Source organism: Rattus norvegicus, chromosome 13 (assembly GCF_036323735.1).
Source record: "Rattus norvegicus strain BN/NHsdMcwi chromosome 13, GRCr8, whole genome shotgun sequence".
Lineage (NCBI taxonomy): Eukaryota > Metazoa > Chordata > Mammalia > Rodentia > Muridae > Rattus > Rattus norvegicus.
The window spans coordinates 85,447,059-85,735,416 of NC_086031.1; the positions used below are offsets into that span (position 1 = coordinate 85,447,059).

General features: G+C 43.6%; 7 protein-coding genes, 1 long non-coding RNA gene, 2 other non-coding genes and 1 pseudogene across 22 annotated transcripts in view; 5 read left to right on the forward strand and 6 right to left on the reverse strand.

Annotated features, from left to right (window-relative positions):
* Positions 1-13,253: 13,253 nt before the first annotated feature.
* On the reverse strand, positions 13,254-192,901 carry Atf6 (activating transcription factor 6). 4 transcript variants are annotated; one of them, XM_063272367.1, is made up of 17 exons: positions 192,791-192,900; positions 191,888-192,112; positions 179,443-179,519; positions 177,989-178,076; positions 175,022-175,122; positions 170,119-170,245; positions 169,123-169,326; positions 160,938-161,158; positions 146,207-146,392; positions 143,491-143,582; positions 125,823-125,954; positions 120,368-120,481; positions 119,704-119,803; positions 114,628-114,695; positions 113,417-113,531; positions 67,408-67,492; positions 13,254-18,648 (listed from the first exon to the last, which is right to left on the reverse strand). In XM_063272367.1, exons 2-17 carry the CDS (start codon positions 191,937-191,939, stop codon positions 18,440-18,442), a joined length of 1,971 nt encoding a protein of 656 aa, XP_063128437.1. In that variant the 5' UTR covers positions 191,940-192,112; positions 192,791-192,900; the 3' UTR covers positions 13,254-18,439. The 4 variants fall into 4 exon arrangements, with proteins under 4 accessions (XP_063128437.1, XP_063128438.1, XP_008767960.1 ...); XM_063272368.1 differs by having other exon boundaries at positions 113,417-113,528; positions 191,888-192,901; XM_008769738.4 differs by lacking the exon at positions 192,791-192,900 and having other exon boundaries at positions 191,900-192,127.
* LOC120096368 (U6 spliceosomal RNA) lies at positions 158,904-159,008 on the reverse strand. Its single transcript, XR_005492802.1, has one exon. It is a non-coding gene; the product is annotated as a U6 spliceosomal RNA (small nuclear RNA).
* On the forward strand, positions 168,476-168,776 carry LOC100911728 (40S ribosomal protein S27-like). Its single transcript, XM_003751271.6, has one exon. The coding sequence runs from the start codon at positions 168,481-168,483 to the stop codon at positions 168,718-168,720; it is 240 nt and encodes a 79-aa protein (XP_003751319.1). The 5' UTR covers positions 168,476-168,480; the 3' UTR covers positions 168,721-168,776.
* Positions 192,902-202,782: 9,881 nt separating the features above from the next.
* LOC100362384 (ferritin light chain 1-like) lies at positions 202,783-203,907 on the forward strand. Its single transcript, XM_039091410.2, has one exon. It carries the CDS (start codon positions 203,166-203,168, stop codon positions 203,718-203,720), a length of 555 nt encoding a protein of 184 aa, XP_038947338.1. The 5' UTR covers positions 202,783-203,165; the 3' UTR covers positions 203,721-203,907.
* On the forward strand, positions 205,362-207,524 carry Dnmt3b-ps2 (DNA methyltransferase 3B, pseudogene 2; annotated as a pseudogene).
* On the reverse strand, positions 207,856-219,373 carry Dusp12 (dual specificity phosphatase 12). 2 transcript variants are annotated; one of them, NM_022248.2, is made up of 6 exons: positions 216,591-216,949; positions 214,227-214,340; positions 213,761-213,879; positions 213,325-213,421; positions 212,872-213,058; positions 207,856-208,260 (listed from the first exon to the last, which is right to left on the reverse strand). In NM_022248.2, the coding sequence occupies exons 1-6, from the start codon at positions 216,929-216,931 to the stop codon at positions 208,099-208,101; spliced, it is 1,020 nt and encodes a 339-aa protein (NP_071584.1). In that variant the 5' UTR covers positions 216,932-216,949; the 3' UTR covers positions 207,856-208,098. The 2 variants fall into 2 exon arrangements, with proteins under 2 accessions (NP_071584.1, XP_038946987.1); XM_039091059.2 differs by lacking the exon at positions 212,872-213,058 and having other exon boundaries at positions 208,182-208,260; positions 216,591-219,373.
* A 2,451-nt stretch (positions 219,374-221,824) lies between these two features.
* On the forward strand, positions 221,825-225,533 carry LOC120096314 (uncharacterized). Its single transcript, XR_005492632.2, has 2 exons — positions 221,825-222,755; positions 225,202-225,533. It is a non-coding gene; the product is annotated as an uncharacterized LOC120096314 (long non-coding RNA).
* An 8,811-nt stretch (positions 225,534-234,344) lies between these two features.
* On the reverse strand, positions 234,345-242,822 carry Fcrlb (Fc receptor-like B). Of its 4 annotated transcripts, XM_017598891.3 has the most exons (7): positions 241,557-242,822; positions 240,890-240,949; positions 240,601-240,621; positions 240,002-240,256; positions 236,915-237,181; positions 236,125-236,403; positions 234,345-235,972 (listed from the first exon to the last, which is right to left on the reverse strand). In XM_017598891.3, exons 2-7 carry the CDS (start codon positions 240,918-240,920, stop codon positions 235,545-235,547), a joined length of 1,281 nt encoding a protein of 426 aa, XP_017454380.1. In that variant the 5' UTR covers positions 240,921-240,949; positions 241,557-242,822; the 3' UTR covers positions 234,345-235,544. The 4 variants fall into 4 exon arrangements, with proteins under 4 accessions (XP_017454380.1, XP_038946903.1, XP_008767969.1 ...); NM_001191931.1 differs by lacking the exon at positions 241,557-242,822 and having other exon boundaries at positions 235,414-235,972; positions 240,890-240,920; XM_039090975.2 differs by lacking the exon at positions 241,557-242,822 and having other exon boundaries at positions 240,002-240,621; positions 240,890-241,527.
* A 3,296-nt stretch (positions 242,823-246,118) lies between these two features.
* On the reverse strand, positions 246,119-255,817 carry Fcrla (Fc receptor-like A). 2 transcript variants are annotated; one of them, NM_001100682.1, is made up of 6 exons: positions 255,662-255,768; positions 251,028-251,201; positions 250,302-250,568; positions 249,520-249,804; positions 246,737-246,969; positions 246,119-246,258 (listed from the first exon to the last, which is right to left on the reverse strand). In NM_001100682.1, exons 1-6 carry the CDS (start codon positions 255,738-255,740, stop codon positions 246,253-246,255), a joined length of 1,044 nt encoding a protein of 347 aa, NP_001094152.1. In that variant the 5' UTR covers positions 255,741-255,768; the 3' UTR covers positions 246,119-246,252. The 2 variants fall into 2 exon arrangements, with proteins under 2 accessions (NP_001094152.1, XP_038946723.1); XM_039090795.2 differs by lacking the exon at positions 246,119-246,258 and having other exon boundaries at positions 246,568-246,969; positions 255,662-255,817.
* A 5,465-nt stretch (positions 255,818-261,282) lies between these two features.
* On the forward strand, positions 261,283-261,446 carry LOC120096461 (U1 spliceosomal RNA). Its single transcript, XR_005492865.1, has one exon. It is a non-coding gene; the product is annotated as a U1 spliceosomal RNA (small nuclear RNA).
* A 17,392-nt stretch (positions 261,447-278,838) lies between these two features.
* The window catches only part of Fcgr2b (Fc gamma receptor 2B), a 14,621-nt gene continuing 5,101 nt past the window's right edge, over positions 278,839-288,358 (reverse strand). The window contains exons 2-8 of one of the 5 annotated variants that reach the window (XM_017598710.3): positions 288,111-288,131; positions 286,463-286,717; positions 284,888-285,142; positions 284,151-284,273; positions 281,414-281,554; positions 279,475-279,512; positions 278,860-279,378 (exon numbers count right to left, since the gene is read on the reverse strand). In XM_017598710.3, the coding sequence (XP_017454199.1) occupies positions 279,292-279,378; positions 279,475-279,512; positions 281,414-281,554; positions 284,151-284,273; positions 284,888-285,142; positions 286,463-286,717; positions 288,111-288,131 (920 nt within the window). In that variant the 3' untranslated portion in view covers positions 278,860-279,291. Of the gene's footprint in view, positions 279,379-279,474; positions 279,513-281,413; positions 281,555-284,150; positions 284,274-284,887; positions 285,143-286,462; positions 286,721-288,110; positions 288,132-288,358 lie in introns of all 5 variants that reach the window. The other 4 variants (XM_006250233.3, NM_175756.3, XM_006250235.3 and 1 more) reach the window with 4 other exon arrangements.

Genomic DNA, 288,358 nt, shown 5'->3' on the forward strand with positions numbered 1-288,358 from the left:
GGCCCTAAACAACAAGAACATGGGTTAAGTATCCCCAGATGTGTGTTTAAAACCATCCTCCCACAGCCTTGCATGAAGAGGAGGCATACCCTACCCAGAGAGACAGCAGGACCCAGCAGAGATGTTTCCAAAGGAATCCTTCAAACGTTCTCTTGAAAAGTCCCCCCAGCTCTGAATACTTTTACAGTCTTCGCATCAGTATTGAGTTTAAAAGTTTCCAAACCCCTCCCTGCTGAGTTGTGGCTGTGGATCTGCTCAAGTTTGGAGATCCGTCCTCTGGAGTGTGAGATGAGCTTGGCTGAGACCCCTACCTTCACATCCTAGGATAGTTCCCTAGTTCCCTGCAGACAAGACACTTTCCCTGGCCCTGTGTCCTGTTTTCCTTGACACTTGGGCTGCCTGCAAGGTCTTATCCAAGTGATATGATGCCCTTAGTTAGGGTTTCTACTGCTGCAATGAAATCCCATGACCAAGAAGCAAGTTGGGGAGGAAAGGGTTTATTCAGCTTACACTTCCACATTGCTGTTCATCACCAAAGGAAGTCAGGACTGGAACTCACGCAGGGCAGGATCCCGGAGGCAGGAGCTGATGCTGAGGCCATGGAGGGGTGCTGCTTACTGGCTTGCTTCCCACGGCTCATTCAGCCCACTTTCATTTAGAACCCAGGACCACCAGCCCAGGGTGGGAACCACCTGCAGTGGGCTGGACCCTTCTCCATTAATAATTAATTAAGAAAGTGCCTTATCACCAGATCTTATGGAGGCATTTTCTCCATTGTGATTCCTTCCTTTCAGATAGATATATCTGGTTGTGTGTCAAATTGACCATAAGCCTAGCCACCATACCCATTCCCCCTGGACACAGTAAAGGTAGCCCTAAATATGAGCTCAGCGATGACTGTGCTTGCATTCAGTCATGTTTGTGAACAGGTGGTCTCTGCAGGGACAAATCTCTCCCCCGAGCCTGAGAAGAGGCTCGTTCTTTCATCTGGGACTCCTCTCACCACTGTGTCTAACCTCTAATGCCTGTACATTAGGGATTCGTTCCATGAATGAGGAGTTGACTTGACCACACAAACAAGGGACTTCACAAAGTGCACCCTGACCAAAGTCACCCAGTTTCCTGCAGCATTAAGTGTTCTCTAGTCCTGTTCTCCTCACGGCCTTCCTGCCCATGGGCCTGTCATAAAGGTTCCACAGACCACACATGTGGTCATGAGACTTAGGGAAATTGAGGCTCAAGGAGGGCAGACTCTCGACACGCTGAGAGAAGGCTCCCAGATGACCTATAGCATTCATCCCACGTTGCCGAGGCCTGGGTGAGGATAACCAGCTGCCTCTTCTGGAAATCCTGGGAAATGGCACTATAATACACTTAGTTCGACTAGTGAAATAACGTGCAGGAAATGGGGTCATTTGGGGTTTTCACTGAGCACAGGAAAGCAGGATTAGTCAATAATATTTTCTGAAGCTTCTGCCTTGGTTACTTGAAGATGAACTTAGTTCTCTTGACCACAGACTTCTCTTTGGCTTCCCATGAGCAACCCAACACCCTAATCCTCTTCCCCGCAGGCTTCATTAGCTGCTCCCCAACTCTCATGAAGTCACAAACGGGCATGAGTGAAAGGTCTGGGATTGTGACTTTCTAAGACACCAACACAGGATGAATTATTTGCTTTCCGAGGGCATCCTCACATTCTACACAGAGTTTTATTAGCCTCATAGCTTTTAGAAGCCCTTGGTTGTAAGCCACAAAAATAGTTTTGTGCTATCTTAAGCCAAAAGGAATTTATTGGAAAGACGCTGAGCAGTTCACGGTCTCCCAGGCAAATGTGGAAAGTCAGACCCTGGGAAGGACAGGGCAGGCCAGCTCTGGACAGCTTAACTCTGTGACTTGTCCCCTGAACGTGGTACTTTCCCAGGAGCCTCCAATTTAGACACCTATAGCTCCCATGTCTCTAAAGATTCGGATTTCCCTGAGAGTGTCTGACTCTGAGTTTGGTGTCAGCCCTACCTCATACCCAGGGTGGGTTTTGACCGACAGCCCACCTTCATCATACCAAGTTAGGAAGGGGTGGTTCCTTTAAGAAGAGCTGCAGAGCAGAAAAACAAACAAACAAAATGAAGCAAAACCAGATGTCCACTATAAACATACTCTATGGCAACCTTCATTAATACATTCAAAATCGGCCTCAGTTTTCCAAAGTTCATTTCATACAAAGTTCTCTTTTTATATGAGCCGGAAAGCTTAAGGCTCATCGGAAATGTGTGGGATTTTTATGGTGTCCACATTGGCCTTGCCTCTCTACCAGGTCTAGTTTATGTTTCCAGTGTTTCCTTTTCTTTCTTGTTAGTCATACTGGAGTGTGCATGCGTACATGCGTGCGTGCGTGCGTGCGTGCGTGTGCATTTTTTTGGAGTAAGTCAAAGTGCAAGTGAGCAAATTATCTATGACTCTTGCGGAATGTGTGATGCTGTAGGATGAACTTCCCTATATACCAAGGGCTGGAAGTCTGTCAGAAGTCCAATGGTTATGAAGATGTCATGGCCCAGAGTCCCTGGGGTGCTCCATTTTTAGTGCTTTCCCAGAGTCACTAGATGTAAACAAATTATATCAAACTTTTGCTGCATAGTACTCCTACGTTTGGGGACCACAGGCCAGGGCAACAAGAGAGTGAGCGGTAAAGAGCACTGAACAAAGGCTAGTTGGCAGAGACAATCCGGGGCAGGGCCCCAGTCTGGGTTACTTTCCAAGTGACCTCAGCTGAGCTCTCTTTCTGGAGGAGATGGCCTGGCCTAGAAGCACCAAGGAAAATCTGGCAGTGCCTGGGAGAGCTAAAACACAGCCAACTGCCCCAAGAGCCAAGAATGGGCCAGAGAACTCTAGTGAACTTCCCAGAGCCCCATAGCAACCAGCTCTTGACTGGAGAAGCAAGGCTGAGGTTGAGAAAGATGCGAGGTTTGCCTGCTGCTCTAAAGGAACCCCAGCTCCACCCTCCAACCTCTGATAAGCTGGCATTTCGCCTGCGAGCCTACAGCTGGGAGAGACCTGGGAGTGGTATGCTCCCCACACTGGTGCTGGTTGCAGAGGTCAGCCCCCCGACCCACTCTGCCTGACTCCAACAGACGGCAGCAGCCAGGATACAACAGGCAACCCACCAGTTTCCAGGGAGGAGTGGCTGTGCTCTTAGTTACCCGGGCAGGAGATTCGAGATCTGAGTTGACCTTCTGCACCCTGTAGGGTCCCTCAGAGGCTCCCCTTTCACTTCTCTCTGCTCACTCCTCTTGCATGAGGTCCCACGTGGCTGAACAAGGAAACTTTTCCAGCTCTCTAAGCTTGAGTGTCCACAATTTTGCCCCTGTTTCTAACTCAAACTACATGATTGGCCAAATGCCTCTCTCTGTTCATGTTGAGCACATGGACTGACCATGTCCAACCTTCTTCTCATTAGCCATGGCTAGGAGAAAGCCTTTGTGTATTCCTCTAGGATCATAGAGGGGCTCATTAAATATTAATTCTATCGAGGCGTCAGCACTGGCCTTTTCCTTTAGTTGAACGGTCACTGAAAGAACCCTCAAAGCTTTCTTGGCTCCAGATGAGAAGGGATTCCTTGCCCCAGGGCCATAGACTCACTATTCTGAGAAAAAGAGGTGTGTGTGTTTGGACCATTGGTAAAAAGCAATTATATTAGTCAGGGTCCCCTAGAGGAACATAACTTACAGAATTGGGATTTACTAGAATAGCTTACAGGCCATAGTCCAGCTAGTCCAGCATGGCTGTTTACCAACAGAAGGTTCAGTCTATGAGGCTGGGCTGTCTCCAATGGTCTTCCGTACACACCGGAATCCTGAAGAACAGGCTCCAATGCCAGTGAAGGAATGGAGTCTTGTCGTTGAGAATGAGATAACTCATGTTATCGGCAAGAGAGAGACAACGTCCTTCCGTGCCCTTTATATAGGCCACCAGCAGAAGGTGCGGCCCAGATTAAAGATGGATCTTCTCTCATCAAAAGACCTGGATTAAAGATGTATCTTGCCACCTCAAAGATCTATTTTAGAAGTGAGTCTTTCCTCTTCAAATGACTTAATTAATTTTTATTTTTTAAAAATCCCTTACAGGCGTGCCCAGTCATGTGGGTTTTAGCTAATTTCAGATGTAGTCAAATAGACAACCAAGAACAGCCATCAGGTCAGTGCTCTGAGCCTTTCAGAGAACTCACGGGGTTTTTTTGCCAGCTGACTCCTGTGTACTTCCTCCTTGGGCTCTTCAAACACAACTCTTGCTAAGTGCAAGGAGCCACCTAAACCCTTCATGATTGCTCCAGGGCAGTTTTAGTGCTGAGGTCACACTGTCGGTGTAAGACTTTATCTATTAGCCAGTTTGACTCTTCTCTGAGCACAACAGACCTTTGGCCATGAGGTCACCCTGGCCCCTGTGGGAGCTTGTTGGCCTTTGCTCAACTGTCCTTCCCAGTCAACATGGGCTGAATTCTCCCCTTTCCACAAGGCCTCATTCAAACCTCCCTCCCACAAGACCTTCCTCCTCCCCTGTGGCCCACAAACCTGTTCACCTGTGTCTTAGCAAATGCCCTCTCAGGCCATGTCAAGGCCTCTCACTCCTGCATGCTTCCCTTCTTGGCTTGGCTGTCTCTGGAGAACATTTCTTGTCCCTGTCAGAACTCAACAAGCACAGTTTTGGACCAATGTTCTGGCTCTGGTTCTGCTCACATGATAGGACCTTTACATTGTAAAAAAATATAATTATTCATTTATCTGTGGACACATGTGCTATAGTACACAGACATGGAGTTCAGAGGACAACTTTGTGGGAGGAGAGAACGACCATAAGGATCCCAGGGACTGATTTCAGATTTTCAGGTTGGTGGCCACACCATTTGAGTCATCTCACCCTCTCAATAGCCCGTGATACCCACCAGGCTCCAATGGCCTCTGGGTTACTCTGCCCTTCTATCCCTTCTCACTGGCAGAGGAATTCCTATTTGCCTCCATAGGCCCATGCTGATTCCTTCGCCTCACAATGGCCACTTCTGTAATGGAGAGGCCGTTTTCTTCCATGATGCACTTGCAGAACAGAAAGGGCCTTCACAGGGACGCCCTCTTTGGTCACAGCATTCCTGCAGGACAAACCATCCTGCTCTCTGTGGCTCTGCGGGAGACAAGCTCTTGACTCCAAGGGGCCAGGGCCTTTATTTCTCCCCTGTCTCTTAAAATCTCAGAGCAAGTGACTGCTTATGGCCCCGAGGCCTTGCTGCCTTTTGAACCCGGGGAAGTCAGTCTACCTTTTGTTTCTCTGGGACACCCAGGCCAGAGGCCATGATAAATTGGAGGCTGTACAGAAAGTTGAGTTGGGAGCTCTGCCAGGAACTGAACCTCTCTCCCACAGGAAACTGCTGACTAGAAATACCGGGGCCACCAAGGCAGCTCCTGACTTCAAGGCTCAAAGAGTTATAGTATGAATCCCCAGAGCATTCAAACATAGGTCACAGGTCAGGCCAAAGGGAGGGTGCGGCCTGAGCGAAAATGTTGAAGGTCTACCATGCCCAAGAGGAGTGGTCCTGGCTAGTAGATACTGCCAGTATCTCGACACATTTGATGATGGGCTTCTCACAAGGCCATGTGTTTCCCTGAGCATCTCTCCTGAACCCCCCGAGAACAACTTCAAATGGTAGGGAGCAGAATGGGATGGGGCATGTGTGTGTCATACGCCAGCATCTTCCCAGAGAGTTTCACTAGGGAAGCTGGGACCTCCCTATCTGCGCCAAGGCCTCTTCCATGTGACGCGGTTGGCGTTTCCATTCTGTAGGGGCTTGTCACAGTAGGTGGGTTACAAGGTCATCATCCCACTGCGAGGAGTCTCTTGATGTTACACATGGTCACTATAAATGTTTCCTCCAAGAGTTTAAGAGCTTGTGTCCTTTTCCTTGGTTTTGTTTTTAAGGGTTTTTTGTTTTTGTTTTCTTTCTTTTTTCTCTGACTCAGTATCTGGATGGTTCTCCCAAAGGCACTAGGGTGTGATCTAAGAATGAGACCGGTGCCAGGTTTGGGGTTGAGCTGCTTTCCTGCACCCCCATAAACAAACCTGGGAGCTGAGACTGAAGCTGGCCTGTCTGCCCCTTGGGCACTGTTCCGAGGCTACTCTTGAAGCATGGGCCCTCTCTCCCCAGGAGATTTCCAAGAGGGAGGATTTGGCCTCCCACCTCCAGGCATGGAGTCCTCTCTCAGGGATATGAGGAGGAGGGAAGGGACTGAAGGCACTGTGGGAATCTTACTTCTTTCCCTGGAGCACCTATGTGACCAGAAGCCAAGCCTCTTCCGAGGAAACCCTCCAACTGCAGGAGCCTAAGGCTGGGATGGATTGGTCACTGCCCATGCTTGAATTCTTCCATCTTCTCAGGAGTGGATCCCTTTCTTTCTCCGTCTTTGTGTTGCTTCAGGCTTCTTCTGGGTTAGCCACTATCCTTCCCACCAATTCCTCACACCAACCCAAGTCTTCTCTCTTCCCCTTTGTGTTTATCATTTCTAGTCAGCTCCTCTAAGGTCAGAGGCCTGAGAGCCAAATCTTACCTTCCTTCTCTCTCTCTCTCTCTCTCTCTCTCTCTCTCTCTCTCTCTCTCTCTCTCTCTCTCTCAGGCCTCCCTGCTCCCCCCTCTTTTCTTCTTCTCCCAGTCCTGTTTCCTCTCCTTCCAAGAACATGCCATTTCCCAGAAAGTTCCACTTGCAGTCATGGTTATTTTCATGTGTTTCCCGTTCTAACATCGCAGAGGAATGTCTGACGTCATCTCCACAAGAGAATCCAATAGCCACCCGCCCCAGTTACTCTCTCCTTTCCTTTCTTTGCTAGATGTTTGCTCAGTCTTGACTCTTGAGTATTTAAACTCACCTTTCTCTGTGTGTTGCTGGAACCCTGCTCAACCCTGATTGTCTTGAATTGTGTTGCTTCATAAACATCAGATGTAAGTCTCAAAAGACCTAACTCACTGGTCCTGAATTTGTCTACACATTAGAGTCATCTTAGGAAATGTAACACTCCTGTGTTCAGATCACACACTACGGCAATTAAGTCAGAATGTCTACAGGTGGGAACCAGCCACCAGTAAGTTTTAAAGACTCCCAACAATTCCAATAGATCTCAAAGATTGAGAGCTACAATGAAGAGAGTTGTGCTGAAGGGAATGAGAACCCGCAGTCCACAGGGCCTGGGGAACTGAGGACAGAGAGGAAGGTCCAAAATCCCTTCCAGGCACACCTGAGCTCTCCTGGCCTGACTCTTAGGGAGGGCTGATCACCAGCCCAGGAGACTTCCTGCTTCGTCAGAGGGTGCGATTTCAAACTGGACATCACAGAAGCCCAATGTCTAGGTCAGGAGAGCAAGTAGTCACTGTGTCTCCTTCCTGGCTTCAGACCCCAAGCCCTGGATGCTTGCACACTTTGCTGAGCATGTGTGTCTTTTAAAGACCTAGTCCTGACTCCTGTCTCTTTGGCTGGGGATGCAACCACCTACCTGGGACAGCAGGAAGCCATGTGATCCAACCAAGGATGGGAGACTGTGAATGCTAACCCATGTGGACTTTCAACATGGCAGTCGCAAAAAAAAAAAAAAAAAAAAAAAAAAAAAAAAAAAAAGGAAGCTGCAGAAGATTTACCTGTGGCAGAGTCTCAATGTCTGTAGCTCCAACTGCTTGGGCAGACATCTTCATACAGGGCTGTCACACACCTGTGTGGATTCTTCTATACCTATTTAAACAGATTACCAGCCCTAGCAAGCCTCAGGGTCTGTCTTAGTTACTTTTCTATTGCTTTGATAAGAATACTATGACAAAGACAAAAGCAGTGTTTAATTTGGGGCTTACAGTTTCAGAGGGTTAGAATCCATGGCCATCATGGAGGGGAGCACGACAGCAGGCAGGCAGGCAGGCAGGCAGGCAGGCAGGCAGGCAGGCAGGCATGGTGCTAGAGCATTAGCTGAGAGACCACATCTTGAGACACAACCACGAGGCAGAGAGAAATAACTGGGAATAGCATTGGCTTTTAAAACTTCAAAACCCACCCCCACTGACACACTTCCTCCACCAAGGCCACACCTCCTAATCCTTCCCAAACAGTTCCACCAAAAGGAACTAAGTATTCAAATATATGAGCCTATGGAAACCAATCTCATTCAAACTACCACAGGGGTCTAACTCATTAGTTTTGGCTTGGGAGTCATGGAAGTTGCCTTTCTAGCAAGTTCGTAGGGGCTGCAGCAATCTAGGGGCTATAGTTGGAGACCTAACTTGCCAGACGAAAGGCAGAGGGAAAAGGCAATAAGAAGAATTGAGAGGAGGAGGGGAAGCTAGGCCCAGGAATCTGCCCACTTGTTGAGGGAAGGCTGGGCTCTTTCTCTGGCCCTCATATATCAGTGAGTAGAGAGTGAGGGTGGGTCATGAGTTCTGCACTGTGAGTGCTCTGTGACTGTTAGCATGTGGGGACATGCCAACACATGTGCTGAATGCCAGTTTATTGCCTGTTCTTCTGGAAAGACAATCTATGCCTCTGGCTTCGTAAAGACTCAACAAAGCAACTCAAAATACTTTCTCGTTTAACATGCCCCAACCCTATGTCCAGAGCACATTGCCCATAGCATTTCTGGGCCTAACACAGTGGTTGAGCCCCTGAGGGGGTTCTTGCCTGTCTGAACATCACTGTCTCGCAGGAATGGCAAGTAGTTAACAAACATCTGCTTCTTAGAGATGGTAAGAAGGGGAAAAAAAATATCCAATTTCTGTGAGTTTAAGCCTCTTTCTAGGTGGCTCCTGTCCTGCTCTCCTGAACAGATTACAACTCCCAGGGAGAGGAATTAGCCTGCCTGTTGCAATGTGTCTCTAGAGGTACTCACCAGGAGGGTCATCCACAGAGCCCTTTACAACAAAGGCCTCAACGTTACAGCCTTCTTCCTGCCCAGGCTGTTTAAATTAAGACGAATTTCCAGTTCCTCCCAGCTGGTGGTTTGATGGAAAGGATCTGGCTGGTTGTATGAGGGCTGCTGGGTTTTGTCTTCTAAGAGACTACCAGACTCAAAGAGGGCAATGTGCTGGTCTGATGTGAAAAATGTTGCTTAGCAGTGGGGAATTCCAGCAATTCGAAACCAGCGGCAATGTGGTAGACATACCATTTATATCCTGGGACCAGTAGTCAAACGAGGGGTGAACGCTGTAGCTATGGTAAGACCCTGGCCAGTGAGCCTTCCACCCCACCTCTCTCCTGGGATCAACTTGTGTCTTAACTTTATTCTTTTAGACTGACCAGCAACCTCTAGAGGACAGAGGGTGGACCACATGGAACCAGGAGCAGGCTCTGTTCAAGCATCGCCAAGAGAAAAAGTATTGTCCAGTCTCTGTGCAGTTTCCCACGACCTACCACGAGATGCTTGGGCCTGGTGCATCACTTAGACTGTGGTTAGGAGTTCACATTCCTGGGCCAGTTCCTCTAGCCCACTGTCTATGAGGGAGCAGCCCAGAAATCCCAGTGGTACTCAGACAATGGCGATGACCCCAGAGACTTGAGAACTCAGGCGGGACTCCTAGGAAATGAAAGTCCGAGAATATTCCCAAGACTCTGAGTTCTTCCTGGGTACCTGATTCACTATTGAAAAAATTATGAGCTATGCTTGTAAACAACTGGAGATGGCACTTTTTTAAGATTAGTCTCAAAAGATTCTCCATTTAAAGGCACATAGACTTCAGGAAGTCTTGCAAAGCGGTTCATGTCATAAAAATGATAGTTTATTGTAAGATACATCCTTCACTGCTGAACCAATGTATCAGTAATCTTTTACCATCTCATAGTCCAACGCTCTCACTAGGAGTTTATTCTGTGAGGAAAATTCTTGAGGCGGGTGGTGGGGCGGGGTGGAGTGGGGGGACTGTGTTGAAGCACATACTGAAGAGCGGGCAGTGGATGCATCCTGGGAACAGGGTTGCATGTTACGTCCCACTGTGGAACTCAGACCACAAAGGCTGTCGTCCAGTACAACAGCTGTTCTCCATGCAGCCAGCACCAAGGGGCTTCTGAGGGAGGGAGTGACTCATGACAGCCTCTTCAGCACTTGCCTTTTGGTGAAGTTCCCCTTTTCTGAACACCCTGGCCGCACATGTTGTGTGGTTTGGTTTCTTTCTGCTTTGTCACCTGTCATCATCCTTTATGGATGGCCTCAAAGGGCGAAGGCCAACAGAAAAAGAAGGCTGTGGCTTCCCAATCATCAGACTTAATCTCAACTGCAGGCTTCACCATGTACTAGTCATGAGACACTGGGTAAACCAATCCCTTCTGTTTCTTCATCCGTGATGTATGTGGATAATAATATCTATGGTTAGGCTGATATCTTTTAAAAAAGCTTTTTAGTATATATGTTTTGCCTGTGTGTGTGTGTGTGTGTGTGTGTGTGTGTGTGTGTGTGTGTGTCTCAGATCCCCTGGTACTGGAATTAGAGACAGTTGTGACTCTCCATGTGGATGCTGGGAATAGAACCCTATCTTCTGGAAGAAGAGGAAGCATTCTTAACTGCTAAGCCCTCTCCACCCTTTCTACGAAGCTTGAGTGATTTATGCTTATAAAGCCTTAGAGCAATGTCTGTCAGACAGTTACACCTTCAATCAGCACCAGCTATCACCATCATCTGAACTAAGGAAGGATTCTCTCCCAGAGATTGTATAGATCATATCACATGAGTGTGACGCACAGAAATTTGCTGTAGATTTCCTGGGATCTGAATCAGCAGTTGGAGAAATTGCCGGATTGTGCCAGCAGAGGCTTCTACTTAAGACATCATGTATTACACAACCAAGCGTCATTTGTGGTTGCCCTTTGGGATTAAAAAAACTGGCTTGACCTACATCTACATAGAGCAGGAGGTCCCACGGGTCAGTCCTATATGAATTTGATAGTGGGAGTGGGTTGAGTGGAGGGAATTGTTTTCCTGTTCCTACCGACTCTTCACCACATGGCTTTGTCTTGCTGAACTGTTGCCATGCTTTGTTAGTTGTGCCACACTGAAGCCATCCTCACTCTCTCCTTCCCCAGAACAACAGTGGTAGAACACTGCATACCTGCTTTGATGGAAGGGTTTGGCAAAGGAAGAGGAGCAGTTTTCATCATCACAGCTTATCAAAGTCCCATGACTTTTCTGTCACTAGCGCTCCTCCCTGTGAGCCTCCTTTCTGGAGGACCCAACTTTAGCAATGTTGCCTGGTCTTGATCTTTTCTTTTCTCTTTGTTGAACTTCCCCACAGAAGGGATCTGAGATGTCATTCTGGGTGAGGTGTACCTTCCTAAAGTCTATTAAAGTATATTCTGAAATGGATGCTATTTTGCCTTTGCTATATATAGTTTGAATCTTGAATGTCCTTCAAGGGCCATGTGTTGAAAGTATAGTTACCAGCCTGTGGTGCACCTGGGAGTTGACAGAATCGTTAGGAAGTGTTGTGGTAAATGTTAAAAAAAGGTCTGAACCTTTTAAACCCACTCTAGTGCTGGCCGCATGGCACTGCAGGGTACTTTTATCTTAGCAGCTCCACTCTGCCCCCAAGTACTCTCTGAGAACCTTTTATCCCACGCTAGCACTGGCACCCGGACCCGTAGGGGCACATGACACTGTGGGGTATCTTGTACCCTTTCTAGTGTCTTCACCTGTGAGGCCACATGGCACTTAGTTCCCTTTTGGCCTGGTCTAGTGCCACCAGCACCCATGGGCCACATAGCACTGTGGGGTATCCTTATCTCAGTGGCTCCATGATGGCCCCCAAGATACTCTCTAACCCGGGCAGTCTGCAAGTCATTCCAGAGTGGCACCTTGCCTTGCTGCTTTCACTCACAGTTCTCTTGAGGGGTTACCAAGCCAGGCTCACACATTCCAATTCTGTGGAAGGCTTGATGTATCCCACCACCATACCTTCTCTTGAACTCAAGTCGCCACATGAAAGGACACACCACACAATAACCTCTGATCCAATTGATAAGATATAATTTGCCCATCTGGACAGCACAAAATCCTGTACACACCTATCCCTTAAAAATATTCATAAGAACCTGTACAGAGAAGAATCTTAACACCTGCTGCCATGTTTTCCCAGCTCCTTCTCCTCTAAAACTTTGTTCCCACCCATCCTTCCTTCTCGTCCAATGACAGGCCTCACTCTATCCTGTACCTGCCTTCCTGCATGAAGACGTCATCTTCAAGGAAGTGGACCTTAGTGGGAGGAAGTTAGGACCTTGAGGAGGATGTTGCATCCCAGTCCCTTGAGGCTCAGTTCTTCATGGTTTCCTGGCTGCCATGAGATAAGCAGCTTCTTCCACATGGGCTTCTACCACAGACCCAACAGCCAAAGGGCCAAGTATGGCCTGAATCATGAGACAGAAATACATCTTCCCTGTTGACTTACCTCAGGCATTTTCTCACAGAAACATGGCTTTGACTAATCTAGCCATTCAGAGAATCCTGATGCTATCCTAATTGTATCTATTTGCATATCCAGCTCCAGATTGTCTTTACAAGTGTTCTTTCTGGGCAAGAACCAATGCCTCCTCTAAGCCTCAGAAGGTGAGAGAACGTAGTAGTTTAATATCTGCATTGGAGCTAACTGGCCTAGGTGCGAACACTGGCTCCACTGCCTCCTAATATGTAACTCTCCTAGGAACCATGCTGGAGGACCTAAACGAGATAATGAAGTTGCCGTGGTCTGAGGCCCTGTCCACGCCTGCGTCACACTGCTGCAGTGATGTGGAAGCGTTGCCACCCCAGGCTGGGAAAGACTGGATCTGTAATTGAGTAACCCAGTTTCTTGATGATGCAGAAGGTTAAAGTGTGGGTTTTAGATGATTCTATTCCTCGGTGTGACTGTAGTTCAGATGTGGACTATACAGGTACAGTCACAGGTACAGGCCCAGGAAGTACAGGTGATAATACAGGTGAACTACAGTCTGGGAATCCTGGGGAATATGCCACACTTCCTGCTTCATTTAACTATAGCCACCAGCTTGACCAAGGACAAAAAGCACACCAGTTCAGTATTTGTTGACCTTTGTGGACACCATAAAGGACATTTTCACTTGGTCCATCCCAGAGGACAGAGAAACAAGTTGAGTGTTTCATCTAAACACCCACAAGCCACAGGCCCTCTTTAGACTTCTGGCCCGTTTTCATTACTAACCACTCACCATTGAAGATTCATTGGTTTTGTCTTTGTACAGACAGACAACAAAGTTTTAAAACTCTTTATTTGGGTTTCAGAGGAAGAACAGGTATTGCATTATAAAGACTTGTTTGAAATAGTCTGTCGCCATCATTTATTGTAAACAGACATGATTATTCAGGGAGAGAACAATACATTTTTTTCTGCATTTCTTCCACACGGTAAGACAGGGTCCCACATAGCCCAGGTTGACCCTGAACTCCTGATCTTCCCACCTCCACCTCCCAAATGGTAGGATTCTAAACACACTCCACCATCCTGGTTTATGTGGTGACGGAAGCCATGGCTTCAGGCATTCTAAGCAAGCATTCATCCATCTGAGCTGCATACCCAGTCTATCTCCCACCCACTCTTAGAAGAGCATGAATTTATGCCCATTTAAGACACTGGCTTCGCTGAACCTCATTACCATGATGAGGAAAAAAAAACCTAGAATCTCAAAGACTAGCAGTGCTTTGTAGCTGTCATCATCTCCTGGCCACGGCCCAGGAAGTAAGCATGATAATGAACTAGGGTAGTTCAACTGACATACTCGTGCTGTGCATTCAATCTGCTGAGTCAGTCTGGGATTAGCATCCTGGGGAATATGACACACTTCCTGGTTCATTTAACTATAGCCACCAGCTTGACCAAGGACAAAAAACACACCAGTTCGGTATTTGTTGACCTTCACAGATGACCTATTGACTCTTTAGTTCTTGAACCCAATATAATTGTCTTTTCATGCACTAAATCTGTAATGCTTAGAGCTAGCCAAACAAAGGGTTGTTGGCCATGCCATGACTCAGTAGGTTTCCTAATCACACGGTTTTTTTATTTTTTCATAGATTCTATGAGTACCTGACAGGTATTAGAATTGCTGAAAGTTCTAGTAATATCCAAAATAAACTATGTTTTAAGCTTAGTTATTAAAAATATAAGCTAATAGAATACTAATAGAGTTTGCTTAGGCAGGAGAAAACTGTATTTTCTCTATGTGCATAGTTCCTTTTGGACTCTGGGAATATCTTCCTAGGCAGTCCAGTAGTTACTTAAAAGTCACCCACAATTCCTGTAGTGGGGACTGGGGAGGAAATGTCTCCTTCCAAGTGCTATCAGGGTGGGAATGACAATGCCTTCAATCCATTATCTTCCTTCTAGGCCTTACTTTTCTTCTTCTGGTTAAAAATATGACTGGTATTCATATTAGCATAAAAAATCATTACTTAAGTAAATTTCAATGGCCTACAACTGAGGCGAGAACAGGTGGTAAGGAACATGGGTTTGTACGTGGCAATAAGCTACCCTCCAGGCTGGGACTATGTGGAGAGCTTGGGAGGTTGATTCTTATGATGGAGCTACAGGTCTCACTCGGAAGTTGGGGTCTATGTACCATGAGGTCAGTGCCCCCCGGCTGAGGCGGGAAGAGGGCTATGGGGTGGGGGGAGGTGCGGTGAGGGGGGCACTTCCATGAGTTCAGAACGGGGAGTCACTGGATAGGATGCTGGCTGTGTAGGTTAAGGAAGTGCAAGAGCTGCTTCTAATGCGCTATTAAAGCAGAAGCTCCACTGGACGATTTTGATGTGGGAGGAAGTCAAACATGCTTCCTAGTTTTGTTACTGTGGCACATTTCTGTCATGTTTCATACTAGAGCAGCAAGACTGAAACACAGCCTTACAGCTGTGGAACTGTGGGAGTTTTCCTGGGTCGAACGTTCTAGTCACTGCAGCCATGCCTGACAGTATCCGGCAGCTGTTACTAATGGGAATGCTCACCCGCCCAGGATTGAGCATCACCCAACAAGACTGAACCACAGCATATGAGGGAAAGATCAGTTCCCTCTGTTTTTAAGTGACAGTTATTGGAAAAATTCAGGAATGAGTCAATAATATAACTTTCAAGTACCTCCTTGTCTGCTTCGTTATCAATATTTTTTATTATTACTGTTTACATGTGTCTGTGTTAGTGAATGCCATGTGTGTGCAGATGCCCAGGGAGGCCAGAAGAGGGCACTGCATCTCCTGGAACTGGAGTGTGAGCTGCGCTAAGGTGGGAATGGAACTTGGGTCCTATGGAAATGCAGCAAGCACTCTCAATGGCCAAGCCATGTCACCAGCCCAGGGTCTACTTCTTTCTAACAAGAAAAGCAGAAGGGGGCCAGCTTTGCACTGCTGACATTTATCTCTCAAGCATCCTTTCACATCACCTCCTAACCTGGAAGCGGATTTACACTATGTTCTAAGGAGGCTGTTTTATGAGCTGACTGCAGAGAGAAGCCGTTCTGACTCAGTAGTTACTTCTGCTGAATTTTAGCAGGTTTTTTTTTTTTTTTTTTCCCGGAGCTGGGGACCGAACCGAGGGCCTTGTGCCTGCTAGGCAAGCGCTCTACCACTGAGCTAAATCCCCAACCCCTCCCGCTGAATTTTAAAGCAGGGCACTCGCAAACACATGAAAGACCAAGCCACCAGTCTCTATCAACACTCCCAACATTACAGAACCATCAGCCCAGGGCACAAAACCATCTAATAACAGGGAGAGTGACTTCTGAGAATTTATCTAATCAAAAAATCAGATTTATTTGTTTTTATTTTTATGTGTACTAGTGTTTTACCTGGACACATATATATGCACTCCATTTGTGCCTGTGCCTACAGAGGCCTGGAGAAGGCATAGGGTCCTACAGACCCTGGGAATTGGAGTTACAGATGGTTGTGAGCTGGGAACTGAACCTGGGAATTCTGGACGAGCAGTAAGTGTTGTTAACCACTAAAGCATTGCTATAGCTCAAATTTATTTAATTTTTTCATAATCTTGAAAAAAAACCACATTTTAATAAATTAAAAAATATGTATATATATTTTATACACACATAGCGTCTACATTTCCAGGCTATAAACCCCAAAAAGCAATCCCACCAAAATAAAAAAATGAGACCTGAATGGCTGCTTAATTTGCTCCCAGAGCAGTGGCATTTCCTTCCTGATGGGCCTGCGGCAGCACACAAACATTAAGCTAAAACCCACTATGCCCAGGGATTAGAGCTTTCTCAGCAATTTAAACAGCAGGGTCCTCTTGGTATCTGACAATTGCTTTCCCCTCATTTCCTAAGCTCTACCCTGAGGAGGGCCCCATTCCTCATCACCGAAGATGGACTTAGGAGTGGTAGTGAGGGAACCGGACGGACCAGTGAAGGCAGGGAAGAGGAGGAAGGAAGCTTTGAATAGTCCTTCCCACAGCTCCTTGGCTCCCTGACCTGTGCTGTGACCACCTTAACTTCTGTCTGCTCTTTGGCTGTGTCCTCCAGCCATCCCCGCCACTGTTACCTGTAGGAGAGGCATCAGCCTTAGCAACTGTGACACTGTTGAGGCCTTTGGTCTGAGGCGTTGGTGAACCTGAGGGGCTGCAGACACTGTGGCTCTCAGCAGATGAGTGTCAGGAATGAGCACACGGCCTCTGCCTACAGCCACAGGGCAGCCCACCGCTCCCACAAGTGGCTACTCCTAAAGACTTTCCATGCATTTGCTAACTTCTCCATGGCACCCAGTAGAGGACTGGTCCCCAGGGCAAACAGGTATAGTCTGAAAATCACTAGAAAGCCAACCAGGATGGACTGTGTGTGGCACTGAATTCAGCAAGAATGGCCCTTCCCCGGAAGTGTCTAACTAGCTTAGAAGGCAGCAGTAATGTCCAGGGAACGGCTGTTGGTCCAACAGTGCCAGGCATAACGAATGGGGCCACAGTCAGGAGGTGACCTGACTGTGTGCGACCCCCGAGGGCTGCCCTTCTTTTCCCTTGTAGGGAGAAGAGGACTTAGCCGCCATTGTGTGCACTGGAATGGAATCATCTGACAATGGCAGCCAGCTGGGAAGAGTTGTCAAAACCTAAAATCATATGAAGGGAGGCAGCTCACGGGGAAGGACATGAGTCCTGCATCCATCCCTGTGGATTTGTAATGTACAATGGACAGTGCTTGCTATGGTGAAGGAAACAGGGAAAATACGATAAAATAGATGTGAACATAACTTTTGCTTTTTGTATTTATTTATTTGTTTGTTTGTTTTGAGGTGGGTTCTCTAGACACCGTTAGCTGTCCTGTCCTGGAATTTGATATGTAGACCAGGCTGATATTAAACAGTCTGCCTTCCCTTTCAAATGGAGCTAGGATTAAAGGCATGTTCACAGTCATAGCTTTTTAAAAATATTCCACTAAGCAACAACAAAGAGAGCTTAGTTCCTTATCATCTTCTCTCTGGAGAAACTGAGACTTTCACCACACTGGGCTGCAGCCTCTCTGGGAAGCCATGCTTGTTCTGTGTACTGTCTGTCTTTAAGGGAAACTGAGTCTTGCTTAAATCTAGTCACCTTGAGTTCCTTGGCTGAGCCTGGTTTCACAGGACTGTGTCCTGGGCTGAGGATTCCCAATGAGAGGAAAGCATTTGCCCTGAGGCCTTTAAAGATCTTTGCTGATTGGCAGACTTCCAAGAGTGAAAGGTGGCTGTGGCTCTGAACTCCACTGAGGCCATACGTATGGTTAAACACATATGTAAACGGAGTCCCCTCCTCTTACATTCCACAACTGGCCTTCCCTTCCCTGGTCTCCAGTGTGCGGCTCATTCTGGGACCCCACAACAGTTGTTTGTCCAGGGCTGAACCACAAATCACAAGTAAAAATAAACTCTACCAACTGGAGATAATCCCTTTACCCAAACTCCGAACTGTTTTGACTCTTTGTGGGATGTTTTTGGCTGCTCGGTTTTTTGAAATGTGTTTTCTCAAGTATAATAATCAGAATGGATTTGAATCAAAGGAGAGAGAAAGCCAACTGGTGGTAACCACATGAGCATGTGTTCTAAGCTTTAAATAAAAACTCTTGACTGTGCCAGGAAGTGCAGTGGACAGAAGAGGAAGTGGGTCTGACCTGAAGGAAGGTGACTGAGAACAAAACACACGACGGGAGAAGTTCTGAAGATGACCCACAGAACCAACACCAGGAGACACTGCCCACAGGGATGCACGGCCATCAGAGAACTGTGCTCCAGCAGCTGCACGCTGTGGGAAGACGGTGAAAAGCAGAACGGCCTCTTGTTTTCTCTCTCTTTCCCTGGAGTTGCAGTACAAGGTGGTTCTCCGCTTGCCGAGAGGCAGAGAGCAGCGTCCTCTTCAGCTCTTCAGCTTGGCGAGGCCCACTCTCTGCTTCCCAGTGCAGCTCAGGCACTACTGTACCGACTCAGGGAGGGTGCTGACCACATGGGTCGTCTCTGTGGCTGTGGGAGGGGAACCGAAGAAGGTGCTGGTTTGGTTTCTCTGATGATCTCGGAGATACGGGGGAACCGAGGAGCTTTTGATGTGGAGGATCCTGGTGTCCATGACCTGACAGTCAATCTGCATCATTACTTCATAATCCTGCCCATTGATCACGTTATCTGCAGAGGAGTAGACACAGGCGTCAAGAGAGCATTCCGGGTGGAAGCTATCAATACACTTCCACGGCTACACAGGAGCCTTATCAGTCTCTACCCCTGTGTGCCAACATGTCCTGTGCTTTCCTCAGTTTAATTCCCCAAAGGTCTTCATTGGTTCAGTTAGGGCTGTACCCTTCCCTCCACCTGTGGAGACTGATACACAAGACAACGGGAGAGCAGGGAGAAACCCCATTGTCCCAACATTGGATTCCACTGAAATTGCCCGCACTTTTGTACATTAGCTGCCTCATCTGAGGATGCTGGACTTCACAGATTTCCTCTATGACTCAGTCTCAAACCCGATCATTTCTTTCTTACTCTTACTTCCCTCCTCCTCTCTTTCCCATCCCCCCTCATTTCACTACTTATATACTCGCACCCTCAGGTTCCCCAACAGGTACCCTAGTACTATTGTCACCCAATCTTCTGGGGCACAAGGGACATATACAGTGAACACGTCCAGCATCCAAGAATGCTGGGATGTCTTCTGAACACCAAAATGTGGGCAGGAGGTGACTTAAAGCTTAAGGGCAGAGAAGGAAATGAACATTAAATCATCGAGCCATTTCAAGTCCCAGAGAGCTATGACCAGAGAACCTTTCAACGACATATCATGGTTAAACTAAGTAAGATGCTATCTTGGGCTTTTTCTGTTGCTGGGATGAAAGACCCTGACAAAGGAAACCGAGGAAAGGATGAGCTTATTTTGGCCTCTCCATCATGGAGAGGAAGTCAAGATGGCAGAAGCTTGAAGCAGCTGCTCGCCTCACATCCACTGACAGGAACCGGATGGAGGTGGATGCATGCTGCCGCCCAGCCCCTGCTCTCCATACCCATGGCTGAGGAGTCAGCCAAGAATAACTCCCTCCCCCAGTGTGCCATCCTGCCTCTAGTAAAGCAATCAAGAAACCCCCCCCCCACGCTTGCCCGAAGGCTTATCTCCCAGGTTATTCTAGATCCTGTCCGGTTATCAATTAGCACTAACTGTTCCAAATGTCAAAAGTGTAAAGCTAAGAAACAATATTAGAAAATGTTGATGCATGTACAATGGCGACATTTGGAATAACATTAGATTTGTTAGCAAACTTAGAAGCCAAGAAAGCACAGAATGGTATACTTCAAGCCCTAACCATAGCTAACTGCCAAGCAAAATTACTGTGCCCAGTAAGTTATCTCTTGACATTTCAAGATAAGCACACACTAGAGTAATTCATGATAAAGAAGCTGGCACTGCGGAAATCACACAAACACTATTCACAGTGGAAGGAGAAGGACAGGTTTAGCCATGGACCAAAGGGGAGCTGAGAAGCCATCCATTATGCATCACAGGAAGCTAGTAAACCCCTGATACTAACGGGAGGGAAAAGTAACTACCAACAATTCTAAAGGCCAGACCAACTGCTAAAGCCACCATTGGAAATAGCCAGCCTCTCTCAATTATAAGCTTAAAAGCAACTGACCACTGGCTGACTAGATTAAAAAACAAACTTATTTATTTCCTGTCTCCAAGAAATAGCTTACTGGCAAAGTTATTCATAAACTAAAGAGTCAAAGGTAGAAGCAACCTTCTCAGCAAACAGCAACAGGCTGGCAGGGCTCCAAACAAAACCTACTCAGAAGAATAAGCCCAGGACGCAGGACAGAGGGGACACACTGGCGATCAGACATCAGAACAAAGATGATTTCATTTCAGGGATGCAAGGCCGGTTCAGCATACACAGATTAGTAAGTGTAACACTGCACGTAAGTAGACTTAAAGAGAGAAACAAATAATCACCGCCATACACACTGAAGAGGCATCTGGCAAAGTTCTATATGTCTTCAAGGTAGCTTAAAGGAACCAGGAGCAGACCAAATATATAAAGGCAACATACAGCAAACCTATAGCCAACATAAACATTAGGGAGCATTTCCTAAAATCTCGAAGGACATTCAAAAGAATCCTCAAAGTCAGCTAGAGCAAGAAGAGAAGAAATAAAAGGGATATAAAGAGCAAAGTATGAAGTCAACTGACCCTATTTTCAGGTAACACCATTCTATACATAAAAGAACCCAAGGTTTCACTTCTTAAGGTACCCCGAAGCCTGGAAACACTCCTGAATCTGTATTTTCAGCAAAGTGGCAGAACACAAAACCATTATGTTAAAAAAATCAGTAGTTTTCCTACATACCAACAATTAATTTGCCAAGAAAGAAATTAGAATCAATTATTCCATTCAAAACCAGCCTCGGTAACAAGACAATCTCTAAGATTATGTCTAACCAAGGAGGTAAAAGAATTCTACAGTGAAAATTTCAAGACACCAAAGAAAGAAACTAAAGATGTTAGACAACAGAAAGGCTCCATGTTCACAGATGAACAGAACATTATGGAAACGGCCCAATCACCAAATGTGGGCTACAGATTCACTATGATTCCAAAATCTAAATAGCATTTTTTTACAGGACTAGAAAAAATAACCTAAAATTCATAGGAAAACCACAAAAGAGCCTGACTAGTTAAAACACTCCTAAGCAGGAAGAACAATGTCAGGTATCACAGTATCTGACTTCATATTATGCCACAGAGCCACAGTGGCCACAGCATGTCCTGGGACAGAAACAGACACACAGACCAATGGGGCAAATAAAGGACCCAGAAAGCAGCCCACGGAGCTTGGGACACCATTTTTGGCAAGAGTATTAAAAAATATACATTGGAAACAAGATACTCTTCGAAACCCGTTTTCTGCATGCAGAAGGATAAAATTTGATCCCTATCTCTTACATTAAACAGCAAATAATAACAACAAATCAGTTTAAAATATATCAAAGACCTTAATATAAAATATGACAAGCCAGGTGTGGTGGCACATGCCTTTGGTCCCAGCACTTGGGATGCAAGGTAGGAGTTCAAGGTCAGCCTGGTCTATAAAGTGAGTTGCAGGATAGTTAGGGTTGTCACACAGAGAAACCCTGTCTCAAAAAACAAAACCAACAAACGAGAAGCTGAACCTGCTAGAGGAAAACCACTTCGGGACACGGACGCAGTACGAGCTTCCTGAAAGTGGTCCATCGGGAGTTGACAAATGGCACTATGCCTCCAAAGGGTTCTGAGTCCCACACAGAGGCGCTCGCTGTTGAATTGCTCAGTCACTAACATGGCGACCATCGGATAAATCACAGTGATGTACACAATGGAAGTTTACTTAGCCACGAAGGAAAGTGAGATCAGGGCATTTTCAGGAAAACGGATGCAATTACAAATTGTTATGTGAGTTAAAGTAACCCACACTCAGAAAGACAAGTGCTGCATGCTTTCTTTCATATATATAAGATTTTAATTATATGTGGGGTGTGTGTGTGTGTGTGTGTGTGTGTGTGTGTGTGTGTGTGTGTGTCTACATGTCATGAAACTAGAAGAGCCATGAAAGTAGAAAAGGGTCTTAAGAAGAGAGGGAAAGAGTAACAAAATACCTATGACTTGAGAGTTGTGGGGCGAGAAAAGGAAGAAGAGGAAGAGGAAGAGGAAGAGGAAGAGGAAGAGGAAGAGGAAGAGGACCGGTAGCAGGGACAGGAGATGTGAGGTAAGGGAACAGGAATGACAGAAACAAAGAATGTATAAAACTCTATAAAAAACCCAATACTGCATACACTTTCTGTAAAATACTGAAAGTGCCAGTTATGGTTTTTAAATAACAGCTGGATTCCTTTCAAAGCTAGCGCCACATCGGATCGTGTGCAGACACCGTGTCCTGTATACTTTTCACACAGTGAATTGCATTTTTAAAGCAACTGGATCAGAGGGTTTAGAGCAGTACAGAGGAGAGAAGAGCACAGGGAAGAATGTTTAACCCTTATTTTGCCTTTCAATGACAGAAGGAACCGTGAAAGGGACCATCTAAGGGAATGGTCAGGAGGGTTAGCCCTCTTCACCTGTGTCATCTAAAAATGTATTTATGTATTTAATATGGATGGGTGTTTTATCTGCATGTACATCGACATGCCAGAAGAGAGAGAGAGAGCATCAGGTCCCACAGTTACAGACAATGTGAGCTACCAATGTGGCTGCTAGGAATTAAACTCAGGACCTCTGAAAGAGCAGCCAGTGCCAGTGCTCTAACCACGGAGCCATTCTGCCAGCCCCGACAGTGAAGTTCCTAATTCCATTAGATTCTCCGAACTGTGAATTTAACAGTGAAGAAGGAAGAAACCACAGCATCCGATACTTATGCACTTCCTTAGGGATCGCTAGATCACTACTACAGCAGGGCAATATACATCTCCTGTGCCTGTCCCATGTCAACGAGACAAGGGAGATCTATGTGCTTCGTTCTTACAGATAGCGGTATCTGCTGGAAGGAGCACAGGCTCCTGCTAAGTGTATGCCCAGGGTAACTGCCATGGACTTAGATATCTGCATCACTTTAATGATGTGTGTCTGAGAACACATGGCATGACACACGCGTTTACACAGGTGTGCAGCAGGTGCCCAAAGAGGACTGGATTCCCTGCAGACTGTGAGCCACCTGACGCGGGTGCTGGAAACCAAACTCCAGTCCTCTGGAAGGGCAGCAAGTGCTCTCCGCCATCGAGTCATCGCTGCAGCCTCCATTATCCTGAATCTAAGACACCGGATACACAGCTACTCTCTCCACGCTTCTAAGAGGATGGGAGACTTTTATTTTAGGACAGAGCCAAATTACTCCCTTATTTGTAATGTGGGTGGTCATTTTCCAACTTGTAGTAAATGAAATGATGAGAGAATTATAAACAGATAATGTTTCTCAAGCCCAGCTGAATAATCACGGCACTACCCCAGAAGCTCAGGGAACTTGGAAGACTGCAGTCGACGTGGCATCTGCTTGTGCATTTTCATCCATGAATCTGGAGCTGTGTCTCGGGGAGAGCCTAGTTTCATCCTGCCTTTCTGTTTATTAAGGTCATGCCGGGCCAAACAGCAATTTTTACATTTGAATACTTTTCAGTGACAAAAAGCTCAGATTAAAAGTAATTTTTCCTGTCCTATTACCCTGTCTTTGAACTTCTTTTACACTATACAAGTCAAGCACTTGGGAAGAAAACCCGAAGTTTGACATTTGATCTTCAGAGTCCACTGATTTGTGTGGGGAAAGTGAGCCACAGAGCTTGTCACAGAAGGTGGGAGAGCTGGAGACATCTAGTCTGGATGTCTGCAAAGGGGGATAATACACATGCTTCTATATGTTCACTGAAACCACACAAAAAGGTTTGTTATATGTTTTGGAAAACAAAGCCTATCAGATTCTTAATGGGGTAGAAAAAGAAAACATGAGAAAAATCTAATGACCTGCTAATTTTGCAGTGTATGGTACATTTCTTCTATTTTACGTCCAAGAAAAAATATCCCTGGTTTGACCTCAGTCATCTGTCCCAGGGCGTCAAACATTTCCACTGATGATTAAGGTTCCCTTTCACTCCTGTATGTGTCTTTGATTACAAATGAAGTTAGTCTTCTTTGCAGTCGCAGCAGAGAGGAAGCACAGCTGGCCGCTGCTGTGCTCTAACCCCGTCTTTAAGGCCATTGCTATAGCAGCTTAACATCACCTTTCCAAGACACGCCTCCACGCAACGGCTTTCAAGTGATTTATCTTTATACAAGTCCATTTGACTGTCTAGAAGTTAGCCAGTGTTTCTCACTGAACTATTTTCCAGAAAGTACAAGATGGAAGACATTCTGCTAATGTATTTGGAATCATTTCATTTAGAACATGTGACCACGTTCAGATTTCAAGGCACCACACCAGTCATTTCCTTTTGGAACCACAGTCCCTGTGTGCATCCTCCTGTGTATGAGTGCACACACACGCATGCGCTGCAGCACAGAAGACCAAATAATGGAAAACACATGTCAGAGACCTGAAATATATATTACTAAATATTTTGGGGGGTTAACTCAGAATCCAGATGACAGTTTAAGAACAGGACTGGGCTCTCTAATATAGTTTAAGCCACCTGTAGAAGACATTAGGTCTGCATACCTGCTGCAGTTTAAATTGATAACTAGAGTTCCTGGACGCCTTAAATATCAAGGAGAGATGAAAAGCTTAGAAATACAAGCTTAGATGCTTTGAAGGAAAACTAAAGCAGCAAATTGGACTCCAAAGCTAGCAGCTCCTAGTTAGGCCTGAAATGGTATTGTTATGTGAAGCGCAACCAGGAGGCTCGGGATGGCTCTGGCCTAGGTGACTTTACAATATATTCTGTCCATTACTCCCTTCTGGTGGTGACAAGTACTAGGTAGGCCATGGTAATTGGGAGCAATGCTAGAAGGCCATATCAGATCTAGATAGTAAGTGAAGGCAGTAGAATTGAAGAAGCCCTTTTCCAAGACAATCTGCATACATTTTTTAGTATTCATACTTAATGGCAATTAAGAGTCATAATTGGGCTGGAGAGATGGCTTAGTGGTTAAGAGCGCTGACTGCTCTTCCAGAGGTCCCGAGTTCAAATCCCAGCAACCACATGGTGGCTCTGATGCCCTCTTCTGGTGTGTCTGAAGACAGCTACAGTGAGTGTACTTACATATAATAAATTAATTAATTAAAAAAGAGTCATAATGTTGCCAACATCTCTAAAGATTAGAGACTATAACATTGGTCTGTTCTAGAAGATCTTAGAAAGGATTCTTTGCAGGTTTCATATTACCCAATTGGATATTACCTCAACCAGTCATTACTGAAGTCTGAATTGCTACAACTAAAGAGGACAGATTAAGAAACAGGCTCTTGGTAACGCCTTGGAAAGTAAGGTGTCACTCTGCAGCCCAGACTAGCCTTGAACTCAAGGCATTGCTCCTGCTTTACCTTTCCAGTGCTGAGCTTACAGGTGTGAGTCACCATGGAGGCTTCAGGGTAACTTCATCTGCTTAAGTCTCAACAGCACTGGATCGTAGGCATCTGTTTACAGTGGGCATCCAGGACAGCGGAGCTTTAGCACTTTCTGCCATGATGGCAGATGAGGCTTCTGCTACTCCTTTAAGAGCTTGAGCTCTGTTACCAGGTGAGCACCTCTGGGAAGGACAGACCTTCAACTGATGCCAACAATTTGCCCCTCAGTGAGACTCCAACAATCAAAGCAGGCCCTGGGGGAGGCTCTGGAGACTGGGGCTGATTTAAACTGGCGTGAGAGAGAACAGGGTTAGGACATGAGCAGCTGAGACACAGCACACGCTTTAAAGACGAGGTTAATGCGAAGGGCTCTGCTAAGAGAAAGTCATGGGTTTCCTGATGACAGGGAGCATGGTAAACCTTAGGTTAAGGAATTCAGAATCAACTTACATAAAAATACCTAAAAGCTTTTCCCCACTCCAAATTTATATTTAATTTAAAAAGAAAAAATAAATGAACTAAAGAAAAGAAAGAGAAAGGAAGGGAGGGAGGGAGGAAGGGAGGGAAGGAGAGAGAGAGAGAGAGAGAGAACGAACAAACCACGGTTATCTGGGAAAACAGGACAGACAAAAAGCATCACACTAACGTGAAGGTTCTGGGTTTATGCTTCTACCAACAGATATGTGGAAATGCAACGTTTTGAAAAATATCCATCCTGTGTGCTGGGCCTTTTGAAACATAGAGAATGAGACGGCCACTGATCCAAGTCTGGAAAATGCACAAACTGGGTATTTTATGTTTAAAATCCATCAGGCAAATCAAAAGGGAAAGAGATGAAAGGCAGCAGGCGGAGTGCTGGAATGTGTTCTGAACGCTCGGAAGGAAGGGACCGGGAAGCCAGGAAAGGTGTCTGAACACTGTGGGTGGAAAAATTCCAGGCAATGTGGAATTCTGAACAGCTTGTAAACACACAGTAACTGAATTAGGCACAGTATGCCAAGGGGCTAGTGGATGCTAGATGACTAACACAAAAACCAGAGCCCTGGCTGTAAATAGAACGAAATATCCAAAAATTTACATAAAGTTTAATTTTGAAAAGTGACAAGGCTTACCTAGTACTTGGTTAGGAAGTGTAGATAAGGAAGAGTTTTAAAGGACTTAGGTGTTTGTGGTTTGTGTGTATGTGAGTGTTGACCTGTATGTCCGCACTATGTGTTGCAGTGCCCACTGACTGCAGCAAACATAGGAACTTCAACATACTACCCATTGCTAGTGTTCTCACTTCTCCCTCCGTAGGGGAATCCCTTCTCTGTCATTTTGACCCACTTGGATTCTCTATCTGGTCCAACTCTAATAATCCTGTACGGCCTACTTTGAGTACCAGCTTCCATGAGAACTCCAATGCTGACATTTGCCCTTATTTGCAATGTGTAATGACCCATATTATTAAACCATGTTAAGGTCATCACAGGAAAAAAAAAAAAGATTAGGTTAAGAACTAGCCGAAGAGGGATTGGGGATTTAGCTCGGTGGTAGAGTGCTTGCCTAGCAAGCACAAGGCCCTGGGTTCGATCTCCAGCTCCGGGAAAAAAAAAATAACTGAAGAAAACTGGGAGTGGAGTAAAATTAAAGGGGATATGGGGCTCTTTCTCTTTCAGTTCCAGGTGCTTCGGGAGCCAAGGGTTACCATGCAGACATAGCCAAGTCCAAGAACCACACCACACACAACCAGTCCTGCAAATGGCACAGAAATGGCATCAAGAAACAAAGATATGGTCACAAAGATACGAATCTCTTAAGGGGGCTGACCCCAAGTTTCTGAGGAACCTGCGCTTTCCCAAGAAGCACAACAAGAAAGGCCTGAAGAAGATGCAGGCCAACACTGCAAAGGCAGTGAGTGCACGCGCAGATGCCATCAAGGCCCTTGTGAAGCTTCAGGCCGTCAAGCCCAAGATGTCAAAGGGCCCCAGCCGCAAACTCACTCACCCCAAGCTTGGGAAGCCAATTCAAAGCTACATGGCCAAGGGTCGTAGGCTCTGCCAACCAAAGCCCAAGGTTCAAACCAAGGCAGAGGCCAAAGCTCCATCAAAGGCCCAGGCTGCAGCTCGAGCTCAGGCTCCCAAAGGTGCCCAGGCTCCTGTGAAGGCCCCATAGAAAAGGCTCCTGCCAGTGTGAAGACAGATGGACGGCTGTGACACACCCACCTACACAGTATTCCCAGATGACCAGTGTCCTATGCTGTTTTTACAAATAAACTTGAGACAAGAAAAAGTGGGTGTGGATATAGGGAGGGGGACTGGAGGCTCCCCACTGGCTGGCAGGAATACTGATTGAGCAGCTGTCACTGCAGACGGCCACACAGCCAGTACTTCCAACATGGAGTATCTGGAGATGTAAGGATACATACGGGACAAAGAGTTCCCAGCAACTGTCACAGATGCTCTTTGCCAAAAGAAACTTGAAAGTTTCTCTGATGGGAAGATTTTATAATTGAGGATGTTCAAAGGCAGAGAAAAAATTGGGGGTGGGAGGATATCACACATTCAATTTTAACAAAACTAAAATTTGTTAAATAGTATAGATTTTATGACCACTAGACAACAGGGATTTTGGATAGGAAAGGGTTTTGTCCTGTTTGATTAGAAATAATATCACAAAACATGTATAAAACATAAAACAGTGACTGTATAAGATCCACTGGACTTCATAGGACATCTTTAGTGGTCATGATATATTACTAGGCACAGGCAAAACAAACAAACACCCTGTTATTACTACATTAGTCTAAGCCCCATTATTATATTTTAATATATAGCATTTTCATATGTGCTTAATATACATTACATTTCTAAGAACATAGTTGTTGACAATCTATTTAATAAATATTTCTATATGTAAACAATGATGACCTAATTGTTTGTTCTTAGAACAAACTCTTAAACAAGATATATTATGATTAGTTGTTGTTTACATTTCTGAGACAATAACAACTAAAACACAGACACCAAGTGCATCACCCCTTAGTTAAAAAAGGCAAAGTAGATCTTAGGCAGTGCAGCCACAGAAGCCATTTTTAGAACTATTCTATCAGGTTAGGCCAGGCTAGGAATATTTTTCCTTAAAATTAGAAAAGTCAAGAATTGCTTATCATCTAAAAGAATCAAATCACTTTCAATATCAGAATCACTCACCATCAGAGGATATCCTGGGTAAACGGTAGGGACCCAGAACCAAGAGAGGACAGTTCCAAAACACCACCTCCAAGAGCCCACGACACTCCTGTCAGGTGGTTCTTCTAATCACACCCTGCCCTGCACTCTTGAGGAATACTACATGAATTTAACTGCTATTTTTTTAAACTGGAGTCTAATGGGTGAATAATGTGCCAATTCCTTTTCTTTTCATGTATTAACAGATACTAAAACTAATAATGTTCAGAAGACCTTCACTGTAAAACCCAGACCCTCTGTGATCATGATGATGGGGTAGAAGAGTAAAACTAGGGCCCGCCCCTTCCTTCCTTCCTTCCTTCCTATCTATCTATCTATCTATCTATCTATCTATCTATCTAATCTATCTATCTATCATCCATGTGACAAGCTGTTACTATGTAACCCTGGCTGGCCTGGAAATCACTATGCAGATGAAGCTAACCTTGAAATCATAGAGCTCTGCCTGCCTTGGTCTCCTGGGTGCTGTCATAAACGGCAGACCCCACAATGCCCAGCCTCGTTTACTTGCATTAATAAAAGAAATCAATGAATGGGAATTTTATATTCTTTCCAGAATGTTGAAATGACCTGTACAATATTTCTGCCCACTATGTTGGGCAGGCATGACCTCTACAAGATCACTAATAAAGAATTCCAGAGCACAGTAAAGTCTTAAAAAATAATACGGCCTAGTTCTTCTCAGCTTATCAAACATCTTGGCTTTTTTTATAATTCATAAAATAGAATGGCAACATGTTTGGGCTCCTTTTCTCCTTGGCTTCCTGAGGATCTGCTACTATCAGGAAATGACAGAAAATATCTGTACTAGAGAGTTCATGACCAACCACCTCAGAGGGAGGCAACCATCAATGATGGGACCCTTCCCTTTGGGAAGGCAGCAGTACTCAGGTCAGAAATTCAGGAAAAACTTGCCAAAAGTTGAAACCACACCCGATACCGCCTTTATATTTGGATCCAGAATCCATTTCAGTAGTGACAAGACAACTAGTGTTGGTGTAATGTACAGAGAAAAATGAACCCAAGTATAGACCTTCACGACACAGCCTGTATGAGAAGAGCATGAAGAACATGGTGAGAGGAACTCGGAGAACAGAAAGGTGAGAAAGTCAGGGAGATGTCTCCAAGACTGTCCTGGCAAAATGTTATGTGGAGATTGAGTAACAGCTGAGGTAAAGATCACACAGTGATTTGATCAGCCATGAAGGTTCAAAATTCTGAGAGGACTAAGAAACTATAATATATATATCTTACATAATGATTCAGAAAAACTCAAAAATAGAAACACCCATGAACAGGTTAAAATGAGATATTACAAATTTAGATAACCTCATTAATTTTGTTACAAACAGAAATATACAGGAAGCAGTTTATAAAACAGCAAATACTACTGTTCTTCATGCTTTTCTTTTATTTCTAAGAAAAATGGTGTGTCGTTCCCTCCCATGGCTGGCTAGGTATACAGCCTCTCGGAGCACATGGACAGATCTGGAGGATGGCATCTGGCAAACTCCTGAGGTTTCTCAGAAATATGGTGGGCTTAACTACAAAGACAGTAGTTAAGGAGGAGTCAGACTAAGTCAGCTTCCTGAGGACAGGCATTTTTGTCCCTGCTGAATCCTTACTATACAGAAACAATACATTATTGGACATAAACACTTATTGGAATACATAAATGTGTGGAAATAACCCCAAAGGAAGCCAGCATAAAGAGAGTGTAAGCTCTAAGTTGAAATGAGTACTTCGAGAACTGTGCTAAGCATAAATGAAAGAAGCCACCTCAAGTATATATCTTAGAGATTCAGTTTTGTACATGTGCATATTATGTTTGGATATGTGTGTGAGCACATGTCTGTGCTCATACATATGAAGATCAGGGACAAACTCAGGTCTTGTTTCTCAGGAACCATCTCCCTTTACTTTTGAAACAGGATCTTTCACTGGCCTGGAGCTTCCCAAGCAAGATGGCTAGCTGTCCAGTGAGCCTCAGGGGTCCTGCCTGTATGCACCTAACCAGATAACATGCACGCCCCATCATGCTCAGCTTTTTTAATACATCTGAAGATGCACGCATTTTTCATGTTGAATGGCAAGCATTGAACTGAGTGAGTGATTTCCCAACCCCAGTTTTTAACTGGACAATCCCTTCCTCTTTGGAGCAAAAGCACAGTTAAGAACAGGGTAGAGGCTGGTTCACAAGTCAGCGTCCGTAACATTATTTGCTATTCTGAATCTTTTATTCCACTGGCATGTCAGAAATCTCCAATCTGAATTAAATTTGAGCATGCTTTAAAAATCCAGACCATGAATGCCCACATGTATTTAATTCCCTCGGTTCCTTACAACTGACGGACAACTTTATGTAAGCCAAACCAAGCACATGGGTCTCCAGAAAATGTCTGTGTTTCTATGTCCCCTACTGTTCTGCAACATACAACCCTTCGTGCAGGCAAGTCTTATTAACAAGTGGCAAGGCAAGCTGGATATGTGTGTTGTAATTCTAGAACCTCAGAGGCTGAGACAGAAGAGTCAAGGTTTCCAGGACAACCTGGACTAAATACCAAGTCCCTCTCTTTAAAAACAAACAAAGCAACAATAATCTGTAAATCCAAATAGCATGCTGAGCTCTGAGATGACTAATACAATTCTCCAATCCCATTCTTACTGAAACGAAGACAAGTATGGAGTCACTTAGGGTTTTTCTTTTAACATTTAAAGAGCACTCATTTGATTTGCATTTCCCTGGTGACTAAGATGTTGAAGAGATTCTATCTTCCACCTGTTAGAATGGCTAAGATCAAACACTCAAGCAACAGCTCATGCTGGTGATCTCAAGTTGGCCCAAGGAAGGATGCTTGAATCTCAGTGAGAAGGGGAAATAATTAGACATTGGTAGTGGATGTGGGAGACGGGGTGGGGAGGGAGGGAGGAGGGAGGGGAGGGAGGAGGGAGGGGAGGGAGGGAGGAAGGGAGGGAAGAGGGAGGGAGGAGGGAGGGAGGAGGGAGGGAGGGAGGGAGAGAAGAGGGAGGGAGGAGGGAGGAGGGAGGGAGGGAGAGAGAGAGAGAGAGAGAACTGGAAGCAGATGGGGATGGGGAGTCCTCTCTGGAACGAGCTAGAAACCTGGGACAATGGGATCACTCAGCAATTGCTGCCTTCTTTCTCCCTGCACATCTAGTAGGCAGGAACAAGGTGGGTCTAAGGTTCTGTGTCTGGGTTGGTGTCCCCATCCCTCCATTGCTGAGCATTCCCATTGTCCTAGGTTTCTGGCCAACTTTAGATTCACAATGAGAGAGAGCCTTCCTCTGACACTATTCACGATATTCTGCTGTATTTGCTGACAGAAGCCTAGCATAATTGCCATCTGAGAGGCTTCACCCAGCAGCTGATGGAAACAGATGCAGAGACCCACAGACAAGCATTAGACAGAGCTGGGGGAATCACATGGAAGATGGGAAGAACTGAAGGGGATGAAGAGGTCAAGGACAAGAAAACAACAGAATCAACTAACCTGGATCCACAGGGGCTTACAGAGACTAAGACACCAACCAGAGAGTATGCATGGGACAGACCTAGGCCCTCTACACATACGTCAGATGTACAGCTTGGTCTTCATGTGGGGCCCCTAACAGCAGGAGCACTGGCTAGCTCTGACTCTGTTGCCTGCCGTTGGGTCCCTTCCCCCTAACTGGGCCACCTTGTCTAGCCACAACAGAAGATGTTCCTGGTCTACCTGATAAGTCAAGGAGGATTGATTCCCATGGGAGCCTCAGCTTCTCTGAAGAGAAAGGGAGGGAGTTTTTGGAGAGGGGAGGTGAGAGAGACGGGGACTGGGAAGAGAGGAGGGAAGGGAAGCTGTGATTAGAATGCAAACTTAATTACATTTTAATTGATTAATTAAAAACCACTGTATTTATCCAGTATAACAGGCAGGGCTTTTAACTCTTAAAAGTTATCAGCTAAGTAGATTCCCCTTTCCGGCAGAGATAGCTAGTCTGTTCGATGGCTGGAGCCCGCTATGGCATTTCCAGCGCTCACTCCTGCAGATGAAATAACCAGAAAACAACCCATTCTGGAAAAGATGAGAGAGAATTCTCTTCTTCTACAACTAGAAAGCAGGATAGTGGAGCACAACAGCGACGGCCTCCATGGAGCTCAGGTAAGTCCAGGAGGCCACTGACCAAAGCTAGAAGAGGCAAGCACTAAGGAAAACTAAGGCACAGTGCCAATACCCCATACCAGAGAGTTAGGAGTGCCTGCGTACAAACCTTCTCTCTGATAAATGATTTATGATTATAGAGTGGTTTTGATCTCTATAAAAACAAAGCAAATCAGAAAACACGTTCCTATTTATATGAATTTTGATACACACTGTGTAAAATACAAACAGTCTCACTCATGATTTATAACAGTGCTGCTTCCTTAAGAAAATATGGTTTTTTAGCTAATATAAAGTGGCATATAGACATCTTTCTATTTGTGGAGATAGTATCATCCTTTGAGCCCCCAAATTCTTGTTCACAGGTTGGGTAGACTCTCACCTTAATGTTGAGCCTTTTCTGTTTGCTTCTCTAGAAGCGAAACTCAACTTCTGAGTAAGAATCTTAGGGCCTGCTTGGTACTTGATCACTGGCATTCCAATTCCCTTGACTGGCCTTCAGTAAGTCTTATACAGTGAGTCCCTCCTCTCTCATGTCTCCTCACAGTAATCACAGTCACTGATGCTTCCTGAGCCCCCTTCCCTTCCCCTTGGCTGAAATTCCTAATCTCTTTCCCCAACTGCAGGGCCCCATTTATGAAGATCCCTATATCCCTGGCCACTGCCATCACAGAAAAGTCTCCCTCAGCAAGTGGCAGGAATAACATTTTCTTTAACATTGTTAGCTGCTGCTATTTCTCCTGTTTCTCTCAGAAAAAGGAGGAGGAGGAGGGGGAGGAGGAGGAGGAGGAGGAGGAGGAGGAGGAGGAGGAGAAGGAGAAGAGGGAGAAGAGGGAGAAGAGGGAGAAGAAGAGGGAGGAGAAGAAGGAGAAGAAGAGGGAGGAGAAGAAGGAGAAGGAGGAGGAGAAGGAGAAGGAGGAGAAGGAGGAGGAGGAAAAGGAGAAGGAGGAGGAGAAGGAGGAGGAGGAGGGGAAGGAGGAGGAGGAGAAGGAGGAGGAGGAGGAGAAGGAGGAGGAGGAGAAGGAGGAGGAGGAGGAGGAGAAGGAGGAGGAGAAGAAAGGAGGAGGAGAAGAAGGAGGAGGAGGAGGAGAAGAAGGAGGAGGAGGAGAAGGAGAAGGAGGAGAAGGAGGAGGAGGAAAAGGAGAAGGAGAAGGAGAAGGAGGAGGAAAAGGAGAAGGAGAAGGAGAAGGAGGAGGAGGAGAAGGAGGAGGAGGAGAAGAAGGAGGAGGAGGAGAAGAAAGGAGGAGGAGAAGAAGGAGGAGGAGGAGAAGGAGGAGGAGGAGAAGGAGGAGGAGAAGAAGGAGAAGGAGGAGGAGAAGAAGGAGGAGGAGGAGAAGGAGGAGGAGGAGGAGGAGGAGAAGGAGGAGGAGAAGGAGAAGGAGGAGGAGAAGAAGGAGAAGGAGGAAGAGGAGGAGGAAGAGGAGAAGGAGGAGGAGGAGGAGAAGGAGGAGGAGAAGGAGGAGGAGGAGGAGAAGGAGAAGGAGGAAGAGGAGGAGGAGATGGAGGAGGAGGAGGAGGAGAAGGAGGAGGAAAAGGAGGAGGAGGAGGAGGAGGAGGAAGGAGCAGCAGCAGCAGCAGCAATATTTAAAACCAAATCCTGGTGTGTATCACTGCTGGCAAGAAGCCATGCAGCATTTTAAAAAGTTAGAAGCATGTTGTTATTAAATGCTCTGATTGGTAGATGTCCGCCTGATCCTCTGAGGAAGCAGGGAGAAAGCAGAGGCACAGAGAGTCCAGGAATAAAGTCCAATCTCTGCCTCTCCTTTGTTTTATAAATGTCAATAACAGAAGTCAAAAAAACTTGTTGGTTTGTTGGGTTTTTAGGACAAGTGCTGTCACATTGTAAGTTATATATGGAATCAAAACCCGGCATCATTGAGTAATGTGACGTTCCAGTGTTCCAGTCAGCTGTGAAAACAGCAGGTCATAACTGAAAAAAAGAAGCTGGGTCTGCTCCATTCCCCAGGTCCTGGTGGAATGTATTCCACACAGTCCGAGAAGAGCTGCAAGGCCAAGTTCTCAGAGGTTCCTGGTGGTAACTAGGAATCATCACCATTAAGATTTTTAAAAATAAAATCAAGGATGTCAGTTACAGAGGATCCTACACCCTCTCTGACCTCCTTGGATACCAGGTACACATGCGGTATATATATACACACACAGACAAAACACTTTACAAATAAATCTAAAATTAAATAAAAAAACATAGGTAGGAGACACCAGTAAGGTACTCATAAAAGCAGATGGCTGAGGACTCAGATGTCAAGGCAGAATCAGGGTGAAGTGTCGTTAGCAGGATGTCTAGTCCATGTGGCATTTACCAATGCACACGCAAGCATGGAACGGGTTCAAATGTTTACATAACAGTTACTATCTTCAAGTAATTTGCTATCAGGTTCTGAAGACAAATATATAGGGGGTTGAGAAGGACTAATAACATTTCACAGGATGGGATATTGCAGAAGATTATCCCATCTAACAGAAATTACTGAACTTATTTTAAGGATTTTATTTATTGCTGGTTTTGGGGATAATTACAGGTCTTGTAGTGAAAAGTGTTTCTAGAATGAGTGGACAAAGAATCGTGTGGCATTTCTGAAGGATAGAAACTCTTTAAGGACCTGGATTTTATTCTCTCTCAAGGAAATTTCTGACAAAGAAATTAACCAGGCTGGGATGTCAACATTGCATTTAGCCATATTTGCCCAAATTTGTGCACAGTTGGGAAGCCAATGGTCTGGCTATGGGTGCACGCTCTTAATTGAGAGTGGTAAGGGATGCAGAGACATGATGTAGACACGCTTCCGTTCCTGATCCAGACAGGCCTGTTACCGCATGACTTTCCTGGCCTGATTTCTGGCTTGTCTGGCCTGTGGGTAACCCAGAGGAAGCAATGCCTGGAGGCAAAGCAGGCTGCATGAGCTCAGACATCCTCAGTAATAAATAGCTAGGCAAAAAAGTCTGTATTTTGTACATTAGAAGGGAAGGAAGACTCAAGCACATGGTGACTGAGGGAAGCTACGGGATACCCATGTCTATCAGCAGAATAAGCCGAACACCTTATACACAGAATTAGCTGAGTTATAAAGAAAACTAAGCACTTCCCGCATTCTTGTGATGATTCAAGTTAAACTGTGCCAGTCTTAGAAATGTCACATGCTCTCATTTTAGACCTTAGAAACCAGGCCCACAAATTCTTCAGGTTTATTTTAGGTTCTGTAATTCATTCTCATTATTATTGCTTCTTAGAGACAGTCCAAAGAAGGGCTGGCCTCTGTCCTCCATAGTATAGTAAATGAGGAACAACTGCTTAGATATAAATCACCTAAAAAGTATTCACAATTAACTGGGTTTTATTTATATTATCTTTTTTTTTTTTCCAGAGCTAAGGACTGAACCCAGGGCCTTGGGCTTGCTAGGCGAGCGCTCTACCACTGAGCTAAATCCCCTACCCCTTATATTATCATTTAAATCTTTTTCTTGATGTTAGCCTATGAGACTCCAAAGTGAAGAAGCAAGGAATGTGGACCAGAGGACTAGGGTTACTAAACTCATACACTTCCATAATTTTAAGGAAAGGCTTCTTTAATCTTCCACTTTCTAGTCTACTTTCATTCATTAAATATTTACTGAATCACTATTGGGCCAAGCCAAGTCTAGGTGTTTGAACTGAAAGGGGAAAAGCCCACAGTTTCCTCTCACAGACTTCGCATTCTAATGGTGAGAGTAGATATTATTACCTGTGTAATAAGAGAAGCTAATAGTTTGAAAACAATGGGCAACTAGAGGTAAAAGGAGGGCATGGGATGGCACAGGCCACACTGGAAGCTCAGAGAGTCATGAAGAGTAAGTCACTGGGAGGAACTTTTTGGTTAGGGTCTACAAAACTGAGAAAGACAACCAGGCAAGTTGGGAAAGTCCAGCACAAGGACCCTGCGGCCGAGCACGCTGGGGATCTGAGTGCTAAGGAGGTCATGCAGACAGAGTCCTTTACTGAGAGGCAAAGGGAGGGTCTGAGAGGGGCTCAGGCTTGGACCTATGATGCCACTCTGACTGACAGATTATTTATTTCAAGATACAGGCTAGCAAGTTACATTTGTGAAGTTCTTAAGAATTAACTGGGATGGTATCTATGGAAAGTTTCCAGAATGTTATAGGACATAAAATCTGAGGACTAGTAGGTACCACGTGGAGTTGCTGTGGCAGCGTGGGAACGCCAGGCTTTACAGTCAGTTGTGGATCTAAAGGCTCTCTCTGTTCCCAACCAGCAAATGTTTGTAACTGTAACTGTGACAGAGCAATCCCCAACTACATGGCTGTTTCCAGAGTGAGGCGTGCCAAGCACCTCATAGGCGTGCAGCAAGCACCTCAGACTTCTCAACACGGCAGGGAGTGAACGGCGCGGTGCATCCCAGGGCCCAGGCAGCAGCTCTGAGCAGCAGTATGCTGGGATCTAGCCTGCCCTCCCTCCCCTGCCTCACACTCTGTGGAGGGGATCAAGGCAGTGTCCACTGCTCGCCAGCTGACAAGGACTGCTGCTTCCCCGGGGTGCTGGAGGGATGAGAACACCTGCATCATCACTGTGCTCAAACTGCGGGGCTCCTACGGCTCACACACAACGGAAACAATCCAGGGAGCTGGCTACGCTGGAAACCAACAGATCTATCTGTCTGTCCTGAAAACAGTGTCCAGAAACTTTCTGTTAGTTCAATCACAGATAAAGGAGGAGGAGGTGGAGGGGAATGGGAGGTGGGGAAAAAGAACAGGGGAGGAGAGGGGAGGAGACGTGGGGTAGGACGACACTAACTTGTAGCAACAGCAGCAGATCTCTTATCACACAGTAGAAACATTTTCAAAGAGACAACAGTGTATTAAAGCATTAAGTTTCTTAAGTCCTCAGTTAGTGTTACAAAAACACTAAAACTTGGAAAGTTTCCTATCACTCATTTTTAAAGCAAATTTTCCCAATCAGCTTCTTGAATCTTGGTCTTTTAAAAACCTGAATCCTTGACATTTTTTTTTTTTTTTGGGTTTCTTCAGTGAAAACCCTGGGCTCCTCTGTATTAAGCATCTGGATCCATAGCACAGTGTATATAAGTTATAGTTAAGAGCATAATGTATATGGGTTATGGTTAACAGCATAGAGTATATGGGTTATAGTTAAGAGCATAGTGTATATGGGTTGTATTTAACAGCATAGTGTATATGGATTATAGTTAACAGCCTAGTGTATATGGGTTATGGTTAACAGCATAGAGTACATAGGTTATAGTTAAAAGCATAGTGTATATGGGTTATGGTTAACAGCAAAGAGTATAAGGGTTACAGTTAACAGCATAGTATATATGGGTTACAGTTAACAGCATAGTATATATAGGTTACAGTTAAGAGCACAGTGTATATGGGTTATGGTTAACAGCATAGTATATATGGGTTACAGTTAACAGCATAGTATATATAGGTTACAGTTAAGAGCACAGTGTATATGGGTTACAGTTAACAGCATAGTATATATGGGTTGTGGTTAACAGCATAGTGAATATGAGTTGTGGTTAACAGCATAGCGTATATGGGTTGTGGTTAACAGCATAGAGAATGAGTTGTGGTTAACAGCATAGTGTATATGTCCACAGAAGTCAAACTACTGCCTGAAAACTAGGTTGGTTTATGACTTAGAAAGTGTAGACCATAAATTTCTTCAAAGAGTCTCCTTTCCTTGGGGTGGGGGAATAAAAGACTTCAAAGTGGAGAAGGCAACCAAGGGCACCTCACTGCGTCCCCAGACCAACAGTGACTTGTTCCTCTCATACCATTAGTTCACCCACTCAAAATACACACAAACACCTTCCTCTGCAACTGGGCATCCCAATCCCTAGACAGGCAAAGTACAGTCACCACGTGGGGTCTTGCACTAAGATATTACACAACCGCGAAACAGCTACAAATATGTTTCATTTAATCTTTACTTTGAAAGCAGTGACTAAAATTCCCAATTTGATATAACTCAGCCTATTCAATTAATAGGGTCTTAGAAATGAGTATTCCCCCCAGATTTTTAAGGCAACAGGTATGTTCTCCCAAAGAAAGTGTGTTTCTATGATCAATATGATTCAATTACATAAATATTTATACAGCAGCTGTTACGTGCTAGGGAGTGTGCTGGGTGTTGGAGAAACAGAGATGAGTAAGACCTGGCCCCCAATCAAAGCATTTGCCATCTAGTAAAACGGGCAGCTATGTAAACACACAGCAGGCCTAAGTGTAGATGGGAAGGAGCGTGGGGCAGGGAGACCAAGGAGGCGGGTGCCTACCCTGACGATGGGGGTGGTAGAAAGGTGAGCAGAAGGTTTTCTGAAGGAGTTCACTGGAGCCTGACTTAGAAGGATTCTTTTGAGCTGGGGAAATTCTGGAGTGGCTAAGTAGAGGAAACACATAACGTCTGGGTGGTACACTGTGTGAGGTGCTGCTAAAGAAGCAAGCATGAGGTGGGAAGGGGTCGATAAGGCAAGGAGGGGAGAAGAGACATCCATAGGGCGTAGGATGAGTCCTGGTGGCATTGGGGAGACACTGAAGGCCTCCAGAGAAGTGAGACATGGGAGGAAATAGAATTTGTTGGAATGGTAAACAGATGAGTCAGCCCCACATTTTACGTGTTCTAATTTATTTCTTCAGGAGCTAAGAGTTCTGTTGACTCATATCTGACAGTTAAGATAAAAGCACAGAAGACTATTCCCACGGAAGTCTAGTGTATAAAGTAGAGCCCTGTTGATACGAGATGCACATACTGTTAATAGTTTCGGTTCGTCTAAGAAAAGCCTGCCCAATGTAAAAAGTAGAATCTGCAAACCAGGCGCTTAGGTCAACACGATGGTACAGCCTACTGCAGAATGTTCAGAAGTGGGCTGTTCGGAAAGGTTCTGGATTAGCAGAGGATTAGGAAGGATTACTGAAAATTTTGCTACATTTCCTACACTGCTTTCAATCTGTACACTGATTTTTACTGGAACTAACTTGGTCACACCACCGAGGAACAGCCATGCACACTGCTGTGGTTGTGTACGCTCAGAAACCACTGCAACTACTAAATGCAACACAAGCCATAAACTCCTGTATGAGAAGGAAGCATAACGGCTTATAGTAATGAGTGGGAAGGCTTCTAAAAACAGGAAGGAGCCAACACACACTGTTTATTTAATCCTTAAAACGACCTTTATAATGGTCGAGCATGGTGGCACATTCCTTTAATCCCAGCTCTCAGGAGGCAGAGGGCCATGGAGCTCTGTGAGTTCAAGGCTATTCTGGTCTACATAGTGAGTCCAGGCCAGCCACAGCTACATAGCAAGACCCTATCTCAACAACAACAAAATAAAGTTGGGCATTATCAAAACAACCAAACCAAACCAAAACCTTATGAGGTTAGTAGTAGAGGCCTCTTATTACTACATCACAAATCTGAGTGTCAGGTGTTCATGTAGCTATGAAGAGGAAGCATCAGACTTGACCTTAGGTCTGTCTCTGAATGCTTCCCCAGAACAGCAAGCTCTGTGACCTTTAAAGAAGAGGTAGCAGGGCTCGGAGATTTGACTCAGCTGTTAAGGGCACTGACTATTTTCCCAGAGGACCTGGGTTTGATTCTCAGCATCCACATGTCAGATCACAATCGACTGTAATGAGAAAATCCAACAAACACCCTCTCTAGCCTCCTCAGATGACAGGCACATGTGGTTCTCAGACATATATGTAGGCAAAACATCCACACATAAACTACAGATAAGAAAAAGAAGTCTGTGGTGAAGGGAGAAGAGGTAACAATTGAAACGTGGTAAATACCAATATCTCCTTTTGGTTCAGAAGATGTTATAGATTGATTAGAATTTCCCTTATTTGGGGTTGGAGATGTGGTTTATAGTTTTTTTTTTTTAGCATCTTTTTTTTTTACATTTTATTTTATTTTTTTTATTAACTTGAGTATTTCTTCTATACATTTCGAGTGTTATTCCCTTTCCCGGTATCCGGGCAAACATCCCCCTCCCCCCTCCCCTTCCTTATGGGTGTTCCCCTCCCAACCCTCCCCCCATTGCCGCCCTCCACCCACCAGTCTAGTTCACTGGGGGTTCAGTCTTAGCAGGACCTTGGGCTTCCCCTTCCACTGGTGCTCTTACTAGGATATTCATTGCTACCTATGAGGTCGGAGTCCAGGGTCAGTCCATGTATAGTCTTTAGGTAGTGGCTTAGTCCCCGGAAGCTCTGGTTGCTTGGCATTGTTGTACATATGGGGTCTCGAGCCCCTTCAAGCTCTTCCAGTTCTTTCTCTGATTCCTTCAACGGGGGTCCTATTCTCAGTTCAGTGGTTTGCTGCTGGCATTTGCCTCTGTATTTGCTGTATTCTGGCTGTGTCTCTCAGGAGCGATCTACATCCGGCTCCTGTCGGTCTGCACTTCTTTGCTTCATCCATCTTGTCTAATTGGGTGGCTGTATATGTATGGGCCACATGTGAGGCAGGCTCTGAATGGGTGTTCCTTCAGTCTCTGTTTTAATCTTTGCCTCTCTCTTCCCTGCCAAGGGTATTCTTGTTCCACTTTTAAAGAAGGAGTGAAGCATTCACATTTTGATCATCCGTCTTGAGTTTCATTTGTTCTAGGGATCTAGGGTAATTCAAGCATTTGGGCTAATAGCCACTTATCAATGAGTGCATACCATGTATGTCTTTCTGTGATTGGGTTAGCTCACTCAGGATGATGTTTTCCAGTTCCAACCATTTGCCTACGAATTTCATAAAGTCGTTGTTTTTGATAGCTGAGTAATATTCCATTGTGTAGATGTACCACATTTTCTGTATCCATTCCTCTGTTGAAGGGCATCTGGGTTCTTTCCAGCTTCTGGCTATTATAAATAAGGCTGCAATGAACATAGTGGAGCACATGTCTTTTTTATATGTTGGGGCATCTTTTGGGTATATGCCCAAGAGAGGTATAGCTGGATCCTCAGGCAGTTCAATGTCTAATTTTCTGAGGATCCTCCAGACTGATTTCCAGAATGGTTTTACCAGTCTGCAATCCCACCAACAATGGAGGAGTGTTCCTCTTTCTCCACATCCTCACCAGCATCTGTTGTCCCCTGAGTTTTTGATCTTAGCCATTCTCACTGGTGTGAGGTGAAATCTCAGGGTTGTTTTGATTTGCATTTCCCTTATGACTAAAGATGTTGAACATTTCTTTAGGTGTTTCTCAGCCATTCGGCATTCCTCAGCTGTGAATTCTTTGTTTAGCTCTGAACCCCATTTTTTAATAGGGTTATTTGTTTCCCTGCGGTCTAACTTCTTGAGTTCTTTGTATATTTTGGATATAAGGCCTCTATCTGTTGTAGGATTGGTAAAGATCTTTTCCCAATCTGTTGGTTGCCGTTTTGTCCTAACCACAGTGTCCTTTGCCTTACAGAAGCTTTGCAGTTTTATGAGATCCCATTTGTCGATTCTTGATCTTAGAGCGTAAGCCATTGGTGTTTTGTTCAGGAAATTTTTTCCAGTGCCCATGTGTTCCAGATGCTTCCCTAGTTTTTCTTCTATTAGTTTGAGTGTGTCTGGTTTGATGTGGAGGTCCTTGATCCACTTGGACTTAAGCTTTGTACAGGGTGATAAGCATGGATTGATCTGCATTCTTCTACATGTTGACCTCCAGTTGAACCAGCACCATTTGCTGAAAATGCTATCTTTTTTCCATTGCATGGTTTTGGCTCCTTTGTCAAAAATCAAGTGACCATAGGTGTGTGGGTTCATTTCTGGGTCTTCAATTCTATTCCATTGGTCTATCTGTCTGTCTCTGTACCAATACCATGCAGTTTTTATCACTATTGCTCTGTAATACTGCTTGAGTTCAGGGATAGTGATTCCCCCTGAAGTCCTTTTATTGTTGAGGATAGCTTTAGCTATCCTGGGTTTTTTGTTATTCCAGATGAATTTGCAAATTGTTCTGTCTAACTCTTTGAAGAATTGGATTGGTATTTTGATGGGGATTGCATTGAATCTGTAGATTGCTTTTGGTAAAATGGCCATTTTTACTATATTAATCCTGCCAATCCATGAGCATGGGAGATCTTTCCATCTTCTGAGGTCTCCTTCAATTTCCTTCTTCAGTGTCTTGAAGTTCTTATTGTATAGATCTTTTACTTCCTTGGTTAAAGTCACACCGAGGTACTTTATATTATTTGGGTCTATTATGAAGGGTGTCGTTTCCCTAATTTCTTTCTCGGCTTGTTTCTCTTTTGGAAAGAGGAAGGCAACTGATTTATTTGAGTTAATTTTATACCCAGCCACTTTGCTGAAGTTGTTTATCAGCTTTAGTAGTTCTCTGGTGGAACTTTTGGGATCACTTAAATATACTATCATATCATCTGCAAATAGTGATATTTTGACTTCTTCTTTTCTGATCTGTATCCCCTTGACCTCCTTTTGTTGTCTGATTGCTCTGGCTAGAACTTCAAGAACTATATTGAATAAGTAGGGAGAGAGTGGGCAGCCTTGTCTAGTCCCTGATTTTAGTGGGATTGCTTCAAGTTTCTCTCCATTTAGTTTAATGTTAGCAACTGGTTTGCTGTATATGGCTTTTACTATGTTCAGGTATGGGCCTTGAATTCCTATTCTTTCCAGGACTTTTATCATGAAGGGGTGTTGAATTTTGTCAAATGCTTTCTCAGTGTCTAATGAAATGATCATGTGGTTTTGTTCTTTCAGTTTGTTTATATAATGGATCACGTTGATGGTTTTCCGTATATTAAAGCATCCCTGCATGCCTGGGATGAAGCCTACTTGGTCATGGTGGATGATTGTTTTGATGTGCTCTTGGATTCGGTTTGCCAGAATTTTGTTGAGTATTTTTGTGTCGATATTCATAAGGGAAATTGGTCTGAAGTTCTCTTTCTTTGTTGTGTCTTTGTGTGGTTTAGGTATAAGAGTAATTGTGGCTTCGTAGAAGGAATTCGGGAGTGATCCATCTGTTTCAATTTTGTGGAATAGTTTGGATAATATTGGTGTGAGGTCTTCTATGAAGGTTTGATAGAATTCTGCACTAAACCCGTCTGGACCTGGGCTCTTTTTGGTTGGGAGACCTTTAATGACTGCTTCTATTTCCTTAGGAGTTATGGGGTTGTTTAACTGGTTTATCTGTTCCTGATTTAACTTCGTTCGGTACCTGGTATCTGTCTAGGAAATTGTCCATTTCCTGAAGATTTTCAAGTTTTGTTGAATATAGGTTTTTATAGTAAGATCTGATGATTTTTTGAATTTCCTCTGAATCTGTTGTTATGTCTCCCTTTTCATTTCTGATTTTGTTAATTTGGACGCACTCTCTGTGTCCTCTCGTTAGTCTGGCTAAGGGTTTATCTATCTTGTTGATTTTCTCAAAGAACCAACTTTTGGTTCTGTTGATTCTTTCTATGGTCCTTTTTGTTTCTACTTGGTTGATTTCCGCTCTGAGTTTGATTATTTCCTGCCTTCTACTCCTCCTGGGTGTATTTGCTTCTTTTTGTTCTAGAGCTTTTAGGTGTGCTGTCAAGCTGCTGACATATGCTCTTTCCTGTTTCTTTCTGCAGGCACTCAGCGCTATGAGTTTTCCTCTTAGCACAGCTTTCATTGTGTCCCATAAGTTTGGGTATGTTGTACCTTCATTTTCATTAAATTCTAAAAAGTTTTTAATTTCTTTCTTTATTTCTTCCTTGACCAGGTTATCATTGAGTAGAGCATTGTTCAATTTCCAAGTATATGTGGGCATTCTTCCTTGATTGTTATTGAAGACCAGTTTTAGGCCGTGGTGGTCCGATAGCACGCATGGGATTATTTCTGTCTTTCTGTACCTGTTGAGGCCCGTTTTTTGACCAATTATATGGTCAATTTTGGAGAAAGTACCATGAGGAGCTGAGAAGAAGGTATATCCTTTTGCTTTAGGATAGAATGTTCTATAAATATCCGTTAAGTCCATTTGGCTCATGACTTCTCTTAGTCTGTCTACATCTCTGTTTAATTTCTGTTTCCATGATCTGTCCATTGATGAGAGTGGGGTGTTGAAATCTCCCACTATTATTGTGTGAGGTGCAATGTGTCTTTTGAGCTTTAGTAAGGTTTCTTTTACATATGTAGGTGCCCTTGTATTTGGGGCATAGATATTTAGGATTGAGAGTTCATCTTGGTGGATTTTTCCTTTGATGAATATGAAGTGTCCTTCCTTATCTTTTTTGATGACTTTTAGTTGAAAATTGATTTTATTTGATATTAGAATGGCTACTCCAGCTTGCTTCTTCTGACCATTTGCTTGGAAAATTGTTTTCCAGCCTTTCACTCTGAGGTAATGTCTTTGTCTCTGAGGTGTGTTTCCTGTAGGCAGCAGAATGCAGGGTCCTCGTTGCGTATCCAGTTTGTTAATCTATGTCTTTTTATTGGGGAGTTGAGGCCATTGATGTTGAGAGATATTAAGGAATAGTGATTATTGCTTCCCGTTATATTCATATTTGGATGTGAGGTTATGTTTGTGTGCTTTCATTCTCTTTGTTTTGTTGCCAAGACGATTAGTTTCTTGCTTCTTCTAGGGTATAGCTTGCCTCCTTATGTTGGGCTTTACCATTTATTATCCTTTGTAGTGCTGGATTTGTAGAAAGATATTGTGTAAATTTGGTTTTGTCATGGAATATCTTGGTTTCTCCATCTATGATAATTGAGAGTTTTGCAGGATACAGTAACCTGGGCTGGCATTTGTGTTTTCTTAGGGTCTGTATGACATCAGTCCAGGATCTTCTGGCCTTCATAGTTTCTGGCGAGAAGTCTGGTGTGATTCTGATAGGTCTGCCTTTATATGTTACTTGACCTTTTTCCCTTACTGCTTTTAATATTCTTTATTTTGTGCGTTTGGTGTTTTGACTATTATGTGACGGGAGGTGTTTCTTTTCTGGTCCAATCTATTTGGAGTTCTGTAGGCTTCTTGTATGCCTATGGGTATCTCTTTTTTTAGGTTAGGGAAGTTTTCTTCTATGATTTTGTTGAAGATATTTACTGGTCCTTTGAGCTGGGAGTCTTCACTCTCTTCTATACCTATTATCCTTAGGTTTGATCTTCTCATTGAGTCCTGGATTTCCTGTATGTTTTGGACCAGTAGCTTTTTCCGCTTTACATTATCTTTGACAGTTGAGTCAATGATTTCTATGGAATGTTCTGCTCCTGAGATTCTCTCTTCCATCTCTTGTATTCTGTTGGTGAAGCTTGTATCTACAGCTCCTTGTCTCTTCTTTTGGTTTTCTATATCCAGGGTTGTTTCCATGTGTTCTTTCTTGATTGCTTCTATTTCCATTTTTAATTCCTTCAACTGTTTGATTGTGTTTTCCTGGAATTCTTTCAGGGATTTTTGCGATTCTTTCAGGGATTTTTGCGATTCCTCTCTGTAGGCTTCTACTTGTTTATTAATGTTTTCCTGTGTTTCCCTAAGGGAGTTCTTCACGTCTTTCTTGAAGTCCTCCAGCATCATGATCAAATATGATTTTGAAACTAGATCTTGCTTTTCTGGTGTGTTTGGATATTCCATGTTTGTTTTGGTGGGAGAATTGGGCTCCGATGATGCCATGTAGTCTTGGTTTCTGTTCCTTGGGTTCCTGCGCTTGCCTCTCGCCATCAGATTATCTCTAGTGTTACTTTGTTCTGCTATTTCTGACAGTGGCTAGACTGTCCTATAAGCCTGTGTGTCAGGAGTGCTGTAGACCTGTTTTCCTCTCTTTCAGGCAGTTATGGGGACAGAGTGTTCTGCTTTCGGGTGTGTAGTTTTTCCTCTCTACAGGTCTTAAGCTGTTCCTGTGGGCCTGTGTCTTGAGTTCACCAGGCAGCTTTCTTGCAGCAGAAAAGTTGGTCTTACCTGTGGTCCCGGGGCTCAAGTTCACTCGTGGGGTGCTGCCCACGGGCTCTCTGCAGCGGCAGCAACCAGGAAGATATGCGCCGCCCCTTCCGGGAGCTTTAGTGCACCAGGGTTCCAGATGGCCTTTGGTGTTTTCCTCTGGTGTCCCAGATGTGTGTGCAGAGAGCAGTCTCTTCTGGTTTCCCAGGCTTGTCTGCCTCTCTGAAGGTTTGGCTCTCCCTCCCACGGGATTTGGGTGCAGAGAACTGTTTATCCGGTCTGTTTCCTTCAGGTTCCGGCGGTGTCTCAGGCAGGGGTCCTGCCGCTCCTGGGCCCTCCCCCACGGGAGCCCAGAGGCCTTATACAGTTTCCTCTTGGGCCAGGGATGTGGGCAGTGTTGGTGGTCTCTTCCGCTCTGCAGCCTCTGGAGTGCCCACCTGACCAGGCGGTGAGGTCTCTTTCCCACGGGGTCTGGGAGCAGAGAGCTGCTGCGGGCCGGGATCCGCGGGTGTGGGCGTGGTTTATAGTTAAGAGTACTTGCTGCGCTTGCATAGGATCAGGGTTCAGTTCCTAACACCTATGTGGAGGTTCACACCCATAATCACCTATAACTTCAGTTCCAGGGGTTCTTCTCTGGCTTCACCAGGCACTGCACCCACAAGACTATGCAGGTGCCTGCAGACAATACACTCATACACATGCAATGAAAATGTTAACGTTCCTCATATTTTAAGAAGTCTCTTTGTAACTGTTCTTCCTTCTCTCTTGCTAGGTGATGAACAGGAGGGTGCTCGAGTCCTCCACTGAGGTAATGGTGGCTGAGAGCAATGGGAGTGAAGGGCTGGGATGTAATTAAGCCCTACTCTGAGAGAAAATTCTCAAACTCTGCATATTCAGGCCACGGCGACATTTATGGCATCTATCTTGGAGTCCACTTGAACATGCATGTTTCTCTCTGGATATTTTCATTTGTTAGGACAGCTTTTCAAACTATTTTGGTACACATTTTAATGATTTGGCCCTTTAGCTTATAGTATATGCTAGTCAATATAATTTTAACAGTGCTTCTTCAAAATCCAGCATCATTTAAACATTTTTTCTCATTTTCTTTGGACAGCTTCACATAGCCATAAAAGGTCATTTCACCATTTACTCTGATCTTCCTTCTTTTCCCACCCAGCCTTGCACAATGCAGGTATGTGCACACTTACATGCATGATAATTACAGCTGCTGGTGTGAGCACAGGTGCAGCTCCAGCAATCCTCCACCCCAAACATGTTGGTTTCTTTAATGTGACCCAACAAACTTAATTATGGTTTCTTACATGAGCATAGGTCATGTTAAGACATTCTCTTGTGATTAATATGGAATAAAAAAAGATTCTGTTTAGTTAGATACCTATTTATCTTTGTGAGAATTTCATCTGTATGTCTTTCTTGACAACTGAGGGCCGTATCTATAAGACTTCCTTGATAAAGTACTTTTAAAAAATTCCTAGTACTTAGGAGGGCAAGGCAAGGAGATTATAAGTTGAAGGCCAGTATGAGACTATAGAGTCAGTTGGAGGCCATCCTTGGCTATATAGATTAAGTGGGGGATTTAAAAAAAACCTATCTACTCTAAAAATATCTTAAAGTAGGGGGAAAGTAATATTATTTGGGGGAGGAATCTTCCTGGGAGTGGTCAGTACAGAGTGCTGCTCCAGGAAAAACGAGAGTGTATGGGAGCTGGTCACGACTCTCCCTCAGGAAAACGTGGGTTAGGGTAGGAGTAGGCTTTAGTGGTCCCAGTGGCAGAATGACCTCACACTTTAGAACCCCAAGACCAAAACGTATCAACTGTCACCAAACCTGCTGTCACCAAACAATTGTTCTTTGTACAACCTTGTAAAGCCTGTTTTCTTTTTGTCTGGTATTTACTTTCATAGAAGGACCAACTAAATCAAACCTGAGGAAAACAAATTCATTAATTTAGTAGACTGGATATTCCAGGTTAGCTTATCCACAACAGCATCTCTATGGTTCCCTAGACATTCCACCATAAAGAGGTGAATATAACATAGGTGTGAAAGAAAACTCTCTTACCTATTCCAGAAAAAAACATGGTTCTAGAGGAATGCCTAGGCCCTGAGCAAGCCTCAGGGACAAGTGGGGGAGCAAGGCGATGTCAGAACAGCAGTGAGTACTGACATCAGAGCAGCAGTGAGTACTGACATCAGAGCTGCAGTGAGTACTGACATCAGAGCTGCAGTGAGTACTGACATCAGAGCTGCAGTGAGTACTGACATCAGAGCTGCAGGGAGTACTGACGTGAGCTTTGAAAGAGCCACAGGACTTCTCTACCCAAAGGTGGAGGCAGGAAAAGGGGGAGTTTATAAATATCACAGAAAATACAAAGAAAAACAGTTAGGTTAAACAGACTAATAGGCAGATGTTTGCAAGTTAGCTCTCACACACACCTCCCCTCTGCTAAACAGATGGAATCCCAAAGTAACCAAGGAAATAACCATACTTAACAACCAAGGAATGTCAAAATGTAATCATGACAGAAACATTTTTCAAGAGCAAGTCTCCAAGGAAGAGACAATAAAATGGATAAGACAATATGTAAATAGCTGAATAGATCCTTTTAAAGTGAGGCAAATTCAATAGTTATCAGAAAATGTGGTTTTAGAAATTACTTCCCACCTTCTGTTGTATCTTGTGTTCTGGGGAAGTAGGGTACACCATCCTGACCTGTCTTTGGATCTGATAATAATCAATTTACATGTTAATGAATGTGAAAGCTCTTCACCATCTAAACGCCATGTTATAGCTTGCATCTAAAAGGTCTCCAAAGACCTTTTGTTGAAGGTTTCATTTTTAGCCAATGGTACTATTAGGAGTCCTTGAAATCTTTAGGGGTAAGCTAATGGGAGGAAGTGATGTCACTTGCCCTTGTCCTAGAAAGGGATGCTAGAAAGGGTGTCTTCCTCTGCTAACTGGCTGCCATGCAGTGAGCATCTTCCTTCACACACACACACTCTCTCTCTCTCTCTCTCTCTCTCTCTCTCTCTCTCTCTCTCTCACACACACACACACACACACACACACACACACCATGACGTGATGCTTTAGAACGGGCCAAGGCCTGTAATCATGAGCTAGAGTAAACATTTCCTCCTTTTGTGTTGATCATCTCAGGCATTTTGTCATAGCAAGAGGAAGATGACTGTGTCATCTTCTACATGGTCTGCAGATCAATCTTTTTCAAACATCATTATATTTCTTGCATTTACTGGTCCTTGCTTTACTGTGACAGGTGGCAATAGAATGCCACTTTATAGTAGAGACAGTAAAGAGGACAGGAAAGAAGTGAAGGAATGAGGCATGTGGTGGATAAAATGGCTCCAGGAAGTTGAGGAAGGTCTGCATGAGGAATAAATTAGGAGCTGAGGTGGGGAACAGCAAGAAGGGCTATGCACTCAATGGAAGGATGGGTGGGTAGGAAACACAACTGGAGAGCGGGAGAGGAGTAAGATGAACTACGAGAGGCCAAGGGTAGGAGTCGGGACTTTTTTATTTTTTAAAGGAACACACCGTGACTTGAGAAACTAACTCAATAAGCCCCCCTGAAGAAATGGATTGCTGAAGTTCATTCAAGGTCACTCAATTTGTTATGAAGAGCTAAAGGCTGTAGTATGATTTAAGGAGAGCAATTCCTTAACATGTTGCACTAGTGTGTGTGACACCCTAGGTAAACTCCCTTGTCTCCGTCTACTCTGGTAACAATTTTCCATCACTAAAACCAGCAGTCTTGCTAAGAAGAAAAGAAACTACACATAAAGTCTTTCCTTCTAATGATATCACATATATATATGACCAGGGTGGCCACAAATTCATAGAGACCTCCCCACTCTGCCTCCTGAGTGCTGGGACTAACGCGTGTGCCACAATGCTTGGAGGTATCGTATAATTTTAATGCTACCTCTCTTCATAGGTTGGACTACTGTGCAGTAAGTGAATATTCAGAATTATGATTCCTTTAAAAGCTATCACCAGACCTGCTTATAAAACAGATTTACAGGATAAGACTGTCATTACTTTGCATGACACAATTAAGCACAATTGAGGCAAGTGATTAAGCATCTTACAACTAGGATCTACATAATTCAGCATGTTCCCCGAGCAGTCTGCATCTACCTGTCACTGAAACGACTGAGCAAATTGGGACAGGAATCTTCTACTTCATGTAGAAAATGACTTTTGAAAGAAACATTATAATTCTTTATCATAAAGGCAATCCTTGAACATTAAGTAGGGCATGGTGCAGCTTACAGTCTGAGAAACAAATTCCTGAGACTCAGAAATGAGAAAAGCCCTCACTAAGGGCAACATCAAACCACCGAGTTTGGGGAAGTACAACTCTAAAAACAAAATCAACAGGTAAGCAAACAAGACAACAACAGCAACAACAAACTAAGCAGGAGGTAGAGATCTGACGATCCTTTGACTTCTTGGACCGGAGGACAAAAGTGCATGGGTGTTCATGTGTCATTCCTTGGGTGTTTTCCTCCTTGTGTCTCCTTGACCTAGAGCTCACTAAATAGACTAAACTGGCTAGCCAGTAAATCCCAGGGACCTGCCTGTTTCTCTCCAGTACTTGGATTACAAGCATATGCCATTGCAGCTGGCATTATGTGGGTCCTGAGTATTGAACTTTTTATTCTTTTATTTGCATTTACTGAGCTGTGTCTCCAGCCCTATTTATGTGCCCTTTAAAACACAAAATCAACATATACTGAAAATAATAATTTCAGTGGCCTATCACATACGAGTTACAATATTTGGATACCAATAGGGGAATTTAGAGATGACTTACCTTACTCTAGCAGTTGGGATGCTGAGGCAGGGGGACCACAAGTTTGAGGTCTGCCTGCACCACATCACAATACCTTTCCTCAACCCTCAAAAGAAAACAAAAACAGCAACAAGATTTATTGACTTCAGCTTGCTCACTTTAGAGATCCACTCACTAACTGAACTACTTGCTTATACGTCACACACCCAGCTGGTTAAGGGCTCACCAAGGTGAGCTTTGCCTTTGAGTTGGGTAATCTTCCTGGACATTATAAAAACTAGACCAATCTGGACAGAGATGACTGTGGACATCATTAAGATCTGGTAATGTAAGCGTCACCCAGCCTCTCACTGTGCTTCATCAATGGTGTAGAAAACAGCTTTTCTTTTTTGGTGATTTAAACTAAACTCATTGCATTTCTCCCTTCAGTAATCTGCCTATTTACCTCCTATCTTTAACCTTCTCTGATTATTCAATATGCTGTTAACAGAGGAGTTCAGGACCACTGCAATTCCCTCCCAGGAGCAGAGTATCTTACCTTGTGAAGCAGAGTTTGGGCCTCACTATCTTAGTGTGTAGTACAGATACTGTAGGTCACGCATAGCTGCACAACAGGTGTGTGCAGATACTAGTGGGACAGATACTGTATGTCTTAGATGCTCTTGTGTGTGTGCTTTTCCCCATCCCTTTCTGGCAGTCACATCACACAGCCCAGGCTGGCCTTGAGCCTGAAACATTTTGTCTTAGCCTGCTGAGTAATGGGATGCAGGGAGAGTCCCCACCGTCTGGCACTTTCATGTAATTAAAAAGTCTCTACCAATCAGATGCACCAGCTCTAAAACACAAAGGAGCCAAGGTGATAAAGTCCCTTTGGAGTTGTGGTAGCCCCGGCAGTAGTGTGGTAAAAGGCTCTGATTTTACTGCTGCAAGCAGGGTTCAGCATCAGTGAAACCAGGGGGGTACGCTGTCATCTGTGTGACTCTCTTCTGTTTAAGGAACTTCCAAGTCAGACTCTTTGATCAGAAACCCCTGTTAAAGCTATCCACATACAGTTTCTCTCACTGGGAACTAACAGACTATGGTAGCTCAAAGACCACAGCTATGGGTAAGTGGATAGATGAACAGTATCCCCTTAGCTTCAAGTACGGACAGAATATTCTTCTGTACCATATGAGTTTATGTAGATCATGGCTGTATATGGTTTTCATCCTGGTATCTCTCACCTGCTAACACAGTGATGAGAACCTTAGAGATGTGACTTGAATCGACTGTCTACAAGGTACCTACTGATTTACTGTATGCAGGGCCTAACCAAGGGTCAGAAGAGGGGGAGGGCAAAAGTGACTGTCCTTGGGATGGGTGGATAGGAGATTTATCTGTCTCAATTCTTTTAATGGCTCCTATCAGCTATCACAGCCTTAGTGTGAGTCAGTTTTCCTGGGAAAATAGATGGTAACACACAAAGAAATGTAGACGAAAATGTGAGGAGACAGACTCTTTCTTTCTCTATAAATGTCACATTTTACTTGAATACAGAGCTGGTTTATCGTTCTGGGACAGGCTGGTTTATGGAAGTGGCTGATGGTTACTTTTGGAAAGTGTTTTCTAAAAGGGGGGTTTGTATGTTTAAATGCCAAGGAACAGTAAGCAAACTCTGGAATTGATGTCTTTTAAATTCGGATAGAATGAATTTATACAAAGGTCTTTAATTAGACAAACTTAAAATCCCAGGAAAGCCGTATTTTATGGCCCTCGTGGTTCTTCATAGTTTAATACAGCAGTGCAAACAGCTCTTCTGGCTTATCATAAAACATGCAGGAAACTAGTGTGTGAGCAAGTCTCAGTGGGAACAGAAATGCTTCCTCTTTGTTCCCATCAACAGTACCTGCTACTCTGCAATCATCACAACGGACTGGCATTGAGTGTACAGTCTTCACTCCTCACACTCTGTCCTTAAGAGGAAGGCTAAAGATGTTAACAAGTGATCTGTCTGCAGAACACCGGTCACAATGGGCCGTGAAGTCCGGGAATAATCATTTGAACCTTCTCGGTTAACTTACTGGTTAAGTATGGCTAATGCCTACCTCCTATAGTTTCTGTGAGGATCAAATGTAAATTATACACTAACAGATGCAGGGAGATAGTTAATGCACATAGTGGGTGCTTAAAGGGGGAGATTCGAACCTGAACTTAGAACTCTAATCTACTGATGCCTCATGGCAGCATCAACGCTGATCCTCACTGTAGTTTACACACCAAGGCATAGAGGAAATTCCCCTAATTGATTGAATAATAAAGATAACAAGAAACCAAACACTGGGCAAGGAGGAGCTGGGACTTCCGGGTCTGGGGAGGAAGTGAGAATGTAGAGAAAGGAACTTGTCTTTTGGACTGCGGGAGCAAGGCAGACACAATGTAGGAGGATGGAGGTTGTTAGCTCGAGTAGCGAATCCACCGGATGATTTCTAATTAGAATAGTTGGGGAAATTAGGATGCTAGGTTCTGCGCCCAGTGACTGCTATCTACTAGTGTTAAACTAAGATTATGTGGTGTTTTCTTTCACAGGCAATTCAACTGAGAGATCCAGGGCAGATCCCTGTTTGGGCACCAACACCCTGTGGTGAACCCCAGCTAGCTGCAAGAATTTGGGAGTGCTGAGCGGGTTTGCTGGCAGCTCGCCACCTGGAGGAGAGAGCAATTTCGGAACTCTGGAGGGGTAGAGCCAGCCTTGGTGGGGCAGACTTTGGCAAAAGGGGAAAAAAATGTAGACTCAGCCTATGTGCTGGGCTGAGAACAGATGGAGACCGCCGGCCTGTGCTAGGCAGCATTAGCGTGGATTTGTTTTATTAATATTTCACGCTGCATCAAGGGTCTGGGCCTTCAGGAGAATTACTATCAATGAATGATCCATCATCAGTGGCGGTACCCTGTGTCCTGCCACTTTGCCTGCCACCTTAAGCCCCAGCACATCTGCAATAACCCTAGGTTTGCAGATGTTGGAAAACAGCCCCTCGTACGAGGCTGATGAAGTCTAGACAGAGGAAACTGAAGGTGACTGCGGGTAGACAGTGGATGAAGTCTAGACAGAGGAAACTGAAGGCGACTGCGGGTAGACAGTGGATGAAGTCTAGACAGAGGAAACTGAAGGCGACTGCGGGTGGACAGTGGATGAAGTCTAGACAGAGGAAAATGAAGGCGACTGCGGGTGGACAGTGGATGAAGTCTAGACAGAGGAAAATGAAGGCGACTGCGGGTGGACAGTGGAAGGTCTAGCCTGGGAGTCACTTGAGCTAGAACTGTCACATGGGCGGGGCAGACAGGCCTCGGAGAGGCACGGAAAACTTATATCAATGACTCCTAACGGTTGTGACCTTAAGGTATTCAAATTATTTTCTGCTCATTTGCTGGATTACCCTACAGTTTATGTGTCATAATGTATTTAACTACTTTTAACAACAATTTTAAAAATCTTATAATATTTTGTAAGAAGATTGGAATCAACAAATATTTTTACTTCCAGCCCCCCTGAACTATGTAATATATAATCAATAAACGCTCAACAGCGCTCTATTTAAACATACTTTAAGCCTCATGAATATTGTAACTGCTCAACATTATCTCTTTCTACCATCTCACTTTTCCAACAGTGTGGTTCGTATTTTTCGGATGATTTGCTCCACAATCCTTTCCGTGGAGCCTTGCACATTCTTTAAAATGAGAAAACTGATACACATACAATAAAGAAGTTGTTCCTGATTTTAAAAAAAAACCATAAAAGACTCAGCAGTGTTATGATTTTCTTTTGTGTTTACTCATGAATTAAATTATCTGAGTCACACAGTAATCAGTATCACAATGAGATGATCTTCCAACAGATGACAGAAATATCTTCCAACATATTTATCTTTCCCCTCAGCGAACACTAAGTTGTCCGTCTGTCTATGCTCTCAGTGATGTGAACAGGTGACTTTGTCACTTAGCTCCAGTACTGTGTCCTGGGATCTGGAAGAATGTGTTCTAGTCTCTACAATTCAAGTAGCCGGGTTGGGTCCACTCTTTACCTCCCAGTTTCTCCTTGCCTCTCCCTATCTGTCTATCAAGCAGTTGTGCTAGACCGCGCTTCCCAGGGAAGCGACTAACTCTGAGACATGAGTCACACTGGACTACAACATTACACTGAAAACAAACATGGAACCAAATTATTCTATTTTATGGCATCAAACTAAGCAATACTTGCAAAGGAATTTAACATTTACAGTGGGGCCTTAACTTGGTTTTAGTCAAGCAAATGTTTTACTCATTTGTTCTAGGCAAGAAGAAGCTGGAAGAAATGACTAACAGGATAGTTTCTATGTGAATTATTCTGTCCTTTTATCTCCATAATCCATCAGAGCACTTCTGACTTGACAAGCGTGATTGGTCTAGGTGACCACAAGCATGCAGGAGAAATGGTGGTGTGTGACGTTGTGTGTGTGATATTGTGTGTGTGTGGTGATGATGATGATGATGATGATGATGATGATGATGATGATGATGATGATGATGATGATGTGTCTTGGGGGGGGGGGTGGTAACCTTGATGTGGCGGCCTCCGCTCTGGGAAAGTGCACTTGCTCACTTTCTCATTCTCATGGATCAGTTGCTTTGAGGGAAGCGATGTCAAAAGCAGCCCCAGGGAGAGGCCAACACGTAGGTGAATTTGGAAGCACATCATTTAGACCCAGTGACATCTCTAGGCCCAGACAACATCTGAACTGCAAGCGCAAAAGATACCCACTCTAAGCTTGCTGACCCTGAAACAGTGTGGGATAAGATTTCTTCTTTTAAACTACTAGATTTGGGGGGCAACTTGCTATTTGAGAAAATATGCACAAAGATTGTTTTTATTGAGATGAATTGTCACTCTTTTGCCTAGAGGATACTTCTCAATTGTGGTCTCTGTAAAAGCATCATCCTACTAATCTTTTACACTATTGTTAGGGACATCTTTTTTTTTTTTTAAGTATTATTGACTTTGACAGTTTCAAAGAGGAATATAATACAATCTGATTATTTTCTTCCCTCCCCAACTTCATCCCTAACAATACCATCAACACGCCAACAGGTCCTTCCCTACATTCAAGACTTTCAGTTTGCCTTTTGACCCATTTAGTTTAATCAAGGACATTTGTGTGAACACTGGATTGGTACTATCCATTAGAACCATATAGGGTCATTAGTTGGGACACAGCTGAGGAAATGCCCTCTCCCTGAGTCTATCAGTGGCAAACAGTTGAGTAGGAAGGTGTAGGCGCCTCTGAGCCCCTCCTCCAATCCATTTCTGTATAGACAGCGCAGGAATCACAGCTGCAAGGTCATGACTGCCAAGGCTGACTGCATCCTGACCAAAAGATGCATTTTGCAGCCCTTCTCTCTGCCTGTCTGCCTCTGTATCCTTTCCAGCCCTTCCTCTTTAATGTCCCCTGTATACCTCATGCATCCGTGGGCCTTAGGGACATCTACAACACACTAGCTTTGCTTCTTCCCTGATCAAAGTCTTAGGAGCTCCTCATATTCATAGGATTAATCAAACTTCATGACATCGCATACAAGGCTGTGATGAACTGGCTTCTGCTCGCCTTCTTGGTTTACATTAGGCTTATTTCAGGCTTCCAAAAGTGCTGAAGTATTTCTCTTTCTGATAGCTTTATCCATGCTGTTGTCCTACCAAACTACTATGCCTTTCCCACCAAGATGCGTGGTACTTTTTGGTCTGTGAGTCAAAATAAATCTCTCTTCTTTTAAGCTGCTTCTGTCAAGTATCTGGTGTTAGAGACAAAAATAGTAACTAACATGACATCTATTTAATTCATTTCAACAATACTTCTAGTCCCTATTATGTATTTGACTTATTTTTGTAAGGCGCTAGGAATGATAACGACAAATAAGTAAGTTTTTCCTAAAACAATTCTTATATTTATTTAGTGTGTGCCTGTGCCACAGTACATATGTAAGGTCAAAGGACAACTTGTGGGAGCTGGTTCTCTCCTTCTAAGTGAGCTTTGGGAATTTAGCTGAGGAGCCAAGGCTCTTAACATGCAATTTAGCAGAGAAATCAGACAAATGAACTACTGATTACAAGTGAGATAAATGCTACAAAATTGGAAGAGTTCAGTGTTCTGGGCATATCAAACCTAAGTTACACTGTGGACCATGAATAGTTGCTAAGTAGGGGATTTAATGGAGAAAATGAATCGGGATTAAGAAAAAAAATCAGTCTTAATTTCAGCCCCAAGTTGTTGCTGTTGTCATCACTGTCATCGTCACATCATCATTGTCATCATCATCAATAAAACCAACAACAAAGAGAAAAGGGAAGAGGGATGGAGATGGCTTAGCAGTGACAAACACGAATACTTAATAGATTGTATTTGACAGAAAACACAATCATAATTAAATGGAAAAATCACATTGGCTTCACCAATAGACATAAACCACAAGGAAGCTACGCGGTGGAACACATACCTTGAGTCGCAGCACGTGGGTGGTACAAGTGGATAGATCTTTGTGAGTTCAAGGCTAGCCTGGCCTACCAAGTTGAGTTCCAGGATTCTCTATGTAGCCAAGGTTATATAGAGAAACTGTCTCAAAAAAGTAGATAGATAGATAGATAGATAGATAGATAGATAGATAAATGAAAAAGAGAAATATACTACATAGAATCTGAAGATGCGTCTGTTATGCTCATCTTTCTTTAGCTTTCTCAAGAGATATGACAAGACTGAATCTATTCTACAGAGAATGACCAGAACTGGAAACAAGTAACAAGACCAAAGAAAAATGCCTACTAGCAAGGTATAATGGTGAATGCCTTTGGTACTAGTACTTAGGAGGCAGAGACAAGCAGATCTGAGTTCAAGGTCAATCTAGTCTTCATAGTAAATTCGAGGGCAGCCAGAGCCAGGATATGAGAGAGAGAGAGAGAGAGAGAGAGAGAGAGAGAGAGAGAGAGAGAGAGAGAGACTGACTGAGTCTCAAAAAAAAAAGAAAAGGAAAGAAAAATGGTTTCTGAAGCAGGCCTGGTAACATGACAGAAAGAAAGAACAGAGCTCTAAAAACTAGGTCTTGGAATGTAGAGATTCATAAGGTATACAATGTGCAAACAGCTGAAGATTATCATGCAGAAGAAAGATCATATTCATCCAGAATACCGTGGATTAAGGAAGAGACAGAAAAGGAAGAATTTACAATTGTCAGAGCTATTTAAAGCAGGCAGATTGTCCCTGGAAGTAAATATATCTCAGCTGGTTGGCCACTGAACAAAATGTTTCAAAAGGGATCCAAGCCCTGAAAGGGAATTAGCACAGATGACTGACTATGCATGAAGACCTTGTCAATCTTGATGGTCTACGGCTTGAATCCGTGGACACTGGTCTTTCTTTGCCCTAATCTCTACACTTCCATAATGACAAGTGGATCAGATTTCTCATAGAGTTCTAGCCTATATAGTAAGCAGAGTGGAAGAACATGGTGGGTGTTGGATATCTTTCAAGGGACTGGTACCATGGCCTTGCTACCAATTCGTTCCTTAGCAACAAACTACTTTACAGTTTACATTTGTCTCCTTATTTAGTCTGACTCCGGTATTTAAAGTGTGTTTGTTTCTGTAAAACTGTAATAAGTGTAGAGGCAAGAAACCTTTGAGTATTTAATAGAGTCCAAAAGCTACTGTTCCTTCTCCAAAGTCCACACACACACACACACACACACACACACACACACACACACACACCCCTAAGTATAAGTTCAATTAAGATTTTATATAAGAACTCTAAAAACAGAACTTTGAAGCCTCTGTAATCCTTACTATAAAAGTGGAAAAATACATCCTAATGTGGACAAAAATGACAATGATATGCACATCTTTGAAAAGAGGCTGGCTTATCATATCTTAGTATCCAGATGTCCTAAATAACAAAGAATTAACACGCAAGTGCCGACAGAACTACGTAATACTCCACAGAAAGTTATGATCCCTAGTGCTTCCAGTTGGTCCTACATCAGAGAGTCCGAGAGGAGCTGGGGCTATGTTATTGAACAGTTCTGAAATAAAGGGTCTGATGTTCTATGAAATACTGCAATATTCTCACAAAACACCAGGATCGTCATTTTCCCATCTCATGATAGGTCCACTCTGATGTGTGGAAAACGAAGTAGTCAGATTTTTTAAAGTTAGGAGGATTTATAAAATAGTTGGCATAAGTGGATGCTGTCCTCTAGTTTTTATTTGTTGAAAGCTAAACCATCTGTTTGAGTAAAAACAGATTTTTGCCACACAGCAGGAAGAGTGAAAGAGATCTTCCTGAAAGAAAAGAGACTCTGAAGGTCAGTTAGGAACAGTGGGCTCTACAATTAGCTCCCTGTATCAAGGAACGATCAAAATCCTACAAGACCCAATGCAAGCTGCTCTAATCTAAACCCTGGAGTCTTCCGAAGGCACCTACAGACTAAATACTCAGTAACCAAGACAAGCTAGCCATAGAAGACATTCTTCCTATGCAACTGCCAACAAGTCATCAAAGCCATAGTCACTCTTGGCAAGAGATATTCCATCCAGTGCACAGAGGTGCTCTGTCCGACACTGCTTCATCCACTTAGAAACACAGGTTTATTTTTAGAGTTACTTTATAGAAGAACTTTCCAGAAAGGCTGTGCTAAATGGTGAAGCCATGGTGTGAAAATTCAAAGTGGGTACGCTGATGATGTAAGAACAAAGCGGGAAGTCAGGAAGCTAGAGGAAATGAGAGAGGCAGAGTAGAGCCACAGGAGCCACTTTATGTAAACATAACCCAGGAAGATCCACAGCTTGAAAAGAAGCATATTTGAAAATTAAGTAATGTGGTGTTTTTCAGGAAGAGAAGGAGAGGAGACCGATCGATATGAACAACACAGCACACATCCGTGAGTAGTGCAGGATCATGTCTGAAGTGAGAGGCATGGAGAAGGAAAGTCACAGCAGGCCTAGACACTGTGGTGGCCATGGAGATGAGATGTTTAGCAGTGGTAGGGTTTCAGTTGTGTCTTTGAGGATGGCATAGCTGGCAAGGAGGTGGCCAATCTGAAGCAAACGCCACAGACGCACAGGGAGCTGAAATAACTTCTTTATCTGAAACTCCTTAGCTCTCAGCATATTCTTACTATACCGATCAACTAGCCTCCTTGCCTCTCTGTAGTTCCATCTAATCTGGTTTGGCCTAGATCACAACTTCTCTCTATTTTTTGAGACGGGGGTCTCTTTTATTCCTGGCTGGCCTTTAACTCACTAGATAGCTGACAATGGCCTTGAACTCCAGATCTTCCTGCCTGCCTCCCAAGTGCTGGGATTGCAGATATATACCACCATGCTTGGCTCTCAAACAAAACAAGACAAAACCAAAGGGGTGAGTATGTCGCTTACTCAGTGGTAGTTTGCTGTGCCTGGTAAACTCATGGCCCTGGGCTTAAGCCCTCAGCAGAGCAATCATTCTATCCATAAATAAGAAGAAAGGCAAACAGAGTGGAAACAGCGCAAATGTCCCTTGGTGAATGGGAAAGCAAGCTATGGTACATTCATACAATCCCTTAAAGCTACACTCAGGATAACCTGGCAATGTGATGGAATCTCAAAAGACAATTCGCTGAGTAGGTGTAAAACAGACCTACCTCAAAGTTTATTTTATAATTCCAACGAATCCACTTTAACAGTGCTCTCCCTCTGTCTGTCTCTGTCTCTCCATCCCTCTCTCAGTACAGGTCCACACAGGTAGAGACGAGAGGACAGCTTGCAGGAGTCAGTTCTCTTTCTCCTGTGTGGGTCCTGGGATTCGAACTCAGGCCACAGGTTGTCAGCAAGTCCCTTTACTCATGGAGCCATCTCACTGGCCCTGGCAATACTCTTAAAGCACCGACATCAGGATGATGAACAAGCGGTTAACGTGGAGTACGATCTTTATCCTTCACAAAGCACAGCTGCCAAGCCTCAGAGATTTTTCCTTTGGAATTACTTTTGAAATTTTTCCTTTTTTCCATTCCAAGTCTTTAATCATCTCAACTGCTGCCATGTCTCCAAGCTACTTTCTCTGTAAATTCAGCTCACCTTAGCCTTCCCCCAGGCTCGTCCTCCCTCTTTGCTCTGTTATATGTCTCAGAAGAATTAAGAGTTTCTTATTTTCGCAGTGCTTGAGATGGAGCCCAGGCCTTCCCCCAACATGCTAGGTCCATACTGGTGTTATCCATACCCAGTCCCCACTCCCCAACGGTCTCTTTGACAGTCTTCACCATGCTGTCTGATAGTTTAAAGTAACTTCCTTCACTCACTAATGATCCCGGTCAGCATCCCTTCCACTAAACATTTACTGCTTCTCTTTCCAATAGGGGTCCTTTCTAAAACTGTGTCTTCTACCAGGCAACTTGCTCAGTCCAACTCAGCACCTGACGGAATACTGCGGCAGGGAGTCGCTGCCTATTTGACTACCTAATCCAACCCCTTGTCCCCTAAAGGACTCAGAGAACTGGTTGTTTCTCTTTTCGGATCGCAGTGCACCTCGTTAAAGTATTATATTTCTGAGCCTAACACGAAACTAGGTCTGAGTATTGGTTACAATTCATGTGCAATGAGGCACAGGCAAAGAATTTACTAGAAGTCTCTGAAGATGTTCATTTTCAGAGACACTGTTCCCTCTCTTTTCTGCCTGGAATTCAGAGCTGATGATTTGCTTATTTGAAAAGAGCCAAGTAAATCCAGACTTCCTGGTCTTGGTACCTGGAGTTGTTGAATCAATATTAGCAAGCAGACTGGTTCACTGTAGCCCCTGATGTGCATCTCACATCTGCAGAGCCCAGCTCGAGTTCAAGCTTACTTGGGTTTTAACTGAGCTACGCCATCCAGTTGTAGCTGGATGCTAGCCCCACACAAGCAAATCCCTTATATTTGCCACATCCTTTATAGTCCAGCTCAAGTTTCACCTCTCAAAGTACCAGCTGAGGTCAGTCATCAAAAGTCTACCATCTGCTAGAATATTCTCAAGTTTTTATTCTGTACCAAAGGCCGGGAGTACACAACTTGTACTCGATGGATCTCTCTTTAAAAAGTCCCCACGCTGTGATGTGGGGCTCACCTCAGCTGTCGCTACTAGTCTGGAATTACAGGGTATCTTAGCTTTATTGGGGTGGGATAAACTACAAAAAAGATTCAATGAACTGAGTCAAATTGTACTCAGATCTTGAGTTTGACTCTGGCTCCCTTAGCTAAAGTCATGTCAGCACAAAACAGCAGAGTCTGTTCAAGGGTGGAAGTCAACCTTTGGTCTTCAAAGAGACAGTGCTGACTACAAGGACATTTTGTCACCTTACCCTCTAGCTATACATAATTAGTGATCCGTGCCTGCAGTTGAAGAGAAAAACTAGTTTTTCTTCAGATGCTCAGTGTGATTTTTCTCTCTGTTCTTAGTAGAAATTCTCAGTGTGCAAACAAGTATTAGGCGGAAGCCAAAAAATCAAGAACTAAGTTTACATATTGTTTTAACAGCTCCATCACTTGACTTCCTAGATGAAACAGGATGAATTACAGTGATTACAATGGGAATATAGGGTTGTAAACACACATGCACACATACAGGAATGCATGCACACACGTGTACGCACACACACAACCTGAGGGCCTCTACAAATAAATTTGTAAGAGTAAAAGGTACAGATCAATTTACTAGCTAACCAGACTCCTTGAGCAGCACCAATAGGACAGTTTCAAAATAATTTGCTTTGGGAAGTCACTTCCACACAACTATGATCACCAAGAGCAGCTTGTCAATATTCTCCTACAGTAAGAAACAACACATGCATCTGGGCGGGCTGCTTCCTAGCCTTCTGCTCTGCTCTCTCCCACTAAAACTGTCTCGGGAGCTGGCACTGGCATCTGCATACCACTGCTGGTCAGCTCTAGATTTCCACTGCATGGAGACCACTCGGAGACTAAACATAATCACCCTTTAGCCTGGCAGCCGTTTGCTGCTTGTTTTCATTACTGTGTGTGCACAGGGACGAAGACGGTGAGAACATGTCAGTGACCGCAGCAGCCGATGCCTCTGCTGATATCGGCTTCATTCCTCTAGGAAAGACATTGTAGGAAAGCTCCCACAAGACCTCCTCCACACTCGGCTCTGTTGAATTATTCATCAAGAGCAAAGGAAACCCGTACTTTTACCAGAACATACAAAAATAATTTAAAAGCAGCAACTGTTGGCTTACAGTGTTAAAAGCAGGACTTCCACAATCCCTTTCCTTGAAAGTTACAATAGTCTTTCATTTTCCGTCCATTTCTCTACCAACTATGCAATCAGTTCTGAAAATCCTTTGGAATAGAGATGTAAAATTTGTTTTATTTCAATTTGCTTTCAACATGAAGACTTCCACCTGAGGCAAGGAAAGTCTTTCTTACAGCTTTACTAACCTGCTTTCAACTCTCTTAAGAAATGAAGAAATTTAAATAACAGAATAAAAAATGACAAAGGATGATACTGCCAGGAATTCCTTAAAATTTTTAAGCACGTGAGTGTGTGTGTGTGTGTGTGTGTGTGTGTGTGTGTGTGTGTGTGTGTAAAAGTTCAAACCATGACACACATGTGGAGGTTAGAGAACCACCAGCAGGACTGCCTTCCTTCCTAAGGGGTCTGAGAACCGAACTTAGTTTTCATCAGACGTGGTAGAAAGTTCCTTCAACCACTGAATCACCTCATTGGCCTATGACCAGTAATTTCTAAATGACAAGTTTTATGTTCATAGCCTGTTTTCTTTCTGTTTCTTAGACTTTTTCCACAGCTTAAGCTGACAAAGTGTAATCATCATTCATAATAATTTAAGATCAAATGCTGACCTGGAAATGTATTTACTCTGCTCAAGTTGGAAAATCAAATTCCTCTTCCTAAATATCAGCGGCTAGTATACCATAGAAAGCAGTACTCAACAAATTTCAGTCCTTTACCAACACCTCCAAAATTCTCTAGGCACTATTAAGTCAGAGAGGAACTAACCACAGCTCCTGTTTATTCCTAAGGCACATGAAACTTCTGAACTCAGAACTGACAGGACGTACATTTTATTCAGCATTCTGAGAAAGCTGAAGGACAGAGCTCATTTACTCCCTCAACAATGCATAGCTGGTAAGTGGTAAAGCGGATCTGGAGTCCCAGGGAAGACATTTTTCTTTCAGCATGTCAAGAAGGGTAGAGGTCGTGGGTGGAGCTGTAGCAGGACCAGTGGTAGTGGACATGTGACACAGTTTTTGCATGATTTTTTTTCAGTGTAGCCCTTGATGAGTTTATAGCTGAGGGTGGTCGGGGAAAGGATGTAATGAAGATTTGAAAAATGAAGATCAGAAGAATTCTTGATTCAGAGGGAAGAAAGTGAATTCATTAGCAAGGATTGGCTGTGTGAATGTCCCACTGAAATCAATGGTCGTAGACTTGAAGTCAGTCAATTTGATTTGATTGGTTGATACTTTCTAGCCAGTTTCAAGTGCCTGACAGCAGGCATTAAAAGAGTAGTTGGGTTTAACGAGGTGGGCTTTGGGGCAAGTAGGGGTATGAATGAGAAAGGAAGCTGGGCATCAAGAGGAATACGCAAGGGTGGTGACAGTAAGGAACGAAGTGCCAACTTGTGGCTTCTTTGGAAAGTCAGTTATATTAAATGCTGGTTTGCTGGGCACACAGGTGAGGGGATGTCCTGCTAAAGTCGACACAGGAAAGGCTGTTTTCCTGACGCAGAACAGGTGAAAGGATGGAGCAGACACGTGGAAGGGTTGTGATGAAGGAGTATAAATAAGCATTGGTTTGGCTCGCTCCCCTTCACTCTTCTTCTCTAAGGACACGCATGCACTGGTTCACCGTATTGGTGAGCGCAACTTGAGATAATGCCGCCAATAAGAGAAACTCTCCCAAGACCACTCCTGAGGCTCCGGTGGCAGCTTGCTGCTTCTACAGACTCACCTCAGGCCACTTGGTGTTCACGCCTGGTGTCTGCCTGCTGAAAGGACTGAGCTGCAGCTGCCTGCTCACGCCTGGTGTCTGCTAGTTTGTGTGTGGTGTCTGCCTGCCTAGAGTCATATTTGGTGTTTGCTACAGGACTGCTGCCAAAGAAGAATTAATGCTGAACAGGTCCACTTCCCCCATATTCTAATAACTTCTCTACTGCCTCTAGTGGGTGGTGGGCTAGAGGAGAGGTTGAACCCTTATTAAAAGTAGTTTGCAAAAAATTTATGCCTACAAAGGAACCATGGTATCTAGGTTAGGTCAGGAAGAAGTACATCCAGTAAGGATGAGATGGATTTAGTAAAGATGACAGGGTCAAGGGATTACAGATCTGTGAGGGAGAAGAATGGCTAGAGTTTAAACACTGAAGGAAGAGATTATTAAATAATGATCCGAGAGTGGGGTGTTTGGAGAGGAGGTTTCAAAGTTAGTGACTAGTGAGGACAAGATCTGACTACAGTCATGTGGATGGCAGGGACTGAGGTGGCATAAAAGGGATACACGCCATCAAGAAAGGCTGCTTCCCTTGTTGAACTGGCTCTGCAGCCCAAAGCTGTGCAGAAAGATGAGAGGTGCCGTTGGTGCCGATGACTGTACCACAGCAAGGGGAGAGGAACACACTCTACTGTACTTGAACAATGTGGTGGAGTGCAGCAGAAAGGAGACATCATCTATTCACTGTGATGGTGAACGAGGATGTCATGCACTTTCCTGCAAGCTCAGAGGCTGATGAATAAAATCAAGCTCTAGTCTGAGGAAAACCTCATAGCAAGAGGGTGAGGGCACTGATTAGAGGAGAGGCACAGTAGAGCACTGGACTTAACCTACAGCACATTCTCTGTCAGGAGTTCTTGAATTTTAATCTTAATTTTCCTAAATTTATGATATCTTAAAAGGAAAATTACTCGGAGCTTGTTTGCAAAAAATCTGGAACAGATTAAAAAGAAAATGATCTGCTAACAATTTTATTTCCCAAATCCAGGAAAGATTTATCTTTAGAAATGAGCTTCCTGGCCAACATAAACAATCAGACGGCATCTTACTGTTTATGGCGTTATTTAAACGGACAGCCCACTGCTATAAAACAATGCAGGCACTGCATTGCATAAGAACCCAGTCTGAAGAACAAACTCAAGTTGGTTCTGCCTGGGAGATATTTAGAAAATAATTTTGCATGGAAAATGAACTGACCAAAGTCATTTCCGAGTTTAAGCAAAGAAACCCCAGTAGCTATGGGATAGGAACCCGAGACTTCACAGAGTGCAACGTAATAAATTCTCCTTCATCCAACCGTGCGGCTATCTCATGAGTGTCTTTAGAGGTGTGCTTGAGAGGCAAGAAGACATCTTGGATAAGGAGGTTCTCTCCTTCCCACACCTGCTGTTCTCCGCCCTCTGACAGACAGCCCGGCAGTTTGAATGGTCTAGTTTAGTGGTGTCACTGTGCCCTCACTTACAACTACCTTTGACTCCAGTTCCAGAGGATCCAGGCTTGAGTGGGTACCTGTATTACATTCCCTAATACATATAAATTTAAAAAAAAATCTTAAGAACTATAGTAAGTAATTTAAAAATAAGAAAAATTAAATTAATATTTTTTATAAAACAGTGAGAAACATTTCCAAAATAATATATGTATAAATTTGCCTGAGTAGCTATCTTGAATGGCCTCTCATTAACCAAGAGAACATTGGTTAAACAAAGGACTCTTGTGTTGACAAATCAAAATCTCACCTTACCATTTATGTTTATTGCTGGTAACACAATGGACATCTTCGGTCTTGTGGTCTTGTTATGGGTGGTAGCTGGTAATAGCAGGTGATCCTAAAATTAAAAAGGAACAGTGTTTTATACACCATGACGACTGGTTTACTCTAGGAATACTCTAGATTTATACTTTTTAGGGAGCCAACATTTCACTCAGATCATGAAAATTAATTTTTTAAATAAACTTGGCTTAGAAAAAATGAACTACAAATTATCTTAATGCAATACACACTTTCCAGAGGTGGGGACTGCCTCTGCCAGGCACACTGTGGCAGCTTTTTAATACTTCTGGATTTTGATAACAATATATGACCAGAGCACCATAAAGAATATTGGTCAAGTTGCCAAGACAACAGGTCTTAATTCTAGTTCCACCATTAAACAGGGGTATGTATGATCTAGACGAGACCGCATCCTCTGCCCAGGTCTCCGTTGCAAGCCCTGTAGAATCATGGGGGCTGTGGTAGATTATTAACACCAAAGTGGCTTCCAACTGAACACTCATTTTCAAACTGTTTGAAAAAGAAACCTTTTATCCTCCAAAATGTAAAAGGCTAAGGCAGGTCCAGAGCCTAGGGCCCTGCCTGCTTTGTGCCTTCCTTTAAGGTAAAACGCTACACTGTTAGAAATTATCTGTGACAAAAGCACAATAAAATGTGTGTGGGCTGGGGGAGGAGTTCAAATTGCTGTGCAAATATGAGGACCTAAGCTGGATATTAGAATGCGCACATGCAGAGCTGGGTATGGGGGTGTGCTGTAATCCCCAGCACCAGGGAAGTGAGAGAGGAGGTGTCCTGGACTCAATGGCTCACCAGCCTAGCCTAGCAGGAAGGGTCCAGGCCAGTGAGAGACCTTGTCTCAGGAACAATACCTGAGATGAGCCTCTGACCTTTGCACACATGCACACATCCAAAAGCACATCTGTACATACACACAAAAAGCACACTGTTAAAGCAGGGAGTTTAAAGAACTCTGTTTTCTACATTTCTACAAAATGACACAGATAACTTTTGATTACCTACAAGTGATTGAAAGTATCTGGGCTGCCAGGTCTCCAGCCACACAACTACTCAAAGTAAGAATGAGCCAAGGGGAGGTTGGCTGCAGAAGAATGGGGAGGTGGAGAGTTTGGAAAATTTAGATTCAGATGTAAATAGTCTAAAGGACTTAAGACTTTGATTTTAACTAGTATTGCTAACAACTCTTCCTAACAAACACATACAATTATCACAGAGGCAAGGGCTCTAATAGTATTTCTCCTTACGGGAGCATGTTAGGCTGAGCTAGACAGAACCCAAGTTGAACACACTTGGTGCTGCTTTCGTTGTTGCCCCTATAGTCACTGTCATTCAACAAACTCACTCCTCAAATGTGTCAGATCCAATGTAGCTGATAAATGAAGTTACCAGCAAAGTCAAGGAAAAACCTAGACACGAATGACATGAGTAAAACTGTGGAGACACTTCCGGTAACTGCTGTGCTTTGTGGGACTCAAAGCCACAGTTACACGAGAACACACTTTTCAAGTGTGGAGAGAAGAGTGAGGGTCTGAGAGAATCCCAGGCCTGGAGAAAGAGGTTGTTTTTCTTTTCCTGTTTTGTTTCTTTTAACTGCATTGTTAGACACAAAGATCACACATTTCTGAGAGCAAGATAATAAATTATATCCTAGAAGAAACACAATTTGCTCATCTTCCTGTTGTGAAATTTATAAATAGCTTAGTTCCTATAATTAAAATATTGTTTCATGGGCTCTAAATTGAATAACAAAGCAACCCTCGAGCTGCAAGCCCCAAATTAAGGTCACTGTAAAAACAAACACACTTAGATCATATTGGTGAAGGGTTAGAGTCAGGCTCAGATTTAATTATGAGTTTCCTTTGGAGATCTGGGTGTTTTTCAAATGTAATGTCTCCTACATTTTGTAGCAGGAAGTAAAAAATTATGCTATTGTTTATAAAAAAATAATATAATGATACACATAATTGAAGTTAACTTGGTTTGTCTCTCATTAAAGACACACAAACTGTGTGATAGCCATTCTCTGTTTAAGGGTCCACTATGTAAATAAGTTGGCCTAGAGCTTGCTATGCAGGGCGGCTGATCTGACCCTCCTGCCTCTGCCTCCTGAGAGCTGGGTTTAAAGGTGTGTGCCTGGACTTTTTGAATTTAGGGAGTCACACATGACGGAGCGTATAACTTAAAATGCTTATTTTACTGATCAAAACTGAAGGGAGCCAAAGCTAGTGTGTTACTAATTCTAACAGTATTTTATATATAAACATTACACATATAGTTGCTTTGTTAAACAGGTATCTTATTTCCTTTGGGAAAAAAAAGTTCCGAGACCCTGTGAGAGAGAGACCCAACCGCCTGGTCAGGTGGGCACTCCTGAGGCTGCAGAGCGGAAGAGACCACCAACTCTGCTCACCTCTGCCCAAATCCCTGGCCCAAGAGGAAACTGTATAAGGCCTCTGGGCTCCCGTGGGGGAGGGCCCAGGAGCGGCAGGACCCCTGTGCCTGAGACACCACCAGAACCAGAAGGAAACAGACCGGATAAACAGTTCTCTGCACCCAAATCCCGTGGGAGGGAGAGCTGAACCTTCAGAGAGGCAGACAAGCCTGGGAAACCAGAAGAGACTGCTCTCTGCACACACATCTCGGACGCCAGAGGAAAAAGCCAAAGACCATCTGGAACCCTGGTGCACTGAAGCTCCCGGAAACGGCGGCACAGGTCTTCCTGGTTGCTGCCGCTGCAGAGAGCCCGTGGGCAGCACCCCACGAGTGAACTTGAGCCCCGGGACCACAGGTAAGACCAACTTTTCTGCTGCAAGAAAGCTGCCTGGTGAACTCAAGACACAGGCCCACAGGAAGAGCTGAAGACCTGTAGAGAGGAAAAACTACACACCCGAAAGCAGAACACTCTGTCCCCATAACTGACTGAAAGAGAGGAAAACAGGTCTACAGCACTCCTGACACACAGGCTTATAGGACAGTCTAGCCACTGTCAGAAATAGCAGAACAAAGTAACACTAGAGATAATCTGATGGCGAGAGGCAAGCGCAGGAACCCAAGCAACAGAAACCAAGACTACATGGCACCATCGGAGCCCAATTCTCCCATCAAAACAAACATGGAATATCCAAACACACCAGAAAAGCAAGATCTAGTTTCAAAATCATATTTGATCATGATGCTGGAGGACTTCAAGAAAGACGTGAAGAATTCCCTTAGGGAAACACAGGAAAACATAAATAAACAAGTAGAAGCCCATAGAGAGGAGACACAAAAATCCCTGAAAGAATTCCAGGAAAACACAATCAAACAGTTGAAGGAATTAAAAATGGAAATAGAAGCAATCAAGAAAGAACATATGGAAACAACCCTGGATATAGAAAACCAAAAGAAGAGACAAGGAGCTGTAGATACAAGCTTCACCAACAGAATACAAGAGATGGAAGAGAGAATCTCAGGAGCAGAAGATTCCATAGAAATCATTGACTCAACTGTCAAAGATAATGTAAAGCGGAAAAAGCTACTGGTCCAAAACATACAGGAAATCCAGGACTCAATGAGAAGATCAAACCTAAGGATAATAGGTATAGAAGAGAGTGAAGACTCCCAGCTCAAAGGACCAGTAAATATCTTCAACAAAATCATAGAAGAAAACTTCCCTAACCTAAAAAAAGAGATACCCATAGACATACAAGAAGCCTACAGAACTCCAAATAGATTGGACCAGAAAAGAAACACCTCCCGTCACATAATTGTCAAAACACCAAACGCACAAAATAAAGAAAGAATATTAAAAGCAGTAAGGGAAAAAGGTCAAGTAACATATAAAGGCAGACCTATCAGAATCACACCAGACTTCTCGCCAGAAACTATGAAGGCCAGAAGATCCTGGACTGATGTCATACAGACCCTAAGAAAACACAAATGCCAGCCCAGGTTACTGTATCCTGCAAAACTCTCAATTAACATTGATGGAGAAACCAAGACATTCCATGACAAAACCAAATTTACACAATATCTTTCCACAAATCCAGCACTACAAAGGATAATAAATGGTAAAACCCAACATAAGGAGGCAAGCTATACCCTAGAAGAAGCAAGAAACTAATCATCTTGGCAACAAAACAAAGAGAATGAAAGCACACAAACATAACCTCACATCCAAATATGAATATAGCGGGAAGCAATAATCACTATTCCTTAATATCTCTCAATATCAATGGCCTCAACTCCCCAATAAAAAGACATAGATTAACAAACTGGATACACAACGAGGACCCTGCATTCTGCTGCCTACAGGAAACACACCTCAGAGACAAAGACAGACACTACCTCAGAGTGAAAGGCTGGAAAACAACTTTCCAAGCAAATGGTCAGAAGAAGCAAGCTGGAGTAGCCATTCTAATATCAAATAAAATCAATTTCCAACTAAAAGTCATCAAAAAAGATAAGGAAGGACACTTCATATTCATCAAAGGAAAAATCCACCAAGATGAACTCTCAATCCTAAATATCTATGCCCCAAATACAAGGGCACCTACATACGTAAAAGAAACCTTACTAAAGCTCAAAACACACATTGCACCTCACACAATAATAGTGGGAGATTTCAACACCCCACTCTCATCAATGGACAGATCATGGAAACAGAAATTAAACAGAGATGTAGACAGACTAAGAGAAGTCATGAGCCAAATGGACTTAACGGATATTTATAGAACATTCTATCCTAAAGCAAAAGGATATACCTTCTTCTCAGCTCCTCATGGTACTTTCTCCAAAATTGACCATATAATTGGTCAAAAAACGGGCCTCAACAGGTACAGAAAGACAGAAATAATCCCATGCGTGCTATCGGACCACCACGGCCTAAAACTGGTCTTCAATAACAATCAAGGAAGAATGCCCACATATACTTGGAAATTGAACAATGCTCTACTCAATGATAACCGGGTCAAGAAAGAAATTAAAAACTTTTTAGAATTTAATGAAAATGAAGGTACAACATACCCAAACTTATGGGACACAATGAAAGCTGTGCTAAGAGGAAAACTCATAGCGCTGAGTGCCTACAGAAAGAAACAGGAAAGAGCATATGTCAGCAGCTTGACAGCACACCTAAAAGCTCTAGAACAAAAAGAAGCAAATACACCCAGGAGGAGTAGAAGGCAGGAAATAATCAAACTCAGAGCTGAAATCAACCAAGTAGAAACAAAAAGGACCATAGAAAGAATCAACAGAACCAAAAGTTGGTTCTTTGAGAAAATCAACAAGATAGATAAACCCTTAGCCAGACTAACGAGAGGACACAGAGAGTGCGTCCAAATTAACAAAATCAGAAATGAAAAGGGAGACATAACAACAGATTCAGAGGAAATTCAAAAAATCATCAGATCTTACTATAAAAACCTATATTCAACAAAACTTGAAAATCTTCAGGAAATGGACAATTTCCTAGACAGATACCAGGTACCGAACGAAGTTAAATCAGGAACAGATAAACCAGTTAAACAACCCCATAACTCCTAAGGAAATAGAAGCAGTCATTAAAGGTCTCCCAACCAAAAAGAGCCCAGGTCCAGACGGGTTTAGTGCAGAATTCTATCAAACCTTCATAGAAGACCTCACACCAATATTATCCAAACTATTCCACAAAATTGAAACAGATGGATCACTCCCGAATTCCTTCTACGAAGCCACAATTACTCTTATACCTAAACCACACAAAGACACAACAAAGAAAGAGAACTTCAGACCAATTTCCCTTATGAATATCGACACAAAAATACTCAACAAAATTCTGGCAAACCGAATCCAAGAGCACATCAAAACAATCATCCACCATGACCAAGTAGGCTTCATCCCAGGCATGCAGGGATGCTTTAATATACGGAAAACCATCAACGTGATCCATTATATAAACAAACTGAAAGAACAAAACCACATGATCATTTCATTAGACGCTGAGAAAGCATTTGACAAAATTCAACACCCCTTCATGATAAAAGTCCTGGAAAGAATAGGAATTCAAGGCCCATACCTGAACATAGTAAAAGCCATATACAACAAACCAGTTGCTAACATTAAACTAAATGGAGAGAAACTTGAAGCAATCCCACTAAAATCAGGGACTAGACAAGGCTGCCCACTCTCTCCCTACTTATTCAATATAGTTCTTGAAGTTCTAGCCAGAGCAATCAGACAACAAAAGGAGGTCAAGGGGATACAGATCAGAAAAGAAGAAGTCAAAATATCACTATTTGCAGATGATATGATAGTATATTTAAGTGATCCCAAAAGTTCCACCAGAGAACTACTAAAGCTGATAAACAACTTCAGCAAAGTGGCTGGGTATAAAATTAACTCAAATAAATCAGTTGCCTTCCTCTTTCCAAAAGAGAAACAAGCCGAGAAAGAAATTAGGGAAACGACACCCTTCATAATAGACCCAAATAATATAAAGTACCTCGGTGTGACTTTAACAAAGCAAGTAAAAGATCTGTACAATAAGAACTTCAAGACACTGAAGAAGGAAATTGAAGGAGACCTCAGAAGATGGAAAGATCTCCCATGCTCATGGATTGGCAGGATTAATATAGTAAAAATGGCCATTTTACCAAAAGCGATCTACAGATTCAATGCAATCCCCATCAAAATACCAATCCAATTCTTCAAAGAGTTAGACAGAACAATTTGCAAATTCATCTGGAATAACAAAAAACCCAGGATAGCTAAAGCTATCCTCAACAATAAAAGGACTTCAGGGGGAATCACTATCCCTGAACTCAAGCAGTATTACAGAGCAATAGTGATAAAAACTGCATGGTATTGGTACAGAGACAGACAGATAGACCAATGGAATAGAATTGAAGACCCAGAAATGAACCCACACACCTATGGTCACTTGATTTTTGACAAAGGAGCCACAACCATGCAATGGAAAAAAGATAGCATTTTCAGCAAATGGTGCTGGTTCAACTGGAGGTCAACATGTAGAAGAATGCAGATCGATCCATGCTTATCACCCTGTACAAAGCTTAAGTCCAAGTGGATCAAGGACCTCCACATCAAACCAGACACACTCAAACTAATAGAAGAAAAACTAGGGAAGCATCTGGAACACATGGGCACTGGAAAAAATTTCCTGAACAAAACACCAATGGTTTATGCTCTAAGATCAAGAATCGACAAATGGGATCTCATAAAACTGCAAAGCTTCTGTAAGGCAAAGGACACTGTGGTTAGGACAAAACGGCAACCAACAGATTGGGAAAAGATCTTTACCAATCCTACAACAGATAGAGGCCTTATATCCAAAATATACAAAGAACTCAAGAAGTTAGACCGCAGGGAAACAAATAACCCTATTAAAAAATGGGGTCGGGGCTGGAGAGATGGCTCAGTGGTTAAGGGCACCGACTGCTCTTCCCGAGGTCCTGAGTTCAAATCCCAGCAACCACATGGTGGCTCACAACCATCTGTAATGAGATCTGATGCCCTCTTCTGGTGTGTCTGAAGACAGCTACAGTGTACTCATATATATAATAAATAAATAAAATATTAAAAAAAAATGGGGTCCAGAGCTAAACAAAGAATTCACAGCTGAGGAATGCCGAATGGCTGAGAAACACCTAAAGAAATGTTCAACATCTTTAGTCATAAGGGAAATGCAAATCAAAACAACCCTGAGATTTCACCTCACACCAGTGAGAATGGCTAAGATCAAAAACTCAGGTGACAGCAGATGCTGGCGAGGATGTGGAGAAAGAGGAACACTCCTCCATTGTTGGTGGGATTGCAGACTGGTAAAACCATTCTGGAAATCAGTCTGGAGGTTCCTCAGAAAATTGGACATTGAACTGCCTGAGGATCCAGCTATACCTCTCTTGGGCATATACCCAAAAGATGCCTCAACATATAAAAGAGACACGTGCTCCACTATGTTCATCGCAGCTTTATTTATAATAGCCAGAAAATGGAAAGAACCCAGATGCCCTTCAACAGAGGAATGGATACAGAAAATGTGGTACATCTACACAATGGAATATTACTCAGCTATCAAAAACAACGAGTTTATGAAATTCGTAGGCAAATGGTTGGAACTGGAAAATATCATCCTGAGTGAGCTAACCCAATCACAGAAAGACATACATGTTATGCACTCATTGATAAGTGGCTATTAGCCCAAATGCTTGAATTACCCTAGATCCCTAGAACAAACGAAACTCAAGACGGATGATCAAAATGTGGAAAAAGAATACCCTTGGCTGGGAAGGGAGAGGCAAAGATTAAAACAGAGACTGAAGGAAAACCCATTCAGAGCCTGCCCCACAGGTGGCCCATACATATACAGCCACCCAATTGGACAAGATGGATGAAGCAAAGAAGTGCAGGCCGACAGGAGCCGGATGTAGATCACTCCTGAGAGACACAGCCGGAATACAGCAAATACAGAGGCGAATGCCAGCAGCAAACCACTGAACTGAGAATAGGTCCCCCGTTGAAGGAATCAGAGAAAGAACTGGAAGAGCTTGAAGGGGCTCGAGACCCCAAAAGTACAACAATGTCAAGCAACCAGAGCTTCCAGGGACTAAGCCACTACCTAAATACTATACATGGACTGACCCTGGACTCTGACCCCATAGGTAGCAATGAATATCCTAGTAAGAGCACCAGTGGAAGGGGAAGCCCTGGGTCCTGCTAAGACTGAACCCCCAGTGAACTAGACTATGGGGGGAGGGCGGCAATGGGGGGAGGGTTGGGAGGGGGACACCCATAAGGAAGGGGAGGGGGGAGGGGGATGTTTGCCCGGAAACCGGGAAAGGGAATAACACTTGAAATGTATATAAGAAATACTCAAGTTAATAAAAAAAAATAATATAATAAAAAAAATTTTAAAAAAAAGTTCCTTAAACCAACAATGAACTTTCAATTATTTTCCTGAGTTCATATCACTCTCATTTAGATCATTAATCCTATTAGTTATAAGAGTAGAAACCAGGAACTTCAGTCAGTCAGCAAGTTTTTATAGACACCTACCACTCATTGCAGAAAACATCTACTGAGCATGCTCACCTACCGTGTATTCAGCTCTGTGCTACACGGGTGTTTTAAAGGCTAGAGAGTCAGGTTTTTGTTTTCTTGGGGGAACAATGCACCTAGAGCTAGATGATGGTTTATTTCCAATGTGTGCTCTTCTGTTACTATAATTTTGAACTAGAAATAGAACCTGTGATATTTGATTGGGCAGAAAGCAGACTCATCTGCAGCCAGGTGAGGCAATGTAGCCTTGTGAAAGCACTTCTTCATGGCAGTACAGCTGGAGTAGCCCCAGTGGGCTGTGCAATGGAGGCTGCACCAGAGGATTACAGAGCAACCAAACATAATAGGGAGCCTGGTGACCACAGAGCCATAGTAAGATCTTTAAAAGGTATGAGATAGAGATAATATTTTGATTTTCCTAGGTCACTACTGCATTAGATTTTCTGTCAAGATCTAAAGCTAGGTATAATAATTAGTATCAGTATCATTAGTTAGTGAATCATAAATTCTATAAAGCTAGCACCATCAGGGATAGCTTCATTAAGAGTATCTATCACTAAGTAGCCCTGGGTGGCCTAGAACTTGGTATGTAGACCAGAATGGCCTTAAACTCATAGAGACTCGTGCCTCTCAAGTGCTCAGATTAAAGGTGTGGACCACTATGTCTTTGTTAATGTTTAACTGCACAGAAAAGCCACATTTATTATTCAAACTTCGTTAGAGGGACCCCTCCGTCATTTTATCTAAATCCATATTAATGAACTAAGGGAGGAATTTCAGACTTGGAAAAGCCAAGGTATACTTTGATGGATTTTAACAAAGTTATTTCATTCCTATTACATCAGTTAAAATAATCAACTACAACAAAAGTTGAGCTATTTAGAAATAAAAGGGAAATGCAAAAAGGATATTGCTCTAAAAATAAATACATCTCAACATTGCTATTCAAAATCTCATTGCTTATTTTAAGACATTTTCAAATGGGCTTCTGAAAGTCCCGTATAGGGCTGATAAGCTACAGGACGTCTTCAGGGATAAAACTATGTGGACAAAAATTACAGCTAACGCTCCTACCCCTACTCCCAGGGAGTACTTAGAGAAGCATTAAAGCACTGCAGCGTAAGAACACAGCACTGGCTTTTCCCAACACTGGCCGTAACACTCCTCAAGACACCAGTTGTGTATACAGTCGTCCTAATTCCTTCTGCCATGCACCTTGTAAGAGACAGTCTAAGTGTGAAGACGCAATACGGCATTAAATGGCATTTCACCTTTTTAAAGAAGTGAAAACATCAGAGACAGACTGAGCAAAAAATAGAAGACATGTTCCTTAGCTGGAGTTCAGATAATGTCTCACAGTAAAATTAAGGCCCAACTAGAGTTAACAAATGTTGGTTCTACATATCCACAGAGTTCACAGTGACTTACTAAACCAATTGCTAATTAGGTTTTCTAATTGCAGACTTGTGAGTATGACTGTGTACTCGATATTATATAAAACTGATAAACTAAGTATAATGACATAGCTTGATAGAAGTAAGTAGATTAGCTTTATTTTTCTTATTGCAAAACTATTAATGGCACAGAAAACAGTAAGTTTGCACCACACTGTTTAACAATCTGTAAGTTTTTATAATTGAAAGTGATTATAAATGGCAACCGGAAATTATGGCATATGGATTGTAAGGATGATTTATGGAAGAAATAAAATATGGGATTCTGAATGGCAGACTCGGTCTTAGAAACAAAGCACTGATGTCTACTTACATCAAAAGCTGACAAGTGAAATCCATATTAATAATTGAATGAAATGCAGTGTTTAAGTCTCCATTTTAGCCCGTTCATGTCAGGCTAAATAAATATCAGACTAGCTTCTCTTACATGAAGCTCTGACTCAGTGTGTGTGTCTGTCTCTGACAGAAGGAACACCTACAACAGCTACTCCCATGAGAGGAGCCTCTGTCTGCAAAGGCTCGAGTAAACTCCAAGCAGCCCTCTTGCACTGAGATGGCCCACTGCGAGTCAGAGGTCTGTGTAGGCCAACACGGACAAAAACGAACTCTTAACACTTCATATTTGGCCTAGATCCACTGAATTCTGGAGACGGCTTGTTTTTCAAATATGGAAACCAGATTGAAAAAGACAACAACATCCATCCTTACTCTACAACCTTCCATCTCCGGAAGCTTTAGCTTTCTACTGTCACTGTATCTCCTCCTCTTCCCAACTATCATCCTTCAAGCTGCCAAACCTCAGAACTAAAAGAGCCAGAGCAGCAGTCAGGAGTGGCCTTCTTAAATCCACGACATTCGGAGCTGATACTGTTTTCCTGTAGTTACACAAATCGTTGATTAGAAACCCAAAGTGTCTACTCACTAAAGAAATAATTAGGAAATTTGAATTCATCAAAATATACAGACACACATAATAAAATACCAGGAAAACAAAAATTGCAAGAAAAAAATTAGAGTAGTAAAATGAAGCAGAATGTCATCATATGAAGTCTATTAAATGATGCCGATCTTCTCACCATATTAAAAACATAAGCAAATACATTACTCATCCCCAAATAGAAGCAGTTAGTAGAAACGGAGAAAATGAATGTGGTATTTGTGTCACTAGTGTATGCAATAAAATTACAGACCAAACAGCAGGAAATATAAAGAATAAATCTGCACCACCAATATTTATCAGGGAGACAAAGAATAAATTAAAACCACTAGTGTACAACAGATGGCCCAAGGAGGAGCCAACATTTCTATTCTGACAAGAGGAAAATTTGACATGTAATGCAATCTTGACAGTTCTGGCAAGGTCACCATGAAAAATGAGTTTGAAATTCTAATAAGGTCAAATGAGTTTGCCTTGGGATATGATTTTTAGATCAGATTCTGTAGAAGGCTCCCCAAGTGCCAAGCGGCTGTGTAGGCAACATGGAGGATGGAAACGGAGCACAAGGAAACAACAGTCCACCCAGCTGGCCTTCCCACCTCCCTCTCTTATTCCCATCCTTGTCGAGTCCGGGAATCAAAGCCAAGGCTTATGGATGTTAAGAGGGTGGCCTACCACTGTGTGACACCCCTGCTCTACCTGACTCTTTCATACCAGGGACTCTGGCTTCCTAGGAGGGAGAGACAAAGAGACAGTGTGAAGATAATTAATATTAACTGTCGGCTTGACAAAAACTAAAATCACCTAGGAAATGCAGACTTTAAACATATCTGTGGAGGTTACCTGACTACATTAATTGAAAAGAGAACACCGCCTATTGTGGGTGGCACTATTCCCTAGGCAGAGGATCCTGATCCATATAAGAGTACAGAGAGCACGCTAAGCACTAACATACATGCATTCATTCCTCTCTTCTGATTGTGAACATATCAACTGTTTCAAGTTCCTACTGCTATGACTTTCATGCCATGATGAACTATCATCTGGATCATGAGGTAAAATGAATCCTTTCTTCCTGAAGTTGTTTATCACAGTAACAAAAAAGAAACAAGACAATCCCACTTGATTTATATACCTATAGTAATTTCTCCTTGCATAATCCTTAGGGTCTGGGTATTCCCTAACTGTGTCTATAGAAGTTAAGCATTTCCTTTCTAAGATAATGACCACCATCCCCGCATTGCTACCAACACCACCACCTCCACTAGCCTAGCACCACCCTAGCCACGCTATTTCCAAGGCGATTTTGATCTTGGTTTCACACAAATGGGAGGATTATACAATGTCCCTACAGTACATTTTATTTGTCCTCACAAATCAAACTACAAAACAAGGGAGAAAAGTATGTCTTTTAAATTTTCTTATGCCCTTAAATTTTAAACCACAAGTCCCAATAATTCTGTTTATCTATTTTGGTGAGCTCGTTTTCTCTCAGGATCTTTGGTTACCAAAATAACGAAGCTAAACATCTGCTCACCCTAGAAACCGAATACTACTGCCGAGAAGAAGCTCCACTTGAATTACACAGATAAGGACTCCCACCCTTAGATGAAAAGCTACAGGTGCTTAGTGGCCATTGAGAGTGGAAGAATCAGTTTTTTCTAGGGACAAACTTTTGCATAGGTTATTCAATCCCAAGCCCTGAACACATGTACAACCAGCACTGAGAGTGAACTCAGGAGACTACATATGCATGCACATGCGCGTGTGCGGTAATGGTAAGACAAAGAAACCATGGATTTGAAAGAAGTAGTGGGGACACGGGAGGAGTTAGGGGAAGGGTGTGACTGATGTTGACTGAAGTGCTCATATATGAAAAACATCTAGTCAACTTCTCAGTGACTCTAGGCAGTGTCAAATTGACAATTAAAAAGTAACCACCACCCAAAAAGTCTCAAAGTCTGCTCAGCTTTGATCTTCCTTTCCACATCTACAACAATTCTATTACAGTATAAATCAAAATGACTTCCAATCTCAGTGGCCATGAGGCTGGACCTACTTTTCTGGCATATTCCTCTCTGGTTCTCTGCGCTTTGGCAGCAGCAGAGCCTTTTCTGTCCTTCCCTGTGCATATTCTTCCTTTCAGTAACCCAATTTTCAACACAACCTAGAATATTCTTTCTTAAAATATCTGCACTGTACATGCCCTCACCCTCTTCAGCACACAAATGTCAATTTCTCTTAGACTCTTTCTTGGCCAAGGTAGTTAAGCACACATCCCTATCAAACACGCTGCCATGGATTTCCCTGCTCTCCTTTCTCTAACCCTGACTGTCTATTTCTAGCCTTTTAATAATCTCCATAGAAATAGTAATAGAATCTACTGAAGTCTTTCCCTCGGGCCTTTCAGTGAGTGTCAAACTATTTCTAAACTGTGAGTGATAGTAAGATGAGTAAAGTGAGACTTGCCAGGACCCAGGAAGAGGTACCAACAGACCAGCAGGTACTGTAGTCACCACTGCCACATGCTCACAGGTCAGATGAGCTAATGCATCCATCAACACTAAAACATTCAGTCAACAGCAATTAAGAATATCCTTGTTGGGGCTGGAGAGATGGCTCAGCGGTTACGAGCCTCTTCCAGAGGTCCTGAGTTCAATTCCCAGCAACCACATGGTGGCTCACAACCATCTGTAGTGGGATCTGATCTGATGCCCTCTTCTGGTGTGTCTGAAGACAGCTACAGTGCACTCATATACATTAAATAAATCTTAAAAAAAAAAAAAAGAATATCCTGTTGAAACTCTAATGAAATTTACTGGGTCACTCACTCCCCTCCCCTCTTAGAAGTCGAAGCGAGGTTGGTTGGGAAGAAGGAGGAGATTAGCCAGAGTGGGACGGAAACAAGGATTCTGAGGGGTGAAATACAATGGAAATATGTATAGGTATGAGAGTTATAATAAACCCATTGTTGTGTACAATTAATACATACTAATAAAAATTAAGAAACTCAAAAGTATGAAGTAGCAACCATCTGTGGTGAGACGGGAAGCCCTGGAAACTCACTGGTCAGCCAGTCAGCAGAAATCAGACCCTGTCTCAACAAGGTGGAGGGCAAGAACTGACTCCTCAGAGTTAACTTCTGACCTTTACAAGTGCAACTGCAAAGGTGTACACACACACACACACACACACACACACACACACACACACACACACACACACACACACACTCTTAAGCAAATCTGATGGTTCAGATGTGTAGATCCAAATACAGTAGAACAGAAAACACTTGACCCCTGCTGGAGATCTCACTGTTGCCCAGCAACCAAACTCTGCTAAAGCAAACTAAAAACTCAGAGGAGAAAATTACTAGCAGTCAAGCTTGCCTGCAAGGTACCAGCATGATAGGCTTTACGATAAATGGGCTGTAAAGTGCACAGATGAACCCACGCACGGTGCTGTTGAGAAAGACAAACACTCGAGCAGGGAAACATGGTACCTAGATGATATCTAAGCCTTTACACCCCCTCTCCGGCCAGTCAGGTAATGAGAAAGGCAGGAAGGATCGTGCACTCGGGGTTTCTTGCCCCAGTTAGCTCACATGCCATTCGGGGCTGACGCCTGACTGTGCAAAACCATAAAATAAAAGCTTCATTTTCACCGGAGTCTACAGTGCTCTTACTATGCAGTGAGGCCCTTTGTTTCTCTCTCTCTCTCTCTCTCTCTCTCTCTCTCTCTCTCTCTCTCTCTCTCTCTCTGTGTATGTGTGTGTGTGTGTGTGTGTGTACACCATATTGTCTTCATCTGTTGACAGGAACCTACACTGGTCTTTTATTTTCCCTGTCCATTTTAATTGAGCTGCCCTTTTATTATTGAATTATAAGATCTTTGTTCACTCTGGGTGCGAGCCTCTTAGGACGTATTTGGTTTGCAAGTGGCTCTTACCCTGGGTAAGCTGTTCTACATCTTTACTGATGGCATCCTTTTCTCACAACAGTCTTCTGTGGACAGAGTGCTAACTCATGTTTCCGCCCTTGCTTGTGCCTTGGCGCTCGAAGGCGTCTTTGCTCCGGTTAGCTTTCTGAGAGTGAACTGATTATTATGCCTTCCCATCCTCGACTCAGGAGTGATAGTTTCTCTCCATCTGACATTCTGGTTTGCCATTAGTTTTACTTTTTAATTAATCAATAAGATGTTGTTGAATTGTCAACTCTATTTTCAATCTTCTAGGACTGATTCAAACCTATCTATTTCTCTGGCCGTTTCCGCCCTCTACCGCCTCGGCCTAGCTTCTAAAATGAACTGGTCTGTTTTTATGTTCCCACAACCTCCAATTCCTGTCACTGTTAAATCAATTAACACATTATACTTGGTGTTTATATGTCTATTTCTAATTTATTTACTTTCAAGATTCATTTGGAGATAGAATGTGAGTGATTAAACAGTGAGAATGTTTTGGCCAAGAACTATACGAGAATCAGCTGACTTCCCCCCAATTTCATTTCATATTATTTTCTTACATCCTAGACATGACTTAATGAAAAAAAGACTGATAATTGCTCTGGTCAGCTTGTGGCTCCCCAGTCACATGGTCATGACTCACAACCTTAGGGAAGCGTTTGAAACCTTCACAATCTTGTTTACAATTAAATGAGGATTTAATTGTATTCCCAACAAAAACAAGTATTGTTGATCAAAATTTACAGTCTGACTTACTGGGAATTAAAGAAATTTAGGGCAGATATACAAAGAAGGCTTCTAGGTTAAAAAAAAAAAGATCTTGGAATGTTTTTTAATCCAGAGCCCTGGCCTATAGGTAATCAAAACTTGTCTCTATCTATCTATCTATCTATCTATCTATCTATCTATCTATCTATCTATCTATCTATCTATCTATCTATCTATCTGTTTAGAGGCAAGGACTTACTATGTAGCCTTGGATGGCCTGAGTCTCACTATGTAGACCTGGCTGTCCATAACCATACTCACAGAGATCCACCTGCCTCTGCCTCTCCAGGGCTGGGATGGAGAAGATGTGCACCACCAATGTCCAGCCACAGCTTTTAAAAGCGAGTGAATGGACCTTCTTTTTCCTTGTTAACTGAAGTCTTAAGTCAAAAGAACACGAAGTAGACACATTTCAAGACGCTTATTCTCAAATTATGTCAAATTTATTTCAGATTTTATCTGACATTATGGTAAAACCAAAACACACATCAGATAGGCTAAAGGAGAATGTTCCAAGTGTCCAATTAGGAAATATGTTCTTCATCAGAAACAGTTAACATACAAAGGACAACTAATGACAATCAGACTAATTAGAAATCACTTGCCTCCCTCATCAGAGCTCAGATGTTTCCCAGATGCCTCTGAAGAATAGGTACAAATATTCTAACATAGTATCCCATGCAGGAGAACTTTCAAGACAGTGTGTGGAAAGCCTATGGCAGGGTCGACTCTCTTCTGCTAGCCCTCCACACGGCTGCTATGACCCATCAATTAATGCTGAAGCACTAGAAAACATGTGCTCTGAATCCTGCACTGGAGTGCAAGTCACACACACAATGGCCCTCATCAACAAAGACTGAACGGATGGGAGCCTCTTGGAAAGTGTCATACAAAGATAGTATTGTCCTACGGGGATTTGGGGGTGGGGGTGGGGGGTGGCTAACTGTGCTCCAAGTTTTGAATCATCACCTTTAAAACAAGTTAAGTCTTTTAGTGGGAATATGACCATTAGTTCATTCTTTAGACTGATGAAATGCTTGTGTTCTCTGGCATTCATAGAAGTCACTGAAAGACTTCACCCACCAACAACGAACTGAAAAAATATATAAATGACGTGGAATAATAAGCATGAGAAAGAGCTTCCCAGCACAGGGAAAAAAGAAAGCAAACCAGCATTCCAGGGACAGGAACTTACTGCAAAGTTAAATAAATATGAAAATATGTGACGCTCGGGAAGAAAATAACTTGAGTTTCTCAGAACTTACAAACCATTACACTTATTCTCTCTCTCTCTCTCTCTCTCTCTCTCTCTCTCTCTCTCTCTCTCTCTCTCTCTCTCACACACACACACACACACACACACACAGTCCATGGCATGAAGCTTCTAAGAGTCCAAGCTTCCAGACTTTGAAGGCAAAGACAGGATCTGCATAGGAGCTGGCGAGGGGGATACTGATGAGCCCTGGTTTAGTTGAGAGACCCTGCCTTAATGAGAAGAAAAGGCACTGTCCATGTCATTCATATAGATCAGCTGCTGTAAAGCTCATATATATAAATATATATGCACTATATATTACATATTATATGTGTATTATATTATATGTTATATACTATATACTATATATATATGCTAACTACAGTAGAATAAAGATTCATTCACAAGAATTTCCACTATTCCTGACTTGAAACCAAAAAGAATAATTACTAATACATAAGAATATATATTTATTAACTATACCTATTTTTGATTAACATGTTAGAGTTGTTCAGGCAAATTCTTATTATGGCTATGTTGATAATATTGAAATTATTAATTTTATATGTAGTTATATCTTCACCTTTACTTATAATCATTCTTAGTTCTTAATTCCTTAAATCTTCCAGTTTGGGATTAGGAAGATGACTCATTGGTTACAGCACCACAAGGACCTGAGTTCAGGCCTCCAGAACCCATATAAATGCCATGTGTTTGCCCTTTGCCTCTGTGATTTCCTGAGATGTAGCATCTCGATGTGTATCTGTAGCCTTCAGGTAAGTAGATAAATACACTGTTTCCCTGTAAGCCACTCTACAGCAAGAATCTTCCTCCACACCCAAATTCTTAGATCTCAACGACGCACAGAGAATTTTCTTAAAGATGTGCTGTTACATTTTAAAAATCAATAAGTATGATAGAAATTACATGATGATTCTATGCACAGAGGAACAGAGCATGAAGAGACCTAAGAGATCAGGTAGGCCCCACACCCAGGAGGTAAAAAAGACCCAGCTGGGATTTAGATCCAACTGTGCTAACCATAGTTTTACTCCATTACACTGACATCCTCTAGACCAAAAGCAAGGCTTTACACCAACTACGGAAAATGGCATTAAGACCCTACAAGTAGAAAGTACTCTTCCGGGGTTGGGGATTTAGCTCAGTGGTAGAGCACTTGCCTAGCAAGCGCAAGGCCCTGGGTTTGGTCCCCAGCTCCGAAAAGAAAAAAAAAAAAAAAAAGAAAGTACTCTTCCCTCGTGTGAGGCATTCATCTAACTACTAGCACTGGCTCACTACCACTACTCTGCCACTACTCAGGTGGATTCTGGGGTGTCTCTTGATAAAAGAAAATCACATCCAGCAATAACAAGGAAGCATCTTTACTATTCTATCTATTACATTTTACTTGTATTTAACACAAAATGTCTGTTTCCTTTTTTGTGTCAGTAAGATACATCATTCTTTTTTTTTTCCCAGTTGGGAGAGTTTCATTTATTTATTTATTTTGTATTAATAAAAATATTTACTTAGAAGCATTCAGAATGTCACCAAAACAGACACATTTTTTTGCAATTACAGAGTGGTATTAAGTTAACAGAACAATAATTGTCTTCAAATAAGCTGAAGATACATCATTCTTCACAGAACTCTACGAAATGTACTACTCAGATGCTAAATGGAATGGGAAAACAACAAACACACACACACACACACACACACACACACACACACACACACACACACACAGCATAGAGTTCCGTCTAGAGTACTGTAATGTTAGGGACTTTTTCTCTTAAAGCATTTTTCTCTATGACCCTCGGGACTGGCTTGCTGTCGTCAGGCAGACTTCAGCCTCTCAATCTTTCTGTCTTGGCTGACCCAGGACTGGGAGTTCAGGCCATGCCCAGCCAAAGAGACATTTTTTTAATAAGCTATAGTAATTTGTTGTGCTAGTCAAAATATCTGGCTTCATTTCTCTCCAGTACTCTTAATTTTTGATCTATAATTATAAGCAGAAATTACATTCATAAGTAAGAACTTTATTCTTCCTAATACATAAACTAATGTAAACTTAGGAGATGATCATTTATTTAAATGTAAAAGATGTCTCATTTACTTGCTTATTAAAAATATTAACTGCCAGCTCAACGTGCTGGCAAGAACGGCTAAGGGGCCTCTTCCCACGTAACTACTCAGGATTTGTCAGAAGTTAACATTACTCCCAGAGAGCAATCTTACAGTCCATTGAGTTTCTTCATTTCCAGATGGTGCCCCTAAAAGATGTACTGGAGGAGGCTGTGGAAGACGCATCCATAACTCTGTGCTCGCCCCAAGTGGAACTTCTAGGTAAACAGCAGAGACTAAGCTCCCCACTATGCAGTAGAGAAACGAGATAGTGGATCCAAAGTTCACGTCACTCCATCTAGCCATTTAAAGTTTATGAAATTATTTCCCAACCTGAATGCTTAATCTTTACATTTACTAGCAAATGAGACTATTTTAAAGATTACTATTTAACAACTGCCTTTTCATAGTTAAGAAACAATTTAGCTTTTTACATACAGAAAACTGGAAGGACAAATGAAGCAGTATATACCTGACCATAGATAAGCGGCCAGAGCTCCCTACTCTGATATGTTACACTCATTCTTCCCTAACTCTCAGCTAGAAAAACAGTGGGCCATGACGGTGGCTGTTAATGGGGTGAGAGCATTGTTTTCAATGGACTTGGAGGACATTAGCACTCACGGTGCAGATGTTGGGAATAACTTGCAGCTGTTGCAGAGTGAGCCACTTACTGAAATCATGGGAACCAGGAAGGAGAAGTGGTTGGGCACTTTAAAGCATTTACAGTACAGAGATATGAGAAATGGAAGACAGAAAATTGGAAGACAGAAAATATGACAGAACTTAATTGATCTTTCATTTTTTTAATCTCTCAACGTTGTTGCATATTTCTTAAGTACACTCATCCATACAAGGACGTGCTCAGCTGTAACAGTTGCCATAAGTATTACAGACAAGGAGAGAATCAACTGTCTTGGCTTTGAATCACTTTTCCTTTAGTTCAACTTAATTCAAAACACTTTCAGTGCTTCTCAGCTTTCTAAGAACAAGTATGATGTATGGATAACTCTAGAATGAATAAAAAGGTGAGTTAAAAACCCTCCCTTTGGGGCTGGAGAGATGGCTCAGCGGTTAAGAACACCAGCTGCTCTTCCAGAGGTTCTGGGTTCAATTCCCAGCAACCACATGGTGACTCACAACCATCTGTAATGAAACCCAATGCACTCCTCTGGTGTGTCTGAAGACAGCTACAGGGTACTCACTCATATACATCAAATAAATAAATGAGTAAATGAATGAATGAATAAGTTTTTAAAATCCCTCTTTTCTACCAAAGTATATAAAATAATAGAAATATAGTATATAAAATAAAAGAAAGCACGAGTACGTCCTGACAATGCTGCAGGGATTCAATGACACTGCAGGGATGTCACTGAATATTCCAGGAGCACTTAGAACAACCTGACTTGCCTTCAGGCACCCTCATCAACAGAGGTGCACATCTTTTGTCCAGCTAAAAATACAGTAATTGAAATTTCAAAACATGCAGTCCAATCTACCTCCTACCTTATTTCTAAAGTGTATAGAACATCCCTGAACTAATGGTACAGAGGACTACAACTTCAGGTTCTTGCCCAAAGCCCAGAAGAGATACAGTATTTCCTTAGAAATGCTTCAGGGGCATTCTGGCCACCACTGCTTTAGGCATTCTTAGTCCCAAAACTAAGCTGGCCTTTGAGATGGCCTGGTCACCAAGTTTAGTCTCTCTCTAATGGCTTTCATTGAAGTATACATTATGACCTAGATAATAAATTAATAAAAATATTTCCTAAAGAAAAATTTACACTTAACAGTATCTTATACCCATGATAGCCTACTATAGGAGATTTGAACTCAACTTAAAAGATCACTTCAGTTACTTTAGAAACCTTCATTCTAGAGCCATGAAGTTTAAAAACAAATTGATTTGACTTAAGGCACATTCCATGAGACAGAACCCAACACAGCTTAGGTGAGACGAGATAACCCAAAGTTCAGCAGGTCTAAAAAACCACCAATAAAAGGACTTTAATAACATTCTTCTATACACAGATCAGTACCTAATCCAGGCATCATCAGATCAGAGAGGCTTTCTGCTGCAGATGTGAAAAGATGCAGGGACCCTCAGAGAGGGAGGGAGGGAGGGAGGGAGAGAGAGAGAGACAGAGAGAGAGAGAGAGAGAGAGAGAGAGAGAGAGAGAGAGAGAGAGAGAGAGAGAGAATATGAATATGTGTGTCAGTCCTTGGATATAAAGTTCTAAATGGGATGTCTCTGTCAGCCTGATATGGAAGATATTCCATTTTGGGACTTGGCTTTGTGATGAATGAGTGGTGGGGTGCTATAGAACTTTCAGAGGTGACATTTCTTCCTGTAAATAATAAGGGCAAAAACCACCTTTCTATGTCTAAGAAATATAAAGTGGAAACTATATCAAGAAAGTGCAAAATATATTTTACAAGCAGTAAAGAGACAAATAGTACTTTCAACATGTCATTGTTGTAAAATTTTATGAAAAGTGAGATTAAATAATAAAGCTAATATGGCCAAATTGTGAAAGGAGTCTAGTTCTCCTGATTATAGATTTATTTCCTATTCATGAACTCACGCAAGTTTTTCACTGATAAGAAACAATAACACTCGACATTCTCTACATAAGACACTTTATGAGCTTACTCATGAAACATTGTATGTTTAAATGATAAAATTCAGCTACTGACTGGAAGATTCATCAAAAAGGGGGGGAAACCAACAAATAAACAATCATCCAATATAGAAGACTGTCTTAGTTAGGGTGTCACTGCTATGAAGAGACACCTTTATAAGGTAACTCCTTGGCAGGACCAAGGGCTTCTTATAAGGAAACTCTTATAAAGGAAAACATTTAATGAGGCTGACTTGCAGAGGTTCGATCCATTATCATCATGGTGAGAAGAATGGCAGCCTCCAGGCAGACATTGTGCTAAAAGAGCCAAGGCTTCTATGTCTTGATCAGAAAGCAGCCAGAAGACTGTCTTTTGCAGGCAGCCAGGAGGAGGCTGATTCCAATGGTCAGGCTTGAGCATACACACACACACACACACACACACACACACACACACACACACACACACACACACAAAATTTATATATACATATATGAGACTTGAAAGCCCCACATCCACAGTGACACACTTCCTCTTACAAGACCACATCTCCTCTGATAAGGCCACACACCTCTTAACAGTGCCACTAGTAATTCCCATCAGTAATTCCACCAGGACAGGTAGGTATCTGTGCAGGTTATAGGAATGGTTCTGTAATGCAGAGAACAGGGATGAGCTATCCCTATAGCTGGACCAAGTCTTTTTTTTTTTTTCCCAAAGAGATTAGTACAGTTCTTAAGATGCCAAATGTAAATGCATACTAGCACTTCTGGAAATATTTACACATCAACAGGAGTGAGAGCCCTTCCTCACATCAGCTCACACAGCCAGGAACAGCTCATCTGGTCACCAGAAGACCAAAAAAAGGAGAAACTTTTTTTGTAAGTATCTTACAGACAGAATTAAGGGCTTTTGGGAGAGAGAAAGACAAACAGTAAGTAACAAAATGATTGCAGAGAGATGACAAAGCTATTATGGAGTCCAGATGCAGAAGCAGGGTGCTGTCCCAGTCATCTAGTATACGTCCTCTAGCTGTCTGATCTCCACTTTCCTCCAATAGACAAACTTCCTTAGCTAGGAAGACAACCTTAAGGATCTTTGGAAAATAGGATGAATAGGACATATCTATTTTTGTGTGCATCTCAAATCAAACAAAATTTCAGTATTAAAACAGGTACAAATATAATCACTCATCCTCTACTATGCATGTTATGTTGCTAGGACACAAAACCCTATTCACCCTTCATGATAAGTGAAGGCCTTTAAAATAAACGAAACATTTATTTTGTTATGACCGTTGAACTTTGCGTTATCATGTAATTCCCATTTCTAAACAGTGAGAGTCCTTTGAAACTTGAAAACACAACAAATTCTATTAAACTTAGTTATCTGCTGATTCAGACGATTTGTGAGAATTCTATATGAAACTCTCTTAAGACTTCTAGAAAATGTCTTTGATGACAAATGAAAACTTTGTAATCAACTGAGAAAAAAAAAAAAACAACCTAGAAATAACTTTACACTCATAAGTTTAAGAACCTTAAAATCATGGCTCTTCTATCCTACTTACATAGTTTTGAAAAGTTATTTCATCCTTTCTTGGTCTTTTGGCTAAAAAAAAAAAAAAATAGGAAGGAATTCCATGCTGTTCTGAAGCAGATCTAGCACCCGTGGAGCTTCCAATCACAATCTAGAGCTCTGTGCTACAAAAAGGCCAGTGATGCAGCTTGCAGGGTGAAGGAACTTGTTCACCAGCCTGCGAGGGAAGAAGGGGAAAACCAACTCTTTTTTTTTTTTTTTTAAAGATTTAGTTGTAATATATAAGTACACTGTAGCTGTCTTCAGACACACCAGAAGAGGGCGTCAGATCCCATTACAGATGGTTGTGAGCCACCATGTGGTTGCTGGGAATTGAACTCAGGACCTACAGAAGAGCAGTCAGTACTCTTAACCACTGAGCCATTTTTACACACACACACACATACACACACACACACACACACACACACACACACACACACACACACACACACACACACACACACCCTAGAGCAATCTTAACCCCGTCCCCATCTGGCAGTTGTCTTTTTTAAAAGCTGGGATGTGGTGGTGCAGCCTTTAATGCCAACACTCAGGACACAGCAACAGATGGATCTCCAAGAGTGAGAGGCTAGTCTCATCTATATCATAAGTTCAAGGCCAGCCAAGGCTTCGCAATGAGCCCCTGTTTCAAGGGGGACACTTTATGACTCAGTACTAATAATAGGGAAATGGTTCAGACTTGGGCATCACGCTTTAACATTAGTTTCTGGAGCAGGCTTATTTACTGTAGAAGCTTTTCCAACTACTTGTAAGAAAAGGAAAATCGCAGAGATTAACTGCTATAGTACGGCTGTATAAAAGCATTCCACCATCAATTCAATATGACATAGTGTTAGGACAGGGAGCGAAATGCAAACAGCAGAAGTCTTTAGCTACAAAGGCCTTACATATTTTCTTAGTAGAAGGCATGCTGGGATTAGGAACAATTTACTTCAGTCTGGCGACCAGTTTGACAATTTAAGAGTAAATGGAACATGTGAAAGATGATGGCTATATTATATAAAGAGCAGATGTTTTAAAGCTTAGATGATTGATGAAAAATTAAGCAGTATTCAGCCTTCCCTACACTGTCTATCACACACTTGTGTACAATTGGGTGTCACTACATGCAAATGCCCTAACGTTCGGATGGATACAGAGTCCCTTGTGCTTTTCTGAAGCAGATGCAGCAACTTATGGGGGAAATAAGAGACCTGAGTCTCCGGAGATGGGGAGTGACAGATGTCTCCCTGTCAGGCTTCCCTGTCGCTGCTTTTTAATAACATAGCTGAGCCTGACTAGAAGAAAGTAAACTTGCTTTCCCTTGCTAGAGTTCAAGATTTTACTGTGAAAACGAGGTCTCCCCTGAAACAGCTTATAAGTGGGTTAGAAGAGCCGATGTTCATGCCATGTTAAGGATACGTCCACTGTCTGAAATGTATCTTTCCAGATACAAGCTCAGGGAAGAAATTTTAAATAGTGATTAAAGCAGTTTTATGGATCAGATGACTTCACCTTGTTCACAGGGAAATCTATCCTCTTCACTTGTTCAAGTCAAACACACAGTGAAGGAAAACCAAACAAAAATGCCAGAAGTTGGGCACTTTCTAAACGAACACTGATACAGTCTGCAGTCAAATGCTCTACCACTGAGCTATACCCCCGCTGATACAGTCTGAAAAACAAATGAGTTCAACGTCAGAAGAGCTTGCTTTAGAATGCATACGGTGTTTAATGGTTACACTAAAAGGAACAAATAGAAATGGTGGCCATATCTAAGAGCAGGTGTTCTAAACCTCAGATGGCTGTTGACTGGGAAAATGCTGGGCAGGATCAGTGGGATGGCTCAGCAGACAGGGTTGCTTCTCACTAAGCCTGACAACCTCAACTCCATTTTCCCGATCTACTTGCTCATGTGCCCCCCTCCCAAGAATAAAATATAAAAATAAAAAGTATAATTTAAAAAAATTTAAAGACAAATACTGGTTAAAAATGTCTCAGCTTGAGATTCCATTTTGTGCCCACCAAAATGGCTAAGGTGACTCCCGTGACAGCACGTGCTGGCCAGGATGTGGAGCGGGTAATACTCCTCCATTGCTGGTGGGAGTGCAAACTTGTACAATCATTTTGGAACTCAATCTGGCTGTTTGTCAGAGAACTGGGAATAGTCCTACCTCAAGACCCAGCTATACCACACCTGAGGACATTCCCAAAAGATGCCCCAGCGTCCCACAAAGACACTTGCTCAACTCTGTTCATAGTGGCATAATTGGCAATAACCAGAAACTGGAAACAACCTAAATGTCCCTCAACTGAAGAACGGACATAGAAAACATGGTACATTTACATGAATACTACTCAGAATACTACTCAGTTATTAAAAACAAGGACTTTATGAAGTTTGCAGGCAAATGACTGCAACCAGAACATACCCTCCTGAGTGCAGTAACTCAGACCCATGAAGGCATGCGTGGTATGTACTCACCTATAGGTAGATATTATCCCTAAAGTACAGGATAGCCATGCTACAATCCAGACTCAAAGAAGCTGAGTAACAAGGAGGATCCAAGGGAGGATGCTTGAATCTTTCTCAGAAGGGGAAATAAAATAAACATCTGAAGTAGATAGAGGGAGGGATCTGGGTGGGAGAGGAGAGGAGGGAAGGAGGGCTAGGAGACAGAAAACAAACTGGTGGAGGGGGCAACTCTGGGACTGGGATACTTTGGGGGTGACTCTAGCTGAGACTCCTAGCAGCAAGGGATATGGAGCCTGAAAGAAGCCACCTCCTGTATACAGGCAGGACTTCCAGTGGTAGGAGGGGACACCAATCCATCTACAAAACCTTCCACCCAAAATCTGTCCTGCCTATAAGAAGTGCAGGGGCCCAGATGGAGAAGAGATTGAGGGCCAACTAATGATTGGTCTAACTTGAGATCCCACAGGAGAGAGTGGACTCCTGACATTATTAATGATACTCTGCTATGCTTGAAGACAGGAGACTAGCATAACTGTTATGTCTCCTAATCAGAAGCTGGCTTTATCAGAAGCTGATGGAAACAGATGCAGAGATCCACAGCCAAGGAGAACTTGGAGAGTCCTGAGGAAGAATGGAGAAAGGACTGAAGGAGTCAGAGAGGTCAAAGACACCAAAAGAAGACCTACAGAGTCAACTAACCTGGCCCATGGGGACTTACAGAGACTGAACCACCAAAGAAAGACCATAAAGGAGCCTAGACCCAGCCCCTTACATATATGTAGCAGATGTGCAGCTTTTTCTTCATGTGAGCCCCTAACAATTGGCACTGGAGGCTGTCTCTGACGCTGTTGTGGGGCCTTCAGATCACTTGTCCCCTAGCTGGGCTGCCCTGTCTGGCCTCAGTGGGAGGGGATGCACTTAGTCCTGCAGTGGCTTGATGTGCCAGGGTGGGTGGGTACCATGGGGGAGCCTCCCCTTCTCTGAGTCTAGGGTGTGTAATCAGTCAAGGCTTAGTTCACCAAGGTGGTTTCATCCTCAGCAAAAATACTGTTCCAGAAACTCCTGAAGAAAAAGTTCCATCAAGAAAAAGTGACTTAGAGAACTGGCTTTTAGATATGATAAGCCTTTTCCGCTACCTTTAAAAAACTATCAAACAGACAGGAAAATCTTTTTTTATCCCCAGGGGGAAGGTAGAGAGGGGATCAAGCATTAGGGGTAACAGATGGGATGTGGTTGGCACAGAGCAGTCAACAGTCTGGAACCGCCAAGGACCTCAGTGAGATAGCGTCAGTCTCGCTTGTATGACTATTCCCCAAACATGGTCTCCCACAGAAATTCACATGGGTTTAGTTTCTATCTTCACAATGTTATTTATATTTAACGTACATAACTATTTTAGCCTACTCCTGAAAAGCTAAAATATGGCCCTTCCAGATTTTAATTTTGTTTACTGTATATGTATTTAATATGTTTAAGCTGGAGAAGAATTTCCTTCCTTTAGAAGTAAACTTTCTTCTAAATGCCTGTGCAAACAATCATAGTTTATTCATGAAAGGCAAGTTTGATCCTGTCTTCTATGTAAGGACCAAATTCTTTAAGCATAGTCCACAGTGCCCTCGTGACTCTGCCATGGTTTATTTCCCGGAACCCACTTTCCGTTCCAACCACTTTGCTTGAGAGTCCTACACAGGCGCCTCTCATGTGAAGCGCCTTTCACACTGCGTCCCAGTCCCACTCACAGGCCTCATCCTCCTTGAATCACCTGATGAGTGCTTTCTAAGCTCTTCAGATTCCCTTTTCCTTAAGGAAGTCAGTGTAGCTGGTGCAAACTGGACTGTAAGAATACACCAGGCTGGTGGAGGCCCTGGATGGACGACTTACACCAGTGAGGGCAGTGAGTCCCCCAAAACCACTGTGCTTATGCGGAATCTCGGGCATTCTATGTTACATTTCTTTCTTATAGCTCCACCCTGTTGGAATTTTGGATGAGTCACTTTCTTCCATTATTACAAATACTTGAAAGCAAACATTTCACATACTTGTTTTTATGTATGAAACACCAAATTTGGTTAAAAGGTACTGAATGGCTAAATAATGATGCAAAATAGGCTAAAATTAGGGGTTGGGAATTTAGCTCAGTGGTAGAGCACTTGCCTAGCAAGCGCAAGGCCCTGGGTTCGGTCCCCAGCTCCGAAAAAAAAAATAGGCTAAAATTTTATCAGGAAGGATGGAGGACATCTAAGCAATTTATCTTTCATTTGCCCCTGCTGAGCTATGCTCCACCACATAACGTTTCTTTTAGAAATCTGGCAGATACCTTCCAGATGAACTTTTAGGGCTTTCTATAGAAAAAGTAGGAATGCATTTTCCTTTTGTCTCCTCCCACTGAAATGACACAGAGGTTCACATTCTCCTCTGACTCTGGGGACATGACATTGCACTACTAATTACCTAGTTCTAAAATACAGCCTTCACTAAACCAGAGTTGGTCTGCAGAACGGGAGTCAACAGCGCTGCTCATTTGTGCAAACTGCAGGTGCCGGGGAGCAGCGGGCAGGCATGCGGGGAAGAAGAACTGGGGAGCAGCCGGCAGGCACGCGGGGAAGAAGGACTGGGGAGCAGCGGGCAGGCACGCGGGGAAGAAGGACTGGGGAGCAGCGGGCAGGCATGCGGGGAAGAAGGACTGGGGAGCAGCGGGCAGGCATGCGGGGAAGAAGGACTGGGGAGCAGCGGGCAGGCATGCGGGGAAGAAGGCCTGGGAGCAGCGGGCAGGCATGCGGGGAAGAAGGACTGGGGAGCAGCGGGCAGGCACGCGGGGAAGAAGGACTGGGGAGCAGCGGGCAGGCATGCGGGGAAGAAGGCCTGGGAGCAGCGGGCAGGCATGCGGGGAAGAAGGCCTGGGAGCAGCGGGCAGGCATGCGGGGAAGAAGGACTGGGGAGCAGCGGGCAGGCATGTGGGGAAGAAGGCCTGGGAGCAGCGGACAGGCACGCGGGGAAGAAGGACTGGGGAGCAGCGGGCAGGCACGCGGGGAAGGCCGGGGAGCACGGGCAGGCACGCGGGGAAGAAGGCTGGGGAGCAGGGGGCAGGCACGAGGGGAAGAAGGCCGATGCTGGTTCTGACTCATGCCCTCTGTTTACTTACAGCTTATTAGTGTGAAATTTGTTTTACTTGGCAACACCACAGGATTCTGAATGACTAAGCGAGGAAGATGTAAGAGAATGCCCAAGCCAGAAGCTCTGGAGCTGAACAACCTGTAACTGGGTGCTACATCAGCAGGCTCCGTGGGACCGCGGCACACTGAGGCCGCTCCAGAACTGCTAACTCCCTTCGCTGTAGACTTTATTTCTACAAGTAAAACGGTGATTAGCCAGAGAACCACGTTCCCTTAGATACCTCCATTTACTAGTTGGGGTTACATTTTCAGATTTCTCTGCAATACAATTCTTTTTTTTTTTTTTTTTTTTTTTGGTTCTTTTTTTCGGAGCTGGGGACCGAACCCAGGGCCTTGCGCTTCCTAGGTAAGCGCTCTACCACTGAGCTAAATCCCCAGCCCCCAGTTGGGTGCTCTTAACCGCTGAGCCATCTCTCCAGCCCCTCAAATTTCTTTTTTTTTTTTTTTTTTTTTTTTTTTGGTTCTTTTTTTCGGAGCTGGGGAGCTGGGGACCGAACCCAGGGCCTTGCGCTTCCTAGGCAAGCGCTCTGCCGCTGAGCCAAATCCCCAACCCCCAATTCTTAATTTCTCTTTTAAAACACCACTAGCAAAAAGAAAAAACGTAATTTTTAAAAGACAAGCCAATGAATTATATGCTGTGGTCTGAATAATACATCATTCTAAATAAATAAATCATTCTAAGTGATATTTTCCTTGTTTTACATCTTAAAACTAGGCATATGGCGCACAAAACTGAAGTAAAAAAATTTAAATGTTATTTAAAACTAGGCACACTGCACATAAGACTGAAGTAAATTTTAAATGTTATTTTGGACCTCTTTGGTTGAGATAAATATTAATAGATAATACCATATTCTCTTTAGTCTATGATGAATACAAACTGGGTAAAACTGCTGTAAAATGATAGGGGCTTTCATATGACAAGGAACTGTAAGCACACAGGAACCTGGGTGACCATGAAAGGCTAGTTATTAGTCTCACATACTTCTTGTATGCATGTGTGTACAGGTTCACATGTTTAGGGATGTGTGTTGCATATGTATGTGGAGGCCAGAGTCACTCTCAGGTGTCAATCCTTGGGTGTCATGCACATTGTTTTTTAAGAGAACCTCTCACTGGCTGGGAGCTCACCAGGTGGGCCAGCCTGACTGGCCAGTGAGCCCCTGGACCCCGCTGTCTCTGCCGCCATGGTGCTGGGATTATCACGTTCGGCATCTCCACACTGCCTCAAAAAGTCAAGCACAGGAGCCTATGCTTGAACAGCAAGCATGTTACCCACTGAACGTCCCTATACTTAGCTAAAATAAACCTTATCACTAACAATCATGCCCTAAAGCACCACACACAAGTGAAGCTGACTCTTCAGAACAGATGAGCTACTTGATAATATGATTCAGGTTACCTTATTAGCTATTTTAATCTTCCTAATAACCTGTGCTATCTGGATGAGCTCTTGACATATTAGTCATATAGCTTCCATCTAATATCAGCATAAAATGGTCAGAGGAAAGACAATATAGTTTCTAATTATCAGCTGATGTCATAAAATGCATTCAAGTGAATATAATCTGAAAAGTCCTAGAAACAACTAGAACACATGTCCACTGTCACTTGGTTTTCTGTAATCTAGTTCTATCCTTTAATCCAAAGATCCACACTAAAAATCTGAGTTCAGTCTCCAGGGCCCGCATGGTGGAAAGAGTACCAGCTCCCACAGTCTACTTGGAAAGAGGTGTTCCTTTCAAATTTCTGCATCCTATTCCTCCAAATCCTAAAAAGGATACATCTAAATTAGTTCAATCAAATGTTTATTAATCTAGTCCTGTAACAGAGTATACCTTGAACACAGCTACTGTTGAATAGCTTGCATTTTTAATTCCATGCCAATTTTCAGTCTGTTCATGGATAATATAATGAAAATGAATCTTTCTGAGGTGAAGGTGAGGTGGAAGGGTTCGGAGATGAGTCTTGCTAAATCTAATGCAAACATACATTTCTGTCTTGTTTATCCACTTACAGGCTCTTCGTACAGTTACCCTCGCCCCAGATGACAGAAAATCATGCATGTATTGAACATACTGTGTTCAGAACTGTACTGGTGCAGGACTGGATGTAGCATTTTATTTAGACTTCTTAATGACCCAGTGAGAGGTAACTGTTATTATTACTGTATCAGAGATAAGGGCACTGGGGTTTTGGACAGCATCTTCCTAGAGTCCTGCAGTTTGTAAGCACAACAATGCTGGTTAACACCCAGATCTTTCTGACCTCATATTACATATTAACCTACCAAAAAAATGCTACCTCAGCCCCTGCCAATAATTCCTTTTGCCACAATCTGAAAAGTACCAATTCACAGCTGAATGAAAATATTCTTCTTATTTCTCCACAAGACTGCACAATGATATACATTAAACTATACTCTGCTATTTTCCTATTCTTTAAGACACAATATATTCAGGAAGAATATATATTAATATATATTTTAAAACATTCATTCGAAGGTTTAATTATGAATTTTTTAATACAAATATGGAAAACAAAGCCCCAATAGAGCAGAGAGTAGCAGACAGCTCCTACAAGGACCTTATTTTTTTAGTTCCTCTTACTTTATGACCATTTCTTAGCCCACATATGTTTGTCTAGTCTGGTTTCTAGAATTCGGTTTGGCAGTTTCTTCTGCCCATGACACGACTGCTGCAATTACATATAGTGTAGTTACGTTTCCACAGAATATGTAAATAACACTCCACTGGCTAAGTCTGAAGACTGGACACTGGGGTTGAGGGAGTTTAACCACAAGACATCCTTTTATGAAGCTCCAGGAAACGGTACAAACTCACCAAGCCAAAGACAACTGGCAGTCTGGTGTAACCTTTTAAACTTGGCTTTGCTGGAATTCTCCTTTTAAAAAAATATACTGGATAAAAACGCAGCACTGAAGATCATAAATTACTGGATTTCTACAAGCAAAAGGTAGACTCTGAGCCACACGTCGTACCATGTGTAAAAATTCACTCACGGGCCAGCAAGATGTTTCGGCAGAAAAGGTGCTGGCTGCCCAAGCCCAATTCATGATTGAGTTTGATCCCCAGGACCCAGGTGATGAAAAAGGAGAAGCAGGTCCTGCAATTCATCCTCTGATCTCCATACAGGCACCACAGTATGTATGTGTGCGCACGCATGGACACGTACACACACACACACACACACACACACACTAAATGTAAAATATAATATAGAGATTAACTCAAGATGGACCTAAATGTAACCCAGGAAACTACAAGTGCTTCAGAAGAAAAGCCGTAGGACGCCATCTTTGTGAGCTGGGATTAGCAGTACTTCATAACAAGTGTACGACTCATAAAATAAATAACAACAAACTAGATGTCATCAAAATTGGGAATTCCTCCTCAAAAAGTCTAAGGGTTGGGGATTTATCTCAGTGGTAGAACGCTTGACTAGCAAGCGCAAGGCCCTGGGTTCAGTCCCCAGCTCCAAAAAAAACGAAAAGAAAAAAAAAAAAAAAGATGGATATGGGAACTTAAATATTCCCTGTTTCAATAGCAAGAAATTAAAGGTTTACTTACATTGAAATAGATAAAAGCCATGTCAAATGGAATTTTAAGATACCATTTACAAATAATAATTTAATCTATAAGGACAGGAAGTTTCTAACAACTGGAACTTGGGAAACACGACAAAGCTGAGGGAGAAAGGAAGCAGCAGCAGGCAAACGAGCTGCTGTACAGAGGTGAGGTAATCAGGCACACCATCGTGCCTCGTAGAGCAGTCCTGTCCTCCATGAACTGTGCTGTCACCGCTGTAGGTAAGTGGGTCAGAGCAGTCAGGAATTGGCCCAGCTGCTAAGGCTCCAGACAGACACCCTTGGACAGGGCAGGCCCTTGCTAAGACTAGTCAGTATATGCTGTCACATCAGCCCATACTTACCATGTGTCCCAGCTCTATCGCATCACACTTGATGACATGTCTTTCACTGTTGAGATTGCAAACACCTTGAATGCAGAACTATGCAACCCAGCATCTGCCATTCTGCCGTCAAGGTTTGACCCCGGTATTCCATACCTAGGCTCAGGAATCCATTACTCGTATGGACTTACCATTCTGCTGGCTTAAACAACCACTTCAGAATAGCTGTCTCTCCTCAGAGCTCATTTATCTCAACATCCTCACAGTCAGTTGACAATGTCACTGTATTTTATTGGGAAAACAGAAACCCTCAGAGATGCCTCTCTTGTCTTCCTGGAATGTAGCCTCCTATTGGTGAACTCACCCAGCTTCTACGACCTGAGAAGAAAGGCGGGACTAAAGTGTAGCTCAGTAACTGGGATATGCAAACGCCTGGGCTGGGAGTGGGGAGTAAAGAGCAGACCAAGACAGCCTTCTAGAGGATAATTCTACTTGTCTGAATTCTTCCCTTTCTCAGAGATAGGATTACTTCTTTAACATTGTGGTCTTTATAGCTGAAAAACAAAATCAAACCTCCCACTTTTCTGTTCCCTTCCCCCTTTGACAAGTGAGTTCTTACCAATTATGCTCTTCTCACTACTTAATCCTTAGTCTTCAACTGAAACCCCACTACCAAAGGCTCTTATCACAGATACCAATGGCTCCCACTAACATCCCCAGGGCACACTTACTCTCATCTTACGTGACACTAACGCCCTAGCTGACAGTCAACTACTCCTTCCCTTATAAAGTCTCCTCTCTTGGCCTTCCATTCAGCCTGCTCCTTTTCAGTCTCCTTGCTGGCTCCTCCTCCTCCAACAGTCCCAAATCCAATTCTACCCCACCCCAACGCTTTCTAGATCCTCTTCCTATGAGATTCCACATTCCCATGGCTATGGTTGGTTGGTTCGTTTGCTTGCTTGCTTGCTTGCTTGTTTTTTGAGACAGGTTTTCTCTGTGTAGTCCTGGCTGTCCTAGAACATACTTTGTAGACCAGACTGGCCTTGAACTCTGCCTGCCTCTGCCTCTGCTTCCCAAGTGTTGGGATTAAAGGTATGCTCCACCATGTCTGGATAATTCCCATTGATTTTAATGAGATAAATTGATAATTCTTAAAAGCACTTAAAAAAAATACAGTTATCCACTCTTAAAGGCCTGGAGTCAGAGCCAACGGCTCTTTGTACTGGACACATTCCCTTACTTAAGTCACTGTTTCTACAAAACATATTTCTACCCAACCCGAATCTTTGGCACATGGTAGTCCCTATTGCAACCTGACTCTTTGAACCTCAACGACATTTTTATTAAAATTCAAAGAAAAATCCCAGAACAAGCAAACTATAAATCTTGGCAGCTGCCTGGAAGAGGAAGGTAGAGCAGACAGAGGAAAAAGGCCATGTCATTCACTGGCCATAGCAGTCACCAGCATTGCAGACAAGCAAGCACGTGATGAGGAGGGGGCTGTCAGAGAAGGATAAAGCCCAGACTGTTGTGGAAAGCACACTTAGAAAAGGGATAGAAAGAAGAAAGATGTCCCACTGTTCTGAGTAATTCAGACTTACAGAGCTGCATGAACACACTGCTAAGAGCCTGTGTGCAAAGCAGGCTTAGCTAGAACTGTCCTCAGCTCACCTGAAGAGCCTCTACCTGTTCTCTCTGCTCTGTTGGTGCCTTCTTTCTCTCAAAGGTATTTTTCATGCAATGACAAAGTCAGTCTACTGAGATTTATTTCAAAGCACTGTATATCCAAACATGGTCTACATTTGTGTTGACAAATGTGTCTTAATGTTTTTTAAATATACACTACATGGGGAATAAAATGTTAACACAGTCCTATCCTTTAGGACATCACAGATACGTAACGGAAAGGCATCGGGAACTAATCAGTCTGAAGCTTCGTCATTCTGGAGGGTCAAATGATACAAAAATCTATGAAAAATAATCCTCCACTTACAAATATATTACCAAGGTTAGTTTCTCAAACATGAAACACAAAGATCTTACTAGACCCTCCCTAGAACAAAACGATCCTCAGACTTGCAAAGCTGCATTTGCGTTCACTTATTCTGAAAGACTGGTTTCTGCAGTCAATGTGACATAGATGGCCCTGATAAAGATGCTCAAGAGGGGACTGGGCAAATAACTCCGTCAGTGATGGTTCTGCTATGTAAGCATAAAGGCCAGTGTTTGATCCTAGAACACTGGGAGGATCTGGGAAGAGGTGAGAAGGCAAAAAGCATGATCAGAATATATTGTACTTTTGAAAAAGAAAGTCAGGCAGAGTGCTGTGTGCTTGTAATTCCTGCACAGGGGTGGGGTGGGGGTGGGAGGAGGAGGGGAGAGGGTTGGGGGGCAGACAGGAAGATCTCTGGGGTTCACTGGTCAGTCAGTTCAGACGCCTCATGAGTTCCAGGCCAAGTGAGAAAGCCTGTTTTAAAAGGTACAGTGGAGAATACTTGAGGGACAACACCCACAGCTGACCTCTGACCCCCGCTTGTACAGTAATAAATGTATGTAGGCGCACCTACACCTATACATACAACCCCTGCTTAAGAGCTCCGGATGCTGCTGTGACACACATTTTCTCTCACAAAAATAACCTGAAGATAGTATCAAATTGACGGATTTGGCATCCAGGTCATTAATTTTTCATTCATTTATTCTTCACTGACTATGTGCTGCACACCTGGCACTGCGCTATGTGGTGGGGATAGAAGGAAGCCTAAGGCAGAGGGGTTTCTAGAGCTCAATCTATTACACCATAGCAGAGACAAGAGACATGAAGCCAACAGGCAAGCCATTAATTAGTCAGATGTTAGGCTCCAGTTAGAGCTAATTATCCATCCTGTTGGCATCTGGTGGGTTTTCCATGCGATAGATGGCGCATCTCTTCAAACAGTTATCTTCACGGTAGGCTAGCAGTCATGTGTGGAAATAAATCACACAATTACTAGACTTACGATTTTTCAGGAAGAAATGATAAAACGTCAAGCTTAACGCGGCTGAAGGTGTCGAAAGTTAAACAAGTACGAGTCCAAACTGAGCAAGTCACTGCATGCGGAGGAGGAGACGGAAATGACATGAGTGTTTCACACTTAATCATAGCTGGTCCCTATAATATAATAATTGCTTCCTCTATAATTAAGTTTTGTGACATCACGAAGAAGCTCGTACCAAACTCTGCTAAGACATAAAATGCTTTCATAAGCTACTTTGCTAGTTTTCTAGCTTTTTTAAGAGGAGAACCTTGAAAATTATGTATAAATTTAATTAGAAACAGTTCTACTGAAAGAACAAGCATATATAGTTTTTTTTTTTTTCTTTTCTCTTTTTCGGAGCTGGGGACCGAACCCAGGGCCTTGCGCTCACTAGGCAAACGCTCTACCGCTAAACTAAATCCCCAACCCCATATATACTTTTTCAAGATGCTGTGCAGCCCTGGCTGTCCTGAAACTTGCTCTGTAGACCATGAACTCAGAGACTCACTTGTCTCTGCCTCCAAGTGCTGGGATTAAAGGCGTGCACCATCGCCACCCAGAAACCTTTATATTTTAAAACTTTTTCCCCACTTATTAATAACAACCTCTTCATGACCTGGAAGACTTTTAATATATTGGGAAGACTTTAAACATTATTTTATTTTTTAAATCTGGTTTAAATTCCATATACTCTTTTTCTTTGTGGTCTGACTGCAAGTAAACAAAAACACTCTTCACCTTTCTCTGTGCTTTGCTTTAAACAGAAAACCATCCTTACACATGAGCAAGCATTGCGCTGACTCGCTTCACTTCCCTCAGAACACCTGTCAAGTCCAGAACATCACTATTCCTACACTTATGTGTAGATTAACCACACATGTGGTCTCTACAGGGAGAAGGTGTTTGCCTAGCAAGCCAAGCTCTCCTTGACTACACACAAGCTGTTGTCTCTACTCAATGCTGTGTTTACCAAGAGCTCCATCTGATTTCCCTCATACTCTCTCTTATTCGTCGTGTGGATCCTTTTTGATTCCTCCACCACAAATGGACCCACAGTCACGAGTGCTTTCAGTTGACAGAGGTAAATAGGGTTTTCATTTCTCACTCTCAGGGACCCTATGACATCTGGTGCTGCTGACGGCCTCTTTCTGGAACTCTTCCTCCTTGACCTCTAAGTTTTAAACAAAATAAACCAGTTGATGCTTTTTCCCTTCTCTGTAGTACACTCTTCCATTTCTCCTCCTGTGCTTACAATGCTCCCCTGTGGTTTCCTGCTTGTTTTGTTCTTCCTACACAATTATGCACAGTAGCAAGTGGCTTGGTTTTCCACAAGGGCTTGCCTTGGTCTTCTTCTCCCTGGAACTAAACCAAAGCAACTCTGTGTTTGGGCAGAGAGTGACAAAATGAAACTCCAAATTGATTGTTCTGAGAGATATGGAAACAAAGGTTTTAAAACAGCAATGTAGGAAAGTGATTAAGAACACATTCTCTGGGCTTGTGAGATGGCTCAGTGGTTAGGAACACTGGCTGCTCTTTCAGAAGTTCTGAGTTCAGTTCCCAGCAACCACATGGTGAATCTGATGCCCTCTTCTGGCATGCAGGTGTACATGCAGACAGAGCACTCCCACATGTAAATAAACACACAAACACACACAGACTCTGTTGAGGTTAAATTCTACCTCAGTTTAATTCTAGTTCTGCCACTTTTGAACCATATTACAATAACCCTTTCCCTTCTGTACTTCACTTCCTTACTTGTAAAATGGGATGATAACTTCATTACAGAAACAAGAACGAAAGGTTGATAATATTGTGCACTATAAGGGCATTAAGTAAATCACAAAACTAGGGGTTGGAGGATTTAGCTCAGTGGTAGAGCGCTTGCCTAGGAAGCGCAAGGCCCTGGGTTCGGTCCCCAGCTCCGGAAAAAAAAAAAATTAAAAAAAAAAATCACAAAACTGGCAGCCATCACAAAATCAAACTTTTAATAGATAAGTCTATCTTTTAACTTGATATTTTGTTGTTTTCCAAAACTCTAAGACTGAACTATTTAGTAAAATTTAAGAGTTTAAAGCAATGCCACACAGCCTTCTAGAGAGACAGTTCACACACACACACACGAAATTAAAAAAATAAAAACACCTTTGTAAAGCTAAACTGGAAGTGCCAGTGCTCTTTAAGGTTCTCACCTCGGGAAAGGAAACTAAAGATCCAGGGTTGTGTGGTTTGCTCTACGTCACAGTAGATATCAGTAAGAGGCACACTGGAAGTAAACTCAGGCCCTTACATTTTTCTTTATATATTCATTCTTAGAATATATCTCTGTTTGGGGGAAAAATTCCATCTTTACAAAAACCCTGAAACTAATGTGAGAGAAAATATCAAAAATTGATCTATCAACTATTAAACTCTGCCATTAATCAGTGCAAACTAACTAATGTATTTGTTCATCTTTAAGATAGGGCCTCACTATGCTGCTAAGTTAACCTCAAACTCACTGCCTCATCCTCCAGAGTGCTGGAATCCCACATGTGAGCTTCTCCGTCACATTTACTTATTGATTTACCTACTCACTTACTGTTGATTGTTTTAGGGGTCTTGGTTTGTTTTATGACACAAGGTCTCTCTATGTACACCAGGATGCCCCTACCTCCCGGGTGTGGATTGAAGGCGTGTGCCACCATACCCTGATATTGTTTTGAGGCAGAGTTTTACTCTGTAGCCCAGATTGGTCTTAGGCTATAAGACCAAACTCATGAAGAAGCCCAGGTTAGCCTTGAACTCATGGCCCCTGGCAAAGCTTCCCAAGGATTGTGATTACAGACATGTGTCGCTATCTTCAGCCACTGTTCTAACACTTTTTGTATTAGATACTTGGTTATTTTAACCTCGTTCTACCTCAATTTTGTCATCAATAATAGGATTAGAAATACTTATATGATTAAATATAAGGAATTAATGGATATATTGAAAACAACTTTGTGAAGTACAAAGTCTGCATAAAGACATCAATTTATGTAAAATGAAACAGAAAAAGATTATAAAAAGAGCATTGCCGATATACATTAAGTACACCTAAGTGAAGTGAACACTTCAATAACTCTGCTCTATTGTTTTATAATATACGTCAAGACCTGAATGCAAGTATATCTTAAGGAAAGACAAAACTGAGAAAAAGTATTCTGAACAGGGAACTTTTAAAAAGAATTCCATCTTCTGAGATAAGGCGTTTTCTAAAGTGCAGTTACCACTCCAAGGTCAGCTACTCATAGCTCAGCTAGAACTCAGCTTGAAGGTCACATAAGTGAAGGCAGTAATGGCTGACCTCCATGTGCACACCCAAGCTGTCGACTCTCACAAACAAAAGAGCACTGACTTTGTAAAGCAAAGGTTATAGACTAATTTATCTTTATCAATCAGGAAATTCCTCTGCCTCTAAACACGCACACACTAACATATGTGTGTATATAAAATTGTCGTGCACAATCATGCACTTCCAATCACTTATTATACTTTGTATATGAAATTTAAACTTTGAAGGTATAAATTATACACATTAAGAAAATATGCCATTCTTTATGTATTAGGAAATTAACATATGTATTGACTTAAGCAATAAATTGCTTTGTGGTCGCCCATGGGAATACACCTTTGGCAAGCATTTTACGTAAATAACACCGCCAAGCAGAGTTTGCAATCATCAGAGCATTTCCTACAGTTTGTCTCAAGCTTTAAGTTTCTGACTCATGTTGCTTAAATCTGGTATAGGACAATAGCCTTTCTCCAGACTTCACAATAAGCCAAAGACCAGAGAGAGAGAGGACTACTACAGCCCGCCCATCTGCTCCAAAACGCTGTCATAAATTTCTGAGACTACCAGTAACGTAAGGATCTACCTGATGACCCTGAGAAGCATGAAGCAATCCATCAGGTAGTTCCTTCACCTCCACGGCCTGGAGCCAAGACAGAAAGCTGCTGGGCTCTGACTGCAGCATCAAGAAAGGGAGAAGCCAGTGCTGCCTAAAATCTGCTGCACTCACACCGCTTATGTCATGCAGCGCATAGAACAGTCCCATTTCTTTAAGCCAAGCATGGAAAAATACCCTGTAACTGCAGTGCATGAAGAAGCACGGCCATAGACAGCATCTATGTTCAACAGGTACTGAGTGCTGAGTACCTCCTGTGAGTGTTGGCCCCTGTGCTGAGTATCAGGGTAGTAATTAACAAGCACACACTGCTTCCTGCCTTTAATAGACTTACAGCACAGATGAGAGAAAGAATGTTTCTGATCTAACAACAATCAGGAACTGACATAAGAAAGATTTTTTTAAATAGTAAAACTATTGTGTTATAATAATGTTTATGAAGGTTCAAGGGCCTGCACGAGCAAGCAAACGTCTCTTGAGGCATGCACACAGCTGAAGTTCAGGTTTTCTCACTGTGTAGCCACACGCGTAAAGTTTCAGGCTACAAAAGAGGAGAACACATCAGGGGCTAAATCCCCCACAACAGTCCTTCATAAAAGATAAGAGACCAACTGTCTGGTAACGACCATTTGGTGGCTGAGGAATCTGATTCAGCTACGAGTGAGAAGGACCGCAGTGTGCTCGCCGGTCTTGCTGTTGGAGCAGAAATAGCAGGTACCTCAGTAACAGTTCCTGCTGCCATTTGCCTCTGATCCCGCTTGCTGTGCTACTTACATTCCTGCACATCACAGGGTAAGTCTCTGTTGCTCAAGGTGATCCTTACAATCTACACCATATAGATGCAATGCGCTCATCTGTGCTTTACAAGCAATTAAGGTGTGAAACTCACCTCAAATATGATGCTACCCTGAGGAAGAGGGAGCACCTAGAGGAAGAAATGCATCTCTAGACGGGTGCATAGCTGAAGTTCAGACACCCCCTCTTATATCACACACGCATTTGAGACAACCAAGAAGACACCAAAGTGTTTACTTTTGATGTAAAGAACAGGTACTAAAAACAAACAAGTAAAATAAAAAATGCCAAAGTATGCTTACGTATCTATCTCATTGGAAAAAGAAATAGCACATAAATGGGAATGATATTCATATATATATATATATATATATATGTATGAAAATATAAAAGACCTGTTCTTCCTCTCAGCCCTCCCCACACCCGTTTCTGGTATTGAGTGTGCGTGTGGTGCATGGAGATTTGGGTGAGTGGAGGCCCGAGGTCTACATCCGATGTCTTCCATAATGCCTCCACCTTATTATTTTATAAGGCAAGGTCTTTCACTGAACGCAGACTTCGCTAATTTGGCCAGAGACTAATAAGTTCAAGGGATCCTCCCGTACCTGCATGCCACCATGTTTAGCTTTGAAATGGACGCAGCAAACAGTTTGCTAACTGATCATCTCTCTAGCCAGAAAACCTGTTCTTAAACAGAAACTGCCCCAAGAGTTTAAAACTTTTCTCCAGATAAAGTGACTCTGAAAGAAGAATGTATGGACAGATTCCAAAGGTCACTGGAATGACAGCTAAGGTCACAGCGTTCCTCACCCTTCTCCAGTTTTCTTTTCCTTCCTAACTTTCCTCTTCTGAGCATCTGCTTTTGGACCACACTCTTGACTTCGTGTGCTTACATTGTTTAATCCACACGCCCTCCCTAAATAAACTATTATACAAGCACACTAAGAAACAGGAATGCTAATTACTTTTTCCTTATTTATTTATAGGCATAGTTCATTCAAAGTACCATGGAGGTGTGAGAAAAGCTACTCTTCAACCCTGCCCCAAATCGCAGCAAAGTAAGCTTAATGGGAGAAAAAAGAAAAAAGCTTAATAGGAAAACAAGGAGTGAGTGCCTGGAACGCCACAAGGAGAGGAGCCCACTGTGCCTGAGGCAGAAAAAGCCAAAGCAACAGGAAGCCTCTGGCAGAATCTCTCTCTTGCTGACCTACAGCAGGACCTCAGTAGCTACGCAAAAGCACGCCTGCTTCAGAGAAAATAATGTCGCCAGCTCAACAGTAAAGAGTTACGGGTTAGGAGTGTGGGTGTGAGGTTATCAGATAATGGCATGCACTGGGTTCTCAATGTTCACATACACTTCTTCAGCTCTTAAGGCACTTGGTTAAGGATATGCTCAACAGTGAAAGAAAACAACGGCTGTGCTTCCGGCCAGGGAACACGTGTCTGGTTCATGCTGGGCGGAAACTTGGGCCTTTACAGTTTCCTCACTCCTGAATCCCAGTGCCATCATTCCTGTCAATGAGATTAAGGGTCCAACAAGAGCAAGTCCACCTCCTCCTGCTCTTGCCACAGGATTTTCAACCAAAAAGTATTTCACATCAAAATATAGAAGAAACGGCCAAGTATTACTTCTTATATTTTCATCTTAGCATGAAAAAAATGAACAATCCAGTATTTAAGGATTAGATTTCTGTCCCATTTACTTTATTGCAATAAAGTAAACTTCCATTTCTCTACTGTTAAAACAAGAAAGAGAGATGGGGTGGGGGGATAGAAAATAAGATGTTGCAGCTTTTCCTAGATATAAAATACTAGATGATAAATTATATTTACATGAAATATAATGTGTGATAGACACTGAACTATCTGAACATCAAATCATAGAAGGAGAAATCAGGAAAGAGGGAGGGAGGGAGGGAGGGAGGGAGGGGAGTATCCAGAAGGCCAGGAGAATGAATAGAAATATGTAGCAATGGGAAGGGAAAGTGGGAGGACAACTAGAAAGTCTTGCATCCCTCAGGCGCCAGGGATACAGGAGGCTCCCAGGACCCAACGGAGATGACATTCCCACTTCCAACAGCTGGAAGAGACCACCTCCAGTACATAGACATAGCCCCCAGTAGAGGGATGGGGCCTCCCACCCATCTCAAAATCTTTAACCCAGAATTGTTCCTGTCTAAAGGAAAGACAAGGACAAAAAACTGGAGCAGAGACTGAAGAAAACCATCTAGAGACCACCCTACCTAGGAATCCCAGACACCAAACCCAGTCACTATTACAGATGCCAAGAAGTGCTTGCAGACAGGAGAGCCTGGTATGGCTGTCCTCTGAGAGGCTCTGCCAGGACCTGACTAAGAAAGATGCAGATATTCACAGCCAACCATGGCCCTGAGTCCAGGGACCCCAATGGAAGAGTTAGGGAAGGACTGAGGAGCTGAAGGGAATTGCAACCCAATAGGAAGAACAATATCAACTAACCTGACCACCCATAGTTCCCACGGACTAAACTACCAACCAAACAGTATACGTGGGCAGGTCCATGGCTCCTGCTATATATGTAACAGACCTGCCTTATCTGGCATCAATGGGAGAGGAGACTTTTGGTCCTGTGGAGGCTTGTTGCCCAAGCAAAGGGGAATGCTAGAAGGGTGAGGCAGGAGTGGGTGAGTAGATGGGTGAGCACCCTCTTTGAGGCAAAGGGGAGGGGATGGGGAGTTTGTGGGAGACCAGAAAGGGAGATAGAATTTGAAATGTAAATAAATAGTTTTTAAAAAGCACAATTCAATCTCTTTATTAAAAAAAATCCAGTCTCCTTTAATATTAATGTAGTCTCTCTTTCTCCATCCTGTGTGTGTGTGTGTGTGTGTGTGTGTGTGTGTGTGTGTGTGTGTATGTGTGTGTGTGTAAAACTTGTTCTATCCCTAGAAAAACATTGTTAACAATGATTTCAACCCATGGCTTGACATCTGCTGCTTTTACTGTGTGTTATACTGTTTGATCAGTGAAGGCATATCCTGAATTATTATTAAAAACACACTTCTGGAGGAAGTTCAGTGACATCATCACATCAGGGCACACCAGATCCTTACAGAAAACAAGATCCATTTTAAAAGGTTTGCTGTAACCTTAAACATAACTGTGTCACTAGAAGAACAAATCCTTAGTTCTCTTGAGCCAACCAGTTGGAGCCTTAATGAAACTGTTCTCAGCTGCCCCCTTGCCAGTCAAAAGTCATGAGGCTAATTAATATGTTAATTATTTGGGAGAACAAGATGAACAAAGGAATTCTGTGAAAAGGCTGTGATCTTCAGATACCACAGCTAAGGTATTCCAAATGTCCTGGAATGTCTGGTTAGTAACTGGATATATGAATAGATATATAAATATAGTAATACATAACATCTAATTTCCTTAGTCTTCAATATCTGATTGTCTCTATTCCTGAAACACTGAGGCACTAAAAATTTCTAATTTAGAAACGCACTAACTACTTAATTGACAATTTCTTTGTTAGGGAGTGGCAACAGCAACTGAGAACAAATCATTCTACTGTCAGTAAACACTAATTGTCAACCAGGTTCCACCTATATATAGTCTTTCCTTGTAATGACTTAGGCAGCTAGAGAGAGGTGGCTCAGTGGTTAGAATCGCTTATGCTCCTGTGGAGGACCTGAGCTCTGTTCCAAATGCCCATCTCAGGTAGCTCATAGCTGGCTGTGACTCCAGCTCCAAGGGATCAACACCCTCTTCTGGTCTTTGTGGGCAATGTATTTGCCTAGGATTGAATGAAATGTCCCCCATAGTCTCAAATATTTAAATACTCAGTCCCCAGTTGGTATTACTGTTAGGGGAGGCTTGGGAGGCAAGGCTTGTTAGAAGAAGTATGTCACTGGAGGTGGGTTTCGGAAGTTTAAAGACTTACGACTTTCCAAATTCTCTCTCTCTCTCTCTCTCTCTCTCTCTCTCTCTCTCTGCTTCTTGCTTTCACCCCATTATCATGAACTCCTACCCTCAGGAACCATACGCCCAAATGAGCTACTTCTTCCTTAAGTTGCCTTGGTTATGGTTTTATCACAGCAACAGAAAAGTAATTCATACAGCACTGACATGCACATACCAATATTTACATGTAATTAAAAACATAATAAAAATTTTTAAGAAATGGCTTAGGATGCAAATCATGGAGGAATTCCAGTCACTTCTGTTTTCCTGGTTAATACAGAACACTCTAAGGGACCATCAGATGGAAACTCTAAGAAGAATATATTGTCATTTATAGGAAAAGCAGATGGGCTATAAATGGTTGTGCTTTTTTTTCATGTGGTCTAACATTTTTAACATTCAAAAATGCTAGTATAAACACTTTTGCTTATATAACCTGACTGATTAATACATTCTTCACCAAGAAGTATAAACGTTTTAAAAAGAAATAAAAACTGAACAAAGAAACTTGGAAATAGAGATCTAAACACTCCACAACTGACCAATTAATCAGCCCATGATTAATCTTAAGCCTACACTTCAGAAGTTTGTTCCTTAATTACCAAACAGGCCTTGGCTTAAAACACACCAATAGGTAATCGTCACTTCCTGTTTCACTTTCCCGCTGGTTAGAAACAAGGGGCATAGCTATAGGGTGACGAGGAATAAAGATCAATGTGGTTTGTGCTCCCTCAGTGCACAGTGTGCACCTGACCTCAGTGCCACGCTCAGGTTCCTCAGATGCTGACGGCTCCAAGTGAAGCCCGAAGCTCAGCGCTCACCCAGCCTGCTGCACCTGCACAGCGGACTTCATCCTGCCTCCTGTCTACCCGTGTTCCTTCTCCAAAACTCCTTCTGAGGCCTTGTATTCAGCAGCTTCTCAAAGACATTTGCTTTATTCTTTCAAAATGACTTACCCTTCGAAATGATACGACGTAAAATGTATCTCCCCTCCTGCGGATGGCGTCAAAGAAGCCTTGGTAACTTCCAGGCGAAGCGTAATACACCTGCAGCTCACTCCCAGAATTCCTACTGATGTGAGAAAATAGAAAATACCATCAATATTCCAACATGAAGGGTCTTCCCTACTCCGTCCACTCTAAAGTCACATCTGAATCTTAAGGACCTCTTCCAGCCAAACAGTAGCATTTTAACAACTCTTCTGACTTTTTAATATTTTTTAATTGGCACATATTTATTGGGGGTCATGTGATGCTCTGCAACATGTGACTTATGCGAATGCTACTTTGGGCACTGGATCTGCTACATTAATCTGCTTGGTTCACAGAGCAAGTTAGAAAGGCTATGACTACCAATCCACCCCCTACGGCTAGCCTCTTGACCCATGACTGGGTTACCTCCCATTCTGCTCTCCTCACGTTCCACTGCCTTGATGATGGACAGCATTTGAACTGCTGGGTACTGCTCTCTCTGAAGTCCCTCAATCTCTCCAGTCACGCTATGCACTACTAAGTCACGCAGACCAGGTCTGACGTCGAGTTCTACCACTTAGTTCATGACTTTGGAAATTAATAAAAACAAAAAAAAATTTGACTCCCCAGCCTTTTCCTACATAAAATATACTTTGAATTATTATGTAAATTTAAAGGTAAGGTGTATGTAAAGCACGCAGCCAGGGTGGATGAGACAGTTCAGCAGGTAAAACACCTGCTACAAGAGCCAAAACACGGAAAGTCCAGTTCAATCCCAGAATCCACATTCAGAAAAGCTGCATCAAAGGGCACAACTGTGACCCAGCACGGGCACAGTGATGTGAGAGGCGGGGACAGAAGAGTCAGCTGGAAGCCTGAGGAGTTCATGGTACAACAGAAACCACAGTGACCCTGCACCAACAAGGTGGAGAGAAAAAACTAACATTAAAATCAGGAACGAGAAAGCAATGGGCACTTTGGATTTACAGCAAAATTATAATTGAAAAATCTTCTGACTAAATCTATACTTAAGAGATCTGAGAGAGGTATTCCTTTGCTGGGACTGCTAACTGGTCATGTATGTTCATTTGAACTGAAATAAAAGTCGTAAGAGGAGCATGAGAAGGAGGTGTGAGTTCCTATTCCACTAATAGACAGGTCAAGCTCTTTGGCCAAAAGCCTCTGGATCTTCTTACCTGATGCTAGTGGTTTCTGTGTACTGGACAGCCATCAGCTGAGAATTCGAGCCCTGTTCCAGAGCACCCTGGAAGAGAGAAAGAAGTTTAAGAAATAACAGAAAAACCGTCTGGGTTGGTTATTTAGAATACTTTAGGCCATGCTGTAGACTGAGACTATATGTAACGCTGTCTTATAAAGACCGTTCAGGTACTTCCCACAAAGTTTACAGACTGACTGGCCAAGTTCAATCTACCCGCTGCAACTTTTATGACCAAGCTGAACAATAAAGGACATATAGAACTTATGTTTGTAAAAAAAGTATTATGTTACAGACAAATTCTTAAATAGGAAAGACTCTGAAACAAAATTTCCACTATTCACTGAGTTGCACACACACATTCCTCACACCTAACACTCCCATTTGAATCTCACGAAAGACATCTGACCCATGACTCTTTTGTCCAGACAACAGTTGAGTATGGAACCATCAGTGGCCATGTATGCCTCACTAGGCACTTGCTCTCTACTCTGTTTTCTTAGTTTCCTGAGAGTTTAGTAAGTTAATCTTTAGGAGAATTTTGTAAGGGAATCAGAATTCAAGGATATATTACTACTATTATGTTAGAAAGTGACCTTGTATTTTTTATACATAAATACTAGTCTAGTAGATCTCCTGGAATTTATTGCCATGTTCATATATCTATCTTTACATAGATAAAGGCTTCAAAATTAGATACCTGATTTCCTGTAAGAAGCTCAGGGTCTGACTTGGGGGGGGGGGTTTCTATAAAACAATAAAATGTGATAAATACTAAGACAGAAGCCAATACAAAATGCTTAAAGGGAAAAAGAGGAGAATAAGTTTGGTAAAGAGAACCAGTGTGGGAAGATGAGCATAAGGTCTGCAAGTTCTGGTCCTACAAGGGCCTTATTTGACAATTAGCACATACATCCATGCATACATATACCTGCCACGCTAGCCACTTAGTAAGCATCTCGGTCCTCACATCAACTGCCATGCTATGGCAGTGCTTGCATAAAAGTGACCATATTTAGCTGAATAATGGCCTCAAGCCAAGAATAATGACACTGGGGGGTTATTATAGTACATTGTTGTAAATGCTATGAATTACTGTTGCTAGTCTCTACCTGTGCTTAACTTACAAATGTCCCTTGCTATATATGAAGGGAAAATAATATACGTAGGGTCCTCTACTGTCCATGTCACATCATCACAGCCTACTGTGGGATAATATGTGCACAGTATAAAAACCTAGTTTCAAGTCCAGCATTCAGAAGGCAGAAGCAAATGGATTTCTGTTGAGCTCAAGGCCAGCCTGGTCTAAATAGTGAGTTCTAGGTCAGTCTAGTAAGAACCTGCCTCAAACAAACAAACAACTTATAATTCTTCTTGACCCTTCCTTTGCGTTGCTGGGAGCGCTCTCTCTCTCTCTCTCTCTCTCTCTCTCTCTCTCTCTCTCTCTCTCTCTCTCTGTCTCTCTCTCTCTGTCTGTCTGTCTGTCTGTCTGTCTGTCTCTCTCTCTCTCTCTCTCTCTCTCTGTGTGTGTGTGTGTGTGTGTGTGTGTGAGAGAGAGAGAGAGAGAGAGAGAGAGAGAGAGAGAGAGTTTATTTTTTATAGTCTGTTAGTTTAACTGGGATATTTGGGATATTTACCTACGCTACTGTTTTTCCTCCCTGCCAACACTGGTTTGTATCTGGCATTGTTTTCATAGTCTAAAAAGCTTTGGAATTTTCCACCTTATAAGTGGGTCTTGTTTTATGGCCCAGGATGGTCTCAAACAAATGATTCAAATGATTCTCTTTTTCCGGCCTCCTGAGCACGAGACCTCTAGACGTACATCCCATGCCTATCTAGAATGCCTTATTGATCAGCCTCCTGAGACCAGTCCTTTCAACTGTGGTCTACCAAAGTGCCTTCTCTTTGCCTTCATCATAGACGGCAGCTTTCACTCACCCTTGATCTTTCCTAATCGTCCCAGTGTAAGGAAAGTAAGAGTATGCAAGAGAACAAGTCAAGTCAAAGACAGGGTACTGGAGTAAGGCAATAGAAATCTCAAAGAAATGTCGGTTTGCCAAACTTACAGAATACTTTTTAAAACTGACTTATTTTTATATCTAAAATAAATAATCAAGAGGGATAAATGTTGAAATGGGGGTGGGGGAATGGCAGAACAGGTACAGGCTTCCAACACAAAGAGACCAAACAAGTTCCTACATGCTTTTCCGCTAACATCAGCACGACCAAGATGACTGTTCCAGCCCAGAACTCCCTTCACTCAACACAGATGCTCCCATGCCGTCCCTTTTTCGGTAATAGCTAGGATTCCTAGACTTCTGAACTATTACCTAAGCACCCAATAGAGAGACATGCGCCCAAAATAGCAGAGAAGGGGGCTGTAGTCTAAACTGCAAATCTATAAATAATGGGCTAAACTTAGGACAACATGACTTCTCTTACACTAGAATTCTTTCAGGATTAGAGAAAAACCCTTTCACAGTTATGAAAAACAGGAAGGAGTAGTGTGAAAAATTATAAAGACAAGGCAAAAACCTCCACTTAGGACAAGATTTTCTAATTTTCATAAATGAGCTTTGTGAGATTATCTACTGACAGTGGCATATACCTGAATCTTGTGCTCTTCCTCTATATGGCAAAGGAGGGAAGCCTGAAAAACCACATTATTTGAAACCTCTGTCACTAGGGTTGAGATCATTTAGACTCTGCCAGAAAGATAAACTTGCTCCAAATATGGAAGCAGAAGCCAGTCTCCTCCCCCCGGCTGAGGAGGTAGCTGATACATGTGCACAGTCCAGCAGACCATTAGGTTCTGAAGTGCTGGCCCGTGTTCCAATACCAGGAAGAGCTTTGGGGCTGTCAGGTCCTCATGGCATTGGCTGTGACTGCCCATAGCCTCAAGGAGTACTAACAACCAATGAAGCTGCCACAGTAGGCAAGAAGGGGTTGGAGAGGCCATGGAAAGCACATTCTGGGTAGTCACAGACACAGACCCTCAGAAGTCAGAACACGAGCTCAACCACACTTAACATATTATGTCCTGCTTCCAAATAAATAGTTAACCCTGCTCTCCCATGCACACTCATTCTTATTCTCTCTCTCTCTCTCTCTCTCTCTCTCTCTCTCTCTCTCTCTCTCTCTCTCTCATCCTTCCTCCACCCCTTACCCCAACTCAAGACAGGGTCTCATTCTAGCCCTCCAGCCCAAACTGGCCTGGAATTCACTATACATAGCCCAGGATGGCCTAAAATTCAGCCTCAGCTTCCTGGGTTCTGTGATTACAGATGCAAGTCACTGCCACTACGCCCGGCTGAGATGCCTCTTTTTCTATCCCTCCCTCAACTCCCTTCAATTTCTTTTGATGACAGGGTCTCACTCTGTTGCCCTGGCTGGCTTAGAACTCATGTAGACGAGGCTGGCCTCGAACTCAAGGATACTGCCTGCCCCTGTCTCTCCTGCCCTCCAAGAGCCAGGATGTAGGCCAGTGCTACCACCATGCTCAGCAAGATGATTCTGTTAGCACCTAAACCAAACGTGCAAAGCAGGTGGAAATTTTTCCATCCCAAAACAAAACCTCCTTGTTGGTTCTTATTTTCTATCACCATTTCTGGAAATTTCTCTGCAACAATTACTGCCACTTTTCTATGTTACTCTCCAATATTCCCTTCCCTGGGCTTCTGTCATTATAACACAGTAAAAGAGCCTCCAGGGTCTCCAGAGAGTTCGAATGGCAAGTTTTAGTAGTGCCCGCCACCGCCTTCACTGTCACAGCCTGTTGGCTTGGCTGGAGCTGCACTGCCCCTTCCTGCCCTCCATCCTGCTGTCCAGCCACCTTCAAGGGATGCTTTGTAGCCCACACATGTGCAATGCCCAGCACTAGTTTATCACTCTCTCTCCTCTCTGGTTTCACACTGGGACTTTGGTTTCACACTGGGGAGTAGCACCCAAAAATCAAACATTTAGCCTCAACTTCTCTCCTGCAGTCCAGATGTAGACACATGGTTGTCTACTGGACATCTTCAGTTGATTGTCTAAAGTCTGTGTCTAAAGCTCTTGACTCCTATCCCTAACTCCTTCCTCAGTTTCTGTCTCTATAAATAGCATCAGCATTAATCCAGCACCCAAGACACAGAAATTATTAACAATACCTCTTTAGTTTTGTAGCAGCAATTCCTTAATAGTTTTACTTTCAAAATATACCTAGGTCCCCATTCCTTCCTACCCCTTCACATCTACCACAGTAGAATAGACCAAAGACCTCCCATCTAAACCACTAGAATGCAGTCTACCTGAGCTGCCTACTCCCCATCAGTCTGTTTCGTGTGGCTTCTAGAATGATCGTTTTTGTTTCTTTGTTGTTTTGAGACAAGGTCTCACTATATATTTCAAGCTAGCCTTGAACTCAGCATCCTGCTTCTGAGTTCTGAACTCCTAAATTCACAATGAGCGCTACCAGTCCTAGCCAAACTGACCTTTCACACGTACAACTCACATCAAGCCACCCCCTCACCAAACCCACTAATGGTGTCCTGCATGCCCAGAATGGAATCCGAAGTTCAGACCAGAGCCTGTGGTGTTCACTACGCTCTCTCCTCCACAGCCTCTCAGATCTGAACTCCTACCGCTCTCCCCTCAGTCACAGCATTCCTTCCAGCTGTACTCACTCCTTGAAGTTCTGTAAATATGCACACTGCTCCGTCCTGGGGCTTTTTACATATGCAGTTCCCAGTCTGGAAGTTATTTCACTGGATTTCCTCCTAAATTCTAGAGCTATGAAGGATCCGTGTAAGAGATGAGTTTCTATCCCACCCAGCTATAAAGGCTCTGCAGCGCTCTAGCAGCCAGAGTTAATTACTGTGATACAGTGCCCTGCTAGAGAGGAGAGAGTGAGAGAGAACACGGGAAGCAGCACCACGCCTGAGTAGGCAGCAATGGCTGCAGCATCGGAAGCAGCCACAGTGAGAAATACAAAGGCTTAAGTCTCCAAGTCTCCCAGGGAAGAAAGCAAGTGGCGCCTGGACTGTGGTTCCTTCAGACACAGGCAGAGCAGACAGACCTGGAGAATGCGGGTTTTCTGCTGGCTATTTGTCATTCTTCTCGATTTGGTCCTTTCCACTTCATGTCTATGAACCCAGCCTCGAAGTTCATGGTTCAACCTAAAAAACAGAGCGATCAAATATATTTCATAGTAGGCTTATTCTTTTGTTGGAAATTAACTTAATTGTTCTTTAGGACCCAAAGAGCAGCCCAACATATCTGACTACTTAACAATACTTTTTGATTTAATTTGAAAAAACCTTGGACATTCAATGCTGTTTATTTTAATAAGACATGGATTGTTACAAGACAAGCTCCTAATCACGAGTTCAAAATCCAAAGAAATAATGGAATATATGTCCAGACAACACAGTCAGATATCACCTTCCCAACTTCAAAAGGGGGATGCTGCCTGCTGAGAATCTTACGTCCACAAGTCTAGCCTTGCCCTGAATTCTAACATCCACTTCATCCCTTCACTCAAACAAGACACATAGAAGCAGGCAACCATCACATCGGATGACCCATCCCCATCTCTACCTAGACAACTGCAGGTTACACTTATCCAACAATAAATCAGATTCTCTTGGCCTCTTAGTAAAGCTGAAGAAATGCTGTTCTAAGTTCTGAAGCTTGCCATGGGGGGCCACACAGTAGTTTCTGTACCAATCCATATCCCTTACCTGAGAGACTCTGTCGTGTTAATGAGGGGCTGACATGGAGGTGGAGGGATATAAAGTAATGGTTCTTCACTTAGCACCATTAAGGCTTTGTCATTGGACACAGAATGATCATATCTGAAATAAACATACACAAAAATCACTTCCTTGTATCATAAATTTCATAAAGCTTAGTGGTGTCGATTTTCATTTAAAAAATGTATACCAAATTTATGTTGCAAGATGGAAATGAACATAACGGAAAGAATCAAGTATAGACCATATGGTGGCCTGTCATTCTCTAAGTCTCTAAGACATGGCAGGTTATTCACATTTGCTTAGCTACTCTTTACTGTGCAGCACATGCTGTGTGTGAAGTCAATGAACTTCGGTGTCGCTAGAGTAGAGGAGAAATTAAGGGAAAGAGTTACCAGTTGGCAGGAAAAAAACAGTATTAAATGACAAGGCCTATAGGTCTGTGGTCATTTGTGACAATGAAACGCAACAGTCTCCCTAATAAAAGTTTGTGTGAAGTGGGAGTAGAGTAGGCCCAAAAATATTTGGCAAGAGAAAAGTGACAAAGTTGAAAAACTGAATAAAAATTTTAGAACCAGGTTGGGAATTTAGCTCAGTGGTAGAACGCTTGCCTAGCAAGTGCAAGGCTCTGGGTTCGGTCCTCAGCTCCGGAAAAAAATAAAATTTTTAGAACCATGGATGGCCTTGAGTCCATAACAAAACACTAAAGGACAATGACTAGTTACTTTAAAAAATACACATTTGTCCCTATCCTACTGCTTTATGGCACAGGATTCACATCTAGAATATGATAAGAAACAAAACTTGAGCTGAGAAATTATCACTGAGCTGAAAATCAGAATGGGAACTGGGCCTGTTACGACTGGTTACATCCTTCAGTCTGTATTTTAATCTATCTTAGATCTGTTCTGAATTTTATGTATAAGATGCTCTGAATTTATAGATATGCTAAAGTACAAAAAATATACAAAATTGAACATGGTAAGCTTCATGCTTTTCACTTATCCATTCAATATTTGGGGAACACCACCTATGTACTGGGTAATCCAAGAGAGAACAAAAGTCCATTCTCAAAGCAACAGGAAAGGCAGATCAAACACAAGAAAACAAATACATAAAATACAGCCAAGCCTTGCTAACTGTTGTAAAAGAAACAAAGGACTCAAACAACAAAGGAAGGCAGGATCTCCTGCAGGTAAAACTAAGGAAAGGATGATATAAGTCAAGGCTAAAGGACAAGAGGAAACCAGCTGTGAGGAAACTAGGGGAAGAGTATACAAGACAAAAGCAAGTGAGAGAAAAACAGACTCCAGAAACACAGAAGACTGCTGAAGAGCTGTGGGCATGTGGGACAGACAGAGAGGAAGTCAGAAAGACTGAGACAGGGTCATAGTTAGGACTTGCTAAATAAAAGAGAAGTTACTAGAGAAGTGAAATACTCCAATTTATCCCTAAGCCTTATAATTGTATCAAAACCAAATATTAGTTAAATACGGAAAGGGAAAACGTCAGAGACGACTGGATGCATGAGCACGTGTGTGAGAAGTGCGACCTGTGGACGGGAGTTTGAGATTCATGCATGTGCACACTCCGGAGGCCGGAGTACAGAGGAGTCACTGCAGCAGGAGGTAGACGGAGTTCCCAGCGCCACAGCTTGGGATCTGCACAAAGGAGAAGCTTACCAGGGAAATCAGGAGGGAAGGAGGGAAGACAGAATGAGTACGATAAGCTTGCACAAGGGAGGTGAAGGCAGGAGGCTCACAGGTCAAAGCACCCTGTGCTACAGAGCAAGTTTGTCTCAATTAACCAGGGCCAAGGAAATACCACAGTGATAGAGTACTTGCCTATACAAGGAAGGGCCTGCACTGAACCCCGAACACCACAAGCAGCAGCCAGTCCAAAACAACAACAACAACAAAAAAAAACAAACAAACAAACAAAAACAGAAAGAAAGACTAAAAATTATAAGGATGCAAAAGGAAACGTCTTTTAGGGAGTGACTCACTTAGCCAAATCCTGAAAAAGAGTTCTAGGTGAGCACATGGGTTGTCATTAGATTTGCCAGAATGAAAACATGCCCCCTAATGCTCCCCAAAACACACACCTACCAGAATGGACAACTAACTTTAGAATAAAAATAATGATTTCTGAGTATGGCACACATAAGAGAAAAGAAGTGAAAGCTAAAGTTATATGAAACACACACACACACACACACACACACATACACACACACACACATCATTTGAAAATCACACCTACATAATTAACAAAGACAGGAATTCCATGAGGAAAACCAAAAATTGCTTTCAAAACTCTATTTTTGACCTGTAATTTTCTTTCCATATGATTAAACTCTAGCAAAGCTTTCTGCACACCTGTGCTGGCTAACTTCCTTCTAACAGCCAAATTATAGAGAAGAAAACAGGAGAAATACAAGGGTAGACTGGACAGGGTAAAAGGGAGAAAGGAAGAGTCTAAGTGAGCACTCAGTCTGGAGACAATCAGACCCTACTGACCCACAGACGGTCAGAGATCTAGGCTCTCTGCAAACCATCTACACAGAGAAGAGAAATGTCAGCAAACAAATCACTAAAGCAAAGTGCAATGCTGGGAGCTGGAGTTGATGAGAATTCCTAGACTAGCGACACTCTGCGGCTGATGCCTCAAGCAGAAACCACTCTTTCCTGGTTACTAGAAGACAACTGTGATTTATGTCCTATGTCCTGAGGTAAAAATGAATAGTAACTCTCGCTAGACTACTACTACACTTTCATAAAAGTGTCCCAGTTTGGCTGATAAGTTATACTATTACAAATACGATCTGTATACATACATACACTTCTAACACTGAAAAAAATCCATGCAACTGCAATTTGCTAGTGGTAATATGCTAATCACAAACAAATATAACAATTAAACAGTAGGATTATGATCTATCCTTCCATTATTTGAACCATAAACTGAAACAAAATGAGGCATTTAAAAATGCAGATGATAGAAAACTTGAATGGGCCCATAGCAAGTAAGAAAACTGAATTTGTTTTAAAGAAAAAAAAGAAAAAAGTCCCCATCTCCACCCAAAAGAACACAAGCCCAGGGCTAGACAGTTTCACTGCTGAATTTTACCAAACTGCAAAAGAAGAGCCAATGTGAGCCAGATATAGTGGCTCGAGTTAGTTTGCCTGCTGTCCCAAAAGCTGAGCTAGGAAGATCGTTAAGTTGAGGCTAGCCTGGCACCTTAATGAGACTCTTCCAGAACACAAACTATCAAAATGAAACTGACGCAAACTTGTCTAAAACTAGTCCAAAGAAGTGAAAGAAAGGAAACCCTTCCAAAGTTGTTCTGATATCAAGACTACACAGGAACACAGCCAAAAGAAGACTCCACAGACCCAAGTCTCTGATGATCACAGCTATCAAAATGCTATTAAAGTCCTAGCAACTCAAAGCCAATATATTAAAAGGTGATCCATCATGATCAAGTAGGATTTATTACAGAAATGCAAGGATGGTTCAACATACACAAATCAGTAAGTGTAACACACTGTGTCTACAGAATAGAAAACAAACACTTTATGATTGTCTCAAGAGATGAAGAAAAGGCATTAAGTAAAACTCAACATCCTATCTTGAAGAAAAAAAAGAAAAGAAAATTAGATATAAAAGAAAATTGTCTCAACATTATAAAACTCACACAACAGCTCACAGCCAACATCACGCTGAATGAAAACAGCTCAGTTCCTTTAAGCCCAGGAGCAAGGCACAGATTTCTACCTGCAGTACTACAAGTTCCTCAGAGAGCTAGAAACACAACAGTTCATTTCAAAGGAAGCAAAATGCATGTCAGAAAGACATCTATCTGCAGGCCCGTGTCACAACAGCCAAGACATGGGAATTAACCTACCTGCCCACTGATGATAAGTAAAGAAAACAGATACTGAAATTCTGCTGTTTTCACTGACAGTGGACACATTTACAGGAAACAAAGCACACACACAAAAAGTACCATATTTTCTCTGTTAGATGAGCAAGCTAAAAACCTGCCATCACAGGGTTTTGGGTTTTTTTTTGGGGGGGGGAGGTCTGTTTTTTTATGCAATCATGAATATCAGCGTCTAAAAGGTATGGGGGGAGAGAGGGAGGGATGTGGGAGGCGAGTCCTGAATAGGGGTCAGAGCAACTGGATAAGAGAGATTCTGAAGCACTGCAAACCATGGTTGAGCACAATGCATCAAGTACTTCAACATATCTAGTAAAAAGAATCTGAATGTTCTCACCACAGAGAATGAACGAGTATCTGTCTCAGATGATGGATACACTAATTACTCTGTCTAATCATTATACATTATTAACATCAGAATGACAGTAAATATGCATGGGCACTGTGTCAGCTAAAAAAATTAAATACTTTTAAAAGATAATAAACTAGTAAAATAGCAGTTTAAATATTTAATTTTTTTTCAAAGAAAAAATATATAGGTGTCCTGATAACACATATAAACATCTAAAATTCAGTTCAGAACAAATCCATACTTGATGTTTTCAATATTACACAATTTTTTTTTAGTATTTTGTATTAAAAATACTACCACTAATACCAATGAAGATGAAGATGATGGCAAGAATTCAAACTAATGAACTAGTATTTGCCTAATCTAAATTCTTCTACAATAACCTTCTGGACTACTTCAAGAGACCTAAGAATCATAATCTCTTTTCCAGTAGTGACACCGGGTGGGGACACAGAGATGGCTTACATCTTTCAGGTACTCCTTTCAAGGTGCTGAGTTTCAGCCTGAGAGTTGCCCGGACCTCTACAGTGAGGAGGCGCATGGGCGCCGACCACTACACAGGAGTCAGCCTTTTATTTCATGCTAGTGTGAGCAAACACATGCAGGCATCTGGCTATTGTGATCATTTCGGAATAACTAATATTCCTATAAAGGTTATCCAAAAAGAGAGAGTCTTCAAGTACCAAATAAACAATTTTTCTTCTTTTTAGCAATTAACTATATTTAATCAAACCCTGTAAATCCAAAGATTATCAAACTAAGAATGAAATTTTTTGAAAGATCACCTGCGGACAAACATAGAACTCAAAATTATAGAATATGGAGAGAAAAACCTGTGCACAGTTTGGAAAAACAAGAAAATTAAACACTATCAATTTTAGAGATACTGTTTTTAGCATGTCAACATTTCAGAAATGTGACAATCCAACATGTAAAAAACAGATAAGCAAAAAACAGCATGTAGTGCTCTCTGCCACCATGGCCTCCATCACTGCTGTGCTGCATTGCATAAGATCCTTGGCTCCTGACTCAACCTCAAGAGTAAAAGCCCAGGAAGGATGAGTCCTCTACGCCCTTTCCTTGTAATGCTGCAGTCAGGTAAGACTTCTCCCGTTCATGAAATTGATAAGGCCAGCAGGCTGTCCTACCTGTAACTGTTTTTCTGGTTGTCACCATCTGACGTGTCTTTAACTTCTTTTGCTGAAAACTCTAAAAGATGCCTCCTTTGATTGGCAGGGCTCACACTAGGTTTCACTCTCCTGGAATCTTGCTCCAGCATGCTGAAAAACAAAACCAAACCAACACCAGCGACAAAATGAAGCGGTTGAAATTAAAATGGCACGCGTGTATGCTACATGTAGCTAGAAAGCAAGCAAGACTGGCCTTACAGATTCACACACAGAGCGAAAAACTAAGGCCTAGGAACACGTCAAACATTGATGTCCTTAAGTACTCTAGGCCTGTACATAGCAAACAATTTTAAAATAACGTTGGTAAGTATAAAAGCCCATAGTTATAAACTGACTAAACAAAAGCAGTTTTCATTTTCTTTTAAAAACCCTGTAAGTATCCTATAAATATAATTTATTATTATATAAATTGCTGTAGTTTATATTCAAATGCTTCCCAAAGACTTACACACTGAAGGCGTGGGTCCCTGTGAGGTGGTGGAACCTTCATGAGGTAGGGCCTAGTAGACAAAGTCAGAACACTGCGCCCTGTTTCCTAGTCTCTGCCTCTCTTTCACATCCCAGTAACTGTGAGATAAGGGGACTTCCTCATGTCAGTTCCTGATAATGCACTGTGCCATTCCAAGTCCAATGCGACTGAGCGTAGGGACCATAAACTGAAACCTCGGAAGTCAAGAGACAAATAAACCTTTCTGCTTGTTAAGTTGATTTATCCCGGGTATTTATTACCAAAACAGAAAACGAACACATATGAATAGAAACTCACATAAGTTCATATAAATAAAATTTAAACTCAGAGAGTTGAGGTAGAAAATCCCCCCAATGTGTCAAACTGACGTTTTCAATAGGCAAACACTTCAAATGAAATAGGAGTTGTTCTCCCAGTAGACACATACATTATTAGCCTTGCTACAACACAAGCAGCCAAGCACACAGCCAGTGTTAAGTATGATAGTTTAAACTCATCAATCATGTGCTTCGAAATCTGGCTTTGAATATATCATTTTGAATATATGCATTATTTTATAACGTTACAGCCATATTTTACACTAGTTGTGTTCCTGACTCAACACAAAGGGAATCCCCTGTAAAGACTCTTTGGACAATGAAGTGGAAGCAGGAAGTAAGATGAAAAGGGCCGCCTGAGGCCCCATGTTCTACAAGTGAAGCCTTTCGGGGTACAGCAGCTTATCTCCAAATATGGGTGAACAGGGTAGACGAAAACAAGAATCCCTTTCTGATATCTTATTCTTTCAGTTCCCAATTCTTTCCCACTAGAAATCACCGCCACCTGTGACTCTCACATGGCATGCGTCATTTTGACATACTGTGTACTTTAAAGGTATACTGCCAAATTATGACAACTTAATGTTGCTAAAACTAATACCAAGTGGTCCTTACGGTTGTATATTTCAGGCTGAATGCTTACTTGAGCAGCTATGCAACACTGCAAGCCTTACTACACATGAAGAGGCCTAATAGGATATCTAACTGAACCTGGAGGTTTACTGCACTGAACCTGGGGAACAGACCTAATAGGAAATATAACTGGACCTGGAGAAAATGCCTCGTACAATACCCACTGAACCTGAGGGCGAGGCCTTGAGGCTGTCTGACTGAAGAGGCCTGGTATAAAGTCAGAGTGAACAACTGAACCTGGGAAACAGACCAGAGAGAGAGGAGGAAACCAAATAAAGACTGAAATTTTGTGTTTTCTTTTTAAGACTTAAAAAAAAAAAAAAAACCTTTGCTTTTCAATTTGTTCTGATGTGGTATCCAAAAATTCTTTATATAAAAACACGCAAAGAAAGAAGAGGGAAGAACTTTCCCTTAAGTTAACAAAACGTGTTTGTCCAGCCCCTCCCATATGTTGGGGAACACCCAGTACACTATCACTCCTGCCTACTAGAGGCATGCTCTGACTCCTCCAGTGACCTGAGGAGACCTCCCACCACAAGGAGTCAGCACTTAGATTCAAAACTGGGTTTGCATGGGTGCACTACACTGTTGATCATAACTCCCCAAATGTCTGACTACTTTACCCAATAAACATGTACTAAATATCTTTTATGTTCCAGAGAGCTATTCAGTGGTAAAGATCCAAAGGGGGGAAGTGGATAAAAAATTTATAAAAAGTTAGAGGCTGGAGAGATGGCTCAGTGCTAAGAACACTGTCGGCTCTTCCAGAGGTCCTGAGTTCAATTCTCAGCAACCACATGGTGGCTCAGAACCGTCTATACTGGGATCTGATGTTCATTTCTGGCATACAGGTATACATGCAAATAGAGCACTCCTATACCCAAAATAAATAAATAAACCTTAAAAAAAGAAACAAAACTCTGTTTCTTTGTATAGATCGTGAGATTGGATGTGACTGGTTGACTGACTAGCAAATAGAAGAGTGATCTGGGTCATAACAGCTAAACGAATGCTCTGAAATACAATCGACGAGAGCACTGTAATCTTACGGGCAAGCAGCAGGCACAGAACATGGAGGGTGAGGAAAGGCATCTCGTGCAGATGCAATAGTTATCAGAACGAAGCACACCGGCTGCAGAGAGCATGACTTAAGGAAGGGGCGAGCGTGTTAGTGGACACAGGCAGCAAGCCCAGTGGGAAGAGACAGCAGCAATAACGCCAGGCTAGCCTACACATGGCCTTGCCTGCCATGCTCAGTACGTCTAACAATTAATACAGCAGAAACAAGTCACTTTGTCCTTGTGTTAACTCATACTCTTCTGCACGTCAACCGTGATGTTTGCCACAGCTAAGGGAATTTCCTGGTCTGATGGCATAATCAGTCAGCTTCCCTTCAAGCTTCAGGTACTTGTGTACTATTCCTTACCACGGCCAGCAGAGCAGATTATCCTTTACCAGCTCTCAGCGGGTTTTAACCCCATAAGGGGTCTCCTAATGGAACTCTCAGGCTCTCAACGAGACGTCAACGTGGCTCTGCCTTCTAAAATGACTTAGAATTGTCCGTGTTCTCCTCTATATCGGAATCCTCTAGAGCAAGGAATCTCCAGTTGAGACTGGGCCCAACAGTGTTGCTACACCCTGATAACTGGCTAGAAATGCAAATTCTTGTAAGAAGAAACTCTGGGGCGCTTGTCTAAAAGTCGGTGTTTCAACAAGCTGTCCAAACAACTGCCAATGATTGAGAACCTCCGTTTGAGCTTTTCACAGCCTCTTCCCCAGAAGAGCTACTTCTTCATGGTGGACCCAGCTGAAGTAGACAATTCAGAGGCCTGGGCGGTTAAGCTTGAGGAGCCTGAGGACACAGGACATGGCCCAATGTGGCGAAGTTGTGGCTTACTGACTTATTTTTGTAAATTGGTTCGGTATTGTTCATCTGTTGAAGATTTAAGGACTCTGCTGATCACCGTCCTTCAATCACCTGACCACCATTACAGGGCCCGGCACTCCATGCCACCATTGATGGATATTGACGGCGACCACAGCAAATACACTGAGCTGCCTGAAGATGTTTTGCCTTTCACCTCTAACAAAGCTGTGCGACACCTACTTTACTAGAAAATAAGTGTGCTACTGACACGACTGTGGCAGTTTCCTCACCTCTGCTGGTGATGATTTCGATGTTGTAATAGCAGTGTACCCACAGCTGTCACCACAGCCACTTCCGGGACTTACGCCTTTCTTTTAACCAGAGTTTAAATCTCACTTAATGCATATCACCACACTTCATGACACAGAGGCAACAGAATACTCTGAGCACGGGGCTCAGTATGGGGGTTTCAATACACTAAGCCGAGAGTTCACTGTCTCCCTACCAGTCTGGACAATAAGTGTATTAAGACAGTCACTGTTAGCCGGGCTGCAGTGCTGGTACACTACATGCCTTTAGTCCCAGCACTTGGAAGGCAGAGACAGGTGGATCTCTAAGTTCAAGGTTAGCCTGATCTACAGAGCTCATTACAGGACAGCAAGGACTACACAGGGAAATCTTGTCTTGAAAAAACAACAACAAAAAATAATAAAATAAGTAAAATCACCATCTTCCTTTTTTTTTTTTTGCTTTCTTTTGTGGGGCAAGGGGTTGAAATTCATGCATATTTTAATGCTTAAAGTACAATTTCTAAAAAGAAAAAAACTTGAACTCTGAAATAACTGGGAAAAATTAAATTTAGCTACAAGAATAAATTCATATTTATAGTTTCCTTGTATCTATTAGTATTTCAAAGAATTTCATTCCCCTGCCAGACTTCAGGATTGTCTAAGAATAATTGTCATATTACAAATATCAAGAGGAATTTGGCAGCTCATGAAGTAGCCAAACATACAAAAGGGTGTGAGAAAATTACTGTTGATATGAACTTTTAGATTCTTGGCCTGAGTATTTTTGTAATATTGGAAAAAAAATTAAATTTCCAAGAACACAAAAGGATGAGTCAGGCACAAGCAAGGACACGCAGTAGGTGAGTGAGTGTCCGCTGACTTCCTAACTTAGGTGAGTGAGTGAGTGCTGACTTCCTAACTTAGGTGAGTGAGTGAGTGTCCGCTGACTCCCTAACTTAGGTGAGTGAGTGTCCGCTGACTTCCTACCTTAGGTGAGTGAGTGAGTGAGTGTCCGCTGACTCCCTACCTTAGGTGAGTGAGTGTCCGCTGACTTCCTAACTTAGGTGAGTGAGTGTCCGCTGACTTCATAACTTAGGTGAGTGAATGGACATCTGCCGACTTTCTATCTCTGAATATTGATAAAACAGTTAACTAAACTTTAAAAATCTACTTTTGTTTTATCTGTTTTTATGTCTCGCTTACATGTATGTCTTTGCACATACCGTGTGCATACAGGGGCCTCAGAAGCCAGAAAAGGAGGAGGAATACTATGGAACTGGACTTACAGATAGTTGTTAGCTGTCATGTGGGTGCCAGGAAGCGAATCTGGGTTCTCTGCAAGAGCAGAAGGTGCTCTTAACCCCTGACCAATTCTCCAGGCCCCTAACTAAACTTTTTATAATTCAGTTAAGACGGTTCTGTCCATAGTCCGTGAGTCTCTGTGATCTATGACTCTACAATCAACAGAGTATCCACGAGAGTCACAATAGCTCTAATCCACAGGATAATCATTACACACAAAGTCTTGTTCCTGTTATGGGTCAACGATCCTGAAAAGCATAGATTAATAGACCATGCATGGTTTCAATTTCCCCCAAAGTTTGAAAGACACATTACTTTTGTTACTTTCCTCTTTCCTCTGTAAAGTTGTAAACGCCAACAACTGTTTTAGATTATTCGTGAGGCCACTTAATCCTCCATACTTCAGATATGAAATCTTCTCACCAAGTGGCTGAACATAAAATGGCACGGACCCAAGTGTGCCCTGGGCATGCCTGCTTAAGGTACAAGCAGACCACTCTGGAACTGAAACCGTCTCCACAGGTAAGAGTAGCACTGTTTCTCATCACCAGAACCAGCTGCTGCTGCTCTGAGAGCCATGCTTGAAAAGCTGAATTACTTTCAGCTGAGGAAGATCGTGGAGACCTCTGGGGTCTAACGTAGGAAAGTGGGAAGAGCACAGAGGATCTGGATTCAAGATGTGACTCAAGCGCCTGCCTTACTTAAGTTCCTTAAGCCTGAATTCCTCACAGTACATTTATGAAAAAATAGCAAATTTGTCACAGAGCTCTTCCGAGAGTCACATGAGACAGCAGATGTGGACATACTTTTTATAAAGCCTGAGGATGCCACGGAGCACTTAATGACACGGTGTCTTCCTGCTTGCCCAGTTCAAGTGTTCATAATATAACAGCTGTAGTTTGTAAAAATCTAGGTCAGACTACTGTGCCTCTCTATGACTCAAATCCTTTAGAGGGCTCCCCTTTTCTAGCATGAGAAAAAGCCCAAATATTTATCTGACCTTCCCTTGCATTTTGCTGCCATGATATCTTCTCTTAGTTCTCCTGTCTTGTTCACTTAAGTTTAGCCACTCCTTACTTAGCCTTGAAAATAAAATGAACGGCACACTTCCCACACAAGGGCTCCTGCAATGGCCCAGGCCTTTGCCATGCTCTTCCCCAGACATCCAGTCAGCTAACCCATCTCCTGCAAACCTTAGCTGAGCCTCTGTTAAAGAGCAATCCCTACTCAGAGCGACAGCCAACAGCCCAGACACTGGGAAACCCACTTACGCTGTACTTTACTCTGTTCAAAGACTTTACAACTTGGCCGTTTTACTTGTTAAATGTATTATCTCTTAATGGAGCACAAACTGAAAGGCACGAAAACCTCTGTGCTGTTTTGGGTCAGTGGCTGGCATATAGGGGGCACTTCTGGATTTTGTTCTTATGTTAAATAAGAACTAAGTGAACTTCATGGATATTTCACGTCTTCACTTTGCTGTCACGCTTACATCACACCAATCGATTCATGAGACGGACACTTTCTTGCTGCACAGCAGAGGGAGTCTAAGCTTCCAGAGAATGGGCAGAGCTGCTGAATGGAGTACGCACTGCCCCACCGTAAGGGCTCGCCTGCCTGTAGGCCTTTGCTTTGTTAGTGGTGAAGACAAAGTTCCAGCTTGCCAACAACTGTGATTTCAGTCTCCTCATCTGTAAATCGATCGCAACAACATCTGCCTATGGCAGGAGGAGGAAAAGCAAGTAACTCATGGGGAAATCAGATTTCTATTTGGTGCACTGGGTTTGAGAACTGATAGCACACAAAAAGCAAAACTAGCTACTTTTACAAACAAAGCATCAATAATATCAACATACAGCCCACCTAGCCTGTTCCAAGACCTTTGTCTGCACCCTCATGTATTTTCTTTTCTTCCTATTGCCCTATTTCTATTTCTTATTTAAAAGGAGAAAAGAGGTAGGGATAGAGGGAAGGGAGAGGAGGAGACTGCATAATGAGAGTTCTGGTAAAAGGGCTGAAACAGAAAGCCACATGACTCTGTGGAATACATATGAATGGATATTCAATCAGTGTAGCTCACTCGGTCACACTGTGATAAACGGACCATGGAGAGAACATAAATGCTACTGATACTCGGAAAACTGGCTATCAAAGTCTGAGTGTGTAACACACGTCCATAATTCATGTAGGCTTTAGCAATTAAGAATAATCTGTAGAATGACCCCTGAAATATTGACTGAAATGACAAAATAATTCAAATCTGAAGACAAAAACTGGCATTGGTGATAAACTTCCTAGAAGCCTAAGTGATAGGTAATGTAATTACATTTGTATGCTCACAGACCAACTTTCCCATGATTCCTAGTTCTGTACTCAGTACAAAGGTGAGCCTTTACTATTATGGTCTGCAGTTGACAAAGCATGATGCTATCTGCACATGCTAAGTAACGCAACATTAATTATAGCTCCTTTGGATAAACTATTCACTGCTCCTTACTTTACATTTATTAAGAACATTGGAATTTGGAGAAAATAACAATGAACCGAGCTTACACACAGACAGTTTTCTCACGTGGCCTAGCTTCCCACTGATAATGACACAAGTTACCAACTTTCAGCTTGAAAAGTGACTCCCTCCCAGAGATCTTTCTACTCCAGGTGAAGAAGAAAGTTAGGTGGGGATACAGAATTAGCCTTTGTTTCACTATAACTCTAAGGAGGAAGATGTCCAAGTGATGTGTGATAAAGCCACCGGCGAGCTCCTTGGAAGCACTGTCTACACAGTTCCTGAGAAAGCACAGACCCGACACAACCATCAGCAGGATTGTCCATGCCTCCAAAATCCAGCACCGCACAGGCAGACGTGGAGCCATCTAAAACAAGGACTGACATCTACACAGGCTGTAAAGAAACAGAACCGGGGTTGGGGATTTAGCTCAGTGGTAGAGCGCTTGCTTAGGAAGCGCAAGGCCCTGGGTTCGGTCCCCAGCTCCGAAAAAAAGAACCAAAAAAAAAAGAACCAACCCATTACCTTACACAGACATTTTGACAATCATGAATAAATTAAACTATCTAGAAGAGAGTCTGGTGCTGCTGGCTCTGCACTCTGGACTCAGTAACACCTGGTCCTTAGATATATTTTTATATGTACTTGAGATGCTTATGTGTCATTTTGATAAATGTGGAACACAGTTTTAGCCAAGAGCTTGAATTAGATTACATTTAAGAATCTGGCTGAACAAACCCATCTATACTTGGTGGTTTGAATTCTGACATCTAAGTTACACAGTGTCTTTTAACATTCAGCCAAATGGTGATATCATACAGCAAAATGTGCTTAACAATCAAACAGGGGGGCACAATTAGAACCAGATTTGGGGACAAGCTCATCTCAGGATGGGAAGCTAGAATTCTTTCTGCAAAACAAAGAAAAGCTAACAATCTCAGAATGCTGGAATAAAGACCTTTGCCTGTAACCAATTCCTGACTCACACTTGACGCACATGCTATGGTCGCCTCTCCCTTAAAATGCTGTCTCATGCAAAAGCACAGAGTAGCCAGCTGAGCCTTTCATGCATGCTCGTCTCCCTCCTTCATGCCTGATGTCTCAAACTCCAGATTTCAGATCTAGCAAGGGCCTATCACCAAATCCAGAACAAGAGAGGAAAAAGAACCCTCTCCCCCCAACACTTGATTCTTTTAAACAATGTAGCGTTTACAATGTCCTTGAGATAGGAATTTACCACTTGCAGAACAGTGACTTATTGGCTTTTAAAATCAAAGGGGAAACACCATACAGAAATTGATAAACTGCAGCCTAGCCTGCCAGGAAGAAGCTGCTTCCCCAGGGATATGACCTGACTCTCTTGCTCAGAGCAGGGGCTTATGAATTTCCTGAGTGTATAAGGCAAGCTTATAAATAGGGAGATGTCTAAAGATTTACTACATGTAATAATGCTCTCCTTCAGGCTTGTCTGCTATTAATAAGGCAACAGGAGGTTTCTTTAGGCTGCTGTCTGCTTTTTCCCTCTGTAGCTGTGAATTTGTCTATAGCCTCACAGTTCCTTTTAATATCATAAGGTTGAATTTGTGTTTTCTTTACTCTAGTTAACAAAATTTGCCTTTTGAAGACAAAAATCCAGTCCAGGAGCAAGGAAGATGGCTTAGTGGCTAAAGTGCAATTGTGAGGACATGAGTTCAAATCCCCAGAAGCCACGTAAAGCCAGATATGGTAGCACATATCTGTAGTGTCTGTGCTTGTAAGGCAAAATGAGCAGCAGAGACAGGCCAATCTCCAGAGCTCCTGAGTCACCTTGCCTGGTGCACACAGCAGCCAAGAGCAAAGCGACTCTGCCTCAAACAAGGCATAAGTTGAGGCCCACACCTGAGGTTGTCCTCTGACTATGATACATGAGCTATGGCGCCTGTGTGCCCCCCCCACCCCCGACACACACACACACACACACACACACACACACACACACACACACACACACACAGAGTCATGCCATTTTTACAAGTCCATCTCCAGCAGAGAATGTGATTTTTATTGTCTAGTTTCTTTCCCTTTAATACCTTTTGAAATGAAATAGTCATATTGTAATTTCTGGCTTATCCCAAAACTTTAAAAGTTTAACTTAACAAATCTAGATATGGTGTCTCCACCTATCTCCCCAAACCAAAATAAACAGAGAACTTTTAGTTTCATCCTATCACTTCCAATGTATCTATAATTATTTCCATCTTGATTTGCTTTAATCTAACAAATAAGGCATTCTTACAAGTTCATTTTGCCAGATTTAAAAAAACAATCTCCACTCAACTTATATCTTTGGTTGTTCGCTAACCATTTCTGAGTCTAAACCTTACAGAGGCCATTTTCTTTCCTCTGGAAATACATCTTTGGTGATTTTTAATGAGGGTCTGCTGATAGGAAGCCGTCATCAGCTGTGTGTCTTCAGATAGCCCTGTACTACTGCCATATTTACACGGTGTTTTTGTCAGGAGAGACACTGGGTTGAATTCTTTCTCTTACACTTTCAGGATAGCGTTCTACTGACTTCTAGTGCCTTGATACTGTTAAGAAGTCGGCTACTAAGATGATAAAAGTGATCTTGTGAGTAAGCTCTCTTGCTTGTGTCTTGGCTGTTGTGAAAATCTTCTGTTTGTTTGCCTCGGTGCTCTACAGTCTGCTGGAAGGTTCTATGCATGAGTATCTTTGTATCTGGTTCATTTCTTTCCCCTGAACTTATTTATCCTACACCTGTTAAGCCAGAGTATTGTTGTCATCCATCAAGTCTGGGATGTTTCTAGTTTATTGTCTTCAAATGTTGCCTTTCCCCATTTTTCCTTAGTCCTTTTGGGTTCCACTGTGATGGCTACTGGAGCTTCTCTTTTTATCCCTTGCTCTGTTGCCTTCGCTCCTTGAATATCACTCACTTTGTTCAAATTAAAATCTCAGTTATACATATGCTGGAAGGGACACCAGGGGCCGGAAGACGACTAGTGGGGGTGGGAAGGGGGAGTACATGATCGAAGCACATGATATACCTCAAAATGGAAACTTCTCTTTGGAAGTAATTTCAGACTTACAAAGAGTTTCTTATATTTCTCCAGTGTTTCCTCAATGCCATTGCTTAAGCAATGGGAGTACGCACAGCAGACATAACTCACTGGCTTGAAGTCACAGATGTTACCCTTGTGCCTGCCCTGCAGTCCCTGTCCCCACACTGTCCTGCTAATTCCATTTTCTGCTCCAGCTCCACCTTCTGTATTGCTTGCCCGCTCTGCTTTCTCTCTCATTCTCAGAATGATCCTGCCTTTCCTTGGCTTTCATGACCTTGATATTTTTAAAGATTCAGGTTATTTTTATACAGTGTCCCTTATTTGGGCTTGATCTTTTTTGTTTATGATTAGCTTCAGAGAAATGCATTTAAAGGCAACTATTTCACAGAAGTGGTCATTGTGTTCTTTTTGGTACAGTTATCAGATGCCAGATGTAATGTGGTTATGATAGTATAACCTGGTAATGTTACTCTGATCACGAGGTTATGATAGTATAACCTGGTAATGTTACTCTGATCACGAGGTTATGATAGTATAACCTGGTAATGTTACTCTGATCACGAGGTTATGATAGTATAACCTGGTAATGTTACTCTGATCACGAGGTTATGATAGTATAACCTGGTAATGTTACTCTGATCACGAGGTTATGATAGTATAACCTGGTAATGTTACTCTGATCACGAGATTATAGTGGAATAACCTGGTAATATTGTTCTGATTATGTGGTTACGGTGGTATAAACTCATGTCTTTTAACATCTCTCATACCACCTCTTAATCTGTTATATTTGGCTTATTTTTCTTTGTATTTGTGGGGTGTGTGTGTGTGTGTGTGTGTGTGTGTGTGTGTGTGTACGTGTGCGTGCATCTATACTTAGACTCATCCTTGCCTGAGTGTATGAAGGCTAGAGGTCAACGCCAAGAGTCTTCCTCTACTAAATCTCTACCTTATTTTTTGAGACAGGGTCTCTCAGTGAATCTAGACTGGCTAGCCCCTGGAATCCACTAGATCTGCTTATCTCTGCCTACTGCCTAAACTGGCTATTAAATAGTGCTGAGGGGGCTGGGGATTTAGCTCAGTGGTAGAGCGCTTACCTAGGAAGCGCAAGGCCCTGGGTTCAGTCCCCAGCTCCGGAAAAAAAAAAAAAAAAAAAAGAACCAAAAAAAAAAAAAAAAATAGTGCTGAGGACCCAAACTCAGATCCAAAAGTAGTTACTGTGAAATCTAGCCACTGAGCCATCTTTCCAGCTGATGTAGTTGGTTTAAGTTAGTTGATGTTTTGTTTATTTTAGCATATGTCTAGTTTGCTCCAAAATGTTCTAAACAACTTTATCTTTTATTACTTTTGAGTATTTGAATTTCTTCTTCTATCTAACACATTTTATCTTTTGTAATTGACAGTCCAAATAGCCACAATACCAAAGTCTGATTCTGCAAGTTGTTTTTTGAGACAGGGTTTCACGTAGCCCATGCTACTCTCAAACTTGTTATACAGGTAAGGATGACTTTGGACTTCTAATCCTCCTGTCTCTATCTCCCAAATGCAGGACTATAGGAGTGTGGTTTAAGCAGCAAGGCTGTGGGTATGCCAGGTAAACCCTGACCAACTGAGCTGTCTGCCTAGTCTGATCATTCTTACTTTCATTCACAATTTTGCTAAGATGTCAGGGTTGCCCTTGAATTCACTCTGTAGAGTACCAACAGGCTGGGATTTATAATCTTCCTGCCTCACCCTCCTGAGTTTATACAGTCTTACACCACCAGGCCTGGCTCAACCAGGTTAGCCATTTCCTGCAGCCTAGAGTCTTTTTCTAGACCACCAAGAGTGGGCCAACTCCTTGAATCTCATGCCAGAAATAGCTAGATCTCTTCTTCACCATCCATAAAATATCAGTAAGGTTAGAAAAATTAATTCAGTTAAATTTGTTTATTTTTTTTTCTGTGTGATAACCATATAGTAACCCAAAACTCTTCAACAAAGTCTGTTTTGTTACGCATCACCTTTCACAAATTCTTTTACTTTAGATGTAAAGTATATTTATATTTTATCACCAAAGCTTTCAGGGAATATTTCTTAAGGTATGTGTGACAAACTGTTCTCGTTTCCACATTGGCCCATAACAGTAAGTCACAAAATAATTTCTACACTGCACATCTGAAACATTATAATTAACTCATCAAAAGTAGTTTAAGTTCCTATATTTAAAATCCTTTAGAAAACTCTGATTAAACTATCCATTTGTTTGGTCAATTTTAATTCAGTGGTATTAAAGAAAATTCAGATAGAGCTCACAATCTGCACCAATTAAAACATAATAGCAATTATTTAAGGCTTCTCATTATTGTTTTAACGGGGAATTCTTATCTACTCTCTACAGATTTATTTTATTTTATGTGTATGAATGTCTTGCTGCCAAGTATGTCTGTGCACCATGTGTGTGCCTCACACCTATGGAGGATCCCCTGGAACTGCAGTTATGGATAGAGGTGAGCTGCCAAAAGCACTGGGAGTCAAGCCCAGGTCCTCTATAGGAACAGGTCCTCTTAGTCACTGAGCCCTGAGAGAGAGAGAGACAGAGAGAGAGAGAGAGACAGAGACAGAGACAGACAGAGAGACAGAGAGACAAAGAGAGAGACAGAGAGAGAGAGACAGAGAGACAGAGAGAGAGACAGAGAGAGAATATGAATATGAGCCTGTTTTACAGGGTTGTTCAATAACTATCTTACATGTAGAACTGATAAGAGACATCTGGGAACTTTCCTCTCCTCCGGCAGACTCCATCCGGCAGGTGAAGATATACAAACCATGGGGCCAATCAAAAGACTCTCTGGAATAATACAAATCCTGATTCTCAACATCTGGCTATGCGACAGCTTTCAGACTTGGAATCCCTGTTGTTCTCTGGGCTTTGATGTGTACTGTGGATGCCAACCTTGTCAGAAGAAACAGTTCTCTGTTTTTATGAGTTTTGCAGCCAGTTTTGTCTACTCTCCTTCTTGGTAACATCCCAAGTTGTTAAGAATCTTCTGTTTCCTCAAATCTTCCAGCTTTTCTTTCTTTGACCTCTCTTCAATTTAAGCTTTTAAACCTATTTCAAAACTTTAAAAGTTCTTAATATTCCCACAACCTGATGTTCTGTTCCTTAAGCTCACAGAGAAAGACAGATCTTAACTGGTTGCCCTTCAGGATTCTCAACATCTTAACTCTCTCCCATTATTACATTCCCCTTTTCATCTTGGCCATTTAATTCTTTTCCGAACACAAATCTACTCTTGGTAAGATGGGGCCACTGTCTTCCCTTTGTCATGGATCCCTCTGCAGTGGAAATGAGGCTCACATAAGGGCTCTGAAGATCCCTGACTCACTTGAAACCTTTGTCCCACATTTCTGTCGTCTCACACGGACACTCAGAATGCTCCTCCAACCCCATCCTTACTTCTTACCGCACGGCCTAACCTTCGCTTGTGCACTGAATGTTACGCATAAGGCCTCCCAGAATTGATTCGTTGTTTGTTCATTCAGGAATATGAATGTGATTTTATAAGAAATCTATTTGGTGTCTTCCTGAGTTGTCAGCATAGAAATCTTAAAACTCATCTTCTGAGTGACGAAGATGAGCAAATACCTTTATAAAAACATATCCCTTCCAGCAAGCCACGCCTGAGCTTATGGAAATAAGGTAAATTAGGAAGGAAGGAAGCCAACTGTAAGGAAGGAAACTTAATCCCTGAGTAGTGAGTTGGAATTCCCAGTGTCATCCCCTACTTCCAAGGACTGGAAAAAGGCTGACACTGATTTAGATCACCAAAGGCTGGATGTCTAATCATCATACAAATCTATTGAAGCCTCCATAAAATTCCAAACAATAGGTCTCTTGGTTGGCAGGCACAAGATGCTGGGAGGAGAAGAACCAACATCTGGAGGCATGGAAGTTCTCGTGCCTCCACTAGAGCTTAGCTTATGCAGCCCTTATATTTGGTTTACCCCACAAAACTCATGAGAGTTGCTTTTAAATAACAGTATGAGTTTTCTAAGTCGCTCTAACAAATTACTAAGAGAATGCACAATGTACAGCTGGTCTGCATAAATAAGTCACAACCCTAAACTGTGGTTGATGATTGCAATGGCTGTCCAAGACGCTGCCCTTAGCCTGTGGAGCCTGTGCAAACGCTTAGTCGTCTGAACTGAGCTCAACTATCGGCACGCCAGCTGGTGGCCAGAGAGTTAAGAAAACCCATAGGCTCGATGAGAGAAAGGAGTGTAAAGAAAAGTGAGGGTTTATTTCTTTTTTAAATGCCCGTTATCATTCCTCCTCATACTACAGTGTTTACATTTCTGCTTTTCCTACTTGACTGTCCTTCTGTTCAGGCCTGCACCCCTTATTCCCTGCTCAGCACCTGCAAACAGTAAGTGCCCTATAATACGTATGTCCAGCCTAGCAGATGAGCATGTACTGAACAGACCTGTAAGACGTGAGGGGCTGAAAGCACACACGTTTTCTCGGAAACAGTGAATGAACACATTTAAACGTGTCTATGCGGGGTTGGGGATTTAGCTCAGTGGTACAGCGCTTGCCTAGGAAGCGCAAGGCCCTGGGTTCGGTCCCCAGCTCCGATAAAAAGAACCAAAAAAAAAAAAAAAAAAAAAAAAAACGTGTCTGTGCTCTGGGATGAACATTGAATTGTCTCTACAAAAGAAGAGTTAGACAGGACTTGAGACCTTAACATAAAGAAAGGTAATAACAGCACAAAGCAAGATGTCAGCAGGTGGAAAAACTGTCTACATGAATTATGTAACTAGTGAAAAGGGCTGAATACAAACACCACCAAGGATACCAATGTCAGCTTCTCAGAATCACAGCTAAATTAACAGAGTAAGCTGAAAGACAAAAGGGGGTTCTTCAGCTTAAGACTGGTGCGCACACAGGCACAAAAACAGCAGTAAGTAAACATGTGGAGAACATGACAAGCAGGCTGTGAATCAATACTGTCTTCATACATGCAAGTGGTTTACACAACTCTTACGAGAAGACAGAAATTTTAATCAAGGCTGCAAGTAATCTTTAAAGGGGAATACAGCTAACAAGGAGGTAAAGAAACTGCCCCACTGTTAGGAATTGTGCCTGAGAGCTGCACAGCAGTCAAGCACTGTGTGGCTGGGCTGCCCCACCAGCAGTTCTATCAGGTTGAGAGGAGGGCACTCATTTATTCATTCTGCAGTATCTAGTGAGAGACAACTACACACCAGGCATCACTCAAGGCACAGAGACAAGAGGGCCAATCCCTTTGGGGAAAGAAGTGAAGTATAACTTACAGAAGGCACAGGGCCAAGGGGCAGAGGGAGCTGATGAGAAGACTGAAGGGAGGGTGAAGAGGACGGTGGAGCAAACCCAGGAGAGGAGGAGGGTGGGGAGGAGGACGGTGGAGCAAACCCAGGAGAGGATTCCAGGAAATCCTCGGCAGGTAGCGACTGAGCAACACTTAACAAAGACCCTCTGAAGGAAGAGCACTGAAGCCATGGACAGCTCATGTGAAGACCTGACACAGAGCCCACCTAGTGTTTCTCAGACTGGGCAAGGAAGGCAGTGTGACAGAAGTAAATAAAGATAACACTTTTGACCCAGAAGATGGAAAAATAATAAAAGCAAACAAAAGCGTTCCTAATATCCAACATTAGGAACTACATGACAAATGACCCTTTCCACCCGCTAGTAGGAGAGGAAACTGGTGTACTCTCTTCTATATGAGATGACTTTATACACACACTGGACATGCAGACACACATGTGGACACCTATAAAGACCTGGAATGATATGAACAGGAGAAGGGTGAAGCACAGCACACGCTTTAAAAGTGCAGTCTAGGGTTAGGGATTTAGCTCAGTGGTAGAGTGCTTGCCTAGGAAGCGCAAGGCCCTGGGTTCGGTCCCCAGCTCTGGAAAAAAAAAAAAAAGAACCAAAAAAAAAAAAAAAAGTGCAGTCTAAGAAGTCTGGGGATCCCTAAGGACTCCCAGACTCGGCGGCACCTCAGTAAACTTCTCTCACATGAAAATCTGATCGATTTCTGTCCATTCAAGCCTAGCAATACACCATAATAGACTAGACACAGAGACATGGGATCCTGGTGCCTAGCAACACAACACAACACAACACACTGCATAGACAGAGACATAAATAAGGTTGTAGTAGTAGGTCAGATACCAAATATTTGTTTAGAAACAAACAATGGTCCTCTCTTTTGTGTCATTAAATATTTGGAGACAGTTTATTAACATGTAATGATTTGTAAATAAACATTTAAAATCTATTTATTTAATCTATTACACAGTAAATATTAACAGATGTAAGTTCTTTATAATTCTGAGTAACTTTTATCTTTAATAGCATAATCTGGTTCCTAAGGCATAAAATGTCTGATATATCAAGTAATAGTATATATCTATACTTCAAAATGAAATGAAGTTACTAAAAGAGAATGATGTGCTAACATAATTAAAAATAAGACATCACATCGGGGTTGGGGATTTAGCTCAGTGGTAGAGCGCTTGCCTAGGAAGCGCAAGGCCCTGGGTTCGGTCCCCAGCTCCGGAAAAAAAAAAAAAAAACAAAACAAAACAAAACAAAAATAAGACATCACTTTGAATAATGCATATATTGTCCATATGCAAATATAATTTAATAAATTATATATATATAAACACAAAGACAAAATCATGTGTGTATATACATATATATGCAAACTGAACTTTTCACTTTTTAAAAGAATGCCATGTTATTTTGTAAGCATCTTTTTTACCATGCTGTATCCCTGGCTTAGTGTGCTTTTCCCATAATTCCACTTGGCAAACTAGTACCACAATTCAGGGTTCAGCTTCCTCCCTGGGATTCTCCAGGATATCACTCAGTCATCATAGAAAATAATCTTCGTCCCTGTGGCAAGGAAGTCACATGCCCGGCCAGTCTGATCACTATGTCTGTCACACCCATCATGTCCATCCCTCAACGCAGTTCTCTTCCCAGATGCTCTCTGAGATCTGTGAAAGCACTTATCACCTCTCCAATTATCTTTACACATCTGCAATGCTGATTTTCTTTTTCAAAACAAATGAGTGTTCCTCTCCCTTTGAGTAGAGCAAAGCAATAATCAACGGCTGACATTTAAATTTTAGTGTCTGTACTTACCTCATGGGCCCATAGTTCAGCATGATAAATGCTAATACTATCATCACACAGACAGCTCTGCGCTTTGGACTTGGGACTTTGAGCCTCTGGTTCTACAGGAAATGAAATAGGATGAAATTACAGGTCAATACTGCAAAGAGCAGGAACTCCAGAATCCTCCTTTGTACAAGCTGTATGAATACCTTCTTCTCATAAGAGGAGGGGAAAAGGATTGTGGGAGGGTGTGACTGGGAGAGGGGCAGTAAGCAAGATGTAAAGTGAATAAGTAAAAAAAAAAATTAAATTAAAAACAAAGTTTTAGCTTTGTATTTCTGTGGATCCTCAAGAATTCTGAGACACTTCTGTTGCCTGTCTCCCTATCTTTTAAGATGCTGTCTTCAGCAACACACTAGAGCGCGCTCATATACTCAAGGGCAAGACAAAAAAACAAGAAGAAGCAACACTGGACAGCCATCCACTGGTTCAGGACACACTGCTGTGGGTTTCATGAACAAAGCAGAAGAGACCAGCACAGCAACAGAAAGCAGAGGAGTGTAACGGGTCAAGCACACAAAGATCTGAAACCCATTTCATTTTATATCATTTCCTTTTTTAAAGGGGAAAACAAAGAGTTAAAATGGTGTTATCCCATAATGAGGCAACAATGTCCTTACTGGACACCACAAGGTACCAAAAAGCCCAGTGCCAGGAGTGGGTTACTTTTGGAATTACTGACCAGTTTGGTCCCAGAGAGCCCAGAACACTACAGGCTATTATCGATCTTACAGGTTTCTCTCCAGAATGTTACATCCTGAAGATGCTGAAGAAACCACATACTTGAGTCATACAACATGCAAGCTGGTGCTGACCTGGAAGTTTCATCCTGACCTGCTAGCTTTTGTAGGGTTGGAAGGTGCTATGCAGAGCACTGGAGGAGAAAAGCAGGCAACCTTACCTAGCTGCAAACCTTGTGCACCACACATGCCCAGTGCGGCCACAGTGGCACAGAGATCAACAGGGTAACCAACTACTTTCCAGTTGGATTTAGTACTGCTCCACAAGAGAAACCCACACCTGGCACCGCTATTGGTCCAAAAACCTGTGACTACACAGGTCATAGCCCTAATGGAGAACCTACATCTATTATTCTGCTCAATGGACATAGTATTAACCCAACCCCTAATGACTTATCATTATACATAGATTGATATTGCTCTCACCCCTCATGAAAGAAGCTTCTAATTGTGGCAGATGGTGATTAACACAGACCCATGACTAGCCAGTGGAGACAATATGAGACTTCAGAATGTATAGCCCTAAACGGGACATATAGACCACCCTAACCCTTCCCAGGGTTCGGCATCATTGTGGAATATGGGGCAGACAGAATATAAATACGGTAGATGTCTACAAGGAAACCAGAGGGCACTGCACATGCGCACTCACAGTGACTGCGACAGCATGTGCAAGACCTGTGCAGACCCAAGACAAATGAAATCCCTGCGTGGTCAGGGAAGCCAGGCAGGAAGTCCTACTCTCCACTCAGGAGCTAACAGTAATTGTGAGTTGCTGTGAGAGGAGAGTGAGTTGTGGGTAAGGGGGTAGCCCCTGGTACTTCTACCATGCCCAGTGGAAGGCCACTTGAGTAAGAATATCTAGGTAGCACAAAGTGGCTCTTACAGGTTGAAAAAAGAAGACACAAAACTGGATAGGTGGGGAAGGCAGGCCGACCTGGATAGGTGGGGAAGGCAGGCATATCTGGAGAGCTGGAGGTGGGGAGGGCTGATTATGATCAGAGCACACCATGTGACATTCTCAAAAAATAAAGATAAAATCAAACAGTTTTTAAAAGGGAAAGGCAGGTTCAGTGTGGTGATGCATCCCCATAATTCCTACACAACTTCGAGTTCAGTCCAGTGCACATGTAACTCCCAAACCAACCAGGGCGACCATTGAATCCCTGTCTCAAAAATAACAAAATAAATTTTAAATTTAATTGAAAGAATAATAATAAAATGGAAGAGATAACAGGACTGCTCAGGGGCCTCAGCATGATTCACTGAATAAAAAAAAAAAGCTAGCATTGTAGCTCACACCTTTAATCCCAGCACTGAGAAGGCAGAGGCAGGGAGATCTTGGCAAGTACAGAGGCCTAGTTCAAAAATTAAGAAGAAAAATGGAGAAAGAAAAAATATCTAAAGTAATAAGTTAGAAGAAACCAAGAAAAGCAGATGATGTTTGCAGGTACATGGAGACACACAGTTCAAAAGGTGACCGTTCAGGCTGGGGGTGTGGCTCAGCGCCAGAAGGCTTGCCTACATGCTGGGGAAAACATCTCCAAAGGTCGCTGTTAAGACCTTTCCCTACTCTGGCCTTTCTTGGCATTCTTCCTCTTCACTCTGCCTGGGCGGCCACCACCATAAGGAGAACAGAGGGAGAAGTCAATGTGCTTCTAAAGGCCAGGGTGGTGCTGGAGCTGGTGATGATGAGGAAGAGGATTAATTAATTAATACCTTGTTGCACTGGAGGATTGTCTAGTTTTCCAGTTGACAAATAAAACAGAATTGATACTTGGGGGAAAAAAAGACTTTTCCCTACTGTAAATGATTTTGTGCTTCCTCTTGCATCCCCATTTTCTTAGCACTACTATTATATGATTTAAGAAGTAATTATCAAGTTACTAATCAAAAAGGAAACCAGTTTACACCACCTCAACCAGATGACTGTTAGCACCCACCTCTGACACCACCTGGTCCAGCTGTCGCTTCAGGGACCCATTCTCCTTCTTCAGCTGCTCATTCTCGGAGAGGGCGGCCTTCAACCTGGCCTCCAGGCCTAGCATATACTCTTTCTTCTTCTTTCGTGACTGACAAGCAGACTCTCGGTTCTTGATCATACGCTGCTGTCTCCTCAGTACGGCAATCTAGGGAAAGTTATACGACACACAGATCATGGTGCTGGCTTTGTAACCACATCAAGTATCAACACCTACTGGTTTCTCAAATGATTTCTGAACAACTTTGGTCAAAATATAGGTTGATGATTATTTTTAAACAAGTCTTAGATACACTACTCAAATTAAGAAAGCTCAAGTCGATTGAGTAAAAAAAGCCTTACTAAATCCTAACCACTGGTGCTCTCTGAAGTACACTGTTAAGCATCTAACTGGTCCTTTATAAAGTCCCTCAGAAAGTACCCCAAAGGAGCTATGTGAGGTAGCTCACTCTGAAAATCCTAGGACTCCGGGAGGTTATAGTGGGAGGACTGCCTCAAGTGTGAAGTCAGTCACACTGTGGGGCAGTGGACAGTGCCACCAGACAGAAAACTGGTAAGGTTCAACAGATTCAGGAACCCCAGCAATTCTCATAATTGCCAACAGTGGGTGTTTAAATCTACTCCTGACCAGGTTCCTGTATGTATGTGACCACGATACCCCATGGAGAGGACTGTAACAAGCAGCTCCATAGGACAAGACCTTACTTCCTTCCACATGCAGATGAGGCATCCCTAGCATCTCAGACCAAGCCAATAGAAAGCCTCTGCCTCTAGACCCCGCCCCACCCCAAATTTTTATAAGGTCCTATCCACAAGGAATAAAGGGCACGAGTTATTTCGCCAAAGACGCCTGAGAGCACCTGTCTGACTGAGCTGTAACACTTCTGGAAAAAGTTTTCTCTCCCAAAGCTTTTGTTCCTGGACTTTGACCTGGCCCAATAAGCCGGCTGCAACAGCCTGACAGCAGCCACTTCCTGCTCGGTGGCCCTGACCTTGGCCCCTAGCTGCCCACTGCAACTCGCTACCTGCCACCTACTCCAGGCCTCGGAAGAGGCACGGCAGCCCGCCTTGCTCTGGCTTCCCCTTGGAAAGCTGTAACTCTTTGGCTATTCTGGCCAGGGCTGAGCCCCATGGACCCCCACAGATAGCACCTGGTACACAGACTGGCACCAGTCTGACCCTATTTTTAGAATGAAAAAGTAAAAAGTCTGGACTAGTAAGGTAACTCAGTGGGTAAAGCCCTTACTGCATAAGCATGTGGACCCAAGTCCTCAGTCTGATCCCCAGTCCCTGTAGAAGAAGAGAGCCAACTCTATATAGAGCTGTCCTCTGACCTCCACATGCCACAGGATGTACACACACAGCCCAGGGGGCAATGGCATCTTTGCACAGAGGGTTGAGAACCACTGCAAAACCACTTCAGGATTACTTAATCGAATACAATGTAAGCAGTTATGTTGTAATGAAGTTCTACACATTTATTGTATGGGTGCAATGTACTTTTTTATTTTCTACCTCAGTATGTTAAATCTGTAAATGCAAAATCCTTGGATATGAAGGGCCAAATACATATATACTGCTTTAATCACCAACACTGGCCCTAAGTTAACTAAGTTCCCAAACCCTAGATCCAATCACTCAGAAGATCACTTCTCCATGGAGAATTGTTATCAGCATCTTTTATCAATACCACATATCTCTCAAAATACACAAGAAGCCAGGTCGGTGGTGCCGGCCTGTAGTGCCAGCACTCTGGAGTCAAAGCCAGTCTGGGCCATATGAGAGACTTTCTCAGATCAAACACACAAACAAGAGCAAAAACAGCAAACCTGCAAAGGCTCAGGTAGAAGTGACCACTATTCTTTCACTCTCCATATTTACTGCCTCTCTCAATCCTTCACTCACTGGACGTGTATGGAGTATATGCTAACGTCCAAGTCAATTTCAATGCAAATGTTCTGTTAGCCCTCTCTCTATTTCAATGGTCAATATCCAAACAGGCTTTTGTGAAAGAATCCACACAGGACAGCAACAGACGGCCAGCCTTATGGACTATCTTCTGTCTCTCCCCGCCCCACACTAAACTCTCTCCTCAAAATATTTTCGTCGTCCTCACCTCTCCAATTATTCTCATCTATTTCTCTGAAAGTCTTATATTCTTAAAATTTGGAAGATACACCAAAATATTCCAATGGTTTCAACAATGCTATCTTTTTTTCACTTAGGTTTTAGACCTTGGAACCAAATGTTATATCTGATGCTATTTTTGTTTAATAACCAAAAATATCTACTATGTCACAACTTACTTAAATTATTTGTTACAGTAGCAAGGTAGCAAAGTAGTCTCGAAAAATAAAGAAACAAGGAATAATATTAATTTCATGAGATTGTGTACATAAATGGTTGAGTTACTGATGTCTATCTGTTTCTCAATGGACTTTAACATACTCTAGTGTGGGGTGTACCATAACCCCTTCAGTAAACGCAGTTTCAGATCAGTTCTGTTTAAGATACCTGTCTTAGTCAGGGTTTCTACTCAAGTGATCAACAGCTGCCCAAAATCAACCTGCAGAATAAAGGATCTACTTCATCTTATATAGTTTGTGACCTGTCATCCAGGAAAGGCAGGGTAAGAAGTCAGGGCAGGAGCCTGAGGACAGGAGCTGATGCGGAGGCCAGGAAGGGGTGCTGCTTACTGGCTTGTTCTGCATGGCTTGCTCAGCCTGGTTTTTTTTATAGCACTCAAGACCACCAGCCCAGGGGTGGCAACACCACCCACAACAGGCTGGGTCCTTCCACATTAATCACTGCCTCCCCACAGGTCCATCTGGTGGGAATTTTTTCTCAATTGAGGTTCCCTCTTCCAAAATGAACCTTTTGTCAAGTTGACATAAGAACTAGGCAGCACATTTAGGATAGGAAACTTACAACCACCCAAACACTACATCTCCTAGCAACAGTGGTGGACTATAACCAAATGATACCCAACACAATGGTGTCAGTCGTTGTTCAGCCCTGACCCACAGGAAAAGCATTACACAGGCATTGAAAGAGCGCTTTCTTTCTTTTCACTTTCTAACTGGAACTCCACAAGAAGGCTGATGGCACACACCCGTCATCAGCCAGAGCTCCCAGCTCTACGTATGTCTACCACTGTTTTTATTATTATTCCCAAGCAATATAACTAACTGCTTACATTACAACTACTATGAAAGTAATACCTAACATACACACGCATGGGAGGAAGGGAGGGAGGGAGGGAGGGAGAGCATGACAAATTGATCACTCATCAATTTCCAAACATTCTCAGGACAACGCTACTTTGTTCTGCTGATCGTTGGTTGTAGTCAGTGAGTATCACTGTTCCTGGGAAAGCCGGGGCTCGCAACTAATACTTAACACTAGAGGGCTGAAGTACACAGAACGCTGAGCAGACACATAAAAGGGAAGGCGCCCAGATGGAAGAATTTATACTAAAAGTTAGATAAAAGGCAACTTTAGAGGCTAATTAATCTATGGGATTTAGGGAGGCTTACAGACGGTACACCATTTAATAAATCTCAAACAAGGATTAGGCATTTCTATAAACAAAAAAAAATCACCTGCACATTATACACAGCATTAAGATTTCAAAGGCTGACAACCCACATGCCTCAGACCAAAAAGGGAAAAAAAAATGAAAACCACCTGTGGCCAAATAGTCTGCTTTTCTCATAGAAAAAGATCCATTGTAATAGGTCTGAAAATATTCAGCATCACCAATAAAAGCAGGGTAAAAACTGTATAAATAAATGAAATACTTAGGAGTCAAAAGGACAGGGCTGCCACTATATCAAAGCAAGCTGTCTTTAGCTACCTGAATATATAATATTAAATTACACTTCCTAGACCAAAAAGATGATTTTTTTTTTAGACTAAGCATACATACACGTTGTCCAGTGTTCTTGAGGAGGGTTAAATCCTGTTGGGTACACTGACTTTTGTAAATACAATGTATTAGAATCATTCCCCAGGCAGTAGGAATGGCAGCATAATATAATCTCTATTTGTTGAAATTACTATAGTTTTCGAGATTAAAGCCAGGCATCATGGCATACATCTGTAATGCCAGCACTTGGGAGGCAGAAGCCAGAGAACTGTGGTGAGTTCAGGGCCAGCCTCATCTACAGAGTAGGTAGGTTCCAAACCAGTCAGGGCTACACAACGAGACTCTCTCAAACAGAAAACAAAACAATAACAATTAATGAATAAAATAAGCCTTATTTGAATCTACTGAGGGAATAGACAAGTCAAGGCATGAATCGAGGTCAGCTGACCTCAAACATCTTGGATCCTATTCAGTAGCCCCACTAGGCTTTTACAGACCACACAGAGCTGGAACCACACAGAGCATGGAGGGTGTGCTGTTAGCCTACTCTAATTATGTGTGGTCTACAAGTGGAAACGTATGGACCTGCCTATATCTGGAAGCTAGCTCACCACTGCTAGCCCCATGTACCAGAATGAAAGCAAAGGCTGGCCCACTAGTTCTCTGACACACTCCCATCTAGGCACTTCAGAGGACTGAACAGACCGAAATGGGCCAACGGCTGGCCCACTCCTGCTTCAGATCATCCTGCTTTCAGAGATCTCTCCCACCCAGCATCATGCCTTGGAAAAAGAATAAAAGAACCAAAGGAAAACATCCACAGCTGCAAAGGATTTGTCCCTTAGTGCCACTGCACTATAAAGTGTGCTGTTTTCCTTATAAAACAAACATTTGTTTGCACAGAAGAGAGACTTATGGAGAAGGAAAACTTTCACAAATGGCTAAGTTCCTTTTGAGGCTTGAGTTAGTTTAAAAGGCAAAGTTTCAAAATTGCCCATGTTTTCTTTTTAATTTTAAAAGCTTTACCAACTGATAAACACTTTATTAAAAAACCCCTTTTACAAACAAAATGATGTTTAGAGCCTTGAATCTAAGCTGCTGCTGGAAATGAGCTACAAACACTAAAAACTAAGACAGTACAAAAGCATGTGCAGTTCTTTTGTGTCTGCACATACATCCCAACAATCGGGTGAGCTCAGTTCAGAGTGAGAACAGCATGCGAGCAGAGGACACCCTGTGGTGGCTTCTCCTCCTACCTTCAGGGGTCCCAGGGACCATTCTCAGGACTCAGGTCACCAGGCTTGTGCAAGTGCTTTACCCACTGAGTGAACTCACTGGCCCAGACTGTACTTTTTTTTTAATTAGATAACATTGTTCTTATAACTCAGTAAACATATGAAACCACTAAGTTGTACACCTCAAAACAAAACAAAACAACCAAGAGATTAGCTCAAAGGTAAGTGGCACTTCCCTAGCATGTGTAAAGCTCTGGGTTCAATACAGAAGGAAAAAAAAAAAACTATGGTATATGAATTATCTCAATGGAGTTGTTTAAAAATATAAAATCATTCCTCAAACTAATAGACACATCAACAAGGAACTACAAAGAATTATCTGAGGAAATCCTGGCACTCAGGAGGTAGAGACAGATTCAAGAATTCAGAGCCAACCCTGGCTATAGAGTAAGTTCTCTTTTTACTGTTTGTTTATATTTAGTGATATAAACAAACCTTCCTTTTTATGGTAATCACTTTGCAATTTGGCCTTTTCTTTTTTTTTTTTCTTTCATTGGATATTTTTTAATTTACATTTTAATTGTTATCTCCTTTCCCAGTTTCCCCTCCAGAAATGCCCTATCCCATCCTTCCTCCCCCTTGCTTCTATGAGGGTGCTCCCTCACCCACCCACCTATTCCCTCCTACATCCCCACCCTAACATTCCCCTACCAGGACCAAGGACTTCTCCTCCCATTGATGCTTAAGAAGACCATACTCTGCTACATGTGGCTGGAGCCATAGGTCCATCCCTATGTATTCTTGGGATGGTGGTTTAGTCCCTGGGAGCTCTAAAGGGTCTGGTTGGTTGATATTGTTGTTCTTCTTCTGGGGTTGCAAGCCCCTTCAGTTACTTCAGTCCTTTCTCTAACTTCTCCACTGGGGACCCTGCTCTCAGTTCAATATTCTCAGACAGCCTGGGCTACATGAGACCTTGTCTCAAAAAAAGAGAGAAAGAGAGACAGAGACAGAGATCAGGCAGGAACATGTGGGACCAGAGAGAGAGCTGGAGTAGTGGGCAATCCTTTCATAGACAGCCCATCCAAAGCACCTAATGGTAGCAGGTGATGACATAAGCAGTTGCTAGGTCCTTAGGAGGAACCTAGTAGAACAAATGCCATTATAGAAGTTTGTCTCTAATTCCTGTTATCTCAGCTTTTCTTCTCATGATCTCCCTCCCTTTCTCCCTCCTCCCCCTTTCTGTCTTTCTCTGCCTCCTCCTCTGCCCTTCTCCGACCTTGTGACACTGCTAGCTATCTACAAGCCTACTCATCTGCCTCTACCCCTTCTCCAGCCCTCCCTCGCTTTCCCCCAAGTAAACCACCTTGTACCAGGTCTGCTACGTGGCATGATTTCTCAGGGGACATCTTGTCATGGGCCCACTAGGTGCCCCCTCACCGCATTATTCTTCATAACAGTAAAGTCTATTAGAGCTGAGACATCACCTATCTTCTGAACCTACAATTCCAATTTTAGGAATTCCTCAGGTACACTTGTATAGGAACAAAATGAAGTATGCACAAAGGTATTCAAAATGAGAATGTTCACAAACAAAAAGACTACAAAACACGAATTATGGAATCTCTATGAACTAGAATCCCATTTAGCTTTTCTTCTTTCTTATTAAATTTATTTTATGTGTATGAGTACACTGCCGTTCTCTTCAGACACACCAAAAGAAGGCATCTGACCCCATTACAGATGGTTGTGAGCCACTATGCAGTTGCTAGGAATTGAACTCAGGACCTCTGGAAGAGCTGTGCTCTTCAGCCTCCCATTTAGCTTTTCTTAAAATCTACTACTACTTCTACCACCACCACCTCTTCCTCTTCGTCTTCTTCCTCCTCCTCCTCTTCCTCCTCCTCCTCTTCTAAGATTTACTTATTTCTATTTCATGTGCGAGGCTATTTTGTTTTTATGATTATCTGTGTGTCATATACATGCAGTGCCCATGGAGGCCAGAAAAGGGCATTCCACCCCCTTGGAACTCAAGTTACAGGCAGCAAGCTATGAGCCACCATGTTGGTAATGAGTCGAACCAAGTCTTCTCGAAGAGCAGCCAGAGCTCTTAATCACTGAGCCATCTCCATCTTCAACTTTAAGCCCTGATGTGGAACAATCTCCAATATATATTAAGAAAAGAAGTTGCAAGACAGTGTGTGTGCAAGCTACTATTTCTTTAGAAGAGGTCATTTAGCAAAAGCTCTAAGTGTGTACATAATAAAGAACCATCTCAGGACAGATGGACAGAAAACTAGTGGAGGTGACTGCTTCTTAGCAGGGGAACTGATCAGCAAAGCACTTTCTCCCTAGAGTGAGCCCCAAGGTGAGACTGTAGGACAGACTATCAGAGAAAAGAGGATATAAGTCAACATGCTTTCAAATAATTACTTACTAGAGCTTTATCAAGATAGCAAACTGAAAGATATAATGAACACCTAAACTTGGCCAGGCATAGTGGTGCACACCTTTACACTAGGGAAAAAGAAGCAGGCAGATGTGTGAATTCAAGGACAAATCAGTCTATATAGTAAGTTCTGGGCCCACAAGAGACATACAGTGAGACCCTGTCTCAAAAATGCCACTGATGTTGACACAACATGAATCCATCACAGTTCAGTAGATGAAGAGGGGAAGGGGAACTGTTGGCTTCCCTTCCCAGAGCCACTGCAACCACTAATTTTAATTTATAAAATCTTTATTCAAGATAAATTTTTAGACATCCCCAAACTCCATTTAAAAGAAACTGCATATTTAACATATTTTTCTTTTATTTGTAGTCATTGGTAGTAGCAAAGCCAAAAGCTAGTCAGCATAAAAGTGACTTTTTCCTCCTAAAATCTGGATAGCTTCCAAGAGCACCAAATCTTTCCTACTGAAATTGTTCTGACAGATTCCTTGACTCTGTAGCCCAAAGAAATATCATGGTCTTGATGCTCTTAACAAGAGCTTTAACAAAATGCTTTTTAAAAAAATCATTCAGTTACTAAAAATTGTCTACTCATTCTCTCTCTTGTTTAAGACAGCCATAGGATAAATGGAGAGCCAATTCACATTTAGTCCTAAAAAAGGACCCCGGGTGTTTAGTGTTTAGTTTTCTTTTGTTTTGCTTTCTGAAAAAGAGCACAAGTAGAGTGCCAGTTACATTGCAAATAGACTGTAGAATCATATCCTTCAAGAGAGAGATCCTGTGAGGGGGTCTCTTGTGAGTTTTATACCTTACTGGACAAGTTAAGAATGCAAAATTATAACCACCTATCGTAGGGATTAATCAGAGTCATTTCTTGGCATTCTGTTCCCAACATGCAACTTTGAAAGAAAAGGTAGAGTCCCTCTGGTGAAGGAGAAGGGTTGCTTCCAACTCACTGTAAGAATGGAAGATTTTCCAAGTTCCTATTTGTCCGCTGGATGAAAGGAATGGCATATTCAAGAGCATCCATATGGGGTCACATCCACAGCACTTCAACCCAACACCCGAAATCTCTAACTTCTTAATACATTTCTAGAAAAAACAAATCATAGTCCAGACTGGAGAGAAAGCTCAGCACTAAGAGCACTGGCTGCTCTTCCAGAGGTCCTGAGTTCAATTCCCAGCAACCATATGGTGGTTCACAACCATCTCTAATGGGATCCAATGCCCTCTTCTAGTGAATCTGAAGACAGCTACAATGTACTCATATACGTAAAATAAATAAATAGTTCTTTTAAAATTTTAAAGAGAAAAAAATGCAACATCCAATTTGGAATCAGATAATGCCCTTTTCAGTATATCTAATGCCTGCAGGCATGTGGGAAAGAACCCTCCCCACCTTAGAACTCTTCTTTCCCTGATGACTCTGTGGGCCTGACATAGGAGTTCCAAAAGAGGTCCTCTTGGAAGGGTCTGTGTGTGTGTGTGTACACACATGCATGCATGTGCATGTTCATATTTATGTGTCAAGGTCTCCAATCATTAAAGATTGGGAAGTGTGCAAAGTGAAAAAGGCTTAATAGATGTTCCATAAAGTAAATGGGTAGGCAAAGAGAAATGGCTGGGGCCTCCTAGCAACACAGTGTCAATTACCCTCACCTCTTATGTTCTTTCTAGTTCTGTACTAATTCATGATTTTTTTTCCTTTCCATTGTTCCAGCCTATGAATTTCAGTAAAACTCCCAGCTCTGTTGGTCCACTATAAAATATACAGAATATAATTTCACCACATTTCTCTTGGTCCTTTATCCCAATAACTCAAATAACATAATTCTAAACTCCTTAACCAGGCCAGTTAGGGCTCATGAACTGTTGAAAGAAGATGAGAAGAGATGCGAACAGTGTAGAGATTTAAACAGAATGCACAGGCTCCCAACTCCACACCTGGCAACATTCAACAGCTCTTGAAAAAGAAAGAAAGACAGGCCTGCTCTCTCCCAGGCCAACTGTATAATTCCATAATTTCATTTATTAACAGACTACCTAGAGAACGTCTACACTGAAATAAAATGTCTATTTTTTTCCATCAGGATCAGAGCTAAAACCAAATTGTACTTCATGAAAACGTGGTAAGGTTTCCAAGAGTTAAACATAACCGATTTACCAGTAAAGGCAGGGAGCCTGAAATTATAATCTGAAGCAGGCAAACTGTTTCATAACAGAAAATGTGGCACTTAACGCAGTCTGCAGAGTATGGTATGCTAGAAACGTTACTTATGGCAGAAGCAGGCCCTGGAGGATGAAGCTTGCCAACAAAAGAATTCAAAACAGGTAGGGGAGTAGCCATGTCAGCATTACAAAGGCACGAAAGTTGATATTATACTTTTCCGAATTACAACTTTTCCACCATATGGTTTAAAAGCACAAAAATGACAGGATATGAAAAATTGAGGGGTACATTTTGAACTAAGACTGTATCTACACCAACTCACATTTAAGGAGACATATGTATATGTATATACATGCGTGTTCCGGCCACAGAGGCTGTCCTCACATTTAAGGAGACATATGTATACGTATATACATGCGTGTTCCTGCCACAGAGGCTGTCCTCACATTTAAGGAGACATATGTATACGTATATACATGCGTGTTCCTGCCACAGAGGCTGTCCTCACATGTAAGGAGACATATGTATACATATATACATGCGTGTTCCTGCCACAGAGGCTGTCCTCACATGTAAGGAGACATATGTATACGTATATACATGCGTGTTCCTGCCACAGAGGCTGTCCCTGCATCAGTCTGCTCTACAGCTCCTTCTAAAAACAGGTCCTCCTTTGGGTTCCTTGTGAAGATTAGTCAGCTGATAGGACAGACTAGCGCTTCTCTACCTCAAATAAATATGAAAACCTCACACTGAAAAGTCTTGGCTCAGTTCCTGTGTGGTAGTTTGAATAACAACTCCCCCGCCCCTCACAGGCTTCTGTATTTGAATGCGTTGTCGTCTCTGAGAAGGATTAAGTAGCGCGGTCTCATTAGAGGACGTGTGTCACTGCTCGTGGGCTCAGGGTCTCAAAAGCCCATTCTAGACCCATCTCTCTCTCTCTCTCTTAGGATGTAGCTCTCAGCTTCTTCTTCAGCACCACGTCAACAGGCCACCATGTTCCTTGCCATGAAGAGACTGGACTAAAGCTCTGAAACTGTAAGCAAGCCCCCACTTAAATGCTTTCTCTTATAGGCGCTGCCTTGTCATGGTGTCTCTTCACAGCAATAGAACAGTCACTAAGATACCTACTGTGCTGTAAATTCAAACAGCTCAGAAACCTCAATGCTGCTTAACTAGAAAATCACCTAATAGTCTTGTGGTTTCTTATATTAAACAAACATCATTATCTCTTTTATAATTCTATCAGTTCTAATTTACTCAGAGCCAATCCTACTAACAGTAAAAGATAACACTCATCAGTGCAAATACATTCCCATCTCAAACATCCTAAGGTGTTTCCTGAGACTCTGTCAGCAAGTTACTCAAAACTTCCCAGAGTTCTCTAAAGACTGCAAAAGCAGAACATATGTTCTTTCACATCAAACAACCAATGAAAGATGTCTGGCTAACAGACCAACATGTAATTAGCTGAGTTTGTTTGGAGATTACAAATGGGTCAGTGAATCCATAATTCTCAACGTTCAGCTGCCCATTCATCACAATCTAAAAAGAAAAAAAAATGGCCTCCAGTCTCTAAACACAATGTCTGTTTATAAAAGCTTAGGATTGGAAGAGATCTTTCTATCACTTAACCTGCACCTGTTCCAGATAACCCACTGGAGTAACTCAGAAGAATTCTGTTGCCCACATGACACCATACCTTTCCTAAAAGACAGCTTGTACATCTACCTCCAGACTTCCCCTTTAGTGCACTCAATCACTATACCCTCAAGCAGTCTTCTATGGCACGGTTTCTTGGGGATGAGGCTGGCCCGTCAAGTGGGTACTGAAGGCTGAACTTTGGGCCTGTGCATGGGAAGCGAGCACTGCTACAGACCACACCTCCAGCCCTCAGTGTTTAGAGACCTTTCACATCTTTTGTTCCTCTAGAATTCTAAACACTTGAGATGTTAAAATGGTTTAAAAATATGAAACTATGTTAATATTTAACAACTACATCATACTATCGCTCTACTTAAAGTTCTAAGGTAATGTCAAATGTTTTCTAGTGTTAGTTTCGTTTGGAAATATTACACAAGAAAATCCCAAGCTCCTAATTTCAAAAATATTCAGATTTTCGAAGGGATCTTTGAATTGGTGAAAAAGTCCCCATTGACCCTAGGGAAGCAAGGACCACAGCTGGAAGCTGGGACAGGGAACCCTACTGGAGGAAAAGGCTCTGCTTCCTGATCTTGGTCTTAGGTTAAATCCTGTGTGCCCTCTTCGATGCCTTCCCTTTCTTAGACCTGAAACCCAAGCCCTGTGTACACAGCAGCCACCCAATCCACTTCCTTACCCACTTTTTTTCCAGAAAGCCAGTCAGGAAGTTAAAACCCTACTTTTACCCTGTAAATAAGGGGTCAGATCCCTGAGCCCTTGTCCCTGCCAGCCCCACAGTCTCACACCCCTTCAGTTCTCGCCAAAATGGTTCCTCTCAATCTGCTAAGGGGCCTTCCAAAAGGGAGGAAACTGAAAAGCTCTGGTATTAGAAACAGGTCTGTCCCCTGCCATGGAGCAAGACTGGCCTGGGATAAACTTGCTCTCATTCCCCAAGGTGGGGAGCCTAGGCAGTTTGGGGAATATTCAGATATGCAGGGAATGTCGCATTTCCCTGATCTTGTTAGTCTCCATGATAATAAAATATATCCATGTCTTAAAAAACAAAACGGGAAAAGTCTCCACCATTTTAAAACTTTCTGGGGGCTGGGGATTTAGCTCAGTGGTAGAGCGCTTACCTAGGAAGCGCAAGGCCCTGGGTTCGGTCCCCAGCTCCGAAAAAAAAAGAACCAAAAAAAAAAAAAAAAAAAAAAAACTTTCTGGTTCTGTGAAAAGCAGGCTCTTTTAGTATTTTGAGACAGGGTTTCTCTTCTGTGCAGCCCTGACTGTCCTGGAACTCACTCTGTAGATCGCTTTATGAATGTGCGTGTCATCGTTGCACAGGGCCATGCTAATGTTCTCAGTGCCGTTCCAAGTCAGCACCTGTGCTGCTGAAGCGAGCACCATTTGTTACTCTTAAAGACTAATTATCGTTGGACTCAGACGTAGCAGAATTTCTCAGCAAGAGCTGCATCTCTGACCCTGTGCTTTTCTTGGGCGTCCTGCACTCTTTCGGCCAAATCTTCCACACTTTCTGCACCTCCATCTTTCCTAGTGCGTTGCCTTTTCAGGGCAGCACATCAGTGTCTGTTGCAGGGCAGGTGGAGTAACAAGTCGCTGACTCCTGAGTGCTCCCCTCCTGGGGCTCTTACCTTTCTGAGAGCTTACTGGCAGACATCACCTTCTTTAGAGAGACTTAAAAGCCTGCAGATCCTGCTAACTCTTCTGGGCCCCAACCACCACAGCACAGTTGGGTCCACCCAGAACAGCCTTCCCCCCCTTTTTCACAGTGATCAAGGTGAGAACACTCAGACTGACATCCACAGTGCATCTACGAACAGACTCGCACTTCTCTACTTCTCCTTGGTCTATAACGAGAACGCCCCTTACTCGCCATGTGCTCTGGCTGTGCCAAGACACCTTGCTTCACGGTAAAACCTTGTCCTTCTCACCACTGATTTGGACCACAGAGCCCTTCCACTCTTTATCCAAACTATCTGCAGCTACTTCTGTGCCCACGTTCTTCTCACAGAAAGCACAAACTTGTTTTCCTCATCCATTTCAATGAGTTCTGACAGCCAGAAGCTAGGAAGGAAATATTCAACTTCACCTTGACACAGCCAACCGCCAAGGAGATGCCACAAACAAGAGCTATTCTCTCTCTCCATACAAAACTACTTTTCCTTCTCCATATGTTGATATGCACTGTTCTCCATATCAGTACAAACCAGGGGACTCTTGTTCTAAATAAACCAAGGATAATCTACTCACTAGATATGTTTTGCTACAAGTCTTCATAATATTGTCAGCTGAGATTACAGTGATATTTATGGAGGGGAAAAGTACATTTGCAAGTTCATGGCCTGTCACTGTCATGATGCTTAAATAAAAGCTAGTAGACAAATCATAAAGCAGGCATGGTGGCATGCACCTTTAATCTCAACACCCAGGAGGGAGGCAGAGACTCACAGATCTCTGTGAGCTTGAGGCCAGCCAGGGCTACACTGTAAGACCCTCTCAAAAAAACAAGACAAGACAAAAATATAAGACTTTGGTGCTCAATTTCTCTGATTTCACTGAAGAGATATTTTTGCAACATTAAAAGACAAGACTTGGCCAGCAAGTGCTTTAGCTGGCTTTAACAAGTGACAAATCTTAGCAAAGTGTTGCTTATAAGAAACTTGTAAAGTTTACAAAGACGGTCCAAATAACCACAAAGAGAATTCGTAGGAGTCAAGAAGTGCTGACAGTGCCTCAGAATATTGAACAGGAAGGGCAGTGTGGCTCAGCAGGTAAAGGCACTTCCCACCAAGCCTAGAGACCTGAGGTTAATTCCTGGGAACCACAAGATAGAAGGAGGAAACTCGCTTTGCCAAGTTGTTCTCTGAGTTTCACATGAATACACACACACACACATACACACACACACACACACACACACACACACACACACACACATAAATAAAATGAAAATAAATAAATGTAAAAGAACAAGAGAGAGATAAATATAAATCCTGCCTAAAAAATAGTCTACAGACTCTCATCTGGGAAATTGCTAAGAACAATTGCAGTCAGGAATTATGACAGAACCTATGAGAGATCAGAATGGCTCAGTTGGGACTTGAAGACCAGGATGAAGTGTCCTAATAACAAGTAAGAATACAAAGATGTGCCTACTCCATGCTCCATTAAAACCTTCTCCACCAAACACCAAATGTGCAATTTTGGCACACTCTTCCTTCATTCAATAAAACAAACTTCAAAACAGCAAATAACAAAAGCAAGAGGAATTTGTTTGTTCCTTTTTAGAATCAGGATTTTAAAAGTACTTACATCTGAACCCGTGCTTCTGGTGCTGCTTTGTAGAACAGGTTTAGTCACACACAGTTTTCCGTTCACCGGGCTGTTCACCACCGGGGCTGGCACCACATTCACCACATGGTTAGGTAGCTGTGTGGCTCCGCCAGTGACAGCAAGTACTGGCTGAGCAGAGGGCAGAACTCCAGGGGTCTGAAGTTGAACCACAGCAGGCTGAGAGAGCAAAACAGTCTGACCTGGGTTAGAAAGAGAGAAGGGATCTGTGGGTCCGGAGCTGTGTAATGGAGCAGCCAAACATCCAGCTCTGTCTGACAGAGAAACAGAGAGCTTCACACCAATAGATAAGACACCACAGAGACAACATTCAGGGGGACTCTGATGTTGCATTTTTAATAGGACCAATTAAGCTCATCCTCTTTGGGCTATCATTAACAATCTATTTTCCAGGCAGCTATGGTGGTACAAGTCCAAGTAGCAGAGAGGCTGAGGCAGAGGAACCACTCAAGCCCAGAAACCTGAGCACTGAACACAGCAAGACCCAATTGAAAAGAATAAAAAATAAAATAAAATAAAATAAAAAACCAACAACAACAAAACCAAACAAATGGCAGGAGAGATGGCTCAGTGATTAAAAGTGCTTGGTGGTCTTCAAGAGACTGAATTTGATTTCCAGTACCTACACTGAGCCACTCACATACTGCATATAACTCCAACTCCAGGGGTGTGGGTACCATCTGCCAGCCTCCTCGAGAAAGTGTGTGTGCATGGGAACACACACACACACACACACACACACACACACACACACACACACTCACACACTAAACACTTTTTACAACCAGGCCTAACTCTCATCTCACAAAGTACATAAAAAGTGGACTAGGGATGCAGCTCGGTGCAGGGGGCTTGCCTAGGATGTACAGGGCCCTGAGTTTAATCCTCAGTACTGAAGGGGTGAGGGGAGGTCAGGCAAAAATACTTGCTAGAGGCATGAACAAACCAGGCCGTTCATTTTTATCTTTTTCAGTAACAAGACATAACCAGGCTGTTGTCTTATCTCCATTCTTCAGTTACTAGCCTCTGGATTTTATTAGTACTATATGAATTTTCCTTATTTTAAACAAATCCTTTAAATTAAGATTTACAAATATATACATATACAAATAGGAAAGAGTCAAGTGACTACAAATGCCAAAAATTATAAGACAATATGAGATAAACGTTTAGTTGAGAGGCACAGTAAGTGCCTAACCAATGATCTCCCCATTGTTTCCTAGTCTTCCCAGCTGCCATTATCTTAAACTTGTGCTTATCCAAGAACTCACGTCACTACCTCAGAAAAGCACAGCTCATAACACTAACCTATTAAAACTGTACCTGCCTGTCTCCTTTCCTTTGTCAATTTTATAAGGTATTAAAAGCTTTGCCTAATATCTGTAGTAGTTTGGTTTTATCTAGCTGAATAAAGGTACTATTATAACCAGAAATAAACTTGAATAAAAATTTATTTTTCTTCAAGGAAAATCGGGCATTTTGCATTTAGACAGTTTAAGATGACTTATGGAGTTCAGTTTCATATTTCAAAGGATCAGGAAACACTGAAAATCAAAATAATACTTTCAGAACACCTGTTTGTTAAGAACATCTGTCTTGGCTAAAAAAAGATCACATTCATAAAATAAAATTCTTTGTTTTGGTAACCTCAAAAAGTAGACCAGAAATAGAACTCAAATGTTACCAATGTTTCACAATTTATTTATTAGTACTTATAAGTAGTAAGTTTGTAAGAAAATGTAAAATTAATTTCTTAAATTTGAAATAGATATAATTAACTGGAACACAGCATTGCCAAACATGTTTAATCCTCTTGTTTTCCCCTAAACTGACCTTCTGTTATAAAATAAATTCATATAAAATGGAGAAATAGGTTAGATAGGTTAAATATTCATATATTTAATATATGAATATTGGGTTTTTAACAACACTGAGTGAGACATTAAGTTAAGCTGGCATTAAAAAGACATGCTCGGGGTCGGGGATTTAGCTCAGTGGTAGAGCGCTTACCTAGGAAGCGCAAGGCCCTGGGTTCGGTCCCCAGCTCCGAAAAAAAGAATCAAAAAAAAAAAAAAAAAAAAAAAAAAAGACATGCTCACTGTAATGTAAAATTGAAGCCAGGGATTCCTAACTCTGAGTATCCTTACTTCTCAGGGCACTAGAGCCTGAACCCAGGGTCCTGCACATGCTAGGCAGACCTTCTACCACTAACCCCTGGGTGGCAGTGGGGGGGAGGGGGGGTGTTGAGACAGGATCTCACTATGTAGCTCAAAGCTGGCCTGGAACCTGCTATAGAATCCAGGCTAGCCTCAACTCACAATCTTCTAGCTTCAGCTTCTCAAGTGTTGGGATTACAGGTACACCACCACCCCCCAAAGTACTCTTCTTTTAACAGAAAACAGAAAAAAAAAAAAAAAAAAAAAAAACAGCTCAGCCATGCAAGGTAATCATGGTTGTGTGTCAGTTTCTATGGACTGAGAAAATACATAATGAGAAAAGGCTATTAAGAATTTAGCTATGGTTTTAAATGAATTTGTATTGGACAGAAAATAGTATATGGCTATAAATCCAAGCACTGGAGAGACTAAGATAGGATTTTTAAGTTCAAGGCTAGGCTTGGGTTATGTTTAAGACAGCACCTCGAGGGGGAGAGAGGAAGAGACAAGAGACAGTGAGAGGGGAGAAGCCGTGGCAGGACAAGATGGCAGGTGATGTTAAGATTCTGCTCTGTGTATTTACAGGTTGTTACTAATGTTCTCAAGGGATGGATAGTACCGGGCATTGTATGTTTAAGTGGACAATTATATCTTACCAATTGGATCTAAGAAAAAAAAAAAAGACAGCACCTCGAAACCAAGACAATCAAAAAAATAAAATAAATTTGTAGTTTATTAACCAAAAATATAGCCACAGTTCTTTTTTTAAAATAACTGTACAAAGATAAGTAAAAGTGACAATTTGATCTGCAGTAACAGTTTACAACAGAGATCTGAGAGGAGGGCTTGCAAGATGCCAAAAGGCCCGAGGCTGTCTGTTCTGTTCTAACCCCATCATCGACCACATCAGTCCAGGGTCCAGGGTCTACAGAAACGCTGACATAAACCAATACCTAGAGAACAGAACAGCATTCTGAGAAACAGTGTTCCACGCAATCTAAGTTTAAAATTATGATTTAAAAACAAAACAAAGGGGCTGGGGATTTAGCTCAGTGGTAGAGCGCTTACCTAGGAAGCGCAAGGCCCTGGGTTCGGTCCCCAGCTCCAAAAAAAAAAAAAAAAAAAAAAACAAAAACAAAAACAAAACAAAAATCTCCCTCCCTCTCTAAGCGTTGTTCAAAACTCTGAGTCTATTCCAAGGAAGGAAGGCTATGATAAACACAAAGAATTACTTTTTAAACCATCAGGCCTGCTAGAGTTACAGTACTGGTGACTAACACTCGTGAACAGCTGTACTATGCCTTTAAATTAGCTTCAAAAAATAATCCAAAACTGGGCCTGATGGTACCGGCCTATAATCCTAGTTACTAAGAAGGCTAGGGAAAATAGATCACAAGTTCAAGGCCAGCTAGGGTCACAAAGCCTAGCCTAAGCAACATAATGAGACTCTGTCTCAAAATCAAAAGTTATAAGAAGGGTACGCATGTACACTCTGGTGATAGAGCACTTGCCAAGTATGACCAAGGCCTTAAGTTCAATTCCCATTACTAGAAAAGAGGAAGGAAGGATAGAAGGGAGGGAGGGAGGGAAAGAGGGAGAAGAAAAGAAAAAAGAAAAGAGAAAGAATAACAATCTGAACTTTACTGTCCTCTGTCTCACCATCCCTACCTCCCAGCCAACAGAACTGCATCTTGGGGAGACAGAGGCTTACCAAGGCAGCCTTTACACCGATTATGGCTCCCACCCCACCAGGCCACTGCTCCCTCCTTTATTCCACACTGTATTTCAAGCTTTTGCACCCTAAAGTTCCCCACCGTCTTCACTTTATTTAAGTCAAGGACCTTTTAAATATTTTAGGCATGTTCAAGTTCAAGAGAGAATGGCAGGAGCTACAGAATTTGATTACAATATGTTCAAAGAGAGAAGATTCTCACAGTTACTTGCTAAGCACTGACCAGACCACAGATTATATGCACAGGACTGTTTGGGCCTTCAGTAGTTAGCAGGCTGAACATAGTGACTACTGCTCCTGGTATGGAAACACAAACCAGAACATGCTCAAAATTCCTCTGTAACTTTATATGCAAATCCCCTCAATGGAAGACAGCTGGATTCAATACTAAATACTTCTATGACCACTAATTTTGATGGTCAGATTTTTCTTTTTAATGTTCTTCAAAAATTTCAAACTATATATCCAACATTTCTGGAATAGCTACTTTCTCTAAAATAGCACACTTGTGTCAATGTGTTCAAATATCTCTTTGCATCAGTTTTTCTCATCTAAAAAATGAAAATATTTATGCCTATCCCAAGAGACGCATAACTATTAAGATAATGTATTTAAGCGCGCCTATCCCAAGAGACGCATAACTATTAAGTAAGATAATGTATTTAAGCGCTGAGAAGAATGGCACACAATAACAGTGTGGCATTATTAACACTTGTTCTGCTTAATAGAAGCTTTCATGTATTATTAACTCATTAGTTCTCATAATTGTTATGTAACTATACCAATTTAAATCTCAAATTAAAAGGTAAAATTCGGGCTGGAGAGATGGCTCAGCGGTTAAGAGCGCCCGACCGCTCTTCCAGAGGTCATGAGTTCAATTCCCAGCAACCACATGGTGGCTCACAACCATCTGTAAAGAGATCTGATGCCCTCTTCTGGTGTATCTGAAGACAGCTACAGTGTACTTATATATAATAAATAAATAAATCTTTAAAAAAAAAAAAAAAAGGTAAAATTCTGAGAATAAAACCGATTACACTTTATAATTTTTTAGAAGAAATATTATAATTACCAAGATTTGGCTAGCTAGACCACTTGGCTTCACTCTGGCGTCCCTTGTTACTAAACGTTACTCTCTTAAGTATCCCCTAATTCTAGTAATTTGTATATCATCAAAGAAGTCTGAAGGTGAATCAGAACTTAAACCTGTAGGAGTCACATCTGTTCCATGTTTCCTTCTTGTCCACATGGTACATGTATATATATATATTCTCACGTGCATGCACATGTGTGTGGAGGCTGGAGGCTGCTATTGGGTACTTCTTCCAACAAAAGAAGGTTCCACCTTCTTTTCTGAGACAGGTCTCTCCCTGAGATTGGAGCTTATCAACTAGCTAGACAGGCTGGCCAGGCACCTGCCTACTTCCAGAGAGGCCCTAGAGCACCCAGCTTCCTGTGTGGGCACTGGGATCTGAACTCAGATCCTCAGGTTTATGCGGCAAGCACTTTACTGACTGAGCCAACTCCCCTCATTCCACTTTCAAATTTAAAAAAGAAGTATGGGGCTGGAGAGATGGCTCAGCGGTTAAGAGCGCTGTCTGCTCTTCCAGAGGTCCTGAGTTCAATTCCCAGCAACCACATGGTGGCTCACAACCACTTATAATCAGGTCTGGTGCCCTCTTCTGGCCTGCAGGAATACACGCAGGCAGAAAGCTGTATGATGTATACATAATAAATAAATAAATTTATAAAAAAAAAAAATAAAAAAAATAAATAAAAAAGAAGTATGAAAGGCACATATTTAATATTCAGCTTATAATAGTAATACCAAAGATTATACTATAAAAACAATTTTATTGGCACATGCTCATCATAGTTTTCAGATCATTTGAAATTCAAAATGTATGATTTTTAATCTCTGGAACTGCTCAGAATAGATCAATCTGTGTCTCGCTATAGCTCTCGGGCTGGCAGTGGTGGCACACACCTTTTATCCCAGCACTCAGGAGGCAGACGCCATGTGGATCTATCTTCAGGCCAGCCTGGTCTAGAGAGTGAGTTCAGGACAGCCAGAGCTACACAGAGAAACCCTGTTTGAAAAAAAAAAAGAAAAGAAAAGAAAAAAAGCAAAACCAAAAAAGATCTCCTATCACTCCACATAGCCAAGAGCTGAGAGCAACCCTTGAGTATACTCCCTTGTTAACACACTGCCATGTTAGTGTCCTCCTATGACTTTTTATATGTGTGTTTGAATAGCTGTGGAACTATAATGAACTTAAACTCTTAGCCTTTGGAAAAACACAAATCATTTTGAGGTCTTGGTAATACTTTATTTTAGGTACTAGTCCTAAAACTCCATTTATGAATATACACTAAATCTTATACTTCATTTCAAAGAGTTTACGAATCCTTAACATCCATTTGCAAATCACAAGGACACTTATTCCTAGGCTGCTATTTTCCCTACTTAACAAAACAAATAGGAATGTTGCTCCTGAATGAAGGCAGGCATTGCAAATTGTTTCTCTTTCTTTTGTCATTTTTATTAGGAATAGGTTTACACCCATACATCCAGTCTTAGTTTAGTTCTTTTTATCAACGTTCTATTGCCCGTGGTTGAGATCAAATTTATGAAGCCTTCTCCATCAGAAGCATGCTCCAGGGAGATACACTAACCAATCTTAAATGCAAATATGGCCATTAAAGCACATGTGACATTGATGTTTATTTACGCATGCCCGATTAACTCCTAGTTAATCAGTGTCAATCAGTTAATTAGTGTCAATAAAGGCAATCCTGAGAAATGAATGCTACATGCATTTTCTCATAGCCACGTATACACGGATCAATGTAAGTACAGAATGACTAAGCTGCCTCAGATGCACATATCTCAAGATTATCATTCCTCAAGCCTGAATTTCTATCACTAGTGTATGAACCCTAGACATCCATTTGCCTTTCTGGTAGAATCGCGAGCACACGATGCCATCTGGTGGAGAAAATAGAGAAAAACACCAATGCTGAGCTAATTGGCAAATCAGGTCTTCTAAAATCTAGTTCAACGCCCTGCTACAGTCTCCTCAGAAATTAAGAGCCATATTTATTGCTCAACACATCCCTGATTTGAAATGGTCCTTATTATTTTAAATCCTAACCACACCTAAAAAAAAATCAAAACAAAAAGGCCACAGCCAGAATAATCTCAGAATAAAATAGCAATAAAACATCTTCCAAAGTTTCTTCCTCATTCTAAGTGATTTCCTATCAAAAGCCTCAGCCAGTTGTGGCCCACACCTTTAGTGCCAGCACTCAGGAGGCAGGAGCAAGCAGATCTCTGCTGCTTTGAAGCCAGCTGGGTCTACTTACAGAGTTCCAGGCCAGTTAAGGATACATGAGACTCTGCCTCAAAAAAAAGCAAGAAAAAGAGAAATCAGGAGAAGGAGGAGGAGGAAGATGAGAAAGAAGAGGAAGAAGAGAAGGAGGAGAAAGAGGAGGAGGAAAACAACCACCACCACCACAAGAACAACAGCAGCACCTTGAATCCAGATATTATCACAATAAAAGCTGTAAGAAAAAAGAAGCAGCTTTCCGGCGGTGATGACCTCCCTACGAGAACATGTCTCTCACAAAGGATCTCCTTCATCCCTCTCCAAAAGAGAAGAAAAAGCGCCTGGTGCAGAGCCCCAATTGCTACTTTATGGATGTGAAATGCCCAGGATGCTATAAAATCACCACGGTCTTTAGCCATGCACAAACAGTAGTCTTGTGTGTTGGCTGCTCCATGGTCCTCTGTCAGCCTACAGGTGGGAAAGCAAGGCTGACAGAAGGATGCTCCTTCAGGAGGAAGCAGCACTGAAAGCCCCTGATTCAAGATGAGTGGAACCTTCCCAATAAATACATTTTGGATATATATTTTTAAAGAAAAGAAAGAAGGGGGGTTGGGGATTTAGTTCAGTGGTAGAGCACTTGCCTAGCAAGCGCAAGGCCCTGGGTTCGGTCCCCAGCTCCGAAAAAAAAAAAAAAAGAAAGAAGGAAAGAAAGAAACAGTTATGATCTGTAATGTACTGTCTCTCGAAGGACATGAACCTCATCACTTTAGTTTTCTCTGCAAAATCTTTAGACAAGGACATTTTCTGATGTGATGCCACACGCTCAAAAAATTGAACACATATTAAAGTGTGTAATATAAGCCTTATTAAACTATGTAATATAAACCTCGTTTCTTCCAATAAAGGCAGAGCATCAGTCTCACGGGTACCTTTGGTGGGCGCAGGCTGTATACTGATAATCGACTGCTGCTTTGCCAGTGGCATCAGGGCTGGCAGTGTCTGAATGATGATGGTCTTTGCTGGGACACTGGCGTTTGCTGGAGTCTTGGGTGCTGCTGGAAGTAACAAAGGCTTGGGCTGAACTGAAGGTTTTGAACTCATCTGGATTTTTTTCTTTGGAGTCAGTCCATGTTCTGGAGTAAAAAAACAAAATTCAAATCAATCTGAAGAAAGTTAAGAAAACATATCACGTTACATGCGCTCCTCTATGTATTAGCCTGACTTCAAGTAACAGTCACCAAGGGGCATATGCACAGCTTCTCTGTAACAGAGTGGACTGAAAAGAACTCCCCGACCTGAGATCATCCTCTGTGCAGTTCTGGAAGGGGGAACATGATCTGGTAAAGGCTAACAGTACTGAATGAAGCCTGCGCTTAATGAGCTGAGAGGCTCACAGTGTCTGTAACTGGACCTTTACAGCCTCTCCTGCAGACAACAGAACCCAAGTCTACTTTAATATTTCTCACCTATGATGACAAAGACCATCACAGGAAAATTTCTCCCCTTGTCCTCTTCGCAGTTGTCATTCAAAACAACAACAACAAAAAAGATGTAATTTAGGGTTTTAAGAGTACTGGTTGTTACACAAGTGGACCTGGATTCTGGAACAGGTCACAACTATCTGCAATCCTAGTCCCAGGGGATTCGAAGCCCTCTTTTGGCCTCTGGGGACAGGAGACACCCACTTGGATCACAGATATATATATAGATATAGATATAGATATAGATATAGATATAGATATAGATATAGATATAGATACAGATATAGATATAGATATATAGATATATAGATATATATACATAAAACACCCATACACAGGTCAGTTTAATAAATATAAACTTAATCCAAGATTTGCCTTTTAAATATGGAATCTAAGTTGTCTAAAATAGAAATAATAGACGTTGGGCGAGCGACAGATACCCACCCGTTTTGTTTCCAGGACCAGTGACAGGCTTCTCTTCCTTCAGTGGCTCTGCTGAGGAGGGGCTGTGACAGCTGTCGCCATACAAGGAAAGGGGAGACTGAGAACTAGACAACAAGTCCAACTCCTCCTGCAGGAAAACACAAACAATTCATGAGCAAGGGTGCAATCTTTGAGCGACAAACTACTTACAAAGAGAACAAGATCTTACATAAACAGAAAAGTGAAGCAATAGGCTATGTGGGGGAATAAATTCATGTGACAGAAGCTGAGCAGTCCCATGCTAGCCCACCTGCAATTTGACTCAGTCTAAATCCAACGCCTTGGGAACCATTGGAGCCAACAATGACTTTCAGTCAAGGTCAAAGGTCTGAAAGCCTGGGGTCCTGGTGTCCAAAGGTTAGAGAATATGGATGTCGTAGCTCTAGAAGAGGTAATTTTTTTTTTCTATCTCTGTTTACTCTATCCAGACTGAGGGTAAATCTTGCTTCCTGTTTGTTGTTCCAAATGCCAATGTCTTCCAGAAACGTTATCACAAATAACCAAAAATAATCTTTTATGCTTTTTTCTCCTGTCATATGGAAAAAGACCCAGCTTTTTCTTTTTACATTGGATATTTTATATATTTACATTTCAAATGTTATCCCCTTTCACCACCACCCCCATACACCCTCTCCTTGCTTCCCACCTACCCACTCTCACCTCAACACCCTGGCATTCCCCTACACTGGGGAAATGAGCCTTCACAGAACCAAGGGCTTCTCCTCCTATTGATGCCAGACAAGGCCGTCCTCTGCTACATATGCGGCTGAAGCCATGGGTCCCTCCATGTGTACTCTTTGGTTGGTGGTTTAGTCCCTGGGAGTTCTGGAGGGTCTGGTTGTTGATATTGTTGTTCTTCCTATGGGGTTGCAAACCCCTTCAGCTCCTTAGGCTTTTCTCTAACTCCTCCATTGGGGTCCCCATGTTCAGTCCGATGCTTAGCTGCAAGCATCCTCATCTGTATCAGTAAGGCTCTGGCAGAGCCTCTCAGGAGACATCCATATCAGGCTCATATCAGCAAGCACTTGTGGCATTAGAAACAGTGACTGGGTTTGGTGGCTGCATATGGGATGGATCCCCAGGTGGGGCAGTCTCTGGATGGCCTTTCCTCCAGTCGCTGCTCCATACTTTGTCCCTGTATTTCCTCCCATGAGTATTTTATTCTCCCTTCTAAGAAGGAATGAAGCATCCACATTTTGGTCTTCCTTCTTCTTGAGCTTCATATGATCTGGGATTTTTTTCTTAGGTATTCTGAGATTTGAGCTAATATCCACTTGTCAGTGAGTGTATATACCATGTGTGTTCTTTGTGATTGGGTTATCTCACTCAGGATGATATTTTCCAGTTCTATTCATTTGCCTAAGAATTTCATGAAGTCATTGTTTTTAATAGCTGAGTAGTACTCCGTTGTGTAGATGTACCACATTTTTTTTTTTTTCGGAGCTGGGGACCGAACCCAGGGCCTTGTGCTTCCTAGGCAAGCGCTCTACCACTGAGCTAAATCCCCAACCCCGATGTACCACATTTTATGTATCCATTCCTCTGTTGAGGAACATCTGGGTTCTTTCCAACTTCTGGCTATTATAAATAAGGCTGCTATAAACATAGTGGAGCATGTGTCCTTGTTATATGTTGAAGCATCTTTTGGGTTTATGCCCAGGAGTGATACAGCTGGGTCCTCAGGTAGTACAATTTTCTGAGGAACCTCCAGACTGATTTCCAGAGTAGTTATAACAGCTTGCAATCCTACCAACAATGGAGGAGTGTTCCTCTTTCTCCACATCCTCGCCAGCATCTGTTGTCACCTGAGTTTTTGATCTTAGCCATTCTGACTGGTGGTGGAATCTCAGGGTTGTTTTGATTTGCATTTTCCTGGTGACTAAGGATATTAACATTTCTGTAGGTGTTTCTCTGCCATTTGATATTCCTCAGTTGAGAATTCTTTGTTTAGCTCTGTTCCCCATTTTTTTAATAGGATTATTTGGTTCTCTGGAGTCTAACTTCCTGAGTTCTTTGTATATATGAGATATTAGCCCTCTATTGAATATAGAATTGGTAAAGATTTTTTCTCAATCTGTTGGCTGCCATTTTCTCCTATTTACAGTGTCCTTTGCCTTACAGAAGCTTTGTAATTTTATGAGGTCCCATTTGTCAATTCTTGATCTTAGAGCATAGGCCACTGGAGTTCTGTTCAGGAAATTTCCCCCTGTACCTATATGTCAGAAGTTCTTCCCCACTTTTTCTTCTATTAGTTTCAGTGTATCTGGTTTTATATGAAGGTCCTTGATCCACTTGGACTTGAACTTTGTACAAGGAGATAAGAATGGATCAATTTGCATTCTTCTATATGCTGACCTCCAGTTGAACCAGCACCATTTCTACTGGATGGTTTTAGTTCCTTTGTCAAAGATCAAGTGACCATAGGTATGTGGGTTCATTTCTGGGTCTTCAATTCTGTTCCACTGATCTACCTGCCTGTCTCTGTACCAATACCATGCAATTTTTATCACAATTGCTCTGTAATATAGCTTGAAGTCAGGGATGGTGATTTCCCCCAGAAGTTCTTTTACTGTTGAGAACAGTTTTTGCTATCCTGGTTTTTTGTTATTCCAAATGAATTTGCAACTTGCTCTTTCTAACTCTGTGAAGAACTGAGTTAGAATTTTGATGGGGATTGCATTGAATCTGTAGATTGCTTTTGGCAAAATGGCCATTTTTACTTTATTAATCCTACCAATTCATGAGCATGGGAGATCTTTCCACCTACTGAGATCTTCTTCAATTTCTTTCTACAGAGACTTGAAGTTCTTGTCACACAGATCTTTCACTAGCTTGGTTAAAGTCACACCAAGGTATTTTATGTTATTTGTGACTACTGTGAAGGGTGTCCTTTCCCTAATTTCTTTCTCAGCATGTTTATCCTTTGAGTAGAGGAAGGCTACTGATTTATTTGAGTTAATTTTATCCCCAGCCAGTTTGGTGAAGTTGTTTATCAGGCTTAGTAGTTCTTTGGTGGAACTTTTGGGGTCACTTAAGTACACTATCATATCATCTGCAAATTTGACTTCTTCCTTTCCAACTTGTATCCCTTTGACCTCTTTTTGTTGTCTAATTTTCTGGCTAGGACTTCAAGTACTATATTGAATAAGTAGGGAGAGAGTGGGCAGCCTTGTCTAGTCCCTGATTTTAGTGGGATTGCTTCAAGATTCTCTCCATTTTGTCTGATGTTGGCTACTGGTTTAATATATACTGCTTTTACTATGATTAGGTATAGGCCTCGAATTCCTGATCTTTCCAAGACTATTAACATGAACGGGTGTTGAATTTTGTCAAATGATTTCTCAGCATCTAATGAGATGATCATGTGTTTATTTTTTCCTTTGAGTTTATATAGTGGATTACATTGGTGGATTTCCATATACTGAACCATCCCTGCATCCCTGGGATGAAGCCTACTTGATCATGATGTTTTGATGTGTTCTTGGATTCGGTTTTCAAGAATCTTAATTGAGTATTTTCATCGATATTCATAAGGCAAATTGGTCTAAAGTTCTCCTTCTTTGTTCGGAATTGAAGAATTCATCTTGGTGAATTTTTCCTTTGATGAATATGAAGTGTCCTTCCTTACCTTTTTTGATAACTTTTGGTTGAAAGTTGATTTCATTCAATAATAGAATGGTTACTCCAGTTTGTTTCTTGGGACCATTTGCTTGGAAAACTGTTTTCCAGCCTTTTACTCTGAGGTAGTGTCTGTCTTTGTTACTGAGCTGCATTTCCTGTATGCAACAAAATGCTGGGTCCTCTTTTCATATCCAGTTAGTCTATGTCTTTTTATTGGGGAATTGAGTCCACTGATGTTAAGAGATGTTAAAGAAAAGTGATTGTTGCTTCCTGCTAGTTTTATTGTTAGAGGTGAAACTATTTATTTTGTGTGGCTCTCTTCTCTGGGGTCTGTTGAAGAAAGATTACTTTCTTGCTTTTTCTAGGGTGTAGTTTCTCTCCTTGTGTTTGAGTTTTCCATCTATTATCCTTTGTAGGTCTGGATTTGTGGAAAGATATTGTGTAAATTTGGGTGTGGCCAATTTCCTGGGAGTAGAGCTTCCTCTGTGATCCTTTGATCCTGGTCGTGTTAGAGCACCTGGGAGTCCGGCTTCCTCTGGGTGTTGTGGGACTGGGTGCAGAGCCAGCGCCCAAGGTCTGCCCAGAGCACAGGTTCAGACCAGAAGGAACCAGTGCCACTTGCTGGGCAGGCGTTCCTGTGTACCTGGATCCGGGTGTTGGGACAGATGTTGTGGCCTCCTCACCTGTGATCCTGGGTGTGTTAGAGCACCTGGGAGTTAAGCTTCCTCTGATTTATAGGACTGGGTGTGGAGCCAGGGCCCAAGATCTGCTCAGGGCACAGGTTTAGATCAGAAGGACCATTTTCTTGACCTCAAAGCTTTTGTTGTGATGGAGAGAGATGCACTCACTCCAAAGGAGCTATCAGACTTCTGTAAAGATCTTAGCTCATTCAAAAGCTAATGGTAGAGTTCCTGAGCTCCTGAACTCTATGACCCAGGGATTATAAATCTTACATTTTTCCAAGTCCGAAAAGAATGTATATTCTAAGAGAGAGGAAAGAGAGGTGCAGGAAGAAATAAAAAACGTACGCAAAGACTGCTAGGCTTTAAGGAAGCAAGAACAAAGGGGAGGAAGCCAAACCCAAGAGGCTAACAGATTTCTCACTCCCACAAGCCCTATCAAGTCTCATTTTCCTCAGAAGAATATGGTTACTCAAAACATTAATGACAACTGCCTTCCCCACCTCACCCCCATTTTCCAGACAGCATTATAACCAATTCATCACAAAAGACTGGCCACTTACAGGAACGTGCTGAGTTGAAGAACAGGAGTCTGTGGACCGAGGAGAAGAGACAGAACAACTGGAGGAAGCCGGAGAAAGAGGCTGGGGCTCTGCCTTAATGTCTGCCACGGAGAGACACAGAGAATGGTTTACAGCACAGCACATACAAAGTCAGAATAAGATGGGTAAAAAGGTAAAATGGCCTTTGACAACTCAATTAGTAGTGAGGGGAAGGTTACAAAAATGTCTCATTTCAATGAAAAACTCTGGGTGAGAAACCACTTCCACTTCCACTGCAGAAGTGGTGTGCACGAATTCTCTGGAGGAGGAGAAGAAACTCGTTGCACTGGCTTTCTTGGTTGAGGAACAAGAGCAGGTGAAAGATTCTACTCTATCAGCTCTTCTGTGTTCTCAGTATTATGCCACATACTAAAGGCAACTGCCCACAGCCAGAAAGGAAACATGGTAAGCAGTGCTCTCCCATTTAAATCGTACCTACCTATTCACCTTCACCAGTTCCCACCTCCCATCACAGAACACAAAAACACAAGGTCAGTGTTCTCTCTAGATTTTTGGCTTTTTGTTTTATTTTTGGCTCTTTGGTGGTTGTTGTTGTTGTTGTTGTTGTTGTTGTTGTTGTTGTTGTTTGAGGAGCTGAACATCAAACCCCAGGCTTTGTGCATGCTGGGTAAACACTACCGCTGAGACACACATAGCGCCCCCACCCCACTCCCAGTTTTCTATTACTACTGTGTAACTAAATCTTTGCTGAAACAACCATTTTATTAACTTCCCAGAATCTACGGGTCAGGAATTTGGACTGGAGAACACTCATGTAACTCACATTCTATGAGGGAAGACAGGAATTGAGCAAAATAAGAACATAAAATGAAGGAGTATAGAAGGGTAGAGATAAAAAGGAATTTACTGGGAAGTGTGCTGGTTCTATGTCCACTTCCTCTCAACTCCTATAACTGTGACACTAATGATCTCTACGCCCACTTCCTTTTAGGCAGTGCAGGCAGGGCTGGAGAAGGAAGTACACTAGAAGACAGAAGACAATTCTCCTTCAGTGTCTCCTGTCAGCTCTGCCCTCTCAGTGACAGCCTGCTCCAGGGTCTTCAGCACACTGAAGCCCAACCTCCTCAAGCTCCCTTTAAAATATCAGCACTACTAGCTGCCAGCCTAGTCAAAGAACATAGACTCAGGGTTCGGAAAGAGACTCTGCCACAAAGAAATAACTCAGGAAGGGACAGAGGGGACCAGAGTTCTGAGTCAGCGGTGATGAGCACCTGCTCTTACAGAGGACATGAGTTTGATTCCCAGAACCCACATGGCAGATCACAACGGTCCATAACTCCAGTTCCAGGGTGTAGCCAGACTCTGGCTACTTTGTGGGTTCTCTTTTCTTCCACCCCTCCCCCCCCCTTTCAACACCCTAACACTAGATAGGAGAGGAAAAAGGATAGAGGGGGAAAAGGGTGACAATCATTAGACTACTTCCTGCTAGTTAGGGGTGTCAAGTTCCTTGGGGCCAGTTTGATTTTCACTGTCAGGATATTTTTCTTTGCACATGACTACTTACAAACCACAACCAACAACAACTAACCAACAACCAACAACCAACAACCCACCCTGCCTCTCAGGGCCCTAGCATTTATATTCCCTCTGAAGAATCCCCAGGATTCCAAATGTCAGACACTTGCAGAAACTGGCTGCAGCTGGCAAAATCACGCCCCTGCTAGAGCACTCGGCAAATCATAGTCAGCTGCTGTGGGCAAGCTGAAGCAGCCCCATGTCCCACACCTCGTATTAAAACAAAACCACATTCTTACAATATTTCTGTGTTTTTAAAGAAACCAACTACTCAGGGGCCTCTTCTGACCTCTGAAAGCACTAGGCACACGCATGGCACACAAACATACATGTGAGCAAAGCATTCATACATGAATATAAAAAATAAATCTAAAAATAAATGTTTCTAGAAAAAGTCCTCTAGCCTCTACACACACACACACACACACACACACACACACACACACACACACACACACACCACCCATACACATACCAGAAAAAAATTAATAAAAATTAAAGGGAATATTAACTTTTATATCTAGTTAACAAAGAAAGTAAGATGTATTGGTAAGAAAAAGGTATAAGTTATGATAATGTTATTTTCTTTCGAAGAAAAAAAAGGCTAATTTTTATCCTACAGTAGGATGGATCATTGGTTTTAAACAACAAAACCGTAGAACAAAGCCAGAATGGCTGAGAAGCTGCATAAAGTTATGGAAAACGAAATCTCTGAATTGAATCTCACAAAGTCACATTAGCCAAGGCTTAAAGAGAATTATAAGTTTTATTCAAAAAACATGAGCATTAAGGCTAGAGAGATGGCTCAGCAGTTAAGAGCTGACTAATATTCCAAAAGACCAAGGTTCAATTCCCAGAACCCACAAAGTTCACAAAGACACCCTCTTCTGGTCTCCCTGGGCACCAAGCACACAAGCAGTGCACAGACATACATGCAGGCAAAACACACACATAAATTTTAAATTTACACTTTTAAATTAAACATTAAAATCCAAAGTAAACTGTTGTAAACTGTAGTTAAACTCTCTGTCCAAATAACAAGGATTTTTATGGTGTATTGATCTGCCCTGAGTAACAGCCTGTGAAAGGTTCATGATTACACCTTAAGAAACCAACACAGGAAACAAATGACATTTTTATCCAATTTCCTGTTCTCTTTATTGTCATTATAAAACTCTGATCACTTTAAAAAAAAAAAAAGCATTAGGCAAGCTGTGCCACTCCTCAAAAGGATGTACGTCAAGGTCAGGGACCCAGCTATGAGGCTCCTAATTGCCGGTAACTCTAGCGTCATCCTGTTGGCCAGGATTTTCTGACCCACTTGATCCCGAGTATTAGCCAAACTGTAGCGTGAGTCTGGCTAGAGCGTTTATGGGTAAAGCACATCATTACCTGAGCAGAAGTGGCTGCTGGGGCTCCATATGTCTGACTCCCAAGGCATCAAATCCAAATCAAAATTAAGATGATCAAAATTATTTTCCTGTAGGTGTCAAATCAGCAAATGATTAAAATGAAATACACATACTGTGAAACAAAACCATCAGGCACCGTTGGCCATGGATAACATAACGGCAGCTATCCAAGCCACCTGCTCCACACTGCAGAAACATCTTAGAGAACCCAGGGATACAGTAAGTCTGGTTCAACAAAGGACAAGAACAACCAGAAAAGGAAATAGGTTCAATAACTAAAAATTTGCGAGATTTATTCTTTTTTATGTGGAAACAAACCAATAAAAATTCACAAAATAAGTCTTCTGCCATCAGAGAGATCCAGATCCAACAAGATAGATTTTCCCTTTGTTATTGAGAAAAACAAACTATTCATGTCATCTCTCTATAGAAGAAAGAACGCAGTCACAGCCAGAAACAACGCACGCAGGAGTCACACACAGGATTCATAAAGAAGGTGAGTGCTGCAGAAGGACGTGCTTTTCCCCCTACCATTCTGTGGTTTTCAAACTTCTAAAATGTTTATAAATTCAACAAACAAAACAAAAACCACAATTTTAGAGACAATAAGAAAACTCAGCGGGTTGGGGATTTAGCTCAGTGGTAGAGCGCTTGCCTAGGAAGCGCAAGGCCCTGGGTTCCGTCCCCAGCTCCGAAAAAAAAGAACCAAAAAAAAAAAAAAAAAAAAAGAAAGAAAACTCAGCAGGTAAAGAAAAGGCATTGAAGAGTGAAGCCAAGTTCAGAATTCCATAAGCTAACCACCTACACATACACTAATCAAAAAAATCTAAGCCGTTTTGATGGCTCAAAGTATTACAATAACAGTTTTTACATAGTTCTCTAACCAATCAAAGATAAAAATAAGGATGTGACTAATTTTCAGAGCTCTTGAAGAGGAAGTTGGTAAGTTCCTCTTGACTAGATGAATGACTCACGCATGCCTCTTAATCCCACTATTTCCCACAAGCAGCAAAGGATCTGTAAAAATCAAGAACTAGGATGGCTCACACCTGTACTTTCAGCACTCAGAAGGCTGAGGCAAGAGGACTGATAGCAACTGCAGGCCAGCCTGAGCTATGTAGTAAGTTTGAGACCATCCAAGCCTACAGAGTGAAGCCTTGAGTCCAAAACAAACTAATAGGATGTCAAATGACTTTTCCAAGGTCACTCACCCCCTAAGACAAACATATGCAAAGTAAACAAGGCTTCTCAAACCAGGACCTAGACAATGTTATAGTTCTGTACTTACTGACTACAAAGGAGCTACTAACATTTATAGTTCATGGTGTCACTTAGCTACTAGCCTAAGCCTACTATTCTGAAACCCTCTTGCATTAATCATAGTACAGGTGAAACACCAAGCTATTCACTATTTCTCCGCCAGGAAGTACTTACGTAAGTCTCATGTGCTGCATCAAACTGGACATCATCCGTGTCTGTGAAATAGCCAAGCTCAGCAAACAACGTGGACTCTAGAATAAAGAAGGAAAGAGCAACGCTTCTGTCACTCAGGAGTCCGAGAGTGGAACCTTGGTGGATCTATTAGTTTTCCTTTAGGCACTGCTGCTGCTGACAAGCTCAAGCAATGTGAACATCCTGAGTACATGGGCTTGGCTCCCCATATCACGTGCAAAAAAGTGGGTACAGCTACATATACCTGGAACCTCAGCACTGGGGAGGCAGAGAAAGATGGGTTCCCTAGGGCTCGCTAGCCCAATCAGTGAACTTCAGTTCCAGTAACAGACTCTGCCTTAGAAACAAAAACAAAAAGTGGAAGCTTGGCAAGATAGCGGGGAAAGGCATTTGCTGCACAAGCCTGCTAACCTGAGTTCTGACCCCAGAAGCCATATGAGGGTAGAAGGAGACACACACACACACACACACACACACACACACACACACACACACACACACAGAGTTGTCCTCTGACCTCTGCACACACTGCGGCATGCCCATCCTCACCCCAACACAGATACGATAAAATTCGGTTAAAAAAAAAAAAGGTAAAATTGATTGAGGAAGACACGTAGCATCGACCTCTGGCCTCTACATGCACACACATATGTACAGGCACTCACACACATGTACACACAAAAATGTTTACATAGATAATAAAAGACTTGCCTAAATTTCAGCAATTTGAAGCATATTCTAATTTCTAGTGAAGTTTCCTTATCAAACAAGAAATATATGGGCCAGAAAAAGATTCTTCCATAATCTACATTTAAAAACTTTTTAGAAGGTCAAGGTGCGGACACGGCCCAATACTTCCATCCACTCTGTAAAGCTTCCCTTCCCCAACACGTCCAGAACTCTTTAAAGTTCCCAGCTCCAGACCCTCCAGATCCTCCTCTGTACAAACTCCCGCAGTGATTTCTGACGCACACGTTCCTCAGCTTCCTCAGCGGCACTGCCGGTTCACTTATCTGGCTGTGGTGGTTTGAGTGAGAATAAGCCCCTCCCCAAAACGCTCATCCATCTGAAAGCTTAGACGCCAGCTAGTGAACTGTTTATGAAGGATTAAGAGGTATGGCCGTGTTAGAGGAGGTGTGTCACGGGTGGTGGGCCTTGAGGTTTTAAAAGCCCACACCAGAGGCAGTCTCAAGGCTCTGGTGATCAGGACATAAGCTCTTAACTACTGCCCCAGCACTATCCCTGCCTGCTGCTATGCTATGCTCCCAACCATGATGGTCATGGACTAAGTCTCTGAAACTGTAAGCAAGCCCCCAGCTTTCATAAGTTGCCTTGGTCATGGTGTCATAAAACAACAACAGAACAGTAAGGAGGACACAGAGCAGCAACAAGAACCTTTCCCCAGCTAAAATAAAGCACAGCAACACTGTATAGATAGTAAGAATGCCAGGCCACACACACACTTGTCAGAAAGGCCTGCTTTCAACTCCGCTCCAGAGCCAAAAGTCATGCAAGATGACTGTGACAATGTGCCTTAAGAACAGGCTAACCCTCGTCCAAGTTTTCTGCATTTGCTGTTTCTTGTTTCTTCCCGTCCTTCTTGAACCTACTCCAGTCAAGGACCCGACTCTGTACACAACAGTCATTAGTGTCACCAGCAACCTCCACACTACTGAGCACACGGTCCTTGCCTCTACCGACCAATCTAGAGCATCTGACAGCCTGATCCTTCCCTGTTAACCAAAACATTTCTACACTTAGCTTCCAAACACTGCATTCACTCACCTGATTTCCCTCCCACCTTAAGGTTGACCCTACCTTAATGGTTCCCTGTCCCTTTAACATGAAACTGCCCCTGGGCTCAGCATAAAGCTCTCTTTCAAATGTTTTCTCTCTGAAGTGCCACTGAACTCATGGCGTTTAACAGCATCTCTATGTCAAGCATTCCCACATAAGTATCTCCAGCTGTAATGACAAGAAGCACAGGTAACAAGCACACTGCGTTTACATCTTGTCATTGTTTAAAAGGCACCTCTAACTTGGCACCCTGCACTGGAGCTCTTGGTCCTACTATCTCACCTTCTACTGCTTCTAATTGTCACTTAATGACATTCAATTCTCCTAGTGGCTCAACCCTAAAACCTTAGAACCAATGTTTACTCCCTTCCCATGCTCTCTCTATATTAATTTACTTCCAAATCCTATCAGCTTTCTACTCTAAACGTGTTTATAGATCATAACCTGGCTGCTTCCTACCTTTCATCCCACTTTTCCTCCTCTTCCTACCTGTCTTTTTCTTCCCTAGCCTCCCCAACACAAAGATGCCAGCATCTAAGACAGCAGAGCAGTGAGGCTGCTGGGTTTGTGCCTAGTCATCTGCAGCAAAGTGTCTGCTACCCACAGAAATGGTGGGGAAGAGCAGGCTGCCTGGTGTCGGTGGCAATGACATGGAGCTGGCGGGCGGGAGAAGAGCATGACAGATGGGAGAGAAGCCCGAATAGCTAGCAGTGGTCCCAGTTAGCAATCTGTTAAGGGATGAAGCAAAAGAATAAATGTATCTAAAGGAACTGGAGTGAAGTGCCTGTCAGAGGGAGGATTCTGACATATGGAGAGGGTAAGGCGAAAAGAACTATAAGGCGTTAGACTGAAATAATTAGTAAAGGAACTAATTTTTGAATGCATTCATATAGACCCATGAATGGTGCACATGCCTATCATCCCAGCATTGGTGAGGCAGTGGTGAAAGAATACGCAAGTTCCAGGCTATCCTGTGCTATATTACTAGTTCCAGGCAAGCCTGGGCTATAGAATGACAGCTGTCTCAAAACAAATATGAAACAGAGAGAGAAACAGAGAGAAAGAGATCATTAAAGATGTTCGTGTGCGCACACAGAGACATGCATTCGTTTCCTGGTTCTGCCTGTTGAGAGGTTTGTGCACAGTGACACACCATAGAAAGAAAATAATGTGCTCAGATAGTAGACCATGAGGACCATCCTCTACTAAATGGAAATCACGAAGGGGCTCTTTGGAGAAATGGCTGATTCAGAGCAGAGGACGTACAAATTAAGCCTAGGAAATCTTTATTTGTTTAAGAAAAGAAAACAAGGAAATTCTCAGTAAAAGTCATGAACCGATGGGAAGAGGCACGGCCATGCCCGGTATGTGCAAGCCCTAGTAGAGTCCTTGCTACTTCATGTACACACAAACGAAAATGACGTGACGATGCTGAAAGAGCAAAGGCGCTAACATGAATGAACTCCACTGATCAAATCTGAGAAATTAAATTAAACATTAAAACACAGCAAAAGTTTACAAGCCACTAACATAAAAAAATTTTTTTTCAGTGAATTCATATGGAAAAGGGAAAGGGAAGGAAGGGAAGAGAATTACAGTTTCTAATAGTGTAAGCATTGCTTCAATAAATGTAAGACAGGATACAGATAATTTGCATGTGGCAACCTTTTGAGAAGTGGTTGGTTTAGGCTGGCAGACTCAGGGAGGACAGGGATGTGAGGATGTCCATAATAACAGGACATTATCTCTCCCAAATATAAATAAAAACACAAAAGATATAACTGACTTGACAGTGGAGAAACCTGACAGACAGCAACTCATCTGTAATCATGTGACCAAGCACCTTAGCTCCCCAGCACCACTTGAGTCGGAGAATCAGGCACAGCATCAGGCCTCAGGCCTACTTGCCACTGATGACCTGAGACTGGTCACAAGGACACAGTGTATAGACCCAGATTATGATGAAGTTCTTGCATAAAGACTGTTAAGGGCATGATAGACAGGAAAAGAAAAGACTCTAAAGTGCTAACTCTAAAGTGCTATTCCAGAATGAAGGACATCAGAGAGAAATGCAAAAAAACAAACAACAACAGCAAACAAACCAATGTGTGTTTGCAGGAAGAATTCCTGACCACTAAGATAGATAGCAAAATGTAAACTGTCTCTGTAAAATGAACACCAGTGTTGTGTCCCCGTTTATTTTCCGAATGGAAGAAACACACAGTGGTAACATAGGAAAGCCTGGAGTGGGCTGTGGCTTGTTATCTGCTGGTGGGGGATGACAGATACTGTATTTAAGGATGAAAGGTGGAAGGAGAAAACAGGGCAATTGTGACCTAATTTTAAAACTGCAGAAGAGTATGCCAGAGTTCTTTACAGTGTTCTTTATGGTGTTCTTACAGCAGTGTTCTTACAGATTTAAAATCACTTCAGAATTTAAAATATGTGTCTAGATGGACAGTATGGCACAGACTGCTAGTCTCAACTACTTGTGAAGCTGAAGAAACAGGATAGCTTAAGTCCACCGGATCAAGACCAGCCAGAGCAACACAGGCAACTCTTGATCCAAAACCATGCATGTGTATGTACACACATTCACTGTTATCAGTTAACTCTGAGGATCCCCTATAGAAGGCTCCAAATAGTCTTCCGACTTCTGCCATAGCCCACAGGCAGGCTCTGTTCAATACAGCAGCTAAGACAAAGCTATAGATTGGGATGGGAATGTAGTAGTTGGTATAATGCAGCATCCATGAAACAACATGCAGTCAGTCCCCAGTCCACACAAACCAAGCATGGCACATGCCTGCAGTCCTACTCAGAAGGGAGAAGCGGAGTGATAATAAAGAAATTCAAGGGGGGGAGGGGCTCACTGGCCAACCTGCCAAGCAAGCTTGATGACCTGAGTTCCACTCTCGGCACCCACATAAAGGGGATGAAGAAAACCAACTCCACAAAGTTGTCCTCTTACCTTTACACATGTTATAAATATAAATGCAACAGTAACTCAAAAATAAATAAACTTACTTATTTTAAATTAAGATAAATTGGAGCTAGAGAGATGGCTTAGCAGTTAAGGACACTGGCTGCTCTTCTGGAAGACCTGAGTTCAAGTCCCAGCATCCACAGGTTGGCTCACAGTTGTCCACAACTACAGTTCCCAGGGGTCTGACACCCTTTTCTGACCTCCACAGGCACGTGGCTGCACATACATACATGGGCAAAACACCCATACACATAAAATAAAAATAATCTCAAGGTCATCTTAGCTATATGGTGAACTGGAAGCCAGACAGGGCTACATGAGATCCTCTCCAAAAAACGAAAACAAATAAAAGGCAGGCAGACATGGTGGCACGTGCCTATAAGTTTAGCACTCAGGAGGCAGACACAGGAGAATCAAAAGTTTGAAGCCAATAAGGCTACATAACAAGATCCTATTAAACCTATTAAAGGGTTAGAGACCAGCTCCATCAGGAGAGTGAGGCGTGCACAAGTCCTGTAATGCCAGCAGGGAGAGAGCTCATCCTCCAGCTACAGAGCAAGCTGGAAACTAGCCTAGGCTATAGGAGTCTGACGAAACAAAACGTAACAAAAACGTTTTTAAAAAGGCATGTTGAGGGGCTGGAGAGATGGCTCAGCGGTTAAGAGCACCCGACTGCTCTTCCAGAGGTCATGAGTTCAATTCCCAGCAACCACATGGTGGCTCACAACCATCTGTAAAGAGATCCGATGCCCTCTTCTGGTGTATCTGAAGACAGCTACAGTGTACTTATATATATAATAAACAAATAAAAAAAAAAAAAAAAGGCATGTTGAAAACAAATATGGTCGGCAATATATAAAGGCAGTCCCAAAAAACTGTAACAGAGCTGAAAAACCTAGCGACATCAGGGCGGTCATGGTCTCTTATGAGGATGGATACTCAGGAACTTGTGGTAAAGATGTGTAAACAACCAGTGAGAAGCTCATAAAGTATACAATATGTATCGGATACACACAATTCTTGATGATGACAACCGACAACTATGTTAGTAGTTTAGGACTTGCCACAGTGCACTACTCCATTTAATAATAGGGCGTCCCCTCTTCTTATAAAAATGTTTTGCAGTAAAATAGTGAGCCATGTTGCACGGGCAGATGGGGCACGCATCTTACATCTACTGTGTCTGGACTACGTCATTGCCTCTGTGTTTAGCTAACCTCAGATTGTTTTGTTCGTTGTGCATAGGAGCCATAAGCAATAGCGTATTATGTGTATATTGTGTGTGTCATATAATTTAAATGTACAGCAGACCTTACACTTTAGTTTTTTGTTTTTTGGTTTTTTTTGGGTTCTTTTTTTTCGGAGCTGGGGACCGAACCCAGGGCCTTGACACTTTAGGTTTTGTAAGCAGATGCCACACAGCAAGCACACTTCTCAAAACTTGTTCCTGTCGTGAGTGATGGATGACCATAGTTGATGCCGAGATAAGAAGGAACCCTGTGGTCTGGCTTAGAACTATAAATATTGTCATGCAGTCATGTTATTGTTTTTAAATAAACACCACTTGTTCTTAAGAAATACCTAGTAAAATATTTAGGCGTTTCATTCTGCATGCTTGTGCTTCCGGTGGTGGAACTGTGAGTAGTAAGTAAGAAACACAAAGTAAGTAGGGCAGGACTTTCAGTCGGTGCATCCGGGAAATACAGATGCCGTGTACTGATCTCTCATTTTCTGTGGTTTTAAAAAACCTGAAGGTGGGTAAATTCACTGTATGTATAGACTATTTCAGAAGAACCCACGAGAAGCTAATAGCACAAAGTATCGTTCTGAGGTATTATTTCTACTGCCTATCCCTGCGTCCGCTCCACCAAGTCCACACCTCCACCACTGAGCCGTCTCTCAATGACAGCAGTTGTGAGTCTCAGCTTTCTTAGCGTTTCCACCTCGCCCCCTCTGCCCTGACCGCTTATTTGTTCACGCCTCCACAGTGACCTGGCTTTTTCTCTATCTTGGCGTGACCGAGTCCTATTATTCTCAGCAAGATGACAAATGGGAGCCACAAGGAGCTCAGTAAGGAAAGTGTTCTCTGCGGAGTCTGATGTTCCACGTTTGCTCTCCAGGACCCACGTGATGAAAGGAAAAAAAAAAAAAATCAGTCCTGGAGACAATCGCCTATGTGCCTTGGCAGGCACACCCCACCACCACCCTCCATGCACAAATACAGAAATCAATATAACAAAAAGGAAAGCTAAAAGAAGAAACATTGGGGTCACCATTAAACATGGACTTGTAAGAAAAAAGGCAAGGGGAGAGGAGGAGGAGAAATGTGGTTACAGCAAGAGAGGAAGTGGCATCTAAGGGAAGGTTGGCTTTTTCCCCTCCAAATAGGGGACGTTAACTATGTGTTTGTTCTCTGACAGAGATGGGAGAAATACTATAGGAAAAAGAGCTCAGGTGGCATTTTTAATAAAGCATGAAGGAGCTGAAACACAGAGAAAACTGGCCTAACTAGTAACAAGAGGCCATCCTCAGCATTACTGGGGGAAGGCAAGCATGCTGGTAAGTGAGATGAGACAGAGAGAGACTGCAAGTTCTAACCCAGAGCATGAAAGAGGGGGTGATAGGAGGCTGAGAAGGAAAGCTGTGGGGAACAATCATCAGTGAGAGAGTACTAAGACCCAAGAATAAACAGGCCAAGCCTACTGAAATATCCAGGAATCCTAACAGCAGCATGTTGAAGAAAGGGAACAGGAAGCCAGCAGCTACATTTTCTGAGAAGGGACTGAAAGTGACTGAAGAATCAGCAATAGAATGAGGTGGAAGACTGTATACTGTGACCAAGTAAGATTTGCACCTAAATGCTTAGTGTGGAGGAGAGGAGTATGTTCCGCAGACAGCAGAGAAGGGTAAGAAAACACCTACTACATTCTAGGTTGCTGTGTACAGAGAGGGCTTTCACCAGGACTTCGGGGAAAGCTGTGTCATCAGGGGAGAGTCAGGTTGTGTTTGGTTAGTGCAAGAAAAGGAAGAGAAGCGTCAAAGGAGATGTTAAAGACAAGAGAGGAACCGCAGGAGCAGGAAGCTTCTCATCTTGGCACAGAGCTCTTAAGTGGCTTTAAAAAGAAAAAAAAGAAAAAGTGGCTTTTGAAGAATTTGAGTGAAAGGAAGAGGAGAAGAAAGAAGAGGAAAAGGCAAGATTGCAAACAAGCCAAAGAAAGATGACCAACACCATGTGATGTTAGAAAACTGCAAATTAAAACAAGGCACCACCGCATGCCCGCTAAAACAGCTAAACTCCGAAGCACTGGCAACAGCAAATACCAGCAAACAGAAACATCCACTCATGGCTGCTGGAGACACGGAACAGTGCAAGTCTGGCAGTTTACTATAAACCAAACATAGTCTTAGAATACGATCCAGTAACTGTGGTACCAAACCAACTGACTTGAAATTTTACATCACATCAACACAAAAACCTGCACACAGATGTTTAGAGCAGCTACATGTATAACTGCTAAAAACTGGAAGCACCAAGATATCAACATCTAAACTGATGCACGAACTACAGATATACATATATATATATATATGCAAACATATATATAAACAAACAAATATATATACATAAACTGAATTATGTCCCCCGAAAACTCATATTGAAACCCTAATCCCCAATATGGCTCTATCTGACACAGAATCTGGAGGGGATTACTAAGGCTAAGTGATGCTGTGGGAAGAGTAGCTCCCGACAATACCATGGAGGACAAGCAAGAGGGCAGTCATCTCAAGTGAAGAAGAGGGCTAACACCAAAACCTAGGCATGCTAGCTAGCATCCTCCATACCTTGTAGACGACTGTAAGGACAGATCCCTCTCAGTATACATTTGTCATCATAAAGAAATCAAGCCACAGGGGGTTGGAGAGATGGGTCAGCGGTTAAGAGCACCGACTGCTCTTCCAGAGGTCATGAGTTCAATTCCCAGCAACCACATGGTGGCTCACAACCATCTGTAATGGGATCCGATGCCCTCTTCTGGTGTATCTGAAGACAGCTACAGTGTACTTGTATATGATAAATAAATAAATCTTTAAAAAAAAAAAAAAAGAAATCAAGCCACAGACACACACAGGAACTTCAAATGCATCCTACTAAGTAAAGAAGCCAGTTTGGAAAAAGTTACATAGTACTCGGTTCTAACCACACAACAAAAGCAAAATGGCAGAGACAGTGAAAAGATCTGATCTGGGTATGGGATGAGCAGGTGGAGCTCGGGGAATGCTTAAGAGAGACACTCAGACTACTCTACACTACACTGTAATGATGGACCTGTTTGTTGTATTACATTTGTCAAAACCCCAATATTAAGGCTCACCCTTTACTTAACACTAATGTATCGAGCCAGGCGTGGTGGCCCATGCCTTTAATTCTAGTATTTGGGAAGCTGAGGCAAGAGCATTAAGAATCCAAGGCAAGCCTGGTGACATCAAATATTCCAGGACAAGTTGGACTACATAAAACGACCCTCCGTCAAAAAAAAAAAAAAATTAGAAAAGAAAAAGTCGATCAACATTAGTTCATCCGTCTTAACAGTACAATACTAATTGCTTTAATTTGCCTTTCGTTACTGTAATAAAACACCGTGACCAAAAGTAACTTGGGGAGGAAATGGATTACTTGGCTTACATGTATTAATCAGTGTCTACATGAAGGAGAATCTGGACAGGAACCTAGAAACAGGAACTGAAGCAGAAGCCATGTCAGAATGCTACTCCTCATGGCTTGCTCAGTCTGCTTTCTTATACACCCAGAACCACCTGCCTAGGGTTGGCACCACCCACAGTGGGCTGGGCCCTCCCACATCAATCATTAATTTAAAAAAAAAAAAAAAAAAAAAAAGAATGACCTGTAGACTTGCCTACATGATAATCTGATGGAGGAATTTTCTCAATAGAGGTTCCCTCTTTCCTGATGTTTCTAGCTTGTGTCAAATTAAAACAAAAAACCTAATCAGCATAGTAGTCACCAGAAGAAGGAACAGAGAGGAAGTACATGGAACTGCATGTACTATCTGTAAAACTACTCTAAAATTCTAAAGCTGTACTTTTAAAGGGACCATCAAATGATGCATTAAATATGACTGGGGAGCCAGAGGCAGGAAACTTATGAAAGTTGTAGGCCAGCCTACGCTACATAGCGAGGACTTGTCTCAGAAGACCTAACACCAGTAACAATAAGTATGACTGTAATCCCAGCATTCAGAAGGCGTAAGGCAGAGATAGCAGAAGTTCGAGGCCAGCCTGGGCTACATGATTGTCTTTAAAAGATCCTAAGTAAAAAAAAAAAAAAAAAAAGTAAAAGAAATAACCAAATGCACCTGTGTGAAACCCAAACGTCAGTCTCCATAAGCCTTTATGGGAGGGAACGCAGCCATGCAGCTATTCTCGTTCCTCTGTACCTTCCGCTATGGCTGCTTTCTCCCTGTGGCAGAGCAGCATTGATGGAGACCACAGGATAGTGACACCTAAAATATCTGCTATCTGAACCTTTTCCAAAACAAACTGCAGATGTCAGCTCTACATGTCATTAATCACATTTAGAAAATAAATACCCAGAAGCATGTCCCACCATACCCTGTGCTGAGATAACTTCCTTCAAACTGTACAAATTGTTCTTCCTAAGAAATACCAATTATAAAATCCAAGTTTTAAGATTTAACAGGGGGTTGGGGATTTAGCTCAGTGGTAGAGCGCTTGCCTAGGAAGCGCAAGGCCCTGGGTTCGGTCCCCAGCTCCGGAAAAAGAAAAAAAAAAAAAAAAAAAAAAAAAAGAACCAAAAAAAAAAAGATTTAACAGGACATCTGTTGAAAATACTTTTAAATACATCAGTAAAATAACCAAACATGCCAAACGGCAACTACCAAAGAACCCATTATTTTATTGAGGAACCCTAGTGTGTTCAACTCCAACACCTGCAAAATCTACCCTACCTACTGAACACCTGAGGGATAAAAGTATTGAGCCAAGAGACAATTGTTGACGGTCTGAAAAGAGAAGCCTAAAAACCAGTGAGAAAAGGACATACTCAAGAGGGAACCAGGCAGGATACCGGAGAAAGGAGTCAGTCCGCTGACTACAAAGAACTCAATGTTGTTCTAGAATCAAGATTAGGAATTAGTGAAACGCAGCTGAGAATCAGAATCTAGGACAGGAAGTGCCTCGTCGTTATAGTTTAAGAAATGCCACAGACATAACGGTCAAATGGTAGAGAAAACAAATAATCAGCCAACACACTGAAATAGACGTGCTAAGAACAGAAGCGCTAGACAAGAATTAGGAAAGTGTTACAGGGTAGAAAAGCCAGAGGCACAAAGATAAGCCTGTTTCCGATCCTACTTTACCACGTACTAGTCTAAGACTCAGAGAACAGGTTCTGTCAGCCTGGGTCTCAACATCTATAGGACGGCAGGGCCTCATCAGACTGTTATGAACATAGCATAAACAACACATGTAGTGCGCTTAGCAGAATGGCTGACAAAAATAAAGTCCTAAGCAAGTGACTGCTGCCACTGTAAAAAGTATTTAGCTGGGAAAATACACTGGAGAATGGACATTTAAAGTTTGTTGGGTTTTTTTTTTCTTCCAGAAAGTTGTCTGCCCAGGGATTAAAATAAACCTTTCATAGATTCTAATTGTAGAGAACACCTGCCACTGTTAAATTAAACTAGGATGCTCAATACTTCCTAGCTGAGAGTCCACTCATGTTTATAGTGGAATGTTGGTCCGAGGAAGAAAAGTGTCCCCAAAGCTGAAGGGCAGTGTAGTCTCACTACAAGATCCACTGAGGCAACTACAGAACTTCAAACTCAAATATTAACATACATAATCCTGCTAACTTTCTGTCTTTTTAATCAAGAAGGGAATATTAGCTTTCTCTAAGGATTTAGCTGCCAAAGCTTGTCCCTTGTCATTCTCTATTCCATCCCTCCTTAACACCAAAATCAAAGAAAATAGACTTAACGAGAGATTTCAGAGCTGTGTTGGGACAGCAGTCAGGATTACATCAGTTTGTGTTAGATCTAGTAATCAGGGACACGAGGTCAGGTGCTTGGAAGAGTTTCTTCTTTGCCAATTTGGATATATGTCTTAGACCAATAGTTAGAGCTGGGAGGCAAGGACTTTCTTCTGTATTTCAACCAATACAGGTTTTCTCAACATGCCTTGTACACGTGCAGTGCGCGCGTGTGAGCGTACACACACACACACACACACACTCACACACCGCTCCCCACCCACACGCCCACAGTCTGAAAAAATAGCTTGGAGCCTTTGGGGCAGCTACAGTCATCCTACTGAGTTCTGGTCCCTCAAGATCACCTGGTATTTCCACAAGGAACACACGCTGGAAAACTATAGCAATTTCAATTAGAACATCATTTTACTGTCGCTGCGGCCAGGACAGAAGCCCAGCGGTTCTGCCAGTCTCTTCCACGATTCTGCCAGTCTCTTCCACGACCCGCAACCCGTGGCCTCGCTCCCGTGACACGGTTCGTCCACACCTGTCACCGCCACCGGGCGGTAATCAGGAGGGAAAAACCCCCACAGACGCGCCCGATCTAGCTCGAGTACAATCGCAGATCCACTCACCCCAGTCTTCACCTGGTCCATGAGGAAGAACCGGACTAAAAGGCGACTCCATGGCGCCGGCAACAGAAGCCGGCTTCCCCGAAACAGACACCTCTCCCTCGCAACTCGGATCGGTGAGTAATCCGAAACGGCAGCGGCCGGAGGACAAAATATGCTGAACGCTGACGGACGGTGGCCGAGCGGAGGCAAACTATCTCATCGCGCACGGGAACCTGGAGCAAAAAGCTAAGGAGACGTCAGCAGATAAGCCAAATAGACTTATGAGTAAATATTTCCCTAGGAGGATTTCAGCACTTTCTGTCCCTTTGTGGGTTTTTGTGGTTGTTCTTGTTTGTTTCTCTTTCTCTCTCTTTTTTTTTAAGTTGGGCGGAGAGCACAAAGATTTAACCGCTTCGTTAAAATTTGCTAATACTAAAATTGAAAAAAATCTCTTGATCATAGTGGTTTGTTCTTTGTGCTTAATATTACGATATAGACATCTCAGAATGAAATTAGAAATTTACAGTAAACACGATTCGGTATTTATTAATACTTTTCAATCGCTGTAAAAATTTCCCACGAACACAGTAAATAAAGAAAAAACACAAGGAATTTCCCGCGTGTGTTAGAACTGCTTCCTTACTGGCACAGATTCCGAGGAAATTTTTCTCACAAATCATACTTGTAGAAAACCCCCACTCAAACAAATTTAAACAAAGAAAATATATGAGATAAATTCTCCACGTCCACACCTACCCCTAAAAAAGAGTTTTTAAAACTCGCAATAAGTTGTTAATCTTTTTATTACTAAAATTCAAGATTCTAAATATTTTTAGAGAAAAAATCATATCCATCACGGATTCCAACTCAAAAATGTAGACAAATTGAAAGGACAGTTTCGAGAATGTACTTAGTGTTGTTTACTTTCCGCTTTTACTCAGTCAGTGGCCAGGGACTACATCCATAACGAAATGGTGAGTGAACGCGGATCCCTTTAGGACCGAGTGAAACTTTTCCCATGGTTACAAACAAACAGAAATGCTTCCCAGAATCCTCCGAGCTCCTCGTGGCTGATGTTACTACGGATTGCGGAATGCAGCAAGGCTGGGAGGAAAGCCGCGTCAGAATTCACGAAGTCGGGCTGGGACCGCATCCGCATATACACGTGCAATGCGCCGCACGCGCGCGCACATACATACATGCATGCATGCATATATACACGGACACGCACACACACACACACACACACACACACACACACACACACACACACACTATTCTGAAGTCCCCCTACGACAAATGACGTTCCTTCCATCGTTGTAATGATACATGTTTATTAAGGGTGAAGTGTATAACATTTTCATTCTGGAGCTTCAACCTCTCGGTTTTATATTTTTATAAAATTTAATTTTTATCAAGTTCTTTTTATTCAAAAAAATTTAGGTAATTACGATTCAAACACCGTTTGAATATGTATCATCAAACGTAAACAAATGTTAACATTTTTCACTTAAGTATAAACTTTTCTCAAAAGTATAAGAAATTTTCAGTTACTGGTAAGTTGAACTGTCTCCTTACTATATCACTACACAGCCAACTTAATTTCCGAAATAGACAATTCCTACCATTAATTTTATGGGAAAATTTTAGTCCATTTTAGTATTTACTCTTACCGTATTTAAACCCGTTTGTAAATATGGTATTGAGTATTGGGAGATTTTTCTTTTCTTTTTTTTTTTTTTTTTTTTTTTTTTTTGTTCTTTTTTTTCGGAGCTGGGGACCGAACCCAGGGCCTTGCGCTTCCTAGGTAAGCGCTCTACCACTGAGCTAAATCCCCAGCCCTGAGATTTTTCTTTTCAATTCACATAAATGTATAACATGGTAATGGTCTCCAAATTATTGTCATTAGGTATTACTCGTTGAGGCTCTCTCCCGGTTTTAACTGCCGCTGGTTTCCTTGAATACATATAATCATAGTTGTTTAACTGAGATGGACATTTGGGTCTTTGAATTGTTGATCAGTACATAAAATATCAACACATTCGCCAGCACTAGATATGATCAGACTTTTACAATGTGTGTCACTATGAATTGTTGGGACTCTAGTTCACACTTCTCTGGCGGTTCAGGGATGCTATACTCCTTCCTCTTCACTAGACTGTACCCTGTTGTGAACCATCCACACTTTTATTTATTTATTTATTTATTTATTTATTTATTTATTTATTTATTTATTTTTGGAGCTGGGGACCGAACCCAGGGCCTTGCGCTTCCTAGGCAAGCGCTCTACCACTGAGCTAAATCCCCAACCCCCATCCACTCTTTTATAAAGTGCACTACTCGGTTCCCTTTCTCCTAGCGATGGGCACATCTTCAGATAGCCTGCTTTACTCATTTCGGTGATGTATAGGTTGCGAATATCTTCTCCTAGATTAGCATTTGTCTTCATTTATCCAGGTCTTGCTCTCTAGCTGTCGGGTGTGGTGAATTTGTCAACCTTTTGATACGTGTCTGCCACTTGTATTTTAAGAAATCCTTGCCTGTCCTGAGGCTATTAAGGATTTCCTCTTCATAGTTTACACTTCAGTTACCATTCTTTCTCTGCTGTGTGGTGTCTTGGATATAGGGACACTCTTGACTTTTGTACCACACTCTTATGCCCAAAACCCTTGCTGAATTCCATTACTGGGCTTGGTCCATGCACTTCTTAGGATTTCCCACTTAAAAGCTTTACATCGTGTAGACAATAATACTTTAACCCTTATTTTTACAAATATAAGAGTCAAATGTGGTAGTTACTGTCACCCCAGTTTCACTGTTTGTCATTCCTGTTCCACCTACCCTCCCTCCCAGAACCTTTTACGTTTTCCCAGGAATATCTTGCAGTAAATCTCCAACATGAATGATATTTCATTAAAAAAAAAAAATCTCTGAACAAGGGCCTTTATTTTGAAAATACCACGTATACCTAACAGAGTTCCTGAATACCTGTCTATTCCACATTCAATTTTCAGTCTTAAAAATGCCAACCTCGAGATGAGAGCTGGCCCAGTGATTAAGAGCACTTGCTCCTTGCAGAGGACCTGGGTTCAGTTCCCAGCACCCAAATGACAGCTCACAACCATCTGGAACTCTAGTTCCAGGGGACGGGATGCTCTCATCTGCTCCAATGGATCCTGCACACATGAGGGGACACATAAACTCAAACAAGTGCACACACGTACACATAAAAAACTAAAAATAAAGTATAACGTCCATCTAGAGTTGGCTTGTGAACATGAAGATTCAAGTTAGATCAACACTGTGCTTAATTCATACAGCAATTCCTTTTCCCCACTTCCCTTGGTACCGGATGTTGAAGAAACTTAAGTCTTGTCTGTAGAACTGCCTACTTTGTGAGTCTGCTATCTTCATAATGATTTTTAATTTGCCCCTAAAGCTACCAGTTTTACATAGAGGCTACACTGGGGAGATGGACTTTTATTCTGCAAGAATTCTTCACATTTCTAAACTTAAACCTGGCCTCCAAGTTTACTATGAAAGTATATTCATTAAAAGAATAAGACCATTTATTGGTCATGGATATGTAACCTGAAGATATTTGTGGGCCTTAGTTTATACTCTAGTAGTAACCTACCAATCACTACTGGCTTAAAAAAAAAACAAACTGACTAATGAAATTACATCTTAGTTGTATTGCATCTGATGAGACTATTAGATTTAATAATCAGATCAGCATTGCAATATAAATGGTATATACCCTGAATAGTGAAACCAAACATTGGAATATGTGGAATATGGAGATTAAAGTTAAGATTTTGCTGTCAGTCTTGGATCTAATTTGGATTCAACCACATCTATGCTCATAGACAGATAGTACTAGTTAAACTCAGCAGCTCACAAAACAGAAACGAAATGCCATGAAAGCTTTGAGGGTGGGAAGGGAGTAAGAAGGAGATGTGTGGTCAGAATGCATTATATACATGAGTGAAATTGGCCAAGAATATTTTTTTAAAAGACTGGAGAGGCCCAGCGGTTGGATGCCATTTGTTGTGGGGCACTTAGTCCAGGACCACACACCAGTTAGCTGCCTACACCAACCTGACCAAGCCTAACATGATGCCCAGGAGAACCAAAATCTTGTCTGGTTCCTGGTAGCACCAACCTGACACACTCAGGCAGACACACTCAGGTCATGCTGTCCAATGGCCGGGAAGCAGTGTAAACACACCTTGGTTTGTTTTTCTGTTGCTTTCACTGAGATTCTGGTAGCCAGGGTAGCTGCTACTCAACTCCCAACAAACCTCAGGATGATCTTTCCCTCCAGATCCTCGGGTCCCACCTCCAGAGTCCTGGAATGGCAGGCATGCACCACCACCCAGGTGGGGCTTTACTGAAAGAGTTAGGCTTCCCACCCCTCTCCTCGGCAAATACAATTAGCTGGAATGTACGGAGCCAGAAAGCAGGCGTGTGTCTGGTTTGTTCACAGGATGGCCTACAACAATGGACACATTCCTCGGCGTGCATCACACGTTAGACTGGAAGAAGCAGATGCAAGTGCTACGTCCTATGGTGAAGGATTAATAAATGGTAAGCCGAGTCATATGAAATTGCACCTTCAAGGAGGTACTCTTATGGGTCAACCAGGTTTTGAAAAGCTTTGAGAAGATAATGAAGGAGAAAAAGGATAACAGATTTTATCAAAGACCCAAATGAAAGAATTCCTTGTTGAAGAAATACTATTTTTTCTAAAGATTTATTTATTTATTTTATGCATATAAGTGAAAAGCTCTCAGGGAGAACTTTCTCTCAGGATGGAGACCCTCCAACTCCAAAGACCAGACCGAGACACCACAGGATGTAATCAGCAAGAGGATTTGGTTTATTGTCGGGATACACAGGCACAGGCACCTGCGGGCGCTTCAGTCACTCGGGGGACTGGCGCGCCCCACGGAACCAAGGATGGGCTTTTATAGGATTTTGGGGAGCAGAAGCAAGCATACAGAAGCAGATGCATGGTTACAGGGATATAATTGGTGGATTCTAATATGGCAAGGGTTTAGCCCGGGGGCAAGTTTCCTAGCTACCTTTCTGAAACATAAGGACTGACTCGGCCCCCCAAGGGTTCAGCCCGGGGGCAAGTTTCTTAGCTACCTTCTTGGAACATAACGGCTGACTCGGCCCCCCACCAGGGTGTGGGACCTCTCCCGGGGCTTTTTTTCATTGTCAGGTGCTCAACCGAAGTCGTCCTGTTGCCAAGCCTTCAACCAAACATATCTTGCTTGGCAGCCGCTGTGTACTCAGTGTTCTAACCTTTCCCTGAACCAGTCATCTTAAGTACAGCCTTGCAAAATGGCGTTACTGCTGCTAAGCTGGGGTCTTTCATTCCCCCATTTTTTTGCTAACTTTGAGTGAAATCTTTCACTCGACTTGGTCAAGAAATTTCTGTCTGGTGGGGGCTTATTCCCTCACTGACTCTAGGCCACAAAAGGGCTAGGAGGAGCCACGTAGGAGTTTTAACTTTAAGGGGTTTGGAGTGTGCTGAACTCTCCATGTCTGGGGTGTAGTGTTGTGATTAGTCAATTCCTCAGACCGGACTGCCTTGACGTGTGGTGTGTGGATCTAAGCTGAGACTCCGTCTACCTTTAGGGCGGTCGGGGTAGTCAGGAGGACGGTGTAGGGTCCTTTTCACCGTGGCTCGAGATTCTTGGTCTGGTGTCTGTGCACCCACACGGTGTCTCCAATCTGGAACGGGTGTGGCACCACCGGATGCTCAAGCTTGTCCTGGTAAGCAGCGGCCAAAGGTCTCCAGACGTCTCTCTGCACAATCTGTAGGGCCTGTAAATGGGCCCTCAGAGAAGGGCTGTCAGCAAAATCAGCAATGTTTGAATCAAAGAAATGGACAAATGGGGGTGGTGTTCCATATATTATTTCAAAAGGAGTTAGACCATGGGGGCCCGGGGTATTCCGGGCCCGATATAGAACTAGGGGAAGGAGGGCCACCCAATCCTTTGAGCCAGTTGCAAGCGTAAGTTTGGATAAAGTCTCCTTAATTGTTCTATTCATGCGTTCTACCTGACCTGAACTCTGGGGTCTATAGGCACAATGTAATTTCCAATCAATCCCCAGCAATTTGGCCACCAACTGACTTACTTGGGAGACGAAAGCGGGCCCGTTGTCCGACCCCAACGCTTGAGGCATGTCATACCTGGGAAAGATTTCCTCGAGGAGCTTCTTGGTGACCATTTTTGTAGTCTCGTGTTTTGTGGGGAAGGCTTCGACCCATCCTGAGAAGGTGTCTACAAACACTAGGAGATACTTGTATCCATATATACCTGGTTTAATTTCAGTAAAATCAATTTCCCAATGGATGTCGGGACGGTGTCCCCTAGGACGAACTCCTTGTCCAATCATGGTCCTTTCCGGGTTAACCTGAGCGCACGCTTTGTAACTCTCAGTCACCTTTTGTATCGCTTTGTCCCAATTCAAAAAAAACACAGATTTATCTCTTCCCGATCTAGTAAGGTTTTTATCTTCTTAAACCCCAAATGGGTTAATTTATGTAAAAAGGAGATCAATTCAAAAGTCCTTTGTAGACCCACTGTTTTAGTTGAGGGTGGTAGATGGCCCCCATTTTTTCTAGGAGCTCTATGTCCTCATGGGCATAAACCCAACTGGTTTGTCCCACTGGTGGGGGCGTGGGTTGGTCTGGGCTATTTAAGGGCAAGATTTGTTTGTTCATGGCCGCTTCTCGAGCCGTGGCATTGGCCAGCCGGTTTCTTCGTGCCTCTGGGTTGTGCCCTTTTTGGTGTCCTGGACAATGTATAATACTCAGTCTTTTGGGCAAGAATAGGGCTTCTAAGAGGGCCAGAATTTTAGCCATATCTTTACCCTCAGATGTGAGCAGCCCCCGCCTCCGGTAGATCTCCCCGTGGATGTGTGCCGTGGCAAAGGCATAACGGCTGTCTGTATATATATTTAGCCTCTTACCTTTTGTCATCTTGAGCGCCTGAGTCAAGGCGATGAGTTCAGCCCGTTGTGCGGAGGTACCAGCAGGCAGGGCTTTCGCCCAAATCACTTTGTCCTCCGTAGTGACCGCAGCTCCAGCCTTTTGTTCTCCCTCTGCCAAGAAGCTGCTGCCATCCATGTACCATGTGTGGTCAGCATTCTGAAGAGGCTGGTCCGATAGGTCCGGCCTGGTTCCATGTACTTCTGTGAGGATTTGTAGGCAGTCATGCTGTTCTGCCTCCTCTGGTAGAGGAAGCAAGGTGGCAGGATTGAGGGCGACTACGGGCCCAAACTGAACCCGTTCTGCATCCAGTAACAAGGCTTGGTGTGAGAATTAGAGAGCCAGCGGTCTGGGGGCTGCTTTACCAAGGCCTCCACTGCGTGGGGTGCTAGGATGGTGAGTGGCTGTCCCAAAGTCAATTTTCCAGCGTCCTTGATCAGGACAGCAATAGCAGCCACCATCTTTAGGCACGGTGGCCAGCCGGAGGCCACAGGGTCCAATTTCTTAGACAGGTAGGCCACAGGGCGTTTTCAGGGTCCCAACCTTTGTGTTAGGACCCCTTTAGCATACCCCTGTTTCTCATCGATGAACAGTTCAAAAGGTTTGTAGGAGTATGAGGGTGGGATGTTGAACCCTAAAGTCAGGAGCAAATTGTAAGGGTTTGGAACAGTCGGATGAATATCTTCTACCCTCTTGTTGACCTCTCTCAAGTCTTGTACTGGCCTATAATCTCCAGTGCTGGGTTTCTTAACAGGCAGAAGAGGCGTATTCCAAGGTGACCGGCAGGGGACTAGGATGCCTTGATCCAGAAGCCTCGTAATGTGAGGCCTTATACCTTGATAAGCTTCATGGGACAGGGGGTATTGTTTTATGGAGACTGGAGTTGTAATTAAGGGGGGCTGTTGGAGCGCCAACCCCATCCCACCAGTCTCTGTCCAAGCCAGTGTCCTGTCCCGGTTTATAGGGTTAGAACTTGAAGGGGAGTTCCGTGGGGGCCAGTTATTTGGGCCCCTCTTTCCTCAAAATGAATTTGTGCTTTTAGTTTGGTGAGCAGGTCACGGCCCAGCAGAGGGTACGGGCAGTCTGGAACATGTAAGAAGGAATGGGTCACCTTACCAGTAGCCAGCTGAACCCGGCGGTCCGTAGTCCATCGGTATTGTTTCTCACCAGTAGCTCTTTGTACCCAGGCTGTCCGGTCGCTGAGTTGTCCTGAAGCTTGAGTGAGGACTGAATGTTGGGCTCCTGTGTCTACCAGGAAAGTAACCGGCTGCCCCCCAACTTTAAGCGTTACCCTAGGCTCAGGGGGGGCTCCTGGCCCTGACCTCCCTAATCTTTATCTAGAGCCAAGAGGGAGGTTTGTGGTCGAGGCTTTTGGGGTCCGCCAGGCTTCTTGGGGCACTCTCTGGCCCAGTGTCCTTTCTCTTTGTAATAGGCACATTGATCTTTATCCAGCTTCAGCCCCTTTCGAGCTCCCCCCTATCTCCCTTCCTTTCTTGGCCCTGAACTACGGCGGCCAAGATTTGACTCAATTCTCTCTCTTATTAAAAATCTTTTCAGCTTCTTTAAGTAAATCCTGTAATGTATAGCCCTGCAAATTTTTTAACCTCTGTAACTTAGTCTTGATATCTGGAGCAGCCTGCCAGATGAAGGACATAGAGACACTCGTCATTTGTCCTGGGTCATCTGGATCATAGGGAGTGTACATACGGTAGGCCTCCTTAAGTCTCTCTAGAAAGGCGGAGGGAGTTTCCCCTGCTTCCTGTAATACCTGTTTTACCTGAGTCAAATTAGTAGGGCATCGTATAGCCCCTCGGAGACCTGCTAGAAGCAACTGGCAATAAAGGCGTAGGTGTCCCTTACCTTCAGCTGTATTAAAATCCCAGTTTGGTCTCTTAAGTGGGAATGCAGCATCAATTTTTTCAGGCAGCTGGGTGGGACGCCCATCATCTCCCAGAACATGCTTTCTGGCCTCTAGGAACACTCTTTGTTTTTTTCTGAGGTTAAGAGGGCCTGTAAGAGCTGTTGGCAGTCATCCCAAGTAGGCTGGTGGGTAAGTAAAACAGATTCTATTAGGTCGGTGAGTGCCACCGGATCTTTGGAGAAAGAAGGGTTGTGTTGTTTCCAATTGTAAATGTCAGCTGCTGAAAACGGCCAGTATTGGGTCTGGCCACCGGTTCCCTGTCTAAGTGGGAAAGCCTGGGAGGTTGAATCTGGCATCACCTCGCGCTTATTGTGTAATCTCCCTGCGACAGGGGAGAAACCCTTATCAGACTGTGGCCCGGCAACTGATCTGGCCGGCGGCTCTGCCTCCTCCGTTTTAGCCGGGCCTGTCAGAGAGAAGATCTATGAGAGGGGAGTTTGGGTCTGCCGGGAGGACAGGTTTCTTAAGACGTGGCCGGCAGACCGGGCGGGGCCGAGGGGACAGGCTGGGGGTTGAGGGGAGGCCAATTCGGGTCCACGAAGGGTTCCGCCTGGGGGGGGGGGGTTAAGGCGAGACTCTCTCAAGTGATAATATAAGAAACCTGGTCAGGATGTCCGTGGACGACCCGATCTTTAACCTGTAAAATAATGATCTTATTAAATGTGCCATTCACTGGCCATCCTGCTCCGAAAGTGGGCCACTCGGATGTGTAGAGAGTCTGCCCTTTTCCTTTTTTAACCTCGACGGACTGGTTGTGTGCCCGGTCGTGGACGTCTTTCCAATGATCAAGAGTGAGACTTAGGGGCGTTGTTAGGGACTGTCCCATGTTAGTTCTAAGGAAGATTAGAACACAGAGAAAACAAACAACACCAACAGTCAAACAAACAACAGACAGGCGTGCTGCACGGCTTTGGTACCAAACTGAAAGCAAAAAGTCAGATAGAGGTGGCAAAAGTCCGGGGCCCTCTGAAAGCCAAAAATACAGACAGAGGTGCCGTTAGTCCGGATCTTTCTCCTCTCCCAGATTGGGGCCCGAAAAGTCGGGCCCCTAGCACCCTTGGAACGTCTTCCAGGGCTGCGGGGCGAGAAGTCCGAGCTCTTCTTCGTCCCGCCCAAATTCCAAACAACCTGGCTGAGCACTCACAGAACAGACCTGGCTGAGTGCTCACAGAACCTGGCTGAGCGCTCACAGAACAGACTTGGCTGAGCGCCCACAGAACAGACCTGGCTGAGCGCTCACAGAACAGACCTGGCTGAGCGCTCACAGAACAGACAGAATAAGGTAGAACGAGACAAAATTAGACAGACAGACAGACGTCGGCCGGCTTACCTCCCAGTGGGTGGTCGGTGGTCCCTGGGTGGAGGATCTCCTTTCCCGGCCAACGCACCAAATGAAAAGCTCTCAGGCAGAACTTTCTCTCAGGATGGAGACCCTCCAACTCCAAAGACCAGACCGAGACACCACAGGATGTAATCAGCAAGAGGATTTGGTTTATTGTCGGGATACACAGGCACAGGCACCTGCGGGCGCTTCAGTCACTCGGGGGACTGGCGCGCCCCACGGAACCAAGGATGGGCTTTTATAGGATTTTGGGGAGCAGAAGCAAGCATACAGAAGCAGATGCATGGTTACAGGGATATAATTGGTGGATTCTAATATGGCAAGGGTTTAGCCCGGGGGCAAGTTTCCTAGCTACCTTTCTGAAACATAAGGACTGACTCGGCCCCCCAAGGGTTCAGCCCGGGGGCAAGTTTCTTAGCTACCTTCTTGGAACATAACGGCTGACTCGGCCCCCCACCAGGGTGTGGGACCTCTCCCGGGGCTTTTTTTCATTGTCAGGTGCTCAACCGAAGTCGTCCTGTTGCCAAGCCTTCAACCAAACATATCTTGCTTGGCAGCCGCTGTGTACTCAGTGTTCTAACCTTTCCCTGAACCAGTCATCTTAAGTACAGCCTTGCAAAATGGCGTTACTGCTGCTAAGCTGGGGTCTTTCATAAGTAACTGTAGCTGTCTTCAGACGCACCAGAAGAGGGCATCAGATCCCATTACAGATGGTTGTGAGCCACCATGTGGTTGCTGGGAATTGAACTCGGGTCCTCTGAAGAGCAGTCAGTGCTCTTAACCCCTGAGCCATTTCTCCAGCCCTTAAGAAATACTATTATAGAGCAGCGCTTTGGAGATCCCGAGGATCTGTATCTTGCTTCAACAGTGTTTGGACGGAACAGACCCGGGGACTCCCACTTTATTCACTTCCAGCCGCCTTACAAGTCTCTCCAGTCGCAGCCTCCGGGACCATCTCCTTGCCGCCTTCGGCTCCTAGGACCAGCCAGCCCCGTCTTCGCGGTTAGCTCCATACTCCGGATCAGCCATGACCTCTCAGATTCGTCAGAATTATTCCACCGAAGTGGAAACTGCCGTGAACCGCCTGGTCAACTTGCACCTGCGGGCCTCTTACACCTACCTCTCTCTGGGCTTCTTTTTTGATCGGGATGACGTGGCTTTGGAGGGCGTAGGCCACTTCTTCCGCGAATTGGCCGAGGAGAAGCGCGAGGGCGCCGAGCGTCTCCTCAAGTTGCAGAACGAACGCGGGGGCCGTGCACTCTTCCAGGATGTGCAGAAGCCATCTCAAGATGAGTGGGGTAAAACCCTGGAGGCCATGGAAGCTGCCTTGGCCCTGGAGAAGAACCTGAACCAGGCCCTCTTGGATCTGCACGCCCTGGGCTCTGCCCGCACAGACCCTCCTCACCTTTGTGACTTCTTGGAAAGCCACTTCCTGGATAAGGAGGTGAAGCTCATCAAGAAGATGGGCAACCACCTGACCAACCTCCGTAGGGTGGCAGGGCCACAACCAGCGCAGACTGGCGTGGCCCAGGCATCTCTGGGCGAGTATCTCTTTGAGCGCCTCACTCTGAAGCACGACTAGGCCTCTGTGCCTTCCAAGGGGCTCCCTCCTCTGCTCTGCACCGACCACCTCAGCACCTCCACCCGAATGAACCTCTAAAGCCACTAGGCAGCTTTGTAACCGCCCTGGAGCCTCTCCCAAGTCTTGGACCAAGTAAAAATAAAGCTTTTTGAAACAGCAAAAAAAAAAAAGAAAGAAAGAAAAGAAATACTATTATAAGTATCCAGAGGCTTCAGAGCATACACTGAGGTCTTAAGAATCGTCAGTAGTAACACCCCTCCCAAACTAACTAGGTTTTTTTAAATTTGTTTTTCATGTGAGTACACTGTCGCTATCTTCAGACACACCAGAAGAGGGCATTACATCCCATTACAGATGGTTGCGAGCCACCATGTGGATCCTGGGAATTGAACTCAGGACCTCTGGAAGAGCAGTCAGTGCTCTTAACCGTCCCAGCCCCATAGACATGTTTAAAGAGAATTATTGTTCACATTATTTAAAAACTATTTCTGTGTCAGTACCTTGTTTGTTTGTTTTTGAGACAGAGTTTCTCTGTGCAGCCCTGGCTGCCCTACAACTTGCTCTGTAGATCAGGCTGGCCTCGAACTCCAGAGATCTGCCTGTCTCTGTCTCCCCAGTGATAGGATTAAAGGCGTGCTCCACCACACCCAGCTCAATGTCAGTGTCCTGTAGACACAAAGAAGTAAAAATGTCTTAAGGTCAGAGACTGTCCCTCCTTTAGCTAATTCTGATTTCATGTAAATGTTCAAATATCTAAGTCTAATTCTAACAGTAAACAAGTAAAATAAGTTCTAGTGACCATAGATAAGACTAAAACGCTGATCTGGTGACACGTAGTGGCCCACGCCTTTAATCCTGGCAGAGGCAGTTGGATCTCTTTATCAGGACAGTTTGGTCTACAGAGTGAGTTACAGGACAGCTAGCGCTACGCTACATTGAGAAACCCTGTCTCTCTCTCTCTCTCTCTCTCTCTCTCTCTCTCTCTCTCTCTCTCACTCACACACACACACACACACACACACACACACACTCACATACACACACTCATTTATATTCATTCACCTGTACCCCGACCACACCCTCCCACCCAGGAGGGAAGAGAGAGATTCACAAGGCTCAAGACGGTTAAAGATTCACAAGGCCCTCCCCAAAGACTATAGACGCTGTGGTGATCACTGAGAGAAGATGTTCCCCTGCAGTGAGCTGCCTGCAAACTGAGCAGGAAACTCTAGGATTGCAGGTTTCCTGAGTGGTTACCCATGCTGCCTTTCTGCTAATGCAACTGCATGGAGTTGCCCATGCTCCTGTAGGTGAACGGCTAAACTCATTTCACCAGGTGGGACTTCAGTGGAACCATCTCTGGTCTGTCATCAGTGCCCTATGTAGGCTGAATAGATTTATTCACGTCTCCCTAGGAGGAGTCACCAAACGGCATATGTAGGTTTACTAATGGCCCTTAAGTGAAACACAGAAATAACTTTTCAAAATACAACCAAAACTTCCTCTTATTTTTGAAAATCAAAAAGTATCTCAGATACTGACAGTTCCGAGTTTCTACATATAATTTTAGCCATCTAGGCTTTAGTATCACATAACCAACATACAAGGCATAACTTCTATGAACATAAGAAGCTGCAGATGACTCCTGATCCTGACCTAGAAGAATTTGAGCAGCCCAGGTTGTACCCAGCAGTTCCTGCAGCCAAAAGGAGGCCCATTAGGGTCCTGTCTCTGTTTGATGGAATTGCAACAGGGTGCTTGGTGCTCAAGGAGTTGGGTATTAAAGTGGAGAGGTCCATTGCTTCTGAAGTCTGTGCAGGGGCCATTGCTGTAGGAACCGTTAAACATGAAGGCCAAATCAAATATGTCAATGACGTCTGGAAAATCACCAAGAAAAATATTGAAGAGGGGGGCCCATTTGACTTGGTGATTGGTGGAAGGAAGCCCATGTAATGATCTCTCTAACGTCAATCCTGCCAGGAAAGGCCTATATGAGGGCACAGGAAGGCTCTTCTTCAAGGTTTACCATTTGCTGAATAACATACGCTCCAAGGATGGAGACAACCGTCCGTTCTTCTGGGTGTTTGAGAATGTTGTGGCCATGAAAGTGAATGACAAGAAAGACACCTCCCGATTCCTGGCATGTAACCCAGAGACGATCAATGCCATCAAGGTTTCTGCTGCTCACAGGGCCCGGTACTTTTTGGGTAACCTACCTGGGATGAACAGGCCCGTGATAGCTTCAGACAATGATAACCTCGAGCTGCAGGACTGCTTGGAGTTCAGTAGGACAGCCAAGGTAAAGAAAGTGCAGACAATAACCACCAAGTTGAACTCAGGTCCCCTCCCATCAGACGGGAAAACCAGCTGTAGTCATGAATGGCAAAGATGCCGTTTTGTGGTGCCCTGAGCTCGAAAGGATCTTCGGCTTTCCTACGCACTCCACAGACGCGGCCAACAGGGGCCGTGGCGCCCGCCAAAAGCTAATGGGAAAGTCCTGGATGTGCCAGTCATCAGACACCTGTTTGCCCCTTTGAAGGACTACTTTGCATAGGAATAGTTCTACCCAGAACTGAGGTGCTCTTAGTCAAGAGCCAGTCACCCCTCCCTGAAGGCATATCATCTGTCCCCTTCCTTAGCTCACCTGTGTGGGGCCTCACATCACTGTACCTCAGCTTTCTCCTGCTCAGTGGGAGCAGAGCCTCCTGGCCCCTGCAGGGGAGCCCCAGGTGCTTCCTCCCTGTGCACAGCTCAGACCTGGCTGCTTAGAGAGCCTGGCACGGTGCCCATGACTTCTCATTCCGAAACTTTAAAACTTGAAGTAAGTATAGTAAAATGGCTCTCTTTTTCCCTCCTCAGTTTATCACTCACAAGTGATGGCTAAGATACCAAAACAACAGCTCTCTCTTAGTACTCAGGTTCGTGCTGCAAAATCACTTGAGAATTTGCTTTTAAGTAATCCGAGCTCCGAGTTTGCAGGAGGATGCTATTGTGAATGTGGGCTCAGATGAACAAGCTCCAGGGACCAAACGTTTTTTGGTTTTGTTTTTTTCCCTAGGAATAGTTAAGATGGTGTCTATGAGTTAGGCCTTCCTGGCACCTTCCCCTTGCTTTGGTAAAAGAGCTGCAGTCCTGTAGCATTTTCCAGTATGATGATGTCAGCAGCTAGTCCTCTGGAAGACTGGAGTAGAATGTTTTGAGCTCAGGAAGGGTGGATGGAGTGGCCCTCTTCCAGGTGTGAGGGACACAAAGGAGGGAGCTTAGGGAAACCTTTCCCCACTCCCTCTCACCAAATGATGGGCCCTGACCCCAACATCTCAGGTCACCAGATGAGTAAGACCCCCTAATTCCTCCTCCTGAGAAGCCAGGACCAGAAGCATATTGTTTTCTTTTATAAGTGATGGTTGGGCAAACTACAAAGAGAAACTTGGATCTTCTGGAGGTTTTTAAATCCTTTTTATCCTAATAGATACATTGCATTTTTAAGGGATATTCTTTTTTAGGGGCATCACCAGAGATGAGAAAAGCTACATTTCAGAAATGCCATCATAATGGTTTTAAACACCTTTTGCTCTAATCACAGGTGCTATTTTATAGGTGGACGGCATTTGGGCTTTTTACACTTTCTGTGACTCTCAGACTTCTATTTTCATGTTTAACATGTTTTGTAACTGGAGTGGTGTCATGAGTGTGAGGAGACTGCCTTGTTTCAACAGTTTGTCTCCTCTGGTTTCTCATTTTTAGGTGCAAAGATGACAAATGCCCAGAGTTTACCTTTCTGGTTGATTAAAATTGTATTTCTCTGCAAAAAAAAAAAAAAAAAAAAAAAAAAAAAGAAGAGCAGCAGCAGCCCCAGAGGTAGCTGAGAGGTAGCCCACTTGCCTGGCATGCTTAAAGCACGGGCTTGATCAAACAGCACAAAAGCTTTAAAACATGTAACACAGTATCTGGATTATAAAAGATTTTTTTAAAGAATTTACTTATTATATATAAGTACACTGTAGCTGTCTTCAGACACACCAGAAGAGGGCATCAGACCCCATTACAGATGGTTGTGAGCCACCATGTGGTTGCTGGGATTTGAACTCAGGACCTCTGGAAGAGCAGTCAGTGCTCTTAACCACTGAGCCATTTCTCCAGCCCCAAAAGATTTTAATATCAAATCCAATTTACATGACTAACAGTCTGGATGGCCAAGCAGAGTACCGTGTGTGTGTGTGTGTGTGTGTGTGTGTGTGTGTGACATAATAAGCCACCACCCCACAGCTGTTACAGTCAGTAATTATCCTTGGACATCCAACTGAAATTTGACATCGCCATGAAAGATGCCAATGGAGAAGCGCCTTTCCCAGGGTCCATCCCAAGCTGAGTCCTAAGTTCATGGTTTCTTTGTTTGTGATCCCAGCGCTGGCAATGTTTTCACTTCATCCACTCTGTTCTTGTGGATTTGGAAAGCAGGGGTTATCCATCGGCCACACGAGCACTGTTCACCATACCAGTTAAAGGAACCCAACTTGGCACTGCATTTTGGGCAAAGAAGCTGAAAAAAAAACAAAAAGTGTTACTATGTCCACTTTTATACACACTCGGCAACTGTCTTTGACAAAACAGAATATAAAACAGCTAAGGCGCGGTTTCTGTCATCAAGGAAACTATAATGTTCCCACGTACATAAGATACACTTCCTTATCTGATCGTTAACTACAAATACTACAGAAGATGTCATACTTTATACTGAAGAGGGGGAACAGGAATCCAGGCTGAAGGGGAAAAGCAAAGCTCACAGCCACTAGGAATGTTTTTATCAGGGTAACAAACACTTGGTTTCTATTCCAGGATTCCAAGCTGGAACATCAGGGTAAAGGGCGGAAATGCACGCTCAGACTTCATCTTCTATTACTGCCCGCTGTCAGCGGCATGTAGGTCAGAGACGCTGACATTCCAGCACGAGAGAAATCCAAAGTACTCACCAAGTTCTCTAATGTTAATGATAGCATTACCATTTGTGTTTAGTATACATGGTCTGAGTAGGGCTTTTTCTTTTAAACAGTGAGCTACAAAAAGTCTGGACATAGGGCCAGCAAGATGGATGAGTGTGTAAAACCTGGGTTTGATTCCTGGAACTCAAGCAAAGGTAGAAAGAACAAAACCGTTGTGACCTCCACACCTGCACCATGGCACACATGAGTTTTATTTATGTCTATACTCGTGTCAGAAACACGAGTGGAAAAACAAAAACCAGGGAGTGGGACCATGAAGAGTTTGAGGATAACCTCAGCTACATAGCATATATAAAGCCAGTCTAGTCTCTGTGTCTCTGTCTCTCTCTCTGTCTCTCTCTCTCTTTCTCTCTCTCTCTCTCTCCCCTCTCACACACACATATTTCTCTATTTTCTTAAACTCTAATGTGACAAAATATACTATAAGTTTGAGATAAAAAACTATTTGATGAAGCTTATTTATAATATTCAAAGAGCTCCTGCATATCAAGAAAAAAAGCAAAGCTATAAAACACTTTACAGAAAAAGAAACTATAAATTAAATGGCCGATGCTGATGAGCCAGTTTTGTCACCTTGACACAAACTAGTCACCTGGGAAGAAGTCTTGACTGGGGAATGGTCTCCATCAGACTGGCCTCTGGGGTCGATTTAGGCATAATGTTTATAAGCACTGTGTGAAGATATACGTGTCTGTCCTTCCTTGCCCATTATGGCATCCTCTGACTGGATTAGATAAAAAGCCTATGGCCCATTAGCAAAGGCAGAAGTAGAAGGTAAAAGTTCTGAGAGAGTCAGGTGTGAGGAGATTCCCACCTGGTCTCAGAGAAGTCGGACTTATGAATCTGAGGAGAGGTAACCAGCTACATGGCAGACATAGAATAGTATAAATGAGTTCATGTAAGTTGCAAACTAATCAGGAAACAAGCCTAGCTTACGGCCAAGGCATAATACATAAGTAAGTCTTTGTGTCATTATTCAGGAACTGGGGCAGATTTTAAAAAGCCCAAAGGGTTACAGGGCATTCTCTTGATTAATGATTGCTGGGGAGAAGGGGGAAGCTAGCCCACTAATGGATGGTGCCACCCCTGGATTAGGTGGGCCTGGTCTATTTAAGAAAGTTTAAGAAAGTAGAGACCATAAAGACCAAGCCAGTAAGAAGGCAGAGTTTGTCCATGGTCTCTGCTTCAGTTCCTGCCTCCAGGTCCCTGCTCTGGCTTCCTAGAAGATGAACTGAAAGCTACAACATGAACTAACCCTTTCCGTCCCAGGTTGGTGTTGGCCATGGTGTTTTCTACAGCAACAGAAACCTATCAGCTGGTAAATAGGGAAATACACTAATCTGAAGTAGGAAACATGAAAAGTCAGGGGCATTTTAGAATTAACATTGATTTTATTCCACAAACATTTAGTATGATGAGGGAGACAAAGAAACGTGTACACACATTCTCTTAGTGAGAAGAAATTCTATAAGGGCTTTATGAATGTTAGCCTTAATGGAGTTGTTGAGCCACGAGTTCCATTTCTAAGAATCTCTTCTTCGGGGCTGGAGAGATGGCTCAGCGGTTAAGAGCACCCGGCTGCTCTTCCAGAGGTCATGAGTTCAATTCCCAGCAACCACATGGTGGCTCACAACCATCTGTAAAGAGATCTGATGCCCTCTTCTGGTGTATCTGAAGACAGCTACAGTGTACTTATATATAATAAATAAATAAATCTTTAAAAAAAAAAATCTCTTCTTCGGAAATCATAAATACATGTTCAAAGAAACAAACACAGATGTGACTTAGATACTGATTGATTGGTTGGTTGTTTGGTTGATTGATTGATTGATTGATTGATTGATTAAAATATCTTGCTAGGCAGCTCTGGTTAGCCTGGAACTCTATGTACACAAGACTCACCACTCGGGGTTGGGGATTTAGCTCAGTGGTAGAGCGCTTGCCTAGGAAGCGCAAGGCCCTGGGTTCGGTCCCCAGCTCCCGAAAAAAAAAAGAACCAAAAAAAAAAAAAAAAAAAAAAAAGACTCACCACTCACCTTAAACTCGCAGAGATCCATCTGACTCTGCCTCCTGAAGGCTGGGATAAAAGGCATGTACCATCCACTACAGCCACCCGTGATTTAGAATCTTTTTACAAAAATGGCTTTCCTCTGTGTCTGTGTGCACTCATATTACAGGCTAAATTAAGGCGGCAAGCCAAAAGCACAACAGCCAAAACTGGATTTCTCTGAGGTCAAAAGCCCTCTGACAAAACCTAATCCTAGGAATGGGAAGAGAGCCAGGTCCAACTGTGCAGTCTTACAATTCCAGCACCTGCGAGGTAGACGCAGGAGGGCCAGGAGTGGAGCAAGCCTGGGCTCCATGAGATCCTGTCTCAAAAATCAACTCTGGGCAGGGGCCAGGCTTCGTAATGCATATCTAATGCCACCGCTCAGAAGGCTGAGGACGAAGGATGAGTTCAAGCCCAACCTAGGCCACAGAGGAAAACCACAGTGAAAATAACAGCAGCAAAAACTCGGAGTGACTCCCGACGAGTGTACTGAGTGCGGTGATCACCAAACACAAAAACAAACCAACCAACCCCTGCAGCTATAGTAAAACACTATAAAATGGTGAATCACACATAAATAACTAAGAGCAGTTCAATCTGAACATGTGGATACCCCTCTCCAGACAACAGAGTAACTAATACAAATTGTTTCCTCAACACTAGATTGCAAGTATATCGACAGACTGCGGCCTTAATTTAGCCTACGGAATGAGCGCTCGTAGACAACAGAGTCGAGCCTGTTTCATAAAAGATTCTAAATCATAGCTGAGTATATTCGCAAGTGAGATAAAGGTTTCATAAAGAATCTATTGTACAGACTTTCACACGCCCATACGTCCTTTCCAACTCATTATGATTGTTACTACACACGGTTGACCTGTAGCTCATGGAGAATACATAGGGCATGCGAGTACCCTGGATCAAATCTCCAGCATTAAAAAAAAAAATTGTTATAGAATACCTCAGATTAATAACAAGTATGCAGAAGGGAAATTGTGAGGGCTTCAGGATATGATTCTGAGCTCCAATCTTTTTTTTTTTTTTTGGTTCTTTTTTTCGGAGCTGGGGACCAAACCCAGGGCCTTGCGCTTCCTAGGCAAGCGCTCTACCACTGAGCTAAATCCCCAACCCCCCTGAGCTCCAATCTTTAACAGAGAATGAAAAGCATCCCATAGCAAATGAATTAAGTTCAAAGACCAGAAAAATAGAAAATGTGCGTCATAAAGCCAAAGAGAAAAATAAATTTTAAACCTAATTTTGCCTCGATTTATCCCCCTATTTAATTTTGTGATCTATCGAATTATCCTTAAAATGTTAGTCTTATATTTGAAAACATAAAATAAGAGTTTGAAATAAACCTAACTTGGATGTGGTTCTCCATCAAATGTGGCTAATGAATTCGAATCAGCTAATTTTTAAAAACATTTGACTTGAATACTGGGGGCATGGTTTCATGGTAGAGTGCGTGCTTACATGGATAAAACCTTGAGTTTAATTTAAAAAGAAGTCATTTATTTTTGATAGCCTTACCCATGTACTAAAAGGGTATAATCCTCAGACTCTTCAGGAAGGAAATGTTAAACATGGTGTTGATTTGTTTTGGCTTTTGTCCAGACAGTAAGCTGGCACTGGAGGCCAAGGTCCTCTGGCCAAGTCTGATGACCTGAGCTTGATCCTGAAACTCATGGTGAACAGAGAGAATCAACTTCCACAAGTTCCTCTGGCTTCCAAGTAGGTGAGCGTGTGTTACCCAAATCTCCCACCCCTGACAGGTACACACACCATATAGAAAGTGAAGAAAATGTAATACAAACAAAACAAAAAAAAGTAAATAAAAATGTGTTTGCTGTACTGTCTTGGGATAGCGTCTCGTGAATGTCAGGATAGTCTCAAACTCACTGCATGCCTGAGGTGACCTTAATGACTGACCTCCTGCCTCAACCTCCCGAGTGCTGGGGATGCCCGGCTTACGTGATGCTGGAGATGGAATCCAGGGCCTCGTGCACAACCCTAGGGAAGTACTCTGTCAACCGAGCTACGTCCCCGGCTCTAACACAGAATTTAGATGATACGACGAAACCGTAGAAAGCCGTGTTCTCACCTGTCCATCCATAACCCCCAACAAAGCAGACTCCATCCACTGCACAGGTTCGATGAAGTAAGATGTACACTGAGCCTGATTCCCTGTGGTAAGTACGGAAGACAGTCCTGTTCTCTTGTGAGCAAAGGCTACTGGCCCACTTCCTTCACTATGATCCAAAATGCTGGAACGTCTAAATAAAGATCGCCTGTGAAACCACCAAAGACAAAAGCATTAACAAAAGCCCAGATGAAACGTATAATACTTCTTACAGGTCAATAATACGCCATTGAGTATGCTTCACTTGCCTTCACTTCAGTTGCCTTACAATCCGATTACTAAATTGTGAGGCAGGTTTGGACGTGAAATTTTCGTAATATTCAAGTAAACAAATTCTTCTTGCAGAAATAAAGCTTCAAGTGCTTTTCCAATTACCACGATGATAAAATTTCCAGGGGACACAAGATATTTTACCTGCACTTTCTACATTTGTAGAGGATGTCATCTTTTAATCCTTGTGAAACGGTAGTTGGGTCGACAGCAAAGAGTTCTCGAGGCAAATTCCGAAGTTCTACAAGATAAATGCATCCAACTGTCAAGATGAACCTTCTAGATTTTCAGATAAAATCCCAATGCCGAACTGAGGTGATCCATGCTAAACTCAGAAACTAAAGGCAAAGATCTCCATGTTGAGAAGCGAGGTAGGAAAGCAGAGTGAGCAAGCCCTCGCTGTGAACAGGGCGCCTGACTTCAATCCCGCCATTTTTAAACCACGTGACTTTCTGCTAAACAAAAGGAACCGACAGTCTCTGCCTCCTAGGATTTCCTGGAAAGTGACAGAATGCATTCAGTGTCCAAGAAAATGACAGCCCAGAAGAGCCCAGTCAACCCAGTACCCGTGTTTGCTCACCTGGATACTTCTCAGTCACCTTTTGCAAACGGTACTGCTTGTAAACGGCACTGGAGGTATGGACTTCGTGTCCCATCGCCTCATAGAGCTTCAGTTGCCACTCGAACCCCTCATTCATCCTGCAATGGTAGCAAGTATGAAGTTCAGAGTCTCTGATTAAGGAGACATGAAAACAAGAGAACTGCTTGCAGCCAAGAAGGAAGACCCTGTTTGCCTCTGGCCTATGGAAGTGCAGAGAGATGCACCTACCACACACATGCACATACACCACACACATACACAAGTGTGCACATATGCACATGTATGTGCACACACACCATACACACATACCATACACAGACACACACACAGTATACATACATGCATATAGACACACACCATACACACACAAAATAACACACGCACGCACGCACGCACGCACGCACGCACGAACACACGCGTGGGACTGGGACTCCAAAGGACTCACTTAGCCTCTGGCTTGATGGTCTGGAGGTTTTCATAGGCTTTTTCAAAGGTAAGCTGTTCGGTCTTCATTATGAAAGCCGTCACTACAGCAACACTGCGGCTGACTCCTGCATGACTGAAAAAGAGACCTTCGAAATAAAATAGCAGATAGCAGCAGTTAAAAAGCAAGCCAGGCTGGGCACGGTGGCACACGCCTCTAATCCCAGCACTCGGGAGGCGGAGGCAGGCAGATCTCTGTGAGTTCAAGGCCAGCCTGGTTTACAGAGTTGAGTCCAGGATGGCCAGGGCTACGCAGAGAAACCCTGTCTCAATCAATCAACCAACAAATAAACTAAAAGACAAAGCCCAGCGACTGTTAGTGGTAACGTTTCGGTCCACCTCACTCCTTTCTGAGTCAGGACGATCTCCCGCCTCAGCCTCCTCGGTGCTGGAATTCCAGGTGCGGCGCCCTGTACCCAGCTCATTCCTATTTCCATTCAAATTAACCCACTGCCCCTTAAATACTGTCAACGCACAACATGAATCGATTATTTCCTTATTCCTTCTTAATTCCGAACAGTGTGGATGCATTAACTATTCTACAATGCCTGCCTTCAATGTTTTAACTGTTGCCATGGCGCCTCGGCTCTTGACTTCAAGTTGTTCCAGATCTGATTCCATACTTCTCATCACTACCTTCTGTCCTTGTGTAAATCTTTACAACTACTGGTACACAGGAAGTGTCCAACGAAGCAGTTCAGACGGACCCCAACAGGACTACCCTGGGATCCCCAAACACCTACTAAGATTTTCCTTCTTTTTTTCCCCCACACCAGTACTTAATAACTTTATTTGCATTGGCTCCTTCCACCTTGTGGAAGAGATGGGTGCAGGCAGCAGTTTGGCCATCGTGCGCCCTCTGGTGGGACTCAGGGGCAATGAACACAGTTGGCCACACAGGGCGTCAATCAATAGTCGAACACAGGGTTGTAGTGATCCTCACTCAGGTCTGTACCCCAGACCCAACTTCAGGTACCTGGGCTTCTTGGGGCGAAGCCCTGCACCTCTGACTCTCATACTCGACTGTGTTGGACACTTGATGTTCTGACGAACCTTGAAGGAGAGGCTAGAAGCACTCTTCTTCAACTCTAAGCACAAAAACCAGAATTAAAGTCAAAGCAGTAAGTAGCACATGCATAGAATACCAGCACTGGGGTTGGGGATTTAGCTCAGTGGTAGAGCGCTTGCCTAGGAAGCGCAAGGCCCTGGGTTCGGTCCCCAGCTCCAAAAACAAAAAACAAAAAACAAAAAAAGAATACCAGCACTGGGGGTGGATGCGGGAGGGTCCCAAGTTCAAGGACTGTCTAGACCGCACAGCAAAACTTCCATCCCAAAAACAAAACAACAAAAATATGGAGAGAAACATCACTCTAACTTTCCTCCACCTTTCCAAGAACCTGCCCCAAAGGCATTTTCTTAAGATCGGGGCTGTGTCATCATAGTAGCAGCATGTTTGCCTAACGTGCTATAAGCAGGACAAATTAATTCTCCGATCGATTTAGTCCGATACATCCTAAGACCACAATTCCAGAAAGGGCTTTGCCTATACACCCGAGGACGATCAATTCAGGACAGGCTGAGTTTCCTGGCTCATTTCCATAGCATTATGTCACACTCCTCTTGTCCAATCCCTTTTCTATACGACTGTCCAGTCTTAATTAGTCCCAGAATGTGAACGAACGGTTTTCCTTTGGTCCGTGCATGCTTCTCTAAACCTGCGAGTCACGTAAATCTTTGATTAAAACTGCCCGAGCATGGTGGCTCACTAAAGGTGTGCAGCACTGTGGACGCAGAGGCAGGAGGATATCTGTGCTTTTTGAAGCCAACCTGCTCGATATAGCGAGTTCCGGGCCTGCCAGATCTGTACAGTTAGACCTTGCCTCAAAAAACAAAAAGCCCCATGTTTTTCTCTTGTTTAGTGAGCTTTAGGACGAGGAAGAAAAGTATCACGTACTTTCACCCCTGTACTCCATTCACCAGAATGATTCTGACTTCTCTTACAAAGCTGCTAAACTTGATGAAATAATTGTAATGGTTAGTGATTAATGAACTAATCTGGTGAACCCCAAACTCCAAAAACACAGATAGGCAGATAGACCGATGGACGGATGGAAGGATGGATGCACAGACAATGGTTGCTGGAAAATGAAATCAAACAAAACCTTAACCAAGGGCGGGTTTACGAACTCTCCCTTGAGCCACAAACCCCAAGGGAAGATGAGGAAAGAGGGTTTGGGCTATGACAGCACCGCCCTCCACTTCTGGGCGCCTCAGCAGAGAGGCTAGACACGGGGTAAGGCACCGCCCCCCAGCCTGGGGCACTCACCAGTGCACCAACACCGCACGGCCTTCGGAGCGAGCCTGGCCGATGAAAGCCACGCACCGATCCAAGTGACTGAGCAGGTCGGTCTCGGGTTTGTCCAGCGCGGGCACGAAGAGGCTCTGGAGACCTTCGAAACCAGCCCCGGCCGGGAAAGCCGGTTCCGAGTCCACCGTCAGCACGGCGGTGATGCCCGCCTCCCTCAGGTAGTCCGGTCCAGCCACTGCCGCCGCCCCACCCAGATACAGCCCGGGCCGCACTTCCACCGCGTGCCCTGCCGAGCTGGCGGGGCTGGTAGTCGGAGCCTGACGCTCGCAGCCATGGTTAGAGCTCTGTACTTCCAACATGGCGGCGCCAGGAAGCCAAGCAGCCTCTGCCCGCCACCAAGTCACCGGCTAGAGTAACCAGCTCCGGTGTCGGACTAACTCCAGCCGCTCGGTAGCGCCATGGGAGGACCACGGCAATAGGGAAAATGACTGATTCTGGGGAAGGTGATGTGAGGCTTGCTGGGACTGTGTGCTAAGTAAGCTCCTTTTAGAGCAGCCTTTCCACCCAAGCCTCTAAAGTCCAAGGCAGAAAATGAAGTCTCCATTCATCCATTACTGGTGGGTTCGCAAACTTGTACAGTCACTATGGAAATCAGCTCGGAAGTTCCTCAGGAGGATGGGAATCTACCTCAAGATAGACACTTGCCCAACCATGTTGTCCATTGATGCTTCCTAATCAGAAATCGGAAACCTAGATGTGTCACAACAGAAGATTGGATAAAGAAAATGTGGTGCGTTTTACACCATAAGGTGTTACTCAACCATTAAAAAAAAGAAGAAGAAGAAGAAGAAGAAGAAGAAGAAGAAGAAGAAGAAGAAGAAGAAGAAGAAGAAGAAGAAGAAGAAGAAGAAATTCACAGGTAAATGGATAAAGCTAGGGGGAAAAAAATCACTCTGAGTGAGGACCCAGAAAGACAAATCTGGTATGTATAAGTTTATATGTGGATATTAGCTGTTAGGTCAATGATAACCAAGCTGCAATATATAGAACCTCAGAGCTTAAGTACAGAGCTTAAGTACAGACCAGGGAGGAAAGATAGATCTCCCTAGGAAAGGTAAATAGAATAATAGATAGTTATGCTGGATTGAGGGGCGGCTAGAACAGAAGGATCCAATGGGAAAGGGAAGAGAAAAGCAGGGACAGACAGCTAAAATTAAGGGGGGGGGCATGAAAACCTAATATGGTAGAGCTTCCTAAAATAAACATATATGAAGGCAATCTAAATGAAATGTCCAAATAATGGGGGAGACAGACTCTCCAACTGGACATCTCTTGTCACCAAATGAAGCTTCCAGTGTCAGGATTGGTCGACATCTAATTGAGTTGTTGGTCAATGGAGTCTCATGGAACCCACCCTCACCCCCACCCCAAACCCACTCAAACTGTTGCCAAGACCTTAGGCTGCTCTCCACCAACTGATGGCAAGACCCCAATCCTGAAGACAACACCTACATAACTCACTAGACATGGAGAAGCTGAACTTCTTCCTTCAGAGAGCCTTCACCCACATATACGAGTGTCTTTGGTGCAGGAAGGTACTCCACACGCTACCAAAGGAGAAATCTGAACACCAGCCCAGCCTCAAACCCTTTGATCTACAATGGTGTCCTGCCTGCAAGATACGCTAGTGCAATGGTGGCAGGAACCAGCCAGTATCTGATCTGATTTAAAACCCACTACACGAGATAGAACCCATACTGAACTTTGCTTGGGTACCAAGAACCATGATCCTAGATCGCTGTACTGGTTTGAATATGCTTAGCCCATGGGAAGTGACACTATTAGGAGCTGTGGCCTTGTTGGAGGAAGTGCGTCACTGTGGAGGTGGGCTTTGAGAGCCCCTAGTGTTCAAGCTCTGCCCATGCAGAAGAGTCGCTCCTTCAGGATGCCTGTGAAGAATAGCTGCTGCTCCTCTAGGTTCCTCCAGCACGTCTGCCTGGAAGCTGCCGTGCTTCCAACATGATAACGGACTGAACCTCTGAAACTGTAAGCCAGCCCCCAATTAAATGTTTGCCTTTATATTGTAAGGCTCAAAGTGAGTCTTCACTTCCCCTCAAGTGAGACAGGAGAACAGAGTTAGATGCAAACACAAGAGGTTTATTTTTTTGTCGTGTTGGGGTCGACCTTCAATCAGCCCCTCATGGCCAGTGACTAGAAGGTGACCCCGAATGGCTATAACAAGCAGTTTTCATACTTTTTAGGGGTACAAGTGAAAAGTAGTTTTAAGGTTGCCCCACTAGACGAAAGTTTAGAGCAGAAGAAAGAAACTGGTCAGGCCTTGGAACTGCAATTACACCAGCCGGTTCAGCAACTCTCTCACAGGAACTAGCTGACCATAAAGTTAAATTAAAATCTTAAAGAACTCGGGTTGGGGATTTAGCTCAGCGGTAGAGCGCTTGCCTAGGAAGCGCAAGGCCCTGGGTTCGGTCCCCAGCTCCGAAAAAAAAGAAAAGAAAAAAAAAAAAAAAAAAGAACAATCTTGAGAAACAGGAAGCTTCTCCCAGGAACTGGCGGACCATAAAGTTAAAAAATCTTGAGAAACAGGAAGCTTCTCCTTGTGATTTTTCACTGCATTCTCAACATTTTTCAATGACGCCCTCCCTACCCCCTTGGGTTGTGGTTTCTTCCTTTAAATACCTCTTCTCCCAGCCACTCTGGGTCAAACTCCTCTGTCTCTGTGTAGGATACAAGTCTCGACCCTAGTGCACTGGTTCCTATCAATAAATCTCGTGTTTTTACAGCAAGAACAGTCTTACGTGAGTTCTTGGGGGGTCGCATCATACCGAGACTTGAGTGAGGGTCTCCCTGCTTCGGGGATCTTTCACAGGTTACATCAGCAAGGTTATAGTTTAAATTTATTGGCTAAGCATATTGACCTTTGAATCCATTGGCTAGCAAGCATATGACATGCATTCGAACTCTATCTGGGATCAGAGGGTCAGGTGACTATCAGTCAGTACATCCTGTGGTTTTTCAAGAATGTCCCTGCTCCTCCTGAGAACTTCAGGTGGAGAATGGAACTTGGCCTAGCCTTACCCAAGTCAGGAAGCTGGTACTTGGCCTAATCTTGTCCTGAGGCAGTGGGTGTAAGGCTGGCGAAAGCCCCTAGGTTCCTTCACATGAACCCCATAACTTTCTACCAGGCCAATTCTCTTAATAGCTCTTATACTTCAGTAAGAACTAGGGTCCTTCAATATGAGTTGCCTTAGTCATGGTATCTCTTTACAGCAATAAAACCCTAACTAAGACAATAGCCCAGGGACCTAAGGTAAAACAAAATACTTGAGAGAGAGAGAGAGAGAGAGAGAGAGAGAGAGAGAGAGAGAGAGACATAATGACATTCTGCTATACTCATACATCAGTGCCTTGTCCAGTCATCCTCAGAGACGCTTCCTCCTGCAGCAGATGGGAACAAATACAGAGACCCACAAGCTAGACATTATGCAGAGAGTGAGAGACCTCAGAACACTCAGCCCTAAGTAGGATGTCTTCATCAAATCCCTTCCCTCAGGGCTCCAGGACCCTGCAGAAAAGGAGGCAGGAAGAATGTAAGAACTAGAGGGGATTTAGGACAGCAAGAAAAAGTCCTTCTAAAGATGGCAGGATCGACGCACATATGAACTCACAGGAACCCAGGCAGTGTGCACAGGCATGCACAGGTCTGCACCAGATAGGATCCTAGAGCTGAAAAGAGAAGTGGAAACATGCCCATCCCTTACCCAGAAGAGGTCTCAAACTGATAACTGTCAGCTCCAAAAGAAACTCTACTTCCCTAAATTCCAAAAGGAGGAAGGGACAAAAGACTAGCTGTGGTGCCGATTAGCATACCAAAGGGCATGCTGGCCTCCAGGCTCCCCACAGGTACCTGTCACACATTCCAGAGTCTGTGTAAGCATCCTAACCCTTCTCACCTCCTCCCCAACCCTAAACATCCCCAACTCAAGGGCTTTCCTTTCCCTAGCTGCTCTTTCTCCTTATAACCTTGCTCTTTTGGTCCCTCTCCCTTTCCCTCTCCCTCTCCCTCTCCCTCTCCCTCTCCCTCTTCCCTCTCCCCCTTCCCTCTCCTCTCCTCTCCCTCTCCGTCTGTCCCACTCCTTCCCTTCTTTTTGCTCTCCTCCGTGTTATCACGTTCCGCTCCATCCCTTCAACCCCACCTCCATACAACTCACACCACCAGTGTCTTTACTGTGCCCCCTCACATGCGCCTTAAGTTACTCTAAGGAGTGAAGGGAAAAATGTATGCTTTCAGCTCGGTGTGGTGCCACACCTGCAATCCTAGCACTTGGAGGCAGGAGGATCAGAAGTTCAAGATTCGAGGGAGGACATGAATAGATAGATATTCCTCCAAAGAAAATACACTGAAGGCAGTAAAAGCCGAGGAAGATGCTCAGCATTGCTAGTCACTAGGAGAGCCACCCACCGTGCCAAGACAGGATCCCATGCATGAGATCAGCTACCATAAAAGACATAAATAATGAGGGCGTGAAGAAACTGGACTCTTCTGCTGTTGGGAGCAGCCTCAAGATGGTGGAAGCAGCCTTCATGTTAAAAAGCAATTGTATTTTAGTCTTAGGTTAGATCAAAAGCAATAGCCTTAGGTGAGGTGAAAGCAGCCATACCTAAGCCTGCACCTGCAGTTCTGCTTGAATTCAATAGATAGAATAAATCTGGTTGTCAGGTCGCTTAGCACTGGTGGTCAGGTCACTAAGCAACCCACCCTAATGTTCCCCCTGCTGGCCAATTTACCCAGCCAATATCCTGGTCATTGAGCCAGGCCCATTCTTTGGCGGTTACCTAACCCCTCCCCACATCTTGCTTCTACCAGTATATCTTCTGCCTGAGAAAAATGAAAATCTGTCAATTTGATTAGACTTGTTGACTTGCCGTCCGTTCTTTGCATCTCTTGTCCCCCATTCTCTCCTGGGTGGACCCCAGACCCTGGTTGACTGCCCTGCAGGTCGGGCATTGTGCATTGCTGCAGGCAGTGTAAAATGAGAAGCCTCTGTGGGAAATGGAACAAAATTAAAAATGAAATTGGAATCCAGTGCAGAATTGAAGATAGAGCCCCAAAGAAATGTACGGTTGATGTCCATACGCAGGTGAGGGCTGGCCCAAGTTAAGGCGAGGCCTGTGATTGGACAGTGAGAAAGGGGGCGGGGACAGAGTTTTGGTAAAAGGGAGAGAGAGGAAAAAAGAGAGAATCAAGATGGAGGCAGAGAAGGACGACCCATCCGTGTGGCCGTAAGTGACCACAGGTAATTATGAATATTTCTTAAGGGATGGATTTCTATAGGTCAATTTATCTTATCTAGGTAGGCGGAATATATCATTATCAGTTGGTTGTGAGTTTATTGTATGGATGTATTGTGGGTTAAGAATTTAACATATAAATCTGATGGCAAAATTACAAGCATCCAGAGCTTTGATTTTACCGGGTTGCTGGGAGTTGATATTATAACCATTAGGGGGTGGATGTTGGGAACATATACAGAGCAGAGACCTGCGAGAGCTGCAAGAGGGTAGCTGCTGCTGGGACGGGGGGTTGGGGTGCGTGTGACACGATTGCTGGGAATGTGAGTAGTCTCCAGTAAGAGAGCTGAGAGATACGCAGTCTCCATATGAAACTGGCATGGTGGCAACAACCCACCTTGGGAACTAAATGCATGGAGAGATTGCTGCTGGGCTCTAAGAGTAGCTTTCAGCAGTATGAGATGGGATGGAGCTTAGTGGGTGAGATGCTCTACTGATTGAGGTGAAGATACCCGGAGATGCCATGTGGCCTAATGGTGAGGGCCAGCGAGGGTCTGAAACAAGAAATACTTGAATGCTCACGTTATTTAAATCATTCACAATTGACAAGAAATAGAAGCAATGGCCACTAGCAAATGAATGGATAATTCAACAGGCAGACAGACAGACAGACAGTCACATGTACACAATTACTCTGATATAGAAAAGGGGAAACCCTGGCATATATTAGACTGCAGTGAGCACTAAAATCATTACTTTGCTGAAAAGGACAATTGGAACAAGCCAGTCCCAATGAGTCTGATGGTGCAAGCCGGCAATCCTTAACCCAGGAAGCTGAGGCAGCAGGATCACAGTGAATTTGAGCCAATCTGGGTAAGAGAGAGCGTGAGAGTCGAGGCTGGGAGAAAATTGGGAGTTGTTAATTGAATGCTATAGAGAGAATTTCAGATTTACAAAATGAGAATGCTCTAAAAATCTGAGCTTTACACTTAAAAGTCATCGAAAGAGAATGTTTTCTATTATATGGGTTTTAAAAATATTTATGTATGTGTACATGTGTATGTGCAAGTTCGTGTGTGTGTGTGTGTGTGTGTGTGTGTGTGTGTGTGTGTGCACTCGTGCGCGCGCGCACAAGTGTGTTCTCACAGAAAAGGGAGTCAGTTTCCCTACAGCTGGGGTTGCAGGCCATGGTGAGCTGCCTAATGTGGGTGCTAGGAACCAAATTTGGGGATTCTAGAAGAGCAAAAACCAATCAACACTGAGCCATCTTTCCAGACCGTGTGTAGGTTTTTAAAGTAACTTTTTTTAAAAGTGGTAATTGTTTTAGCTAGGGAGCATGTTTAGTATTTTCTAGTTTGTTCAGACATGATTACAGGGCCTCTCTGTCTCCCCCCACCCTATTTGTTTAAGACAGTTTCATAAGGCTGTTCTCTGGTCTCCAACTCACTATGTTGAAGTCAATGACATGGCATTCAGATGTCTGTCACTACATCCAGCTGAAAGCATAATTTCTTTTCTCAACTCCTTAAATAACTGTAAGTCATTTGTGAGGGGGCACAGTAAAAACACTGGTGATGTGACTGCCCTGTCATATAGTGAAGGGGAAGGACATGTTGTGCACAAGAGAGAGAAAATATCCAGCAACTGAAAGAGAAGAGAAGATAGCAGGGGACAAGAGAATAGTGCAGAGACAGACAGACAGACAGACAGACAGACAGACAGACAGTCAGTCAGACAGAGTCAAGGACAGAGAGAGAGAGAGAGAGAGAGAGAGAGAGAGAGAGAGAGAGAGAATTATGAGTCTAACTGGGGACAAGGTACAAAGAGCAGAAATGAGAGAAAGGCCAGGATGCTAGCTGGACCTTGTGGGTAGGAACTGAGGGATCCTGGAGTCCAGCATGGGCTTTGATATGCAACCACATCTGTCCCTTCTGACAGAGGTAAGGGAAATGACTCCTTTTGGCAGACAGGAACCAGCTTGCCAAGTTCCTGAGGGATACTGACTTTTATCTGCCCACCAGAAACCTCCTAGAGTCCAGTTTGATTCATTTCTGGATATTTGGACTGCTTGTGCGACCTAACATAAGGTCCTTCAAGAATGGAGATAGGATACAAATTTAGGTTGAATTCCCACAGAGCATGGACTTCTTGAAGCTGATTTTAATAGTGTCGCTCTTTGTACATTTGGACACTAGATGGCGCCATTTGCCTTTATACAAGACCACTTTTCTGCAAGTTGGATGTGATAGCTATTTTTTTAAATCTTACTGTATTTAATTTTGTTATACAGTTTTCAAATGAATGAAAACCTACCCACTAGTTAAAGGTTAATAACAGAACTGCTTGAAGAGAAAAAAATCAGCTTTCTCTAATGGAGTGACACTGGATATATCAACCACTCCAGGATTGGTCTCATGTTGACCAACCAATAATGGATTCCAGGTTTCTTGTGTACGTTTTATTTAGTCACTGACTGGGGGGTCTTTTGTTTTGCTTGGGGAGGGTAATCTTGTTTTCTTGGTTGGGGGTGGTATTGGTTTTTTTTCTTTTTAAGAAAGAATTTAAAGTTGGGTGGGTAGGGAGGGGGACAGAATCTGGAAGGACTTAGGGGAGGGGAAGAATATGATCAAAATAATTTAAATATCAAAGCTGTTTTAAATAATAAAGACTATAAAAAGGAATCATTCTTATTCTCTATCATAGATAGGTAATTAAAAGGTGTATCTGAAAATGACATCCTAATAATAATGTTCCAACATACGATGGGTACTCATGTTAAGTAATGGTGCAGAGCTGAACCAAAGCTTCTCTTTTATCCAACTTTAACAATGACTTTGGTCCAATATTCTCTCGTTAAAATGCTAGATAATGTCAGGTGGTGGTGGCGTAGGGCGTTAACTCTAGCATTCAGGAGGCAGAGGCAGGCAGATCTCTTGAGTTCAAGGCCAGCCTGGTCTAAGAAGTGAGTCCCAGGACAGCCAAGGCTACACAGAGAAACTCTGTCTCAGAAAACCAAAAGAGAAAACAGTGCTAAATAACACCTGCCCCACCCCCACCTGCCACCTCCCCAAAAAAGAAGCTAAGGGCTAAGGGAAGGGAAGACACTCTTGGAACTTACACACACACACACACACACACACACACACACACACACACACACACACACACGCGCGCGCGCGCGCGCGCGCGCACACACACACGTGCAAAACAAAGCCACTATGTATCTGTTCATTGCAACATTGTTAAACCATCAATGTTGATGATATTTTTCTCTCCCTTCCTCCCCTCTGTCTCCTTTCCTTCGTTTGTTTTGAGACAGAGTCTTGCTCAGGTCTACACCAGCTGTCTGGAAACTAACAGGCTGTGTTAAACTGCGATCAAACTGATCTCCGAGTCATGATCCTTCTGCCTCAGCCTCCCAAACGCTAGGGTTACAGGGATGGAGACGCTGCAGCCAGCTGTTGATGAGCACTGAACAACAATCTTGCCAAGAGATCGAGTCATCCAGTGTGAGGTGGCTTGAATATTTCGAAAGTGCCATTTTACCCAGTGTGGCCAGTCACGCGAACATACATCACCCAACACGCCCACATTTTGGTTGTTTCTTTAAATAAATAATAAAAAAGGCTTCATTTTCATCTTTAACAGTAAGTACTAACTTGCTGCAAATGTGCCTCTCTGCTGAGCAATTAGCAAAGAAATTTCCCCTCTTTTGTCCCTACACCTCTCCATCACAGACTGAAGTTCCTCTTTCTATTTTCAGCAAATTGTTGGTGCTCTGATGTCGAGTTCGGTACCAGTAAATGTCAAGTTCTGCTATTTTGTTCTGTTCTGTTCTGTTCTTTCTTTCTTTCTTTCCTTATCGCTTTGTGTTTTTTATGTGTTTGCTTTTTGTTTTTGTTTTGACAACATGGCTTATTCTGTAACCTCAAAACCCACTATGTAGCCTATGCTGGCCTCTCACTTGTGGTAGTCCTCCTGCCTGAGACTTCCCAAGTGCTAGGAATCCAGGTGTGAGCCACCATATCTGTAATTATGTCCCTAGTGGGACTTTTGATCCAGGACAGGGGCTGGAGAGATGGCTCGAGAGTTCTCAGTGTTTACTGCTTTTCCGGAGGACTGGAGTTCAGTGTACAGCGTCCACACTGGGTGGCCAGTAATTGCCTGTCCTTCAACTCCACGGCATCTGATCCCCTCTTCTAACATCTTCAGGCACCTACACAGATGTAGCACACACTCACATAAACACATAAACACATACACACATAAGTAAAAATGAACCATTATAAAAAAAAAAAGACCTAGAACAGCCATAAAGATACACATGAGATATACTCTAAAGGTGGAAGACAGGCACCTGGGAACTGGTGGGCTCAGATTTAGCATTGCCTTGGATGAGTGTGGTTTGAAGCTGGTGGAAACCTCAGTCTTGGATCTTGGACTGTCTGCCCTGCTATCTACCAATATGTGATTGAATGCTCGTAAAAAGGCACTAGGCTTTTCTAACTCTCCGTTCCTCCTGAGTAAGTATGTCTTGATCACAGGATTGCAATAAGGTTTACCTCACCCATCCACGTCATTTTAGTGAGGGAAAGAAATTCCAGGTTACACTAGACAGCAGGTCTCCAGGCCAGGAGTGGCTGGGAGAAAGGACAGCCAGAGACTTAGTAATGAGGCTCTTGAATGAGGAATCACTATAGCCAAGCAAACCAAACATTCAGAGGTCACGAGAATTAGGGGTAGGTGGATCTACACCTATCCTGCTGCAACCACACCTGGAGTTCACCTATTAATTCAAACTCTGACCGTATCGTGTTCCTGTAATCTCAGCATAACAGGCATATCACAATCTCAAGGTAAGACTTGACCTCACACATAGCAAGATGTGTCTCAAGCAATTTCTTTAGGGGTTTTTTGGTTCTTGGTTTTTTCAGAGAGGCATATCAATCTTTTCCTTGAGGTCTAATCATTGTCAGTATTTTAAGGAAATATTTGAGCTCCCCAGAACCTGAGGGCCGAAAGTGACGGACGGGAGTCGAACGCCCCACTGTATAGAAACAGCTTGGACGTTTGACCAAATCTTCCAACTCTTTCCATCACTACCCAACATTTGCAAATAGCACAGGGTGTTGCCGTCCTTCTGGGAAGTACTGAGGCAGAAATTTGTCAGTGACCCTTAGGTCATGCTCTCGCTTCCTGTTTTAGCTCCAGAAGAAACTGGTAAACAGCACGAGATGAACTGAACGGGACAAGGGACACCACAGATATTTTCTGTTCCACATCTTGGTTTGCCGAATGTGGTTTGCATAGCCACTCTTCCCCAGTCTTCCCCCAGACAAACAGAAAGCAGGGGACTGGCTGTGGTCCTTCTTTCCCGCTGCCATGTGCCCTTCCATTTGATTCTGTCATCTATTGCTTGAGTGATTTAAGCGAAACCAGATAAGCCTTGTGCACTTCAGGGTCCTTATCAAAACCAACCAAAGAAGAAAACCAAGACGATCTACGCCTATACTCCCAGTCTCTGAGGATTTTAAATGATAAAACCCAGGAAGTCTATCAACTATGGGTCCATCCTCTACTTGGTTCCAAGCCCTTTTCTATTTCATTCTTCATAAACTGCTAGGAGAATTTCAAACTAAATATATTCCTCTTGGTCCTCTGAGTGTGACCAAGCCAAGACATAGGACCAGCCTAGTGCCCATTGGTAGGTGAGTGAGTGAACAAAGGTAAGATATGCACACAGTGGAGTTGTAGTCAGTTACAGGAAAAGTAAAGTTATGTCATTTTCAGGAAAGTAAATAGAAACGGATTTAAGCTAGACCAGATCATTGTGTTAAGAAAAGAAGCTAGTCACTGAAAGACATGTCACATATTCCCCTCATATACAGAATTTAGATTAAATATATACATATTTACACATGTAAATTATACACATACTATGTAATATATATGCATATACATATATACATACACAGACACAAATGCACACACATATATATATATATATGGCATGAGAGCACAGAGAGGTCTATGTGTGGGGATGAAAGGTCCAAAGGGAGACGGAGGGGGAACAAGAGAAGGCAGTGAGAAGAAAGAAATGTTCCATGTTTTCTCTCGTGTGCATGGGAATGTATATATGCACTCATACACGCAGTTACAGTTTAAACATGAAGTGTCTGTGTTTGAGCACTTGACTCCCAGCTGCTGTGCTGGTTTTGAAGGTTGTGGAGTCTTTAGGACGTAGACTCTGGATGGTGGCAGTGGGTCAGTAGAGAGTGAGTCTTGAAGGTTATACGGATCTCTGGTTCTGGCCTGAGTTCTGCTTCCTGGTGCAGTTGCCAAGTGAGAGCCTATGACATTCACTGCTGCCTCTGTGGCTTCGGCCACCCAGCACCAGCACAATGGTCTCTACTCTCAGGAACCCTGAGTGACAGCACCACTGGTCCTGTGGGCTGTGGTGATGCAAGCCTGTAATGGCTTTGGAAGCAAAGGCGAATACATCTGTGTAAATTTGAGGCCAGCCTGGGCTACATAACAAGTTCTAGACTAGCCAGGGCTACATAGTGAAACCCTGTCTCAGGAAACGAAATTCTTCCTCTCTTAAGTCACTCTGCCAGATATTTTGTTTCAGCAATGGAAAAAAAGTATACATATATGCATACATCTATGTGCATATATGTACACTTATGTGTACAGATACATATATGTATACACACACCCATCATGGAAGCAGAAGAGGGACTGTTCAGAGAGAGTCACAGGGAGGGGAAAGATGTCAAGGGAGAATGATGGGCTATGAATTTAAGCAAAGTACAATGATAAACATATATGAAGATGTTATAATAAAATCCAGTATTTTGCCCAGGTATGGTGGCACATGCCATTAGTCCCAGCATTCTGGAGGCAAAGGCAGGTATATCTCTGAAAGTTGGAGGCCAACCTGGTCTACAAAGTGAGTTTCAGGACAGCCAGGGCTGTTACATAGAGAAACCCTGTCTAAAAGGAACAAGCCATTGTTTTGTAGTCTGGTTAACAAAGTAACGAAAAGAGCAGTGTCCACTAGGTGGCAGCATCCGCCTATCAGCTTGCTAAGATTGCTTTTTTGCCTTAACTGCCTGATTTTGGTGGGTTTTTGTTGTTGTTGTTTTGTTTTAAGTTTCCCGATATGCAAAATAGAGAAATGCTCACACACTGGGCACTTCCATATATATACAGGTATTATTTTGTGTTAATCTGTTTTGTTTTTTTGGTTTTTTTTTTGTTTTTTTGTTTTTTTGTTTTTTTTTTTTTTTTTTTTTTTTGATGCATATATGTCTCTGTGAGGGCATCAGAAGCCCTGGAACTGGAGTTACAGACTGGTGTAAGCTGCTTTGTGGGTGCTGAACAGGAGGGGGTGGTCTTGTGGAAGACCCAGTGCTCTTAACTGCTGAGCCATCTCTCCAGCCCCTCCCTGTGCTTTTCAACAGATCTGTGGACAAGGGCAAGAGAGAATTATGAGCTGCATAATAGAACTCTGAGGTTGGTTGGTAATTCACTAAGCAATTGTATCTGAAAGGCAAGATGTGGCTCAGTGGTAATCAACCAATGACTTCTTTGTGAAACAGAGTCCCACTCAAATGTCTTTTCTTTGGAGAGAAGAGGTGTCTCAGGATAGCTTTGGCTCTGTATAGTGAATTCTAGGCTACCAAGGACTAGAGCGGGACCTTATGCAACGGTTTGAATGAGAACATCCCCCAGATGTCCAGCAGGTGACGCTGTTACCGAGTTTATCCTCGTTGGAGGAAGGGCCTCGCTGGAAGCAGGTTTTGACCTCCATAGATTCCCGCCATCTCTATTTCACTTTCTACTTGGTGTTTGAGGTTCAAAATTTGAGAGCTCAGCTTGCTGCTGTAGTTGCCATGTCCGCTGCCTGCTGCCATTTTGGCCCAGCCATCTTCTATCAGAACTCTTTTATTAGCTACCTTGGCTGTGGTGCTTTCTCATTGCAACAGAAAAGTCACAATATACCTTGCCTTGGAAAAAAAGGAAGAGGAGGAAGGGAGGGAGGGAGGAAGGGAGGGAGAAAAAGGAATCTCTTTTTAAAAAGGCTAAAAGTGCACGCCAAATTGTTAAATGCACTTATGTCCATAATTACCAAGGCAGTCGGTGGGAAAGTGGTAATGAAAAGTAGAATTAAACTTTTTTCCTACATGACATGAGTTTTTAAAATAAAGATTCTATTAGGTAATAAGATATTTTTTTAAAATGCTGGGGGACTGGAGAGATGCCTTAACACTGAAGAGCACTGACTGCTCTTTCAGTCAGCTCAATTCCCAACAACCACCACATACATGGTGGCTCACAACCATCTGTAATGGGATCCGATGCCCTCTTCTGGTGTGTCTGAAGACAGCGACAGTGTGCTCATATATAATGAATAGATAAATCTTTTAAAAAAATAAAAATAAAAACTATAATCACAGCCAGACAAGATGGCACATGCCTTGAGTAATCCCAGGACTCAGGAGGCAGAGCCTGAGACCAGCCTGCTGTATAGTGAATTCTAGGCCAGCCAAAGTGGCATAGTGAGATCCTATCGTAAAAAAACAAACAAATAAAGTGAATGACTTGTATGTTGAAAGAACAATTCATGGTATGATTAAGGCCTTTTGCCTTTTATAACCCACTTTATAATCCAGTTTATTTCTCTTTTCACATGGCCTTCCTCAAAGCATGGCCCCAGGCCTCAGTATCACGGGCATCGAAGAGCTTCTCACACATGCAGACTCGGCCTCTACCCAGACCCACTGAATCCCAACCTCTCTTTATAGAAGAGTCCGGAGAGACACATGCGTAAGGCCTGAGAAGATCAATGGTGTCTCTGCTTCTGTCAGTAACGGACAGCCCTGCAATGTGCTTAGACCACCGTCACAGTTTCAGTCATAAATTAGAATCCCCGGTCAACAGACATCTCACCCTTATTCACCCCAACCCCACACGTCGCCACCTTTCCTCCTTCTGTTTGCATCTGTTTCTATTTCCTTTGCTTCTCCCCTTCCCCCAAGGAGGGAGGGAGGTAAAGGACAGAGTTGGTAAATAGCAGGATTCTGGGATTCTGTTTGGATGGGTGGGAATTCCGCTTCCTCAAGAGAGCCTGCCCCTAAGAGGAGTGGATCACCTACTCAGGTGATTCCCTGTGAACCTTCTCCCCATTTTAACTGGTCAAATAAAGACTAGAGGCTGTTGACTGGGCAGTGGAAGGGAGAGGTGGGACTGGAGATTTTAGAGGGAGAGAGAGAGGAAGAGGAGGTGGGAGGAAGATGGAGCAGAACCATGTGGCCTGGAGGAGCTGAAAGTACCAAGGGATATCACAGCTGGGGAATAGAGCAGTGCAGTGGTGAATCCGCCCAACCTAGGGTGCAGCTTCTAAATATTGTAACTGGCTTGTGTGTTCTTTGCACGGGCTTGTAGGGGTTGGAGATTTACCACAACAGTTCCTACGGACACTTTTGTGGGCGTTTTGTCAACTTTTACTTCTGGTAAATATTCTTAAGGACCTAAGGAGGATGCATCTCTCTTCCAGATGTTCGTTTGCACATCTTCCCTCAGCCTCTAAGAATCAAGATGTAAGTCCAAGGTTTTAGTGCCCTTTCTGCCTGCCCTGAGGACCTACTGCATATAGAATCAAGACATATTTTCTCTCTGCAGTCATCACAGAGTTCCAGGATGTTGTAGAGAAAATACCATGTGTCTGTATGGATTTGGCACCTGTCGGTAATTAATTTAATGGCCTATGGCTTAAGCAGGAAATAGGAGGTGGGACATCCAGTAGTCAGAAAGGATTCTGGGAGAGTGCTAGGTGAGAGAGATTCTCCTGGGAAGATGTGAGAAGACAGACACTGTCCCTGAGCACAGCCACATGGCAGAATGTATATTGGAATACATGGGTTATTTTAAGTTATGGTCTAGTCAGAGAAGAACCTAGCTATAAGGTCAAGGTATTTGTAAATATATTTTGAGTCTGGGAGCATGGGGCTGGGGAGAAAAGGCCACCCAACTTCAACATTCTGTGGTGTGGCTGATCCCCAAAGAGGTATTTCGATCCTAAAGTCACTTACTTTAGCTTCCTTGAGCCTAAATCAGATTCAGTCTCTGTTGCAACTCCCTTCACATTTCAGACCTGTCTGCTGACTCCATAGTTCCTTTTTCATCAGGCTCCCAAGAGGAAGCAGCCCATCTCCTCTACTTCCTGTACGTGAGGAAGAGTTGTGGCCAAAACAAAACAAAAATCTCTTCACAAATCTTCTCTCCTTCCACATCCCCACCCCCACCCCCACTCTGTATCCTTGTGATTTCAACCATTTCCTTTGGAGATTCTGCAAACGATGAGTTAGCTACAGTGCAATATCGCTGTTTACATCCCGTCACAAGTGGAGTTGCTTAATTGTAAAAACTAAAAATAGATCTCTGGTCTCAGGCTCTTTTTGCCTCAGACTCACCTCATCTGATAAACTGTGGCCAGTTGTGGCTGTCATATTCTCTGTATAACGTAGACCAACTGGGGTGTTCAGGAAAGACTGGGTGGAGAAGAGATTCACAACTCCTAATAAGGGGGAAAAATAAGAAAGAAAAGAAAAGGAAAACCTTTCTTTAAGGGAACCCAGTCATGAGCCTAAGTGCTGCTATATCTGGGGTTTTTCTTTGAAACTGTCCTTGTGGTTTCCCTGTTCCTCTGAGCCCTTCGGAAGGTTGGAGAACCAGTCATTGTCTTAACGGACTATTCCGTTGTCTTAACCTATTCTCTCTCTTTGGGTCATCCCCCTCCCAACCTTGTTTCAAATTCCAGAAACAGAGAAGGCCTGTAGACAAGTCTTTATGATAAGAACTGACATAGGTAATAAGCAGGCTTGGTGGTGTATGCTTGTAATCTCAGCACTGAGGAGGCAGGGACGAGAGGACCAAGGAGTTGGAGGGAATTTCTGAGCACCATACTGTGTACCCAGCCCATTGGGTTCCAAAGAGAAATACTCTCTCAAACCAAACAGAAACAAAGTATACGTGTGTGCGTGTGTGCGTGTGTGTGTGTGTGTGTGTGTGTGTGTGTGTGTGTGTGTTTGTGTGTCCCTTAGGGGCATTAAGACATTCACTTCAGCACAATTTAAAATAGCAATAGTTTAGAAACAGTCTTACCAGTCCACCTATAGGAACTGACAGAAGTTGTCTCTCTAGAAAGTGATTTATACCGTCCTGTATAACAATGTGCTGGGAAAAGAGCAGAGGTGAGCACAGCTGAGGGTAGGTCAATGCTTCAAGTTTGTACTTTAACCTAGAGGATTGTTTAAATTCTCACAACAACAGAAATGTAGAGTGTGGTGTGGAATAATGGATCTCTGTAAAGGTGGGAAACACTCAGCAAGGACAGAAACAAGTAAGGCTGAGATGTGACAGAATCCTTTTTGTCATCTAACTGGACACATTTAGGGTCCATGCCTACTACTGTCTGATTTGTAAAGTGGTAGATTTAGAGTATGAGGCCCGAATTTAAGATGCAGAACTGATCAGAGGACCAGAGAGAAAGCAGCTTCTGCCCTAGGTATCAGCAGCAATCTATCATCTCTATGTTTTGGGAATGGGCTCCAAGATGCCCCGGGGTAGCTGGCCTTTTCTTGGAATGTGTGCTAGAATGGAAACAGAAGTTGGATTTCCTTGGTGCAGGATCTTCTGAGAGATCCTAACAGACACTAGAAGGGCAATCTTTGTCTTTCCCTCCCATGTGAAACTTCGGGGAGAGACTCAGAGGCCACGTCTTGAACATGGCATACAGTTTCCCTCTTCCACACAGGGTAAGTTGGGCTGTGATTAAGTTTTGCCAAAATAGTTCTCCATCCTCTTTACTGCCTGCCTCTATCACTGACTCTGAATGGAGGCGAATGGTAAGAGGGGAAAATGAGTGTTGAGGATGCCAACATAGTGTACTGAAGGGAAGGCTGGCATGCCTCTGAGCTACTCATTTAATCTGTTGTGGTGGTGATTTTTTCTTTCTTTCTTCCTTTCTTTCTTTCTTCCTTCCTTTCTTTCTTTCTTTCTTCCTTTCTTTCTTCCTTCCCTTCTTCTTCTTCTTCTTCTTCTTCTTCTTCTTCTTCTTCTTCTTCTTCTCCTTCTCCTTCTCCTTCTCCTTCTCCTTCTCCTTCTCCTTCTCCTTCTCCTTCTCCTTCTCCTTCTCCTTCTCCTTCTTCTTCTTCTTCTTCTTCTTCTTCTTCTTCTTCTTCTTCTTCTTCTTCCTCTCTCTCTCTCTCTCTCTCTCTCCCTTTCTTGTTTGGTTTGGTTTGGTTTGAGACACAGTCTCACTGTGTAGACTAGGCTGGGCTTGAACTCAGAGATCTGCCTACCTCTACCTCCCTGGGATGTAAGGCATGTACCCCCATGCCCAGAACATTACAAATTATATATCGTTGTCTTCAACATCATCACTGCCGTCATCCGTCGTTATTATTATTATTATTTTTATTATTATTGAATGGAATGACATGGATATTTTGATTATTAGGTATCTTGGCACTGATGGTAGCTGCTTCCTATCTAGATCAGGGATGGCAAACAACTTAGGGGAACAAAGTCAGAAGGGAAAAAGAGCCCGGACACTGGGAAGTCTGCCCCGGAGGAGACTGCATTAGAGTTGGGAATTGGAACCTCAAGGACACCGTAGATCAGGTAACTAACCTGGTGATCTGGATGTCCCTCCTCAGAATTAGTTAAGTGTTCTCTGACCTCCACAAGGGAAGTGGGTACTCTTGGGCAAGCACACACCCACACACACATACACTAAATAATAATCAATGAAACTGTAAGAGCATGTCAGTTGTGGTTAATTGCTCAGAGGGAAACGGGAACTCACACGTTACCGAATATTTAACTACCAAGCAGATTGAAGAATGGAAGGACAGAGCTGCTACTGGTTCTCAACCTTTACTGTGAGGAGGTTGAGACAGAGTAAGGTTAGTTCCTCTAAGGTTTGTATGGCAGTTTCTCAGCTGCTCCGGAGTGGCTCTCTCTGGTCACATAAGGATAAAGGGTGCCTTTGGGGTGAGTCTGGCACAGGATCTGACCCTTAAAGTCAGAAGGGAGAAGCCCACGCTAGAATCTTTCCTACAATTGGAATCATACTCGGGATATTTGAAGATATAAACTCATTAGTTAATAGGATTTTGAGAGTCGTTTTAATATAAGATAGTAAATTCATTGCGAATAACGACAACGTGATCCAAAAATGTTCTAAAGTGCTCACTAACCTCAATGAATTCAATTACCAAAGGAAAAAAAAAAGTCACTTACACTAGACTAGTAAACAACAGCTGTCTACTTCTGGATTATAGAAGGAGGAGCACACAGGCAAAGTATGCTCGCACTTACAAACTATTGTACAAGGTCAGACTCGCCACTCTAATAAAGTGGAAGTCCACAGCAACACACTTCAGGGTTGTTTCTTCAAAACAAAACAAAACAAAACAAAAAAACCAAAAAAAAAAAACAAACAAACAAACAAACAAACAAAAAAAAACCCAGCAAACCAGCCAAAAACACAGCAACGCAAGGGGACACTAACGGCCTCGGCTCAGATTTGCACACAAGCTAGATAGCGCAGGGAAGGACGGGTAGAAACCACCCTGGAGAGAAGACACTAGCCTAGCTGTCCTCTTGGCTCTCCACGACTGTGGTCTCTGGGGTTATGGGGTTCACAGTAAGAGAATTGGGTGTCTCAGGGGTCTCTGTAAGCTCGCGGAGGGCCTGTGGGTCCTTTAATCCCAGGACCACGCGGCTGAGAAGGCCTTTGAGCAGCTGCATCTCGCGAAGCAGAAGGTCCACTTTGGGCTGTAGAGCTTCGCGCGACAGATCCGTGGACGTGGGCAGAGGCACGCAGGCATGTGGCCCGGCGGTGGGGACGTGGCCCGCGGGGAACTGCAGCCCTGTAAACGTGCTGTTTGGGACGGAAGTGACTGATGGGACAGATCTCGACACTGGGGTCTTCCGGAAGGAAAGTGGTTTGTCCCCGGGCGCCAAGGCTGCAGCCTGTGGGGCTGGTGCGGTGGTGGACGCCAGATCCAGGACAGATCCTGCAAGGCAACAAGCCTGGTCACCCGTGACTGAGCCACGCGGGGTGGGAGCTAACAGGAGGTGGAGGACGGAAATGGGGAGGCGGGAAGACTGCGGGAGGACCCACGGGATGCAGCGGCCAGGGTACTCGCTATGCTGAACTGTCACTCACCCCTTCCCGGGAGCTGCAGCCAGGGGCTGCGTTTCCGGACACTCCGGGTGGTGGTGGCAGCCTCACACCAATAGGATTCGAGCTCCTCGACCTCGGGCTCGGGGACTGTGTACTCGGCGCCCCAGTCGAAGCGGCGCACAGGCCGGCTGTACTTGTAGAAGGCGAACTGCAGCGGCGTGTCCCGCTTCTGCGGGTGCAGGCGCGTCTCGCAGCGCAGCACCACGCGGCCCCGCGCCTCCTGCGGGCTCAGAGTTCTCAGCACCGGCGTCTGGAACAGCTCTGCGGGGAGGGTGGCCCCGAGGCCATGGTGCTCGTAGGGTCCGCACGAGGAACGGTACCCCACCAGGACCAACCTGTCCACCGCCCCGGATCCCTCTTTCCCTTATCCGGAGAGGGCTCCTCCCTGCCCCGGTGAACAAGAAGGGATAGAAGGAGAAAGAGAAGAAGTGGGTCAGGGAGACTGAGGCCTCGTGGAGGCTGGGGATGCGGGGGAGGTTGGGAATGAAGGAAGGCGGAGTCCTGACAGGTGCTACAAGTTACATCATAGCTATCAATAAGTTGGCATTCTCTAGATTTGAAGGGGACAGCTACGGTTCCCCTTCATAGTGACGTAGCACGCCCTTCAGACGGGGCAAGAACTCCTCGCTCCTAAGTGGGATCCCTAGCTAGAACAAGAAACTTGGATGCGCGTCATAGGGAAGGGACACCTACAGAGCAGCCTCAGAACTCAATCTCCCCTTTTCCCTTCTGATTCCAGCCCTAGAATTTCCCCGTGATCTTCTCCCCCCACCTTGCACGGTCACGGCCACCTTGGAGGAGAACATGGGCGCACTTTCCACTGGGATGCGCATGGTGCCTGAGCACTGGTAGTGACCGCTGTCACTGGCTCGCGCCTGCAACACCGTGTAGTTGGTGCTGGAATGGAAATATCTCACAGCCTGGCCATCGTGGTAGTAGTGAAGCTTGTAGACGACTTTGTCGTACCAGCCACGGCATCGCATCACCAGGGGTTCTCCCTCGAACACGGCAGCATACGGCACTTGCAGAATTAGCCAGTCTGCAACGGACCCCACAGACAGTATTTACTCTTCAGAAGATCCGTCTCTGCCGGGCATGATGGCGCATGCTTTTAATCCCAGCAGTTGGGAAGCAGAGGCAGGAGGATCCTTGTGAGTTCGAGGCCAGGCTGGTCTACAAAGCAAGTTCAAAGGCAGTCAGAGCGGTAAAACAGAGGAATTGTCTCAATAAAACTAACCCAACCCAACCCAACCCAAGAAATGCCATCTCTTCAGGTTTCCCTCCCTCCCCTGTCCACCTCCTGCAATCCCTGTTGCTGTTTTTACTCCCCTGGCCACCAAAACTTTTCCTATCTTCTGGTCTGAGGACTAGCACCTGGGATCCTGACTGAACAGGAGGAAAAAAAATGGTACCTTTGAGGCAAAGATGCCTCAGACTTGGATCCTGCCCCAAAGATTCCACCCATAGACACCCTCCCCACACACAGTATGACTCCAAGGTCTTCCTGACAGTCCCTGATAACCTCTTCCCTGACCCAATTCTTTTAAACTTGCCCGAACTTTTCATTCAACACAAGTGTGTGCCCAACCACACTGAACTGCTCAGGAAAAAAAAAAAAAAAAAAGGTTCTGTATAGAGTCCAGGCCCTTGTGAAAGCCATTTTCTCAACCCAAAAGACCCTGCTTCTCAGCTTAAATTCAGGCCTACTTGTCCTGCATGCTTGGGTTTAGGCCTTATCTCCTGAAGGAAAGTTCTTTGAGAGCAGCCTGAATGTATGACTACCATCATCATCACTACCACCACCACCACCATCATCATCGCCATCATCATTGCAGCTGACACTAGTCTTAGTACATCCTAGACACCATTTTAGGTATCATAAAACCTTAAATTGTTTATTTATTTACTCATTCATTCATTCGGAATTAGGTGTGTATGCATGTCTAGGCGTGTCCTCGTGAGTGCATCAGAGGAGGCCAGAAGAGGGTGCCGCATCCTCCGAACCTGGAGTCACGGCTTGATGTGGGTGCTGGGAACTCAACTCCAGTCCTCTCCAAGAGCATGGTTCATTCTTAACCACTGAGCTATCTCTCCAGCCCCCATTTTAGATCTTATATCCTAAAAATAAAAAAGGATTCCTCTGGCCAGGAATGCTGGTGCGTGCCTGTAACCCCAGCTCTTGGAAAGCTGGAGCAGGCAGGTTGAAGATCAAGGCGTGCCTGGGCTGCATAGGAGGAGACCCGGTCTCCAAGAACCTTTGCAAAGCATAGTCGCAGTTTCTGTGCCACCGTCTGTCGGCCATGGCCATCCCTGCTCCCACTTTAATGACCTCCAACAGGAAACCTCTAGAAGTGTAAAATGATAATTGCAACATTGCCTGGAGTTCTCTAAATGCTTAATAAAAATGGCCATCTGCCCAGATAGGATCATTAATCCTCCATAGGAATCAGCTAATCCTGTGCTTTAATGGGTGCGTCATTACTACGATTCCTAGCCTCCCTTTATTTATTTATATATTTTTTGATTTGGTGGTGGTTTTGTTTGTTTATTTAACACAGGCTGTTATTCACTGTGCATCCCTGCCTGGGCTGCAGATTTGCACTCATCCTCCTGCCTCTGCTTCCTGGGTGTTGGGATGGCAGGCACGCACCATCGCACCCAGTGTTCTCATCCCTATTTTGAAACCCTTCAAATATTTGAGAGAGTTGTTTCTTGATCAACCCCTAGGTGCTCTAGGACCCCTATGTGCCAACAGTAAGTCTTATTAAGTTCTTTGTTCAATCACCCCGCCTGCCTGCCTGCCTGCCTGCCTGCGTGCCTTCCTTCCTTCCTTCCTTCCTTCCTTCCTTCCTTCCTTCCTTCCTTCCTTCCTTCCTCCCTTCCTTCCTCCCTTCCTTCCTCCTCCTCTTCCCCTGCCCCATCTCTCTCTCTTATTTCATTCTTATAAAAAAGACTTTTGAGAGAGGGTACAGCCATCCTTCCTCTCTTCCTCGTGCGCTGCTGCCTCTGGCAGCCCCTCTTGCCATGGAGACTTGCACCGACATCTTGACACACCATCTCTCCATTTCTTGTTCTCCTCCCTTGGGCTCCTACCTAGTGGCATGAAACATACCCCATTCTCAATCCCTTTTTTTACATTCACATAGACATTAAAAATTAGAATCCTGGCTGGACCTGATGGAGCACAACTTAAATCTTAGCCTTGGAAGGGAGAGGCAGGTAGATCTCTGTGAGTTCTAGGCTATGAAGTGAGACTCTGTCTCAAAAAAAAAAAAATTAAGAGAAACAATAAAAAACCAAAACAAACAAACAAACAAACAAACAAAAAGGATGCTGTTTGGATGTTATGGTGTGTGCCTTTTACCTCAGAATTTAAGAGGTAGATACAAAGACATCTTTGTAGTTCAAGGCCAACCTAGTCTACATAGTGAGTTTCCAGGCCAGCCAGGGATCCTGGAGAGAGAGAGAGAGAGAGAGAGAGAGAGAGAGAGAGAGAGAGAGAGAGAGAGAGAGAGAGAGAGAGACAGACAGAGACAGAGACAGAGAGACAGAGAGGAGAGAGACAGAGGCAGATAGACAGAGAAAGAGAGAGGGAGAAAAGAAAACTTAGGATTCTAGATTCCAGTAGTGTGGAAAGAATGCAGTATTTTTGACTTTCTGAAACTGGGTCATAATATTAATTTGCTTCATGCTCCATCAGGAAGGGGGGGGTGCTTTTGTAGGAAATCTTTACTTCAGACTTCTACCTACTCCAAAGATGCAAGGTGGTACTGTGTGGCCTTTTTTTTTTTTTTTTTTTTTTTTTTTTGTCCCTTGGGAATAGCCTGGTGTCTACCCTGCCAGCAGGGCCAGCACTCACCATTAGACACAGAGAGGTGGATGGGATCACTGACTGGTGCTCCTCGTGTCTGACATCGGTACACCCCTGGTGCTTGCACCTCAATGCTCTTCTTGTGGGAAGGCAGAAGGACATGGCCCAAGTACCAGAGAGTGCTAATGGGCCGGAGTTCCAACAGCAGAGGGTGGTACCCATCACATCTCAGGGTTACTCGCTCCCCCTTGAAGATGGTGGTCCAAGGTGGGTGTAGAGACAGTACGGGCTTCTCCAGAGTAGCTGGGGATGTGGGGGAGGGGACCGTGTGAGGAAGTAAAGTAAGATGACATGCCCGCCCAAAAGTAAAGGCCCAGGATTGCGATTGTTGGAAAACACCAATGTCTGGGTCCCAGCCCACAGAGGAACAGACCCTGGCAATGAGGGAGACCACAGACACGGGGCTCCAAACAAGGAGTCTATTAATCATACGCCGTTTATGACCGTGTCTAAGCTCAAGAACACTTAGTCATCAAGATTGAGCAAGATCGGGGGAGGGGGAGAATACCATCTTAGAACAGCCAGGAACTGGGGCGTCTACGCTCTCGGAACTCATCAAAGCTTGGATGAGAGATGTTAAAGCTTACCAGCTTTCCCACTGCCTGGAACTGCAAAGCAAAAAGGAAGGAAGAAGGTGAGGGAGGTCCTCTGTGCCGGGAAAGACTCTCGGTCCCGGGAAAGCCTGAGTAGTCTCAGAGCCCGTTTTCCTATGTCCATACTAAGTTAACCCAGCTTTGGGAAAGTTAGCCCATTTCGTCATTCCAAGGCAGACAGAGAACCGTGTGAAACCTGAGGCTCTCTTATCCCACATACCCTGCCTTGTTTTATGCTCCCCCGTCCCCAAATCCTGCCAATGCTCCCTCATTACTAACTCACCCAGAAGCAGGAGGACGGTAAGTGTCCACATGATGAATCTGCCTGCAGGCTTTGTAGACGCTGGAGGAGGGGCAGAATGAAGAAAGGCAGTAGCTGAGGGTGAGAACTAGGAGACACTGTTGCTTCTTCTGTCCAGTCCCACGTCCTCAAGATGGTGGAACACAGAGACCCGGATGCCACCTGACTGTGTTACTCACCTACCCCAAATGTCAGGCACTGCTGTCCTATCTACCGCCTCTGTAGCTATGTCTCAGCCCAGCCTTGACTTCTATAGAGAGACCCTATAGAGCTGTGCCTTCTACAGCTCACAAGAGCCACATAGATCCCCAACAGGTGCCACTGACATCCCATCCCGACTCCATCCTTGCCCCCCACAGCCAGTCCCACTGATGCTCTAGCCCATCTTCTTTCTGCTTAATCCCTGACGACAGGTATTCTTGGTGCAAGGCCTAGAGAGGTCATTGTGTGTTCCTTGAAGCAGACCTCACATCCTCCCACAAATTGGTGGACAGAAAGGTGTGGTTCATCCACCCTACCATGCTCCTGTTGACTTGTTGTTCCTCAAGTCAAAAACAGAAATGTCAAGTATTTTCCTCTCCTCCCTTCCTTGAATCTGAAACACTTCTTCCCCCCACCCCCTGCCCACAGTGATCTCACGCTGTGGCACCTCCACTCGCTTGCTTTTTCTTCTTTCCTTCCGCCAGACCCTACTACCCTTCCCCAGCCACGTCCTTGTCCCCAGGGCTCGTGACTGTATGAGCCCCTCCGAGGCTTCTCAAACCCGACCTCTCTGCTCCGCCCCTCCTGCACTCGGAGCCATGTGACCACACCTGAGCAATGGAGAGCCTGAATTTCAGGTAAATGTTTCATGAAGTTTCCAACCTGATAGGATGTCTCCCTGAGCTCCACCCTGTCTGCGCTGGTGGCTCTTTAGAACCAGGACGCCTGCTTTCCTTGGAACTCTAGCAGGAAGGAGATCAGTGACCAGATACGGTCAGTTCTCCGAGATCGCAATCCTCCAGCTTTGCTGATGCACCACGTTTTCCTCTGAGAATTCCCTCATATTTCATTTTCCCTGTTAAAATACAAATGCCTCTGAGGAAAATATGACCAGCCTTTTAAAGTATGCTGACCTTTTTGGATCTTGCTTTGGGAGCATGGCTTGATGGAGTGAAGGGAGGGAGAGGGGGACGGAGAGAGAGCGAGTTATGAGGTAGGTCTGAAAAGTAGGAAAGTATCCGATAAGGTGAGCAAGAGTGGGGGAGGGAGGGAACCGGATAGAGCAGAGATGAATGCCCCATTTAGGCGACACTCCTATGCTTCCCTCCAGCCCTGCCTGCCTCCTCATCTTGGGACCAGTGTGGGATTCCTCACAACCACCATAACCTGTCCCCATGATCCGATGTCTGCACAGCCCGCTTCCTCTACAGTCAAAGTTCGCAGAGTCTACACAAGCAGACTATTTTGGCTTCTCATAAGTCAGGAGAAAGATCTCAGTCCCTTTACTGGATTCCAGAAGAGACCTGACCGCATTAAAAATTCACGAGCTGTGTAGTCTTTCTTGAACGTATAGGAATCGGCCTCAGAGCTCATTAGCCACACAGATAATGCTTGGAATTAGGCCTGAAAAGCATCCTACCCCACACCTGCTCATTCCACACTTTCCTCTGAATTTTTCCCAAGTGGCCTTTTTCTCTACACAGGACCCTTCCCTAGGACTTTAATTCTTCGCTCCTTTGCACACTGCCGACGCCTTTAGTGTGCAGACAAGTCTGGAGATTATCTAGGTTACTTAAGGTTTTGTTTTTCCTTCTTAAGGGTGTGCTGTCCTGCGTAGCCTAGTCTCAAACTCTAGAGTGGGCTAAGGTGTTTCTCTTCTCCTTAGCCCTCTACATGCTGGGACAACAGGCACGCATCACCACAGTGGGTTTGAGTCATTCTTTGAAATCTGTGCCAACAGTACGCCCTGGCAAGATGTGAGGGCATTTGATAAGGACTGTGGTAAGAGGAGTGTTCTCAGGGACAGCGTGGGACAATGAGACTAGTCCACTTACAGCGAGCGCACCAGCATGTGGCAGGTCCTCGTCAATGCGGCACAGACAGGGACAATTACATCATTCCTCACAGGGGGCCTCCGGGGAGGGATTATCACTAGTTGTGTTTTACACGTGAGGAAACCGAGGTCACAGAAACACCAGGGATGCTCGAGGAGGAGCCTCACTCCAAGTCTGTTCTCAAGCCCATTGCTCATTAGGGATTCATGACGCTGCTGCTCAGGAAGACTCTTCGTAAGTCTCCTCTATTATTTCCTTATTTTCCTATTATCCATACCATCGCTCTTCTCCCGTACACATTAGCACCCACCATATATAATGTTTAATGTATGTTCCTCTCTCTATACGTGCATGTGTGTATTTATTCTATTTTTCTGTGTGAATGTGTGTATTGTCTACATGTATGGCTGTGTACCATGCTCATGCCTAGCACTTGCAGAGGCTAAAAGTGGGTATCAGATCCCTTGGAACTCGAGTTACAGGTGGTTGTGAGCCACCATGTGGGTGCTGGGAATTGAACCTAGGTCCCCTGGAAGAGCAGCCAGTGCTCTTAACCACTGAACCATCTCTCCATCTCCTATGGGTTCAACCTTTAAAAATAAATTGGCACATAGTTCTTATGTCTTCTACCCTCAGATCCTTCCTGGAAATCTCCTCACAGACCCACCCAGAAGCAGGGTAGTTGATTCGAGATCCAATCAAGTTGACAGTCAAGACCAATCATCACATCCTTGAAGATGCTAAGCTTTACTACCATCAGTGTGATCTTACTCCTTTGTTTCTTCTATATTCTGGTATATCTAAAATCATGTATACATCTGCAAATTACTTCAGGCTACAGCATTCAGAATAAATAGCACAATGAGAGGCCACGGTGGGAACTCAACTCTACGTAACTCAGGATGACGTGAGTATTCTTCAGTCAGGAAGGACAGAACAACACGGTGTGCTAAGTCATCAGCCAGCGGTTACATTAAGCCTAATTAGTCAGCTAGCGAGCTCTGGACAATAGCAATCCAAGCACAGAGCAAAGGAGTGACTATGGTTAAAGCTGTAGGAAAGTAAGTGGGGGATCCACAGCTCTAGGTCCTACAGATATTAGCATCACTAAAGGGAAGCCAAACAAAATGCACTGAGGTAACAGAAGATGCTGTAGGGAGAAATTTCTCCCAGTGCCTGAAGAAAAGGGACCCAAAAGAGAGTTCCTCAGGACCCTGCTGGAAAAGGATCACACAGGGTTGAGTTGTCCACTGCAAACGTCTTAAAAGGAAGCCTGGCTACCTTCCAGCTGTCAGCAGAGTCTTGGTGTTGTCTACATGGTGCTGGTTTTGCAGGCATGCCGTTACAGGCTTGCACTGAGTTTCCATAGACAGGTCTGTGAAGCAAGGCAATTCATGCGTACCACGCACGGTCAGACTCCGCACACAGCCCCGAGAAGAGTATTGTAATGAAGACTTCGTAGTTGGAGATAAATCAGGAAAGAAAAGCTGCAAACACCAAGTGGAGTGGGACACGCACGCTGGGGACATAGGGGCAGGGCTGCCCAAGCCATCTGAGGCTCACATCACGACTCTATATGCCCTGGATGCTGGACCCAGAGTGCGGTGGTTTAAATGAGATGTTCCCCGCTCAGTCTGGGCATCTGAACAATGGGTCCCCAGTTAGCGATTGTTTGGGGGAGGCTTAGGAGGTGTGGCCTTGATAGAGGAAGTACGTCACAGGGGCAGGCTTTGCGGCTCAAAAGAATCCTGACAGTTTGAGCTCATGGTCTCTGTTTCCTGTGTGAGTTCTCAGCTCTTTCTACCACGATGCTTGGCGCATGTTGCCATGTTTCCCTGCCTCGGTAATGGCAAGCTCAAACTCCCCTAGAACCATAAGCCCAAACCAACTCTTCCTTCTTGCTTTAGAGTTTTATTGCTGGGAAGAGACATGACCAGAGCAACATTTAATTGGGGCGGGCTTATGGTTTCAAAGGTTTAGTCCATTATCATCAGGGTAGGAGACATGGCAGTGTCTGGCTGGCACAGTGCTGGAGAAGGAGCTGGAAGTTCTACAGCTTGATTTCCAGGAAGCAGGAGATCGTGTCCCACACTGGGTATAGCTTGAGTATATATGAGCCCTCAAAGCCCACTCCGGTAGTGACATACTCCTCCAACAAGGCCATACCTCCTAATAGTACCATTTATAAGCCAAGCATGAGTCAAGCACATGAGTCTGCAGGGGCCATTTCTATTCAAACCACACTTCTGAAGTTGCCTTGGTCACGGTATAGTATCACAGCAGAAGGAAAGAGATATGAGAAGTTCTTAATAGTGTTGGGTCTGTTAAAATTGCAGTGGCTTTTGAGTTGGGATGAATGCTCCTTACCCTATGAGATGGCCTTTGGGCTAAGGGATGGAATGTTAGGATTCATGTTTTGAATATTTGGTGCTTAGATTCAACACAATTTTGATGGCTGTGGAGTCTTTAGGAAGAGCCCAGCAGGCAAAAAATTACTGAAAGCAGGCCTTCGAGGCTATACCTGCCCCTGGTGCTGGCCACGGCTCTTTCTAGCCTACCACAATGTGAACATACTCTTATCACTGGGGCTAAGTCATGCTGCTGTGCTTCCCCCACACGGACAGAAACCCTCTGAAACCCTGAGACAGCTTCCATTCCTCTCTAAGTTGTTTCTGCCATTCATTTTAGTCAGAATGTGTGAAAGCAATGGCCTCACTAGCTTTGGGGCTTTTTAAATACAGGCATCAACCCTAATCCTGAGAACTCTGTTCTCATTACCAAAACACCCCCCAAGGCTCCTGCTGCTCACGCCATCATCTTAGGGATTAATATTTCAACCCTCGAGGTAGTGCTGCTGAGAGATAGCTCAGGGACTAGGAGTGCTCGCTATTCTTCCAGAGAATAGGTCAATTCCCAACACCCATACTGTGCAGCTCAGAACTCCAGCTCCAGGGGATCTGATGCCCTCTTCTGACCTCCACAGGCTGTACACACATACAGGTACACAAACTAATTTCAACATAGGTAAAAGGAGGCCTATAGAAACTTAAACCATAGGACTAAGCACTACCATGCAAGTAATAGTTGTTGAGGGAGAATAATTAAAAGAAATGAAGTCCTAAATTAACCCCTAGCATTTATTAGCATCACATTTCATAACTTTAACACTAGTAAATTTAAGGATGAGAAAAAATTTTTATTGGGGAAAAGGGTTGTCTTATGCACTATAAGATGGTCATCAGCCGGGCTGGGGATTTAGCTCAGTGGTAGAGCACTTGCCTAGCAAGCGCAAGGCCCTGGGTTCGGTCCTCAACTCTGGAAAAAAAAAAAAAAAAGATGGTCATCAGCCTCTTTGGCTTATAAATGCCTTAACTTATTAAATTCTAGTAGTATATACATTCTTCCCACCCTGTGTGAAACCCCCAAATTCTGGGAAACATTGTTAAATGTTCCCTGTGGGAATATAGGTAAGAAAAATTGTTCCCCCACCCCAAGTTGATATTGCAGTACAAAACTTTTTTTTTTTTTTGCTTCTCTTTAAATTCTGTTCTGGGCAACAGAAAGAAATTCCTGGTCTAGGATGCACAATGACCTTGTCAGGGCTAAAGAAAAGTTATAGGCAAATTCTGGGTGTAACCCTGTACACATTTATTCACACTCAGTTTCATTATTCTAAGAAAGTATCAAACCAGCTTGCAAAACAATAACTGAGTATGTGTGGTACAGAAAGAGCTGGAATGATTGTGGTGGTTAAATATCATGGATGAATAGCTTGCTTTTATTTGTCAGCAACCTTTGTAGTGGCAGGCTTCCGGTGGGCAGACAAGTTCCTCAGTTCCATGACCAGATGACCAAGGAGAATTCTTACATCTTGCATTTGTCTGAGAAGGCGGTTTATCCGGTAAGTAAGGTAGGGGTCTGAGAAGGAGAATACTGGCTGCTCATCAGAAGGAGTGGGTAATAAAGGCAGAGGACCAGGAGCTTTTGCAGGAGGAGGGGTTTCTGGAGTAGCTGGTTTCTGAAGAGCTGTATTCAAGATGGAGGAAAAAGCAGAATTTAAGGGACCTTTAACTACGGGCAGGAAGCACACTCAAGTCAAACCTGTCTGGTCACGGTGGTCGGGAAGCAGAGGCAGAAGGAGCATTGCAAGTTCAAGCCCAGCTTGGTCTACAGAGTAAACCAAAGGTCAGCCAAAGACACAAAGTAAGACCTTATCTTAAAATCTGAAAGAAAAAAATGATGCTTGACTCTGGCCCTGCCCTCAGACTGTTAGCTACAAAGTGAGGCAGGCAACTTCAGAGCAAGCTCCTCTATGAATGTTTCTTCAAAGTCTTCCTTCTTTTATTTCAGCTAAAACTCTAGAATGCAAACTCAGTATACCCAGAGGTATTCCCGCCTACCAGTTTAATGTTTCAAGCACGTCCTCCATTTCATCTAAGCACACCCCCAAACATGTCAACCATCTTAACTCACGAGTTTAAACAGAGCATGCTCGGAATGCACTGCTTAACTGAGGTTTAAGAATGGACCAACCCTTACATGAATATATAAACTTCCCAAGATCTGAGGGTCTTGCTTTGTAAATAACACCTGTCCTCTTCTTGCCTGACATAAAAAAATAAATCTTTCTTCACTCTTGTATGCCTTTGTGGGGTGTGGTTTAAGTATAATAGCTCCCTTAGACACATAGGAAGTGGCCCTGCTAGGAGATGTGACCCTCCTAGGGGAAGTGTGTCACTATAGGGACAGGTTCTGCGGTCTCACAGAAGCTCAAGCCTGTTTTCTTCCCGGTGCCTGCCGATCCGGATGTAGAACGTTCAGGTCCTTCTCAGCGTTATGTCTGCCATGCACACTGCCATGTTTCCCGCGTGACGGTTATGGGCTCTGAACTGTAAGCCAGTTCCAATACAATATTTGCCTTTGTAAGAGTTGCCTTAGTCATGGTGTCTCTTTTTTTTTTTTTTTTGGTTCTTTTTTTCGGAGCTGGGGACCGAACCCAGGGCCTTACGCTTCCTAGGTAAGCGCTCTACCACTGAGCTAAATCCCCAGCCCCAATCATGGTGTCTCTTCACAGCCACCTGACCCTTCCTTGGCTCTGCTTATTTTGGTATTGAACTCAACATGTGAACCCACACTGTGTTTGGTTACAGAATCAATCTTTTCTCTTTTCTGAAAGTGGCTGTGGCACTCAATGACAGCCAGGGCATAAGGACTCTTGTTGTGTGAAAGAATAATTAGTAATCCACGCTCCTGCTGGCACGGGCGGACAGGCCGGCCTGTTCACAGTTCGGCAGACTCCGATTCAGAGCTCTGAAAACGCTCTCTCCTCCTAGCAGCTGGCTGCCGCGAAGCCCGACCAACACTCCCAAATTTCCACTTCTCACAAACCCACGCTCTGCTGCCATATCTTTCTCTCTGGAACCCAGCTGAGTCACCGTGTGAAGGAAAACACCCCAGAACTTAGTTTAGAATCAACAGGTAACACAATCGCTGGGCGCAGAAACTATTACCCAAATTTTTTTTTTCCTCCGGAGCTGGGGACCGAACCCAGGGCCTTGCGCTTGCTAGGCAAGCGCTCTACCACTGAGCTAAATCCCCAACCCCACTAATACCCAAATTTTGTAAACTAGTCTAAGTTATAAATCCTCCGGTAGCAGATTCCGGTGGATCCACCACCTGAACCGGAGGACCTCCGCTACTTACATTGCTCCTCCATGTTCGCGCTCGTCCAAAAGGAAGTTACTTTCTCCTGCCTCTCCTCTTCCTCTTCCTGCCCGGAAGTCCTGCCTACTCGCCCAGTGATTGGTCCCTTAAAATCTTTATTCATTGGGGTAAGGTTCTGCCACTGACTCTTACGTCCTTCCGAAAGCAATTCTTAGTCTGAAGTTTGACTGTGCTTGAGAATCTTTTGTATGGACACCTTATCGGTTAGTCAACCCAATTTGTTCTCTTTCGAGGCAGAATTTAATTTCGGAGGTATACTCTGGGCTCAACCTTTTCTTGTGTGTTACACTAGTCCAGTTGTTCGTCTTTGCTTCAGTCGAGTGACCCTCTGCATGGGTCACTCGAGGCATCCTTTCCTCAGGGTGACTATCACGATTCTCTTCCACTGTTTTCCATACAACATGCCTTCAAGCTTTCTCGTCAGCCTAGGAGACTCGTAGGTGTGTGTCAAGTAGCAATGCAGCTTTACTGGTGGTACCTTCTAGAATCTGACACACATTTTACTCTTTCTAGAGGCCGTTTGTTTGTTTGAGATGAGGTTTCACTGTGCAGTCCTGGCTGGCCTTTTCTAGCTATTATATGCATTCTAGGTATGACGCTTCCATAAATGTTCAGATCACATAGGAATCCTGTATTTTATAGGGAGATTCAAGAGGGGCCAGCTTAGGTCTTGGTGTGGTAGATTCCACAGTCCAAGGAAGACAGTCTCGTTCTGAACTCTCTTCCACCTTCAAGGACTTTGGATTATTGCCCTGTCTCTCCTGCATCTTCATCTCCTTCCTCCAGAGTTTGCTTGACAAACTCAGTCTTGTCTCATGCACACCCCACAGGCACACGTACACATTAACTCACCCTGTACCCGGATCTCCAGCTCTGGGCTCTGCTTCGAAATTTGCCTATCCTCAGTTGCTGCCTCACACCAGTAGGAGCCAGAGTGTTCTTCTGAGGCTTCGGGGATCCGGAATTCTGAAGAGATTCCTCTGCTACTCAGTGACCTTCCATCCTTGTAGAAGGAGAAGAGGAGGCGGGAAGCTGACCTCTGCAGGGACAGCTTTGTCTCACAGCTCAGGGTCACTGAGCCTCCCTCTTGGGGTCCACTAGAAGGTAAGGCTTTGAGAACTGGGGCTGCGAACAACTCTAGGAAAAAAAAACAAGCAGTGAAGAAGAGTTCAACCATTCTGTACTCAACAGACCCATAGCTTCCCCTGCCCGTCCTCTCCTCTGGTTCTATTAGGTTTGGGTTCTGTTTAGGAAGGTCCCATCTGAAACTTTCAATTTCTTTCTCCTCCTCCCCTCTTCCTCTTTCTCCTCATCCCCCTTCCCCTCTTCCTCTTCTTTTCCCTCTTCCTCTTTCCTTCTCCTCCTTCCTCCTTCCCCTTCTCCCTTCCTTCCTGCCTTCCTTTTTTTCCTTCCCCTTTTATTTCTTCCCTTTCTTCCTCTTTCCCTCCCTCCTCCCTTCTCTTCTTGCTTCTTTCCCTTCTAGGCAGGGACTAGAAAAGATCCACAGATGAGCAAATCTGACAATAATCCAGGCTCCAGATCTGTGAACATCAGAAAGCATAGGCCTGGATGGTCCTGGCCTCTCTGTTCTTCTCACCCAAATCTACCTCAGCAACACTCCCTCAGACTCTCACCTTGGACAGTGATGGCCACAGGGGATGCAGTCTCTTGGCTCCCAGGACCAGGGCTTCTGAAGATGCCGCTGCAGTGGTAGTGCCCGCTGTCTGACTTTCGTGCCACGGCGATAGAGAATTCACTTTTAGATCCAGGAGGACCCAGGGCTGAGCCCTCTCGGTAGAAAATGACCTGAGTCAGTGGCCAGTCTTGCCAGGCACGGCAGTGCAGAACCAGTGTGTCTCCTTCAAATATCGATGTAGCTGGACCTTGGAGGATCAGCCAGTCTGTGGCCCAGAGTAAGAGCTCAGTAGCATTCACATCCCTTAGGGGGTCCCAAGCAATGCCCATAGCAGGTGCCCTAAACTTTCCAGGTCACTTTCAACTCTTACTATCCCATCTTACCGCTCTCTGCCCCTTAGAACTCACATAACAATGGCAAAGACCTTTTTTTTCCCTCTGCCCTCCCACTCTACTCCTGCCCTCTAGTTCCAAAGTATACTGGTAACTGGGGAACAGTTTTTACTTAGAGACTGAGTTAGTGTTATGGATTGCTTACCACATTTCCTCACCCTGTCTTGTGCCTTCATGATTGACCCAGTGTCGAGAGAACAACTCTAGGGCCCAGGACTAAGGCCATGTTGTCTCCTGGGAGCTGAGGATGGGGGAACTAAGAACTTCTACCTACGTGGGTTTCCTGAGTGAACTGGGGCTATCAGGAGTGGTTTGAGACATTGGAACCTCACCGTAGGAAACGATGAGGTGGAAGGGTTTACTGAATGTGTAGCCCTTGAACCGGAAGTCAGCTTCACCGGAGCGGGCCATGTCGTCATCACCCTCATCCTCCTCAGTAGCAGCAAGGCAGCTGCTGTGCTCAGTGCTGACCGGTCCTTCACACTTCAGAGTCTCCAAACTGGCAGCTGAGGAGGGATGGCCCGGGGAGAATCAGAAACTGATACAGCAACTTAGGGAAAGGGGATAAGAATGGCCCTCCACACGGGCTCCTCTAATGCCCTAGGGAATATCTTCTCAGGAGAGAAGAGGACACCAAACCTCTCTAAGAGACTCCTGTGGGTCTTCAGCGGGATGGCTTTGACCTTGGCTCACTGGCATTCAGGCCTCCCAGTGAAAAGATTATGATTTAGAGTGGAAGGGTGTGGGGGATGAAGGAACAGTAAATTCACCAGCATGACATCCAGCGGTTGGGTCAGGAAACCAAAGGATAGTGACAACCACAGCAGGAGGAGGAAAAAGATGAACATCAGATTCTAGCATCCACGGTGTGTCGCACACTGCTGGCACATCCGTGCGCTGTTTAATCTCCACAAGCCTTTCAGATATGTGTGTCCACCAGCATTTGGTAAGCTTTGTTGTTGAGGACGTTTTATGAGCAAGGTCAGGCTCAGCAGTCCAAGTCAGGCTGGAACTTACTATGTAACCCAAGCTGACCTTGAACTTGCAACCATCCTCCTGCCTCAGCCACAGGTGTAAGCTACAATGCCAGGTTGTCCATCCTATAAGTTTTAAAGAAGCAGTTCTACGAAATCAAATGTAAACGTCAAGAAAGAAAGACTTGGGGATTCTCTGAGCAAGAATGTCAGGTGTAAGTTCAAGTGCAGTGATCATTTTACTTCACTGCCCAAACGGAGTTTTAATTCACTCCTCTGATCCTCCTTGGTGACATCCTGTCCCGACTTTCATTTTCCCAAAACTACTTGGCTCTTTAGGATAGAATATGTTGTCTAACCATTGGGCTGAGCCCGGGGATCCCAATGGATAAGTTGGGGGAAGGACTGAAGGAGCTGAAGAGGATTGCAACCCCATAGGAAGGACAACAATATCAACTAACCAGACCCGTCACAGCTCCCAGAGACTAAACCACCAACCAGGGTGGGCCCATGGCTCCTGCTACATATGTAGCAGAGGATGGCCTTGTCTGGCATCAATGGGAGGGGAGGCCCTTGGTTCTGTGGAGGCTTGATGCCCCAGAGAACGAGGATGCTAGAGGGGTGAGACGGGAGTAGGTGTGTGTTTGAAGGATCACCCTCTTAGAGGCAAAGAGGAGGGGGATGGGATGGGGGGTTGCAGAGGGGAGACCAGGAAGGCGGACAACATTTGAAATGTAAATAAATAAAATAATCAATTTTTTTAAAAAAATATGTTGTCTACAAAAGAGGTAGCTTTGCCCCTCTTCTCCCTCCTTTCCCCCTTTCAAGTGTTCATTTTTCTCTTTTCTCTTTTTCTTGCGTTTTAGAGACAGCATTTCTGTGTGTAGCTCTTACTGTCCTGGAACTTGCTGTGTAGAGCAGGCTGTCCTTGAACTCTGGGATCTGCCTGCCTCTGCCTCCTGAGAGCTGGCATTAAAGACACATGCATGCAGCCACCAGCCAGTCAATCCTTCACTTTTCAATTATCCCTTACTTTGATGACCTCTGACCTTGAACTTCCCTGTAGCAATGGCAAAGCTCTGTCTCCATCCTTCCCCCACTGCGATCCTTTACTACACTGGTAACCGGGGAACAAGTCTGCCTCCGGGTTGAAACTTAGTGAGCTCTCCCCACATCTCTACAATCTCTCTCTTAGGTCCATGGCTGACCCAGGATAGGTAAATGACATTTCTCTCAGCTCTGGATGCTCCTTGCCCTGCTTAGTTCCTCTCCTCATATTCATATATGTTTACTTGTCCACTCCACTCCCTCCGGTCCTGGGAACCTTTGTTCTCATCTACCGTCAGTGCCCCAGACTCTCAGACTTTTTAACTTCCTTATTAAGTCTACTTCCTGGTTCGCACTGTCTTGGTACCAGTGTTTTCTTTAGTTCTGCCCTCTTCTCTCTACCTCTTTTCAGTTCCTTCACCATCAGACGAGTGCACTCAGTGTCCTTTTGGTTTTTTTCTTAATAATAATAATAATAATAATAATAATAATAATAATAATAATAATAAAGCCTCGAGGCTGGGGCGTAGGGTTAGCTGTTAAAAATACTTCTTGGGGGGTTGGGGATTTAGCTCAGTGGTAGAGCGCTTGCCTAGGAAGTGCAAGGCCCTGGGTTCGGTCCCCAGCTCCGAAAAAAAAGAACCAAAAAAAAAAAAAATACTTCTTGGGAGGTTGGGGATTTAGCTCAGTGGTAGAGCGCTTGCCTAGCAAGCGCAAGGCCCTGGGTTTGGTCCCCAGTTCTGAAAAAAAAAAGAAAGAAAAAAATACTTCTTGGTCTTGCAGAGGATCCAAGTTTGGTTCCTGGCATCCACATGGTGGCTCCCAACCATCTAGATAGAACTCTAGTTGCGGGGATGTGATATTCTCAACTGATCTCTGAAGGCATCAGGCATACACGTGGTGCACAGACATACCCTCAGCCAAAACAGTCACATGTAAAGTTAGTAAATCAGATAATGAGTTAATTAATTAAAGTTAAAACCTTGTTGGCTTAGCTGGCATTTCTATTTGATAAATCTTACATGGTTCTATGGAAGGTATTATTTCTCATTTTTACAACAGAGAAAAGTGAATTCAGATATATTAAAAGTGATTTAAAAAATAGGATTTTGTAATGCATCCCTGGATGGTCTGGTACTTGCAATGACACTTGAGCTGACTTTGAACTTGAGGCAATCCTCCTGCCTCAGGCTTCTTAGTCTTGAGATTACAGGTACATGCTCTTAAGCTCAACTGAAAGGGAATTTTTCAAAGTGATACAGAAATAGTAACTGGGAGAGGGGCTTGAAGTCAGAGTATGTGATACCAAGACCACAGTTCTTGCTACAAAACCAAAAATAGCTGTGGGTTTGGTGGAAGACCACAAACATGAAAGGATTATTGTAGTGTTTGGATAGAAGCAATAGCAGCAAAGTGTCAGCAGCAGCTGCTGGGGATCCAACAAGACTTCTTTTGGAAGACCAAGATAGAGTCTTTAAGGATACTTAGATGCCTGTAGTTGGGGAGAGGACTGTGGCTTCGCAGCAGAGTTCACTTCAGATGGAGCTAACAATCTCGGAGCAAACCTCGGAGGCAGACAGGAATCTGGGCTGGGAATGGAAATGTGGGCTGGTGGAGATTTTGTTAGAGTGGGAGTGGGAAGGCTTTGGGGGTGCTGAAGAAGAGACTGAGAGGGTTTAGTAGGTACCAGGTTTGGGGTGTCATGTACCAAGACAAGAACTTGAGTTTTAGAAGTCACTCTGGATATAGAAAGAATTCATTCTGCAAGATGAGGCTGAGACAGGGTGGGCCAGGAAGCCATGTCACACGTGATGAAGACTCGTCCTAAGGAAGCATTTGTAGTGGTTCAGGGAAGGCACTGGTTGGGAAAGCAATTTAAGAGGTGAAATTTGCCACCGTTGATGATTCAGAGAATGACAAAGGAAGAGTTCAGAACGCCTCTCAGGTTTCCAGCCGAGGGCTAGTCTAATGACCTGAGATCGGATAAAAAGTAAATTTAAAAAAGGGAGGATCCAGAGGATGTGTGAACTCATCTCTGGTCATATTGTGTTGTACTGGGGGACACACACAGGTCAAAATGTCTGTATAAAGGTTATTATTCAATGTGAAAGTCAAAGCATGAGTAGAGCTGGAAAAGTGCTCAAGGCTCTAAACTGTACAACTGCTAAAGAGAAAACATACACATACACTCATACTGGCTTACTAAGAGACTGAGGGGAAGGGGAAGGAGAGGGAAAGACAGAGAGAGGGAGAGAGAGGGAGAGAGACTGGGAGAGACAGAAACAAAGACAGAGGGAGTAGGAGAGAGAGAGAAAGAGACAGACAGGAGGGGGGGGTGAGACAGAGAGAGGTGGGGAGGGAGAGGAAGAGAGAGAGGAAGAGAGGGGGGATTTAATAGAGGACACTAGAGTGTACGGAAGGCAAAGAAAATCGACCAAAGGACCAAAAGAAATCCAAGCAATACACAGAGTAAGTGGCAGTCAGGAAAACAGAGGCTGCAAGAGAGAAGCAGCAGCCAACAGGGCTACAGGAAACAAAGAAACCCATCATAAGACGGGAAAAGTGTACAGTGATCTGGTGAGTGCAAAGGTCACTGTATCCTAGACTGAAACCAGCCTCCAGGGGAAGCGGAAGGGTGAGAAGGCCGGGAGGTCGAGCCAGCACTGCTCTTCCAAGAAAGTTGGATCTGAAAAGTAAGAGCTAAGATTTGCAGTTGGCAAAGGCTTCATAGTCAGAAGGGACTTTTAGGATGGAAAATATCTGAATTTTTATATTTAGAAAGAGCCATTCAGTCCCTCACACCAGACTTGTCTTCTATCTGTCCTTGTCCTGTCTGAACAGTAATTCTCTTCAAGGCAAAGTCAGTCCATGTTTCTTACCTTTGAGGTTTTTCTGGGGATTAGGCGCATCTCATTTCCACACCAACATTCACACATCTTACTTACCCAGGGACATCTGGGTTGCCAGGAGCACAGCGGGACAGACATAAAGAGCCCATTCTATGAGCATACAGCTCAGCTTCATAGTGACTGTGTTTATACCTCCTGCAACCCCAACATACTGACTTTCTTCAACATGAAACCTCTCAAATTAGAAAAGAGGAAATAAATCTAACTGTCTTGTCTCCCCACACCTGTGGCCGAGTCTGTGATTGGCTCTTGGCATTCAGGTTTGGCCAGGTTGCTTCTGACGCCGGCCTTCATCCTTCAGGTTGTAGATGAAATGCTAGGGCTCTCGATCGTTCATTTGCGCTCAGGGACTTTTCAAAACATTATGATTAGTGATCAATTGGTCTTCAGACTACCTCTGGGAGAGGTCAACCTGACCACAATCCAGCTCACTGGAAACAGGAGGCAGAAGGCAGGAGGCAGGAGGCAGGAGGCAGGAGGCAGGAGGCAGGAGGCAGGAGGCAGGAGGCAGGAGGCAGGAAGTTAATGGAGGAAAACCACTGGGGTGTGAGCGATGGCTTGTGGAAGCGTCCTGCTCCTCCTGCTCCGAGCTTTACCTGTGTCCAGTGATTAAAATACAGCAGGAGAGAGGGCAGGACAGATTGATAAGGGCAGCTGTCAAATTGGTCTCTACTGACTCTGCCCACGCAAAGTCCACTCAAACTTGTATTCCAGTTTCTCCTGACCTGTGTCTTAGCTTTGTTTCCGCAGCACGATACAGGCTGTTCAGCCTCAGTGGAAATCTGCATACAAGGCAGAGGTAGAGCCACGGGAAAGAGCAAAAAGTAAAAAAATAAAATAAGATAAAATAAAATCCATTCCCAGAGATCGTTGGCAAGAAGCCCAAGATTCAGGTTCCGGGATGTGGAGACAGAAGTATCCAGTCCTTGAACAGCTGGAAGGGACTAGGGAGCATGGGCAGTGTGGAAGCCATGTCATCTCTCTTCACCTCTGTGTGGCCCTGTGGGAACCACTGCCCCTAACTCCAGCTGTTTCCTCAGTCGCAGGCCCTGTGCCTCTTTGCATGGAGAACCCATTCTTCTCCTGCCCCTTGTCACACCACACACACCCAGGTCCCAGGTATATTTGAAGGAGAGGAGTGTCATCAGAAATGTGGGTCTCAAAGGAAGGCAGAGAGAGGGTGGGACTGCATGGTCAGTCAGTTATGACAAAACAGATCGGGACCGGCAGGTCGGCCATGTGGGCGTGGGAGAGTACCGTTTTCTGCACCTAGTATAAGCAGTTAGAATAACTTTTCCATTATGTAAGAAGTGTATGTTTTTGCGCAGATGGCCCCAGGGAGTCCAGAGCTGGTTGAATGTGGGTGTGGGGGAAGGAAGGCAGTGAGGCAGTAAGTCTTGCAGCTGATCTGGGAGAAAGACCCGACAGCTTCAGAAGAGGAAGAGTAATTGAGCCAGCTGTAAGACAAGTTAAAATAAACGAATTGTGTTTAGATAAGACTTTCGCCCCTCAAATGGCACAACAGACCTTCTCATTAGACAGGACAAAAAGGCTTTTGAGAAACTAACAATTTTCCCCTTCCTTACAATCCTTTGATAAATACTCTCCCTGTCCTCTGTGCACCGGTCTTTACAGAACCCAACCTCAGTGCAGAAAGCAGGAAGGTCTCTGAAGGCGTTACTTGCAGATCTGTTCTTCACAGTAGATTATCCACTTAGCCTTGTGGAAAATTCATACATCTGAGGCTTGATCGATGAACTCCACTGAATATGTGTGAAATTCCAACACCAAAGAAACTCAAAGGAGCAGTGTTAGGATGACCAAGTGCTGGGAAAAAAAATCAGTCATGGAGTTAGATCGGCTAGTCATGGAGGTAGATCCAGATTACCTCAGACTACTCACAAAGACATGGGACAAATCCTGCCCTCATCTATCATCCCAAGGCCAGTTAGTCCTTTGAGGCCATCCTCGGTTATGCTTGGCTTGTCACTAGTGGGCCAATGTACCCACTTTAACAAGATTCTTTTATCTACTTTTATTTTTGTATATGCGTGTGTACCTGTTTGTCTGTGTGTGTGCCAAGTACATGCAGGTGCCCTTGAAGAAATGGACACTGGATCTTCTAGAACTGAAGTTAAACGTGTTTGTGGGCAGGCTGAGTGCTGAAAATTGCATCCTTGTCTTCTGCAAGATTAAGAGGTTTTCACTGCTCCAACATATCTTTAACCCGTGTGTGTGTGTGTGTGTGTGTGTGTGTGTGTGTGTGTGTGTGTGTCTGTGTGTGTGCATAAGACCATGGCACGTGTGGACAACCTGTAGGCAGTTGCTTCTCTCCTTCTACCGAGTACTGTGGATTGAACTCAGGTTCCCACGCAATGCCATCAGGCTCCCCACCTGAGCCATCTCATCAGCCCAGGAATCTATAGATGTTTTAAATATGGCTTATTTATAAGTTGTATTGCTATGAATGCTTTTCAGTTTGTGACTTGCCCCTTCACTTTATATATTATTTTTTATTTTGGGGGCACATGGAGGGGCATGTGTGCTGATGTATTAGCAGGTGCTCACACATACCAGATGTCAACTTTGCCTGTCATTCTTCAGGAGGCGTTTACTTAGCTTTTTAAGACAGGGTCTCTCCCTGGGACCTGGGCCTTAACCAATTAAACTGCTCTGACTGGTCAGCAACTGCCTGTCTTCATTTCCCTAGCAGTGGCACTGCCTGGATTTTTAGTGGGGTGCTGGAGGTCAAACTCAGGTCTTTGTGCTTGCAGGACATACAATCTCCCCCCAAGGTCCCTAGTCTCGCTTTGTCTGTTTCAAGGCCGTTTTATTGAGACAGAAAGGCATGTACACAGCGTACATGTTTAAAGAGCAGGCTTTGATGGATTTGGACAAAGTATGTACACGTGAAACTATTGCCTCAATTAGGTAAACAAATGAGCAGTTCCTGAAACGTTTCTTACATCCTGTCTTAGTCAGGGCTCCTATTCCTGCACAACCATCAAGACCAAGAAGCAAGTTGGGGAGGAAAGGGTTTATTCAGCTTACACATCCACCTTGCTGTTCATCACCAAAGGAAGTCAGGACTGGAACTCAAGCAGGTCAGGAAGCAGGAGCTGATGCAGAAGCCATGGAGGGATGCTGCTTACTGGCTTGCTTCCCCTGGCTTGCTCAGCTTGCTCTCTTACAGAACCCAAGACTACCAGCCCAAGACTACCCACCCATAATGGGCTGGGCCCTCCCTGCTTGATCACTAGTTAAGAAAATGCCTTACACCTGGATCTCATGGAGGCATTTCCACAACTGAGGCTCCTTTTTCTGTGATAACTCCAGCTTGTGTCAAGTTGACACACAAACTAGTCAGTACATGTCCCTCCGTGGATTCTTCGCGCTTACCTTCTCCAAGCCATCACCGATTTCTTTACTATTGCTATGACTTCAGCACATCTCTAAGTCTGTACACATTAGGTCATACAGCGCATCCTTTTTGCTTGGCTTCTCTCACACGGTACACCGGCTTCCAGGCACACTTTCATTGCACCTGTCAGTAGCTCATTTCATTTGACATGTGGCTATACCACACACCACTTATCCACGGGAATGCTGGCTCACCACTGGATTGTTTCTATGTACGGCTTTGACAAACAAAGCTATTTTGTGTGCTCTTGGGTAGCCAAGAGTGGACTGGCTGGGCCCATACAGAATGTTTTTAGGTATGTATATTACCTTTTCATATTTTTATTTTTAGTTCAGACATTTGCTTTTGCTTTTTTGAGACAGGATCTCTCTACCGTACCCTGGGCTGTCACTGAATTCACTGTGTAGAGCAAGGTGGCCTCAAAATCACAGAAACCAGTCTGCTTCTGCTTCCCAAGTGCTGGTTTTAAATCTTTTATGGGTATGGTGTTTTCACTGCGTGTCTGGCTGTCAGAAAGAGGGCATCAGGTCCCCTGAAACTGGAGCTACAGATGGTTGTGAGCCATCATGTGGCTGCTGGGAATTGAATCCATGTCCTCTGGAAGAGCAGCCCGTGCTCTTAACTGCTGAGCCATCTCTCCAGCCCCCTTTCCTTTTTTCTTTTAGTAGTTTGATACAGGGGCTTATTGTTAGCTTATGGGAGAGTCTACTAGGCTCCTCTCAGGGACTTAGCATCTCAGGGACCATCATCTGCTGCCAGGTGCCCCAGGTGGGGGCTGCATATTAAAGGACTATCTTGGGGGCTGGAGAGATGGCTCAGCAGTTAAGAGCCCCGACTGCTCCTCCAGAGGTCCTGAGTTCAATTCCCAGCAACCACATGGTGGCTCGCAACCATCTGTAAAGAGATCCGATGCCCTCTTCTGGTGTGTCTGAAGACAGCTACAGTGTACTTATATATAATAAATGAATAAATCTTTAAAATAAAAAAGAACTATCTGCCAGCCCAGCGTTCACACTTGTGCGCTCTCTCTCTCTCTCTCTCTCTCTCTCTCTCTCTGGCTCTATTCCATTTCCAGGTCCTCCCCACTCCTCTCCATTCCCCAATAAGTCCCCTTTATACCAGATCTATCACATACTGTAGTTACTCAGGGGTACACCTTGTCATGGTACCCACTAGGTACCCCTCACCCCATTATATTTCATAACACTTAACTGTAGATCACACTTGCCTAGGACTCCTAGCTAGCCCAGGCTGACTTTGAATTCACAACAATCCTCCTGCCTTGGCCTCTTGAGTGCTCTACAGGCAGGAACCACCACATCTGGCTTTGCTTTTAAACTTAGGGAAAACGCTAAACAGCTTTCCAGATTGCATTAGTCAGAGCTCCCCATAAAAATAAAACTAATAGAAACACGTGAGGAACTTATTCCAGATTTTTTTGCCCATGTGCTTATGGAGACAAGCAAGTCCCACCTGCTCTGTGCAAGCAGGAGAACCAGGAAGACTGACTGTAGACTTCAAGTCCAAGTGCCTGGCTATCAGGGAAGTCTGTGGTTTCTCAAGCTGAATCTGAAGGAGAAGTGAGAAGCAAGAGTGATGATAAAGGATGGCCCAGCTCAAAAGGAGAAATCAGGTTCCCCTTGCTCTGCCTCTGATTCTCTTCAGATCCTGAAAGGAATGGGTGTGGGCCTTCTTCAGTGGATGAGGCAGATCCTCTTTCCTCGAACTACTGACCCAAATGGTAATTTCTTCCATGATTCCCTCACAAACACAGCCTGAAATAATGTCTTACCCCACCCTGGGCATCCCTTAGCCCAGTCATGTTGGCATGTGTTAACCATCACAGTGGCTGTTGATTGCACAGCCCCACTAGTATAGGAAAACTCCGATTATTAAGGACTATTTGTTAAGAGCCAGTATTACGCCATATGGTGTAAACAGTGCTTTCACAGGTCAAGCCTTACTCTGAGAAACTCTTATAAGCAAACGCAGAAGTAGGGCGATTGTACCTTGAGGGGCATGTAAACATTCCAGCAAGGCACGGACGGATAAGCCTTAAAAGAACAAAAGGTGCCACCGTCTCCCTATAAATTTATCAAGATAAACTGGAACTTAGGAACATGGAACTTGGCATAAAAACCATCTCAAGGTTCCAGAACTTGTTAGACATGTCAAACCGACATCTAGGCTTGCCTGTGAGGCTGTGTATCTGACAAGCTTTAAAATAAACAGGATGAGACTTACCTGGCAGGGGAGATACCATGGTCACGAAGGTGGTTTCCCCAGGGCAAGGCTTATCCATTGCACTCCGGATGTGCTGACCCCTGCGATTTCTCCAAATGCGGGAAACTCGGCTGCATAATTTGTGGTAGTGGGGGACTTCGTTCACGCTCTCCCCTGACTAAAAAGAAAATAAAATAAATAAACAGGATGTAAAACATAGAGATGAAATCTCACAGGGTTTGGGGAGTGGGGGGATCACATGACGGAAGGGAGGATATGATCTACCCTAAGTGACACCTAAGACCCTGCCTCCTGCCTACTCAAAAGAGGAAGGTTCACACATTTAGAGCTTAGTGTTCTCTGTGCTCAATCAGGCAGATGCCCAGCCTTGTGAGGTCATAAAACAATCTGCCTCGATTTCACCTCTTTAAGCTCTCATTATGAAGTGAAGACCATTGTTTCTCACAGTTGGCGTTAACAAAAAAAGCTCTGGCTGGATGTGGTGTCACACCAGCAATCCGGGCACTCAGAGGGCTGACGCCGGTTCTATGTATTCTGAGCTTAAGTGTGGACTCAAGACTCGGCTAGGCTACCAAGTGAAACCCTGTCCAAGCAAAGGCAATTTCATTTCTATTATTCACTTCTCATATGTAGGAACACAAGTGAGTTTTACATGCTGACTTTGTAACCTTGCGGAATGTATCACTTATACTGGTTTAAGAGTTGTTCGTTTTGTCTTGTTTAGGGTTTGTTTATTTTTGAGACAGGCTACCACTGTAGTCTTGGCTGATATGGAACTGTGTGGACCAGACTGGCCTCCAACTCAAAGAAATCCTCCTGTCCTGGCTTCCTGAGTGCTGGGATTAAAGTCATACAACAGAATGGCTGGCAATAGTTTTGTTTTTATTTTTTTTTTCTTTTCTTTTTTTCGGAGCTGGGGACCGAACCCAGGGCCTTGTGCTTGCTAGGCAAGCGCTCTACCACTGAGCTAAATCCCCAGCCCCAATAGTTTTGTTTTTAAATTTATATGCACAAAGCTGGGGTGTGGGTCAGTGGTAGAATGGAAACTTAGCAAGTATAAGGCCCTGAGTTCAATCCCAGGTTCTTCTCCTACCTCAAAGAAAAAATAACTTTACAAAGACCATACCATATTAAAATAGGGACAGTTATCTTTCTTTGACCCATATGCTTTTTTTAAATTGTTGTTGTTAACTGTATTGCATTGTCTAGAACTTTCTACACCATGCTCAATAAGAATAGTGATTGCATGGGAGCTGGAGAAATGACTCAGTGGTTCAGAGTGCTGGCTGCTCTTTCAGAGGACTTGATTTTTACTTAAAAACTACATGCAATTGTTAATCTTCCTTGTCAACTCGACTGCACTTGCGGTCACCATCTGCTTCTGAGAAAACAAATGGCCTTTGATGACCTTTACCCTGGGAAGGCAACAGTACCAAAGAAAGAAGTTCGGGAAAAGCTAGGCCAAATCTACAAAACCACACCAAAGGTCATCTTTGTATCCCGATTGGTGGTGGCAAGACAACTGGCTTTGGTGTGACCTGTGGCTCTTTGGATTATGCAGAGAAGAATGAGCCTAAACACGGGCTTGCGAGACATGACCTTTACGAGTAGAAAAGGAACTCCAGAAAACAGCGAAAGTCTAGTGTTGGTGCTGGCAAAAGCACAGGAGTAGAGAGTCCCTGCAGTGCCCTGATCTGCTGTGATGGCACCAGTTTCTAAGAAGAGGACGCATGAGCTGAAAACCCAAGCTTGAAAACCATAAACAGAAAGAAGGAGGAAGCCGACTCGAGGAGCCAGTGTTTGTCTCCCTCTGCTTCTGACTGAAACACAATTTGACCAGCTATCTCACAGCTAATAGTCCTTCCCGCCATGATGGACTGTGTCCCATCCAAACCTCGAGTCAAGCACATTCCTCCTTTATAAAGTTGCTTTGCTCAGGTATTTCATCACAGCCAACAAGAAAACTAATGCCCTATAAAAATAAAACTGATTTTATTTATTTATTTTTTTTTTGGTTCTTTTTTTCGGAGCTGGGGACCGAACCCAGGGCCTTGCGCTTCCTAGGTAAGTGCTCTACCACTGAGCTAAATCCCCAGCCCAAAACTGATTTTATTTGTAGTCCTAGGGATTAAAACTCATGGATTCAGAGAGCTCCAGGGAAAGAGGGCTGGGCACTTACACGGGCTAGCAAACACTGAGAAGCAACAGATTATGTAGGTCTGAGAGAAGAAACGAGAAGAATGTAAATGTCTATGCAACAAAAGCCCAATGACCTCTCCATAGGCATATTGCTCATCTGGGTATGGTGTAACTGTGATTTCTACATGCCTCATTGCTACCATGAGACTCTCCTGATTGTTTGGGAAATCTCCTTTGGTGTTGTCTTCATTGTAACTTCCTTTGCTAAAGGACATAAAATTTAAAACGCCCTAAATGTAATTACAAGGGAGGAAAGAAGGAAAGAGAACCAGTTAACCACTGATGAGAAAACCAATAAAAGACATCACTACAGACAACCAACCAGTTTACATAGAATCTTTCAGACTGTCTATCCTAACAAATCCAGAAGAAAAACCATTTTTCTCCTTAGGGGCTGTCCTCCTATCCTGAAGCTTCCTAGCCCATTTTACCTTTGGTTAATCTTTCCTTTATTAATAATCAATACAGGTTCGTTGTTGACAACATATCTTTTATAGCGGGACTTTCTCAGATCCACCAGTGGTATAAATAGTGACACAGAGACTTAAATATAGTTTAAAGCCTGGGCCTTTTGCTAAGGCAGTCTCCCAGTAAGTTCATCTAACTTAACCTGACTATCTTGCCTACGACCTGCCACACAGCTAGTGCCATACCACTCTGTGCTGTGGTTCGTGTCTGTTCCTTTCTAGGAATCTCCGGAGTCAGCTCTCTTAACCCTGCCTCAGTCTCTCTGCCCAGAAGTTCAGCTCTCCACTTCCTGTTTAAGCTCTTGACTGACAGATCTTTCTTACAACCGATCGCTACTGAGACAACATCTGACGATATTTTAGATTGCCTTTAGGCCGCCGAGGAAGGACAAATATTGACAAAATAGAAAACCTGGTAATGGGTCATAAAATCTACCAAAATCCTGCCAGCATTTAGCTCTCTGTTGGTACAGAATTAACAATTGAAAATACAGAAACACACCTTCGCACAATATGAGAGGTTATTCCAACAATCTTTGTTTCCCAAGTTTTCATTATTTCAAAAGATTCAGGCTAGCCAGGTGGATGAGCAGGTACAGGCACTGGCATGCAGGCCTGATGACCTGAGTTCAGGACCTAGATCCCACAAATGTCGAGAGAAAGCCAACTCCAGAGAGCTGTCCTCTGGCCTCCACACTTATGCCATAGCGCATGCGCAGACACACACACACACACACACACACACACACACACACACACACACACACAATTTTAAAGGAAATTTTAGGGCCTGGAGAGATGGTTCAGTGGTTAGAGTACTTGTTCTTATAGAGGACCCGGGTTTGATTCTCAGCACTCACACAATGCCTCACAACTGTCTGTAACTCCAGTTCCAGAAGATCTAAGGCCTTCTTCTGGCTTTCTCAGGTACTGGGCACACGAATAGTACAGATATATAGATAAATATATAGATGATAGATAGACAGATTGATTGATTGATTGATGGTAAAATACTCATATAAATAAAATAACATAAAATCTAATTTTCTTTAAATTTTAAATGCTTTTAGGCTGATAGAATGTTTGGCTCTCATCCATGAAGCCCTGGGTACAAGTGCCAGTACCACCTAAAACTGGACCTAGTGGTGTAAGTATGCAATTTCAGCATGTGAATGTAGAAACAGAAGGAAGGATTAGGACTAGGGTAATCCTTAGCTACATAAAAAATTTAGCCAGTCTGGCTTAGGAGACCCTGTCTCAAAAGTTCTTAGTTCTGGTTCTGGTACAGTCAACACTTCAACTGCTGTCAACCTTTTTTTCTACCGTCTGTACTTGTTCATGGTTCAATAACACACAGCCCCCCACCTCCCACCCCACCCCACCCCACCCCCGCCTCTGTTTTTGTTCAGACCCACTGGACTTTGAGGTTAATACTTTCATTTGCACATTTTATAGATGAACTTGAACAGTTTATAGACAGCTGCCACAGAAATTTTCCAGATGTCAAATTCACTGATGTGAATAAACACATGTTCTGTAAGCATGTGTCTACACACACTAACACGTTTGAGAGTGTGTACACACAACCTGTAAATTGGAGGCCAAGTGACAACTTGCAGAAGTTGGTTCTCTCCTTTCACCATAGGAGTCCCAGGGGATAGGACTAGGACATCAGGCTTAAGACTCGTGCCTTTATCAGCTGGGCGGTCTTGCCAACCCACAGAGCATTTTAAATAGCATGATTCTGCTACCCTTTTACTGGCTTGACCAGCACTTTTATGGCTTACTGCAGAGCCCTAGAACTTATAGTCATATCCCTCGCCTTCTAAAATTTTAAAATATATCCAATGAACAAAGTTACTCATATCTTGGCTTCTTTGTGTCTGTCTTCCAAGAAGAAGAAAGAAAAGGAAGCAAGAAAGGAAGAAGGGGAGGAGATGGGAAAGAGGAAGGGAGGAAGCAAGAGGGAAAGAGAAAGCATGCTTAGAACTAGTTTGGGGTTGTAAGGTAGAAAAGTCAGATCTGGACCAACATGATTCTCTCTGTGATTGCATCTCTTTTACGGTCAAATTTTCAGAATGTACCCTCGAAAAACAGGCACAAAGATGCACTGGAGTTCTCATGAAGAGTTAAATTTCAAAAAGTTAGTCTCAAACAAAGTCCAGACATGCCTGAGAGAATTTGAGATAGGGCTCACTGGCCCGACTATCAGCTCCCAAGGACACTGGCCATCTGGAGCCACCCCCTCCCCTTCCTTCACTCCCTGAGGATGGGTCATCCCCCTGCTGCAGTGAGATGAGTTGCCCTGCCCACATTGCTGAGATGCTAGATTACACGTATGCTTTGTTGATGTAACTCGGTGCCAAAAGTAACTGTGCACCCTTTGTATTAGCCAATTATGTGTATCCACACGAAACCCCTGGTTTTCCCTATACAAGCTCCTGCCTAGAGAGGCTCGGGGCTTGACTCAATCTCCTGTGTGGGATTATGTGTCAGCCCGAGATCTCGTAAATAAAACTGCCTCTTGCTGATTACATCAAGACCGGCTACTCGTGTTTCCTGGGGGTACCCCAACCCGTGACTGGAGCGAGAGTCTCCCCAAGTTTGGGGGTCTTTCACTCCGAGACTTCTCAACTATTTATTATCGTCTGGGGAGTAGTTTCCAGTTCTTAACGGTAGCCAAGTCTTTAGCCTCTAATCACCAGAAGTATGGAATCTCATAGTGCTACTAGCTGGGTGTCATTTGTATATATAAAAATACACTTGAATCTTCCTGGAAGACATTGTCATGAGCTTGTCCATAAACCTGTCTGCTGGCAGTAAATAAAAGAATGAAGGCATTTAAGAGAGGATATGCTATTCTGGTGCGTTATGTTAATCCCACTAGGCAAGGTAAGACCACTACCATAATTTTTGAGCCAAATTTGAAGCAGGCCAGGACCATGGACACTGGTCAGATCCATATCAGGGATCACCAGAGAGAGAAGGTCTCAAATTTTATTAGTTTGGTGCTTATAAAGGCAAACCCCTCCGGGTTATTATGGACTTTCCCACTTTTACCCAATGGCAGTATGCACTCATCATGACTTACTTCGTGCCTCTGTGTGAACAAGCACATCCTATGTTATTGGGGCAACCAACCTTGTTTACAGAAGTGAAAACATGAACAACAGCCCCAAGCATTCCAGGAAAGCTATCTGTCCTCGAGCAAGTGGGGCCTAGAGGTTGATCTGTCCTTGGGTAAGTGAGGCTTACAGTTTAGAGGCACAGTTTTAAAAACAAGGATTTTGAAACTTAAAACAAAACTTCAGCCTTCACAGTTATAACTAAGTCCTAGCTTCCTAGACTTCAGGTCACATAGCTGAAATGTGAAGACTGAGAAATGATTAGCAACCATACGAGATTTCTGACTACACAGTGGCCAGAAATCCACACAGATTCAAATGTGCATTGAATCTCACCCACGCTGAAGCATGGAGCTTCTTTGCAACATTAGTTCTGAGCACACAGTGAGCATTTTGCTCGGCCATGACATCTCATACCACACAATACCAGTGAGGGCCGCCTGAAACACAGTAGCTCAGATTTAAGCCCATTGTAAAAGTTATGAATTTTGATTTTTTTTTTTTTTTACTGGACCATACAGTTTTCTGCTCTTATAGAACCATCACAGCGGGGCTGGAGAGACAATTCGGTGGTTAGGTTAAGAGCACTGGCTGTGTTGTGTCTGTTAAGCGTTTGCGAGCCCCCAAAAGACCACTAAGGAGCTGACTCCAATTCAATCGCACTAGGGTCTTTATTCGAGCTCTAGCCACACTGTAGTTTCGGAAATGGCAAGCAAGCAACGTGATTGGCCCACGTCTGAGGTGGGCGGGCTAGTAAGGAATGTTGTCCTGTAAAATAATTGGCTAGTGCTGGGAGCCAAACCGTAAACTTAACTTCTGCTTTCCTCCTGATTGGTGGTTGTTAGGAAGTGACTTGTCAGAGGCGGGCTTGTAACCTGGAGGGGTGGGTTTGTTGGGGAGTAACCTGGAAACTGGTGCTAGAGAGTTCAACAGAGTCAGATTCTCTAAGGTGGAGTCGGAACCCAAGATCTGGTCTCTCGGCTGCTATTCCAGAGGGACTAGGTTCAATTTCATAGCAGCTCATGACGGTCTGTAACTCCAGTTCCAGTGGACCCAACACGGTCACACCAATGTACTAAAAAAACAAAACAAAACAAAACAAAACAAAAACCTCTACTTAAATACAGAAAAAAAAGATTTTTTATTAATGTTTTTTACCATCATTCCCCAGCATGGAAGTATTGTTAGTATATCTTTGGATTGTATCTTGTTAGGATGTTTGCTTTAAAGAGATGTTTGATGGGGCTGAAGTACTCAGATGTCAGGAGGACCGGATGCTCTTGCAGAGGACTTGAGCTCAATTCCAAGCACCGACACGGTGGCTCACAGCCATGCAGAGCTCCAGTTCCAGGTCATCTGATGACCTCTTCTGGCTTCCAAGGGCACCAGGCACACGTGTGGTACGCAGACATTCTTGCAGACAAAGCACCCATATACATAAAATAATCGTTTCTTTTAAAATAAGAAGCATCCTGTTTGGGATTGAGCAAGATGGTTCAGTAGGTAAATGTGATTCCCTCCAAGCCAGGTGACCTAAAATCGATCTCCATGTTGGAAAGAGGAAAATGACTCTTGAAAGTTGACCTCTAACCTCTATATGTGTGCCATGGTATGAGTACACACACCTATACACAGACACACAGACGACACACACACACACACACACACACACACACACACACACACACTCATGCACAAATGCACCCACTAAATAAAAATAAATAGGTAAGTAAATATAATTAATGTTTTTAATAAATTTTTAATAAAAATCGGCGTTTCAGTTGACTTGAGTTTCATGAAACAGTCATTAAATGAATTCTTGCTTGGTATTAGGACAGAATTTTCAATAATTTTTTAATTGGCCCTAAACATACTTCTCTATTTTGTGCTAAGCCTTATGTGAACTTTGTTCTCAGCATTGACAATAAAAGTTGAAATGCTGATCAGCTCTGTCAGACACTGAAGGGGCTCCGTGATATGCGATGCTGTATAAACCTAATCTTGATCTTCATTATTGTTATATCAGGGGCATACTGCATTAGAGGACAACTCTGTAGGGCTGGCTCTGTCCTTCTACACTTACATAGGTCCTGGGGGTCAAACTCAGGTCATCAGGCTTGTAAGCCAACTACTTGACATCCTGAGCCATCTTGTCAACATTTATGTCTTTATGTAAAAGCAAACACACACATGTATTTCATTAGTATAAAAATTTGCTTTCACCCTAAATAATTGGCCAAATCATATGTATGCCAAAAAATTGTAAAATAAACTTGCTTATGGTTTATTATCGGTGAATGATCGATTTATATAGATTTTTAAATGTACATACATACTCAAGGTTGTGTAAAAAGTTCTCAACTGGAGAATTCACTGGCTTGGTGCTGAAGAGCTCACTTTGCTCTTACGGACCCAAGTTCCATTTCTGGCACCCATGTCACATGGTTCACATCCTCCTGGGACCCCCAGCATCAGAGGAGCCTACCTATTCTTCTGGATTCCACAGACACCTGCATCTATACTCACCCACAGATACACATATATACATCATTAAAAATAAAACAAGATAAATCTTTAAAAATGTTTCTCAAGCGAAAAGTGATCATAAATGGGAAAGTTTAAGAATTTGAGGCCTAGCTGTCCTAGCTGAATTTCTATCCTAATGTAATTATCACCTACCTATATCTGAGACCAGAAGCTCCTCTCCAAGCATGCAAGCTGGCTGCATCTAAATGGCTACCGGAGTCCACTGAGTCCTCTCCAAAGTCATTATAATCCCCTCTCCATGCTAAATATCTCAGAATCCAGTGTCATGACAGTTGACGATTATGTAGAAATCACTGGACAGAGCCATAAAAGGAGAGAGAAGACGTAGGACCCAACCCCACCCCATTCCTAGAAAATGTCTACCCAGTTGTAGAAAAGATACAAATATTTTTCTTTCTTGTAAACCTATCCTTTGGCCCTCATTTCTTCCACCTGTATCAAGAAACTCTACTTCAAGTGGTCGAGGTTTTCCAGGTTCTCTTCCACTTCCCCTTTTCTTAGCCAAGAATGAAAATGTCCTTTACTGCTCACCTGCTGTTTGTCCTTGTTAACTGTGCCACAGTTTGGAACAGAAAACAAAACAAAACAAACAAACTTATTAATAGATACTTTCTGGACTCTTCAAATAGGTCTTAAAGGCAGTGATAGCACACACCTTTAGTCCTAGTACCCAGAAGGCAGAGGCAGAAGGATCTCTATGAGTTCCAGGACAACCAGGCTACATAAAGATACAAAAAAAAAAAAAAAAAAAAAAAAAAAAAAGAAAGAAAGGAAGGAAGGAAGGAAGGGAGGGAGGAAGGAAGGAAAAGTTCTTGAAGTTCTTGGGCTACAGACAAATCTTAAGAGTCTTTTTTTGTCTTAGTCTCTGTATCAGTTACTGGTCTTGTTACTGTGATGGAAGGAAGATTTATCTGGTGCTGGAGTTGAGCGTACAATGTATCACTGCAGAGTAGTGGGGAACAGAGCCTGTGACAGACTTTCACATTTGCGTCTGCAGTCAAGGAAGTGAAGAAAGATGACTGGCCTTGCTAGCCCTCCCCTTTTCATGCAGTTCAAGACCTTAGTCCCTGGAATGCTCTGCCCACACTCACGATGGGTCTGCCTATCTCCTTTAACCTAATTTACATATTCCTTCCTAAGCATTCCCAAAGGCTTGTCTCCTAGGCGACTCTAGATCTTAGGTTGATGATCAATATAAACCTTCAAAGTCTCTTCATGGTGACTGCAGATTTGTTCAGCAAACACAAAGGTGTTGCGGTAAATATTAAAAAATAGCAGGCTGGAGAGATGGTTCAGTGGTTAAGAGCACTGACTGTTCTTCCAGAGGTCCTGAGTTCAATTCCCAGCAACCACATGGTGGTTCATAACCATCCGTAATGAGATCCAGTGCCCTCTTCATGTGTGTTTGAATACAGCTACAGTGTACTCATATACATAAAAAATGAATAAATTAATTTTAGAAAAGCTGAAGCTTTTATGCCGCACTAGTGTCAGCACCCGTGGGATATCTTTATCTCAGTGGCTCCACACTGCCCCCAAGTACTCTCCGACCCAGGCAGTCCCAGAGCCGTTCCAGCATGGCACCTTGCCATGCTGGTCCCTAGAGTTAGTTTCAGCACCAGAGGGCCATATGGAACCAACCATAATTTATCTCTGGTTAGTATCTCTCCCAGCGACCCTACTAGCCGAGAACTCTCTGGTCCCAGCTACCCGGTAAAACAAAGACTCAACAAACTGCAACCCAACAATCAGATTTATATGTTAAATTCTCAATCTACGATACAACTGCACAATAAACTCACAACCAATAGATAAGGATATAAACTGCCCACCTAGATGAGGTAAACTGACCTATAGAAATCCATCCCTGAAGAAATCTTCGTATCAACTGTGTCCATGTAGAGATGCATATTGATGGATCATTTACATACGTCTGCCTCCATGTGGCTTGCCTCTCTCTCTCTCTCTCTTCTCTCTCTCTCTCTCTCTCTCTCTCTCTCTCTCTCTCTCTCTCCCTCCCTCCCTCCCTCCCTCTTCTGCCTCTCCCTCTCCTTCTAAAACCTCTGTTCCTGCCTCCCTTTTTTTCTCGTCCAATGACAGGCCTCGTTTTATCTTGCGTCTGTCTTCACCTGCATAATGACATCACCCTACATCAAGGTTTATCTTTCCTTTCTTTGTAGCTCTACTTGAGATTGCCAGCATAGGACAAAACCTTTCGTTCTCAGCCACCATAAACTTTCCCACTTAATGTGTTAATTGAAATAATTGTTGCAACAAAATAACGAGCAGAAACGAAATAGCCTAGAAGGTGTAGGAAACAAAAAGTACCGGGCAAGTCCGTGTCTCACGCCTGTAATCCCAGCACTCTGGAGATTAAGGTAAAAATATGACTCTGAGGGGTTGGGGATTTAGCTCAGTGTTAGAGTGCTTGCCTAGCAAGCACAAGGCCCTGGGTTCAGTCCCCAGCTCCGAAAAAAAAAAGAAAAAAAAATATGACTTTGAACTCTAGGCAGGCCTGGCCACTGGAGTGGGTTGGTCTGATGCTGCTTGTGTTCAAATGCTAAATTCTCTACCCCAAAGATCTGGTTGCTCCAAGATGAGCAGATCCTCAGGTATACCAGCTTTGGTTGTATAAACCTTGCCCCCCAAGTTATCCGTGATTGTTAATAAAGATGCCTACAGCCTATAGTTGGGAAGAAGAGAGGTAGGTGGGGCTCCGGTTCCTGGGCTTGTAATCTGAGGCAGGGACGGCAAGGAGAAGAGAGGAGAGGAGAAGAGTTGCCATGGGGTAGGTGGACCATGAGCACATGGTCACAAAGGCTGGCTGTTGAAGTAGGAGTGGCCCAGGTGGAGCAAGCCAAATGACATCTCAGGGTTACTGACAGGGAAGTAGACAAAATAGCATAGAGGGTTGATATCTGCCCAGCTCTAGTGCTTTTAAGGCTTATTATACACATAAAGGTTTGTGTCTTTTATTTGGGAACTAAATTATCTAAGGTGGGGTAAAAACCTTAAGTAATATTTATAGCAACAGGCTACAGTGTGAGTCTGTAAAAAGAGCAAGCTGTATACTTGCTAGAGACTGATGCAACCATGGGGCCGCATTACATCATGCATCACGTGACCACTCAAACAGGGAAGAAACAAGACCATCCCAAACTAGCAAAAACCAGCAGGGCTTATCAAGACAACCACAGTGCTATTACTTCACAGTAATGCCATCTCTGTTCTATTAACCCGGAAATAGCTCATTTCCATCATTTTGTATCTGAAATCCAAAACACGTCAGATAAGAACAGAAGAGTACGCCTTTAATCCCAGCACTTGGAAGGGAGGCAAGTGGATCTCTGGATTCCAGGCCAGCTCGAGCTACATAGAGTTCCAGGATGGTCAGGGCTGAGCAAATGCTATTTTCAGAAGAACTCCAATGTACTCCTTGAGTATCCCACATCCCTATGCACACCTTAGCTCATGAACAAGGCTCTTCTTCCATTAAAGCATATACATAAAACAGGCTATGCAAAGCCCCAGCAAATAGACTCTTTGAGAAACACATTAAAATATCTCAAGTATATATTCTCACTCTGTAGTTAAGCTTTTGCCCAATTTCTTACTCTGTCCTGTTTCTGGGTTTTTTTCCCCCCAGTGGTAATCAGAATCTGGAAACAAGTAGGTAGAGGTTTCTTCCCCAGCTTTCACCAACAGCAGTAAAATCACTGGCTTCTTCCCTCCAAGACACATAGCCAAGGAAATGAAATCTCCTGTGATATCCTCCTGATTCCACAGAGCAATTTTACAGGTGCTTAGCCAACGTGCTAGCACAGAGATACCAGCGATGGCACTATTGCCCAGCCAACAAATTCTGAAATAAGATAGCCAAATAAAGTTATGTTCTTTTTTCTTTTTTTTCGGAGCTGGGGACCGAACCCGGGGCCTTGCGGTTGCTAGGCAAGCACTCTACCACTGAGCTAAATCCCCAACCCCTAAAGTTATGTTCTTTAAGATGCATTTTTGGGGGGATTGGAGAGATGGCTCAACAGTTAAAAATATTGACTGCTCTTCAGGAAAACTTTGGTTCCAGGAACACAGCTGAGCAACAGCCCTAGAGATGAAACATCCAAGTGAGTGATGAGGAGAAACACTGTGTTGGAGAAAAAGAAACAATGAAGTACTCCATGCATTATGGAAAAAAATATTCCTCATCCAGCATTAGGAAAAAACTAATAATAGACACACATTCAACTAAGAAAATGACAAAAACCGAGCCTTGGCTGTCTCTGGAGGGGAAGAAGATTGTTCAAGAAAGGAAATGTAATCAGATGAGTGTCTCTGGAATAGACAATGATCATCAAACCGTGGCAGGCTACGTGAAAGCATTTGATGGGAAAATGGGAAGCCAGTAACACAATGGGACAAGATCAGCCCCCAAGTTCTGCAACAGGAAACCAAACGGGTTACATTAATATTGCAAAAAAAAAATACAAAGAATAGCAACCCAGTATATTACTTGGAAATATGGAAATCAATTCTCAGAAGACACAGTTAAAGGAGTTGAAGAGGGTTCCACATGGGGTGCAGGAGGTGAGGGGATGTGGGGAAAGAAGGAAGTCAGAAAAGTCTTGTGATCTGCTGCCTTGTGATGCAACTCAAATTAAGTGGGAGTGCTGCAAAATATCCCTTATTTTTTCAAATATGAGCATCGTCATCTTCACACATGTACTTAGAGATATTCATGCAGAAAAAACAGAGAGGTCGTGTTTCCTGGCCATTGTGAAATAAAAGCAGGCAAGAGGGGTTGGGGATTTAGCTCAGTGGTAGAGCGCTTGCCTAGCACGCACAAGGCCCTGGGTTCGGTCCCTAGCTCTGAAAAAAAGAAAAGAAAAAAAAAAAAAAAAAGCAGGCAAGAAAGAAAAAAAGGCAGTGCTCTAAACAAATACAACTAATGCTTGTAAATAAAGCTTTGGTTAAGAAGAAAGTAAAGGAGTTGGAGATGAACACTTGCTGATGAGCTGTTTGAACTCTTGTTGCTCTTCCAAAGAACCTGAGTTCAGTTCCCAGCACTCACATGACAACTCACAGTCTCATGAAACTCCAGCTCCAGACTATGTGGGTATAGCATGTACACACACACACACACACACACACACACACACACACACTCACACACACACCCACACACACACACGAGTCTTGATTTCTTTGCTGTGATAAAACTATAACTAAACACAGCCCGGAAGGGAAAGGGGGCCAGTACAGCTTACAGTTCCTTTATCACAGAGAAGTCAGAGTAGGAACTCAAGACAGGAACTGAAGCAGAGGTCATGGAGGCCTGCTTTTACTGTTTGGCCCCCTTGCCTTGCTCAGCCTGATTCCTTAAACAGCCCAGGACCACCTGCTTAGTGGTGTACTGGGCCCTCCTTTACCAGTCATTCAGCAAGAAAATGCCTTCAGACTGGGTGAAGGAAGCATTCTCTCAGCTCCCTCTTCTCAGATGACCCTGGCTTGTTTCAAGGTGACAAAAATAATAAATAAATAGAAATAAATAAATACTAAAAATAGATAAAATGAATAAAAATAAAGCCTAGGAAAAGGAAGAAAATAAAGCTAAAACGATGATGAATTATTCAGAAAGAACATTGACAGGCATGCATATTTAAGTCAAGTGCTTATGGCCAAAACATCAATAAAGAAGTTACAGACTTATTAATTCGTTTGAAAACAAGAAATTTAGAAATAAGTAATATAACACATAAATCTAAGTAAAGTTGAAAATACCATGCTTGAAACCAAGCAAAAGGCAAAGCACTTGATTAATGAGTCAAAGTTATCACAAGACAGAAAAAAAGAAAGCAAAACAAACCAGCTAGGTAAATGGTTAGCAAGGCATCTTCTATGAAAGAATGACGCTACCTATGTGATGGTCATCTTGGTCTCCTTTTAAGTCAGTGCTTTAAGAATGGTCTATCCTGATTGATACACTATGTCAAGAGCATCACCAAGGGCTTCTGAGAATATTGTCCTTGCTTTCAAGAGACATATCAAAAAATAATTAGTCGTCTTCTTTTTCTAGATACCAAGACATGACATGTAGAATTGCTATGTGTCCTTGCTGGCCCAAGGGCCTAGCCTGAGTATTGCAGGAAAAAAGGGGGAGGGAGATGTTCAAATCCTGATGCAAGGAGACACTCTGTCCCTAGACTATTTGTCATGGGAGATAATAGAGCTCCTTATTGTTTAAACCAATTTTAATCACCATTTCCTGTTATTCCCAACCAAGTCATCCTGATAAAAGACAGCCCAAAAGCTATGAATGGGGAAGGAGTCCTTGGGTAAGCATAAACACACAAATTATCAAAAAAAAAATGCTGTAACTGTTTGCAGGAAACCCTGAATGTGATCTGAAGGACCACAGGAATTGGGTATTGGCACAATCCTTTAACTCCAGCATTTCAGGGTGCAGGTAGGAAGATCAAGGCCATCCTCAGCTATACATAGGGATTGTGAGGTCAGCCTGAGATCCTGACAAAGAAAAGAGGGAAGAAAGGGAGAAAGAGAGAAAGAAAGAAAGAAAGAAAGAAAGAAAGAAAGAAAGAAAGAAAGGGAGAAAGAAAGAAAGAAGGAAAGAAAGGGAGAAAGAAAGAAAGAAAGAGAGAGAGAGAGAAAGAAAGAAAGGAAGGAAGGAAGGAAGGAAGGAAGGAAGAAAAAAAGAAAGAAAGAAAGAAAGGAAGAAAGACAGACAGACAGAAGGAAGGAAGCAGCAGCATCTGGCTGCATACCAATTAATAAAATGTGTGATTTTTTCCAAGGAAAAATACATCTTTTCAAAATTGTCTTCAAAAAGTATAGAAAATTCTATTCAAAGTAATAGTGAAATGGCGTGGGGAAAAAGGTAGTCTAGGCTCTCATGCAAAAAGAGGCCATGCTGGGGCTAGAGAGATGCCTCAGCAGTTAAGAGCACTGGCTGATCTTCCAAAGGCCCCAGGTTCAATTCCCAGCGGCTGTATGGCAACTCACAACTGTCTGTAACTCCATGGATACAAACACCCTCACACAGATACACATGCAGACAAAACCCAGGTGCACATAAAGTAGAAAGAAATACATTCTATTTCTAGAATAGCTCCCTGCCTAGTCACCTCCCACCAGACCACACCTCCCACCTCCGTCTCATTAGCGACTGATTCCAATATGTGATTTCAAGGGAACAAATCCAAGCCACAGTATTAAGGACGCCAAATAACACCAGGTAGTTTGGTGGTAGTTCACTTAACCAGCATAATGTGAGAATATCAAATAACCCAGAAACTATGAGAAGAAAGCTTTATTCATTAATTCATTCAACAATCTATTGCATTGATCTGGTCTCTGGAATATGTTAGTGAAAATGACAGCATGTGGCTGTATTGAGCTTACATTTTAGTATATATTATATATATGAAGATACATAATTATCTACACTGTACCATGGAGAAAATAAAAGCAAAGAGCAGTGGCCAGGAGAAGTCTTGTAAAGCGGGTGTAAGAAAGAACTGAGTAGAACCCAGGAGGCGCCCTTAAAGGTGCACATTAGGAATGCAACATCGGGGCTGGGGATTTAGCTCAGTGGTAGAGCCCTTGCCTAGGAAGCGCAAGGCCCTGGGTTCGGTCCCCAGCTCCGAAAAAAAGAACCACAAAAAAAAAAAAAAAAAAAAAAAAAGGAATGCAAGATCTTCTGGATGTGATCGCCCTGATGTCAAATCGCCTTATTTGTTCTCTGTGTTTGGATTGAGCTACTAAGACCCACGCAAAGATCGATCCATGTAACCGCATCTTGGTTATCAGCAAGTTCAAAGCAGAAAACTCTGGAGAGAGTTTTTATTATCATTCTTTATTTTATTTGTGTGTGTGTGTTATAGGCACGCATGTGTGTAGGGTGCCTATGTGAGGGTGTGCGGGGCTCCAAGGAAAACATCTGGTGTCCTGCTCTGTCTCTCTCTGCTTAATTCTTTGAGATAGGGTCTCTCAATGAACCTGAAGCTAGGCTGACATCCAGAAAGGGCCAGCCCAAATAAGTCAACAATATAATCACATGTATGGTCTCATGTCTATGCTTTCTAAATCAATATCAAATATGTATAAAACTGAATGTACACAACACCTAGAACAATGGTTATTCATTTGAGGTGGGGAGAGCAGAATCAAGGGGAACGAGGACAACAGAGCAGCTCTTTTTTTCTCCTTTATATGTCTACACTCCGAACTTATGTGGTTCCAGCATGCTTAAATATATGCCTGAGCGACTTTTTGTGAACATATAAATATGATCCGATTTTTAATCCCAGCAATAAGGAGGTGGAAGCACAAAGGTTAGGAGTTCAAGGTCATCCTTCAGTTACCACTGGCATTCATCCGAAGTTTGACTTCTTCAGTACTCCTGTTTCATAACAAAGTGATTGTTCTGCTTGCCATGGGAAAAAAGAGAAGAAGAACGTGTGGAAACAGGAAGACAAGTTCACTGGAAGCATTGTCAGTTTGAAAGGGAGGGGCGCTGGCCCTCTACTCCAAGTTACCCTCCTCCCTCTCCTCCACCTCCTGTCTGTCACTACCAGGCCAGGTGTGGTGGTGGATAGTTGTGCCTCCTTGTCACAACTATCTGAAGACAGAGGCTTCAGCATTGGGAGTTTGAGGAAAACAAACTAACTAAAGAAGGGGGTGGGACACCATCTATGCAACTGTAAAGGCATTGTCATCAGTGCTAAGACTGCTGTTATAAGGTCCTCCACACCCCTGTAAGGAACCCCTCCCTCATGTTTCTATATATAAATAAGCCCAAGAAACTCACTGGTGTACTACACTAGACTTGAGTGTAATCATATGACTTTGGTCTGTCATGAAGGTCCTACCTAAGATTCTTTTTAAAAAAGAATTACTTACTTTATGTATATGAATACACTGTGACTGTCTTTAGACACACCAGCGGTACCAGACCTCATAACAGATGGTTGTGAGCCACCATGTGGTTGCTGGGAATTGAGCTCAGGACCTCTGGAAGGGCAATCAGTGCTCTTAACCTCTGAGCTATCTCTCCAGCCCTCTACCTAAGATTCTTATGCCTCCCCAAGGGAAAGTTAACCCATTTTCCCAAGATTCTTCTTACAGAAGATTCTTCTTCACACAAACCCCAGAGAAGCTCAGTCTATACTCCAATCATTGCAGCCTTGAAAAAGTAAATAGAATGACATTTTCACAACATTTTACTATAAAAGTAATATGTGACCTTTATAGAAAAATAAGGAAATAAAGTTTCTTATAAAGAAGCATCACTTTTGACAGGTTGGTACACGTCTAGTTGATCCTCGCTGAGATTATGCATCCTAATGTTACTTGTTCTCCTTAGCATGTAATATAAGCAGTTCCCACGTTGCTGTAGTCTCTTAACAACAGTAAGTTGATTAATTTTATTGGCTGTGTGGATCTATAGCAAAAGAGTCTTTAGTTGGGAAGCTGTAAGTTATGGAAGTCATTAGTACAGTCAACCATTGGGAACCAATATCGTAGTGTCTGTTGGTTTCAGGACTCACAGAAGGGACTCTAGATGTTTTCTTTCATATCTACAGCATTCCTTGGACCAGGAGACGCTAGGTCCTGGCCTTACTGGTTTGCTTTTCCCAATCTCAAGAGAGACTAAATGTGGTTCTGGTAGTCGTGATCTGATTCTTCATCCGGAGCTTCAGGATGCTTGAGAAGTGAATAGGTGATTGTATTCTCCACCTAGAGGAAGCAGAAATGAGCCATGAGAACTGCATAGAGGTCACAGGGAAAGCTGATGAACGGAGAGAGGGATAGGACATGGCGGGGCTCCCTCACCTCATTTTTCTCAGCTTCTTCGAGACCAGAAGGAGTGTCTGTGGATGAGAATAAGTGATCAGCTTGGGCATTGCTGGGGAAAGGGGGCCTGATGTGCTGCTGTCGAGGCTGCAAAACCAAAGCTCAAAGCAAAGAGCCAAGACAAGGCTTGCCAACCCTAAACCAGGCTAACGGGCCAAGCAGTGCTGCCCCCTTCCCTGACCATCTTGGTTGGAATCCAGTGTTCCCTGCTGGCCATGCTGGCAAAGGGAAACAAACACCACCACATGCCACACTCTTTTCAGGAAATCGCTCAACCTTCTTAGCAGCAGACTAGGCAGCTTTGAGGCTCTGAGAGGCTGGAGAAATGGAGGGCAGAAGGGTTTAGATCAGAGTGAAACCAAGTCCAGATGTTTGTCTTCTCACAGGGAGAGAAAGAAATGGCTGTTTCCACATTGGACAAGTGTAATTTAGTCTTGCTAAAGCACTGGGGAAGCGGGTATGCTTAAAAAAGAAAGAAAGAAAGAAAAAGAGCAGAGAGGAGAAAGAAAGAGGAGGGAGGGGAGAAAGGGAGGGGAAGAGAGGGAAAATTGGAAAGAGAGTAAAGAAAAAGATGTTTCTCTGATATCACAAACACCACATTCTCTTATATTTTTGCCCAAAGTTCCCTTTGCCAGTAGGAAAAGCAACCCCAGTGTCTAGAAAGCGTCATTTTGGGAAGAGGAGGAAGAGGTTGTGACAATGTCTCCAGTCTCTTCACTCTCTCCCCGAACACAAAGTCCTATTTGCCATGTTCCAAATTCTGCTCCACAACACATTCAGAATCCCCTCCCCCTTTTATATACCCCACCCCATTTATATACTTCTTAGCAATCCCAGCAGCTAACTGCACCTGTAAGGGAAACCCCCAGCGCTGAGTGCCAGGCTGCGTACAAGCCTTGTGAAATGTGTTTATACCAGAGTAGACTTCGTCTTCTTCTTTTTTTTGTAGATCTAGTTTGATTCTAGACGTGCGTCTACGCAGCCCAGCTGAAGAACGCAGACCTTGCCCAAAGCCAAGCTAAGTGAATGCTAGTTTGCTCAAGCTCTCATATCTGTTGGCTCTGCTCTGAGTCACACTCCCGCCCCTTGAAGTGGAATCTACAGGGAACTCTTTCTCCTGCCTGTTTCTGCTGTTCTGGAAGCCTCTAGAGAACTCGACTTCCGTTTATGCCCTGTCTTTAACTACAGTGAGGCAACTGCCTCGGGCAACTCCCACTCCTTCTACATTCTTCCTCCCGGACCAGGGTTGAAAGGTCACTGGCTTTCAAATCTCAGAACTATAAGAGTTCAGAGGTCATCTAGACCACTCATCCAACCACATATTCCTTCCCTGCTATGGGGAATGATCTACTCCAGATTCAGTTGTATCAGGGTGGAAGGATCAGGCCAATGTTTTATAAACCATCGTAAGTCGACACTGGAGCCACATTGTATCCTATGAATATCTCTATGAATATCCTATGAATAGCTCTAATCCCCCAGAATTTCCTCAAATCCAATCTCCTCTCAACGTGCTACCAAACAACTGAGCTGTGCTATGCCTGCCACTACCTTTACCCAAGGACACATTCCTGGAAAGATCTCAGCTCAGACCTCTTTTTGTCTTAGGCTCCCCGCTCCTTAATCCTATTGACCTCTGTCATAAACTGCTAATTCTATCTTCTAAAGCTCTGCCACATCTCCCCCCTCCCTGCCAAACGATGCAAATGTCTTTGCAGTCCTGTTCTGGGAATGTGTCCAGATTCCTTGTTTTACTAGAAACAGCCCATTCCCTTCCTCTCTCTGGAATCACGTTCCTCTTCTCATCTCTAGTGAGATCCTCCTTAGATCCAAGAGTTAGACTCAGAACTGACCAAGAGATTTGAGCCCCAGCCTTCTCCCACAGCTCCTCCCTCTCCTGCACTCCCACTGAACTCACATGAGCTGCTTCTTGTTGGGTCCAGTCCAGATGGAGGCCCTGGGCTGACAGGCACTGAGCCCCCAGAGGGCTTCCTGTACTCACCCAGTTCCTCAGGAAGGGCTTCTCCCATTTCCCTGTGATCAGGGTTTCCTGGGAGAGCTAGGAGGGGCATGTAGGAAGTTAGTAGGATTACGGGGTGAGCCCTGAGACATCAGGATCAAGAACCAGGGTCAGAACAGAGTTAAAAGCAACAGAGACCTTCCCCCGCACCCCCCATGCTGGCAACACTTCTCTTCCCCAATTCCCAGCCTCCTTGCCCAGGACCATCGCCAACCCATAGTGACTGACCCAAGAGGACACCAGAGGGGTGTGACATAAAACATTCCACTGCGTCTTTCCTGGGTTTGCCCAGCCTTTTAAAGATGTGATCTTTTGGCTGGACATGATGGAGCACACCTTTAACCCTAGAACTCAAGAGACAAAAGTAAGATCTCTTTGAGTTTGAGACCAGCCTGGTCTATACAGTAAATTCCAGACCAGTTAGGGCTACAAAGTGATACCCTGCCTCAAAGAAAACAGTGCAGTCTTTCTCTCTGTATTTACTTATCATCTATAACTGAACCCCTGTGAACCAAATGTAAAGCACGTTTTGAGGTATTAGGTGTTAGTTAGTAGTAGTATTTCCCCTTTCTCAGTGGCTTCCCTTGACCTGCCTGCCCCATTCTTCATTTCCACGCCCTGGCCAGAGTTCTTGGAATGCTCTTCCACTTTGCCTGGCTAATGTCTACCCCAGAGACATCACCCTTCTCCACAGTGGTAGCAGCTTGCACTTAGGTATTCTTTTTTAAAATGAACGATTTGTTTATTTTCATTTTACAGAAATCTGTGTTTTTCCTGCACGTACGTCTGTGTGAGGGTGTTGGATCCCCTAGAGCCAGAGTTACACACAGTTATGACCTGTTGCGTGGATACTGGGAATTGAGCCTGGTTCCTCTGGAAGAACAGTCAGTGTTCTTAACAACCGAGCCATCTCTCTAACCCCTATGTATGAGTTCTTTGCTGTCTATGCAGCTCTGGTACAAAGTCTTTGGCCTCATCCATTGTCCTAATATTTCTATAAGGTGGGTCCCATAGTGTTCTTCATTTTCCAGACAAGTGAACTGAGGCCCAGAGGTTGAGTAACTCTCAACATTATAGATCTGGTGACCTGTGAGCTGAGACTCAAACCACAGCAATCTGGTCCCCTGTGTGTATTTCGTAGACTTATTTATTTTATGTATGTGAGTACACTGTAGCTGTCTTCACACACCAGAAGAGGGCATCGGATCTCATTACAGATGGTTGTGAGCCACCACGTGGTTGCTGGGATTTGAACTCAGGACCTCTGGAAGAGCAATCAGTGCTCTTAACCGCTGAGCCATCTCTCCAGCCCTCCCTGTGTGTATTTCGATCACGACATCACACTGGCTTCCCAATGAAACCTTCTCTAACTGTCCCAGGCTGCCTGCCACTGTTTGGATTTGAGATGTCCATTAAGATCTCATGTGTTAAATGCTTGGTCACCGGGTGAATTAATTGGGAGGAAGACAAGACTTCAGTGTTTTGGGTCTAGTGGGAAGTCTTTAGGTCATTACGGACATGCTCTTGAAGAAGGTTGTGGGATTTCCAGTCTCTTCCTTGAGCTCTTCTTACTGGCCTTAAGCAAGCGTTTTATCCTATTGTATATGTGTGATATTATAGCTTGTCTAGACCCAAAGCAATAGGACCAAGAGAATACGGACTGAGTCTACAAAATGGTGCTCAAATAAACCTTTTTGTTCACTTATTTGTTTACTTATATATTTTAAGATAGAAACTTGAACTTGTGATCATCCTTGGCCTCCTGAATGCTAAAATTATATATATTTACCACCATGCCTAGTAGCCTTTTCCCTTCATATGTGGATTATCTGAAGTATTTCATTACACTGACAGAAAGCTGACAAACACAGGAGTCTGCAGAATCACCTCTCTCTTTTATATTTTAGACAGAGTCTTGCTGTGTAGCACAGGCTGGCTTCAAATTTATTCTAGAGTCCAAATTAGCATCAGACTCTTTGAAAGAGAACTTTTAAAAGGTATTTATTGTGGGGGTGCAGTACACATCATAGCCCATCTGTGAAGGTTAGAGGATACTTTTTTTTTCTTTTCTTTTTTTCGGAGCTGGGGACCGAACCCAGGGCCTTGCGCTTGCTAGGCAAGCGCTCTACCACTGAGCTAAATCCCCAACCCCCAGAGGATACTTTTGTAGGATCAGTTCTCTCCACCTTAACTTGGATACCAGAGGTTGAATTAAGATCACAGGGCTTGTACTGTAAGCATTTGCACTGGCTGGACCATCTCACTGACCCTGGCTCCAGACTTTAGCTCTTTTGCTTTATTGTCCTGGGATGAGAGAAATGTGCTCCAACCTCCAGATAACAGCCATGTCTTTATCATTTCGTTGCTCTAATCCCTTCTTATAAGTATCCACTGGTGTGTCTGGTATTCCCCACAGTGCTAAGAGCTAGGGGTAGAAACGGAACCAGACACCTTCAGGGTCTAGCACAGTTCATGGCACATCATCGAGTTTGTTCAAGTCATGTTTATCACATGAGTTTGTAAGCAGACAAATGAATAGGGTAGGACAATATCAAAAGCAAATGAGTCTCTAACCACTAGCTAGCCCCAGCTAAGTAGGAACTGATAATAAAAGTGACCAAAGAGAACCACCAACCTGGAACCTGCTTTTTCTTGAGATAGACCAAGGATACCAGGATAATAACAATGGCAGCTACAGCAATTCCAGCGACAGCAGCTACAATCGTCAATACCGGCAACGAACTGCTGGATTTGGGCTCTGGAGAAGACAGATACGATGACAGGTCTTAAGTACTCTCCAAGAACCCATCCCTCCTCCACCTCTATGCCCAGTTGCTGTGTCTGGTCCCTCATAGGTGTAATACATTTCCCTGAAACCTCATAAGCATAGGTTTAGTGGACAGATTTGTGCCTCCCCACGAGCCAAGTGTTTCCACCAAACTAATGAAGACACACTGGTGACAGTGCAGTAGCAGAAGGGACAGCCCTCAGAGGTAGTGGGGAGGATGGATCTGAAGCCTCCCAGAGTTGGTGGTACCACCACAATCTAGACCATGATATGCCTTCAAGATTGAATGGCTGTTATATGAGAGACAAGAAGTTGAAAGAAACTTCAGCTCTTAGGAAGGTCTAGAAGCTCAGAGAACCTATGTACCAATAAGGCTCTGTTTCATTGCTCCCCAACAACCTTGTCACCCACTACCTGCAAATGAAGAACTCTTGGCTGAGCCCATTTGCCATCCCTTGGCAAGGCCTTCACGGCTCTCCTTTTTGCCTCAAAAAGGCACCTAGATCTCCAGGTGGAGCTATGTGATTTTAGCCTTTGTTTATCTCCCCTTCTCCTTTTCCAACATCTCGACAGAGTCCACGTACCTTGGACAGTGATGGTGACAGGCTTGGACACGTGCATTGTCCTTCCTAGATATGCTTTGCAATAGTAGTTCCCACTGTGACTGTGGTTGGCTTTGGGGATTGAAAAATTGCTGCTTTGATGATAATACCTCACAGGTTTTCCATTCTGGAACAACAAGACCTTAGTCAGCTGTTTGTTCTTCCAGCTATGGCACCTTAATGTGATGGTTTCCCCTTCTTCAAACACCAGTTGAGAGGTCTGGAGTAGCAGCCAGTCTGAAAGATACAAAAGGACCATAGGACTCGGAGGGCCAGGTCACTCTTCCTAGTGGGATATGATAGACTAAGGGAGAGAACTTTAGTTTGACATGGGGCAGTCTTGATCTCTGATCCTAGCCCTACTCATTTGGGAACTCTTCGATCTTGGGCAAGAAAGTGAAGACTTCTGGGCCTCACTTTCTTCCTCTGTGAAAAATGGGTACAGCCAGATTCTGCAGCAGTTCATGGTACACAGCAGGTATCCAAGATACATACATGTTCCTCTTCCTCTCCTGAGAGAAGGGTGAACACAAGAGATGGGGGTGCAATCCCTCCCTTCCTGGCAGGAAAGATGGAGGAATTCAGTCTGCCCGAGGAGACAAGGAGGAGGCACATCCAACAGATCTTCTGTTTGGGGGATGAAAGAACTCCTGAGCCTCCAAAAATGTTGGTTTCTCTAATGAATGGGAATAAATGTGGAACCACAGTCCAGCAGGGTGTGGGGCAAATCATTAGCTTGCTGTGGGCACACTATTGAGGAAATCCAGGATCGGGTGATGGGGGAACTAAGTAAAGAACGACAGCAGTAACAGTCACCAATGTGGCCACCTGGTAGTTCTTCTGGAGGGGAGACCTACTTTTTTTTTTTTTTTTTTTTTTTTTTTTTGCCGGGAACCTTGTAAAATCATTGATCTGCTCAGCAAAGATTTACGAATCCCTTCCCTGTTTCGGATACTGCAAATATGAAGACAGACGAGACACAGCTCTTCACTTCAAGTGCCCATAAGCTGATGGAAGAAAAGGACCCACCAGAACTGCAAGGGCAAGAGGAAAGGAAAATGCCCGTGCTCCCCCGGAACCTCCTCAGGGGAGGCCTTAGCGCCCTCAGCTGAGCAGATGAGAACGCTGAACTCAAGGTTAAAAACATCAGTCATATTTATTTAGGCAGTCATTCCTCTAGGCTTGGATTCAAGTGCAGACTATTGGCATTTTTCTGGGTGTCATGAAATAGAAGGGTTTCTATGAAATAGGGACTTCCTTTTTTTGTCACATTCAGCTGCCAGTATCCTTGAACTCTCTTACTCAACCAGGACTACCACAACAAACAACTGTTCACACAAGTTCTCAGGAATTCACACGCCCTCCGCATGCATGCTAAGCACGGGGCTGGAGAAAGGGGAAACGGAGTGGACAAAAAGTCCTTTAAGCAGCTCCCTGTGATGCTTCCCAGAAAGCAGCCCACCCCTTTTCCTGCAAACTTTGCAGTAAACAGATCCACCCCACTCCGCCCCCAACTTCTTGGTATCCCAGCTCCTCCCTGGGCCAGCCTTTACTAACCAGAAATCACTCCCAGATGTATGGGTTCGCTGATGCCGGTCTCCTCCATTCGGCACCGGTATTCTCCACTATCATTGACTGTGGCCTTAAACGTGTAGTTGGCTTGGGCTTGATGCCAGATGGAGCTCCCATTGTGAAACCACTGAGTAGAACAGTTCTTGGTGTTGTGGGTCCCTTCGCACATCAGTGTCACAGTGTCTTCCTTAAGCACCTGGATCCATGGGGGCTCAAGTTTCACCACAGCCTTCGGAAGACCTGCTGAATTTTGGAGGGAGCAGGTAGGGAAGGAATAAGGCAAGGAAGCCCCAAGAACCTAAGCAAACCCCGAGTTTCTGCTGAAAAAGGCACCAGCATTCCAATGAGGACACCAAGGGTGGCACCAGGCCCAGAAAGCTTCTTCCATTGAATTCTTCTACTTATCCCATCCCTCGAGCCCAAGGGAACTCACAAGGAATGTAATTGATCCTCAGCAGGGTAAAGCATGAGAGAAGATGGGAGGTGAAAAAGGAGACACCCCAGAAATATCTACCTCTCACCAAGATATATTTATGTTTCTCTTCTCACTCCCTCCTGTCACTTCCCCCCCACCCCCACCCTCTTACATGCAGATGGAGCTCTATATCCAGAGAACAGGGGGTGGAGCTCTCTGTGTTGGCTAGTCTTATGTCAACTCGACACACAATTTAGTCACCTGAAATGATGGGACCTCAGTAGGGAAAAGGTCTTTGTGCTGGTTTGAATGAAAATGGCCCTAATAGACTCATGAGGAGTGGCAGTATGAAGAGGTGTGTCCTTGTTGGAGTAGGTGTGGCCTTTTTGGAAGAAGTAGGTTACTGGGTTGGGGCTTTGAAGCTTCAGATGATCAAGCCAGGCCTGGTGTCACTCTCTCACCCTGCTGATCCAGAAGTAGAACACTCAGCTAGCTCTCCAGCATCCTGCCTGCCTGCATGTCCCCATGCTTCCTGTCATGATGATAATGGACTAAACCTCTGGACTGTAAGCCAGCCCCAGTTAAATGTTGCTGTGATCATGGTGCCTGCATACAGAAATAGAAATCCTAACTAAGATACCCTTCTTGCTACAGCACATTGGAATTTACTCCTCATATCTAACTCTGCCCCAGTGTCCATTAACCACTTTGTCTTCATCCTTAACACTCCTCTACCTTCCCAAGCTCTGGTCATTCACTCTCTGCTTCTTTGAGACCAACTTTTTTTTTTTTTTTTTTTTTTTGGTTCTTTTTTTCGGAGCTGGGGACCGAACCCAGGGCCTTGCGCTTCCTAGGTAAGCGCTCTACCACTGAGCTAAATCCCCAGCCCCGAGACCAACTTTTTAAAAGCTCTCCATTTTATTTAGAGGAGTGAAGGGCAGTTGAGAACAAGGGCAATCTGTGAGAACTGGAGACACCTCACTCTAAGGAAACTGGAAGAGTCGGTGGACTAGCTAGTCATGGCTTCTGACCATCTTCCTCCCGAGACGGAAGGAGGGAAGAAGCGGGGAATCTCCTGAGGACAGTGGTCCTTTCCTGGTCCTGACCTGACACTGAGCCTGGTTGCTGATACACTCAGAGCAGCTCCAGACAGACAGACCATTGAGGGAAGAGGAGGTGACACAGAGGAGACTGGGGAGGTATGAGAAGAGGACTTACCATGAGACTCAGCAACAAGATCTGAAAGAAAGGAAGCAAGCATCAGCCAGGGCCTTCTGCACTGAGACATGCCTGCCCAGACCCCGATCCCCAACTCATCCCCACAGCCCAACCTTCATGGCATGGCCCTTCTGTGGAACTTCCTGTGTGTAGCACACTTTCAGAAATAATTAAGCCCCTTCCCTTGAACATGCCTGTTGTGACACTTTCAAGGGCTGAACACCTTTGACTGCTAAGGTCCCTGTTGA

Bases quoted from the DNA above. Each gene is read 5' to 3' on its own strand.
- LOC100911728 (XM_003751271.6), top strand. From the start codon at position 168,481: ATGTCTCTCACAAAGGATCTCCTTCATCCCTCTCCAAAAGAGAAGAAA.
- Atf6 (XM_063272367.1), bottom strand. From the start codon at position 191,939: ATGGAGTCGCCTTTTAGTCCGGTTCTTCCTCATGGACCAGGTGAAGAC. The intron at 161,159-169,122 runs GTACCCGTGAGA...TTTCTAACCCAG, and splicing joins ACAGCCTGCGCCCACCAAAG to GTCAGACTGTTTTGCTCTCT. The intron at 114,696-119,703 runs GTCTGTCTGCTC...TCTCTCTTCCAG, and splicing joins AGAAAACCCGCATTCTCCAG to GGTGCTCTGGAACAGGGCTC.
- LOC100362384 (XM_039091410.2), top strand. From the start codon at position 203,166: ATGACCTCTCAGATTCGTCAGAATTATTCCACCGAAGTGGAAACTGCC.
- Dusp12 (NM_022248.2), bottom strand. From the start codon at position 216,931: ATGTTGGAAGTACAGAGCTCTAACCATGGCTGCGAGCGTCAGGCTCCG. The intron at 214,341-216,590 runs GTGAGTGCCCCA...TCTCTTTTTCAG, and splicing joins CGTGCGGTGTTGGTGCACTG to TCATGCAGGAGTCAGCCGCA. The intron at 208,261-212,871 runs GTGAGAACACGG...TTTTTTTTTCAG, and splicing joins TGGGGGTTATGGATGGACAG to CTTCTTTGCCCAAAATGCAG.
- Fcrlb (XM_039090975.2), bottom strand. From the start codon at position 240,443: ATGATTAATAGACTCCTTGTTTGGAGCCCCGTGTCTGTGGTCTCCCTC. The intron at 237,182-240,001 runs GTGAGTGCTGGC...GGTCCGTTGCAG, and splicing joins CCACCTCTCTGTGTCTAATG to ACTGGCTAATTCTGCAAGTG. The intron at 235,973-236,124 runs GTGAGTGACAGT...GTTGCCTTGCAG, and splicing joins GCTGCAGCTCCCGGGAAGGG to GATCTGTCCTGGATCTGGCG.
- Fcrla (XM_039090795.2), bottom strand. From the start codon at position 255,740: ATGAAGCTGAGCTGTATGCTCATAGAATGGGCTCTTTATGTCTGTCCC. The intron at 251,202-255,661 runs GTAAGTAAGATG...ATCCCTCCTCAG, and splicing joins GGCAACCCAGATGTCCCTGG to CTGCCAGTTTGGAGACTCTG. The intron at 249,805-250,301 runs GTGAGAGTCTGA...TTTTTTTCCTAG, and splicing joins TGTGGCCATCACTGTCCAAG to AGTTGTTCGCAGCCCCAGTT.